This window comes from Hemiscyllium ocellatum, chromosome 20 (genome assembly GCF_020745735.1).
Source record: "Hemiscyllium ocellatum isolate sHemOce1 chromosome 20, sHemOce1.pat.X.cur, whole genome shotgun sequence".
Classification (NCBI taxonomy): domain Eukaryota; kingdom Metazoa; phylum Chordata; class Chondrichthyes; order Orectolobiformes; family Hemiscylliidae; genus Hemiscyllium; species Hemiscyllium ocellatum.
The window spans coordinates 1085345-1317029 of NC_083420.1; the positions used below are offsets into that span (position 1 = coordinate 1085345).

Consider the following 231685-nt stretch of genomic DNA (forward strand, 5'->3'; position numbering starts at 1 on the left):
AAAAAGTGGTCCTTAACTGTTCACTTAAATGACTTGTGCTGGTGGTGCAGCAAGAAGCCATGAGGCACCCCTCCCTATACCCTTCCCAGCCGAGAATGGACCTGAGAATGTTGTGTGGGCTATGGCCCTCTGAGCGGCAGACACCGTTCTGCTACACATTGTTGTGTGAAACAAAGGTATGGAATAACATATGGACCAAACCATTTTTTTCTGTCATTGTTGCACTTACTTGGTTTTCTGTCTTCAAACCTTTCATTCGTGTCCAGGTACCAATTGGACTAAACATAATCAGAAGAAAATGATTAGGATTCAAAGTTGAAAAGATTCACAATGAAAAGATTTACCATAGATTCGGGGTGGTTAATATAAAAACAGAGAAACTAGCAGACCTCGACCACTCAGCCCTTCGAGCCTGCGCCATCTTCGATGTGATCATGGCTGATCATTCAACTAACCCCCCTGTTTCTGCTTTCTCTCTTAGACCTTTAACCCTAAGAACGACAATTAAGTCCTGCTTGAAAATATTCAATGTTTTGGTCTCAACCTTCTTTTGTGGTCGTGAATTGTACGGTCTCACTGCTCTCTGGGTGAAGAAATTTCTCCTCATCTTCTCAGTGACGAGAATAAGGGGTTCGTTTTCAGGTTTGTGACCCATGACCAGGAGGTTTCCACAGGATCAGTACCGGGACCACGACTATTTACAATCTATACTTCATAATCAAGATTAGCGGCTTGGAGGAATGAAGTGAAGTTACTATAGCCAAATTTGCAGATGACATTAAAACAGAAGGAGAGGCAGGTTGTGAGGCTGAGGGGGCAACAAGTTGACAAATGGAGTATAATGTGGGAAAATGCAAAGTTGTTCATTTTGGAAAGGACAAAAGAACAGAATATATTTAAATCTGTATTAAGGGAATTTGAGCATACTGGTACCCGAAACACAGAAAGCTAGCAGCCAGGAGATTGACAAGGGGGTATAAGGTGATAAATGTCACCGACATGCACTTTGTCAAAAATCACACTTGCTCCTTTGTGCTTTACCTGAAGAAGGAGCAGCACTCCCAACGCTTGTGGTTTCAAATTAACCTGTTGGACTATAACCTGGTTTCATGTGATTTTTGACTTTGTCTATCCTAGTCCAACACTGGCACCTCCACATCATGGACTTTGGCAAGACTTTTGCAAAGGTCCCTCATGGCAGGTTGAAGTCACATGGGCTGCACAGTGAGCTGGTAAGATGGATACAGAATTTATGTAGCCGTAGTAGACAGAGAGTAGCAGTGGAATGATGTTTTTTTGACTGGAGATCTGTGACCAGTGGTGTTCAACGATAATCAGTGCTGGGGCCCTATTACTGGTAATATAAGTGACTTGCAAGAGACTGTACATGGCCTGATAGTAAGTTTGTGGAAGACACAAAGATTAGGGAGTTATGGATATTGAGGAGGATTGCCAGAGATACAGCAGATATAGGTAGGCTGTAGAATTGTGAGAGAAATGGCAGATGGAATTTAATCCAGAAAAATGCAAGGTGATGCATTAGATTATCTAATACAGGAGGGAAACATACAGGAAATGGCAGAACTGTTAGAAGCATCAATATACAGAGGAACCTCGATTATCCGAATGAGATGGGCGGGCACAGATCATTTGGATAATTGATTATTCGGTTAATTGGTTCATTGCCTCTCGTTTGGGGCTCGGAGTTTTCTGAAGTTTCCTTTCCCTCGTTCTGCCTGCCTTGCTCCCGCTCTCTGTCTCAGGGTTTGTTTCTGAGCAGACACAGGCTTGTGTGGAAGGGACCTGCAGTATTGCTGAAGCCACTCCCCATCACTTCAACGGGATTGACACAGCGAACACTCGTTCGGTCTGCTCTCCCTTCAGGAGACTCAGAAGCAGTACACCGCGCGTGAGCCTCGCCCCCTCACCCACCCACCATGCATCCAACGCCCGTGCACCCCACCTCCTATGCACCCCCCACCACCAACTGCCGAGAGCACCCCTCACCCCGTCCAACCCCATGGCCACATAAAGGGAAGCATACCAAATGCCTCCTTCACAATCTATCTACCTGTGACTCCACTTACAAGGAGCTATGAACCTGCACTCCAAGGTCTCTTTGTTCAGCAACACTCCCTAGGACCCTACCATTAAGTGTATAAGTCCTGCTGAGATTTGCTTTTCCAAAATGCAGCACCTCGCATTTATCTGAATTAAACTACATCTGCCACTTCTCAGCCCATTGGCCCATCTGGTCAAGATCCCATTGAAATCTAAGGTAACCTTCTTCACTGTCCACTACACCTCCAATTTTGGTGTCATCAGCAAACTTACTAACTGTACCCCTTATGCTCACATCCAAATCATTTATATAAATGATGAAAAGTAGTGGACCCAGCATCAATCCTTGTGGCACTCCACTGGTCACAAGCCTCCAGTCTGAAAATCAACCCTCCACCATCACCCTCTGTCTTCTACCTTTGAGCCAGTTCTGTATCCAAATGGCTAGTTCTCCCTGTATCCCTGTATTCCATGAGATCCAACCTTGCTAATCAGTCTCCCATGGGGAACCTTGTCGAATGCCTTACCGAAGTCCATATAGATCACATCTACCACTCTGCCCTCATCAATCCTCTTTGTTACTTCTTCAAAAAACTCAATCAAGTTTGTGAGACATGATTTCCCACACACAAAGCCATGTTGACTATCCCTAATCAGTCCTTGCCTTCCCAAATACATGTCCATCCTTTCCCTCAGGATTCCCTCCAACAACGTGCCCACCACCGAGGTCAGGCTCACTGGCCTGTTGTTCCCAGGCTTGTCCTTTCCACCCATCGTAAACAGTGGCACCATGTTAGCCAACCTCCATTCTTCTGGCACCTCACCTGCGACTATCAACGATACAAATATCTCAGTAAGAGGCCTAGTAATCACTTTCCTAGCTCCCACAGAGTTCAAGGGTACACCTGATCAGGTCCTAGGGATTCATCCACTTTTATGCATTTCAAGACATCTAGCACTTCCTCCTCTGTAATATGGACATTTTTCAAGATGTCACCATCTATTTCCCTATTCTATATCTTCCATAGCCTTTTCCCCTGTATCTCCCCCATCTCCAGCACCTCCTGCAACATTTTGTCAAGTTTCACCTTTGCCCTGTACAGGACAATATTGGGAGATTATCTGGCGATGGGTGTTCAGGGTACACGCCTGTGTGGAGCTCCAGAGAAAGTGTGGGGGGGGGGGGGGGGAGAGAGAGAGAGAGAGAGAGAGAGAGAGCAGGAGGTCAGTCACTTGGAGACAGTGCCTGGGCTCCCATCAATGTCTAGGACTGTTCTCGGCAGTATTTCAGTAAGCCAGGTTTGTTTTTAATCATTGTAAACAAAAGGCGCAATCAGTGTTGGACACACCTCTTCGATGTAATGTTTCTATCAGGACCTTGAGATCTCCTTTGGAAAACTGATATTCAGATAATTGAGGTTCCTCTGGACATGGCGATCTAGGCATACAAGTCCACAATCTCATACAAGTGACAACACAAGTGGATAAGGTGGTCAGGAAGGCCTTCATCGGTTGGGGCATAGAGTATGAAAATTGTCAACTCATGTTGCAGCTTGTTGGAGGGAGATTTTAAAGGGCAATCTAAGACCCATGTTCAGCAGCACATAGTGATTTTTATTCAGAGCTCCTTACCAATGCAGCATGGGAAAGGTCTCGAGGACACTCTACCTTTCCCAATAAAGTACAGATATTTATAATTTATGTCACATTACAATGGTTACATGTAATTTTAACACCAGTGCTTACCACATCTCCTCTGTCACATCCAGTCCTGTGAATACACAATCAATGATGGACAACCCACAGTCCACCCTAGGTCCTCCCATCATCTAGCGATGTTTGCTAGACCCCTGTTCGAGATTTGTCTTTGGCCTCTTAAAATACATCTTTTTGACCACATTCTAACACTGACTGTTACTCCCTTCCCAGATATTTACTAGCTGCATTATGTATTTGCTTATTCCAAATGACTTTTTGAATTCTGTTCTGCAATTTATAATTCTTGCTACCCTTTGTGCAGATGATTAGCATAGATGCTAATTTTTACCAATTGTTATAGTGTTTGTAATATCAACTCTATTATAAAGTTAGCTATAGAGTTATGCAGAATGGAAACAGACCCTTTGGTCCAATTTGTCCATGCCAACCAGTGATCTTGTCTCATTTGCCAGCACTTGGCCCACATCCCTCTCAATCCCTTCTATGTATGACCCATCCAGATACTTTTAAATGTTGTAATTGTACTAGCCTCTTGCACCACCCTCTCTGTGAAAAAGTTGCCCCTCAGGTCCCTTTTAAATTTTCCCCTCTCACCTTGAGTCTATGCCCTCTAATTTTGGACTTCCCTAATGTTTTTCAATCTCATTTCTCCAGGAACGTTTTCTCTTCTTTGCAAGAGACACAGGCAATTAGCACATTGCAAAGTCTCCTAGTCATTGGTCAAAAACCATGGCTTACAGCAACTGGTGAGGGAAAATAGATTGCTTTCTTCAGGCTTAGGTTTTTTTTAAATGCAGAGAGAGAGAGAGAGAGAAAGAGAGAGAGAGAGACATGCACCAGCTCCCCTTCCAAAAGTATACAGTGACACAGTTATACATAGTTACACCTAAACCACAACCCTGTAACCAAGCTGGCAATTTTGGGAGCAGCTTCCCTTTCACTTGCCTTTAAAAGGTCAAAAAACCCATCAACACTTGAAGTGAAAGTGAGGACTGCAGATGCTGGAGATCAGAGTCAAGATTAGAGTGGTGCTGGAAAAGCACAGGTCAGGCAGCATCCGAGGAGCAGGAAAATCAACGTTTCCTGATGAAGGGCTTTTGCCCAAATGTCAATTTTCCTGCTCCTCAGATGCTGCCTGACCTGCTGTGCTTTTCCAGCACCACTCTGATCTTGACTCTAATCTCCAGCACCTGCAGTACCCACTTTTGCCTTGTCTATGGAAATCTAATTAAATTTCCCAGTGCCTAATGCATTAAAACTATTACTGTGAGAATATATGTCAAAACGTATGGCACTAGAAAAGCACAGCAAGTCAGGCAGCATCCGAGGAGCAGGAGGGTCGAAGTTTCGGGCAAAAGCCCTTCATCATTCCTGATGCTATCTGACTGGCTGTGCTTTTCCAACGCCACACTTTTTGACTCTGATCTCCAGCGTCTGTAGTCCTCACTTTCTCCTTGTAAAATTGTATACGTGTCTACTCTAATACGTAATTATTATTATTTAAAAGGCCTCATCTAAGGTGGCTCAAACTTTCCTTTTCCATTTCATACTAAAATAGGAAATTTCAGACCAGACACTTTGCCTGTGAGCTACACTTATCAGAGCAGAGGACTCTCACTGTCTGCATTCTAACCCCATCTATTGTGATTCTCTGAGACAATTTATTATCTGTCTGTGAAGACCATGATTTGAGCGATATGAAACACAGCATCAGCTACAATTTTCTTTAAACATCTTGTGTCAGCTAAAAACATAGCCCACAGGCAACCATTTTCTCACCTTTAGCAATGGGCAGCTACAACAAGTTGTATTGAAGATTAGTTTGGCCACATCTGGAATATTCTGTACAGTTCTGGTCACCACATTACTAGAAGCATGTGTGAGCTTTGGAAAGGGTACAGAAAACATTTACCAGAATGTTGCCTGGTTTGAAGGTTATTAGCTATGAGGAGGGACTGGACAAACTGGGTTTGTTTTCACTTGAACATTGGAAGCTGCGGGGCAACCTGATAGAGGTTTACAAAATTATGAAAGGGATTGTCAACATCTTTTTCCCAGGGTAGAAATGTCAATTACGAGGAGGACATAGGCTTAAGGTAAATTAGGGAATTAGGAGAGGAAGGAGGGCCCATGAAATGACCTTGGCAAATGGGGTTAAAGAGAATCCCAAGGCATTCTATACATACCTTAAAAACAGAAGGATAACTAGAGAGAGGATAGGAGGGAACTTGTGCTTCGAGGCAGAGGACCTGTATGAGATCCTAAATGAGGATTTATGTCAGTATTCACCCAGGGGAAAGATATGTAGGATAGTGAGATTAGCATGGAGCAGGGCATTTTGAGATCAAGAGAGAAGTGGTGTTGGGTCTCTTGAGGAGCATTAAAGTGAATAAGTCCCCAGTGCCCGATGGTATCCACTCCAGGTTATTGAGAGAGGCAAGAGAGGAGATTGCTTGGGTCTCGACCAAGATCTTTGTATCCTTGCTAGCCACTGGAGAGATCCCAGATGACTGGACAGTTAGCTAATGTTGTTCCTTTGTTCAAGAAGGGAAATAAGGATAATCTGGGAAACTATAGACCGAGGAGTGGTTGGGAAACTATTGGAGTGAATTCTTAGGGATAGGATTTATGTGCATTTGGAAAAGTAGAGCCTAGTTAGGGACAGTCAGTATAGCTTTGAGTGGAAGAAGGGTCAGTCAGCCCGAAATGTTAACTCTGATGTCTCTTAATCAGAAGTAACATGACACCAGATTATAGTCCAACAGGTTTATTTAAAATCATAAGCGCTGCCCCTTTGTCAAGTGAAGTGAGAAGCCACAGGTATAGAATTTATAATTAGAGAGATCCAACAAATGGTGTGAGTAGACTGTTGACAAATGGAATACTAGGCCTTTGCAGGTGACCAAGAGGGTCAGACAGTGTGAGTAAAGTGTCAATACCTGAATAACCAGTGAAGGGATGACCTATAATCTGATTAAATGAGGCAGAGAGATAATTACAAAATATTTAAAATAAGGTGGTACAGGAGACAAATCAAATGACTGGAATAACATGATAGGTATGCGTCACATGCTGAGGGTCTAACCAAAGTAATAAATAATCCAAAATTGTACAAACTAATTAAGGGAGAAAGATTATAACAAGTTATCAAGGTGATGGTGTCACACAGGACAGTAAGAAAGATTTTACCGATACAGAACAGTGTGGTGGGGTCACATGTAGTGCGACATGAACCCAAGATCACAGGTGAGGCCATCTTCATGGCTATGGAACTTGGCTATCAGTTTCTGCGTTATTGTGAATCTCGAAGGCTGCACTGGTGAAATACCAGCAGACTTAACATGGACTACTCTTCAGAATCAGCCTCATTCTTGGACAGATGCATCTCCATGAAGGACTGAAACATCAGCATCTCACTCTACCGAAAGCCCATGGATAACCTCATGATGCTGCACTTCTATAGCTTACAGTCTAAGCTTGTTAAAGATGCCATCCCCTACAGACAAGCCCTGCACAAATACAGGATCTGCTCTGATGAGGAGGAACCGACAGACACCTACCCATAAGAATGGGACGTTGAAAGACATATCCATAAGAATGGGATACAATGATCAACTCATCGATCGCCAAGTTCCGAAGTGACCCAGTGAAAAACGGCAGCAATCGCCTCAGAAGACAGACCCAGGACATGACCGATTGAATACCCTTCGTTGCCCAGTACATCCCTGGAGTGGAGACACTGTGCCATGTTCTTCACAGTTTTCAACATGTCATCGATGATGATGAACATCTTACCAAGATCATTTCTATGCCTTCACTTCTTGCCTTCAAAAAACTGCCAAATTTTAAACAGACCATTGTTTGGTTTGTTTACCCAGCTTTCGGGACAATATCAACCACAACACCACACAACCCTGTCATGGCAACCACTGTAAGACGTGTCAGAGTGCCGACATGGATACCACCATTACACGTGGGGAAACCACCCATCCCGTGCGCGGCAGATACCCATGTTACTCGCCTCCCATTATCTACCTCATAAGCTGCAGGTAAGGATTCCCCAAAACATGGTATATTGGCGAGACCAAGCAGACACTATAACAATGGATGAATGGACACTGCGCAACAATCGTCAGACAGGAATGTTCCTTCCCAGTCGGGGAACACTTCAGCGCCAAGGGCATTCAGCCTCTGATCTTCGGATGACCATCCTTCAAGGCGATCTTTGAGATACACAATAATGCAGGATTGCCGAGCAGAAAACTGATAACCAAGTTCCATACCTATGAAGGTGACCTTAACCATGAACTTGGGTTCATGTTGCACTACATGTGACCTCACCACAATGTTCTGCATCCATAAAATCTTTCTTATCGTCCTGTTTGGACACCATCAATTGGATAAATTGTTATGATCTCTCTCTACCTTAATTAGCTTGTACAGTTTTGGATAACTTGTAACATTGGTTAGATCCTCGACTTGCAACTCATACCTGTCATGCTATTCCAACCATTTGGTTTATCTCCAGCACCACTTTATTTTAAATATTTTGTAATTATCTTTCTGCCTCAATTCATTGTATTATAAGTCATCGCTTCACTTGCTATTCAGCTATTGATACTTTACTCACACTGTCTGTCACACTTGATCACCTGTGGAGGCCACCTCCTCTCACTCTTCTCCTCACTGCACCTGACAAATGGCAGCGCTTTGAAAACTTGTGATTTCAAATAAACCTGTTGGATTATAATCTGGTGTCATGTGACTTCTGATCATATCCACCCCAGTTTAACACCAGCAATTCCACATCCTAATTTCTCTCCACAGATGCTGCCAGACCTGCTGAGCTTTTCCAGCAATTTCTAATTTTGTTTGTGGTTTTGAGTGGGGCAGTTCACATCTTACTAACTTGATTAAATTTTTGAGAAGGTGACGAAGGTGATCAATGATGGTAGAGCAGTGGATGTAGTCTTTACAGCTACTGTGTATCCTTGGTAAGTATATACCTGTCGAGCAGGGAGGAAGTGGTTGTGACAGGGAGTCGTGGTTTACAAAGTTGAATCTCTTGTTAAGAGGAAGAGGAGGCTTGTGTAACGGTGATGTGTGAAGGTGCAGTTTGGGCACTTGAGAGTTACAAGTTAGCCAGGAAGGACCTAAAGAGAGAGCTAAGAAGAGCCAGGAGGGGACATGAGAAGTCATTGGCAGGTAGGATCAAGGAAAATCATAAAGCTTTCTATGTCAGGAATAAGAGAATGACTAGAGTAAGATTAGGGCCAGTCAAGGACAGTAGTGGAAACTTGTGCATGGAGTCTGAGCAGTTAGGAGAGGTGCTAAATGAATATTTTTCATCAGTATTCACACAGGAAAAAGATAATGTCAAGGAAAATACTGAGATATAGGCTACTAGACTGGATGGGATTGAGGTTCATAAGGAGGAGGTGTTAGCAATTTGCAAAGTGTGAAAATAGATCAGTCCCCTGGGCCAGATGGGATTTATCCTCGGATTCTCTGGAAAGCCAGGCAGGAGATTGCAGAGTCGTTGGCTTTGATCTTTATGTTGACATTGTTGACAGGAATAGTGCCAGGAGACTGGAGGATAGCAAATATTGTCCCCTTGTTCAAGAAAGGGAGTTGTCTCTGGTAATTATAGGCCAGTGAGCCTCACTTCATTTGTGGGTAAAGATTTGGGAAAATATTATAAGACCTAGGATTTATAATCATCTAGGAAGGAATAATTTGATTAGGGATAGTCAACACGGTTTTGTGAAGGGTAGGTCATGCCTCACAAACCTTATTGAGTTCTTTGAGAAGATGATCAAACAGGTGGATGAGGGTAAAGCTGTTGATGTGGTGTATATGGATTTCATTAAGGTGTTCGTAAAGGTTCCCCACGGTAGGCTATTGCAGAAAATACAGAGGCATTGGATTGAGGGTGATTTAGCGATTTAGATCAGAAATTGCCCAGCTGTAGGAAGACAGAGGGTGGTGGTTGATGGGAAATGTTCATCCTGGAGTTCAGTTACTAGTGGTGTACTGCAAAGATCTGTTTTGGGAACACTGTTGTTTGTCATTTTTATAAATGACCTAGATAAGGGTGTAGAAGGATGGATTAGTAAATTTGCGGTTGACATTAAGAACAAAGAACGAAGAACAAAGAAAATTTACAACCCAGGAACAAGCCCTTCAGCCTCTAAGCCTGAGCCGATCCAAATCCACTGTCTACGCCTGTCACCCAATTCCTAAGCATCTGTATCCCTCTACTCCCCATCTACTTATGCATCTGTCCAGATGCATCTACTGTGCCTACCTCTACTACCTCTGCTGGCAACGCATTCCAGGCACCTACCGCCCTCTGTGTGAAGTACTTGCTGCGGGTATCCTCCTTAAACTTTTCACCTCTCATCTTGAAAACGTGACCTCTTGTTATTGAATCCTTCACCCTGGTAAAAAGTTTATCTCTATCCACCCTGTATATACTCTTCATGATTTTATAAACCTCAATCAAGTCCCCCCTCAATCTCCTTTTTTCTAGTGAAAACAATCCTAATCTTCTCAACCTCTCTTCATAGCTATTACCTTCCATACCAGGCAACATCCTCATAAACCTTCTCTGCACCCTCTCCAAAGCATCCACATCCTTTTGGTAATGTGGCGACCAGAACTGTACACCGTATTCTAAATGCGGCCAAACCATCATGTACAATTTTAACATGACCTGCCAACTCTTATACTCAACAGCTTATCTGATGAAGGCAAGCAGACCTTATGCCTTCTTGACCACTCTATCCACCTGTGCAGGAACCTTCAGGGTACAATGGACCTACACTCCCAGATCTCTCTGCCCATCAACTTTTCCCAAGACTCTTCTGTTTACTATATAATTCATTCTAGAATTAGACTTCCCAAAATGCATCACCTCACATTTGTCTGGATTGAACTCCATCTGCCACTTCTCTGCCCATCTCTCCAGTCTATCTATATCCTCCTGTATTCTCTGACAGTCCCTTATGCTTTTTGCTACTCCACCAATCTTCGTGTCATCTGCAAACTTGCTGATCATACCAACAGTGCCCTCTTCCAGATCATTGATGTATATTACAAACAACAGTGGCCCCAACACTGACCCCTGTGGGACACCACTGGTCACCTTTTTCCATTTCGAGAAACTCCCTTCAACTACTACTCTCTGTCTCCTGTTGCTTAACCAGTTCCTTATCCACCTAGCTAGAACACCCTGCACACCATGTGACTTCACTGTCTTCATTGGTTTACCATGGGGAATGTTATCAAACGTCTTACTAAAGTCCATTTATATATGACATCTATAGCCCTTCCTTCATCTATCAACTTGGTTACTTCCTCAAAGAACTCTATTAAGTTGGTACAGCATGATCTCCCCCACACAAAACCATGTTGCCTATCACTGATAAGTCCCACAGTATCTTATTTTAGTAAGTTATCTCAGTGTTTTATCCCTCAGTATCTTCTCCAGCAACTTTCCCACCACTTACATCAGGCTCACTAGTCTGTAGTTACCTGGAATATCCCTACTACCCTTCTTATACAGGGGGACAACATGAGCAACCCTCCAGTCCTCCGGCACCTCACCTGTGTTTAAGGATGCTACAAAGATATCTGTCAGGATCCCAGCTATTTCCTCATCTCGCCTCCCTCAGCAACCTGGGATAGATCCCATCCAGGCCTGGGGATTTGTCCACCTTAACAACCTCTAGCCTACCCAACACATCTTCCCTACTTATGTCAACGTGATCCAGACTAATCAAACTTCTATCTCTAATTTCAACATTTATCATGTCCCTCTCCTCAGTGAACACTGATGCAAAGTAATCATTCAGAATCTCACCCATTCGCTCAGGTTCGGCACACATCCTTCCTTCCTTATCCTTTCGTGGACCAATCCTTTCTCTAGATACCCGCCTGCTTCTTAAGTAAGAATAAGTGTTAGGTGCAGGGGTAAATGTAGGGGAATGGGTCTGGGTGGGTGTGCTTTGGCGGGTCGGTGTGGACTTGTTGGGCCAAAGGGCCTGTTTCCACACTCTAAGTAATCTAATCTAATAAAAGGCTTTGGGATTCTCCTTAATTCTGCTCGCTACAGCTATTTCATGACCCCTTTTAGCTGGTGGAGTTGTGGACAATGCGAAAGGATGTTGCAGGTTACAGAGAGACATAGATAAGCTGCAGAGCTGGACTAAGAGGTGGCAAATGGAGTTTAATGTGGAAACGTGTGAGGTGATTCACTTTGGAAGGAGCAACAGGAATAGAGTGCTTGGCTAATGGTTAGATTCTTAGTAGTGGAGATGAGCAGAGAGACTTTGGTGTCCATATACATGGATCCCTGAAAGTTGCCACCCACGTTGACAGGATTGTTAAGAAGGCCTACAGTGTGTTAGGAGAAAGTGAGGACAGCAAATGCTGGAGATCAGAGCTGAAAATGTGTTGCTGGAAAAGCACAGCAAGGCCGGCAACATCCAAGGAGCAGGAGAATCGAAGTTTCAGGCATGAGCCCTTCTTCAGGAATGATTAATACAGTTTGTTAACTTTTATTGGTGTTGAGATTGAGTTTCGGAGCCACAAAGTCATGGTGCAGCCGCACTTGGAGTATTGTGTACAGTTCTGGTCACCGCATTATAGGAGGAACGTGGAAGCATTGGAAAAGCTTCATAGGTGATTTACTAGGATGTTGCCTTGTATGAGGAAAAGCTGAGGGACTGGAGGCTGTTTTCATTAGAGAGAAGATTGTTAAGAGGTGACATAATAGGGACATAAAAGATAATCAGAGGGTTAGATAGGGTGGACAGTGAGAGCCTTTTTCCTCAGATGGTGATGGTTAGCACTAAGGGGCATAGCTTTAAATTGAGGGGTGATAGATATAGGGCAAATGTCAGAGGTAGTTTCTTTACTCAGAGAGTAGTAGGGGTGTGGAACGCCCTGCCTGCAACAGCAGTAGACTCACCAAGTTTAAGCTGCAAATGTGTTGCTGGTCAAAGCACAGCAGGCCAGGCAGCATCTCAGGAATAGAGAATTCGACGTTTCGAGCATAAGCCCTTCATCAGGATGAAGGGCTTATGCTCGAAACGTCGAATTCTCTATTCCTGAGATGCTGCCTGGCCTGCTGTGCTTTGACCAGCAACACATTTGCAGCTGTGATCTCCAGCATCTGCAGACCTCATTTTTTACTCACCAAGTTTAAGGGCATTTAAATGGTCATTGGATAAAATACGGATGATAATGGAATAGTGTAGGTTAGATGGACTTCAGATTGGTTTCAGGTCGGCACAACATTGAAGGCCAAAGGGCCTGTACTGCGCTGGAATGTTCTATGCTCTATGGTTTTGACAAGGTCTCTCATGGTAGACTCATCCAGAAGATTGAGATGCAAGGCATCCATGGGGACTTAGTCTGCCCATGGAGGGCCAACAGTAATGGCTGGTGGTCCATGACTAGTGATGTTCCACAGGACAGCGAACTCTGCTGTTTGTGATACATATAAATGACTTTGATGAAAACGTAGAAGAGTGGGTTAATAAGTTTGCAGATCACACATTTAACGGTGGAGTTGTGTGTAGTGTAGAAGGTTATCAAAGGATATGGGAAACATAGTTCAGCTGCAGATGTGTGCAGAGAAATGGCAGATGGAGGTTAATCTAGGCAAGGGTGAGGTGCTGCACTTTGGGCAATCAAATATTGAGGGGAAGTATACAGTTAATAGTAAGATCCTGGACAGCATTAACGTCCAGAGGAATCTTAGGGTTCAAATCTACAGCTCTCTTCATCAGGTGATTGTGAAAGAATAAGATTGTAAGGCACAGAATTTATATCAAAAGTTTACAGTGTGATGTAACTGAAATTATATATTGAAAAAGACCGATTGTTTAAGTCTCTCATCTTTTAGAATGACCATGCTGGTTTCAGTTCTTTCACATGTAAATCATAAAACTTTTTTAAAAAAGTAACATTCTCAAGTGCACTTTAAGAATTGGTGTGATGTCAGCCCAGATAATGTATGAAGGTGTTAGCTTCCCTGTGTGAGGCTGTCTGTGCCACAATGGTCAGACTGACTCTAATCAAAAAACTAGATTTACAGAATCTTGTATGGATTCATGCAGGTTTTGAGCAAAGTAAAATGTAACTCTGCAAATACAAATTCACCCCACAAACTTATGTGTGTATGTGTACATGTGTGTATGTGGGTGTGTTGGGAGGGAGTGGGGGGAGGGGGTGGGTTATGAGTTTCTGTGAGAGGGTGTGTGTATGTGTGTGAGTGTGAGTGTAAAGGCGTTTAAGTCTATGAGAGGGTGCATGTGGGAGCGTGGGAGTGTTTGTGTGAGCATATGAGAGAGGGTCTGCGTGAGTGTGTGTGTGTGTGTCAGTGTGTGTGTGTGTGTGTGTGTGTGTGTCAGTGTGTGTGTGTGTGTCAGTGTGTAGTAGTGCAATCAGGTCACCCGCAGTGTGACATGAACCCAAGGTCTCAGTTGAGGCCATTCCCATGGGTACCGAACTTGGCTATCAGCCTCTGCTCGGGCACTTTTTGTTGTTACCTGTCCCAAAGTCCACAAAGTTGGACCACAGGAAATGACATCACCAACCCAAAGAAACCCAAACATATAAATAGAAAGTAGGAATTTTCAGCATTGCTTCGCATGAGGTCCATTGAAGATGTTACCTAGTAAGGTGATGAAACAACTGGAAATGAACCTTTCAGCTCAGCGAGAAATCTACATCCACTAATGGACCTAACACTATGGGCAATTTAGCATCGCTAAATTGCTCAGTATTGTTCCTCCAGTATGGGTTGGGATTAAGTCTTCTGGATTTAATATTGAGTTCAACACCCTTAAATTGTGAACCAATTCCCATTTCTTCCCTTTCTTTAACTTGATGTCATGTCCTTTATCCCCTCACCCAATCTCAGTGGGAGATACACCATTGTTCTACTGTTCTCACATTCTTATTACTTAATGTGAGCTATCAACATCTTTTCTCCAAAATCAGCACCCTACACCCACTCCCCACCAGGCCCCCCCACCCCAATTAACATATTAATGCTGTTTTCTCCACCCTCACTTCAGCTCTGATGCAGAATCATGTGGACTCGGAATGTTGGCTTGCTCTCTCTCCATGGATACTGGATGCTAGCTGACTTGCAGTATTTGTTGTTTTCAGTACAGATTCTAGCAGGACTTATACATTTAACTGCAGTAATTTGTTCCTAACCATTTTTTAGGATTGGAGGGGAAGTTAGATTTCTAATATTGTGACCAGAAAGTGCACACGTTATTATATAGTCATATAGTCATCGAGATGACCAACGATATAGGTAGGAAGAAGGGTGAGGATGTCAGACAGGCTTTCAGGGAGCTAGGTTGGAAGCTCAGAGTTAGAACAAACAGAGTTGTAGTCTCTGGTTTGTTACCCGTGCCACGTGATAGACAGTCGAGGAACAGGGAGAGAGAGCAGTTAAATGCGTGGCTACAGGGATGGTGCAGGAGGGAGGGATTCCGGTTTCTGGATAACTGGGGTCCTTTCTGGGGAAGGTGGGACCTCTATAAAAAGGATGGTCTACACTTGAACCTGAGGGGCACCAGTATCCTTGGGGGGAGGTTTGCTAGTGCTCTTTGGGAGGGTTTAAACTAACTCCGCGGGGGCATGGGAACCAGGACTGTAGCTTTAGGGTACAGGACCTTGAGTGTAGGGAGGTTAGGAATAATGCAGCGATCTCTAAGGAGGGTGCCTGTAACCAGAAAGGTGGATTGAAGTGTGTATACTTCAATGCCAGAAGTATAAGGAATAAGGTAGGTGAACTTGCAGCGTGGGTTGGTACCTGGGACTTCGATGTTGTGGCCATTACAGAGACGTGGGTAGAACAGGGACAAGAATGGCTGTTGCACGTTCCAGGGTTCAAATGTTTTAGTAGGATCAGACATGGGGGTAAAAAAGGGGGAGGCGTGGCATTACTTGTCAAAGACAGTATCACAGCAGTGGAATGGACGATGGAAGAGGACTTGCCATCTGAGGTAGTTTGGGCTGAGGTTAGAAATAGGAAAGGTGAGGTCACCCTGTTAGGTGTTTTCTACAGGCCTCCTAATAGTCCTAGAGAAGTAGAGGATAATATTGCGAGGATGATTCAGGAAAAGAGTGAAGGTAGCAGGGTGGTTGTTATGGGGGACTTTAACTTCCCAGATATTGACTGGGAGAGCTATAGCTCGAGTTCATTAGATGGGTCGGTGTTTGTACAATGTGTGCAGGAGGGTTTCCTGACACAATATGTCAACAGGCCAACAAGAGGGGAGGCTATATTGGATTTGGTTCTAGGTAATGAACCAGGCCAGGTGTTGGACTTGGAGGTAGGTGAGCACTTCGGGGACAGTGACCACAACTCGGTGACTTTTACTTTAGTGATGGAGAGGGATAATCGTGTGCCGCAGGGCAAGAGCTATAGCTGGGGGCAGGGAAATTATGATGCAGTGAGGCATGACTTAGGATGTGTGGATTGGAAAAACAGGCTTCAAGAGAAGAACACTAATGAGATGTGGGGAGTGTTCAAGGAGCAGCTACTGCGTGTCCTCGATAGGTATGTACCAGTCAGGCATGGTGTAAAGGGCCTTGTGAGGCAGCCGTGGTTTAGTAAGGAATTGGAGTCCCTTGTGAAAGGGAAGAAGGCGGCATATGTAAAGATGAGGTGTGAAGGTTCAGTAGGGGCGATTGAGAGTTATAAGGTAGCCAGGAAGGAGCTAAAGAGGGAGCTAAGAAAAGCGAGAAGGGGACATGAAAAGTCTTTAGCTGGTAGGATTAGGGAAAACCCAAAGGCTTTCTATAGGTATGTCAAGAATAAAAGGATGACTAGGGTAGGTATCGGTCCAGTCAAGGATAGTAGTGGGAAGTTGTGTGTGGAGGCGGAGGAGATTGGAGAGACATTAAATCAGTACTTTTCATCAGTATTCACTCAGGAACAGGACACTGTTGCTGATGTGAATATGGAATCACAAATAATTAGAATGGATGCCCTGGAAATATGCAGGGAAGAGGTTTTGGGAATATTGGAAAGGATGAATATAGATAAGTCTCCTGGGCCTGATGGCATTTACCCCAGGATCCTATGGGAAGCTAGGGAGGAGATAGCAGAGCCATTGGCCTGGATTTTTATGTCGTCGTTGTCAACAGGAATAGTACCAGAGGACTGGAGGATAGCGAATGTGGTCCCATTGTTCAAGAAAGGGAGTAGGGATAGCCCTAGCAACTATAGGCCAGTGAGTCTGACTTCAGTGGTGGGCAAAGTCTTAGAGAGAATGGTAAGGGATAAGATTTATGAACATCTGGGTAGGAATAACGTGATCAGGGATAGCCAGCATGGTTTTGTGAAGGGCAGGTCGTGCCTCACAAACCTTATTGAGTTCTTTGAGAAGGTGACCAAGGAAGTGGATGAGGGTAAAGCAGTAGATGTTGTGTATATGGATTTTAGTAAGGCGTTTGATAAGGTTCCCCATGGTAGGCTAATGCTAAAACTTCGGAGGTATGGCATTGAGGATACATTAGAGGTTTGGATTAGGAATTGGCTGGCTGGAAGGAGACAGAGGGTAGTAGTTGATGGATTATGTTCATCTTGGAGCGCAGTTACTAGCGGTGTACCACAAGGATCTGTTTTGGGACCATTGCTTTTTGTTATCTTTATAAATGATCTAGAGGAAGGACTTGAAAGCTGGGTAAGCAAGTTTGCGGATGACACAAAAGTCGGTGGAGTTGTGGATAGTGAGGAAGGAAGTGGTAGGTTACAGCGGGATATAGATAAGTTGCAGAGCTGGGCGGAAATGTGGCAAATGGAATTCAATGTAGCTAAGTGCGAAGTCGTTCACTTTGGTAGGAATAACAAGATGATGGATTACTGGGCTAATGGTAGGCTACTTGGTAGTGTGGATGAGCAGAGGGATCTTGGTGTCCATGTACACAGATCTCTGAAAGTTGCCACCCAGGTAAATAGTGCTGTGAGGAAGGCATATGGTGTACTGGGCTTTATTGGCAGAGGAATTGAGTTCCGGAGTCCTGAGGTCATGTTGCAGTTGTATAAGACTCTGGTGCGGCCTCATCTGGAGTATTGTGTGCAGTTTTGGTCGCCATACTATAGGAAGGATGTGGAAGCTTTAGAACGAGTGCAGAGGAGGTTTACCAGGATGTTGCCTGGAATGGTAGGAAAATCTTATGAGGAAAGGCTGAGGCACTTGGGGCTGTTCTCATTGGAGAAGAGAAGGTTTAGGGGAGATCTGATAGAAGTGTATAAGATGATTAGGGGTTTAGATAGGGTAGATACTAAGAACCTTTTACCGCTAATGGAGTCAGGTGTTACTAGGGGACATAGCTTTAAATTAAGGGGTGGTAGGTATAGGACAGATGTTAGGGGTAGATTCTTCACACAGCGGGTTGTGAGTTCATGGAATGCCCTGCCCGTATCAGTGGTGAACTCTCCTTCTTTATGGTCATTTAAGCGGGCATTGGATAGGCATTTGGAAGTTATTGGGCTAGTATAGGTTAGGTAGGATTCGGTCGGCGCAACATCGAGGGCCGAAGGGCCTGTACTGCGCTGTATCCTTCTATGTTCTATGTTCTATGTACAGCATGGAAACAGACCCTTCGGTCCAACCCCTCCATGCCAACCAAATATCCCAACACAATCTAGTCCCACCTGCCAGCACCCGGCCCATATCCCTCCAAACCCTTCCTATTCATATACCCATCCAAATACCTCTTAAATGTTGCAATTGTACCAGCCTCCACCACATCCTCTGGCAGCTCATTCCATACACGTACCATCCTCTGTGTGAAAAAGTTGTCCCTTAGGTCTCTTTTATATCTTTCCCCTCTCACCTTAAACCTATGCCCTCTAGTTCTGGACTCACCAACCCCAGGGAAAAGACTCTGTCTATTTATCCTATCCATGCCCCTCATAATTTTGTAAACTTCTATAAGGTCACCCCTCAGTCTCCTATGCTCCAGGGAAAACAGCCCCAGCCTGTTCAGCCTCTCCCTGTAGCTCAAATCCTCCAACTCTAGTAACATCGTTGTAAATCTTTTCTGAATCCTTTCAAGTTTCACAACATCTTTCTGATAGGAAGGAGACCAGAATTGCATGCAATATTCCAACAGTGGCCTAACCAATGTCCTGTACAGCTGCAACATGACCTCCCAACTCCTGTACTCAATACTCTGACCAATAAAGGAAAGCATACCAAACACCTTCTTCACTATCCTATCTGCGACTCCACTTTCATGGAGCTATGAACCTGCATGCCAAGGTCTCTTTGTTCAGCAACATTCCCTAGGATCTTACCATTAAATGTATAAGTCCTGCTAAGATTTGCTTTCTCAAAATGTAGCACCTCGCATTTATCTGAATTAAACTGCATCTGCCACTTCTCAGCCCATTGGCCCATCTGGTCCAGATCCTGTTGTAATCTGAGGTAACCCTCTTTGTTATCCATTACACCTCCAATTTTGGTGTCATCTGCAAACTTACTAACTATATCTCTTATGCTCATATCCAAATCATTAATGTAAATGACAAAAAGTAGAGGACCCAGCACAGATCCCTGTGACACTCCACTGGTCACAGGCCTCCAGTCTGAAAAACAACCCTCCATCACCACCCTTTGCCTTCTACCTTTGAGCCAGTTCTGTATCCAAATGGCTAGTTCTCCCTGTATTCCATGAGATCTAACCTTGCTAATCAGTCTCCCCTGGGGAACCTTATCGAACGCCTTCCTGAAGTCCATATAGGTCACATCTACTGCTCTGCCCTCATCAATCTTCTTTGCTACTTCTTCAAAAAACTCAATCAAGTTTGTGAGAGATGATTTCCCACGCACAAAGCCATGTTCACTATACCTAGTCAGTCCTTGCCTTTCCAAATAGATGAACACCCTGTCCCTCAGGATTCCCTCCAACATCACTATAGCAACGTGCTGTCTGCTACACTGTTGTTGAAAAGCAATTGTCTCAGGCTTGCATCTGAATTGGGCACCAGACACTCTGTATGTGCTAAAAGGAGACCCAGTGCATGTTTACGGTCAGTCTGTAGGATGGTCCCAGTGTCAGTCTCCCGAAACTAGCTGCATTCAGGTGGAGCAGGTGGTCCATGAAGGGACACTTGCCATCAATCAGTTTCTCAAAATTCTGAACTGTTTGTGGAGCCAGGAGGAGCAGGAGATATCAGAGTCTCATAGTGAAATGTCAGGCCATTGTGGGCACAACAGCTCACCTCACCTCTCTCGATCCGAACACCTCAACCTCCCCCTCAGCACCTGTTTTTTATTGTTTCTGCCACTAACCTGTTGATTTCTGCTGCCAAATAGAATCCCTACAGCATGGAGACAGGCCATTTGGCTCAACTGGTCCACACTGACCCTTCAAAGAGTAATCTACCCAGACCTATTCTCTACATTTACCCCTAAATAATGCACCTGACCTACACATCCCTGAACACTGTGGACAATTTAGCACGGCCAATTCACCTGACCCACACATCTTTGGACTGTGGGAGGAAACCCACGCAGATATGGGGAGAATGTGCAAACTCCACACAAACAGTTGCCTGACTTTAGAATCGAGTCCAGGTCTATGGCGTTGTGAGGCAGCAGTGCTAACCACTGAGCCACCATGTCGCCATTGTCTCTTCAGCTAACTGCGACCATCAACTCACAGCTCTTAAGTCATGCATCTTTTGACTATACTTCTGTAGTTGACCCTCTTCTCCCTTTCCTGATAAATACTTGTCTGAGGATCATTGCCAGTAATTCACCTGCAAAATCTACTTTTACAGTCAGCAGCCTGACAATATCCAATTCTCCGGAGCTCATTGGACAGAATGATAACAAGGTCATCAGCGTATCCACTCTGATGTAGAGAATGTTTGGCATATGCCTTCAATATTTCCATTACACCAGTGACAAGTTTAAGTTTGAAAATCTATTTTGCCTTCCCTGAGTCCATTTGAAAGATATCCCATAATTGTTTGTAGCTGGCAAGGTTCTTGGTAATCACAAAGTTTGAAAATTATCATGCAAGTTTTTTTATTGCAGTGACTGATTACCTTGATGTGACTTGAGCATAAACACGTGCTAAAGGTTGTAATTATGTTTGATGGCAATATGGAGATGAGAAGATATCCATATTTCAAACTTCAAAATGTCTATTGATTCTAATCTTGTAAAATGAACATCCAATATATTTAAGTAATTTAAATGATTCTGAGAGAAATGCTCACATAAATCATGAAATTAGAAAGGAATTCACTGCAATGCATCTCAATAAAATGCAGAATGTATGGTACAAATTTTAAAAAACTGAATCTCCTGCACAATGCTAAATGAGTCTGCTGTTACTTTCAGTCCATTAGTTGAAGGGAACAGTAGATTTTATCAACTGGAATTCATTTCAACCAAGTACATCTTAATAACTAGACCTCTCATTGGCTGACTCACATGCAACTAACCCTCATGACACTAATTCCTGCATCAAAGAACCATTACAAAGTTCAGACTTCAGCACAACAGAAAAGAGACAACACTAATTTAAAAAAATGCTCAGGCTGCAGGCAGGAATCTGACAAGATGATGGAATCTTGTTCATGAGACAGGGGTCTCATCAATCACCTGGAGAGTTGGCAAGAGACTGAACTGATTCCTTAAGGGAATGATTTGGAGGAGCTGGTGTTGGACTGGGGTGTACAAAGTTAAAAATCACACAACACCAGGTTACAGTCCAACAGGTTTATTTGGAAGCACTAGCTTTCGGAGCGTCACTCCTTCATCAGACTATCACCTGATGACAGAGCGTTGCTCCGAAAGCTAGTGTGCTTCCAATTAAACCTATTGGACTATAACCTGGTGTTGTGTGATTTTTATCCTTAAGGAAAGGTATCCAAGGTATTGGCACGATAGAGGATTGGTTGACTGACAGAAGGCAGAATAAAGGGGCCTTTTCCAGGGTGGCAACTGGTGACAAGTAGAGTTCAGCAGGGGTCAGTGTTGGGACCACCAAGATTTATGTTATACATTAACGCTCTGGATGAAGGAACTGAGAGCAAAGAAACCCAAACATATAAATAGAAAGCAGGAATTTTCAGCATTCTTCGCATGAGGTCCACTGAAGATGTTACCTAGTAAGGTAACGAAACGTCTGGAAATGAACCTTTCAGCTCAGCGAGAAATCTACGCCCAAAACCTCAACCTGAGCTACAAACCTTCTCAAAACTCGTTAAGTCTAATGTCTCGTATCTTATTCTTCTCTACAATATTCTCCTTTTCCTGAGTAAAAACCAATGAGAAATATTTGCTTAGCACCTCTCCAGTCTCCACTGGGTCCACATACAACTTCCCACTTCTGTCTTTGACCGGCCCTATTCCTACCCTGGTCATCCTTTTATTCCTCACATACCTATAGAAAGCTTTAGGGTTCTCCTTAATTCTACCTGCTAAAGACTACTCGTGTCCTCTCTTTGCTCTTCTTAAATCTCTCTTTAAATCCTTCTTAGCTAATCTGTAACTCTTCGCGCCTCATCTGAACCATCTCGTCTCATTGTCACTTAAGCCTCCTTCTTCTGCTTAACAAGAGATGCAATTTCTGTCGTAAACCACGGTTCCCTTGCCTTATCACTTCCTCCCTGCCTGACAGGGACATACCCATCAAGGACACGCAATATCTGTTCCTTAACAACTCCACATTTCAATTGTCCCCATCCCCTGCATTTTGCTATCCCATTCTGTGCCTCCTAGGTCTTGCCTAATCGCATTATAATTGCCATTCCCTCATTGATAACTCTTGACCTGTGACATATACCTATCCTTTCCATCGCTAAACTAAATGTAATTGAATTATGGTCACTCTCTCCAAAGTGCTCACCGACAACTAATTCAAACACCTGGCCTGGTTCATTACCAAGCCCCAGATCCAGTGTGGCCTCCCCTCTTGTTGGCCCTTCAACATACTGTGTCAGGAAACCCTCCTGCACACATTGGACAAAAACTGATCCATCCGATGTACTAGAGCATTTCCAGTCAATGTTGGGGAAGTTAAAGACCCCCATAATGACCACCCTGTTCCTTTCATTCCTCCCCAGAATTGTTTTGCCAATCCTCTTTGTGGAGGCATATAAAAAGCTCCCAACAATGTGACCTCTCCTCTCCTGTTTCTAACCTCAGCTCATACCACCTCAGTTGATGAGTCCTCGTCAAAAGTTCTTTCAGCTACCATTATACTGTCCTTGACTAACGAAGCCACATGTCCCCCTTTTTTGCTGTCTTCCCTGTTCTTAATGAAAGATCTAAACCCTGGGACCTGCAACATCCATTCCTGACCCTGCTCTATCCATGTCTCCGAAATGGCCACAACATCGAAGTCCCAGGTACCAACCCATGCTGCAAGCTCACCTACCTTATTTAGGATACTTATAACTATTTTGTTAATGACAGGGAATTATTATTATTATTTAATGTAGTAATATTAATGATAATAAGCAAGCTTTAAAGTGTATTGAAAACATTGCTCAAGACAGCATTTTCTAGTCTTATAACTTCTGTTTGATGTGAACTGCTGTCTTTTGTCATTAAATATCATCAAATGATTTACATTACATTTATGCTGAAACAATTCCAGTGTTTGTTTTGTTGATCAAACTGGGCACATTTATAACATAAATAGAATGTGTATTACTCACCTCATCACTGATTTTTGTTGCAAAAACCTTCTCTTTAGAAGATATAATCTTTCCTTTCATGCTATTGAGCTTTTGCAGTAAATATGCTTTGTCTTTTCCTTCCTAACAGTGAAAATACCTCTGTAAGGTTAATCAACCAATTTTCATGTTTCAGCATCATATTGAGTCACTACATGAACTAGTTCATCAGGCACCTGCAAACTTATTGGCTACAGTTCTACTTATTCCATGTCCTTCTAATTCATTTCACCAACATATACAGTTAGCCTTGGGAAATCAACTAGCCATGACAAGGAATTCTGAAGAACAGTCACAGAACTCAAAATATTAACCTTTTATTTTACAGATGCTGCCAAACCCAGTGCATTTCTGGGTTTTGACTGAGCCATAACAGCTGCTGTGGGTGATACAGGATGATGAACAGCAGTTCCAGCAAATTGAAAATATTTCTCATGTTCTTTTCTCCAGTTTTTTTTTGCTTGAATTTATCATATTTGATTGTGCTCAGAAAGCAAGCAAGCAAAAAATTAATAACAAATAATTAATGTGCAAGAACATCGAATCACTGTATATCATCCACTTAACCACATTAAGCATTTCTGCATGACTGTGTTGCTAAGATTGAGAGTTTAATATCATTACAAGGTGTTAACTTTAATTATTTAATTAAGTCTTGCCATTTGTGTTTTGCTGACTTTTTGCAAGTGTCTTAGAGTGATACAGCACAGAAACACCTTTCAGTGCAACCCATCCATTCCGACAAAGTTTCTCAAACTAAACGCGTCCCACTTGCCAGCATTTGGCCCATTTCCCTCGGAACCTTTCCTATCCATGTACCTGCCCAAATGTCTTTTAAATGTTGTAACTGTACCTTCATCTGCCGCTTCCTCTGGCAGCTCGTCCTCTGTGTGAAAAAGTTGCCCCTTAGGTTCCTTTTAAATCCTTTTCCTCTCACTTTAAAAGTATGTTCCCTGGTTTTGAACTCACCCACCCTCAGGAATAGACCTTTACTCTTCACCTTTTCCATGCCCCTTTTGATTTTATAAACTTCTGTAAGGTCACCCATCAACCTCCTTCTGCTCCAGAGGAAAAGAGTCCCAATCTATCCTCATAACTCAAACCCTCCAATCCTGGCAACATCCTGGTACATCTTTTCAACCCTCTTCAATTTAATATTATTCTTCCTACAACTGGACGATCAGAACTGTACACAGTATTCCAGAAGAGGCTTCACAAACATTCTGTACAAGCTCCACATGTTGTCACAATCCTGTACTCTATGTTCTGGGCATTGATGGCAAACATGCGAAACGCCTTCTTAACCACTTTATAATTAATTTAGGTTTGTGCTTTTCCCTATTCCCCTTTCACAGATACAGTTCCCTTTTCAAAATTGTTAATGAATTTGCTTCTACTGTTCTCACAAGTGGCCAATTTCAGATCATAAAAATATTTCTGCATAAATAAACCACAAAAGTCATAAAGCATTAATTTCACTCTGCACTGAATTAACATAACTTTAATGGCATAATTGAAGCAATGTTCTAAGCAGCTCAATCCTTGAGTTAGGTGGAAGGATATTTACAAGGATTCTTAATCCTTATCAACCAAAAAACTGCAGATAAGGAATTCAGAAACAGAAATTTCTGGAAAAATGTTGTAGGTTTGACAGCATCTGCAGACAGAGAGCAGAGTTAATGTTTTGGGTCCAGTGATGTTCTGTCATTTAGCCAAAGTACTTTGTATAATAACATTTCACAGAGTTCTTGAAAATTTTCCCAACTCAGAGATTTGGAGAGTGCTTGTTACTTTTACTTCTAAGCCTTTTGTTAATAATTTTTACATCTTTGTCTGAGTAAGTTTTGTTTGCAATCAACCAGTTCATAAAATCCCTACAGTGTGGAAACAGGCCCTTCAGCCCAACAAGCTCACATAGACCCTCTGAACAGTATCCCACCCCAGACCCAACCCCCCCCTCCCCCCCTCTATTACTCAACATTTTCCCTGACTATTGCACCTAGCCTACACATCCCTGAACACTATGGATAATTTAGCACAGCCAATCCACCCTAGCCTATTCATCTTTGGATTGTGGGAGAAAACCGGAGCACCCGGAGGAAACCCACACAGACACGGGGAGAATGTGCAAACTTCGCCCGAGGCTGGAATTGAACCCAAGTCCCTGGTGCTGTGAGGCAGCAGTGCTAACCACTGAGCTACTGTGCCATCCTTTATTTTCTTTATTTGTTAAAGATTCCTGCCTGTTTTTTTTTCTTGGTTCTGAACTCTATACAATCCATTGGCAACATCATGTTCATTATAAATCCAAACTTTGTTGTGCCCAGTGGAGGAGTGGGACAGGAATCAATCTGTCCCTCCTAACTGCTTGTAGCACTTGACCAGAAATGAAAATAATGAAAAATGTAGCTTCATAAACGCTAAAAAAAACTACAGTTGCTTTGAGAGAATGCAATAAATTACATCTCATACTTACATTACTAATGTGCTCTTGTAAAAGTTTTATCATCAATTTTCGCCCATCTATAATTTGCAAATACAGGTAAATGGTAGCACTTGAGAAAGAGAGAAAAGATAGTTATAGCAATGGTGAATGAATATAATTATTTTATGATACAAATGGTTATTACCTGCAAATTAACACTGCATAACAATTGATAATTAAGAAAATAGTATTTTCTATGATTTTTTAAATATAGATTGACAACAATGGGTATCTCCCAGTTTAAAAAATTAAATTCATTAAAACCAGCTTAAGCATTTAAACACAGAGTTCTTATTGGGCACAATGCAAACAACTTCTCAGCTATACAGGACTGAGAACTGTTTCTGAAAAATAATGACACCTAAGATAATTTGTTGCTAAGAAAATAACTATAAATGATGTGAACAAGTACCAATAATGATTATGAATTCTGGTCAGCTTTGTTGAGATGTCATCACAAATTTCTCACTAGCCATGCTGTCATTGTTCCATTGTTGACGGGAGTTGTACACGGGGACCCTGTGGAATTCCCACCATTGCATTGACTGGGAAATCTGAATTGCTTTCTTCTTATCACAAGTACCAAGATACAGTGAAAAGTATTGTTTGTGTGCTACCCAGATAAATCATACCTTACGTAAGTACATCAGGATAATAGAACAGAACGCAGAATATTGTGTTACAGTTAGAGGGAGGTGCAGAGAAAGAGCAACCTTAATGTATGAGAGGTCCATTCAGAAGTCTTAAAGCAGCAGGGAAGAAGCTGTTCTTGAATCTGATGACATGTATTTTCAAACTTTTGCATCTTCTGCCTGACTGAAGAGGGTGGAAGAGAGTATAACCGGGATGGGACGGGTCTTTGATGATGTTGCTTGCATTCCCAAGGCAGTGGGAAATATCGACAGAGTCAATGGATGGGAGGCTGGTTTGTGTAATGGACTGGGCTGCAGTCATAACTCTCTGTAATTTCTTGCAGTATTGGGAAGAGCAGTTACTATACTACACTGTGATACTATACTACTCTGTGATGCATCTAGCTCAGATGTTTTCAATGGTGCATTTACAAAAATTGGTAAGAGCCATTGTGGATATGCCAAATTTCCTTAGCCTTCTGAAAACATTGAGGCATCGGTGTGTTTTCTTGATTGTAGAGTCAACGTGGGTGGACCAGGACAGATTGTTGGTGATATCTACTCCTAGGAATTTGAAGCTCTTAACCACGTCCACCTCAGTCCCATCGATATAGACAGCTGTGTGTCCTCCACTCCGCTTCCTGACATGAGGCCCAACATGAGAGTTGGGTTCATGTGGGGAATGAATGTCCAGAGGTGCACGTGGCACCGTTACAATGTTTAATAGATGTTTGGATAAGTACATGAATAAGAAATATTTGGAGAAATATGGACCAAGTGCAAGCAGGTGGGGCTAGTTAGGTTGGGATTATAGTCAGTATGGACTGGCCAGACCGAAAGGACTGTTTTCATGCTATATGACTCTATGATTCCTTAATTTCTCTGACAATTAAGGAGAAATTGTTGTTGTTACATCATGCCACTAAGCTCCCCATCTTTTTACTCTCCTCTGTCTCATTGTTGATTAAGATCTGACTCACTATGGTGGTGTCAAATTTGTAAATGGAATTGGGGCTGCATTTTGTCACACAGTTGTGAGCGCATAAGGAGTATAGTAAGGGGCTGAGTACTGTACACAGCATTGTTGGACACCAGTGTTGAGGACTATTGTAGAGGAAGTGTTATCAATGATTGCAGTCTGTGGGTCAGGAAGTTGAGGATTCAGATGCAGAGTGGTGAGCACAGCCTTAGGTGTCAGAATTTGACAATACATTTGGTTGGAATTATGGTGTTGAAGACGGAGCTACAGTCAAAAAGGAGGAGTCTGATGTAGGTGTCCTTGTTATCCAGATGTTCCAGGGATGAGTGTACAACCAGAAGATGATGTCTGCCATGGACCTGTTGTGATGGTAGGTGAATTGCAGTGGATTAAGGCATTATGGGAGGCTGGAGAAGGTGTGAGCTATTACTAACATAGAACATAGAAAAATACAGTGCAGTACAGGCCCTTCGGCCCTCAATGTTGCGCCGACCAAAGTCTACCTAACCTACACTAGCCCAATAACCTCCATATGCTTATCCAATGCCCACTTGAATGACCATAAAGAGGGAGAGTCCACCACTGATACTGGCAGGGCATTCCATGAACTCACAACCCGCTGAGTAAAGAATCTACCCCTAACATCTGTCCTATACCAACCCCCCTTAATTGAAAGCTGTGTCTCCTAGTAACAGGTGACTCCATTAGCGGAAAAAGGTTCTCACTGTCAACCCTATCTAAATCCCTAATCATCATGTACACCTCTATCAAATCTCCCTAAACCTTCTTTTCTCCAATGAGAACAGCCCCAAGTGCCTCAGCCTTTCCTCATACGATCAAACCTATAATAATGAAGTCAAAAGTTACATGATACCAGGTTATAGTCCAACAGGTTTATTTGAAATTACAAGCTTTCAAAGTGCTGCTCCTTCATCAGATGAAGTGGAAGGAAGTGTGTAGAAGTTTTGTGGAGGAATGATCATTGCTGGGTAATTCCAGGTAATGAAGAATATCAAAAGAAAGTACAAATGGTGTGAGTAGAGTATCAACAGGCTGAATAACGAGTCTTTGCAGGTGATCCAAAGTGTCAATGATGTGAGTAAGATGTCAATAGCTGAATGACCAGTGAAGGGAGGACCTATAATCCGATTAATTGAGACAGAAAGATAATTACAAAAAATCAAAAATTAGATGGTGCTGGAGACAGTCTGAATGGCTGGAATAACATGATAGTTATAAGAGTTGGATGATGAGGATCTAACCAAAGGAATAAGTAAACCCAAAACTGTACAAAGTAATTAAAATTAGCAAAATCAGAATTTATCAAGGTGCTGACACTACGACTTCCGAGTCCAACACCGGCACCTTCACATCATTCTCATGCTGGATGTCAGAGTCACTGGGAGGTAATCATATAGCAAGCAGCCGAATTTCCTTCAGTAGCAGAATGGTAGTGATCTTCAAGCAGGTGGGAACCTCACGTTGAAGTAAATCAAACTTTCCATTGAACAATTCTGCTAAGCTTTGGACCCTGTGAAATTCTCTATTTAGATTAAATAATTTAAGAATTTAATTCTAAATAACTAAATAAAATAGTTACACAGGAAACATTAAACTGAACAACGAGCACAAAAAATACAGGAAATCACAGCGGGTCGGGCAGCATCCATGAAGAGAGAGCAAGCTAATGTTTCGAATCTAGGTGACTCTTCATCAGAGCTCTGTTAAACTGACTGCATACTTACCTCACATACCCCTACAACCTCTTCAGAACTGAGTTGAAACTCCCTCCACCCCTCATGGCATGGATTATCCCCCTGGACCTGACATTACTCCTGAAGCCTGCAACTATCTGTCCCTTGGTGTAAAATACCAATGTATTTTAAATAGAGAGAGAAAATAAATATTAATTGTTTGTCATACAGAATAATGTTATTTTCCCTTCATATTGGCATTCTTGCAAATTGAATGAATCAATTGCATTTTTGGCATCCAATGACATTTTGGTGCTTGTACAAAGGCAAGCCAGGAGTGACTCTGAATGTTCCCCAAGTTTAAATCAGCAAAACTAAGAACATGATTTACTTTATGTATTAAAGTAACATGAAACTGCATAAACAGAAATCCCTGCATCATCGTCACTCAGTGTGCAACTCTGCATGAAATTAATAAAGATGATTTTGTTGAATCATTCTATTTCTTTGTAATTGTGACATTATGTAAAGGATTAAATTGCATAATTTTATCAGGTGATCTGATGTGAATGAAACCAAATTAACCTTTTCACAGTTAGAGGAAAATTTATTGAAATAAAGCAATATATCTGTAGTTAAACCAAATTATAGAACATAAGGACATAAGAACTAAGAACAGGATACATGATCATAATACTCACAACACAATAATCGTTAAGATGAAGTAGAATAGTGGGTTCAAAATTAAGTTATTGTAACACCATACAAGCCATTGCAGATGAGAAACTGTTTCTTGTATCATGTCAATGAAGTGAGAAATGGAAGAATACGGCACATTTAATCCTCTAAAGGGTCCACAGAGTTTGGAAGGCTTCCATCTGAGGAAAACATTTTAATATATATAGAAAATTAGCAATTAGTGATATTTGCATTGGAGTTAATTTGTATATCGCAGCATATGAAATAAAGCAATTTCTAGTACAATGATAAATCACACAACACTATAAAAATTCTGTGTTCTTATGATTATGCTTCACAACCACCTGATGAAGAAGCAGTGCTTCGAAAGATCGTGATTCCAAATAAAGCTGATGGACTATGACCTGGTGTTGTGTGATTTTTAACTTTGGACACCTCCAAATCATCCCTAATACAATGAGGCACAATTTTAATAGCTTGACTCATGTTTATAAAAGTGTCTCTTGATAAGCATACATATGTCATCAGTTAAAAATCACACAACACCAGGTTATAGTCCAACAGGTTTATTAGGAAGCACACTAGCTTTCAGAGCGCTGCTCCTTCATCAGGTGGCTGTGGAGAATAAGGACATAAGGCACAGAATTTATAGCAAATGTTTACAGTGTGATATAACTGAAATTACAAATTGAAAAAGACCTGGATTGTTTGTTAAGTCTCTCATCTTTTAGAATGGGCATGCTGGTTTCAGTTCTTTTAGATGTAAATCCCAGAATTAAACATTAAATTCTCAAGTGAACTTCAACAACAGGTGCCATGTCATCTCAGATAATGAATTGACACCTATTGTTAAAGTTCACTAGAGGCCTAGCCCTTGCCTCATTAATGATCTGAAAATCCACTTCAATAAACAGAAGGGATCTACGTTTAGCAGAAACAAGGTTTAATTTAATGGTGAAAATGTGTTGCTGGAAAAGCGCAGCAGGTCAGGCAGCATCAAAGGAGCAGGAGGATCGACGTTTCGGACATGAGCCCTTCTTCAGGCTCATGCCGGAAAAATTGATTCTCCTGCTCCTTGGATGCTGCCTGACCTGCTGCGCTTTTCCAGCAACACACTTTCAGCTCTAATCTCCAGCATCTGCAGTCCTCACTTTCTCCTTTAATTTAATGGTTCAAAACTAAAAGCCTGTCCGCATTGCTATTGTCATAGCCAAGGTCCGATCGGATGGTGGATAGAAGCGAGAAATCAAAACAGCTGCACAGAGCTGCAAAATAAATAAATAAATGCAACATTAAAAGGATACAAGTAAAAAAAAACTGCAAATGCTGAAAATATGAATCTTCATAAGCCACTTTTGGAATGAATAAGTATTTGCTTCTAATGAAGCAGCTAACTGTGATTAAAAGGCATCAATTTGAATGATCTCCAAAGATATTCCCAGACTAGACTACGATAAGGTATCAATATTTATGGGATTATTTCAAGATTCTGCTTTACAACAAAGTTCAAGTTGAAAACACGACAGCTTTTAGGAACATTTTGTATTTATCAAATTCTGTGGATTGCTTTTCAGATAGCATTTGTAATTGTTCAGGATATATCCTCTGACTGCTGTGATAAGACAATTAAGTCAACTATCAGTAGATTGAGCAAAATAAACTTGCCCAAATGATACAGTGATAAAATAAACAACTGCATTTGAGTTGACAAGAGCAAATTGTCTTGTTTGTCTTTACAATAAAATTTGGTCAGAGCAGCACTTGCTCAGCTGTTGTAACCTTCATAGAAATGCAGTAAAATCCACACTGAATGGGTAAACAGGGTTTCCACTGCACTTCCAGCAATGTTACAGGGCAGAGCAGATGTCCAGAGGAGATTCTGCACTTTGCACTTTAGTTGCCAACTCTGACTCTTTCTCTTAAAACAGCAGCCGCAAAGTAGAAGCAGCAAAAATGCGCTAAAACTGAAAGAATCCTGGATTTTACAGGAAATCTAAACCACTTGGAACTTTCGTTGTGCTCATGGAGTTTTGAAAGACAATCTAGTTCTTTCTGTTCAAAGTTTTCTTCCTTTCCCCTGTGACATATTCTCTCTGTGCCTTGAATAAGGTGAAGGTGACCAGAACAAGAATCCAGAGAAAGTATATTCCTGTCAGGGTGAAAGGGAAGGTTGGTAGGTATAGGGAATGCTGGATGACTAAAGAAGTTGAGGATTTGGTTAAGAAAAAGAAGGAAGCATATGTCAGGTATAGACAGGGTAGATCGAGTGAATCCTTAGAAGAGTATAAAGAAAGTAGGAGTATACTTAAGAGGGAAATCAGGAGGGCAAAAAGAGGACATGAGATAGCTTTGGCAAATAGAAGTAAGGAGAATCCAAAGGGTTTTTACAAATACATTAAGGACAAAAGGGTAACTAGGGAGAGAATAGGCCCCATCAAAGATCAGCAAGGCGGCCTTTGTGTGGAGCCACAGAAAATGGAGGAGATACTAAATGAATATTTTGCATCAGTATTTACTTGGAAAAGGACATGGAAGTAGGGAAATATATGGTGGCATCTTGCAAAATGCCCAGATTACAGAGGAGGAAGTGCTGGATGTCTTTAAGCTGTTAAAGGTAGATAAATCCCCAGTACCTGAGAACTCTGTGGGAAGTTAGAGAAGTGATTGTTGGGCCTCTTGCTGAGATATTTGTATCATCAATAGTCACAGGTGAGGTGCTAGAAGACTGGAGGTTGGCTAACGTGGTGCCACTGTTTAAGAAGGGCGGTAAAGACAAACAAGGGAACTATAGACTGGTGAGCCTGACCTCGGTGGTGGGCAAGTTGTTGGAGGGAATCCTGAGGGACAGGATGGACATGTATTTGGAAAGGCAGGGACTGATTAGGGATAGTCAACATGGCTTTGTGTGTGGGAAATCATGTCTCACAAACTTGATTGAGTTTTTTGAAGAAGTAACAAAGAAGATTGATGAGGACAGAGCAGTTGATGTGATCTATATGGGCTTCAGGAAGACGTTCGACAAGGCTCCCCATGGGAGACTGATTAGCAAGGTTAGATCTCATGAAATACAGGGAGAACTAGCCATTTGGATACAGAACTAGCTCAAAGGTAGAAGACAGAGGGTGGTGATGGTGAGTTTTTCAGACTGGAGGCCAGTGACCAGTGGAGCACCACAAGGATCGGTGCTGGGTCCTCTACTTTTTGTCATTTACATAAATGATTTGGATGCGAGCATAAGAGGGACAGTTAGTAAGTTTGCAGATGACACCAAAATTGGAGGTGTAGTGGACAGTGAAGAGGGATACCTCAGATTACAACAGGATCTGAACCAGATGGGCCAATGGGCTGAGAAGTGGCAGATGCAGTCTAATTCAGATAAATGCGAGGCATTGCATTTTGGGAAAACAAATCTTAGTAGGACTTATAAACTTAATAGTAAGGTCCTGGGGAGTGTTCCTGAACAAAGAGACCTGGGAGTGCAAGTTCATAGCTCCTTGAAAGTGGAGTCGCAGGTAGATAGGATAGTGAAGAAGGTGTTTGGTATGCTTTCCTTTATTGGTCAGAGTATTGAGTACAGGAGTTGGGAGGTCATGTTGCAGCTGTACAGAACATTGGTTAGGCCACTGTTGGAATATTCCTTGCAATTCTGGTCTCCTTCCTATTGGAAAGATGTTGTGAAACCTGAAAGGGTTCAGAAAAGATTTACAAGAATGTTGCCAGGGTTGGAGGATGTGAGCTACAGGGAGAGGCTGAACAGGCTGAGGCTGTTTTCCCTGGAACATCGGAGGCTGAGGGGTGACCTTATAGAGGTTTACAAAATTATGAGGAGAATGGATAGGATAAATAGACAAAGTCTTTTTCCTGGATTTGGGGAGTCCAGAACTAGAGGGCATAGGTTTAGGGTGAGAGGGGAAAGATATAAAAGAGACCTAAGAGGCAACTTTTTCATGCAGAGAGTGGTATGTGTATGGAATGAGCTGCCAGAGGATGTGGTGGAGGCTGGTACAATTGCAACATTTAAGAGGCATTTGGATGGGTATACGAATAGGAAGCGTTTGGAGGGATATGGGCCGGGTGCATGCAGGTGGGACTAGATTGGGTTGGGATATCTGGTCAGCGTGGACAGGTTGGACCGAAGGGTCTGTTTCCATGCTGTACATCTCTATGATTCTATGACTCTACTCCCAGAAGATCAGAGGCTGCTCACTCAAGGAGAGAGAGATAACTAGTGTTGAGTTTGTTGGGAAGAGATATAGAGTTGGGAAGGCACGGCCTCATGGTAATCTCAGCTGGAATGGGAATGAACCCACGCTGTTTGCACCACTCTGCACCATAAACCAGCCATATTACCCAGCTGATCTACGTGGTACCACACCGGCCTTTTGCTTCTGCTGAGGTTCCTCACAGTTGGTGTTGCTATTTTAGCAGGGACAAGGGCCTTACTTGAAAACTGGCGAGTAAATTATTCTCTTTAATTTAGACAAATGTTTGACGAGGATTTTGGAAAAAGGAATATTACTGCAACATTTTTCCTCTCCTTTAAACATTGAGAGTGTTTGTTATTTAAGGTGTAAAATAAGCTTCCATAAAATATTCTAAATATTGCAAGTGCCATTATATCAGGTTAAAAAAAAACTCTTACTTCCACACAGTAATTCCCAACAAGCAAAGTACGCCAAGGAAACCAGGAAAGAACAACAGGAATATAAAGATGGTTGTCATATGAGAAGCTCGCCAGGCTTTGCGAGGAGGCTGGCAGTTCATCATTAGGCTAACCTGAACAGACAAGAACACGCTTCATCAGTGTGCTTCTTCAAAACCAGCAAACAGTTAGACTGGGTGAGAGTCATGTGGGTCACAAATCACTTCATATATTATATCACAGCTGTACATCACAACATATATATGTGTGGGTGTGGGTGTGTCTGTCTGTATATACTGGCAGTAAAATACTGCAAACTTCATAATTTACTGATTTTACATATGCCACATATATAAAATCTATTTTTTAAAGAATCTATATTTTTATAATATAATAAATAAGAAAGATCTAAAATAAAATCATGATTCCCTGACATCGTGCATGCTAGGGAATTATATGTTAAAGAAGAACAAAGAACAAAGAACAAAGCAAAGTACTGCACAGGAACAGGCCCTTCAGCCCTCCAAGCTTGTGCTGATCATCATGCCCTAATTAAACTAAAAAACAGACCATCTGCCTTTATTCGATCCGTATCTCTCTATTATCTCACTGTTCATGGAACCATCCAGATGCCTCTTAAATGTCGTCAACGTGCCTGCTTCCACCACCTCTTCTAGCAGAGTGTTTCAGGCACCTACCACTCCCTGTGTGAAAAACCTCCCTCGCACATCTCTCTTAAACTTTCACCCTCTTACCTTGAACCTGTGTCCCTTTGTAACTGAAACTTCAACTTTGGGACAAAGCCTCTGACTATCCACCCTATCTAGGCCTCTCATAGTTTTGTAGGCCTCGATTGGGTTTCCTCTCAGCCGCTGACTTTCCAGTGAAAACAGCATGGTTTTGTGAAGGGCAGGTCGCGCCTCACAAACCTTATTGAGTTCTTTGAGAAGGTGACCAAGGAAGTGGACGAGGGTAAAGCGGTAGATGTGGTGTATATGGATTTTAGCAAGACGTTTGATTAGGTTCCCCATGGTAGGCTACTGCAAAAACTACGGAGGTATGGCATTGAGGGTGCGTTGGAGGTTTGGATGAGGAATTGGCTGGCTGGCAGAAGACAGAGGGTAGTAGTTGATGGCAAAGATTCATCTTGGAGTGCAGTTACTTGCGGTGTTCCACAAGGATCTGTTTTGGGACCATTGCTGTTTGTCATTTTTATAAATGACCTGGAGGAGGGGCTAGAAGGCTGGGTGAGCAAGTTTGCGGATGATACGAAAGTCGGTGGAGTGGTGGACAGCGAAGAAGGATGTGGCAGGTTACAGCGGGATATAGATAAGTTGCAGAGCTGGGCAGAAAGGTGGCAAATGGAGTTCAATATAGCTAAGTGTGAAGTCATTCACTTTGGTAGGAGTAACAAGAAGATGGATTACTGGGCTAATGGTCGGATACTTGGTAGTGTGGATGAGCAGAGGGATCTTGGTGTCTATGTACACAGATCTCTGAAAGTTGCCACCCAGGTAAATAGTGCTGTGAAGAAGGTATATGGCGTACTGGCTTTTATTGATAGAGGAATTGAGTTCCGGAGTCCTGAGGTCATGTTGCAGTTGTATAAGACTCTGGTGCGGCCTCATCTGGAGTATTGTGTGCAGTTTTGGTCGCCATACTATAGGAAGGATGTGGAGGCACTAGAACGGGTGCAGAGGAGGTTTACCAGGATGTTGCCTGGCATGGTAGGAAGATTGTATGAGGAAAGGCTGAGGCACTTGGGGCTGTTCTCATTGGAGAAAAGAAGGTTTAGGGGAGATTTGATAGAGGTGTACAAGATGATTAGGGGTTTAGATAGGGTTGACAGTGAGAATCTTTTTCTGCGCATGGAGTCAGCTGTTACTAGGGACACAGCTTTAAATTAAGGGGAGGTTGGTATAGGACAGATGTTAGGGGTAGATTCTTTACTCAGCGGGTTGTGAGTTCATGGAATGCCCTGCCAGTATCAGTGGTGGACTCTCCCTCTTTATAGTCATTCAAGCGGGCATTGGATAGGCATTTGGAGGTTATTGGGCTAGCGTAGGTTAGGTAGGCTTCGGTCGTCGCAACATCGAGGGCCGAAGGGCCTGTACTGCGCTGTATTTTTCTATGTTCTATGTTCTATAATCCGAGACATTTTAACTTTTTCTCATTGCTAGTGCCCTCAAGATCAAGCAACATCCTGGTGAACCTTTTTTGTGCACTCTCCAAAGCTTCCACATCCTTCTGGTAGTGTGGCAACCAAAACTGCAAACAATACCTCAAATCCAGCCCGAGAAGGGTTTTATGTAGCTGCATCATGGTTTACCAACTCTTGTACTCCATGCCCCAGCCAATGAAGGCAAACCTGTTACCTGCCCTCCTAATCACCTTGGTCACCTGTGTTGCCACTTTTAGGGAAGTGTGGACTTGCATGCCCAGATCCATCTATATGTTAATACTTCTAAGGGTTCTGCTATTTATGGTATAATTCTCCCTAAATTTGATCCTCCAAAATGCATCACCTCACATTTGTCTAAATTAAACTCCATCTGCCATTTAGAGTCATAGAGATGTACAGCATGGAAACAGACCCTTCGGTCCAACCTGTCCATGCCGACCAGATATCCCAACACAATCTAGTCCCACCTGCCAGCATCTGGCCCATATCCCTCCAAACCCTTCCTATTCATATACCCATCCAAATGCCTCTTAAATGTTGCAATTGTACCATCCCCCACCACATCCTCTAGCAGCTCATTCCATACACGTACCACCCTCTGCGTGAAAACATTGCCTCTTAGGTCTCTTTTATATTTCTCCCCTCTCACCCTAAACCTATGCCCTCTATTCTGGACTCCCCAATCCCAGGGAAAAGACTCTGTCTATTTATCCTATCCATTCTCCTCATAATTTTGTAAACCTCTATAAGGTCACCCCCTCAGCCTCCGATACTCCAGGGAAAACAGTTCCAGCGTATTCAGCCTCTCCCTGTAGCTCAAATCCTTCAACCCTGGCAATATCTTTGTAAATCTTTTCTGAACCCTTTCAAGTTTCACAACATCTTTCCAATAGGAAGGAGACCAGAATTGCACGCAATACTCTAACAGTGTACAATGTTCTGTACAGCTGCAACATGACCTCACAACTCCTGTACTCAATACTCTGACCAATAACGGAAAGCATATCAAACGCCTTCTTCACTATCCTATCTACCTGCGACTCCACTTTCAAAGAGCTATGAACCTACACTCCCAGGTCTCTTTGTTCAGCAACACTCCCTAAGACCTGACCATTAAGTGTATAAGTCCTGCTAAGATTTGTTTTCCCAAAATGCAGCACCTCGCTTTTGTCTGAATTAAACTCCATCTGCCATTTCTCAGCCCATTAGCCCATCTGGTCCAGATCCTGTTGTAATCTGAGGTAACCCTCTTCACTGTCCACTACACCTCCAATTTTGGTGTCATCTGCAAACTTACTAACTGTACTTCTTATGCTCGCATCCAAATCATTTATGTAAATGACAAAAAGTAGAGGGCCCAGCACCGATCCTTGTGGCACTCGACTGGTTACAGGCCTCTAGTCTGAAAAACAACCCTCCACCACCACCCTCTGCCCTCTACCTTTGAGCCAGTTCTGTATCCAAATGGCTAGTTCTCCCTGTATTCCATGAGATCTAAGCTTGCTAATCAGTCTCCCAAGGGGAAACTTGTCGAACGTCTTCCTGAAGTCCATATAGATCACATCTACTGCTCTGCCCTCATCAATCTTCTTTATTACTTCTTCAAAAAACTCCATCAAGTTTGTGAGACATGAGTTCCTACGCACAAAGCCATGTTGACTATCCCGAATCAGTCCTTGCCTTTCCTAATACATGTACATCCTGTCCCTCAGGATTCCCTCCAACAACTTGCCCACCACCGAGGTCAGGCTCACCAGTCCATAGTTCCCTGGCTTGTCTTTACTGCCCTTCTTAAACAGTGGCACCACATTTTCCAACTTCCAATCTTCTGGCATCTCACCTGTGACTATCGATGATACAAATATCTCAGCAAGAGGCCCAGCAATCACTTCTCTAGCTTCCCACAGAGTTCTCGGGTACACCTGATCAGGTCCTGGGGATTTATCCACCTTTAACCTTTTCAAGACATCCAGCACTTCCTCCTCTGTAATCTGGACATTTTGCAAGATGTCACCATCTATTTTCCTACAGTCTATATCTTTCATATTCTTTTCCACAGTAAATACTGATGCAAAATATTCATTTAGTATCTCTTACATTTTCTGTGCCTCCACACAAAGGCCGCCATGCTGATCTTTGATGGGTAAAAAGTGAGGTCTGCAGATGCTGGAGATCAGAGCTAAAAATGTGTGGCTGGTTAAAGCGCAGCAGGTCAGGCAGCATCCAAGGAACAGGAAATTCGACGTTTTGGGCTAAAGCCCTTCATCAGAAATGAGGAAAGTGTGTCCAGCAGGCTAAGATAAAAGGTAGAGAGGAGGGACTTGGGGGAGGGGCGATGGAGATGTGATAGGTGGAAGGAGGTCAAGGTGAGGGTGATAGGCCGGAGTGGGGTGGGGGCGGAGAGGTCAGGAAGAAAATTGCAGGTTAGGAGGGCAGTGCTGAGTGATCTCCCATCCACCGCCTCCAACCTCATAGTCCCACAACCCCGCACCGCCCGTTTCTACCTCCTGCCCAAAATCCACAAACCTGGCTGCCCCGGCCGACCCATTGTCTCAGCCTGCTCCTGCCCCACCGAACTCATCTCCAGGTACCTCGACATGGTTCTGTCCCCCTTAGTCCAAGAACTCCCCACCTACGTTCGGGACACCACCCACGCCCTCCACCTCCTCCATGATTTTCGCTTCCCGGGTCCCCAACGCCTTATCTTCACCATGGACATCCAGTCCCTGTACACCTCCATCCCCCATCACAAAGGACTCAAAGCCCTCCGCTTCTTCCTTTCCCGCCGCACCAACCAGTACCCTTCCACTGACACCCTCCTTCGACTGACTGAACTGGTCCTCACCCTGAACAACTTCTCTTTCCAATCCTCCCACTTCCTCCAAACTAAAGGAGTTGCCATGGGCACCCGCATGGGCCCTAGCTATGCATGTCTCTTCGTAGGATATGTGGAACAGTCCATCTTCCGCAACTACACTGGCACCACCCCCCACCTTTTCCTCCACTACATCGATGACTGTATCGGCGCTGCCTCGTGCTCCCACGAGGAGGTTGAACAGTTCATCAACTTTACCAACACCTTCCATCCTGACCTCAAATTTACCTGAACTGTCTCAGACTCCTCCCTCCCCTTCCTAGACCTTTCCATCTCTATCTCGGGCGACCGAATCAACACAGACATCTACTATAAACTGACTGACTCCCACAGCTACCTGGACTACACCTCCTCCCACCCTGCCCCCTGTAAAAACGCCATCCCATATTCCCAATTCCTTTGTCTCCGCCGCATCTGCTCCCAGGAGGACCAGTTCCAACACTGCACAGCCCAGATGGCCTCCTTCTTCAAGGACCGCAAATTCCCCCCAGACGTGATCGACGATGCCCTCCACCGCATCTCCTCCACTTCCCGCTCCTCCGCCCTTGAGCCCCGCTCCTCCAACCGCCACCAAGACAGAACCCCACTGGTTCTCACCTACCACCCCACCAACCTCCGTATACAGCGTATCATCCGCCGTCATTTCCGCCACCTGCAAACGGACCCCACCACCAGGGATATATTTCCCTCCCCTCCCCTATCAGCGTTCCGCAAAGACCACTCCCTTCGTGACTCCCTCGTCAGGTCCACACCCCCCACCAACCTAACCTCCACTCCCGGCACCTTCCCCTGCAACCGCAGGAAATGCAAAACTTGCGCCCACACCTCCTCCCTTACTTCTCTCCAAGGCCCCAAGGGATCCTTCCATATCCGCCACAAATTCACCTGCACCTCCACACACATCATCTATTGCATCCGCTGCACCCGATGTGGCCTCCTCAATATTGGGGAGACGGGCCGCCTACTTGCGGAACGCTTCAGGGAACACCTCTGGGACGCCCGGACTAACCAACCCAACCACCCCGTGGCTCAACACTTTAACTCTCCCTCCCACTCCACCAAGGACATGCAGGTCCTTGGACTGCTCCACCGCCAGAACATAACAACATGACGGTTGGAGGAAGAGCCCCTCATCTTCCGCCTGGGAACCCTCCAACCACAAGGGATGAACTCAGATTTCTCCAGTTTCCTCATTTCCCCTCCCCCCACCTTGTCTCAGTCGATTCCCTCAAACTCAGCACCGCCCTCCTAACCTGCAATTTTCTTCCTGACCTCTCCGCCCCCACCCCACTCCGGCCTATCACCCTCACCTTGACCTCCTTCCACCTATCTCATCTCCAACGCCCCTCCCCCAAGTCCCTCCTCCCTATCTTTTATCTTAGCCTGCTGGACACACTTTCCTCATTCCTGATGAAGGGCTTTAGCCCAAAACGTCGAATTTCCTGTTCCTTGGATGCTGCCTGACCTGCTGATCTTTGATGGGGCCAATTCTCTTCCTAGTTACCCTTTTGTCCTTAATGTATTTGTAAAAACCCTTTGGATTCTCGTTAATTCTATTTCCCAAAGCTATCTCCTGATTTCCCTCTTACGTATACTCCTACTTTCTTTATACTCTTCTAAGGATTCACTTGATCTATCCTATCTATACCTGACATATGCTTCTTTCTTTTTCTTAATCAAACCCTCAATTTCTTTTGTCATCCAGCATTCCATATACCTACCAGCCTTCCCTTTCACCCTGTCAGGAATATACTTTCTCTGGATTCTTGTTATCTCATTTCTGAAGGATTCCCATTTTCCAGCCGTCCCTTTACCTGCAAACAACTGCCTCCAATCAGCTTTCGAAAGTTCTTGCCTAATACCGTCAAAATTGGTGTTTCTCCAATTTAGAACTTCAACTTTTAGATTTGGTCTATCCCCTTCCATCACTATTTTAAAACAAATAGAATTATGGTCGCTGGCCCCAAAGTGCTCCCCCACTGACACCTCAGTCACCTGCCCTGCCTTACTTCCCCAGAGTAGGTCTAGTTTTGCACCTTCTCTAGTAGGTACATCCACATACTGAATCAGAAAATCGTCTTGTACGCACTTAAGAAATTCCTCTCCATCTAAACCTTTAACACTATGGCAGTCCCAGTCGATATTTGGAAAGTTAAAATCCCCTACCATAACTACACTATTATTCTTACAGATAGCTGAGATCTCCTTACAAGTTTGTTTCTCAATTTCCCACTGACTATTGGGAGGTCTATAATACAATCCCAATCAGGTGATCATCCCTTTCTTATTTCTCAGCTCCATCCAAATAACTTCCCTGGATGTATTCCCAGGAATATCCTCCCTCAGCACAGCTGTAATGCTATCCCTTATCAAAAATGCTACTCCCCCTCCTCTCTTGCCTCCCTTTCTATCCTTCCTGTCGCATTTGTATCTTGGAACATTAAGCTGCCAGTCCTGCCCATCCCTGAGCCATGTTTCCGTAATTGCCATGATATCCCAGTCCCATGTTCCTAACCATGCCCTGAGTTCATCTGCCTTCCCTGTTAGGCCCCTAGTTATTGGGCTAGTATAGGTTAGGTAGGATTCGGTCGGCGCAACATCGAGGGCCGAAGGGCCTGTACTGCGCTGTATCCTTCTATGTTCTATGTTCTATGAAATAAATGCAGTTTAATTTATTAGTCCTACCTTGTCCCTGCCTGCCCTGACTGTTTGACTCACTTCTGTTCTCAGCTGTACCCGTCTCAGATTGATCTCTTCCCTCACTATCACCCTGGGTCCCCTGCCCCCCCACCTTCTGTGCCCAAGCTATCTATATCCTGTTGTATTCTTCTATGATCAATGGCACTATAGCAATGTCACCAATCAGACAGCCCACATTTTCCTTCAGATCGTTTATATATACTACAAACAACAAAGGACCCAAGGCTGATCCCTGTGGAACATCAATAGTTACTGGCCTCTATTCTGAAAACTCTTCCACTGTTACTCTCTGTCTTTCATGATCAAACCTGTTCTGTATCCATTTAACCAGCCCACCTCAAATCATAAGTAATTTTAGTTTTTGTGCCAATCTACCATGTGGGACTTTATCAAATGTCTTACTATAGTCCATATAAACTTTATCCATAGCTTCTCTCATCAATAAGCCTCGTCATCGCTTCAGAACATTCAATCATATTGGTGAGACATGACCTTCCCCATACAAAACCATGCTGCCTGTCACTAACTAGTCCATTTTCTTCCACATGTACACATGTCTTGTCCCTCAGTATCTTCTCCAAAAGCATCCTCACCACAGATGTCAGGCTCATCATCCTATAATTTCCTGGATGATCCCTGCTTCCTTTCTTAAACAAGAGAACAACATTGGCTAATGTCCTGTCCTGTGGAACCTCACCTGTGCTCAAAGAGGATGTAAAGATATCTGCTACTGCCGCAGCTATTTCTCCCCTTGCCATTCGCAGTAACCTGGGATATATCACATCTGGCCCCAAGGACTTGTCTACCTTAATGCAATTTAGGATATGCAAAACCTCCTCTCTTAATATATTGACATTCACTTCGAGTATTCACATACTCATCCCTGACATCAACATCAGTGATATCCTTCTCCTTGGTGAATACCGAGATAGTCATTAAGGATCTCTCCCACTTCCTGTGGCTCTACACATAACTTCCCTCCTTTGTCCTTCAGTAGGCCTACTCTTTCCCTCGTTACCCTCTTTCTTCTAATATCTGCATAAAAAGCCTTGGGATTCTCCTTGACCCTGTTTGTTAAAGATATTTCATGGCCCCTTTTAGCATTCCTTGTTCTGCATTTACGTTCCTTCTTAATTTCTCTATTCTCCTCAAAGACTTCATCAGTTTGTAGCTGCCTAGACCTATCACATGCTTCTTTTTTCCTTTTGACTTAACTTACAATTTTCCTTGTCATCCATGGTTCCTGAATCCTGCCATTCCTATCCTTCAAATTATTTCCCTTGTTTAAAAAAGGAAGAAGGGATCATCCAAGAAATCATAGGATGGTGAGCCTGACATCTGTGGTGGGAAGCACTTAGGCTTGGATTAGTACCTGGGAGTATGCTTTTATTGCTGTTACTGAGATTTGGTTGAGGGAAGGGCATGATTGGTAACTAAATATCCCAGGATATCAATGCTTCAGGTGGGATAGAGAGGGAGGTAAAAGGGTTGGAGGAGTTGCAATGCTGGTCAGAGAGGATATCCCAGCTGTGCTGAAGGTGGGCACTAAGGAGGGCCTGAGCGGTGAGGCAATATGGGCAGGGCTCAGAAATAGGAAGGGTGTGGTAACAATGTTGGGGCTGTACTACAGACCGCCCAACAGAGAGCGTGAGACAGAAGTACAAATATGTAAACAGATTATGGAGAGATGTTGGAGCAATAGGAGATTTTAATTTTCCCAACATTGACTGGGTTTCACTTAGTGTCAGAAACTGGAGAGTTGGACAAGACAATGTACTTGGAGAAGATACTGAGGGACAAGACATGGGTACACTTGGAAGAGAATGGACTAGTTAGTGACAGGTAGCATGGTTTTGTATGGGGAAGGTTATGTCTCACCAATCTGATTGAATGTTCTGAAGAGATGATGAGGATTATTGATGAAGGAAGCTGTGGATGTAGTTTATTTGGACTTTAGTACGTTCAATCTGGACAAATGCAGGGTCTTGCATTTCGGAAGATCCAATTCTAGAGTGAACTATACAATAAATGGAAAAGCCCTGGGGAAAGTTGAAGTACAAAACAGTCTGGGTGTTCAGGTCCATTGTTCCTTGAAGGTGGCAATGCAGGTCAGTAGAGTGGTCAAGAAGGCAAACAGCATGCTTTCCTTCGTTGGATGGGGTATTGAGCACAAGAGGAGGGAGGTCATGTTATAGTTGTATAAGACTTTGGTTTGGCCACATTTGGAATACCATGTACAGTTCTGGTCGCCACGCTACCCAAAGGATGTGGATGCTTTGGAGAGGGTGCCGATGAGGTTCACCAGGATGTTGCCTGGTATGGAGGGTGCTAACTATGAGTAGATTAGGACTATTTTCATTAGAAAGAAAGAGTTTGAGGGGGGACCAGATTGAGGCCTACAAAATCATGAGAGGTATAGACAGGGTGGATAGCATGACATGTTTTTCCAGAGTAGAAGACTCAATTACTAGAGGTCACAAGTTCAAAGTGAGAGGGGAAATGTTTAGGAGAGATATGCGTGAGAAGTTCTTCACGCTGCGGGCGGTGGGTGCCTGGAATACCTTGCCAGTGGAGGTGGTAGGAGCAGGCATGATAGCATCATTTAAGATGCTAGAGACAAGGGGTACAGATCCTTAGAAAATAGGCGACAGGTTTAGGTAGAGGATCTGGATCAGCACAGGCTTGGAGGGCTGAAGGGCCTGTTCCTGTGCTGAAATGTTCTTTGTTCTTTGTTCAGTTGTGCAGCGACATGCATGGCTGCACTTTCATCAACTGGTCCTGAAAAACCTCCCACATGCCAGACATAGATTTGCCCTCAAACAAGTGCTCCCCATCAACAGGCTCCAGTTTGGGTCTGCTGAATCCTTCACAATAAATGACTGCTAACTCTGAAATGACTGAAGCATTATGTATTTCATTTAACCTGCTCTGAAATGTAGAATATTCTTATTTGGCTTGTTGCTCTGGCAATGTCATTGATTTAAAAAATGTAAATCAGAAACAAAAACAGAAATTGTTGGAAAAACTTAGCAGCTCTGGCAGCGTCCTTGGAAAGAAATCAGAGTTAAAGTTTTATGTCCAGTGACCCTTCTTCAGAATTGATGTAAATCAGTTGCTTTGTCAATCAAAACTGTCCATCGAAAAATCTGAAATTACTCTGAAATTAATGTATTCATTTATTACTTAAAAACTCAATTCATATCTTTTGACTTTTGAAACGTATAGTTTGACTTGTGACAACTATGTTATAATATAATATGATATCAGGCAATGAAAAGTTTCACAGTTCCAAGTATTTCCATTAGCATAAAATATTTTGGATAGTCATGCATGAATCCTACTTATCGCAATAATTTATTTCTAGGCAGTATATTGAATCAGTAATTATACATTGGTGATATAGTCATTAACATACGTAGAACACGACATTCACTGTAACAGGAAATAACTTCCATACCTTTTTAACATGGAATATTATGAAGAACTTTATTATTTGTATTGCCGGTAAAAGAGGTGCAAAGAAAAGTCCAATCCTAAAATTTAAGTTTTTAAATAAAAATCACTGATGAATAAACAGTATTGCAATAAATGTGTGTAATTCTGTACATTTTTTAAAAGAAAAACTAAATCCATTTAAATATACATACCAGGCTAGAATTTGTGCATAGATTAAACTTAAAACATTCCTTGGAATGTCAAATTCTGGTTTTCCAAGTTTATGGCAGCAATGCGTTCCCATGATGCTAAAAGCATTTTAGAAACCGAGAGTTAAATTATTGAGATTCCATTGTATGCAACATAATTCCAAGACACTTTAAACATTACAGGTAAAATAATTATTGATGAAATTCCATTTGGAAAGTAATAAATACTAAATACTTATATGAAATGTTTTCAATGAACTGAGAATCTGCGTTAAGAGTGTGTAATTTAGTTTCAGTCACTGTGGTACTGTTGTGGCCTGAAACTAAATAAAAATAATTTTTCAGTTGACTGAAAGGTGACCATGTGAAAGGGTGATCATCTTCCTCTGGATCAAAGCTAACAGGATATTTCAGAATGCATCACATTTTCCTTTTCTAGTTTCTAGGAACTAGGGCGGTGTATGGAAGAGGATTTGCTCAACAGATAGATTTGACCAACATGACCAACAGAACAATAACAAGATCAATTTCACCAGCTTTATCTCCAGGAACCCTATCAGGAACAAGTGCTTAATATGATGGGAAGAGAGCCCCCACTGATGGTGTTCCCAGCACTGGAGAGTAGGGAAACATTTCATTGCTGTAAATGTGTGGAACAGATATCCTTCTCCAGTGGTCCTTTAGTACAAATAGCACCACCAGGAGAATTGGCCACTGTTGGCATTGCACTCAGTCCTCCCTTTACAATTATGCTGAATTCTCACATGGAGTTGAGTGTGGACTGAATGAGGGTCAGGAATCAGAAGGGCATGGTGGTGACATACATTGGGTTCTCCTCCACTCAATGTTGGGTACAGTACTTTACTGGGCACTGGGTGCCTGTGAACCCATCTCCTTCCCACACCAGTCGGTCAAAGGCAAACCCAATGAAGTTGTCTGGACAGTCTCCCCTGAAGGTGCTGCTAAAGAGCTTCAATTCGCTTTTGGGCAGGAAGGCAGCTCTCTGCCCTGAAGTTGAGGCAGAGTTCCTCACACTCACCTCCCTGTCACCAAACACACCTCTGGGCAGTTGGAGGTTTCAAATCCTGCCCTACTGGTAATAATCTCAGTTATCTTTTCAACACTTCACAGATAATAGAACTGAAAGAGTAAAAATGACATTCCTGTGCTCCTAACTGATGTAAAACCAATGGTGGGAAATCCCAAAAAGAAGGACAAAATAATGGAGTGGGCAAGTATATAATTTCACCGCAATGAACCTAATTATGCTGGAAACAGGTTATCAAGAATGCCATAAATAATGACATTTATCAATTGGATGTGAGAACATAAAAGTAGAAACTTTCCTTATTTTAGTGTGACTGGCATACAAGCTACCCAGTCAATCAGACAAGAGCTGTAAATGTTGCAAATTCTGTTTTAACTGAGTATGTGTATGTACATGACCTGCAGTGCCTAAATAGGAACCAGTTACCACCTTTCTCTAACTGGTCTTCAGGAAGGGAACATAGTCGAAATATATGTTGTAGACACCATACAAATAAACCTCTATGGAAGACAGAGTGGCTCCAGCCAATAAACAACTACCAGCTTCACATGGACCATGGCAAATGGCTCCAAGCTCAGGTGCTGGGATGAAGACCCAACATTATGAAAAATCACCTGGTTAAACTGGCTTTGTTAATATTTATCTATGGAGCCTTTTAATGGATAGTGGTATAATGCCAACCATACAATGATTCTTAAATTCATAGATAGTTAAACAGACAAGGATTGCATTCATTAATGTTCCCAGCAGCTCTCACCTATTCCAGAGTCAAACTGGCTGTTCATATTCTTGGATAGATTAGATTAGATTACTTACAGTGTGGAAACAGGCCCTTCGGCCCAACAAGTCCACACCGACCCGCCGAAGAGCAACCCACTCAGACCCATTCCCCTACATTTACCCCTTCACCTAACACTATGGGCAATTTAGCATGGCCAATTCACCTAGCCTGCACATTTTTGGATTGTGGGAGGAAACCGGAGCACCCGGAGGAAACCCACGCAGACAAGGGGAGAATGTGCAAACTCCACACAGACAGTTGCCTGAGGCAAAAATTGAACCCAGGTCTCTGGCGCTGTGAGGCAGCAGTGCTAACCACTGTGTCACCGTGCCACCCTTTGTTTTGGAAGATCCCCAATTTTCTTGATATTTAAGTTATGAAACCAACACCAATTTTTTTTATTGTTTCCAACTAAAACTCCATACTGTCATCACCAACCCGCCCCTTCCAAAGCTTTAACCTTTGGCCTTATGACTCACTGACCTCCTGAGTTTTATGTTGTTTTCAATCTTGATCTCTGGTGCTTTGCCCCATCACCAGCTGTCATATCTTCAGCTATCTAGCTTCCATGGGAATGGTCTAGTAGTACTTTCACTAGACTATTATTCCAGAAACTCAGCTATTGTTCTGGGGACCTGGGTTCAAATCCAACCTTGACAGATGGTGGACTTTGAACTCAGTAAAGAATATGGAATTAAGGATCTAGTTATGATCACAAAGCCATAGTTGATTGTCAGTAAATCCCATCCAGTTCACTAATCTCCTTTAGGGAAGGAAATCTGTCACCATTACCTGGTCTGGCCTCTATGTGACTCCAGGCCCATAGCAATGTGGTTGACTCTTAACTAATTACAGAAGGGCGATAAATGCTGGTCTAGCCAGAGACTCCCATAATCTGTGAGCGAATTTAAAAATAGATTCGGGAATTACCCCTGTAAACTCTAATATCTCTTTACATTTCTCTCTTCCTTGCAGATCCTCTTTAATCACATGTTCCTCTAAACTTTGGGTTATACTTCCTGTGTTCTTTACAGATTATACTTTTGTGAAGTTTCTTGTGACATTTCTCGACATCAAACGCAGTTCTTGTGTTACAGAAACCCCACTGAAGCAACTCTCACAGGTTGAATCAAGATGCAGAAGTTCTTTAAGATTTTCTTACTTTAAAACAATATATTAAATTAAATTTAAAGAGCTCCTGATCTACTCAATACAATTTTCTGTGGCAGCTCCTATTCCTGCCAATTCAGTTTTATTTCTTAAATCTGATTTCCAATTTGCATTTAGCTGGCTGTTTTGTCTGCTTCCTACCCAGCCTCAATGGTATGCAGATTTAAAATTAAAGCTACCATTTTCATTCCCAGACAAGATTCAATACAGGCAATGAGTGTTCCTGTACTGTCTTTCAGGTACTAGCCTGCATAATCTTGTAGATTATGTTTCTAGGCTACCCATGAGCAATGCAACAAGAAAGCTACTAGTTTATTTCAAACTGGTCAATGTGTTTCCAAAGGAGACTAAGAAAATGTTGAATGAAGAATGTATTAAGTGTTCCATGGGATAATTTAATGCAGTAGAATTTTAATGCTTCAGCAATCCAAATATAGGTAATTGAAATATATAACAACACAAACTCTTCCTAAAGTTGTCCAACTTTCGTATCATAATAGGAGCAAAGTTAAGCCATCCAGTCTGCTCTGGCATTCCGCCTTGGCTAATATCTTTTGCAACCCCTTCTCCTTTGTTCCCTTTAGCAATCAGGAATCTATCTATGTGTATTTTAAATACACTCAATGACTTGGCTTCCACAGCCCTCTGTACCAATGGGTTGCACAGATTCACCACCCTCTGGCTAAAGAAGATCCTGCTCAACTCAGTTCTAAAGGGTCATCCCTTAACTCTGAGGCTGTACCCCAAGTCCTAGTCTCTCCAACTAATGGAAACATCTTTTCTGCGTCCACTCTATCCAGGTCTTTCTGTATTACATAAGTTTCAATGTGACTCCCACACCCACTGTTCTTCTAAACTCCATTAGGTACAGACCCAGGGTCCTCAACTCCTCATCATATGACAAGCTCTTCATCCCCAGGATCATTCATCTAAACTTCTTCTGGATCCCCAACAAAGCCAAAACATCCTTCCATGGAAATGGGGCACAAGACCGCTCACAGTATTCCAAATGCAGTCTGAACAGAGCCTTATACAGCCTCAGCAGTATGTCTCTGCTCCTGTATTCTAACCCTCTTGAAATGAATGCTAACATCGCATGTCTTCCTGTCAACTGAATCTGCATGTTAACCTTAAGCAAATCCTGAACTAGGACACCCAATGTCCTTTGTACTTCAGCCCTTTGAAGCCTTCCCCACTTATAAAATAGTCTGCTCCTCTCCTCTTCCTCCCAATGTGCATAACCTCATATTTTTCCATACTGTATTCCAACAGTCACTTCTTTGCCCATAATTGTCCAAGTCCTTCTGCAGCCTCACCGCTTCCTCAACTCTAACTTTGTGTTATCTTCAAACTTAGCAACAATGCCCTCAGTTCCTTCATCCAGCTCAATAATTTTAACATGAATAGTTGTGGTCCCAATACAGACTCCTGTCAAACTCCATTGGTCACTGGCAGCAATCCTAAAGAAACACTTCATCTCCACTCTCTGCCTTCTGCAAGTCAGTCAAACCTCTACCTGTGCCAGTGCCTTGCCCCTAACACCATGGACTCTTATCTTACCCAGCAGCCTCCTGAGTGACACCTCATCTCAGACCTTCTGGAAATCCAAGTAGATCATGTCCACTCCCTCTCGACTGTCTGACTTGCTCATTACCTCCTCAAAGATTTGTCAGGCATGACCTTCCCTTGACAAAGATTGATTGGATTCACAATTGAATCAAAATAATTAGGTTATTTTGCATAAAATTACTTCACACATCTTGAAACAAGAGAACATAAGGTTACATCATACCTTCGAATGAACTCCCCAAAGAAGGAACCCAGTAAGGAGAAGATAAAATCAGTCACCACAAGTCGGTACAGATCTTGACCAACAAATGTTTCCCAACACTATTAAAAAACAAATAACTTATTTTTTATGTTATAAGATTGACATATCTGTATTAAATATTGAAGATAAAATACTAAACATATTATCAGATTTAAAAGTAATTGAAGAGACTAAGAATAAAAAATATTCTTCTTTATTCAAGCTCAAACCCAACACATTATTGAATGAACAATGATTGAAAAGATATTACGATACATGCCTCCACAGTGTTTGCTACTGTCACCAGCCAATAGTAACACAGAACCCCAATTACTGACATTTTCAGTACAACGTTCCTGTAAGAGAAATTAATTCATTTACTCTTCAGAGTTATACAATGTACATTACAAAGTGGTTATTCAATGACCATATCTAGAGTACTATAGAAAATCAATATAGTGTCTGTTATCCCAATGTCCCATATTGTATACAATTGATGCATAAGTTAGATTTACATTCAGAATGCCTATGCCCAATATACCAGCGTGTCTAACACAGTAACAAGAGTGAATGTTCTTTTGAAGTCAGGGTGATATATATACCAGGTGCCACCAACTTTTAAAGATATATTTTTCAACACGTTGTTCAAGGCCAGAATTTATTGTCTCCATCCATTTGCTGTGTGAAAGTTGTGGTGGGCCTTTCCCTTGAACAGCTCAAGTCCAATCTCTTTAAAGTGGCTTGAAAGATATGGTTTGTGAGACCATTTCAGAGGGCAGTTCAAGTAACCCACATTTATATGGGACTGAAAGCACATATGTGCCAGGCCTTATGTTTTTTGTCTAAGTCTAATTAGAATCAAGCTTTTTGGAGGGTCTGTTGCTATGAAGCCAAGCAAGTTCTCTCACCCTAACCTACCAAACTCACCTCATTAACTTTCTACTGCACCCAAAGGCGTCTATGTCATACGTCCATCCCATCTTACGCCATTCCCAGAACAATGCAGCAGATATCCTGGAATTGACTGGCAAACCTTTCATCTCTGCCACCTTTAAAAGCCCATTGAGTAGGGGCTGAAAATGTGTTGCTGGAAAAGCGCAGCAGGTCAGGCAGCATCCAAGGAGCAGGAGAATTGACGTTTCGGGCATAAGCCCTTTTTCAGGAAGGCTTATGCCCGAAACGTCGATTCTCCTGCTTCTTGGATGCTGCCTGACTTGCTGCACTTTTCCAACATTTTCAGCTCTGATCTCCAGCATCTGCAGACCTCACTTTCTCCATTGAGTAGGGGGACAAGTTCTGTTAGTCCAGAACTACATGGCTGGCAGGGTGAAATCAGTGACCCATTTTGTTGGACAATGGTGCCAATGCAGGACTTCCTCTTCCCCCAGGAACAGGATTGGAGACCACAACTCCAGAGTCTGAGAGCCTGATCTGAGGTTGTAACCCAGCTGTCTGGAGGTATGTCAATATGTTTCTCCATTCCAGAAGATTAGGTTCCACCATATTCTCTCTGATTCCTCACGCTCACACTATCTCTTCAACTATATCCACCTGCCACCAAGGCTCATTCTCTACAACTCTCATTATTTCCTGAGACATCCTGCCCACTCACTATCACTTATCCTAAATCCAACACCACTAACCCCACATACCCTCTGTGTTGCATACTTGCTTGGGACATATGCCAATGTCCATGTGGCCAGTGCCCATGGAGCATACTGAAATGTCAATGCCCAGATGCCAAAATGGAGATTGTTTGAAGCAAGTGGTGAGCTGAATCCACCATGTTCCCGGTCTGCTTTCCATAACAGGTTTTCATGACATCTAGCTGGTTTGCTTCATTAGTAAGATAGGAAACTGGCTGGGTCAGCATTTATTCCCAACTCTGGCTGCTCATGAGAAGGTGGTCTTGAGCTGCCTCTTTCAACTGCGGTAGCCCATTTGCAATTCATGTTGCTGCAGCATGTATATGCTGTTAACATTTATTCCCTGGATATGCAGTAGCAGGTTTGTTATTGTAACAGGATATTCCTTCACCTCTTTTTAAACAGGCACTCTTCTCAGTGATGACATCAGTTTCAGTGTTCAAATAAATACGGTCCCTCATGATGATATTCATGATGATATTTATTTGAAAGATAAATTTAAAATGAATACCTTATAATGAGAACATACATCTCATCCCGGGGATATTTGAATCTTTCCACTGAGCCAAGGAAAGAGAAGAATAAAGGTATGACCAGATTGATGATTGCCACAACAAAAGGTAACAACAATGTCGAAGCTTGCTTTTGTAATTCTTCCTCTGTTGGATTTTTCTGAATAATCTATAAAAATAAAAACCAAAAGATTTGTTTTGTATCTTTAATAATTTTGAATACTTCTTAAATATTGTGTATTGTTCTTTCCAAAGCCAGTATCTTAACAGATCTATCCCTCTTTAGAACATAGAATATAGAACGTTACAGCGCAGTACAGGCCGTTCAGCCCTCGATGTTGAGCTGACCTCAGATGCTGATCTAACCTACACCGTTCCAATATAATCCAGATGTATGTCCAATGCCCATTTAAATGCCCTTAACATTGGTGAATCTACTACTGTTGCAGGCAGGTCGTTCCATGCCCCTACTACTCTGTGAGAAAAGAAACTACCCCTGATATCTGTCCTAAATCTATCACCTCTCAATATAAAGCTATGTCCCCTCATGTTAGCCTTCACCATCCAAGGAAAAATGCTCTCACTGTCCACCCTATCTAACCCACTGATCATCTTGTATGTCTCGATTAAGTCACCTCTCAACCTTCTCCTCTCCAACAAAAACAGCCTCAGTACCTTCAGCCTTTCCTCATAAGACCTTCCCTCCATACCAGGGAACATCCTAGTAAATCTCCTCTGCACCTTTTCCAAAGCTTCCACATCCTTCCTATAATGCGGTGACCAGAACTGTACGCAATACTCCAGGTACGACCTTATCTTGTACAGCTGAAGCATGACCTCGTAGCTCCAAAGCTCAATCCCTCTACCAATAAATGCCAGCATGCCATATCCCTTATTAACAACCCTACCAACCTGGGTAGCAACTTTCAGGGGTTTCTGCACCTGGACACCGAGATCTCTCTGTTCATCTACACTGCCAAGAATTTTACCATTAGCCCAGTATTGTGCATTCTTGTTATTTCTTCCGTAGTGAACTACCTTTTCCACATTAAACTCCATTTTCTACTTCTCAGCCCAACTCTGCACTTTATCTATGTCCCTCTGTAACCCACAACATTCTTCGGCACTAGCCACAACTTTGCCTACCTTGGTGTCATCCACATATTTACTAACCCATCCTTCTACACCCACATCCAGATCATTTATAAAATTGACAAACAGCAGTGGACCCAAAACAGATCCTTGCAGCACAGCGCTGGTAACTGAGCTTCAGGATGAACATTTCTCATCAACCAGCACCCTCTGTCTTCTTTCAGCTAGCTAATTTCTGAGCCAAACTGCTCAATCACCTTCAATCCCCAAACTCCACATTTTGTGCAATAGCCTACCGTGTATCCTTAACCTTACTCAAGTAGATTGGATGGGGTGGTGTTTGTGCAGTGTGTCCAGGAAGCTTTTCTAACTCAGTGTGTAGATTGTCCGACCAGAGGGGAGGCCATATTGGATTTGGTACTTGGTAACGAACCAGGACAAGTGATGGGCTTGTTAGTGGGTGAGCATTTTGGTGATGGTGACCACAATTCTGTGACTTTCACCTTGGTTATGGAGAGAGATAGGTGCGTGCAACAGGGTAGGTTTTACAATTGGGGGGAAGGGTAAATACAATGCTGCAAGACAGGATTTGAGGAGCATAAATTGGGAGCATAGGCTGTCAGGGAAGGCTGTCATTGAAATGTGGAACTTTTTCAAGGAACAGATACGACGCATCGTTGATATGTATGTATGTGTCAGGCAGGAAAGAGATGGTCATGTGAGGGAACCTTGGTTGACGAGGGAGGTTGAATGTCTGGTAAAGAGGAAGAAGGAGGCTAACATAAGGTTGAGGAAACAAGGTTCAGACAGAGCATTGGAGGGATACAGGATAGCCAGGAGGGAGCTGAAGAAAGGGATTAGGAGAGCTAAGAGAGGGCATGAAAAATCTTTGGCGGGTAGGATCAAGGATAAACCCAAGGCCTTTAATGTGTATGTGAGAATCACAATTTCCTGCACTTGCCCCATATCCTTGAATGCTAGAACATAGAACATAGAACATTACAGTGCGGTACAGGCCCTTCGGCCCTCGATGTTGCGCCGCCCTGTCATACCAATCTGAAGCCCATCCCACCTACGCTATTCCATGTACGTCCATTTGCCTGTCCAAATACGACTTAAATGCACTTAAACTTGGTGAATCTACTACTGATGCAGGCAAAGCATTCCATACCCTTACTCCCTCTGAGTAAAGAATGTTATGATATTTGAAGTGCTCGTCCAAATATTTTGAACGGTTGTAATGTTCCCAGCCTCCATTTTCTTTCCACACACTGTATTCCAGTTTCTCACTGAGTGAAAAAGCTTTTTTTTTCCAAATCCCTTCCGAATCTCCTGCCCCTTACCCTAAACCTAACCCCTTCATGATTGACACCTCAACCATGGGAACAGCTGCTCTCTATTCATCCTGTCCATACCCCTCATGATCTTATTCACCTCAACCTTCTCTGCTCTAAAGGAAACAATCCAAGCCCATCCAGTCTCTCCTTATAGCTCAATATCTCCATCCCAGACAACATCCTGGTGAACCTCCTCTGTACTCCCTCCAGTGCTATCACGCATAAAGGTAGATTAATCCCCAGGACCTGATCAGGCGTCCCCTAGAAATCTGTGGGAAGCTAGGGAGCTGTGATATTTGTATCATCAGTAGTCACAGGTGAGGTTCTGGAAGACTGGAGGTTGGCTAGCGTGGTGCCATTATTTAAGAAAGGTGGTAAGGAAAGGCCAGGGAACTATCGACCAGTGAGCCTGACCTCGGTGATGGGCAAGTTGTTGGAGAGAATCTTGAGGGTTAGGATTTACATGTATTTGGGAAGGCAAGGACTGATTCGGGATAGTCAACATGGCTTTGTGTGTGGGAAATCATGTCTCACAAACTTGACTGAGTTTTTGAAGAAATAGCAAAGTGGATTGGTGAGGGCGGAGCAGTAGATGTGATCTAAATGGACTTCAGTAAGGCGTACAACAAGGTTCCCCATGGGAGGCTGGTTAGGAAGGTTAGATCTCATGGAATACAGGGAGAACTAGCCATTTGGATACAGAACTGGCTCAAAGGTAGAAGACAGAGGGTGGTTGTGGAGGGTTGTTTTTCAGACTGGAGGCCTGTGACCAATGGAGTGCCACAAGGATCGGTGCTGGGCCCTCCATGTTTCGTCATTAAAATAAATAAAGCTCCTTTCTTTGCTCTTGCTAACAGTGGAGTCAAGTCGATTTAGTTTCCATGACACCCTCCTACCCCAGTGACCATTTAAAGGGGAGCTGTGATTCACCCTCCACGTTTCAGAAGACGTTGAGTGGTTTTGTGGGGTCTGGGAGAGAGAGCTAAGGGTTGAGATCTCTAAGGTGACATGGGAGGACATTTGTGAAAATGCAAGAAAGATTTCGATCTGTAATAGGACCCATGCCGTACAGCTAAAGATTCTGTATAGGATTCAGTTGGCCCCAGACCATTTTGTAGAATTTAAGGTGGGAATATCTCCATTATGCCCAAAGTGTAAAATAAGTATTGGTACGCTCACTCATTGTTTGTAGTCTTGCACAGGCTTCGTACATTGTGGCAGGAGTAATAGCGAGGGTCTTGGGGATCGACGTTAAGAGGGACTTTATCTCTCTTCTCCTGGGCCCATCTGGTGTATCTTCATGAGAGGCTCATGGGAAAAAGCTTTTTAATAATCTTTCTTTTTCTGCGAGGAAAGATATTTTGATGTATTGGGTCTCTGCAAACCCCCGGGTCCTTTGGGTTGGCAGAGGCCAATTATGAAACATATTCTTTTGGACTTTCTTACGAATATGATACACCAAAAAACTGAAAATTTTTATAAGATATGGCAGTCCTTTTTGTACAGTCAGGATATAAATTTACCTGCCATCTTAACTAGGGCTTTTGTGTAGCCATGACGACCTGATTTTGTGAATATGATGCTCTCGAAGGAAGAATTTTGAATAAATTCATGTGTAATACTCAATGCTGTTGGAGGTCAGGAGCTAATGTTTCATTGTGCTGAGCCGTTTTATTTATTAATCGCCTTTCCTGATTTGTTCGTCTTGCACATGAGTGTAGGTGTGTTTTGCTTGTGTTGCTAGTTCTTTGTTTTTGTTTAATATATATACAGTAGTGTTTTTGTTGGGTTATTGTTGTTTATAATATCATTTTTTATAATTTTATAAAAAATCTTTTTCTTTCAATAAAAAATCCTATAAAGAAAATGTTGGTGTCATCTGAAAACCCACTTAACTTTCCCCCAACATTTTCATCTATAGCATTTATGTATATAACAAACAATAGTGATCCTTGTGATACACCACTGGACGCAGGCCTCCAGTCACTTAAACAGCCTTCTCCCACCACCCTTTGTGACCTATCACTAAGCCAGTTTCTGATCCATCTCACCAAGTTTCTATGAATTCCATGGGCTTTCACCTCCTGAATCTGCCTTCTGTGAAGGATATGGTCAAAAGCTTTGCTAAAATCCATATAAATGACATCGATTGAACTTCCCTCATCCATACACTTGATCACATTTTTGAAAAGTTCTAACAAATTGGTTAGGCATAACCTCTCTCTGACAAAGCCATGCTGACTATCCCTATTTAACCCATTCCTTTCCAAGTGGACATTAATTTTCATCTTCAGAATTTTCTCGAATAGCTTCCCTACCGCTGAATTGAAACTTATTGGTCTATACTTTCCAGATTCTTCTCTGCCACTCTTCTTAAAAGATGGAACCACACTGGTCATCCTCCAGTCCTCAGATACTACCCCATGGTCAGAGAGGAATTCAAAAATAGGTATCAGAGCCCCTGCAATCTCCTGCCTCACCCCACAGCATCCTGGGATGCAGTTCATCCGAGTCAGGGGATTTGTCTGTTTTAAAGCCCATCAGATGTTCAATAGCCTCCCCCCTCCATTATTTCCTATGTCAAACTGTGCAAGTTCTACACAGTCTCTTTTCCTGAATTCCGTTCTTACAGAGTGAAGATCAAAGTGAAGTATTCAGTTAATACCATTCCAATATCCCGTGGCTTCTCACACAGATTGCTCCCTTGGTCCCTAATGGGCCCTACTTTTTCCCTGGTTAACTGCTTTCCTTTAATATATTTACACAATATCTTAGGGTTGCTCATAACATTGTTTCCAAGTGGTTTCTCGTGCCCCTTTTGCTGTTAGTTTTTTAAAGTTTCAAGATAACATTAAATTTGTTTCTGCAGAATAGTCTCGGTTCGATCTCTTGCTTGACTGCAATCAATAAGCAAAAACAAAACATTAATTGATTTCTGGTTTTAAAGTAAAACGTCAACTTCTATTACATTTGTTTATTTCAAATCCAGGTCCTGAGAAGGCTCTCCCTGTACATGCAGAGCTGGCCAAATCTCATAGCAACTGCAAAGCAATTTCATGTCCGCAGGGGAAGAAATGGCATAATGTGATTAGGATTGTATCTGTGAATTCACAAATATCAGGTTTACACTTTAAAAAGCACAAATGCCAGGAGAAAGTCAGTTCTGCTGATGCTGGAGATCAGAGTCAAAACGCATGGTGCTAGAAAAGCACAGCCAGTCAGGCAGCATCCGAGGAGCAGGAAAATCAACATTTCCAGTGTAAACTCTTCCTGATGAAGATCTTATGCTCAAAACATCGATTCTCCTGCTCCTCAAATGCTGCCTGACCTGCTGTGCTTTTCAAGCACCACACATTTTGACTTCATTCGAATGCTGACTTTCGAGCTACAGGTTTCTGCATGAGTTTCTAATATACAGTCAAATAGGATTACAGCATCCTAAAGACTGATTTAATTCATCTTAGAATTCAGATGACATCAGGTTATAGTCCAACAGGTTTGTTTGAAATCACAATATTTTGGAATGCTGCTCTTCACTTGACGAAGGGCCAGCACTCCAAAAGCTTGTGATTTCAAATAAATCTGTGGGACTATAACCTGATGATGAGTGACTTCTGCCTTTCTCCACCCCTCCCAACACCAGAACCTTCACATGTTAATTAATCTTACTTATATTATTATGAATAAAGGTCAAATACTGATTTACTACTGTATAATTTAGAGATCTTTGATGGTAGTTGTTAGACAAAGTAGCCATTGCTATGTTTGTTTCTCTATATACTCACAGCCCATAATCTAGTTGGCTGGTTCCTCTTTGTTGGTCTACCTGCCACTGCAAGGTCAGAAAGTAATGAAAACTTAGCTGCCTTTTCCTTTGCTGGGTCAAAATCTTCTCCAGAATTCAGTTTCTCAACTAACCAATTCATCCAAGATCGATAGTTTGCTCGCTTTCCTAGAAATTCTATACAGACCACTCTGCCAGTTGTGTATATGTGGTACCAGATATTCTAAGGCAGAAAGAAAGCATTGATTAACTGGTCAATCACTGTGGAAACATTGGCTGTCATAATTGCCTATAGTGATAATACTTATACTAACTCATCTGTCAGAAATCGCTTTAGGACATCATCCTGTGTCTGGAATAGCACTCCAGACTCTGAGTGACCAGATCAAACCAAACTTCAAAGTCAGGCTCACTAAGTGATTTTACATTATGTCCTGTGATTCAATAACTGAATCATCCTTTATTGATGGAGCTGATATTGTTTGAGCTCTAAAGCCTAATTCTTTCACAAAACTCTAGATTTGTATTTCAATCAGCATACTTCAGCACAGTAAGGACCTGATGGCCTGGTCCCCTACGTCACAGTAAAGGACCTGATAGTTTAGTCCCCTCTATCACAGTAAGGATCTGATGGTCTGGTCCTCTATATCACAGTAAGGACCTGATGGTCTGGTTCCCTCCAACACAGTAAGGACCTGATAGTTTGGTCCCCTCTATCACAGTAAGGACCTGATGGCCTGGTCCCCTATATCACAGTAAGGACCTGATGGTCTGGTCCCCTCCATCACAGTAAGGACCTGATAGTCTGGTCCCCTCCATCACAGTAAGGACCTGATGGTCTGGTCCCCTCCATTAAGTAAGGACATGATGGTCTGGTCCCCTATATCACAGTAAGGACCTGATGGTCTGGTCCCCTCCAACACAGTAAGGACCTGATAGTCTGGTCCCCTCCATCACAGTAAGGACCTGATGGTCTGGTCCCCTCCAACACAGTAAGGACCTGATAGTTTGGTCCCCTCTATCACAGTAAGGACCTGATAGCCTGGTCCCCTATATCACAGTAAGGACCTGATGGTCTGGTCCCCTCCATCACAGTAAGGACCTGATAGTCTGGTCCCCTCCATCACAGTAAGGACCTGATGGTCTGGTCCCCTCCATTAAGTAAGGACATGATGGTCTGGTCCCCTATATCACAGTAAGGACCTGATGGTCTGGTCCCCTATATCACAGTAAGGACCTGATGGTCTGGTCCCCTCCATCACAGTAAGGACCTGATGGCCTGCTCCTGTCACAGTAAGGACCTGATGGTCTGATCCCCTCCATCACAGTAAGGACCTGATGGTCTGGTTCCCTCCATCACAGTAAGGACCTGATGGTCTGCTCCTCTCTATCACAGTAAGGCCTGGTCCCTTCTCCCACTTTCTACTGTATCATGGAAGGTCTGGTTAGAGTCACTGAAATCAGCTGACCATGTATTATTGTTATCACAGGTTAATTGCAAGTTTCTTTCTTGTCCTTGCATGGGACATGGGCATACTGACTGGGCCAGCAGTTATTGCCTGTTCCTAGTTGCCCCTTGAGAAGGTGGGGGTGAGCTCCATTCTTGAACCGCTGCATGTGCTGTAGGTTAGACCCACGATGTTCTTATGGAGGGAATTCCGGGATTTTGACCCAATGACAGTGAAGGAACGGCAATATATTTCCAAGTCAGGGTATGAGTGACTTGGAGGGGAACTTGCAGGTGGTGGTGTTCCAACATATCAGCTGTCCTAACAGAAAATCTGTAACAGACATTAACTACTCTTGTGCTAATAATCTGTACTGTGTTAATTAAAGTGGCAACATTGTTGTTTTTGAGGAGATTTTAGTGTAGGTGTTCATTGTGGAACTACAAGTTGACTGTTGGGTTAGATGTTTTATCTGGTGTTGTGCTCATCATTCTGTTGGACCAGCTCTTGCTGTAGTCAGTGAACAGGTAGTTTGCTGTTTGTTACACACACACTTGTTCATAGACTTGCTATGTGCATCGGATGGCAAGCTGCTGTCAGCCAAACATCCAACCAATGCAGCTTCCTGCCCAGCCTCTCTTCAACTGTGAACAGACAAGAAACTGTATCTCCCCAATCAATTAAATTCAACAATTATTAATAAACTGCAGAATGTTTGAAGCAGACATGTAAAGACAGAATGATGAATCATTTTGATGCATAATGTGAGAGAGGGAATGATGGATTAGCGAAAGACAGAGCCAAAAGATGCAGAAATAAAAAAAACTAATACACTTCATTTTAAAAAAAACTCCAACAATATTAAAAAGTTGCAGCAATGATTTTACATGCCTTTTAAAGTTAATTTCAATGCCAGTGAAGTTGTTTTTGAGCAATTAAGATTTATCACATCATGAGAAAGATGCCTTAATTGGAAATGAACAAGCTCAGATATTGTGGTCTGTTACTATTGTTAAGTATGGCTATCTCCCACCACACATTGGAATGGGTAGATCTGACATTATTGTGCAGTTTAAAGAGCAGCATCTTCTCCCATGCAGAGAACTTTTATTGTTCAACTGTTCATGTGAGCTTGCAAAATCTGCTGTTTAATTTACAAATAAGAGTGAATGCTATCAACCTCACCTATATTTTCACATCAAAATCCCACCCAAATTTTAATATAAAATTTATAATTATACAAGAAGACTTTTTGTGCATTTCAGTTTTTAGATATTAATGCTTCAGTATTTTACTAAGTAGATAATCTGTTTGTGAATGAAGATTTCTCCTTGAGTACATGTAGGCCCAGTAAGTTAGTTGATGAATATATGTTTTTGGACAGAATATATTAGGGTAGGGTAAATATAAGCTGGATTGCTAGCTGAACTTAACTGATTTTAATTAAAATAATTTCTGCAAAACAAAATACTTTCTTGTTAAAAACTTTACATTTTCTGCCTGTATATTTATCCATTTCAATAATTTAATGATAAATGTTGATATAGCTAGCAAACAATAATCGGTCTTTCAAATATGTAAAAGCAAACCACTGTGGGGACTGGAGATCAGAAATACTAACGAAGTGCTGGAGAAACTCAGCAGGTCTGGCAGTGTCTGTGGAGAAGGGCTCATGCCCGAAACGCCAATTCTCCTGCTCCTTGGATGCTGCCTGACCTGCTGCGCTTTTCTAGCAACACATTTTCAGCTCTGATCTCCAGCATTTGCAGTCCTCACTTTCTCCTAGTGTCTGTGGAGAAGTAAGCAGAGCTAATGTTTCAAGTCCAATATGACTCTTCTTTGGAATATTCATTCAAACATATTGTTTCACAATTACATAATTATCAAAATGGAGTTTTATAGTATTATAGTACACAAATATCAAATAGTAGCTTTAAAATATACATTATACCCATATGATTTTCAAAAGAGATTTGAAACATTAACTCTACTTATCTCCCAGGGACACTGCCAGACCCGCTGAGTTTCCCAGCATTTTGTTTTTATTTCTGATCTCCATTCTCTTTCTGCAAGCTTCGAAATAAAGAACTTTATTTGTTTTACTCATCTTCAAAATATTGGCATTTTCAAATTTCTTTAGAATGATTGAAAATATTGAATTGGTTCCAATTAAATAGAAATAATTCAATAAATCACAGCAGAAAACATTATGAACAATGGACTTTATGAGACAGCTATATTTTAAAATGTCTCTTTCAATTTGAATCAGAGAATTCAGGAAGCACCCCAGCTCAGGGAGAAACTCAAACAAAAACTTATAGAAATATCAGGTGACAATTTTCATACCATACATAAAAATACAGGGAAAAAGGACAGCTGCTCTTTGAGACAAACAGAGTGACAAAGCAGAGGTGGCTGTGAGGATTGGTTTTCAGTTAAAAAGGACAGAATGTGAATCAACAGGAATCTTAGAGATTGATGGGCCAGGGAAATAGAGACTATCAGAACTGGTCTGGTGCAGAATGAAGCCGTTCAACCTTTGGTGGTTGAAGTGGTGGTCCAAGTATTCTGAACTTCTTGTCAAATTCCTGCCTTTTTTTCCCATAAACCTCAACACATTTCTATTCTATCTTTCCAAATCTGGATACTCACTGTGGGAAAAAAAACTTTTCTCTCCTCATATTACTTTCTTTTTCAAAATATGTGCCCTCTGATCCTATTATGAGTGGGAACAGTGTCTCCCTGTCAACTCTTTCCAGACCACTTATGATTTTGAAGACCTCTACCAAGTCTCCCTTCTGCCTTCTCCTTCCAGCTTCTCCAATCATTCGTCTTTACTGAAGTTTCTGATTACTGAAACCATCCTCATAATCCTCCTCTACACGCTCTCCAGCGCATTCATATTCTTCTTATAATGTGGTGCCCAGAAGTGTATGCAGCACTCCAGCTGGGTTCTAACCAGTGTCGAGGGTGTGGTGCTGGAAAAGCACAGCAGGTCAGGCAGCATCCAAGGAGCAGGAGAATCGACGTTTCGGGCATAAGCCCTTCATCAGGAATGAGGCTTGTGGGCCAGGGTGCTGAGAGATAAATGGGAAGGAGTGGGCCTGGGGGGGGGAAGGTGGCTGGGAATGCGATTGGCAGATGGAAGTGAGGGTAATGGTGATAGACGGATGGGAGGGGGGAGTGGAGAGATGGGAAGGAAGGTGGAAAGGTCAAATGAGTGGTGCCAAGTTGGAGGCTTGGGACTGGGATAATGTAGGGGGGAGGGAAAATGAGGAAGCTGATGAAATCCACATTAATACCATGTGGTTGCAGGGTCCCAAGGCGGACGTTGAAGCGTTCTTCTTCCAGGTGTCGGGTGCTTAGGGTTTGGCAATGGAGGAGGCCCAGGGCCTGCATGTCCTTGGTGGAGGGGGAGAGGGAATTAAAGTGTTCAGACACTGGGTGGTGGGGTTAGTTGGTGCAGGTGTCCCAGAGATATTCTCTGAAACGACCTGCAAGTTGGCGTCTTGTCTCCCTGATGTAGAGGAGACAACATCAGGTGCAAAGGATACAGTAGAAGTACAGGTAAATCTCTGTCACATGTGGAAGGATCCTTTGGGGTCTTGAATGGAGGTGTAGGGGGTTGCCACTTTCTCCTGGGTTCTAACCAGTGTTATGTATAGCTCCACAATACTTCTTCACTCTTGTACTCTTATTGTCTCTATTTATAAAGCCTATAATATTATATGCCTCTACCCTCTGCACGTCCTACCACCTTAAATGACTTATGAACATACATACCCAGGTGTCCCTGCTCCTGCACATCATCAAGGATGAGAATTTATCTTATGTGGTCTCTCCATGTTTTTATCCCAAAGCGTTTCACCTCACACTTCTCTGCATTTAACTTCATCTTTCAATTATCTTGCTCACCCTACCAACAGTGTTATTGAAGTTCTACACAGTTTAAAATTCATCCATATTTTGTGACATCTGTGAACTTCAAAATTGTCCCCTGCATGATCCAGATCACTAATATATGTATCAAGATAAGCAAGAGTCCCAATAATGACCCATGAGGAGATCCACGACAAACTTCCTCCAGACCAAAAAATAGTTATTGGCCATTATCCTTTGTTTCCTATCATTCAGCTAATTTTACAGTCACAGAGTTACAGGGTCACAGATTCATAGAGTCACAGTCATACAGTCATGGAGTCACAGAGTCGAAGCATTGTACAGCACGGCAGTGGATCCTTTGTTTCAACTCATCCATGCCGACCAGATATTCTCAATTAATCTAGTCCCATTTGCCAGCATTTGGCCCATATCCCTCTAAACCTTTCCTATTCACATATCCATCCAGATACCTTTTAAATGTTGTAATTGTACCAACCTCTTCCACTTCCTCTGGCAGGTTATTCCATACACACATCACCCTCTGCATGAAAAAGTCACACCTTAGGTCCTTTTTAAAACTTTCCTCTCTCACCTCAAACCTATGCCCTCTGGTTTTGGACTCCACTACACTAGGACAAAGACCTTGGCTATTCACCCTTTCCGTGCCCCCCCATGATTTTATATACTTCTCTAAGTTCGCCCCTCAGCTTCCAATGTTCCAGGGAAAATAGCCCCAGCCTATGCAGTTTCTCCAATCCTGGTAACATCCTTGCAAGTATTTTCTGAACCCTTTCAAGTTTAACAACATCTTTCCGATAGGAGGGAGACCAGAAATGAATGCAGTGTTCCAAAAGTGGCCGAACCGATGCCTTGTATAGCCTCAATATGACCTCCCAACACCAACATGTCCACATTGCTACTATCCCCTCTATTCCAAGACCTCAGTGACTCTAACCATAGCTCAAGCTGCTTTTATTTTGTGATCTCACAAAATAATATTTTACCAACTCTACAGCAGTGACCATGGAATCTTTCAACGAAGATTGATCCCAATGACATTGTTGTAATGGGAGACAGGTCGTCTCCAGTTCTTAAACTGGTCTGAGATTCAGGATAGATGCACTCAGTCAGGATCTGCAGTCTGCTAACAGCATGGTGCTTATTTGCATAATGCCTAGATAGTTCTTGTAGTTACTGTGGTATGCTTTGTTCTGATACACAGTCCTAATCTTGGAATCATTCACACCCTGGGGACCACCCTCTCTCTTTCCAGCAGGAAGGGAGAGGTCTGTGCAAATGCTGCTTATAGAACATAGAACATAGAACAATACAGCACAGAACAGGCCCTTCGGCCCACAATGTTGTGCCGAACATCTATCTTAGATTAAGCACCCATCCATGTACCTATCCAATTGCCGCTTAAAGGTCGTCAATGATTCTGAATCTACCACTGCCACGGGCAGCACATTCCATGCCCCCACCACTCTCTGGGTAAAGAACCCACCCCTGACATCTCCCCTATACCTTCCACCCTTCACCTTAAATTTATGTCCCCTTGTAATACACTGTTGTACCCGGGGAAAAAGTTTCTGACTGTCTACTCTATCTATTTCTCTGATCATCTTATAAACCTCTATCAAGTCACCCCTCATCCTTCGCCGTTCCAACGAGAAAAGGCCGAGAACTCTCAACCTGTCCTCGTACGACCTATTCTCCATTCCAGGTAACATCCTGGTAAATCTTTCTCTGCACCCTCTCCAAAGCTTCCACATCTTTCCTAAAGTGTTGCAGGAATGCTCATTTCTTGTGCTTGATGAATTCAGGAGCTTTGCTCATAGCTACAGCTTTCTTAATTCATCTCCAGTAAGTTTGATATCTAACTGTCCCATGATAGGCAGGTTCTCTAAGATGTTGTATGTCTCACAAAATTGTTACAACACTGAAGACGACCATATGGCCCTTCATGTTTGTGTTGGATCTCTGAAGGCAACATTTACATCGTGCCATTGCCCCACAGAGGCAAGAGAATTTTGCACCTTCTCAGCTCACTGTCTTCCTCTGTAGCAAAAGCTGCAGAGCTGTTGTGCCCATGGGGCAGCTCCTGAGTCACAGCAGACATAAGGTTGACCACCTTGGCTCAAAACCATTCTTACAAAGCTGGAGAATACTGCTGTACTCTCTCATGATAATACACAATAACCGTCTGCTTAATGAGAAGTTAATAACAATTAGATTGTTAGGAAAGGATTAATAGTGTCAGTGGCACAGACATCAATTGGGTATAAAAGTCTTTTTGATATCAAAGAGAGACAAATTCCACTAATCACAAGGAAGATCTTGGAGCCTTAATTATGATAAATGCCTGTTAGAGAAGAAAACCAGAGTTTGGAGAGTTGGGGATTGCACTTACTGTAGTCAGGTTAAGGGAGGTTAAATTACAGTCACACATCAATCATTGGAGCACAGATTAGCACCTGCAAGGATGGAACACATCAACTCAAGTTGCGTGACACATCATCATCAATATCCTTTGATGTTGATATGCGATGTACAAGTATTAAGGTTGTCATGTGATTGGGATAAAATAAATAACATGATAGATTGTAAAGAAGAGTCAGGATTCTCAAGATTTTTATCAGTCCAAAATAATTGGCTCAGATTTGTTATGCGTTTGAGACCCCAACCATCATGTTTTAAGAGTAATGCCTATGTACTATTTGATGCACTGTGTTTACAAAACTACAAATGTCTAATCTTAATGTTTCAAAATGTATTAATTTTGATGAATGGGTACATTAATCTTTCCTCTGACAGGTTGTTCTTGTCATTGTCAATGATCAACCTGGTACACCCTTAGCTGCCATCTCTTTACCAACAGATTCATGGCATCATACCTGAGGGACAGCCATTTGAGAAAGTGATTGCAGGGTAGTGTTCTTGCTTTATTTCATGTGTACATTGCCTTGGTCTGCATTCAGTACTGGGCTTGCATGGTTTAAGTTAAAGGTAGCATATGATGCAAAAATTGGATGCACAAACCAATACCTTTTCCCTATTCAAATGCTCAAATCAACACTGATCGAAGTTGGCTTTAACATCGCAAAGAATATAATATTGTTCTTCCAAAAAATAATTGATGTAAATGTGCAATCTTCTGCTTCTATTCCTTTCTCTTTGCCTCTCTCTCACTCTCTCACTCAGACACAGATTCTTTGGGAGTAATTTTAACTTGAGGTGAGATTGTAAACAGGCTATAATGATTTAACTTTTTATCTCTTGATATTACTGTCTTTTGATTTCTTCCTAGAACTTCAAATAACTAACAAAATGCAAATGAATTTTATTGTGTTTTGAGTGATTTAACTTTTTTCATCTTTTATTGACAATTTCTCTGATTGAATATTCATAAACAATTTACTTTCCAGCAACTTTCCTCAGTTTTGATCTGCCCTTTCCTACATTTTTATTTCGGACTCAGTTCTTTAAGGAGTGCGCTGCAGGAAGTGCAGTGGAAGCAGATTGAAATTAAGGCATCAAGAGAGCATTAGGTGATTATTTACAATGGAATATGATAGGCAGGGTCATGGGGGAAAAGCAGGATTGCCATAAGTTAAACTGTCAATGAGTTGGTGCTGACGGATGGGCCAAATGGTCACCTGCATCATAACAATTCTGTGATACACAAATGCATTATCATGCATTCGGTAGATCGACACATATAAAAGGTAAAATGCAAACTCAATACACGTTATACCTTAAAATTGGAGATCGAAAAGGAATGGATTCCAAAACAGCAACCATATGTTGTTCCTAATGAAATAATCCAGGACATAAGGTGAACTAAATTTCGGAATATTCTCTGTTTTGTTGATAGTTGCCGATGGTAGTGCATTTTTTCAGATAACATTTCCTGTAAATATGAACAATTCAGTCTTTTAACTGCAAATATGATCTTGTAGTCTTCCTGAGTTTTGAAACTCTATCATATTTTTCAGAAAAATTACTTTAATTTGCTCTATTTTGATGCACTAGTTTCTTTGGTATTTGTCAATAAACATTTAATAAAAGAAGTCATTTGAATAGATAAATAGATTGCAACATTTGGTTTGACTTGAGACCTCCTTATGTACACATACACTATCAAACTACTCTTATTATTTTGACAATCTTGAATATGAAATTGATGGAGAAACTCAGCAGGCCTAGGAGCATTGGTGAAGAGAGAAACAAAGTGAAAGTTCCCTGTGACCCCTCGGCAGTGACACACGATGTTAACCTTTCCTCATTGTGGGTAAACAGATGATGCAGTCGAGTTTTCTGTCTCACTGGGTTGTGGGTATCACTGGCCAAATCAACCCGAATTTTCACTGGAAGAAAATGACTAGCTTTCTCTTGGGAGATTAGGAATGTAATTTATTAAAGTAAATGCAATTTGCTTTCGTTCTTCTTGCTACATGCCTTCACATGTTTCTTTATTTTGTTTGTGACCTCTCTGTAATAATTTATACTTCCATTGGGAAGTCATTCTAGGAATAATCTTCATTGGCTGAAGTACGTACCCACATTGTACAGCACTGCTGAAGCAAAAACAGCTTTTAGGTGTGATAAAGACAGGTTCTTATGTTTTGGGACTCTTAATTGAAGCTGAAGTGAAGGGATAAAATGTGCTATCTAACCTACAATGAACTCTGACTGACAACAAGCTTGGGTGGTTTGGTTATTAAAGGTTAAAAATGGGCTCAGGTTTTTTTTTCTCTCTGGGAAGAACAGCAAGATGTTAATCCTTGTAGACCATGGGAGTAGTACTTGTGATGGAGGGGTGGACTATTAATGTCCAATTCTCAAAGGGAGGTGATTGGCATGTTGATGTTTTCTAAACAGTTATACTTTGTCCATTTAGTTCAATGTTATAATGGAGTTGGGGAAAGAGAGGGAAAGAGAGAAAGGAAGTGGAAGCTCATACACATATTGTAGACCTATTTGTGAGAAATATGGCCAGAAAGTTCAACTAGTTCTGGTAGTGGGATGAAACTCCAGTGTAATGTGCATATTGAAAGTCAGTCCTGGCTGTGAAGTTAGCTGGTGGGGAAAGGAAAAAGGAAAGAGGCCATTGGGAGCAGATAATAACCTTAGAATGGTTTCTGGAGAATAAAGTGTCCACTTTAGAGTGAAGTTGTCACCATGGTGACAGTCTGTTGGTCATGTTGATCTTTCTGTAATTTAAAGTTAAGTTGTCTAATAAATATTGGTTCCTCAATATCATTTTTACTTTCCCTGTTAAGAGTAAAAATTTAAAATGTATAATATGAACATGAGAATTCAGAGCACAGCTGGCATTTCAGACTACTCGGGTCTACAATCTACAATCATGGCTGATCTTATCTTGGCTTCAACTTCACTAGCTGAAAAATGTGTTGCTGGAAAAGTGCAGCAAGTCAGGCAGCATCCAAGGAGCAGGAGAATCGATGTTTTGGGCATAAGCCCTTCTTCAACTTCAATATTCTACCTGCTCCCAATTACCCTTCACATTACCGATTAAAAATCTATCTCTTCACCAAATTTATTCAGTGTTCTGGTGTCCATCCCACTCTGGGGTACTGAATTCCATAGATTCACAATCCTTTCAGAGAGATAAATCCCCCTCATCTCCAAATACGCTCAACCTCACTTAGCCTTAGGAGAAAACTGTGACATCTTTCTTGATGGGTCGACCAGAAGAAATACCTTATTTGTGTCTAATTTGTCAATTCGTTTTAGTATCATAAATATCCTCAATTAGATCCCCTCTCATCCTTCTAAATTATACTCTATGTAGGCCCAAACTGCTTGATCTGTCCTAATAAGACAAGACCTTCATCTCTGCAATTAATCTAGGTTACCTTCTCTGAACTACCTCCCGTGCAATTACATCATTCCTCATTCTTCAAGAAATCCAACATTCACTTTGCTTGTTACATCCTTGAAGAACTCTGGAAGTTTGTTAAACACAAACTGACTTTGATGGATTTCATTTTGATATTCCAAATATCCTGTGATTATTTCCTTAATGGGTTTCAACAATTTTCCAAAGACACGTGTTAAACTAACTTGTCTGTAATTTCCTTTTTTTCATAGAATCCCTACAGTGTGAAACAGGCCATTTGGCCCAACAAGTCCACACTGACCTTCCAGGGAGTTACCTATGCAGATCCATTCCCCTATCCTATTACTCTACATTTACCCCTATCCTACCCATCCCCGAATACTACAGGCAATTTAGCATGGCCAATTCACCTAGTCTTCACATGTTTGGACTGTGGGAAGAAACCCATGCAGTGGAGGAAACCCATGCAGACATGGGGAGAATGTGCAAACTTCACACAGTCGCCTGAGGCTGGAATCGAACTCTGGTCCTTCGCGCAGTGAGGAAGCAGTGCTAACCACTGAGCAACCGTGCTGCTCTCACTTATGTCTACCTCCCTGTGTGAACAAGAAATTCAAATATCTTTTCAAATGTTAGCAGTCTTTACAGGGGTCCTAGCATAAGGGTAACTAGTGTGATAGGGGTAAGTAAGGTCCTTGACCAAGATTTCTCAAATTTAGGAGTGCCTTTGGAGTTCAGTTCAAAATTACAAATGAGCTGAATTTTGTGTGTCTGTGATTTTATAAGGCTTTACTTAAGTGAGGCAATGTTTTCACCTGTGTTGTCTTTTGGTCAATGAACAATATGGCTGTTTTTGTAACCATTGCCAGTGAAGGGGATGGCATTACAATCCCTGTCATCACCAACTCTTTGCTGTCACCATTGGTGATGACACAAGACTAGGGTAATGGCTTCATGTTTTAAGTTCATTTCATGTAGCAGTAAAAAATGAGGTCTGCAGATGCTGGAGATCACAGCTGCAAATGTGTTGCTGGTCAAAGCACAGCAGGTTAGGCAGCATCTCAGGAATAGAGAATTCGACGTTTCGAGCATAAGCCCTGAAGGGCTTATGCTCGAAACGTCGAATTCTCTATTCCTGAGATGCTGCCTAACCTGCTGTGCTTTGACCAGCAACGCATTTCATGTAGCAACCTGGAGTCCCAAAACTACCAAGCCAGAGGATTATTGAGTCCCTTATGCATTTTGTGTGGTATAATCTGCCTGTATTGCACGCAAAACAAAATGTTTCACTGTATCTGGGTACATGTGACAATAATAAATCAAATCAAATCAAAATAGAAAATGAGTCCTTCTCTGAGGGAAGTGATGAGCTGAGCAGTAAGGGGAGTGGCCAGTGGAATAGCCAGCAAGAGACCCAGTGAGATGACCAGCGATGAAGGGAGTGACCAGTGGTGAAGGGAGTGACCAGTGGTGAAGGGAGCTGTCAGTGGGGAGAGGTACCAACATGGGGCACACAACTTCTGGTTTTAGTTCCAGTTCCAGTGCAGGGTAGGCACACACTGTTGACATCAATGACAGCAACTTCCTGTTTAAATGTGTTGACAGGTGATGCACCAAAATATTATATCTCAAAACTTCAATAGAGAGGAAGAAGTGATTACTTTTTGGGGAAGATGTAGATCCAGGTTTTGGAATTCTTTAAAAGAATTGCTAATACTGAGAGTTAGGGTAAATCTATATTTTTTCTTAAAAATGTAGGGGCTTGTTTCAAACAAAATGTTGACAGTTGTTTTCGAACCTTATGGGATGCCTCAGCTACTTGGAGCATATTTTTTGTTGTTGGGTGGGGATTGGCTTGAAACTCCCTCAGCAAGGTGGAAGCTCTTAGTTAAATAGATTTCTTTGTTCAGATTTTTTAGTTACCAAGCATCAACCAGGAAGGAAAAAACCTGAAGGAATAACTGCATAATAACATTAATTGAACACAGTGAAAAAGAGGTTCTTTTCCTAAGGGTCTTCTTTATTTGTTTATGCTGCTCCTACTCTGCTTCTCCAAGGCCAATCAGACTATCAAATATAAAACAATGCATTCTTAGCAACTAAAGTTAAATGATCATAAAAGTGTCCATTATCTATTCTTTAATGACCTTATATCATTTTTTAAGGTTGAGCTATGGATATTTTTAAAATGGATAATGATGTTTTTAAAGATTACATTTTGTAATAGATTAATTTTTTAACATGTGACAAGAAATTCATTGTTGTGTAAGATAAACTGTTCAGAATTTATAAATTTTGTGGTGCTACATGTTACATACCTTTAACTGTCTGCTGATGTTTCTTTTTTTCAGTTCTACTGCTTTCTCATTTGTTATGTTGAAGTCCCAGGAACACAGGAGCTTGGCTGCATCACCACTCAGAATGCCAACTGCAATAAAGTTTTCATTGAACGACTTTGCCATGCTAAAGTAGAAAAATGATTAATTAAACACACAATCTACTAAATTATTATTAACTGTATTCATAAAGACTGTGTTTTTTTCTCTATTTCATCTTTTATGGATTGTTTTGACAATTAATAAGCTGAGGGATGTCAGGACTTGTTCATGGTACATTTGGAATGGAACATCTTTAAAAAGCAGAATAACTTGGAATTAGCATCAAATAGTTTCTCAGGCCTAAAGTGAACTGCAAAATAAGGGAATCAGAAACAAATAGAGAAAATGGAGTGGAAAAAATGTGTAGGACGTAGTCAGCAGCTGAAAGAGACAATCGGGTAGTTACTCAGTTTTAGATTAGTGCAGAAATTCCAAACTCTTTCCTTTTATATGAACTATTTATCAATCACCACAAGCCCAGGACTAAATAAAGCTCCCTCTTTTCAAGGTTAACATTGGGGAAGGTCTCTTCTGTAACTTTCTTTAAATAATGGGGATTGGATTTTCATGCCAAATATTGAGGTGAAATTGGGTTCTATCGAAAGTAAAACTTGAATCGTGTTCAATAACTTGCCTCGGTTTTGATTCTCTCGACAGGAATACTCTTTTTTGATTTACAGCTTAATCTTACGTGTTTTGGCTAAATGTCAGCCGTGTTAGTATATTAGGAGAGTTTTGCATGGTTAAGCATAATATGATTTCTCACCATATCTTACCACACTCACCTCATTAACTATCTATGCTGACCCCATGGCCTCTCTCATATTCAAATATATCCAATTTTACCAAGATCACCACCCAGAGGATATCTGCTGAAAGACCAGTTTCTCTGCTGCCTGTTAATAGGCCACTGTGCTCCTGGATCAGCACTGGCACTCCAAAGCTGGTGTGACCAGTCCCATTAAGTTCCAATAAGTCACTGAAGGCACCACAATCTATATTTTATTGAATTCAAATTTCACCATCTGTCATGGTTGGATTTGAACCTGGATCTAAGGGAACACTCCTTAGATCTCTGGATTATTAGTCCAATAACACCATCCCCATCCAGCTAAAATTGATCTTCCCAATGCAGTATTTTATGAAAGACGCTGAAGTATATTTTCTCTGCTTGCCAATAAATATTAGAATGGTTATATGTGCACATAGAAACAATAAATATTAGAATGGTTATATGTGCACATCTAGCACAAGCAAATGGAGGTAAATAAAGTTATTGATCAACCTCGGAGAATGGGCAAAGAAGTGCCACTTGGAATACAATGTGAGAAATGTGAGGTTATGCACTTTGGTCCGAAGAATAGTGGCATATTTTATAAATGGGGAAAGGCTCCAGAAATCTGAAGCGCAAGGAACTTGGGGATCCTAGCTCAGGACTCTCAAGATGTTAGCATGCAGGTTTAGTCTGAGTTAGGAAGGCAAATGCAATGTTCACACTTATTTCAAGAGGGCAAGAACACAGAAGTGGGAATGTACTGCTGAAGCCGAATAAGGCTCTAATCAGACTGCATTTGCAATATTGTGAGCAGTTTTGAGCCGCATATCTAAGGAAGGCCATGCTGGCCTTGCAGGTCCAGAAAAGGTCTATAAGAAATGATCCTGGGGGACAAAGGGCTTGTCAAATGAGGAGCATTTGAGGGCTTTGGATCTGTACCCAATGGAGTTGAGAAGGAAAATGGGGCAAGTCGTTGAAACTTATAGAATACTTGGGGGCCTGGATAGGATGGACATGGAGAAGATGTTTCCACTAACCAGAGAAACTAGGACCCGAGGACACAACCTCAGTGTGAAGGGACGATACTTTAGAACTGAGATAAAGAGGAATTTCTTCAGCCAGAGGGTGTTGAATCTGTGGAGCTCATTGCCACACAGAGCTGTAGAGTGTATTTAAGACAGAGATAAACAACTTCTTGATTAATAAGGGGATCAAGGGTTACAGGGAGAAGGCAGGAAAATGGGGTTGAGAAACTTATCAGCCATGATTGAATGACTTGGCACTCTTGATGAGCCAAAAGGCCGAATTCTGCTCTTGTACCATAAGATCTTATGGTCTTATTATCTACAGCCCAGGGACAGACCCTTCGGCCTATCATTATCCTGAATGGTTTAGGACCTGAAAAACTTATATCCAATTACCTGTAAACCAGATACAGAAAGCAACTCAGCATGTAGCATCCAATCGTGAGGAAGTAAGCAACTTGCATGTTATACATTTTTGCAGTGGGATTTGCTTGAATGCTCACATTTGTATAAAAGCCATAATAAAACACAGTTTGTGTAAAATAACCCTGAAATAAAAAGGAAAAGTTTAGCTATTCACAGTCAATAACAATGATGTCACAGATACAAAAAAAATACACAGAAACATTGGAAAAAATTCTATGACACATGTCAAGGGTTTATGGATTTTTAGTTTAAAGATTTTTGAAAGCTTTTACTATTACATCATGGAGGGACATTATTGAGCAAATTAATGTATAATGCCCAATTCATTACTGAGATTCTAACTTGAAGCGACACCACATTGCAAAGCAGAAAGGCTGTTAGGACGGTGTTGTGGATAATGGTGACCGGGTTGTAATTAAATTCTGTTGTTCTAGTCATAATTTTCCTTCGCTTTGTTGATTGCCCCATGATTGGCTTGTCCCAGTTTACTGGAGCCTTTCAAGAGCAAATATGCATCGTCCCTGTGTTCTAGAAGCCAAGGTCTAAACCCTTAAAGCACTCTAGTCCTATAATTTTGAGAAGCTTGTAATTAGATGATACATTGTTACACTTCCTTTATCCCCAAAAGTATATAACTTGACATGCTGCTGACTTGTCTATATTGTTCTGTAATTGTCTACACAATTGGTATGCCCTGCAGTTTGATAGTCTCATCAGAATTCAATGTAATTTCTGTTGTGCCTGTGTCCATTTGAAGAGGTCCCACCACAAAAAGCTAGCTCATACTACTGTTCACATCCTTCCGATCTGAGAAACAATCAATCTATTTGGATCTTTTCTTCTTCAAGGTGATTTCACTGTTTGTCTATTAAAATGGAAAGGGCTGACAGCTGGCTGATTGCCAGATCATTGCTGATATAGTGAGGATAAAATCTTCTTGGCATGCACCTGCATTTCCATTGTAATTCTAACATACAGGCGACAAATAAGATTTCCACAAATGTAGGTGGAAATAGGATGAAGTTGCGAACTGAGGGCTTTGTTTGTGCTATAATTTAAATGCAATAGTAAGTAAAGGAGGAGGTCCAACTTGCAGTTTGTCAGCTGGGAAAAGAGGGAATCCTTTCATGGACAAACCCCATTCCTTGTCTCCCACTTCCCTGCTCCATTATTCCTGATCTCCAGCTTCCCTCCAGCCCTTTCCACCTCAACCTTCCCCCTAACATTCCTGATCTCCATTTCCTCCTCCTCCAGCTGAGATGGTGCAGAGCTGATGCTCCCTTCCTTGCCAGTGAGTGGTCAGTGATAACTTCCACAGATTGTGTTCACTCACAGCTGCCAGCTAGGTAATATACTCAAAAGGTCAGCTTGTTCTTGCTATTTAACAATTTACACCATTAACATCTATTTCCATCATGTGAAATATTACAAGCTTTTCTACAGGTAGTCTGTAATACTATTTCATGAAGTGTTTAACTTAAAACTGAAATTGTGGGTGAGAAATGCTGATCCATTCAGATTTCTATCTCTATTCTGGATCATTTCAAAGTTCAGAACAATCTCTAAAATCAGAGCAAGTTTGGAGAAGTTTTGTAGTTCAGGTTGAGGTTCTGGGTGAAGGTTTGCTCACTGAGCTGGAAGGTTTGTTTTCAGACGTTCCGTCACCACACTAGGTAACATCATCAGTGAGCCTCTGGTGAAGCACTAGTGTTATGACCTGCTTTCTATTTATGTGTTTAGGTTTTCTTGGGTTGGTGATGTCATTTCCTGTTGTGACATCATTTCCTGTTCTTTTTCTCGGAGGGTGGTAAATGGGCTCCAAGTCAATGTGTTTGTTCTTAGAAGAATGGCATTCCAACTGGAATTCTAGCAACAAACACATTGACTTGGACTCCATTGACCACCCTCTGAGAAAAAGAACAGGAAATGACATCACCAACCCAAGGAAACCTAAACACATAAATAGAAAGCAGATTATAACACTAGTGCTTCACCAAGGCTCACTGATGATGTTACCTAGTATGGTGACGGAACGTCTGAAAACAAACCGTCCAGCTCAATGAGTAAACTTACATCCAGAACCTAAAATGAGAGTATAATGATTTAAAGTCATACATCCCAACAGACTTTACCTTTTACTAACTTAATCAAAGCTTTGTTATAAATTAGAACCTTACTGAGTAGATTGGATGCTAGAGTCAGAATGAGATTGGGCCAGTGTAGTAAGAATGACAATGACCATGATTAATGTTTCTTTTCACATTTTATCTACATCTTAAGGAATGCACATAATCTCTGTTTTCAAAAGACCTTTGCTGTCTATTAAATTATTTGAGGATATGAATTCAAATTCCAATCATGAATATTTCCAATTATTTTCATTTAACCAGATTAAGTGATTGGAAATAATTGAGATGTTTAGATATTTCTATCAGTTTAAAGTTTATCTTTCAATATTGTTTCTCTTCTCTTTGGAAATACTCATAATTTAATCTCACGACTCACTGGGGTAACACACTGGAAATTGAAGCCTGCTCATCCTAGAGTCCACACAAAAGTTAAATATTTTACAATAGATATACAAAATTTCCCAGCTCTTTCTATCTCTCTCTCTCACACACACATAGAGTCACGTGCACAGTCACACGCACACAGTCACACACACGCACAGTCAACGCACAGTCACACGCACAGTCACATGCACACACAGTCACACGCACACAGAATCGCGCATACACAGTCACACGCATACACAGTCACGTGCACACAGTCTCGCACACACAGTTTTGTGCACACACAGTGAAGCGCACATAGAGTCACATGCACACACAGTCACATGCACAGATATGTGCATAAAATCTGGGATGGCAATTCAGTGGTACCTATTCAGAGTTTGCTGAGATGAATCTTAGTTTTTCAATTGTTCAAAATGGGTTTGGCTGCAGGGATCAGAGAAACAGCTCCTATTTCAAAACATTTCTCTCTGTATCTTGCTCCCAACCCCAAGCTGTTCAATTACCTAATAACCAATCACATGTTTAATCACAAGGGTTTTGTCAGTGACACCTGGTCACTAATCCATAGATCCAGCTGTACCCAGAACCTCACAGCTCCAGTTCATCTGCAGCTACATCAATTACTGAGTGTTCAAATAGCTGTTAACACAATGCCTGTTGTAAGTGCCATTAACTTGCTTTCAAAACGTGCAAAAGTCCATTCAAACACTTGTTTTAAAACAGTTCTTTCTGATTTCACTCGCAATTTTAAAAAGCACAAAAATAAAACATTTTTAATTGATGATACTTACTGAGCCAGTGAGCAGCTCCAAGCCTGTGAAAGTGAGATTGTTAATGCCCATATCAAAGAATTGTGGGATGGTGATGAAGCTGAAGTTAATTAAGAAGGAGAACATGTTGAACATAAACAGCCATTTGAGGAATGTGAAATAAGACAGTACACTTGTTCCAAACTTCCCTCCAATGATTTTCAGGGATCTTTTCCAGGGATGAACTAACTGGAAATATATAACCATATTCTCCCGGAACCGTTGAAGCGACTATAAAAGAATGAATTAAAGGAATACATTAAATTATAAAATAATACTGATTAGTCGACATTGAATCTTTTTAATTAACTGATAGCATACCTCTGTTTCTCAGTTTATTCCATAAACCAACACAGAGAGATGTGTATTGTAATCACACATTTCCTCCACATTTCTATTTCTTTCAAATGTCTTTGGTTTGTAACTCTGTAAGATTTTATGATGAAGCCCTTTATGGAAAGATGGTGACAGAGTTTTTGATCTCACCCAACTTAACTGAATACAGAATATGGGAAGGTAGACCTGAGAATCCTGATGAGAGGTAACCAAGGCTTGGCAAAGGTTTCAGCAACAAGAACTGTGTGGTCGTACGTAGGTGGAAACACTGTAGATGGTCTTAGAAAGAGCATGGACATGTGGTCAGATCTCATCTCAGTTCAGAAATGATACAGGTTGCGAACAATCTAATTTTGCTGCAGATAAGGAGAGACATAGAACTGCACAGCATGGAAACAGACCCTTCGGTCCAACCAGTCCATGCCGACCAGATATACAAAATTAATCTAGTCCCACTTACCAGCATTTGGCCCACAACTCTCCAAACTCTTCCTATTAATATACCCATCCAGATGCCTATTAGAGTCACAGAGATGTACAGCATGGAAACAGACCCTTCGGTCCAACCTGTCCATGCCGACCAGATATCCCAACCCAATCTAGTCCCATCTGCCAGCACCTGGCCCATATCCCTCCAAACCCTTCCTATTCATATACCCATCCAGATGCCTCTTAAATGTTGCAATTGTACCAGCCTCAACCATATCCTCTGGCAGCTCATTCCATACACGTACCACTCTCTGCGTGAAAGCGTTACCCCTTAGGTCTTTTTTATATCTTTCCCCTCTCACCCTAAACCTACGTCCTCTAGTTCTGGACTGCCCCACCCCAGGGAAAAGTTTTTGTCTATTTATCCTATCCATGCCCCAACTGATTTTATAAACCTCTATAAAGTCACCGCTCAGCCTCCGACGCTCCAGGGAAAACATCCCCAGAATCTCCCTATAGCTCAAATCTTCCAACCCTGTCAACTTCCTTGTAAATCTTTTCTGAACCCTTTCAAGTTTCACAACATCTGGAAGGAGACCAGAATTGCATGCAATATTCCAACAGTGCCCTAACCAATATCCTACACAGCCGCAACATGACCTCTCAACACCTGTACTCAATACTATGACCAATTAAGGAAAGCATACCAAACACCTTCTTCACTATTCTACCTACCTGTGACTCCACTTTCAAGGAGCTAGGAACCTGCACTCCAAGGTCTCTTTGTTCAGCAATACTCCCTAGGACCTTACCATTAAGTGTATAAGTCCTGCTAAGATTCGCTTTCCCAAAATGCAGTACCTCACATTTATCTGAATTATACTCCATCTGCCACTTCTCAACCCATTGACCCATCTGATCAAGATCCTGTTGTAATCAGAGGCAACCTTCTTTGCTGTCCACTACACCTCCAATTTTGGTGTCATCTGCAAACTTACTAACTGTACCTCTTATGCTCACATCCAAATAATTTATGTAAATGATGAAAAGTAGTGGACCCAGCACCGATCCTTGTGGCACTCCACTGGTCACAGACCTCCAGTCTGAAAAACAACCCTCCACCACCACCCTCTGTCTTCTACCTTTGAGCCAGTTCTGTATCCAAATGGCGAGTTCACCCTGTATTCGATGAGATCTAACCTTGCCAATCAGTCTCCCATGGGGAACCTTGTCAAACGCCTTACTGAAGACCATATAGATCACATCTACTGCTCTATCCTCATCAATTCTCTTTGTTACTTCTTCAAAAAACTCAATCAAGTTTGTGAGACATGATTTCCCATGCACAAATCCATGTTGACTATCCCGAATCAGTCCTTGCCTTTCCAAATACATGTCCATCCTGTCCCTCAGGATTCCCTCCAACAACTTGCCCACCACCGAAGTCAGGCTCACTGGTCTATGGTTCCCTGGCTTGTCCTTACCACCCTTCTTAAACAGTGGCACCATGTTTACCAACCTCCAGTCTTCCGGCACCTCACCTGTGACTATCGATGATACAAATATCTCAGCAAGAGGCCCAGCAATCACTTCCCTAGCTTCCACAGAGTTCTAGGGTACACCGTGTGGGTGGCACGGTGGCATTGTGGTTAGCACTGCTGCCTCACAGCGCCAGAGACCCGGGTTCATTTCCCGCCTCAGGTGACTGTCTGTGTGGAGTTTGCACATTCTCCCCATGCCTGCGTGGGTTTCCTCCGGGTGCTCTGGTTCCTCCCACAGTCCAAAGATGTGCGGGTCAGGTGAATTGGCCATGCTAAATTGCCCATAGTGTTAGGTAGGGGTAAATGTAGGGGTATGGGTGGGTTGCGCTTTGGTGGGTCGGTGTGGACTTGTTGGGCCGAAGGGTCTGTTTCCACACTGTAAGTAATCTAATCTAAAAACTTGATCAGGTCCTGGGGATTTATCCACTTTTATGCATTTCAGGACATCAGCACTTCCTCCTCTGTAATCTGGACATTTTGCAAGATGTCACCATCTATTTCCCTACATTCTATATCTTCCATGTCTTGCTCCACAGTAAACACTGATGCAAAATACTCGTTTAGTATCTCCCCCATCTCCTGCGACTCCACACAAAGGCCACCTTGCTGATCTTTGAGGTGCCCTATTTTCTCCCTAGTTACCCTTTTGTCCTACCTGTATTTGTAAAACCCTTTAGATTCTCCTTAACTCTATTTGCTAAAGCTATCGCATGTCCCTGTTTTACCCTCCTGATTTCCCTCAAGTATACTCCTACTGCCTTTATACTCTTCTAAGGATTCACTCGATCTATCCTGTCTGTACCTGACATATGCTTCCTTCTTTTTCTTAACCAAACCCTCAATTTCTTTAGTCAGCTCGCATTCCCTATACCTACCAACCTTCCCTTTCACCCTGACAGGAATATACTTTCTCTGGACTCTGGTTATCTCATTTCTGTCGGCTTCCCATTTTCCAGCTGCCCCTTTACCTGCGAACATATGCCCCCAATCAGCTTGCCTAAGTTCTTGTGTTTATGAGATAAGCTCTACTCAGTGATTTAACAGGTGCAGTTTGATTCATTGAAGGAAAGAATTCACTTTGATTCTTGCCTAATACCATCAAAATTGGCCTTGCTCCAATTTAGAATTTCAACTTTTAGATCTGGTCTATCCTTTTCCAATTATGGTCGCTGGCCCCAAAGTGCTCCCTCACTGACACCTCCGTCATCTGCCCTGCCTTATTTCCCAAGAGTATGTCAAGTTTTGCACCTTCTCTAGTAGGGACATCAACATACTGAATCAGAAAATTTTCTTAAACACACTTAACAAATTCCTTGCCATCTAAACCTTTAACACTATGGCAGTCCCAGTCTATGTTTGGAAAGTTAAAATCCCCTACCATAACCACCCTATAATTCTTACAGATAACTGAAATCTACTTGCAAATGTGTTTCTCAATTCCCTCTGACTATTAAGGGATCTATAATACAATCCCAATCAGGTGATAACCCCTTTCTTATTTCTCCGTTCCACCCAAATAACTTCCCTGGATGTATTTCCGGGAATATCCTCCCTAAATACAGCTGTAATGCTAGCTCTTATCAAAAACACCACTCCTCCTCCTCTCTTGCCTCCCTTTCTATCCTTCCTGTCGCATTTGTATCCTGGAACATTAAGCTGCCAGTCCTGCCCATCCCTGAGCCATGTTTCTGTAATTGCTATGATATCCCAGTCCCATGTTCCTAACCATGCCCTGAGTTCATCTGCCTTCCCTGTTAGGCCCCTTGCATTGAAACAAATGCAGTTTAATTTATTAGTCCTACCTTGTGCTTGACCGCCCTGACTATTTGACTCACTTCTGTTCTCAACTGTACCCGTCTCAGATTTATCTCTTTCCTCACTATCTCTCTGGGTCCCCCACCTTACTAGTTTAAATCTGCCGAGCAGGTTTAGCAAATCTCCCACAGAGTCCTCCTGCACTAACTGCCAACCTCTCTTACCTTTCCTGCAGTTAACCCATCTTTGTGACTGTATCTGAGACGTTCCCCCCTTCCTATATTTGCCATCCATCATATCCCCTTGCTCTTGTAAATTCCTCATTGCCTCTAACTGGCTCTCCAACTGATCCATTCGATCTGAGAGGATTCACAACCAATGGCATTTATTGCAGATATAATCCTCAGTAACCTGTAAATTCTCCCTAAACCCCCACATCCGACAAGAAGAGCATATCACTATACTAGAGGCCATTTTTGCTTCTTTCAATCTACAAACCCAGAAAATAGCACCGTCTTATTCCTCTACAAACACTGCTCCAGGTTAAATTAATACTTATAGCTTATATTTTAAGTTTAATCAAGAGACATAGCTCAATAAAACATATAATCAAGAAAGAACCCACTCTACTCACTACTGCAGACTTATTTTAAGGCCACACTTAAAATCTGCTTATCTGCTTCGGTGCTGTGACCTCTCCCATACAGGTCCCTCCAAGATCAGTTGTGAATTTACATACTTGTTAATTTTCCCAGACGTACTCCGATGTCCAGCGATACATGAATTCAACAGCAAAGGCAGTAACTGCTAACTCTGTCAGTTAGTAATGTGGGTTTCTTTCTCGCTCTCTCTCCTGCAATGACCTTGCCATGTGCTTCCTTTGTCTGTTCTTCTTCCTTTTAAAACTACTGTTGTTTTGACATTTTTTTTTCTCCAAAGTTCCAAAACAATATAATAGCATATAAAACTGTAATTGCTGCTCCTGAAATTCAAGGGAAACACCTCCAGCTCCTAAAATACCTCAAAAAAGGAGTAGCTATCACAGCCAGAAGGTTTTCCTGTTCTCCATCTTGGATTATCCAGAATCCTCCTGTAGTAATTGTACCAGCCTCCACCACATCCTCTGGCAGCTCATTCCATACATGCACCACCCTCTGTGTGAAAAAGTTGCATCTTACCCCTCTCATCCTAAACCTATGTCCTCTAGTTTTGCACTCTGCTTTCCTGGGGAAAAGACCTTGGGTATTTATCCTATCCATGCCCCTCATGATTTTATAAACTTTTATAAGGTCACCCCTCAGCCTCCAATGTTCCAGGGAAAATAGCCCCAGCCTATTCAGCCTCTCTCTGAAGCTAGTTGCTAGCTAGAGATCTGAGATAATGGCTATTGTCTTACCAGTATTTAACTGGAGGAAATTTCCATTCATTCAACACAGGCAGCCAGATAAGCGGTCTGATAATTCAGAGACAGCGGGGGAGATACTGAGGCACAGCTGGATTTTTGCATTTGTTCATGGGATGTGAGTTTACTGCCCATCAATAATTGTACTGTCAAAAGTGGTAGTGAACCAGCCTATTTAGAATCATAGAATCTCTACAATATGGAAGCTGGCCATTCGGCCCATTGAAACCATACCAACCCTCTGAAGCACATCCTACCCAGACCCATCCTCCTACCCTATCCCCCAACGTTGCGTTTCCCTTGACAAAACCACCTAAACTGAACATCTTTGGACTGTGGGAGGAAAACGAAAAATCATGAGGAAATCCATGTAATCACTGGGAGAATGTGTAAACTCCACACAGACAGTCACCTGCAGCTGGAATCGAACCTGGGTCCCTGTCACTGTGAGGTAACAGTTCTAACCACGGAGCCACCGTGCCACCCCTCGTGACAATTGATGCTGTGTTTTTGGATGATGTCATAAAGTGACAGGAAGGTGTTGAGAAATAGAAAAGGCCTCAGTCTCGATCTTTGTGGGACACCAGTGTTAGTGGCATGTAATTGGGAAGAGAGATGGTTGCAGGTATAATAACAGCAGGAATGTGCTGGAGAAACTCAGCCTGGCAAGTGGCAGCTGTAGATAGAGAAACAAAGTTAATATTCTAGTCTGATATAGCTCTTCTTCAGAAGATGACATGCTTTTATTTGAATGTTCCAGCAACCACAGTATTTTACTTTTATTTTAGTCATTACAGATGATTCCCTTACAAAAGTTTGGAAAAAAATCAATATTATTTGGCTTTGGTCATATCTTGTTTGATCAAGTATTGAGCAGGAAATGGGTTAGTGAGGATGCAACATTCTCCGAGAGAGGAGTTACTAGAAATACCAAGAGTCGTCCATGTCAAAACTTAGGCATTCTCCATTCTCCTTTCAGGGTTGGGCACTGACATCCAACTGAGCAAGGCATGTATAATTTCTACCATCTTTGTAACAAACTGCTAGGAATTAATGCTCTACTTTTCTTAAACTGAAAGGGAATACTTAGCACATGCTGGGAAGGCGGTTGCTTGTTGGTATTATTCTGAACTGTTAATCCAGATACCCTTGTAATGTTCTAAGGAAACAAAAACAGAAAATGCCGGAAAAGCTCAGCAGCTCAGCAGGTTTCCCAGCAACCTCTGTTTCTGATTTACAGCATCCTCAATTCTTTAGTTTTGAATATTCTGAGGACGTGGGTTTAAGTCCTGAGATTGCAGATGGCAGAATCTGAATTTAATAAAAATCTGGATTTAAGAGTCCAATGATGACGACAAAACCACCATTAATTGTCAGAAAAACCCATTTGGTTCCTTTATGGAAGGAAATTGCAGCTGTTACCTGTTCTGGCACACATGTGGCTCTGACAGTGGTTGACTGTTGATGCTCTCTGAAATGGGGAATAAACACTGGCCTAGCATTAATGAATGAAAAAAAATCATCTCCCATTTGTTTGCCTGAGAACATAAATTCATTTTTTGGTGAGTGTCCTGCCTCTCCAATACACAAACTACTGAAACTTCAAAGGAACACCTTCCCTTATGGGTCTAACAAAAGACCTGTAGTCATACCACAGATTGGAGCGTGTCAAGCTGAAAAATATTGCTCTTTCACCAGTGATTGCACTGGGAAGGGCATTGAGGGGTTTGCGATGGTGGTGAGACATTGGACATGTGCTGAGGAAGGGTTATTGCGATCATAATCATTTTTTCACTCCTAATTAAAAAGTATCTGTTTGGCCTAAGCAAGTAATCCTTACACAGTCAATTCATTAGACATTTGGAGCATGTATATTTTAAATGAGGATTGCACTTCTGGCATCCAGTGTTACACACATGTCAATGATTAGAGTAAATGATGCACTTGTTCATCATGCAGGGCTTATGCCCAAAACGTCGATTCTCCTGCTCCTCGGATGCTGTCTGACCTGCTGTGCTTTTCCAGCACCACACTCTTGACTTCATCTCAGTTCAGTGCACTCTCCATAAGTCAATCCTTTGACTAACCGACATCATTTCCAGTTGAACATTAGACATCTGGATAAATCGGTGCACATGCAATGAAGCACCATTCTGCACCCATCCGTGTCCTGTCTTGTGTTGAAACATCAGCACACAACAGCTGGATTACCCCAGCATCTTTTTTCATCTCCAGTAATGGTGTTCTTGATGCTATCCTTTTATCAATGTATTTCCAATCATACTTACAAACAACACTTTATATAGCAGTTGTGTGCACTGATGTATCTTAGCACCTGAGTCCGCTGCATATGGTCCAAATGTTTGCTCAACTTGATCCCTGGCAAGAAACAGGAATAATTTACAATTTACTTCACAACTCTGAGAAAGTACATCATAATACTGTATTGTTAACTTATGAAACAAATTTCCATATTTGGAATGCATACCTAAATAGAAATATGGAAGCGTTATGGCAAAGAAAGAGACCATTATGTCTGAACCAGCCAAGGGAAAATATTTGCAGCCCATCCTAATTGCACCTCCCAGCCCCAGTCCACAACCTTGCAGACTCCAGCATTTTGTGGGCAGATCCAATTTCCTTTTAAATGAATTGAAGGCTTCTACCTGCATCATCAAAGCAGGCAGCAAATTCCAAACATCGACCACCCACTGACTGAGAAATGTTTCCTCATATCCCCTCTGTTTCTTCCAGCAATTACCTTAAAGCTGGGTCCTCCAGCAATTACCTCTTTGCAAAAGGAAATGGGTCTTCCTGTGTTCCCAAGCTCGTCAGTCTCCTTTGTTTTATGGAAGACAAATCAGGTCTAGCCAATCTTTCTTCACAGCTGAATTTTTTTAGCTTGAGCAACATTCTCGCAGAGATCTCTTTTGTACTCATACAGCAATTATGTCCTTCCTCTAATGTGAACAGGGCTGTACATAAAGATTCAGCAGTCCTGAGCAGAGTTTTACATAGTTCCTGCCCTGCTTTTGTATTCATCCACAATGAAACATCTATGGACACTACCTGGTCAAGCAATCCAATTGGTTTTCAAACAGCTCCAATGGTTTTGTATTCAATTAATGGAGGAAGAATTTTCCTGACATTATTGTTCATCACTGGTTTCAATTTATGAATCTTTGACTAGCTGTTGGTTTAAAACTTAAGGTGGCACTGGAGGTTTTGATGGTTCTAAAAGTGGACAATTTCCCAGATCTGGATGGGATGTATCCCTGGCAATTACAGACCAGTCAGTCTTACGTCTATGGTCACCACGGTTTTGGAAAGAATTCTGAGGGAAAGGATTTATGATGATTTGGGAAAAGCATAGCATGATTAAAGGCAGTCAGCATGGCTTTGTGAGGGGCAGGTCATGTCTAACTAATCTTATTGAGTTCTTTGAGGAGGTGACAAGCAGGTTGATGAAGGTCAAGCAGTGGATGTGGTGTATATGGACTTCAGCAAGGCATTTGATAAGGTTCTCCATGGTAGGCTCATTCATAAAGTCAGAAGTATGGGATACAGGGAGATTTGGCTATTTGGATTCAGAATTGACTGGCTGACAGAAGGCAGAGAGTGGTTGTAGATGGAAAGTATTCTGCCTGGAGGTCAGTGTTGAGTGGGGTCCTGCAGGGCTCTGTTCTTAGGCCTCTGCTCTTTGTAGTTTTTTATAAATAAATGACTTGGATGAGGAGGTTGAGGGGTGGGTTAGTAAATTTGCAGATGAGGGCTATTGCAGGCTGAGCGTGACATAGACAGGATGCAGAGCTGGGCTGAGAAATGGCAGATGGAGTTCAACCTGGATAAATGCGAAGTGATGCATCTTGGAAGGGCAAACTCGAATGCTGAATATAGGATTAAAGACAGGATTCTTGACAGTGTGGAGGAACAGAGGGATCTTGGTGTTCAAGTACATGGATCCCTCAAAGTTGCCACCCAAGTGGATAGGGTTGTTAAGAAAGCATATAGTATTTTGGCTTTCATTAACAGGGGGATTGTGTTTCAGAGCCACGAGGTTTTGCTGCAGCTCTATAAGTCCCTGGTGAGACCACACTTGGAATATTGTGTCCAGTTCTGGTTGCCCTACTATAGGAAAGATACAGAGGCTTTGGAGAGGGTGCAAAGAAGGTTTACCAGAATGCTATCTGGACTAAGAGGGGTTGACTAAGCTCAGACTTTTCTCTCTGGAGAGAAGGAGGAAGAAAGGTGACCTGATCGAGGTGTACAAGGTAATGAGAGGCATGGATAGAGTCAATAGCCAGAGACTTTTCCCCAGGGCAGGATTGACTGGCACAAGGGGTCATAGTTTTAAGATATTAGGAGAAGGGTATAGAGGGGACGTCAGAGGTAGGTTCTTTACGCAGAGAGTTGTGAATGCATGGAATGCGTTGCCAGTGGTGGTGGTGGAAGCAGAGTCATTAGGGACAATTAAGTGACTGCTGGACATGTACATGCAGTGAATTGAGGGGTGCATAGGTTAAGTTATTTCATTTTACATTAGGATTAATGCTTGATACAACATCGTGGTCCAAAGAGCCTGTTCTGTGCTTTTTTTTCTATGTTCTATGTTCTAGGAGACCATGCTGAACAAATCTGTTGGAATCTAGTGAGGAGGTGACCAAGTGTTTGGATGAGGGTAGGGCAGTTCATGTAATTTATATGGATTTTAGTAAGACCTTTGATAAGGAATCCCCCCCATAGGAAACTGAAGAGAGGCAAACACTCATGGGATGGATAAATTGCCAAGATGCATTCAAAATGAGCTCAGTTACAGGAGACAGAAGGTGGTGGTAAAGGCTGTTTTTGTGACTGAAGCCTAGTGTGCAGTTGTATAACACGGGGATCAGTGCTGGGTCACTTCTTGTTTGTGATATTTATAAATGATGGAGACAAGGATGTGGGAGAAGGTGAGAAGTAAGTTTGTTGATGAATGAATATTAGTCAGGGTTGACATTGAGGAGGAACATGTCAGGTTGCAGGAAGATACAAATGAATTGGTCAGATGGGTAGATCAATGCCAGATGGCAATTTTACTGTAGTAAGTGTGAAGTGACACACTTTGGAATAAATAACAAGACAGGCAAGTACTCAATGAATAGCAGGACAATAGGAAGCTCAGAGGTTCAGGGGATTTTGAGAAGCTTAATCATGGACCCCTGAACGTGGCAGGACAGATAGGGTCATAAAAAAGGCATGTGGTACACTTGCCTTTATCAGACAAGATATTGGTGATAAGAGCAGGCAGGTTATGTTGGCGCTGGACAGAACTTGGGTTCAGCCACAGCTGGAGGAGCCGGTCTGCTGTTCTGGTCACTGCACTATAGGAAGGATGTGATTACATTGGAAAGGGTCAGAGGAGATTCACCAGAATGTTGCCTGGAATGGAGCAGTTTAGCGGTGAAGAGAGGCTGGATAGGCTTGAGTTGTTTCCTTCAAAGCAGAGAAGGCTAAGGGGGACCTGACATTGGTGGATAAGATTATGAGGGGCATGGACAGAGTGACTAGAGAGCAACTTTCTATTTAGTTGAAGGGTCTATAACAAGGGGGCACAGTTTTAAAGTGAAAGGAAGGAGTTTTAGTGGGGGTTTGAGGAAAATGATTTTCACCTAGAAGGTGATGGGGGTCTGGAACATACTGCCTGGGAGGGGGTTGAGGTGGGAAACCTCACAATCTTTAAAAAGTACTTGGATAAGTACTTAAAGTGTCATAACATTGAAGGCTTTGGGCAGTAGTGTGGGAAAGTGGGACTGATGTATTTGGCAATACAGACCTGATGGCTTCTTTGATGTTGTGGTTCTATCTGGAGTACTGAACTGGAAATTCACTTTTTCTAACAGCATTTGTTGAATGAGAACCAGAGTTACCATTTAGGTCAATGAGCTACATTTGGAGCTGTCCTAATCAAACATTATCAACCAGAAATGTTATCTCTGTTCCATCAACACTGTCAGACCTCAGTGCTGACTGACAAGTCATGCAGTCATGTTGGAATGAAGGAATGATGGGCCCAGGGTTACCCATAGCCATAGTGGACAATTAAGAGCAATGAAGGGCTCAAGGTCACTGGTTCTAAATTCTATTGATGGTAAATCTGATTGTTCTGAGTATCAAAGATGAAAGATGATCTGGGTTGTCTCATTGCAAAGTAGGTACAGCGAATGTATGTAAATGCTTCAGGGTTCATTTAGCAGATTGATAGCTGGGGTAACTGGGTTATCAGGAGGATAGGTTGAATACACTGGGCTTGTTTAAATTTGTGTCTAAAAAAGTGAGGACTGATTTGATTGAAGATCCTGAATGGTCTTTGACGTAGAAATATGTTTCCTCTTGTGGATGAATCCTGAGCTGGGCATGATGTTTTAAAATGAGGGCACACTCTTTCAGGACAAAGAAGAGAAGATTTTTCTTTCAGAGGGTCCTTGAGACTTCAGAAGGCATTTGATATGGAGTCTTTTAGAATCAAAGAATCATGGTAGATGGAGTTTTTTAGAATCAAAGAATGAAAGGTTACTGGAGTAGAAAACCGAACATCAGCAAAGCAGGCTCCAGGGACCAAGTGGAGTAATTCTACTTCTGTTTCGGATGTTTACATGGAAAGTATGTTAGGAATAGGGCGAGCACACAGCATTGCTTGATGCTGATCAGATTCAGAAACATTTTCTAAGCATTAAAACCAGGGAAGTACCATTTACCCTATTGCCAGGAAAAGTAAAGTTACACAAGAATCATTTATACACTGCACAGGAGCAGAAGAAGCTTAAAATGACACCATGGACATCATCATCTCTCAACACCACAAACCTTAAAGAGAAGCTTTTGCTTATGTGATCCATTCCCTATTTCAAGAATACAGCCTGGTTCAACAATGAGGAGGAAGTGTAGTCTGAAAGGGCAGAATAGACTCAGTCCAGGTGCAGCTTGGGTGGGCTCCTTACTAATCATACCCCAGAAATAACCAGAGGGAAACAAACAAACAATCACATTTTTCACATTCACGGATTATTTTTAACCAGAGTTCACATGATTAGAATATTGCCACCAGTTAAAACCAACATTGGAAAGTAGATTTTCCATACCTGATCTCTCGTTTCTCTTCAATGCTCATTGTCAACTGTTGGATGGCCTTCATTCTCTCATTGTGTGATAATTTCGCTAGCTCAGCAATAAACCTTACTTTATCTGTGCAGAATCAAATAAAGAATGCTATTTCTTTTTCTTCATCAAATTAGGTTTATACAATTTGTCATTCAGCAGTGGAACTAAATTTTCCAGAGAAACACTATGAATCTGGGATCTTTAAAAGTCAACGTGAAAATTTTGATTAATAATACCAAAAATATTTACATACCCTCTCTCTCTTCTTCACTTAGCTCTGCTTCTGGCAAGGAATACTGCGACAAAGTTAAGCCAGCCAAGGATGCTAGACGCTTTGTAACGCCGAGAGTTCTACGCCTTTGTGCAGCAGCTGATAAAAAGAAAACACATTTGTATCATGAAGGTATCTCTATCAAATTATTTTATTTATTCGTAACTCTGCCTTTAGTTCATACTCTTGACGTGTTGTACAGTAAATTCACCAGAAATCTGTGGAATGTTCTGTCATTTAATATGATCTAGAGCTCTGTAAATAAATGTAATCATTTTACACACGAGTTTTTTTGTTTCACTGCCACCAAGATGAGCATTTTATTTATGTGTGAAAATTAAAAATTGATAATATGCATGTACTGACGACATAGTCACTGTCCAGCTGAAAGTCTCTAATAATTCCAGAGGTAGAATAAGCATCTGGAAATAAACCATCAATTTTTATTAATAGTACCTTGTCATTGTTATTGATTAATCTAAACAGAAGCTTAAATCTGTCTATTGCAAGATTTAATTAGTCTTACCATCCAACAGCAAAGAACCACAACAAAGGAGAGTCTGACCAATTTGGATAACCCTTTCACCCCCTCAGCTGCAGGGATATTTAGCACTGTTGCATTACAAATTATTCACATGATATCATAGAATCCCTACAGTGTGGAATTGGGCCATTTGGCCCAATAGGTCGATACTGACCCTCCAAAGAGTATCCCACCCAGAACCATTCCCCTACACTATTACTTTATATTTCCCCTGACTAATGCATCTAACCTGTACATCACTGAACACTATGGGCAATTTAGCATGACCAATTTACCTAGCCTGCACATCTTTGGACAGTGAGAGGAAATTAGAGCACCTGCAGGAAATCTACTCAGACACGAGGAGAATGTGGAAATTCCTCAAGGCTGGAATCAAACCCTGGTACCTAGTGCTGTGAGGCAGCATGGCTAACCACTGAGCCACCGTGCTGCATATTATTTATTTTATAAGGTAAAGTATTAAAATTGGCCTACAAATTATTTGTCAATATGTTCAATTTCAAGTACACATTTCTAAATACTATATTAAAAACCTAGATTTTCTTCCAAACATGGGGCAAGAGTTGGCGACAATTCTAAATTACAGTTAATTATCCACTGCAGTGCTGTTGTTCCCTTTACCCTTCGGGTTATAGGTATTTGACAATCTGTCCATCTGTTTCTTGAACATGCACAATGATTGAGCTTACACAGCCCTCTAAGTAAAGAACACCAAAGATTCACTACTCTCTCAAGAAATTCCTCATCGCAGTCCTGAATACCTGACCCTTATCCTATGACGTTGTTCCCCGCTGTTAGACCCCTTGGCCCCAACCAGGAGAAACATCCTTTGTGCAAATACCATGGCCCGATCGTTTAGCATTTTTTAAGTTCAAGTAAAATCACCTCTCATTCTTTTAAATATCTGAGAATACAGGCAGAGTATCCTCAATCTTGCCTCATTTCATTCCAGGATTACTCCGGCAAATCTGCACTGTATTTTTCTACTGCAAGTAGGTAAAGGGGCCTAAATTGCACACCAAGTCTCAGGTATGTCTCCCCATTGAAGCACAACATATTTACTTCAATTTTAAAAATCATCTTGCAATCCCTAGCTCCCTACATACCACTCACTGTAACTATTCATTTTTTTTAGTGACTTATGAATAAGGACACCCAGGTCCTTTGGGAAATCAAAATTTCCTAATTTCTCATCATTTAAAAAAACCTTTTCCCATTTTTTGTTGTTAAAGTAGGTAACTTCACACTTTATCTGAATTAAATTCCATCTGCTGTGTTCTTGCTCACTGTCTAAGCTTCTCTATATCCCCTTGAAGTTTCTTTGCATCAACCTCCTTTAGTTTTGTGTCATTCATAAACTTGGAAATATTATATACAAATCATTGAGCTAGGACTTAATCTGAGTGAATGCATTACTCCCATTGTGTGTGCTCTATTATTTTTTCCTAACCTCCTGTGTGGGACTATACTGAGAGCCTTCTAAAATCCAAATACATCACACCCATTGGTTTGCCCTAACCTACACCCTGTAGGGCGGCACGGTGGCACAGTGGTTAGCACTGCTGCCTCACAGCGCCAGGGACCTGGGTTCAATTCCCGCCTCAGGCGACTGACTGTGTGGAGTTTGCACGTTCTCCCCGTGTCTGCGTGGGTTTCCTCCGGGTGCTCCGGTTTCCTCCCACAGTCCAAAGATGTGCGGGGTCAGGTGAATTGGCCATGCTAAATTACCCGTAGTGTTAGGTAAGGGTAAATGTAGGGGTATGGGTGGGTTACGCTTCGGCGGGTCGGTGTGGACTTGTTGGGCCGAAGGGCCTGTTTCCACACTGTAAGTAATCTAATCTAATCTAATATACACTGTGAGCACCATTCTCACAAAACTCCAACTGGTTTATCAAATATTAATAGCTTCCATAAATCCATGTTGACTCAGCCCAATCTGATTATTATTTTTTAATTTCCAATTTCTTTATCCTTGATCAGCCCTTGTACTTTTCATATTATTGGTGCCAAGTTTGTTACTCCTCGTTTTCTCCCTTACTCCTTTCTTAAACAGTGGGGACACATTTGCAATTTTCTAATCAAGGTACCGTTGCAGAATCTACAGAATTTTGGAAGTTAATGACCAACTCATCAAATATCTGTACAGCCGTCTTGTTAAACACTTTGGAATGTGGATCATCAGGTCCAGGGAATTTGTGAACTTTCCATTCCATTAACTTGTGCATTTGTATTTGTTGACTAAAACTGATTTCTTCCACTTCTTAATTTTGACTACTTCCTTGGGCCTGCATATTTTCTGGTATTTTACGTGGTTTCGTATTTTCCTCTAAGAAGACTAATGTTATTTCTCTATGATAACTTCTATGATAACTTTGATAGAATTAGAACTATTACAACCTCTTCTGTTTTCTGCCTGTTTGGAATCATTTTTGTCTTTGCTAATCGTTGCTGACCTCTAAAAGTCACAACAAACTCCCTGATACTCCAGTTACACCACAACCCAATCCCATGAGAAGCAAAAGGAAAAGATCTACATTCTCACTGTTAGATCCCCTGAAGAGTAGGCCTCAACTGATGCTCATTATGACCTACAAAGGTTTATAAAATCATGAGGGGCATGAATGGGGTGAATAGACAAGGTCTTTTGTCTGAGGTGGGGGAGCCTCGAAGTGGAGAGCAAAGGTTTAGAGTGGGAAGGGAAAGATATAAAAGAAACCTAAGGGGCAACTTTTTCATGCAGAAAGTGGTACGTATATGGAATGAGCTGCCAGAGGAAGTGGTGGAGGTTAGTACAACTGCAACATTTAAAAGGCATCTGGATGGGTATATGAATAGGAAGTGTTTAGAGGAATATAGGCCGGGTGCTGGCAAATGGGACTAGATTGGGTTGGGATATCTGGTCAGCATGGACGGGTTGGATTGAAGGGTCTGTTTCTGTGTTGTACATCTCTATGACTCAATGACTCTATGATTGGTCAGCTGATTGGGGCATGATATGATGAGTAATCTCAGTGGTGACTAAGTCAATATCTAACACACAATCCCACACATAGCCTGAGAAAGGGAACATCACAGCCATTAACTTCCTTTGTTCACAATAAGTTTACTCACTTCTCCTGTTGGGGTTTTGTTCACCTGTGGAAGGATTTCCATCGTAATTGTGCAAATAATCCTCTTGAGGTAAAAGTTAACATTCTATTTGCTTTCTAATTATCTAGGCAAAATCAGATTCTGGATTAGAGTGGTGCTGGAAAAGCACAGCAGTTCAGGCAGCATCCGAGGAGCAGGAAAATCGACATTTCGGGCAAAAGCCCTTCTTCAGGAATATAGCTTTCCTGATGAAGGGCTTTTGCTCGAAACGTCGATTTTCCTGCTCCTCGGATCCTGCCTGAACTGCTGTGCTTTTCCAGCACCACCCTAATCTAGAATCACCTTTCCTAATTACCTGCTGCACCTGGATGGTAGTCTTCAGTGATTTAATGTTCAGAACAGTAGGTCCCTTTTTGCATCCATATCACGGGATCAATATGGATTTCACCAGTTTCCTCATTTCCCCTCCCCCCATCTTATCCCATTCCCAAGCCTCCAACTCGGCACCATCTTCCTGACCTATCCCATCTATCCGTGCTACCCTCCCCTCCGACCTATCACCTTCTCCCCCACCTTCATCTACTTATTACATTCCCAGGTACCTTCCCCACAGCCCCACCCCCTCCCATTTATCTCTCAGCCCTCTGGCCCACAAGCCTCATTTCTGATGAAGAGCTTATGCCCAAAATGTCAATTCTCCTGATCCTCGGATGCTGCCTGACCTGCTGTGCTTTTCCAGCGCCATACTCCCGACTCTGATCTCCAGCATCTGCAGTCCCCACTTTCTCCTCACTTGATTGATTGATTGTTGTCACATGTACCAAAATAAAGTGAAACATATTGTTTTGCCTATCATAAAGGTAGATTGTACTGTACAAAGTGCATTAGGGTAGCAGAACAGAGTGCAAAATACAGCCACAATGAAGGTGCAGAGTGAGAGAAATCAGAATTAATATTTGCGAGACCCATTCAAAAGTCTGATAACAGAAGAGAAGGAATTATTCTTAAATCTGTGTAAATGTGCATTCAAACTTTTATATCTTCTGCTCAATAGAAGAGGGTGGAAAAGAGTATAACTGGGATGGGAGGGGTCTTTGATGATGTTGGCTGCTTTCCCGAGGTGGTGGGAAGTGTAGATGGAGCCAACGGATGGGAGGCTGGTTTGTGAGATGGACTGGGCTGTAGTTTCTTGAGGTCCTGGGGAAAAAAAAGTTGCCATACCAACTGTGGTGCATCTTTATACAATGCTTTCTATAGTGCATCTACAAAAATTGGTCAGAGTCCTTGTGTAATTTCCTTAAGCCTCCTGAGATGTCGTGCTTTCTTGACCATCGTGTCAATGTGGGTGAACCAGGTCAGATTGTTGGTGATCATCACTCTCTGGAACTTGACACATTCAACCATCTCCACTTCAGCTCCATTGATGCACTCTGCTACCTGAAGTCAATGACCAACTCCTTCATTTTGCTGATGTTGTTGGAGAGGTTGTTTCTTCACACCATGCTGCTGAGCACTCAATCTCTTTCATACATTCCATCTTGATATTGTTTGAGATCCAACCTACATCAGTGATGAGTGTCAGCCAACTTGTAAATGGAATTGGGGTAGAATTTGGCCACACAGTCCTGAGTGTATAAGGAGTACAGTAAGGGGCTGATTACGCAGAATTGTGGAGCACCAGTGTTGGGGATTATGGTGGAGGAGGTGTTGTTGCTATTCTTACTGACTGCAGACTATGGGTCAGGAAGTCAAGGATCCAGCTACAGAGTGGGGAGCTGAGACATGGGTCTCGGACTTTAGGGATGTGTTTGTTTGGAATTATGGTGTTGAAGGCAGAACTGTAGTCAATATCCTTGTTATCCAGATGTTTCATGGATAAGTGTAGGGCCAGAAAGATGGCATCTGCTGTTGACGTGTTGTGCCAATACATGAATTGGAAGGGATCGAGGCAATTTTATCGGCTGGAGTTGATGTGAGCTATGATGAATCTCTCGAAGCATTTCATAATTATGGAGATCAGAACCACCAGGCAGGAGTCATTGAGGAACGCTGCATGAACTTTCTTGGGCACTGGGATGATGGCTGTTTTCTTGAAGCAGATGGGGTCAGCTTTGTGTCATTTGTGAACTTGAGAATATTACATTTGGTCCCCACTTCCAAAGACATATATTTTAAAATATCCTCTGTTGCTGCATGCCATTAATTGCTCTACAACCCTTTACATTTGATATTTAGTCTTGTTAAGGTACTGTTTTTGTACCTACATTTATTAATCATTTGAACAGAAGTGGCAGACTATTAAGGATCCTTTACATGGTTTTCATGATTTTATGATTAGCTCTGACAGATCATGGAATACAGTAGTACAGCACAGGAACAGGCCCTTCAGCCCACCATGTCTGTACTGACTACAATGCCATTCTGACCTAATCCTATTTGCTTGCACACGGTCCTTATCCCTCTATTCCCTGTCCGTTCATGTGTCTGTTAAATGCCTCGTAAATGTTGTTATTGCCTCTGATTCTACTTCTGCCCCTGGCTGCACATTCCAGGCATCGACCACTCTCTGCAGAATCCAAACTTGCTTTGCACATCCCCTTTGGGTAAAAAGTGAGGTCTGCAGATGCTGGAGATCACAGCTGAAAATGTGTTGCTGGTTAAAGCACAGCAGGTTAGGCAGCATCCAAGGAATAGGAAATTCGACGTTTCGGGCATAAGCCCTTCATCAGGAATGAGGAGAGTGTGCCAAGCAGGCTAAGATAAAAGGTAGGGAGGAGGGACTTGGGGGAGGGGCGATGGAGATGTGATAGGTTAAATAAAAATGAGGCGCTCCTCCTCCAGCCGTCGTGTTGTTATGTTCTGCCGGTGGAGGAGTCCAAGGACCTGCATGTCCTCGGTGGAGTGGGAGGGAGAGTTAAAGTGTTGAGCCACGGGGTGGTTGGGTTGGTTGGTCAGAATAAAAATGAGGCGCTCCTCCTCCAACCGTCGTGTCACAGACCCCCATGGTGACTGCATAATCTCTGTTGCCTGTCATAAAAACCATAATGTCCTTACCTGATCAGGCCTGCATGTGACCCCAAACCCACAGAAATGTGCGTGATGCTAAACTGCCCTCTCAAATGCAAGCCATTCAAGCGGCAATTAGGGACACACAACCTATCACATCTCCATCGCCCCTCCCCCAAGTCCCTCCTCCCTAACTTTTATCTTAGCCTGCTTGGCACACTCTCCTCATTCCTGATGAAGGGCTTATGCCCGAAACGTCGAATTTCCTATTCCTTGGATGCTGCCTAACCTGCTGTGCTTTAACCAGCAACACATTTTCAGCTTGCACATCCCCTTTAAACGCTCCCCCTAAACCTGTGACCCCTGAAATTGACATTTCCACCTTGGGAACAATGCTCTGACTGTCCACCCTATCCACGCCTCTTATATTTTTATATACTTCTGAGGTCACCCCTCAGCATCCAACACTGTAACGAAAGCAATCCAAGTTTGTCCAACCTTTCCTTAAAGCCAATATACTCCAATCCAGGGAATGTTCTGGTAAACCTCTTTTTCATCCTCTCCAAATTAGATTAGATTAGATTCTTTACAGTGTGGAAACAGGCCCTTCAGCCCAACAAGTCCACACCGACCCGCCGAAGAGTAACCCACCTGACCCATTTCCCTCTGAAATGGTGAATGGTTTGGCTGAAGCCAAATGCCAGCTCGCGGACGCCTCCTCTTATCGCCCCCTTGACCACGACCCCACCTCCCACCACCAAACCATCATCTCCCAGACCATCCAGGACCTCATCACCTCAGGGGATCTCCCATCCACCGCCTCCAACCTCATAGTCCCACAACCCCGCACCGCCCGTTTCTATCTCCTGCCCAAAATCCACAAACCTGCCTGCCCCGGCTGACCCATTGTCTCAGCCTGCTCCTGCCCCACCGAACTCATCTTCCAATACCTCGACACGGTCCTGTCCCCTTTAGTCCAAGAACACCCCACCTACGTTCGGGACACCACCCACGCCCTCCACCTCCTCCAGGATTTTCGCTTCCCCGGTCCCCAACGCCTTATTTTCACTATGGACATCCAGTCCCTGTACACCTCCATCCCCCATCACGAAGGACTCAAAGCCCTCCGCTTCTTCCTTTCCCGCCGCACCAACCAGTACCCTTCCACTGACACACTCCTTCGACTGACTGAACTGGTCCTAACCCTGAATAACTTCTCTTTTCAATCCTCCCACTTCCTCCAAACTAAAGGAGTTGCCATGGGCACCCGCATGGGCCCCAGCTATGCCTGCCTCTTCGTAGGATATGTGGAACAGTCCATCTTCCGCAACTACACTGGCACCACCCCCCACCTTTCCCTCCGCTACATCGATGACTGTATCGGCGCTGCCTCGTGCTCCCACGATGAGGTTGAACAGTTCATCAACTTCACTAACACCTTCCATCCCGACCTGAAATTCACCTGGACTGTCTCAGACTCCTCCCTCCCCTTCCTAGACCTTTCCATTTCTATCTCGGGCGACCGACTCAACACAGACATCTATTATAAACCGACTGACTCCCACAGCTACCTGGACTACACCTCCTCCCACCCTGCCCCCTGTAAAAATGCCATCCCATATTCCCAATTCCTTCGTCTCCGCCGCATCTGCTCCCAGGAGGACCAATTCCAACACCGCACAGCCCAGATGGCTCCTTCTTCAAGGACCGCAGATTCCCCCCAGACGTGATCGACGATGCCCTCCACCGCATCTCCTCCACTTCCCGCTCCTCCGCCCTTGAGCCCCGCTCCTCCAACCGCCACCAAGACAGAACCCCACTGGTTCTCACCTACCACCCCACCAACCTCCGCATACAACGTATCATCCGCCGCCATTTCCGCCACCTCCAAACGGACCCCACCACCAAGGATATATTTCCCTCCCCTCCCCTATCAGCGTTCCGCAAGGACCACTCCCTTCGTGACTCCCTCGTCAGATCCACACCCCACACCAACCCAACCTCCACCCCCGGCACCTTCCCCTGCAACCGCAGGAAATGTAAAACTTGCGCCCACACCTCCACACTCACTTCCCTCCAAAGCCCCAAGGGATCTTTCCATATCCGCCACAAGTTCACCTGTACCTCCACACACATCATCTATTGCATCCGCTGCACCCGATGTGGCCTCCTCTATATTGGTGAGACAGGCCGCTTACTTGCGGAACGCTTCAGAGAACACCTCCGGGCCGCCCGAACCAACCAACCCAATCACCCCGTGGCTCAACACTTTAACTCTCCCTCCCACTCCTCCGAGGACATGCAGGTCCTTGGACTCCTCCACCGGCAGAACATAACAACACGACGGCTGGAGGAGGAGCGCCTCATCTTCCGCCTGGGAACCCTCCAACCACAAGGTATGAATTCAGATTTCTCCAGTTTCCTCATTTCCCCTCCCCCACCTTGTCTCAGTCGGTTCCCTCAACTCAGCACTGCCCTCCTAACCTGCAATCCTCTTCCTGACCTCTCCGCCCCCACCCCACTCCGGCCTATCACCCTCACCTTGACCTCCTTCCACCTATCCCACCTCCATCGCCCCTCCCCCTAGTCCCTCCTCCCTACCTTTTATCTTAGCCTGCTTGGCTGCTCTCTCTTATTCCTGATGAAGGGCTTATGCTTGAAACGTCGAATTCTCTATTCCTGAGATGCTGCCTGGCCTGCTGTGCTTTGACCAGCAACACATTTGCAGCCATTTCCCTCTGACTAATGCACCTAATACCACAGGCAATATAGCATGGCCAGTTCACCTAACCGCCACATCTTTGGACTGTGAGAGGAAACCGAAGCACTCGGAGGAAACCCACGCAGACATGGGGAGAATGGGCTAATTCCACACACACAGTTGCCCAAGGCTGGAATCGATGTGGCGAGCAGAACTGCACACAATGCTCCAGATGCGGTCTAACTAAAACCTTAGATGTCAAAGTGGGTGTGGTGGTGCAATGGTCACGTCATTGGGTTACTAATCCCGAGACCCCAGACTGATGTTTTGGGGAATACGCTCAAATCCCAACCTGGTGATCATGAAGTTTGAATTCAATGAACCATGGAATTAAAAGCTAGCCTCGCAATGATTGTAGCAAGTCACCATAGTCTTAACAGACCATTAGAGAGAGACAACTGGTGGATATTTAACCTGAGGACTACCACATCTCAAGCAAGGGAGAGCTTGTGAAGGAGAGTCCTTCATAGCAATCTCAGAAAGGGCAGGAATTGAACCCGTGCTGTTAGCATCACACTACTTTGTGAGCCAACCACCCAAACTAAACCAACCCCATGGTGACTGCATAATCTCTGTTGCCTGTCATAAAAACTATAATGTCCTTACCTGATCAGGCCTACATGTGACCCCAAACCCACAGAAATGTGCGTGACGCTAAACTGCCCTCTCAAATGCAAGCCATTCAAGGGGCAATTAGGGACACACAACAAATGCTGACCCAGTAGCAATACACATATCCCAAAACAAATTAAAAACCTAAACACATTTTTATCCCTCTCTCCCCATTCTGAAACTACATGAAAATAAACAGAAGTACTTAAAGGGGAAGCTATTAGAATCTGTCTACAACAACAACTCAGATTTTGTATAGCATCTTAATGCAGTGCAAAGTCCAAAGGCTTTTCCCTGGAGCTATGTCAAGCAATATTCTACACAGAACCACATGAGTAGATACTAGGGTAGGTGACTAAAGACTTTGTTAATGAGGTACATCATAGGAGTGGCTAAAAGGTGAGAGGTAAAGAGGGGGAACATTTAGGGTGGGAATTCCAGAGTCATAGAGTCATACAGCACGGCAACAGACCCTTCAGCCCAACTCATCCAAAGATGTGCGGGTCAGGTGAATTGGCCATGCTAAATTGCCTGTAGTGTTAGGTAAGGGGTAAATGTAGGGGTATGGGTGGGTTGCGCTTCAGCGGGTCAGTGTGGACTTGTTGGGCCGAAGGGCCTGTTTCCATACTGTAAGTAATCTAATCTAATCTAATCTAATCTAATCTAATCTAATCTAATCATCCTTGCTGACCAAATTTCCCAAACTAAGAGAAACAGCACAGAACAAATCTCTCTTACAGACAGAGTACTGTCACCATTTTGTTGATGATACAGACCTAAGCAGGATAGTCCTGGACAGGCTTAGTGACTGGGCAAGAACTTGGCTGAGAGAATATAATGTGGAAAATTGTGAGGTTAGCGACTTTAGTGGGAGAAACTGAGGTGCATGGTATTTCTTAAAAAGTAAGAGAATGCAAAGTACAAAAATTGTAAAGAAACTGGGTTAGGGTCTAGGTACATGCATAGTTGTCCATGGTTGAGCAGTGAAAATCTAGGCTGTGGAAGAGGCTGGAATTTGAAGTGGTCAGAAATATGGGAAAGTAGGGATGAAGGAATTTACTGAGATAAGGAGGGACAGAACAGAGAAGACAACAAGGGCAGGAATTTTCAACATTTGTTGCCAGGCTAGGAACCAGAACAGTGAACACAGATTGAGGCAAATGGTATCAGGTATAATTTAGGTAACAGTTTTGAATGAGGTAAAATTTATAGACGGTGCAAGATAGTGGCCAGTTAGAAGGGTATCATTAAAAAGTTGATGGAATAAATCAACAAACAATACCTGCTGATATTGCTACTGGACAAGTCAGGTCACAGTTGGAAATCTGGCTTGATGAATCATATTTTGTTTTTTAATTCATTTTAACAAAGCGGTCTTTCAGTGAAACACCTTGATGCAGATTTAGTTTTAACAATTAAACAGAAGTTTATTGCACAAAATCAATTAAACTATTTACATATAATACAAAAGTTCAAAGATTTTGAAACAAACAGTAAAAGACAATCCCAACTGCAGTCAATTCTCTTATTTATCACATCTGTAGTTTTAGTGGCTTCAATTCCCAGTCTTGAGAATCTGATAGACTCTTCTTTGAATCTTCACACAGCTGAGTTTATACTGTCTCAATTTCAAATAACATTTTCAGCTTTTCACTTATTTCTAGTCTGGGACTTCCAAACTAACTCCTGATATCAAATTAACTTTGTTTTTAATAGTTTTAACTATCTGCCTTCTTCAGGAACAACTGTCTTACCCAGCTTTAGCCAAAACTTTTGAATATGTGAACTGAAACTAAAAAGCTTATTCCAAACTATAGATGCTTTCCCTAAACTAGTTTAAAATAAAAACTCTAGGTCCTTCAATTTAAAACCTAATGGATAATTGTTTACTGTTCACTCGTGTATACCAAGGAAATCAAAATACATTTCCTCTCCAGGAAGTAACTATCTCATATCATGTTTCAAAAGAAATGACCTGGCTACAAAAATAATAACACTAATCATCAAGCCACTTCATAGACACAGACGAAACCCACATGCCACTTGTTCAAAATCCAAAAAATACATTAAAATTACACTCCCTGATTCCTGAGGAAGGGCTCATGCCCGAGGCGTTGATTCTCCTGCTCTTTGGATGCTGCCTGACCTGCTGCGCTTTTCCAGCAACACATTTTCAGCTCCCTGCATCCCACTCAAAGTTCCAAAATTTATTACATATGAAATCTGGGATCATATGTTATCTATTTATCTATTTGATTGCGCCATAAATCAGTATTTTTTAAAAAGTCGGACAAAATGTAGCTGCATAACTTCGACAACTTGCATGTTGATTAGCTGTGCATACTTAAATACGAACATGCAATTGTGTCTCACAAACTTGATTGAGTTTTTGAAGACATGACTGAAAAGATAGATGTGGGCAGAACAATGGATATTGTCTACAGGGACTTTAGTAAGGCCTTTGACAAGTAAAGTTAGATCACATGGGATTCCGGGAGAGTTTGCTAATTGGATGCAAAATTTACTTGACGGTAGTAGACACAGGATGGTGGTGGAGGATTAGTTTTAAACTGTAGTCCTGTGACCAGTAATGTTCTGCAGGGAGCAGTGCTGGGTCCACTCTTGTTTATCATTTATATAAATGATTTAGATGAGAATTTAGGAGGGATGGTTAATAAGTTTGTGAATTACAACAAAATTGGTGGACAATGAAGATGGTTCTCTAAGGGTACAAAGGGATCTTGATCTGTTGGTCCAATTGCCTGAGGGGTGGCTGATGAAGTTTAATCTGGATAAATGTGAGATATTACATTTTGGTAGGATGAACAAAGGCAGTTGTAGGTAATTTTGTTGAATAGAGAGACCTAGAGGTTCGGGTACATAGTTCTTTGAAACTTGCATCACAGGCAAATAAGGTGTTTAAGAAGGTGTTTAGCACACTTGCCTACATTACTCAGACCACGGAATATAGGAGTTGGGACATCATGTTGAGGTTGTACTGGCTGTTGGTGATATGACTTTTTGGAATACAGTGTACAGTTCCAGTTGCCCTGCTATAGGAAGGATATAAGTAAATTTGAGTGGGTTCAGAAGAGATTTACAAGGATGTCGCCAGGACGAGAGGGTTCAAGTTATAGGGAGAGATATAGTCATAGAGACATACAGCACAGAAACAGACCCTTCGGTCCAACTTCTTCATGCTGACCAAATATCCTAACCTAATCTAGTCCCATTTGCCAGCACCTGGCCCATATCCCTCTAAACCCTTCCTATTCATATACCCATCCAGATGCCTTTTAAATGTTACAATTGTACCAGCCTCCACCACTTCCCCTGGCAGTTCATTCTATACACGTACCACCCTCTGAGTGAAAAGGTTGTCCCTTAGGTCCCTTTTATATATTTCCCCTCTCACCCTAAATCTATGCCCTCTAGTTCTGGACTCCCCCACTCCAAGGAAAAGACTTTATCTATTTGCCCTATCCATGCCCCTCATGATTTTATAAACCTCTATAAGGTCATTCCTCAGCCTCCGACACTCCAGGGAAAACAGCCCCAGCCTGTTCAGCTGCTGCCTGCTGAGTCTGTTTTCCCTGGAGCGTCAGTGACTGAGGGGTGGCCTGATAGAGGTTTATAAAATCTTGAGGGGCATAAATAAGCTGGATGGCAAGGATGTTTTCCTGAGGATAGATGAATTCAAAACTAGAGGGTACACTTAAAGTGAGAGGAAAAAGATATAAAAGGGAGCTTTAGGGCAACCTTTTCACAAAAAGGGTGGTTCCTGTGTGAAATGAATGCCAGAGGAAGTGGTAGATGCAGGTACAGTTACAACATTTAAAAAACATTTGGACAGGCACATGGATAGGAAAGGTTCCGAGGGAAATGGGCCAAGTACAGGCAAGTGGGACTAGTGACAAGTAGGAAACGTAGTTGGCAGAGACGATTTGGACCAAAGGGTCTGTTTACATGCGGTATGGCTCTATGACTCTATAATTAGATGAGAGTGGAACAGTGGAACAGAAGAACAATACGAATTAAAATTAAAAAATACTTTCTACAATTATTGTCCAAAATCATTCTAGATCTGTAGTGCAGAGATTCTATGACTAGTTGCTTGTGCAATGATGAGATTGCTACATGTGTAGTCAATGGAACCTGGGACAAGGACAGGATAGCCTTCAATGTGAGCATCCGTCCATTCTCACTTTGCCAACGTGTGGGGAGTTTACACAAACCTCCAGGGTGGGCAAGTGGTCAGCTGGTTACCTACTTCATGTATTCATGAAGAACTGATTTAAAGATCTCGAGATAACACCAATAGCACTTAGGAAAGAACAGGAGAAAAGAAATGGTCAGTTTTTGTGACATTCGCTGTCATCAATAATAAAGCAGAGCTGTCACATGCAGCAGGGAAAAGCTCATCTTCCAGACTGCAAGTAACTGCTGCCAATTCATGTACTATAGATAGGATAGCAAAGATGACTCTGGATAGAAACGAGAGTGACAGAGTAGTTGTGATGGGGGTCTTTAACTTTCCAAATATTGACTGGAAATACAATAGTTTGAGTACCTTAGATGGGTCAGTTTTGTCCAGGAGGGTTTCCTGACACAGTATGTAGACAGGCCAACAAGGGGCAGGGCCTCATTGTATTTGATACTGAGTAATGAACCCAGCCAGGTGTTAGATTTGGAGGAAGGTGAGCACTTTGGTGACAGTTTGGTTATGTTTACATTAGTGATGGAAAGGGATAAGTATATAATGCGGGACAAGAGTTATTGCTGGGGGAAAGGCAATTATGATGCAATTAGGCAAGATTTGGAATGCATTGGATGGGGAAGAAAACTGCAGGGAATGGGCACAATAGAAATGTGGAGCTTATTCAAGGAACAGCTACTGCGTGTCCTTGCTAAGTGTGTACCTGCCAGGCAGGGAGCAAGCGAGGGAGCCATGATTTACAATGAAAGTTGAATATTTTGTCAAGTGGAAGAAGGCATATGTTAGAATGAGACGTGAAGGCTCAGTTAAGCCACTTGGGGGTTACAAGTTGGCCAGGAAAGATCTAGAGAGCTAAGAAGAGCCAGAGGGAACAAACAAAGTCATTGGCTGATAGGGCGACATGGTTGCTCAGTGGTTAGCACTGCTGCCTCACAGCACCAGGGTCCCAGGTTCGATTCCAGCCTTGGGCGACTGTCTGTGTGGAGTTTGCACATTCTCCCCGTGTCTGCGTGGGTTTGCTCCGGATACTCCAGTTTCCTCCCGCAATCCAAAGATGTGCAGGTCAGGTGAATTGGCCATGCTAAATTGCCCATAGTGTTAGGCACATCAGTAAGAGGGGAAACAGGTCTGGTTGGGTTGCTCTTCAGAGGGGCAGTGTGGACTGGTTGGGCCAAAGTGCCTGTTTCCACACTGTAGAGAATCTAATCTAATAAGGGCGGTGTGGTTAGTATTGCTGCCTCATGACGCCAGGGACCCGGGTTCAATTCCCGCCTCGGGCAACTGTCTGTGTGGAGTTTGAATGTTCTCCCCATGTCTGCGTGGGTTTCCTCTAGGTGCTCCGGTTTCCTCCCACAGTCCAAAAATGTGCAGGTCAGGTGAATTGGCCATGCTAAATTGCCCGTAGTGTTAGGTGAAGGGGTAAATGTCGGGGAATGGGTCTGGGTGGGTTGCTCTTCAGAGGGTCGGTATGGACTTGTTGGGGTGAAGGGCCTATTTCCACACTGTAGGGAATCTAATCTAATCTAATCTAATCTAAAACACTAAATCTTTCTACAGATATGTCAGGAATAAAAGAATGACTAGAAAAAGATTAGAGCCAATCAAGGGTAGTAGTGGGAAGTTGTGCGTGGAGTCCAAGGAGATAGGGGAAGTGTTGAATGAATATTTTTCATCAGTATTCACACAGGAAAAAGACCATGTTATTGAGGAGAATACTGAGATACAGGATATTAGACTGGATGGGATTGAGGTGCACAAGGAGGAGGTGTTAGCAATTCTGGAAAGCATGAAAATAGATAAGTCCCCTGGATTGGATGGGATTTATCCTCGGATTCTCTGGGAAGCCATGAAGGAGATTGCAGAGCCTTTGGCTTTGATCTTTATGTCGTCATTGTCTACAGAAATAGTGCCAGAAGACTGGAGTATAGCAAATGTTGTTCAGTTGCTCACAAAGGGGTATAGAGACAATCCTGATAATTATAGACAGTGAGCTTTACTCCAGTTGTGGGTAAAGTGTTGGAAAAGGTTAAAAGAAATATGACTTATGATCATCTAGAGAGGAATACATTGATTAGGGATAGTCAACACAGTTTTGTGAAGGATAGGTTGTGCCTCACAAACTTTATTGAGTTCTTTGAGCAAGTGACCAAACAGGTAGATGAGGGTAAAGCGGTTGATGTGGTGTCTAAGGTGTTTGATAAGGTTCCCCACAGTAGGCATTTGCTGAAAATATGGAGGCATTAGATTGAGGGTGAGAGTGGTTTGGATCAGTAATTGGCTAGCTGAAAGATTGGCTCTTATTCCTGATGAAGGGCTTATGCTCGAAACGTCGAATTCTCTATTCCTGAGATGCTGCCTGGCCTGCTGTGCTTTGACCAGCAACACATTTGTAGCTGAAAGAAGACAGAGAGTGGTTGTTGATGGGAAATATTCATTCTGGGATACTGCAAAGATCTGTTTTGGGGCCACTGCTGTTTGTCATTTTTATAAGTGACCTGGACATGGGCATACAAGGATGGGTATTTGGGGATGACATTAAGGTAGGTAGAGTTATGGAAAATGCTGAAGGATGTTGCAGGTTACAGAGAGATATAGATAAGCTGCAGAGCTGGGCTGAGAAGTGACAAATGGAGTTTAATGTGGAAAAGTGTGAGGTGATTCACTTTGGAAGGAGCAACAGGAACAAAGTATTGGACTAATGGTAAGATTCTTGGCAATGCAGATGAGCAGAGTGATCTCAGTGTCCATGTACATAGATCCTTGAAAGTTTCCACCCAGGTTGATAGGGTTGTTAAGAAGGCATACGGTGTGTTAGCTTTTATTAGTAGAGGGATTGAGTTTCAGTGCCATGAGGTCATCCTGCAGTTGTACAAAACTCTGGGTGGCCGCATTTGGAGCATTGTGTCCAGTTCTGGTCACTGCATTATAGGAGGGATGTGGAAGCTTTGGAAAGAGTTCAGAGGAGATTTACTATGATATATGGAGGGAAGGTCTTAGGAGGAAAGGCTGAGGAGCTTCAGGCTGTTTTCATTAGAGAGAAGGTTGAGAGGTGACTTAATAGAGACATATTAGATAATCAGAGGGTTAGATAGGGTGGACAGGGAGAGCCTTTTTCCTCTGATGGTGACAGCTAGCACCAGGGAACAGAGCTTTAAATTGAGGGATGATAGATGTACAACAGATGTCAGAGGTAGTTTCTTTATGCAGAGAGTAGTAGGGGGTGAAACGCACTGCCTGCAACAGTAGTAGACTCATCAACTCTAAGGGCATTTAAATGGTCATTGGATAAACATATGGACGCGAATGGAAAATGGAATGAGCTTCAGATTGGTTTCACAGGTCAGCCCAACGTTGAGGAGTGAAGAGCCTGTATGATGCTGTAATGTTCTAGGTTCTAATCTCAGTTTTTGGGAGCACTTACTGGATCTGTCTGCGAACCTTGGGTAGTTCTTCCTACAGTCTTAGCCTGTTGTTGCTGCCTTCTGTGCTGATCACCTGTCACTCTGTCTCTCGCTCTGTCCGCTGCCCAATCCTATTGTTGAAGGTGGTGACTGTTTTCTAACATACTATTTCTGTGTGAACATCAGCCCAAACTCAATAGACAAGTAGTGTTAGGCGAAGGGATAAATGTAGGGGAATGGGTGGGTTGCGCTTCGGTGGGGCAATGTGGACTTGTTGGGCCGAAGGGCCTGTTTCCACACTGTAAGTAATCTAATCTAATCTAATACTCTCATCACAGTGTGTCCCACAAAGAACTGAGAAACCAGCTGTGAGCACCATACTTTTGGGGCTCCTCAGCAGGAGATGAACACTGGGATGCACTAACAGAGGCTGCGGCTCTAGGGACCCACTGTGCTCAGGAAGGGGATGATCAGGTCAGGAATGGGGCTGGGACTGTGGTCCAAGCCAGGAGCAAGAGCAGGACCTATGATTTCTGGCCCTGTCCCTATTCCTGAGCTTTAATTATCACAAGAAATTGTAATTATACATGCTAAACACAGTCAAATCATTTTAAAAATTCCAGTATGGTGTGAAATTCAGGTAAAAGCAGGTGACTGGAGATCGAGAGAAATGTGCTCCCTACAAAAGGGTGGCCACACAAGGAGCATATTTCCATTTGCTGATTAGAATTTCTGGAGTTCCTACTGCGAATACTTGGAACACTACCGAAGCACTGTGGGAAAGTTCCCTAATCTCAATACTTCAATGGCCACAAAACCTTTGCACCACAGTCTGCATATCAGAGGAAGAGTTGCTTTCATCGCGATGTATTAAAGACATTTGGAAGGCTAAAGCTCCTGGATCTCTGACCCTGATAAGGCTAATCCACCTCACATCTTATTTCTTTTTGCTGTGAAAGAGTTTCAACAGAAATTTACAAAAGTACAGCAAGGGAACAGGTCCTTCAACCCTCCAAGTCTGTGACAATCATCACGCCCTGACTAAAGTAAAAAACAAACCATATGCCTCTATTCCCTCCCTAATTATGTAAACATCCAGATGCCTCTTAAATGTCGCCAATGTGCCGAATTCCACCACCCGCTCTGGCAGTTTGTTCCAGGTCCTACCACTCTCTGTGTGAAAAGCTTCCCTCGCACATCTCCCTTAAACTTTCCCCCTCCCACTTTGAAGCTGTGTCCCCTTGTAATTGAAACTTCAACTCTGGAAAAACGTCTCTGACGATCCACCTTATCTAAACCTCTCACAGTTTTGTAGGCCTCTACTGGGTTTCCTCTCAATCGTCGACATTCCAGTGAAAACAATCTGAGACATTTTAACTTGTCCTCATAGCTAGTGCCCTCAAGACCAGGCAACATCCTGGAGAAACCGTTTTTGGGCACTCTCCAAAGCTTCCACATCCTTCTGGTAGTGTGGCAACCAAAACAGCACACAATACTCCAAATCCAGCCCGAGAAGGGTTACATGTCGCTGCAACATGGTTTGTCAAGTCAGGTACTCCATGCCCCAGCCAATGAGGGCAAACTAGCCATCTGCCATCTTTAAAAATGGATAAGGATGGTTAGGTGATCAAGACAAACTTTGACAGATTCAGACTAACCTGGATAGCTGAAAGGTTACACTTGGTCAGAAGAATAAAAAGACAGGATGGAGGGGAACTTCAAACTGCTTTGGTTTACCGGTATCTGGGTCAAGACGTGCATGAATCACAGAAACCAGCCTGCAGGGACAGCAGGTAATCACAGAAACCAGGCCTGCAGGGACAGCAGGTAATCACAGAAACCAAGACTGCAGGAACAGCAGGTAATCACAGAAGCCCAGCCTGCAGGGACAGCAGGTAATCACAGAAACCAGCCTGCAGGGACAGCAGGTAATCACAGAAACCCAGCCTGCAGGGACAGCAGGTCATCACAGAAACCCAGCCTGCAGGTACAGCAGGTAATCACAGAAACCTATCCTGCAGGTACAGCAGGTAATCACAGAAACCCAACCTGCAGGTACAGCAGGTAATCACAGAAACCGAGACTGCAGGTACAGCAGGTAATTACAGAAACCCAGCCTGCAGGTACAGCAGGTAATCACAGAAACCGAGACTGCAGGTACAGCAGGTAATCACAGAAACCCAGCCTGCAGGTACAGCAGGTAATCACAGAAACCGAGACTGCAGGTAGAGCAGGTAATCACAGAAACCCAGCCTGCAGGGACAGCAGGTAATCACAGAAACCCAGCCTGCAGGGATAGCAGGTCATCACAGAAACCAAGCCTGCAGGTACAGCAGGTAATCACAGAAACCGAGACTGCAGGTACAGCGGGTAATCACAGAAAACCAGCCTGCAGGTACAGGAGGAAATCACAGAAACCGAGACTGCAGGTACAACAGGTAATCACAGAAACCCAGCCTGCAAGTACAGCAGATAATCACAGAAACCGAGACTGCAGGTACAGCAGGTAATCACAGAAACCCAACCTGCAGGAACAGCAGGTAATCACAGAAACCGAGACTGCAGGTAGAGCAGGTAATCACAGAAACCGAGACTGCGGGTACAGCAGGTAATCACAGAAACCCAGCCTGCAGGCACAGCAGGTAATCACAGAAACTCAGCCTGCAGGTACAGCAGGTAAACATAGAAACCGAGACTGCACGTACAGTGGGTAATCACAGAAACCGAGACTGCAGGTAGAGCAGGTAATCACAGAAACCGAGACTGCAGGTACAGCAGATAATCACAGAAACCCAACCTGCAGGTACAGCACGTAATCACAGAAACCGAGACGGCAGGTACAGCAGGTAATCACAGAAACCCAACCTGCAGGTACAGCAGGTAATCACAGAAACCGAGACTGCAGGTACAGCAGGTAATCACAGAAACCCAACCTGCAGGTACAGCAGGTAATCACAGAAACCGAGACTGCAGGTACAGCAGGTAATTACAGAAACCGAGACTGCAGGTACAGGAGGTAATCACAGAAACCGAGACTACAGGTACAGCAGTGAAACACAGAAACCGAGACTGCAGGTACAGCAGGTAATCACAGAAAACCAGCCTGCAGGTACAGGAGGAAATCACAGAAACCCAGCCTGCAGGTACAGCAGGTAATCACAGAAAACCGAGACTGCAGGTACAGCAGGTAATCACAGAAACCGAGACTGCACGTACAGCAGTGAAACACAGAAACCGAGACTGCAGGTACAGCAGTGAAACACAGAAACCGAGACTGCAGGTACAGCAGGTAATCACAGAAACGCAGCCTGCAGGTACAGCAGGTAGTCACAGAAACCAAGACTGTTGAAAATGTATTGCTTGTTAAAGCACAGCAGGTCAGGCAGCATCCAAGGAATAGGAAATTCGACGTTTCGGGCATAAGCCCTTCATCAGCCTGCAGGTACATCAGGTAATCACAGAAACTGAGACTGCAGGTACTGCATGTAATCACAGAAACCCAGCCTGCAGGTACAGCAGGTAATCACAGAAACCGAGACTGCAGGTACAGCAGGTAAACATAGAAACCGAGACTGCAGGTACAGTGGGTAATCACAGAAACCCAGCCTGCAGGTACAGCAGGTAATCACAGAAACCGAGACTGCAGGTACAGCAGGTAATCACAGAAACCAAGACTGCAGGTACAGCAGGTAATCACAGAAACCCAGCCTGCAGGTACAGCAGGTAATCACAGAAACCGAGACTGCAGGTACAGCAGGAAATCACAGAAACTGAGACTGCACGTACAGCAGGTAATCACAGAAACCGAGACTGCAGGTACAGCAGGTAATTACAGAAACCCAGCCTGCAGGTAGAGCAGGTAATCACAGAAACCGAGACTGCAGGTACAGCAGGTAATCACAGAAACCAAACCTGCAGGTACAGCAGGTAATCACAGAAACCCAGCCTGCAGGTACAGCAGGTAATCACAGAAACCGAGACTGCAGGTACAGCAGGTAATTACAGAAACCTAGCCTGCAGGTACAGCAGGTAATCACAGAAACCGAGACTGCAGGTACAGCAGATAATCACAGAAACCGAGACTGCACGTACAGCAGGTAATCACAGAAACCCAACCTGCAGGTACAGCAGGTAATCACAGAAACCGAGACTGCAGGTACAGCAGATAATCACAGAAACCGAGACTGCACGTACAGCAGGTAATCACAGAAACCGAGACTGCTGGTACAGTGGGTAATCACACAAACCCTGCCTGCAGGTACAGCAGGTAATCACAGAAACCAAGACTGCAGGTACAGCAGGTAATCACAGAAACCGAGACTGCAGGTACAGCAGGTAATCACAGAAACCAAGACTGCTGGTACAGTGGGTAATCACAGAAACCCAGCCTGCAGGTACAGCAGGTAATCACAGAAAACCAGCCTGCAGGTACAGCAGGTAATCACAGAAACCGAGACTGCAGGTACAGCAGGTAATCACAGAAACCAAGACTGCAGGTACAGCAGGTAATCACAGAAACCCAGCCTGCAGGTACAGCAGGTCATCACAGAAACCCAACCTGCAGGTACAGCACGTAATCACAGAAACCGAGACGGCAGGTACAGCAGGTAATCACAGAAACCGAGACTGCAGGTACAGCAGGTAATCACAGAAACCCAACCTGCAGGTACAGCAGGTAATCACAGAAACCGAGACTGCAGGTACAGCAGGTAATTACAGAAACCGAGACTGCAGGTACAGGAGGTAATCACAGAAACCGAGACTGCAGGTACAGCAGTGAAACACAGAAACCGAGACTGCAGGTACAGCAGGTAATCACAGAAAACCAGCCTGCAGGTACAGGAGGAAATCACAGAAACCCAGCCTGCAGGTACAGCAGGTAATCACAGAAAACCGAGACTGCAGGTACAGCAGGTAATCACAGAAACCGAGACTGCACGTACAGCAGTGAAACACAGAAACCGAGACTGCAGGTACAGCAGTGAAACACAGAAACCGAGACTGCAGGTACAGCAGGTAATCACAGAAACGCAGCCTGCAGGTACAGCAGGTAGTCACAGAAACCAAGACTGTTGAAAATGTATTGCTTGTTAAAGCACAGCAGGTCAGGCAGCATCCAAGGAATAGGAAATTCGACGTTTCGGGCATAAGCCCTTCATCAGCCTGCAGGTACATCAGGTAATCACAGAAACTGAGACTGCAGGTACTGCATGTAATCACAGAAACCCAGCCTGCAGGTACAGCAGGTAATCACAGAAACCGAGACTGCAGGTACAGCAGGTAAACATAGAAACCGAGACTGCAGGTACAGTGGGTAATCACAGAAACCCAGCCTGCAGGTACAGCAGGTAATCACAGAAACCGAGACTGCAGGTACAGCAGGTAATCACAGAAACCAAGACTGCAGGTACAGCAGGTAATCACAGAAACCCAGCCTGCAGGTACAGCAGGTAATCACAGAAACCGAGACTGCAGGTACAGCAGGAAATCACAGAAACTGAGACTGCACGTACAGCAGGTAATCACAGAAACCGAGACTGCAGGTACAGCAGGTAATTACAGAAACCCAGCCTGCAGGTAGAGCAGGTAATCACAGAAACCGAGACTGCAGGTACAGCAGGTAATCACAGAAACCAAACCTGCAGGTACAGCAGGTAATCACAGAAACCCAGCCTGCAGGTACAGCAGGTAATCACAGAAACCGAGACTGCAGGTACAGCAGGTAATTACAGAAACCTAGCCTGCAGGTACAGCAGGTAATCACAGAAACCGAGACTGCAGGTACAGCAGATAATCACAGAAACCGAGACTGCACGTACAGCAGGTAATCACAGAAACCCAACCTGCAGGTACAGCAGGTAATCACAGAAACCGAGACTGCAGGTACAGCAGATAATCACAGAAACCGAGACTGCACGTACAGCAGGTAATCACAGAAACCGAGACTGCTGGTACAGTGGGTAATCACACAAACCCTGCCTGCAGGTACAGCAGGTAATCACAGAAACCAAGACTGCAGGTACAGCAGGTAATCACAGAAACCGAGACTGCAGGTACAGCAGGTAATCACAGAAACCAAGACTGCTGGTACAGTGGGTAATCACAGAAACCCAGCCTGCAGGTACAGCAGGTAATCACAGAAAACCAGCCTGCAGGTACAGCAGGTAATCACAGAAACCCAGCCTGCAGGTACAGCAGGTAATCACAGAAACCAAGACTGCAGGTACAGCAGGTAATCACAGAAACCCAGCCTGCAGGTACAGCAGGTCATCACAGAAACCCAGCCTGCAGGTACAGCAGGTAATCACAGAAACGCAGCCTGCAGGTACAGCAGGTAATCACAGAAACCGAGACTGCAGGTACAGCAGGTCATCACAGAAACCCAGCCTGCAGGTACAGCAGGTAATCACAGAAACCAAGACTGTTGAAAATGTATTGCTGGTTAAAGCACAGCAGGTCAGGCAGCATCCAAGGAATAGGAAATTCGACGTTTCGGGCATAAGCCCTTCATCAGCCTGCAGGTACATCAGGTAATCACAGAAACTGAGACTGCAGGTACTGCAGGTAATCACAGAAACCCAGCCTGCAGGTACAGCAGGTAATCACAGAAACCGAGACTGCAGGTACAGCAGGTAACCACAGAAACCCAGCCTGCAGGTACAGCAGGTAATCACAGAAGCCGAGACTGCAGGTACAGCAGGTAATCACAGAAACCCAGCCTGCAGGTACAGCAGGTAATCACAGAAACCGAGACTGCAGGTAGAGCAGGTAATCACAGAAAACCGAGACTGCAGGTACAGCAGATAAACACAGTAACCCAGCCTGCAGGTACAGTGGGTAATCACAGAAACCGAGACTGCTGGTACAGTGGGCAATCACAGAAACCGAGACTGCAGGTACAGCAGGTAATCACAGAAACCTAGCCTGCAGGTACAGCAGGTAATCACAGAAACCAAGACTGCAGGTACAGCAGATAATCACAGAAACCCAACCTGCAGGTACAGCAGGTAATCACAGAAACCCAGCCTGCCCTCCTTTGTTACTCAGGAAGCAACAAAGTAGATGTGGAACAGCTGTTTTAGAATGTTTGAACATAGTTTTATGCTCGTAGGCAGCAGATTTTAAAAAGAGATTGGGAGGAATACTTCCCTCCAAGGATCAAGTATCTGGCGGTTAGCGCAACATATGATCAAGTATCTGTTTAAAACAGAGATGGGGGGGAATTATTTCTCTCAAAGGGACAAGAATCTGTGGAATTCACTACCCTATAGTGTGGTGGGTGGTGGGACCGCAAATTGATTGAAGGAGTAGATAGACAGCTTACTAATGAGGATCAGGTGGAAGGATTATGGAGAGCAGGAAGGAAAGTGGAGCTGAGGCTAGGATGAGACCAGCCTTGATCATATTAAATGGCAAAGCCAGTTCGAGGGGCTGAATGGCCTATTCCTGTTTCTAATTCTTATTTTCTTATCAGCTAACAAAAACGTGGTGCTGGAATATGTTAGAGCAATAATAATTCAAAAACATATCATCGCCTAGAAACTTATCATTACCTTTCCAACGTGCATCATTAATCTTATTGAGTGTTGTTAAAGTAACTTCATCGATATTTATTAATATTCTTTGTTCAGATGGTACTTCTTGTGAGTGAATTGTGGTTCTCCTCTCGGATCCAATATGACTTACTTTTTCCCATTTCTCAGGGTGAGTACGTTGTACTTCAGTATAATAGGATTCAGGGTATGATTCCTTAAAATAGTGCCAGAAAAACAGGATCACAGCAATTGCAAGCTGCAGCTGATGCCATAACCATTGGCGAACAGTAACAGGTTCTTTTTGGGAATCGTCTAGCTCAATTACAACATTTGCTGAAAATTGTTGACTATCTGAGTCTTCGTGTGAATCAATTTCATCAATTTTTGATGTTTCTAATCTTCCATCTTCATTGTTCATCTTACTCACTGTCACGATTTCTTGTATTGTCTGCTTTGTCCCCTCGCTTTCCACACAGGCCCAACTGTGACAGGTTTCTCATGCAGATATCGTCAAGGAAATGTCCTCATCTGTTGTAACTTATTTGAAAACTATTTTTGACTTTTAATTAATCTTCAATGCTAATTTGCAAGCCAGAATAATGTTAAAATTATCGAATATGATCAATAGAAATGAGATGAACCATCCAATTTTTTAAGGTTTGAGCTGTGATTTGCTATTAAAACCATCAAAAAAAATTTACATTATTTTTCCCTTCGCTAATGTAGTTAACGGCACTTCATCAATCTTCTTGCATTCTGAATAGTGACAGATCCGTTAATAAATTAGTTTAAAAGTGCACGTTATGGAGCATGCTGGAGTTCTAGAATCATGTTGTGCTGGAATATGATTGAGATTTGAAACAATACCCAGGTTAATGAAGTAATAATGCTTAAAATTGTGAAAACATTCTAGCACAGCATGGCCTCAGAACACATGTTCTAATTCTAATTACTTTGAAATGAATTTTCACCTGAAAACCGACATGAAAGTAGCAAATTATTTTTGGACAAGTGTGAACCAAGGCAGTAAACAGGTTGTACTAATAGATCAACCTGTTACAAAGAATAGATTAGCTTATAATTTTGTCCTATTTGCTAATCATATGAATTTGAATTTGATAGTGATAGGCATCTCTGTGGTTTATGAAATTAATGCAGTGACATCTTTAATTTAGACACAACCTGGATTTTAGCAGACCTTTGACAGTAGGCTGGGAGGTTGGAATATCGACAAAGGAGCACTGAAAAGCATTGTGGTGTTGGGACAGATTTAATTGACTCCCTTTGGGAATCTTCTATGCTTCAATCAAGTCATTTAAATGGTTACTGGGCGTGCAATATACATTAGCCAGAAGTGATCACATTGTCACTGAGTATACACCATTGAGTTGACACAAAGTTGCCATTTTGAAGCTGTATATTTCAGTTCATGTTCCACTCTTAACCACTCTTGGGTGGCACGGTGGTTAGCACTGCTGCTTCACAGTATCAGGGACCCAGGTTCAATGCCAGCTTTGGGCAATTGTGTGGAGTTTACACATTCTCCCTGTGTCTGTGTGGGAAAACTAAGGCAAGCTTCCTAACTACCAGGAGAAAGTGAGGGCTGGAGATCAGAGATGCTTCCTAACTACCAGCCTACTTCTGCAGCTTTCCTCTCCCACCCCAGAATGATATGGGCACTCTTTCCCAAGTTGGGTTTGGCAACAAGGGAACATTGTAGATTGGCCTTAGAAGCTTGGAGGTATGTGAATTAGTGTCTGTTGCATTTTCACACGTGCATCATGCAGGAGTTGAGATCAAAGATTAGCTATGATCATGTTAAATGACACAGCAGAATTGAGGAGCCTACTTTTGACCTGTTTCTTGCATTAAAAATGTCTTTCATTTTATGACCTCTGCACAGTAAAGCTGATATCTCACTGTTGTTAGGCTTGAATGGCCAGTATTCCAGCAGAAGAGGTAGCACTCCAAAGTGGTATTCAAGTCTCTCCTTCTTGAAACAAATGTTGAAAATTTATTGTTGAGTATAATAACCAATAAACACTCGGTTGTACTACATTCATCCAGATGCTATTTAATACTTGCATTACCCCATTGAGGAGAAAATAGGTTAAGGCTTCAAAAAAAATAAGTAAACTATTGAATAGTGGAAAATAGTTTAGCTATAGATTCTACAACAGAGTCTACTTCTTACCCACAGCAACAATGATGCTGCTATTGACCTCACCACTCTTGAGCTAGAGTCTTTCTTTTGATTAATAACTACAACAAATGTCACACATACACGTGGGAATGTTGAATGTGAGTAGGATTGGTTTTGGCTGTGATGATTTCCATTGTTGAAGAGTAAATTACATCAATACTTTCCTTGCTTATGGACATCAGAGCTCTATGAAGAACTTGGGTGAGGAAATGGAGCAACCACACCATTTCTTATTGTAAACCGAAAGGATCAGGAGGATGAAGGCTCAAGCCTACGCATCACTGAGGCAGGAACTTATTTCTTTTAGCATTTTCTGTATTCTTGAGGAATCAGAAATCTATTTGTTACAGACTTTTCTCTCTCATTTGTATTAGTCACTAATTGGTCGTCATTTCCTGAAAGCTGGAACCTGTTTTTTATGGTTTTCTCATAATGGGCATTTTGCCAAAGTGGTCGTTCTTCACGTTCGAGTCCAAGTCACAATCTCAAAATTGCGCTTACCCAAAGTCTTTCTAAAAATATAATACAACCCTTAAATGTGGTGAAAGTGAGGACTGCAGATGCTAGAGATCAGAGTCAAAAAGTGTGGTGCTGGTCAGGCAGCATCCAGGAGTAGGAAAGTCAATGTTTTGGGCATAAGCCTTTCTTCAGGAATGAGGCTTGTGGGTCAAGGGGGCTAAGAGATAAATAGGAGGGGGTGGTGTGGGGGTAGATAGCTGGGAATGCAATAGGTGGATGGAGGTGGGGCTAATGGTGACAGGTCAGGGTGTGTGGCTGGAATGGATAGATGAAGGAAGATGGACAGGTAGGATAGTTCAAGAGGGTGGTGCCAAGTTGGAAGGTTAGGACTGGGATAAGGTGAGCTGTGCTTTTCCAGTATCACACTCTTAAATGTCAAGTACAAGATTTGGTTTACTTAATTAAAAACATTAGGAAATGCATGAGAAAACTTTAGCTGGAACAGCTATTTGCAATTGTCTACATGTTATAAAATGGGTTTTACATTTGAAAATAACCTAATGGACAGGCAACTTTAATTTCATCATATACATAGACCATAGAACAGGACAGCACAGTACAGGCCCTTTGGCCCTCGATGTTGTGCTGACCATTTATCCTACTCTATGATCAGACTTACCCACATACCCTTCATTGTACTAACTTCCATGTGCCTGTCCAAGAGTCGCTTAAATGTCCCTAATGTCTCTGACTCTACTACCACCCTGGCAGTCCATTCCACGCACCCACCACTCTCTATGTAAAGAACCTACCTCTGACATCTCCCCTAAACCGTAATTACCTTAAAGTTATGCTTGTAAGAGACGTTTCTGCCCTGGGAAAAAGTCTCTGGCTATCCACTCTATCTATGCCTCTCATCATCTACCTCTGTCAAGTCACCTCTCATCCTTCTTCACTCTAATGAGAACACCCCTTGTTTCCTCAACCTTTGTCTTTCAGTCCAGTCATGGGAAATCTCCTCTGCACCCTCTCTAAAGCTTCCACAGTTTTCCTATAATGAGGTGACTAGAACTGAACACAATATTCCAAGTGTGGTCTAACCAGGTCTCGACAGAGTTGCAGCATAGCCTCGCGACTCTTAAACTCAATCCCTCTGCTAATGAAAGCCAACACACCATACGCCTTAACAACTCTATCAACCTAAGTGGCAACTTTGAGGAATCTGTGGACAAGGACTCCAAGATCCCTCTGTTCCTCCATGCTGACAAGAATCCTGCCTTTAACCCTGTATTCTGCATTCAAATTTGACCTTCCAAAATGAATTGCTTCACACTTTTCCAGGTTGAACTCCATCTGCCACTTCTCAGTCCAGCTCTGCATCCTGTCAATGTCTCACTGCAACCTACAATGGCCCTCCACACTATCTACAACTCCACCAATCTTTGTGTCATCGACAACCTTACTAATCCAACTTTTCACTTCCTCATCCAAGTCATTTATAACAATCACAAAGAGCAGAGGTCCCAGAACTGATCCCTGTGGAACACCACTGGTCACCAAGCTCCAGGCTGAATACCTCCTATCTACCACCAACCTCCATCTTCGATGGGCCAGCCAACCCAGACAGGCAGGTTTTCCGAGGAGAAAATGAGGACTATAGATGCTGGAGATCAGTCGAAGAATGTTGTGCTGGAAAAGCACAGATGATCAAGAAGTATCCGAGGAGCAGGAAAATCGACACTTTGAGCATAAGTCCTTCATTATGCTCAAAATGTCGATTCTGCTGCTACTCGGATGCTGCCTGACTGGCCGTGCTTTTCGAGCACCACACTCTTCGAGACAGGCTTCCCTGTATCCTATGCATCCTTACTTTCTGAATGAGCCTACCATGGGGAACCTTATGAAATGCCTTGCCAAAATTCATGTTCACCACATCCATTGCTCTACCTTCATCAATGTGTTTTGTCACATCCTTAAAGAATTCAATAAGGTTTGTGCGGCATGACCTGCCCCTCACAAATCCATGCTGACTATCTCTATTCAAACTATGCTTGTCCAAGTAATCATTAATGCTGTCGCTCAGAATCTACTCCAATTCTTTGCCCACCACTGATGTAAGACTGACTGGTCTGTAATTCCCACGATTATCCCTATTCCCTTTCTCAAACAAGGGAATAACATTTGCTACCCCAAACATCTGGTGCTATTCCAGTGGACAGTGAGGATGCAAAGATCATCACCAAAGGTGCAGCAATCTCTTCCCTCCCTTCCCATAGTAACCTTGGGTATAACCCGTCTGGCCCAGGGGATTTATCTATCATTATGTTTTTCAAAATTTTCAGCATAAAGTCATAGAGATGTACAGCATGGAAACAGAATCTTCGGTCCAACCTGTCCATGCTGACCTGATATTCCAACCAATCTAGTCCCACCTGCCAGCACACGGCCCATATCCCTCCAAACCCTTCCTATTCATATACCCATCCAAATGCCTTTTGAATGTTGCAGTTGTACCAGCCTCTACCACTTCCTCTGGCAGCTCATTCCATTTATGCACCACCTTCTGTGTGAAAAAGTTGCCCCTTAGGTTTCTTATATCTTTCCCCTCTCACCCTAACCATATGCCCTCTAGTTTTGGACTCCCCGGCCCCAGGGAAAAGACTTTGTCTATTTACCCTGTCCATGCCCCTCATAATTTTGTAAACCTCTATAAGGTCACCCCTCAGCCTCCGATGTCCAGGGAAAACAGCCCCAGCCTGTTCAGCCCCTCCCTGTAACTCAAATCCTCCAACCTTGGCAACATCCTTGTAAATCTTTTCTGAATCCTTTCAAGTTTCACAACCCACATCCTCCTTGCTAACATTAACCTGTTCTCAGAAATGTCAAGGTCCCTCTCAGTAGTGAATACTGAAGCAAAGTATTCATTAAGGACCTCAACTTCCTCCAACTCCAGGCACATGTTTGCCCCACTATCCCTCATCGGCCCTACCCACCTTCTGGCCATCCTCTTGTTTTGACATCGGTGTTGAACGCTTTAGGGCAGCCATTCTCAATGGGGGCCAAATGAGCCCCTTAGGGGCCCTTGCACATTTGAAAGGGGCCACAAACTGAAAACTATGAAAAAGGGAGCCCCAAGGGTTTATGGGGCCCTGGTAAGTGAACCAATGAAATACCCAAGCAACAAACTTCATTGGAGTCAATAGTTTCCCTCTTATCTATAATATCTTTGCAACACATCATTTGAAATTGGTGCACCTGGTAAATTAATTGCTTAAGCTCCTCCCACACAGCCTCACTTCAGAGTCAGTCGTGACTCAGGCTGCACTGCGTCAAAGTATTCATCCATTATTGCCATACTTCATTATCCGAAGATCAGTGTGTCTTGCTAAAGCCTTTTATCCTCGTTCATTTATTCATTATTTTCCTTGTAAGAAATGCCTCATGATTATTTGTACTATCTTCAGTAAAGATTCTTTCCAGGAGTTCCTTAGCAAAAAAAAGTGTCATCAGTATTCAGTGGGTTTCATTGTATCTCCACAAAACCCATGTCTGCCCATGGACAAAGAACAAAGAACATTACAGCAAAGGAACAGGCCCTTCGGCCCTCCAAGCCTGCACTCATCCAGATCCATTATCTAAATCTGGCGCCTATTTTCTAAGGATCTGTATCCCTCTGCTCCCTGCTCATTCATGTATCTGTCTAGATATATATTAAATGATGCTATTATTCCCGTCCCTACCACCTCTGCTGGCAACCCGTTCCAAGCCCCAAGCACCTTCTGTGTGAAGAACTTCCCACGCAAGTCTCCCCTAAACTTTTCCGCTCACATTTTGAACTCGTAGCCCCCAGTAATTGAGTCCTCCACTCTAGTGAAACGTTTCTTGCTATCCACCCTGTCTACACGTCTCATGCTTTTGTATACCTCAATCAGGTATACAAACCTCAGGTATACCTCAATCTCCATCTTTCCAATGAAAATAATCCTACTCAACCTCTCCTCATAGCTAGCACCTTCTATACCAGGCAACATCCTGGTGAATCTCCTCCGCACCCTCCTCAAAGCATCCACATCCTTTTGGTAATGTGGTGACCAAAATTGTACACAGTATTCCAAATGGGGCCGAACCAAAGTCTTATACAACTGTAACATGACCTGCCTCCTCTTGTACTCAATACCCCGTCCGATGAAGGAAAGCGTGCCGTATGTCTTCGTGACCACTCTACTGACTGCATTGCCATCTTCAGGGAATAATCGACCTGAACACCCAGATCTCTCTGTAGATCAATTTTCCCCAGGGCTTTTCCATTTACTGAATGTTTGCTCTAGAATTGGATCTTCCAAAATGCGTCACATTGCATTTGACTGGATTGAACTCCATCTGCCGTTTCTCTGCCCATCTCTCCAATCTATCTATATTCTGCTGTATTCTCTGACAGTCCCCTTCACTATCTGCTACTCCATCCATCTTAGTGTCATCTGTGTACTTGCTAAGCAGACCATCTATACCTTCCTCCGGATCATTTATGTATATCACAAACAGCAGTGGCCCCAGCATGGACTCCTGTGTCACAGGTCTCCAGTTAGAGAAACTCCCTTCCACTACCACTCTCTGTCTCCTGTTGCCCAGCCAGTTCTCTACCCATCTCGCTAGAACACCCTGGACACCATGTGACTTCACTTTCTCCATCAGCCTACCATGGGGAACCTTATCAAAAGACTTATTAAACTCTATGTATATGACATCTACAGTTCTTTCCTCATCAATCAAATTTGTCACCTCTTCAAAGAATTCTATTAAGTTTGTAAGACATGACCTTACCCACAGAAAACCATGTTGCCTATCACTGATAAGCCCATTTTCTTCCAAATGGGTATATATCCTATCCCTCAGTATCTTCTCCAGTAGCTTTCCTACCACTGACATCAGGCTCACAGGTTTGTAATTACTTGGATTATCCCTGCTACCCTTCTTAAACAAGGAGACAATATTAGCAATTCTCCAGTCCTCTGGGACTTCACCCGTGTTCAAAGATGCCGCAAAGATATCTGTTAAAGCCCCAGCTATTTCCTCTTTTGCTTCCCTCAGTGGATTTCCCTTCAAACAGCTCCCACAAGGGAGCAGGCTATTCTGGACTTAGTGCTATGTAATGAGCCAGACTTTATAAAAGATCTTAAAATAACACAACACTTAGGAGGTAGCGATCACAATACGGTAGAGTTCAGTCTGCAGTTTGAAAAAGAGAAGGCAAAATTGGATATAATGGTGTTGCAGTTAAATAAAGGAAATTACAGGGGCATGAGAGGGGAACTGGCAAATTTAGCTATAGTTGGCCTTCCCCCAGTTTAGCACTCTTCCTTTAGGACCACTTTTGTCTTTGTCCATGAGTGTTCTAAAACTTATGGAATTGCGATCACTATTCCCAAAGTAAACCCCCACTGAAACTTCAACCACCTGGCCAGGTTCATTTCCCAATACCAGGTCCAGGATGGCCCCTTCCTGAGTTGGACTGCTCTAGAAAACCCTCTGGATGCTCCTTACAAATTCTGCTCCATCCAGATCTCTAACACTAAGTGAATCTATCTAAATGCACTCAGTGCTTATGGTATTCATAACAAAGCAGATGAATTAATGGCACAAATCATCATGAATGATTATGATGTGGTAGGCATCATAGAGACGTGGTTGTAGGGGTTTCAGGACTGGCTGTTAAACATCCAAGGATTTACAACTTATCGAAAAGACAGGGAGATGGGCAGAGGGGGCTTGGTTGCCTTGTTAGTTAAGAATGAGATAGGATCAGATGATGTGGAGTCTGCGTGGGTGGAGTTGAGGAAGTACAGAGGCAAAACAAACATAATGGGTGCTAGGTACAGACGCCCTCCCAGCAGTGGTCAGGACCAGGGACACAAGAGGTACCAGGAAATAGATAGGGCATGTCAGAAAGGCAAGGTCCCGGTGATCATGGGGGACTTCAATATGCAGGTGGACTGGGTGAATAATGTTGCCAGTGGATCCAAAGAAAGGGAATTCATGGCTTTTGGAACAGCTTGTGATGGAGCCCACAAGGGAGCAGGATATTCTGGACTTAGTGCTATGTAAGGAGCCAGACTTTATAAAAGATCGTAAAGTCAGGCAACACTTAGGAGGCAGCGATCATAATATGGTAGAGTTCAGTCTGCAGTTTGAAAGAGAGAAGGCAAAATCGGATGTAATGTGTTACAGTTGAATAAAGGTAATTATGAGGGTATGAGAGAGGAACTGACAAAAATCGACTGGAAGCAGAGCCTAGTGAAGACAATAGAGCAACAATGGCAGGAGTTTGTGGGTATAATTGAGGACACTGTACAGAGGTTCATCCCAAAGGAAAGTAAGAATATCCAGGGAGGGGTTAGACAGCCATGGCTGACAAAGGAAGTCAGGAAATGTATCAAAGCAAAAGACAGAGCCTGTAAAGTGGCCAAGAGCAGTGGGAAATCAGAAAATTGGAAAGCAAAAAAAACAGAGGACAACAAATACAGAAATAAGGAAGGAGAGAATCAAATATGAAGGTAGGCTAGCCAGTAATATTAGAAATGAGAGCAAAAGTTTCTTTCAATACATAAGAAACAAACGAGAGGCAAAAGTAGAATTTGGGCCGCCCCAAATTGATGCTGGAAGGCTAGTGCTGAGAGATCAGGAAATAACTGAAGAACTTCATAAGTACTTTGTGTCAGTCTTCACAGTGGAAGACACGTGTAATATCCCAACAGTTAGGGAGAGTCAGGGGGCAGAGTTGAGTATGGTAGCCATTACAAAAGAGGAAGTGCTAGAAAAGCTAAAAGGTCTTAAAATTGATAAATCTCCTGGCCCTGATGGTCTACACCCTAGAGTTCTAAGGGAGGTGGCTGAGGAAATAGTGGAGGCATTGGTTGAGATCTTTCAAAAATCACTGGAGTCAGAGAAAGTCCCAGATGATTGGAATATCGCTGTTGTTACCCCCTTGTTCAAGAAAGGATCAAGACAAAAGATTGAAAATTATAGGCCAATTAACCTAACCTAAGTTGTAGGTAAAATTCTAGAATCCATCATTAAGGATAAGATTTCTAAATTCTTGGAAGTGCAGGGTCGAATTAAAACAAGTTAACATGGATTTAGTAAGGGGAGGTCGTGCCTGATAACCTGTTAGAAATTTTTGAAGAGGTAATAATTAGGTTAGACCAGGGAAATCCGGTGGATGTTATCTATCTAGACTTCCAAAAGGCCTTTGATAAGGTGCCACATGGAAGGCTGCTGAGTAAGGTGAGGGCCCATGGTGTTCGAGGTGAGCTACTGGTATGGATTGAGGATTGGCTGTCTGACAGAAGGCAGAGAGTTGGGATAAAAGGTTATTTTTTGGAATGGCAGCTGGTGACAAGTGGTGTCCCACAGGGTTCAGTGTTGGGGCCACAGATGTTCACATTATATATTAATGATCTGGATGAAGGGACTGGGGGCATTCTAGCGAAGTTTGCCGATGATACAAAGTTAGGCGGACAGGCAGGTAGTACTGAGGAAGTGGGGAGGCTACAGAAGGATCTAGACAGTTTGGGAGAGTGGTCCAGGAAATGGCTGATGGAATTCAATGTGAGCAAATGTGAAGTCTTGCACTTTGAAAAAAAGAATACAGGCATGGACTATTTTTTAAACGGTGAGAAAATTCGTAAAGCCAAAGTACAAAGGGATCTGGGAGTGCTAGTCCAGGATTCTCTAAAGGTTGAGTCCGTGATTAAGAAAGCAAATGTAATGTTGTCATTTATCTCAAGAGGGTTGAAATATAAAAGCACTGTTGTGCTTCTGAGACTTTATAAAGCTCTGGTTAGGCCCCATTTGGAGTACTGTGTCCAGTTTTGGGCCCCACACCTCAGGAAGGACATACTGGCACTGGAGCATGTCCAGCGGAGATTCACACGGATGATCCCTGGAATGGTTGGTCTAACATATGATCAGCTGAGGATCCTGGGATTGTATTCATTAGAGTTTTGAAGGTTGAGGGAAGATCTAATAGAAACTTATGAGATAATGCTTGGCTTAGAAAGGGTGGATGCTGGGAAGTTGTTCCTGTTAGGCAGAGAGACTAGGACCTGTGGGCAAAGCCTTAAAATTAGAGGGGGTCAATTTAAAACAGAAATGAGGAGGCATTTCTTCAGCCAGAGAGTGGTGGGCCTGTGGAATTCATTGCCACGCAGCGCAGTGGAGGCCGGGACGCTAAATGTCTTCAAGGCAGAAATTGATAAATTCTTGATCTCGCAAGGAATTAAGGGCTACGGGAAGAGTGCAGGTAAGTGGAGTTGAAACACCCATCAGCCATGATTAAATGGTGGAATGGACTCGTTGGGCTGAATGGCCTGGCTATCTCTCCTATGTCTTATGGTCCTATGGTCTTAATTCGAGTCAATGTTGTGAAAATTAAAATCTATCACCACCATTCTGTTGCTTCTACATCTTCCCATAATCTGTTTACATATTTGTACCTCTATCTCACGCTCCCTGTTGGGCGGTCTGTAGTACAGCCCCAACATTGTTACCACACCCTTCCTATTTCTGAGCCCTGCCCATATTGCCTCACCGCTCAGGTCCTCCTTAGTGCCCTCCTTCAGCACAGCTGGGATATCCTCTCTGACCAGTATTGCAACTCCTCCACCTCTTTTACCACCCTCCTGTCTGAAGCATGTATATCCTGGGATATTTAGTTGCCAATATGTCCTTGTCTCAACCAAGTCTCAGTAATAGCAATAATATATTACTCCCAGGAACTAATCCAAGCCCCAAGTTCATCTGCCTTACCTACTATACTTCTCGCATTACAATAGATGCACCTCAGACCACCTGTCCCTTTGTGTTTATCATCTGTTCCCTGCCTACTCTTCCCCTTACTCAGTCCCTACAGACTTTAGTTACTACCTCCTTACTGTCCATTAACCTCCTCATTTGGTTTGGAGGTTCTACTTTTTAACTTGGTTCCTACCTTCCCAAATTCTGCTTGTAGGACCTCATCACTTTTTTTTACATCAATCATTGGTCCCTATATGCACCATGACAGCTGGCTGTTCACCCTCCACGTTCAGAACGCCCTGCAGCCGATTTGAGACACCCCTAACTTGTGCATCTGGGAGGCAATATACCATTCAGGAGTCTCGTTTGCGATAACAGAAATGCCTATCTACTCCCTTTAAGATTGAAACCCCGTGACTATAGCCCTTCCACTCTTTTTCCTGCCTTCTGTACAGCAGAGCCAGCCACGGTGCCATGAACCTGGCTATTGCTGCCTTCCCCTGGTGAGCTATCTCCCCCAACAGTATCCAAAATGGTGTGCCTGTTGTTGTGGTTCTCTTCGCCGAGCTGGAAGTTTTTGCTGCAAATGTTTCGTTCCCTGGCTAGGGAACATCATCAGTGCTATTGGAGCCTCCTGTGAAGCGCTGCTTTGATGTTTCTTCCGGTATTTATAGTGGTTTGTTCTTGCCGCTTCCGGGTGTCAGTTTCAGCTGTAGTAGTTTGTATGTGGGGCCAGGTCGATGTGTCTGTTGATGGATGTTCTTGCCGCTTCCGGGTGTCAGTTTCAGCTGTAGTGGTTTGTATATGGGGTCCAGGTCCATTTGTCTGTTAATGGAGTTTGTGGATGAATGAAATGCCTCTAGGAATTCCCTGGCTGTTCTCTGTCTGGCTTGTCCTATGATGGTAGTGTTTTCCCAGTCAAATTCATGTTCCTGGTTGTCTGAGTGTATGGCTACTAGGGATAGCTGGTCGTGTCGTTTTGTGGCTAGCTGATGTTCATGGATGCAGATTGTTAGCTGTCTTCCTGTTTGTCCTATATAGTGTTTTGTGCAGTCCTTGCATGGTATTTTGTAAACTACGTTAGTTTGGCTCGTGCTGGCTATTGGGTCCTTTGTTCTAGTGAGTTGTTGTCTGAGTGTGGAAGTTGGCTTGTGTGCTGTTATGAGTCCTAAGGGTCGCAGTAGTCTGGCTGTCAGTTCTGAGACGCTCCTGACGTATGGTAGTGTGGCTAGTCCTTTTGGTTGTGGCATGTCCTCGTTCCGTGGTCTATCTCTTAGGCATCTGGTGATAAAGTTGCGTGGGTATCCGTTTTTGGCGAATACCTTGTATAGGTGTTCCTCTTCCTCTTTTCGCAGTTCTGGTGTACTGCAGTGTGTTGTGGCTCTTTTGAATAGTGTCCTGATGCAGCTTCGTTTGTGTGTGTTGGGGTGGTTACTTTCATAGTTTAGGACTTGGTCTGTGTGTTGGTTTCCTGTGTACCCTTGTGGTGAATTCTCCGTTGGGTGTTCTCTCTACTAACACGTCTAGGAATGGGAGTTGGCTATCCTTTTCCTCTTCTCTCGTGAATCGTATTCCTGTGAGTGTGGCGTTGATGATTCGGTGTGTTTTTTCTATTTCTGTGTTTTTGATGATTACAAAGGTGTCATCGACGTATCTGATCCAGAGTTTGGGTTGGATTTGTGGTAGGGCTGTATGTTCTAACCTTTGCATAACTGCCTCTGCTATGAGTCCCGAGATTGGTGATCCCATGGGTGTTCCGTTGATTTGTTTGTATATCTGATTGTTGAATGTAAAGTGTGTGGTGAGGCACAGGTCTAGTAGTTTAAGTATGCCGTCCTTGTTGATAGGTTCGGCCTCCTGTGTTCTGTTATGTATGTCCAGTAGGTTGGCTATTGTTTCTCTGGCTAGGGTTTTGTCAATTGATGTGAACAGTGCCGTCACGTCGAATGATACCATGGTTTCTTCTTTGTCTATGTGTGTATTCCTGATGATGTCCAAGAATTCCTGTGTTGATTGTATGGAGTGTTTGGATCCGCTGACTAGGTGTTTCAGTTTTTGTTGTAGTTCTTTGGCCAGTTTGTATGCTGGTGTCCCTGGTAGTGATACTATGGGTCTGAGTGGGATGTCTGGTTTGTGTACTTTGGGTAGTCCGCAGAATCTGGGGGTGTTGTTGCTTTCAGGTTTCATTCTTTGCCTGTTTTGGAGGGAGATGACCACAGGAAACACCTGCACTACCTTCCTGCTCTTGCTCTGCCATTTGGTCACTCATTCCCTTTCAGCAATCCTAATCTGCGGTGTGACCAATTCACTAAACATGCTATCCACCACCTCCTCAGCATCGCTGATGCTCCAAAGTGAGTCCACCCGCAGCTGCAGAGGCGTCACGCGGTCTAACAAGAGCTGCAGCTGGACTCATGGTTTGCACTTCCTGTATTTGAACTGCACGACGACATTGTCAAATGAAAGCATGAGGCCAAGCAACTTGAAAAAAACATTGGGATACTTTGCATTCAGATAAGAGGGATAAACCCTTAGATTTCTTTAAAAACCTTTGAGATAATTTCGAGAGAAGTCCAATGCTGAAACAAATGCTAACACAAGCCTCACAGAAATGAGAGAAGGGTCTTGTTGCATCATACAAAATTAGTAAACTGATTTCTAAAACTGGAAATGCTCCCAACATCGGTGAGTCGCTTATCCTGCCTTCAGTGTCCATAATAATATTTGAGATCATGAATTTGAGTGCCAAAGAGGCAATTCAGGCAATCCCTTTCAGTAATTCTGCTGTTGCCAGAAGATGGCACAGCACACACAACATCGAACATCGCACATCACAGCGCAGTACAGGCCCTTCGCCCTCGATGTTGCACCGAGCTGTGGAAACAATCTGAAGCCCATCCAAATTACACTGTTCCATGATCATCCCTATGTTTATCCAATGACCATTTAAATGCCCTTAAAGTTGGTGAGTCTATGACTGCTGCGGGCAGTGCGTTTGACACCTATACTACTGTCCGAATAAACAAACAACCTCTGACATCTATCGTACAGCTATCACCCTTCAATTTAAAGCTATGTCCCCTCATGCTAGCCATCACCATCCAAGGAAAAGGCCCTCACTGTCAAGCTTATTGAACTGTCTAATTATCTTATATGTCTCTATTAAGTCACCTCTCAACCTTCTTCTAATGAAAACAGCCTCAAGTCCCTCAGCCTTTCCTCATAAGACCTTTCCTCCATACCAGGCAACATCCTAGTAAATCTCCTCTGAACCCTCTCCAAAGCTTCCACATCCTTCCTATAATGTGGTGACCAGAACTGTACACAATACTCCAAGTGCGGCAACACCAGAGTTTTGTACAGCTGTAGCATTACCTCGTGGCGCTGAAACTCAATCCCTCCACCAATAAAAGCTAACACACCGTATACCTTCTTAACAATCCTATCAACCTGGGTGGCAACTTTCAGGGATCTATGTACATGGACACCGAGATCTCTCTGCTCATCTACACTACCAAGAATCTTACCATTCGCCCAGTACACTTTATTCCTGTTGCTCTTTCCAAAGTGAATCACCTCACACATTTCCACATTAAACTCCATTTGCCACCTCTCAGCCCAGCTTTGCAGCTTATCTATGTCTCTCTGTAACCTACAACATCCTTCGTCACTATCCACAACTTTACTGACCTTAGTGTCATCCGCAAATTTACTAACCCATCCTTCTATTCCCTCATCCAGGTCATTTATAAAAATGACAAACAGCAGTGGTCCCAAAACAGATCCTTGTGGTACACCACTAGTAACTGAACTCCAGGATGAACATTTCCCTTCAACCACCGCCCTGTCTTTTTTCAGCCAGCCAATTTCTGATCCAAATCACCAAATCACCCTCAATCCCATGCCTCCGTATTTTGTGAAATAGACTACCGTGGGGATCCTTATCAAACACTTTACTGAAATACATATACACCACATCAACCACTTTACCCATATCCACCTGTTTAATCACCTTCTCAAAGAACTCAATACGATTTGTGAGGCACGACATACTCTTCACAAAACCAAATTCATACAGTTTTTGAGCTCAGAGTTCTACATGAATACATGCAGTTTTTGAGCAAAGTACAATGTAACCCTGCAAGTCACGGTAGGCGCTGCAAGATTTGTCAGATTGTGGACATAGATACCACCATTAAGCATGGGGACACTTCCCACCTTGTACATGGCAGGTACTCATGTGACTCTGCCAACGTTGTCTATCTTATACATTGCAGGTAAAGATGCCCGGAGGCATGGTACATTGGGGAAACCGAGCAAAGGCTACGACAACGGATGAATGGGCACCGCACAACAATCAACAGACAGGAGGGTTCCCTCCCAGTTGGGGAACACTTCAGTGGTCCAGGACATTCAGCCTCGGACCTTTGGGTGACCATCCTCCAAGGTGGACTTCAGGACAGGCAGCAAAGCGGCCGAGCAGAGGCTGATAGCTAAGTTCGGTCCCCATAGGGAGGGCCTCAACCGGGACCTTGGGTTCATGTCACATTACAGGTGATCACCATTGCACTATACACACACACACACAGATATTCCTACACACACTCTCACACACACACTCTCCTATACACACATACACTTGGACACACATACACACGGATGTGCACACAGATACCCACACACAGTCTTACAGACACACACACTCCCACACTCACACATGCACCCCCTCACAGACTTAAGACACTCTGCACTCATTACACACACATATACACTTCCTCACACTCGCAACCCCCAACCCAGACTGACACACAGACACAGACAGAAAAAGACCCACATGCACACATATATTTTGTGGGGTGAATTTGTATTGCAGAGTTACCTTGCACTTTGCTCAAAAACTGCATGAATTTATGTAAAACTCTGTTATCTCACTTTTTAGATTAGAATCAATCTAAACATCATGGCATAGCCAGAGAACACAGGGGGCCAACACCTTCCTATCACCTTCATCCCCTCCCCCACTCACCCATTGTACTCTATGCTACTTTCTCCCCACCCCACCCCCCTCTAGCTTATCTCTCCACGCTTCAGACTCACTGCCTTTATTCCTGATGAAGGGCTTTTGCCCGAAACACGATTTCGCTGCACTTTGGATGCTGCCTGAACTGTTGTGCTCTTCCAGCACCACTGATCCAGAACCTTCAACATATTGTCCAGCTCTCACCATTGTTAACAGCTAACCCGAGAATGCAACTTTTTTGAAAAAAGGTTTTGTGATTTACACATGAAAGAAGTGAAGCTATCACTGTATTCTAACAGATGAAAGGCTTAACAGACAATCAATTTTTCAATGTATAATTTCAGTTACATCACACTGTAAATTTTTGCTAAAAATTCTGCGTGTTACGATCGAGCCCTCCACTATCACCTGATGAAGGAGCGTCGCTCCGAAAGCTAGTGTGCTTCCAATTAAACCTGTTGGACTATAACCTGGCGTTGTGTGATTTTTAACTTTGTACACCCCAGTCCAACACCGGCATCTCCACATTCACAAAACCATGTTGACTATCCTTAATCAAAGTGTTCCTCTCTCGATGGTGGACCAAGCATTCTCTGGAAGAGATGAGCTTAATTATGAAACATCAAGTTTCTTTCCTTCATAATAAGGTGGATGTATCGACCAAAAGTAATATATTTAACCTGCACAACACATCCTTGTGTAATAATGCAAGTATTTAATGAATAAATAATCCATCATGGTAGCCCACATTCAGCGTGCCATGTAAGTCAAATTAAACTAGATATTCTAAATACCTTTTAACCTTTCGAATGGGTTCATTCAGCAAAGCCCTCATAGATTTCATCCTATCAAATCAGATCACATTCACGGTCTTCCCTTTCAAGAAACCTTGGTTTTCCAGCTTGCTGTTTTTTATTTTCTTCTGTTCACAGGCATCAAGCATTCCATCAATATCATTTATTGTATCCGTTGCTCCCTATGCAGCCTCCTCTACACTGGGGAGATTGGACGCCTCCTAGCAGAGCGCTTTAGGGAACATCTCTGGGACACCCGCACCAATCAACCCCATCGCCCTGTGGCCCAACATTTCAACTCCCCCTCCCGCACTGTCAAGGTCCTGGGCCTCCTTCACCGCCAAATTATTGGAGCTTGGATTTAAAACAATTTAAAAGAAGTTGACATGATGCAAGAGAACCCTTTTGTTTATAGTGAATAGTTAGGGTCTGGAATGGGCTGGAGGTGTCTTCTGAGAGTGCGGTGGAAACAGGTTCAATCATAGCATCCAAAAGAGAATTTCACTGTTATTTAAAAAGTACAGTATCTGCAAGTTTATGGGAAGAAGGCAGGAAAATGGCATTAAGTTCAATCCTCATTCAAAGAGCTAGCGTAGACACTATGGGCTGAATGGCCTCATCCTGTGCTGTGATAAATTGATTCAAATTTGATTTCAGAAAATATAAGCAGCCTAATTAAAATATGAGGTGCAGTTATTCGTGCGAAGGTGAAAAGAAAAGCTGTAGCACAGGAAGAGGCTATTTAACCGGCTGAGTCCGTGCTGCATCTGCACATGAAATACAGCCAGTCTACTTCCTTCCCTTTCTCTGTAAATGTGCAAATCCCTTTATCATCAAATCCCTTTATCATCAAGTGCTTATCTAATTCCTTTCTGAAAGTCAAAAGCCCCACACTCTCAGACAGTACACCCCAGACCCTAACCCCTCAAATGAACATCCCTCTCCCCCCACACTCTCAGACTGTACGTTCCAGGCCCTAACCCCTCGAGTGAACCTGCCCCTCCCTCCACACTCTCAGTCATTACATTTTAGATCCCGGGCATTAAAAGCAGAATTTTTCTTTCACTCATGTTGCCTTTGATTCTTTCATCAACCACTTTCAACCCGTTCCATGCGTTTCTCAACATCTTCACCAAAGGGATATTGCTGAGCAGTTCCTCAGGTTGATGTGTTAGGCCCAACCATCTTCAGCTGCTCGAGAAGAGTTTGCCCTTTTTCATGGACAATTCTACCACAGATCCCTCTATTTGCATGTAATCATTAAAGGTAATTAGTAATTGGCTCTAAGTTTATTTACCTGGCTCCATGATTGGTGTCTCTGCTTCTCTGTGCATGTCAGGAATGTATGAAGAAACTTGGTGTTTGTAACCATCTTCGACAGATAAGACAGTGCTGGAAGAATCATCTTCCAAAGTCTCAAACACAGGATTATCTGTTAATGAAGAATATCACATATAACAGCTGTAGGTATATTTCATTTGAGGTCATGCAAATATTAGTATGATTGAACATTCTGAGGACATATTAAGTTGAGTACAAGAACTTTTCCAATGATGGAATGGCTTTGCTCTGTAGGTCACTTGCTGCTTACATTGTTTTTCATGAAAATAGTCAGGATATTTAACTTTCACTGGAAGGACAGTCAGGCCTTTGGGATAACACCTTGTCTGAATGATGGCCTCTCCAAACATATTGTATTTCTTAAGTATTACAAAGCACTGAGTTCAAACCTGCAAACTCTACCATCCAGAAGGACAAGGGTAGCTGATACACTGCATGCATGTTTGCCTCCAAGTCACTCATCATCTTGACTTGGAAATGTTTCCCTGTCCCTTCACTGTCACTGGGCCACAATCCTGAGGCTCCCTCCATTTGGCGTACTTCACCCCAAGCACCGTGACCATTCACTGATACATTTTAAAGAGGTTAATATATCTTTGACTGGATGAGTAAACAAGCAGACAAAACAGAGGAAGTAGCAGAACTAGTAAAAGATCACAGATTACCAGATTTGTTTAAGGTTGAATTTGTGAAAACATGATACATAATGATTGGTAAAATGGTGTTCTCAGCTACAATCTTGTGTGGTTCTATAGCTGAGTTTGCATTCCTTCATGAATATTATAATGGAACAGAGTCACTCATAATCACTGTTAAAAAAAGGCCTGAGTTTGCAGTGGATAATTGAATCAGAATATTTTATATTTTTGATGACTGTAATTGAATGATAAATAAGTATATTCTTCGATTGGTTTCTTTAGTAAAAAAAGAGAAAGCTGAGAGGTGACTTAATAGATGCCAATAAAATTATGAGTGTTTTTTTTAGATGCAAAAGATGTGTCTCCACTTTTCATAGAATCCCTACAGTGTGGAAACAGGCCATTAGGCCCAACAAGTCCACACTGACCCACCCAGACCCATTCCCCTCTCCTATTACTCGAATGTGCCACAAACTAATACACCTAACCTCCACATCCCTGAACACCATGGGCAATTTTGCATGGCCAACTCGCCTATCATGCACATCTTTGGATTGTGGGTGGAAACTGGAGCACCGGGAGGAAACCCACGCGCACACGGGGAGAATGTGCAAACTCCTCACAGACAGTCACCTGATGCTGGAATTGAACCTGGGTCCCTAACTCTGAGGCAGCTGTGCCTGATGAAGGGCTTTTGCCCAAAACGTCGATGTTACTGCTCCTCGGATGCTGCCTGAACTGTTGTGCTTTTCCAACACCACTCTAATCTAGACAGCTGTGCTAACCACTGTGCCACCGTACCACCCTGTTTTGAAACAGCAACATAGAAGACTATGAATGCATAATAGTCATCAACAAATCACTTCGGAATTTCAGCAGATAATTCATAGGGCAGTGAGAGTGTGGAACGTAACAACCGTGAGAGAAGTTTCTTTTGTTCTTTCATGGAATGAAGGTATCACTGGCTAGGCCAGCAATTGTTACCCATCCCTAACTGGAGCTGAGAGGTTGGTGGAAATCTGCCTTTTTGAACTGATGTGGTCCATTTGGCTTGACTTTGCTGCAGTGATTTTCTACAACTGAGAGGTTTGCTCAGTCAATTCAGACTTAACTTGAAACAAGTTGGACAACTTCAACATACAGAGGGATATAGGTTACAGGTCCATGGTTCCCTGACAGTGGCAACACAAGTGGATAACATGGTCATGAAGCCGTTTGGCATACTTGCCTTCATCAATTAGGGTATAGATAAAAAATTGGTAAGTCATGCTGCAGCTGCTTAGAACTTTAGTTAGGCTATGTTTGGAATATTTGAAATATAGTTCCTAATCACCAAACTACAAGAAGGATGCAGAGGCTTTGGAGAAGGTAAGAAATAATTTACCAGGATGTGGCCAAATTTGGAGGATATTAGCTATGAAGGGAGACTGGACAAACTTTGTTTGTTTTCACTGAAACATTGAAGAATAAGGGGCAACTGATCAAAGTTAAACTTATGAGAGGCACAGACAGACTGCATATTTGGAGCCTTTTTCCCAGGGTAGAAGCATCCGTTACTAGGGGACAAAGGTTTAAGGCAAAAGGGGGAAAGGTTAAAAATGATGTCAGAGACAAGTTTTTTGACACAGAGGGTGCTAAGTGCTTGGAACATGCTGCCAGAGGATATGACATGGGTAGAGTAGCAATGTTCAAGAGGCATCTTGACAGATTCATGAATAGGCAGCAAATAAAGGGACACAGATTGTGTACATGCAAAAGCTTTTAGTTTAGAAAGGCATTGTGTGTAAGTGCAGTTTTGGTGCTGAAGAACTGCTCCTGTGCTGTACGTTTTATGTTCTTTAAATGCCAAACCAATTGTGCCTAATGACCTCTTTCTGTTTTGCATATTGTTTTAAAATTCATTCACAGGATATGGGCTTCACTGGTTTGGCTGATAGTTATTGCCCATTTCCAATTGGTCAGGTGATGGTAACCTGCCATCGGTGCTTAGGGTGAAGTACTCCAAATGTTCTGTTAAGGAGGGAGTCTCACGATTGTGACCCAGTGACAGTGAAGGGACAGGGAAACATTTCCAAGTCAAGATGGTGAGTGACTTGGAGGGAAATGTGCACGAGGTGTATCGGCTACCATTGTACTTCTAGAAGGTAGAGGTTGCAGGTTTGGAAGGTGCTGTTGAAGGAGTTTTAGTGAATTTCTGCAGTGTATTGTATAGTTAATACATTGCTGCTATTGAGCATCAGTGGTAGATAGACGGCACAGTGGCACAGTGGTTAGCACTGCTGCCTCACAGCATCAGGGTCCCAGGTCCGATTTCAGCCTTGGGTGACTGTCTGTGTGGAGTTTGCACATTCTCCCTATGTCTGCGTGTGTTTTCTCCGGATGCTCCGGTTTCCTCCCACAATCCAAAAATGTGTAGGTTAGGTGAATTGGCCATGCTAAATTGCCTGTAGTGTTAGGTGATGGGGTAAAGGTAGGAGTGTGGGTCTGGGTGGTATACGCTTCGGCGGGTCGGTGTGCGTTCTTGTTGGGCTGAAGGGCCTGTTTCCACACTGTAAGTAATCTAATCTAGTCAAATGTTGAAAATGATGGATGATGTGCCAGTCAAGTGGATTGCCTTATCCCGATAGAGTCAAGCTTCTTGAATGTTGTTGAACTTGAAAATTACTGTAATCACTGGAAGTGACAAACTTGTTATTGCTATGTTAGCGTAGATAAAAAATTAGATTCGAGAGCACGGTGGCACAGTGGTTAGCACTGCTGCCTCACAGCGCCTGAGACCTGGGTTCAATTCCCGACTCAGGCGACTGACTGTATGGAGTTTGCACGTTCTCCCCGTGTCTGCTTGGGTTTCCTCCGGGTGCTCCGGTTTCCTCCCACAGTCCAAAGATGTGCGGGTCAGGTGAATTGGCCATGCTAAATTGCCCGTAGTGTTAGGTAAGGGGTAAATGTAGGGGTATGGGTGGGTTGCGCTTCAGCGGGTCGGTGTGGACTTGTTGGGCCGAAGGGCCTGTTTCCACACTGTAAGTCTAATCTAAATCTAAGCACAAAATCAAATTACGTGAACTACCAGTAACTAATTGAAAAAAGACTTTCTTGAAAAAAATTGTAAATGCATATTGTTTTCCTAACACAAATAATGATTTGAAAACTAAGTTCATTTTGCACATAAACAACTGAGTAATGAAGAAAACATACCATATCCATCTTCATTTTCATATGGATTCGCATGAATTAACGTTGGCCTTCCGATGCTTTGATCTCTTTCCATCGATCGCATTTGGAGAATTTCTGGCCACTCCCACCGTCTCTGGAAATCTGGTGAATCAAATGGATTCTCCTGGTAGTGGGATTGCAGTGCGGATGTGTGGAATGGAAGTGTTCGCCCCTGTGCACTAACACAATCAAGAACAAAATCATTTGCAAACTGGTTTATTTTTAGACAATTTAATAATGCATAAATTTCACTTTGTAATCCCCGTCAGGAGAGAACCAATTGCAGCTCTTCACTTAGTTACTGGTGACATCGCAGCTCAGCAGAGAATTGAGATACGTCATCAATGTAGAATAAATCGAACCTTAACACGTTTAAGTTTAAGATAAATGAACATACCTAAATAACATCTAAACAATACATTTTTAAAAATATCCAGTGTTTTACAGATGACATTTCCAACTATGTGATGTTAAGTTTCTGGAATCTATTTACCATTTGATAATACTCTCTTACATCAATATTCCTGCGTTTTGATACTACCTTATGAACATAGACTATAAGAATTTGTGCTCCCTCTGCAGAGTGTTGTGTGGTGAAGAGTGAATGGAACTTGTTGCCAAATTACCCTGAGACTATTTTCTTCAAACCTATGGTAATTACTTAACAAACAGCTTTGAACTCTCTGCACATGCTACTGCTCTTGGTTCAATGTAACCACAGGAGGATTTAAAAACGTAGTGCTTCAAAAACAACAGCATCAACAATAATGTCACCACAGCTTACATCAGCCTTTATTTATTCGTTACTAATTACATGACTTTTCTCATCTTTCCACAGAAATACCATTTTACGTCACCTGCCCTGCAAACTACATTGATCATTGGGCAGTCCCAATGGGATTTGTCACACACTGCTTTAACATTATAGTTTGAAGTGGAAACAGTAGCAATTGAAGAAAGCAATTGCATTAATTCCAGAATGGTACAGGGCACAGACGTTGCCAAAGCATAATTCAATGCTGATTCTCAAATCCCATTCTTCAAAATTATGGGTTACAGAATTCACTTATGAGATCACTTCATAGAATCCCTACAGTGTAGAAATAGGCCCTTTGGCCCAACACATGCACACTGACCCTCCACAGAGCATCCCACCCAAATCCATTCCCCTACTCTCTTACTCTATATTTACCGCAGGCTAATGCACCTAACGTACACATCCCTGAACACTAAGGGCAATTTAACATGGTCAGTTCACTCTAACCTGCACATCTTTGGGCTGTGGGAGGAAACCGAAGCAGCCGAAGGAAACCCACACAGACATGGGGAGAATGTGCAAACTCCACACAGACAGTCATTCAAGACTGGAATCAAACCTGGATCCCTGGCACTGTGAGGCAGCAGTGCTAACCACTGAGCCACCGTGCCACCCCTAAATAAAAAGTTATTTGTTGAAGTCATAATTTATCCTTTTGAAGCAGTTAAAGCAAAATCAGAGATATTACTGCATGAAAGATAGGAGCACATATGAATCAGGAGCAGATGTGGCCATTGTCAATTCTGCTCCACCTTTCAATCCAATCATGTTTGCTGATTGTAACCTCATCATCACATTCCCCCTTTCCACCAATAACATTTCACCCACTTCCTCACTAAGATTCTAGCTATCTCCACCTGAAAAATATTCAAACCAACAACACCCTTGGAGGAACAGAGTTCCCACGTCTCGTGAACCCTCACTCAAAGTTTCTCCTCATCCTCATCTTAAAATGAGTGACACCCCATTTTGAAACTGTGAGCCCTAATTTTAGATTCTCCTACAAGAGAAAATATCTACCTGTCAAGACTCCCAGGAATTAACAGGTTTCAACCAAGTCAGGTCTTACACTTCAAAACTCCAATGGATAGAAGCCTTGCCTCCAAACTTCTCTCCCCTCATAACCAAGTCCAAATTCAGGGAGCCTCATACTTCTAGATTTACAGAGGTTTTAATTTTTTAAATAATTCTTAAAAATGTATTTTAACTCACCTCATTTTACTAAATTCACCTAACTGCAATTACATGCAAGTATTTGTTCCTGAATGTATTCTCCCATTGCTGGACTGGACACTGCCTTTTACAAAGCATAATGGTCTCTGCAATAATCAAACAGCAAGATAAAAAGGGTGTATCCTTGGAACTAACCACATGGCAGGAACAAAGCTAATGGTAAGATTCTCGGGGGTGTAGATGAGCAGAGAAGTCTCAATGTCCATGTACATAGATACCTGAAAGTTACCACCCAGACTGACAGGGTTGTTAAGAAAGTATATGGTATATTAGCTTTTATTGGTTGAGGATTTGATTTCGGAGCCACAAGATCATGCTGCAGCTGTACAAAACTCTGGTGGGGCTACACTTGGAGTGTTGTGTACAGTTCTGGTCACCGCATTACAGGAAGGGTGTGTAAACTTTGGAAAGGGTGCAGAGGAGATTTACTAGGATGTTGCCCGGTATGGAGGGAAGGTCTTACGAGGAAAGGCTGAGGGCCTTGAGGCTGTTTTCGTTGGAGAGAAGAAGGTTGAGAGGTGACTTAATAGAGACATACAAGATAATCAGAGGGTTAGATAGGGTGGACAGTAAGAGCCTTTTTCCTCTGATGGTGAAGGCTAACACAAGAGGACATAGCTTTAAATTGAGGGGTGATAGATGTATGACAGATGTCAGAGGTAGTTGTTTTCCTCAGAGAGCAGTAGGGGCGTGGAATGCATTGCCTGCAACAGTAGTAGACTCACCAACTTTAAGGACATTTAAATGGTAATTGGATAAACATATGGATGATAACGGAATAGTGTAGGATAGATGGGCTTCAGATTGGTTCCATAGGTTGGTGCAACATTGAGGGCTGAAGGACCTGTACTGCATTGTAATGCTCTATGTTCTATATTCTACTGACAATTTGCTATGCACAAGAGGTCGTATTAATGCTGAAGGATGAACCAGTGACCTGGGTACACAGGTTGACTGGTCAGTTTCAAAGCACCACAGCTTTCAGAGCAGGGAAGCCACCATCTGGTCAGGAATGGCACAGAATACGAGAGGTACCAGAGGAACAAATTGCAGCCCTATACTGATTCTTTGTCATCTGTTATGCCATATAACATTCTTGAAAATGAGTGTTTTACCTTTCTTATGCTTGTGAGCACAAAGCTCTTGTATAATTATTGACAAGAAGCTTAGTTTCTTGTCAACAGTAACAGGGAGTGGTGATTTATCTCACAGGGAAGTATTGCTTCACTAACCAGTAGAGGTCAGACAGCGCCTCTGAATACTTGTGAACACATCTGACAAGTTACAGAGAAAGGTGCTGGCATTGCTAATATGCATTCTGAACACCCTGGGCAGAAGCTGCCCAGCCCCTGAATGATGAAGCAATGGTGAGGCACTTGGTAAAATATTGCAAAGGCAGAACAATAAACTTCCCAATATCAAGGAGAAAAACTCCAGTTTTCCACCCAAACTTTTAGTAGTGGAATGAGAAACTTGTTTGTGAGCATTGAGAGGCCTATTTGCATGCATTAACATCCACATTATTACCTAATCTCCCTCAGTTATGTGCAGTTTGCTATTTTCTCATGCACCAAAGAGAAACCTGATTGTGACAGCTCCTGACATGAATCTCAGAGTGAGTATGTAGTGCTGCATCTCGCCCACTGCGTAACCCAAGATGTCCACCTTGGGTAGTAATCCCCAACATGTCAGGTTACATCCCATGGACAGCAGCCATCTGCAAAGGTCCTCTGTCCACAAAGGTTATCATTGGCAACACAGCAGTCTCTCCATATCATCAGGGCAGACACAGCTTTAATATAGTTCACCCTTTCAATTTTTGAAATATTAATTTTGTGGAATGAGGCCATCACTGGCTGGGCACAGCATTTATTGCCCGTCCCTAGTTACCCCTTGAGAAGGTGGTGGTGAGCTGTCTTCCTGAACTGTCACAGTCCACCGGCTTTAAAACTGTATTTGGAGGTGACATAGCATTGTGCTGCCCAGGTTGCTTTGTGTGCTGGGACAGGAATCCAAGCTTTCGGAGTGCTCCGCTCAGATTCTCACAGCTTTCTTTAAAACTCTGCTTTGCCGTTTAGCACAGACAGAAAGCCAGGCGGCATGTGACATTTGAAAGCAATGAAAAGGTGAGTGGATTATGGTCAGCCAGGGTTGGTCCTTCATCAGTCAAGAAAGGTAGTGAGGTGTTGCAACTGGGTCAGCAGGAAGTGCAGAGGGCTGGAAGAACCATTCATTTTGAGGGATGGAGTAGTGATTGCCATTAGGATAAGTTGCTATGTGCAATGCTGAGCCTTGTGGGAGGTTGGTGCAACAGCAGAGGTAGAGTGAGCAATGAGGTACCAGAGCTATCATGGTGATACTTAACCCTGCAGAGTGCAGGAGGTCATTAACATAGCAATGGCAGTGCTCAGTGTTCCTCCGGACCATGGGCAATGCACTGATCCAGATAACTATTTCAGACCAGTCTAGGTCCATTTGGGGTTTAAATACAGTGCCCAGGCCCTGCAGGCTGGAAGGTCCTGGCACCAGACACATTCTATTGCTGCTAAACACAGGGAGTGTGGGAATGGTACTGTGAAGGCATGGTGCATTCTTAACAAGGCAAGCAGCAGAGAGTTATAACTTACAGGGGCCCACAGACAGAAATCTTCCTTTAAACTCCCCAACATTGATAGTTAGCCAATATTTGTAAAGTTTAGATTTCATTTTTATTGTTTGTAGTAACATCATAATCTTGAATTTGTATAGTCTAAATAGTTCACTGCATTTCCAGTATTAAGTAATTTAGGAACAACTGGCTATAAGACATATAACTGGCTATAACAGACCATACTGTTACCAGATCTGCTGCTATCTCATTAGAAAGAGACAAACTGGTGGTGACTTAACCTGAGGATCACCATGTTTCAGGCCAAGGGGGCAGTTGAGAAGGAGAGTCCTTCATGTTAATTTCAGCCAACATGACAATGTGCCCATGATGTTGTGCCAACTGAGCTAAACTATCTCCCATAAACTGTACATTGGTACAGACCAGCAAGTGCTTCCCAACCTTTTCAGTAACATTGTGCACTTTAAAGAGACAAACAATTCCATAATACAGCCAGGTTTTGCAGCTGAATTGATTTCTCATAAACGTCACGTTTATTTATATCTACAATGGTTGCAGTCTTACTAGAGAGGTTTGCAACATAGTGTGTACAATAAGCAAAAGAAGGATTAAATGCTTTAAAGTTTGACAGTTTATAGTGACATATTTTCAAAATCTGCTCTATTCAACTATTTCTAACTATTCATGTCCCTAAATCTGTTCTACATATTGTACTGAATTGATACATAATTAAAATTCAAAGGATCAGAGCAAAACATGAAACAGAGTAAATTGCAATCGACCGGGTTAGTGGGAAGCATGGCTCTGTGAGTATACACAGAGTCTTTTGATCCAGGGAGGAATTAATGAAAGGACCACCTACACACCTTGCTGCACTGACATGCCATTAGCTTGCTTTGTCTCAAATGCTGCTGAATGGCCACGTGTTTAAACTATTGTGACGTTTTAATTTTGTTCATGGTTGTCTGTGTTTAGAATGCTTGTGCATTTTAGAATTGAGAAACCAATATCTTGCTTTTCAGTTGATCATTCATTTTCATAAATTTTCGTTTAACTTTTGTTGAAGTTGTTTAAGATGCAATACAGAATTTCCTTTCCTTCGTACTAAATTTCATGGTTCACTTGGGGAATTCTCACGGTAAAAAATGAGGTCTGCAGATGCTGGAGATCAGAGCTGAAAATGTGTTGCTGGTTAAAGCACAGCAGGTCAGGCAGCATCCAAGGAACAGGAAATTCGACGTTTCGGGCATAAGCCCTTCATCAGGAATGAGGAGAGTGTGCCAGGCAGGCTAAGATAAAAGGTAGGGAGGAGGGACTTGGGGGGGGGGCGATGGAGATGTGATAGGTGGAAGGAGGTCAAGGTGAGGGTGATAGGCCGGAGTGGGGTGGGGGCGGAGAGGTCAGGAAGAGGATTGCAGGTTAGGAGGGTGGTGCTGAGTTGAGGGAACCGACTGAGACAAGGTGGGGGGAGGGGAAATGAGGAAACTGGAGAAACATTTCCCCTCCCCCTACCTTGTCTCAGTCGGTTCCCTCAACTCAGCACCACCCTCCTAACCTGCAATCCTCTTCCTGACCTCTCCGCCCCCTCCCCACTCCGGCCTATCACCCTCACCTTGACCTCCTTCCACCTATCACATCTCCATCACCCCTCCCCCAAGTCCCTCCTCCCTACCTTTTATCTTAGCCTGCTTGGCACACTCTCCTCATTCCTGATGAAGGGCTTATGCCCGAAACGTCGAATTTCCTGTTCCTTGGATGCTGCCTGACCTGCTGTGCTTTAACCAGCAACACATTTTCAGCCGAATTCTCACGGTACACCTGTGTGCTGTGGTCTAAACATATTTAACACCCCAACTACAATTCGACATCATATATAATATTGCAAGGGCCACTTTCAATTTTTTGTCTAGTAGACTAACAATGGGAAACAATGCTAACATTAAATGAAAAAATGTTTTAAAAATGTTTGCAGTTTTGAAAAGGAGTTTCAGGAGCAGAAGCAGAGCAAATTTCTATTTAAAGGGGAAAAGTTTACAGCAGAAGATCAAGCATTTAAATATAAAACAGCAATTTAGCTTTTAATGCAGCCTCACACAACTGCGTCACAGTAGACTGTTTACTTTTTTAACATCAACTTCCTTATCTGCCGGTGTGTCTCTCTGTTCTTCGTGGGTATAGATAAAGTCATCATTGTCCCAGAGGACCAAAGGGCTCCTCTCTCAAATGAGACCTTAGGAAAGGCAGGAAAATGTTAGCTGAAAAAGAACAAATAAATAATCCCGTGAAAGCTTTCCTTTACTGAATCTAAGACCAGGAAGTGATTTATCAATACTGGTACTGAGCTGAGTTTAAGGCAAAGTACTCCACTCAGCTTGCTACCCTTTGTGTAATCATTTGGTTTGGATCGAATTGATCATCAACTTGAGCATTTAATGTTGGAGTACAGATTAACCCTGACAAAAGCTCCCAGTTCACCAGAATCAAAGGATATTGTGGGAGAGTTTAGGGCTGTTAACAATGGTACAGATTGGAAAGCTGAACATACTTTGAACAAAATGATTCAAACTGCAATTATTGGATGAATATACAAAATAACTATTGTATTATTGTTAGTAGTGAGTGGAGTAAACATTGCCACTTTGCTTTATATTATCAATTAAATTTCAATGAACTAATAATGAAATCAAAGTTTTTGCCACCTCTGATTTTCCCCTCTGTGAACTATTTGCCCAACATCGCATTGGTGACCTCACCATTCCCTCCTCTCATCCTTTGCTTCTTCTCTCTAGACTTCACTGCCCTTAATTACACGGTGATGATGATGATGTACATGGTGCTACAACTCTGTGAGACTCTGAGCTGTGGAAGGAAGCTCTATATGTCAGAATGCAAATAAAGAATTCACAGAACTTCTTTTGTTTCTTCATGCAATATGGGCATCACTGTCTAGACGAGTATTTATTGCTGCTGTGTGATTGCCCTGGAGAGGGTGGGGGTGAGGTGCCTTCCTGAACTGCTACAGTCCTTGCATTGCAGGACTCCCCTAGTGCTTTTCCAGACAGACTTCCAGAATTTTAACCAGAGAGTGACCCAGAGTGACAAAAGGGCTACTCTTAGATAAGGTAAAGTTAGAGCTGCAGCACACTCAGAATAGGACCACTGTAATGAGGTAGAACAACCACAAGAGTGCAGTATAGACACCCAAAACCCAGACCAGGCAGATTCCCAAGAGGATATACATAATGGTACAGGCTCAAGTTCATGGATTTGGAGATGCCGGTGTTGGACTGGGGTGTACAAAGTTAAAAATCACACAAGGAGAAAGTGAGGACTGCAGATGCTGGAGATCAGAGCTGAAAATGTGTTGCTGGAAAAGTGCAGCAGGTCAGGCAGCATCCAAGGATCAGGAGAATCATTTTCCGATATGGCTAGGAAGAACTGTTTGTTTAGTGTATGGATTCGTCTGTGGATGAAGAACAGTAGAGGTCTATTGCAGGTCTGTGAGAGTGTTGTCCTGAGCTGGGGTAGGGCTGATTGCAGGGAATGTAGGTAGCAGCGCATGGCTGCAAGCGTGGAGTGGAGAATCCGGAGGGAGGTCTTTTTTTGATATGGCTAGGAAGAACTGTTTTTTTTCCTGAAGAAGGGCTCATGCCCGAAACGTTGATTCTCCTGCTCCTTGGATGTTGCCTGACCTGCTGCGCTTTTCCAGCAACACATTTTTCAGCTAAAAATCACACAACACCAGGTTATCGTCCAACAGGTTTAATTGGAAGCACACTAGCCTTCAGAGCAATGCTCCTTCATCAGGTGATTGTGGAGGATACAATTGTAAGACACAGAATTTATAGCAAAAGTTTACAGTGTGATGTAACTGAAATTATACATTGAAAAATGTCTTGATTGTCTGTTGAGTCTTTCATCTGTTCGAATACCGTGATAGTTTCACTTCTTTTATGTATAAATCACAAAACCTTTTTAAAAAAGTTGCATTCTCAGGTTAGCTGTTAACAATGGTAATAGCTAGACAATATGTTGAAGGTGTTAGCCCCCTGTGTTCTCTGGCTATGCCATGATGTTTAGATTGATTCTAATCTGAAAAGTGAGATAACAGAGTTTTACATGAATGTATGCAGTTTTTGAGCAAAGTACAATGTAACTCTGCAAGTACAAATTCACCCCACAAAATATATCTGTGCATGTGGGTCTGTGTGTCTGTCGGTGTCTGTCTGTCTGTCTGGGGTGTGTGTGTGTGTGTGTGTGTGTGTGTGTGTGTTGCAATGGTGATCACCTGTAATGTGACATGAACCCAAGGTCCCGGTTGAGGCCCTCCCTATGGGTACCGAACTTAGCTGTCAGCCTCTGCTCAGCCACTTTTCTCTACTGCCTGTCCCGAAGTCCACCTTGGAGGATGGTCACCCAAAGGTCCGAGGCTGAATGTCCTGCGGCTTTCAAAATTATTTCCCAGTGGTCAGTAACACAAAGCCAGGAGCAAAATACTCTCATACATAGGACCCACCCTTCAACACCCTATAACAGTTGTAGCATATGATCAAAGCTCCAGGGGTACCTGCGTCTAGAGTTGGAATCCCTAAGTTGCAGCCACTAAATGCAATGTGAAAAAAACGATGAAGTTTTCAGGAAGCTGATATGTTAACAAGTGGTAAGATAAACAACAGAAAGAGAGACAAAGGTCGAACTTAAATTGTACCTTTGACATCATAGAAGTTTACAGCAGAAGATCAAGCATGAAAATGTAAAACAGCAATTCAGCTTTTAATGCAGCCTCACACAACAGGCTGGTTTTTTAACGCCAACTTCCTTATTTGCCTGTGTCTCTCTCTATTAGTCACGGCTTTAGATAAAATCATCATAGTGCCAGAGGGCCAAAGTGCTCCTCTCTCAAGTGAGTGAGAAAGAAAGAGATAGCTGGCAGCAGGGTAACCTGCGAGTCACTAGGTCTCAGGCAAGGGGTGGGTTTGAGAAAGTGGGACATTCATGGTAACTTCAGCCTGTGCAGGAATTGAACCCACGCTGTTGGTGTCACTCTGCATCACAAATATGCAACTGAGCTAATTGATCCCCATTGCAATGTGCCATGTAAAGGGGTGAGAATAGAAGCCTTTCCTTTGCCTGAAACTACTGAAATATAGAATATTTTCCTATGAACACAAGACAATGTTTCTAATCGCTCACATAGGGAATATTTTTTATATGGAAGGTGATGGCCTTGTGGTGTTATTATTGGACTATTAATTAAGAAACTCAGCAAATGTTCTGGGGACCGGGTTCGAAACCTGCCATGACACTTGGTTCAATAAAAAATAAATCTGGAATTAAGAATCTACTGATGACCAAGAAATCTCTGTCGATCCTCGAAACAAAACCATCTGGTTCACTAATGTCCCTTCGGGAAGGAGACTGCCACCTGCCTAAATGTGACTCCAGACCCACAGCAACTTTCAAGTGCCCTCTTTGGCCGAGCAAGTCACTCAGTTGGATCAATTGCTACAAAGTCTCAAAGAAATACATAGAAGGTGTTGTTGGTAAGTTTGCGGATGACACCAAAATTGTGGGTGTAGTGGACAGCAAAGAAGGTTACCTCAGATTACAACAGGATCTGGATCAGATGGGCCAATGGGCTGAGAAGTGGCAGATGGAGTTTAATTCAGATAAATGTGAGGAGCTGCATTTTGGGAAAGCAAATCTTAGCAGGACTTATACACTTACTGGTAAGGTCCTAAGGAGTGTTGCTGAACAAAGAGACCTTGGAGTGCAGGTTCATAGCTCCTTGAAAGTGGAGTCTCATGGAGATAGGATCGTGAACAAGGTGTTTGGTATGCTTTCCTTTATTGGTCAGAGCATTGAGTATAAGAATTGGGAGGTCATGTTGTGGCTGTACAGGATACTGGTTAGGCCACTTTCGGAAGAATGTTGTGAAACTTGAAAGGATTCAGAAAAGATTTATAAGGCTGTTGACACTGTTGGAGGATTTGAGATATAGGGAGAGGCTGAACAGGCTGGGGCTGTTTTCCCTGGAGCGTCGGAGGCTGAGAGGTGACCTTATAGAGGTTTATGAAATCATGAGGGGCATGGATAGGGTAAATAGACAAGGTCTTTTCCCTGGTGTGGGGGAGTCCAGAAAGGAGGCTGAAAGATAAATAGGAGGGTGGGGGTAGAGGGAGGCAGCTGGGAGGGCGATTGGTAAGTTCAGATTGGGTTGATGGTGCTAGGTCAGTGGGAAGGATGGAGCAGATAGGTGGGTAGGAAGATGGACAGGTAGGACAGTTCACGAGGGTGGTGCCGAGTTCGGAGATGAGGTGGGGGGAATGGAGATGAGGAAACTGGTGAAGTCGATGTTGATGTCATGGAAGATGAGGCGTTCTTCCCCCAGGTGTCTGGTGGCTTGGATTTGGTGATGGAGCAGGTCCCGGACTTGCATGTCCTTGGCAGAAGGGGAGGACGGGATTGAAGTGTTCAGCTTCAGGGTGGTGAGATTGTTTGATGTGTGTGTGTGTCCCACAAATGTTCCCTGAAATATTTCCATTCCTGATGAAGGTTGTATGCCCAAAATGTCGACTCTACTGCTCCGCGGATGCTGCCTGACCTGCTGCACTGTTCCAATGGCACTTGTTGACTCTGATCTGCAGCATCTGCTGTCCTCACTTTCTCCTGTCTCACAGACTAGTCAAGTAACACCCTGACATCATCTGTAAGGTATGACTACATTCCAGTGACCACTATCACCATCCCTGGATATGTCCTGTCTCACCGGCAGAACAGGCCCAGCAGAGGTGGTGGCACAGTGGGATACAATCCAGAGGGAGTTGCTGTGGGAGTCCCTAACATTAACTTCAGACCCCATGAAGTCTCATGGTTCCAGGTTAAACATAGGGGGCAAGGAAACCTCCCCCTGCTGATACTGATCTCCCTCAGCAGATGAATCAGTACTCCTTCCTGTTGAATAATATTTACAGGAAGCATTGAGGATGGCAAGGACACAAATGTACTCTGGGTGGGGGATTTCATTGTCCACCACCAAGAATGACTCAGCAGCAGAATGACTGATCGAGCTGGTCGGGTCCTAAAGGACATAGCTGCTAGACTGGGTCTGCGGCAGGTGGTGAGGGAACCAACAAGAGGCAAAACCATACCAGACCTCATCCTTACCAATCTGCCAGCTGCAGATGCATCAGTACATGACAGTATCAGTAAGAGTGACCAGTGCACAGTCCTTGTGGAGACATTACAGCCTTGGGTCAAACATGGGCAAAGGAGCTGAATTCCAGAAGGGAGGAGAAAGTGCCAGCCCTTGGCATCAAGTCTGCACTCGGCCGAGTGTGGCATCAAGGAGCCTGAGCAAAGCTGGAACCAATGGGCATCGGTCCGCTGGTTGCAGTCATACAGGAAGATGGTTGCCGTTGTTGGACGGTCAGTTGTCCAGCTCCAGGACATCTCTGCAGGAGTCCCTCAGGGTAGTGTCCTCAACCCAACCACCTTCAGCTGCTTCATCAATGACCTTCTCTCCATCAGAAGGTCAGGAGTGGGGATGTTCGCTGATGATTATATAATATTCAGCACCATTCGCAATTCCTCAGATACTGAAGCAGCCCATAATCAAATGCAACAGAATCTGGACAATACCCAGGCTTGGCCTGACAAGTGACACGCAGACGCCAAATATTGACCATCTCCAGTAAGAGATAATTTAACCAATGTCCCTTGACATTCAATGGTGTTACTGCTACTGAATCCCCCACTATCAACATCCTTAGGGGCTGTAATTGATCACAAACTCAACTGGATTTGCCACAGTGGATAAAGGAGTAGGTCAGAAGCTTGGAATACTGAAGTAACTCCCCTCCTGACTCCCCAAAGCCCGTCCAACATCTACAAGGGACAGGTCAGGAGTGTGATGGGATACTGTCCACTTGCCTGGATGGGGACAGCCCCAACAACACTCCGGAAGCTTCACGCCATCTAGGTAAAAGCAGCTCCCACTTGATTGGAACCATATCCACAAACATCCATTCTCTCCACCAGCAATGTTCAGTAGCAGCACTGGGTACAAGATGCACTGCAGAAACTCATCAAAATCCTCAGACAGAACCTTCCAAACCCACAACCACTTCCATCTAGAAGGACAAGAGCAGCAGATACATGGGAACACCACCCCCTGCAAGTTCTTCTCCAAGTCACTCACCATCCTGACTTGGAAATATATCGCCGTTCCTTCAGCGTTGCTGGGTCAAAATGTGGTTACAGGGGGGTCAGGACTGGCAGTTAAACATCCAAGGTTTTTCAACTTATCGAAAAGACAGGGAGGTGGGCAGAGGGGGTGGGGTGGCCTTGTTAGTTAAGAACAAAATTAAATCTATGGCACTGAATGACATAGCGTCGGATGATGTGGAGTCTGTGTGGGTGGAATTGAGGAACCACAAAGGCAAAAAAACCATAATGGGAGTTATGTACAGACCTCCTAACAGTGGTCAGGACCAGGGGCGCAACATGTACCGGGAAAGGGGTGGTAGGTATAGGACAGATGTTAGGGGTAGATTCTTTACTCAGCGAGTCGTGAGTTCATGGAATGCCCTGCCAGTAGCAGTGGTGGACTCTCCCTCTTCATGGGCATTTAAACGGGCATTGGATAGGCATATGGAGGATAGTGGGCTAGTGTAGGTTAGGTGGGCTTGGATCGGCGTAACATCGAGGGCCGAAGGGGCTTGTACTGCGTTGTATGTTTCTATGTTCTATGTTCTATGTTCTCTGAAATAGAGAAGGCATGTCAGAAAAGCAAGGTCACGGTGATCATGGGAGACTTCAATATGCAGGTGGACTGGGTAAATAATGTTGCCAGTGGATCCAAAGAAAGGGAATTCATGGAATGCTTACAGGATGGCTTTTTGGAACAGCTTGTCATGGAGCCCACAAGGGAACAGGCTATTCTGGACCTAGTGCTATGTAATGAACCAGACTTTATAAAAGATCTAAAAGTAAGGGAACCCTTAGGAAGCAGCGATCATAATATGGTAGAGTTCAGTCTGCAGTTTGAAAGAGAGAAGGCAAAATCGGATGTAATAGTGTTACAGTTAAATAAAGGTAATTATGAGGGCATGAGAGAGGAACTGATGAAAATAGATTGGAAGCAGAGCCTAGCGGGGAAGACAGTAGAGCAAAAATAGCAGGAGTTTGTGGGTATAATTGAGGACACTGTACAGAGGTTCATCCCCAAGAAAAGAAAGATTATCCGGGGAGGGATTAGACAGCCATGGCTGACAAAGGAAGTCAGGAAATGTATTAAAGAAAAAGAGAGATCCTATAAAGTGGCCAAGGGCAGTGGGAAATCAGAAGATTGGGAAGGCTACAAAAACAAACAGAGGATAACAAAGAGAGAAATAAGGAAGGAGAGGATCTAATATGAAGGTAGGCTAGCCAGTAATATTAGAAATCATAGTAAAAGTTTCTTTCAATACATAAGAAACAAACGACAGGCAAAAGTAGACATTGGGCCACTTCAAACTGATGCAGGAAGCCTAGTGATGGGAGATAAGGAAATAGCAGGAGAACTTAACAAGTACTTTGCATTAGTCTTCACAGTGGAAGACATGAGTAATATCCCAACAATTGAAGGGAGTCAGGGGGCTGAGTTATGTATGGTTGTCATTACAAAAGAGAAGGTGCTAGAAAAGCTAAAAGGTCTGAAAATTGATAAATCTCCTGGCCCTGATGGGTTACACCCTAGAGTTCTAAGGGAGGTGGCTGAGGAAATAGCGGAGGCATTGGTTGAGATCTTTCAAAAGGCACTGGAGTCAGGAAGATTGGATGATTGGAAGATCGCTGTTGTAACCCCCTTGTTCAAAAAAGGATCAAGACAAAAGATGGAAAATTATAGGCCAATTAGCCTAACCTCAGTTGTTGGTAAAATTCTTGAATCCATCATTAAGGATGAGGTTTCTAAATTCTTGGAAGAGCAGGATCGGATTGGAACAAGTCAACATGGATTTAGTAAGGGGAGGTTGAACCTGACAAACCTGTTGGAATTCTTTGAAGAGGTGACAAGTAGGTTAAACCAGGGAAACCCTGTGGATGTGGTCTATCTAGACTTCCAAAAGGCCTTTGATAAGGTGCCACATGGGAGGCTGCTGAGCAAGTTGAGGGCCCATGGTGTTCGAGATGAGCTACTGGCATGGATTGAGGATTGGCTGTCTGACAGAAGGCAGAGAGTTGGGATAAAAGGTTCTTTTTTGGAATGGCAACCAGTGACAAGGGGTGTCCCGCAGGGTTCAGTGTTGGGGCCGCAGCTGTTCGCATTATATATTAATGATCTGGATGAAGGGACTGGGGGCATTCTAGCGAAGTTTGCCGATGATACAAAGTTAGGTGGACAGGCAGGTAGTACTGAGGAAGTGGGGAGGCTGCAGAAGGATCTAGACAGTTTGGGAGAGTGGTCCAGGAAATGGCTGATGGAATTCAACGTGAGCAAATGTGAGGTCTTGCACTTTGGCAAAAAGAATACAAAAATAGACTACTTTCTAAATGGTGAGAAAATTCGTAAAGCCAAAGTACAAAGGGATCTGGGAGTGCTAGTCGAGGATTCTCTAAAGGTAAACATGCAGGTTATATCTGTGATTAAGAAAGCGAATGCAATGTTGTCATTTATCTCAAGAGGGTTGGAATATAAAAGCACTGATGTGATACTGAGACTTTATAAAGCCCTGGTTAGGCCCCGTTTGGAGTACTGTGTCCAGTTTTGGTCCCCACACCTCAGGAAGGACATACTGGCTCTGGAGCGTGTCCATGCGGAGATTCACGCGGATGATCCCTGGAATGGTAGGTCAAACATACGAGGAACGGCTGAGGATCCTGGGTTTGTATTCATTGGAGTTTAGAAGATTAAGGGGAGATCTAATAGAAACTTACAAGATAATACATGGCTTGGAAAGGGTGGGAAATTGTTTCCGTTAGGCGAGGAGACTAGGACCCGTGGACACAGCCTTAGAATTAGAGGGGGTCAATTCAGAACAGAAACGCAGAGACATTTCTTCAGCCAGAGAGTGGTGAGCCTGTGGAATTCATTGCCGCAGAGTGCAGTGAAGGCCGGGACACTAAATGTCTTCATGGCAGAGATTGATAAAGTGTTGATGTCACAAGGAATTAAGGGCTATGGGGAGAATGCTGGTAAGTGGAGTTGAAATGCCCATCAGTCATGATTGAATGGCGGAGTGGACTCGATGGGCCGAATGGCTTTACTTCCACTCCTATGTCTTATGGTCTTAAAATCCTGGAATTCCCTCCCTAAGGGCATTGTGGGTCTACCTACATGGACTGCAGCGGTTCAAGAAGGCAGCTCACCCCCACCTTCTCAAGGGGCAATTAGGGACGGGTACAAAATGCTGGCCAACCAGAGATGCCCACGCCCGACATGAATTTTAAAAAATGTTACGGAAAAAAGGCAAGAAAGTGGAGTTGAGGATTCTCAGATCATCCACAATCTCATTGAAAGGCGGAGTATACTTGATGGGCCAAATGGCCCACTTCTGTTCCTACACCTATGGTCTTATATTAAAACAGTAATAATCAAAACATATAAACTCAACCACGTCCTGGTTTACAAGTTGTTCAGGTAATTGGTCGTTCTTTCCAGTAATAAATCAGCTACAATCCTAGTGTTATTGGATGAATTTCAGAGATAACAATATTCTACCGACACACTCCACTTTGAGAAGATTTATCCAAATATTTTTCCAGAATGTAGCAGCTCTTTTGGAACAAATACAATTGGAAGAATTTGACTGATGCCTTGGATTCCAGTACCATTCTGAAACTACATTCCTTAATTCAAAACAGCTGGTTTCTATTGAATTGTAAAAAGATAAAGAGACATACTGTTGGCAAATTGGTTATCATGCTAATTTCTTAGTCAGCTTTGACTTTGGCTATTAAATGAATTTATGATCTTATTATGCAAATTATATATGACCTCAAATTTCCTCGTTTTATGGGACGAACATGCTTCAGCCACCTCCCTTAATTCCAAGTAAATATGGTAATGACAAGTCCTGCCCAGCAATGAAACAATGTGACTTGGTTGCTATGGGAAAAAGGATTCCAGCATGACCCTGACTGAAACTCAAGTGCCAGCTTTAATACACTCGATGCAAAGGGAGAAGATACTGTTCTTGTTAATTGCAGCTTTACTGATTTAGAGACCCTGGACAAAAAGCACGTATCCAGGAGAAAGTGAAAAAGGTCAAATGACATCGGAAACTGCAGGAACATAGGGCTGCTCCCCCCATTAGACAGGAACAACTGGAGGCAGCTTAACCTGAGGTCACGGAGAGGTTGAGTTGAAGGGTCCTTCATTTCCACACTCAGTCAGTGTGGGAATTGAGCCCATGCTTTTGGTATCACTCTGAATGGCCAGCCCGCAGCCAGAGAGTCATACAGCACGGAAACAGAGCTTTCAGTCAAACTCGTCCATGCCAACCAAGTTTCCCAAACTAGCCCCACTTGCCTGTCTCTGGCCCATATCCCCAGAGCCATAGAGTTGTACAGCACGGAAACAGACTGTTCGGTCCAACTTGTCCATGCCGACCAGATATCCCAAATCAATCCTGTCCCACCTGCCAGCACCTGGCCCATTCATATACTCATCCACATGCCTTTTAAATATTGCATTGTACTAGCCTCCACCTCTTCCACTGGCAGCTCATTCCATACACATACCACCCCCTGCGTGGAAAGGTTGCCCCTTAGGTCTCTTTTATATCTTTCCCCTCTCACCCTAAACCTATGCCCTCTAGTTCTGGACTCCCCCACCCCGGGGAAATGACTGCCTATTTATCCTATCCATGCCCCTCATATTTTGTAAATGTCTATATGGTCACCCCTCAGCCTCTGATGCTCCAGGTAAAACAGCCCCAGCTTGTTCAAACTCTCCCTATAGTGCAAATCCTCCAACCCTGGCAACATCCTTGTAAATCTTTTCTGAACCCTTTCAAGTTTCACAACATCTTTCTGATAGGAAGGAGACCAGAGTTGCATGCAATATTCCAACAGTGGCCAAACCAATGTCCTGTACAGCCACAACATGACCTCCCAACTCCTGTACTCAATACTCTGACCAACCAAGGAAAGATTACCAAATGCCTTTTTCACTATCCTATCTACCTGCGACTCCACTTTCAAGGAGCTATGAACCTGCACTCCAAGGTCTCTTTGTTCAGCAACACTCCCAGGGACATTACCATTAAGTGTATAAGTCCTGCTCTGATTTGCTTTCTCAAAATGCAGCACCTCGCATTTATCTGAATTAAACTCCATCTGCCACTTCTCGGCCCATTGGCCCATCTGGTCCAGATCTTGTTGTAATCTGAGATAACCCCCTTCGCTGTCCACTATACCTCCAATTTTGGTGTCATCTGCAAACTTACTAACTGTACCTCTTGTGCTCACATCCAAATCATTTACATAAAGTAATGGATCCAGCATCGACCCTTGTGGCACTCCACTGCTCACAGGCCTCCAGTCTGAAAAACTACCCTCCACCACCACCCTCTGTCTTCTACCTTTGAGCCAGTTCTGTATCCAATTGGCTGGTTCTACCTGTATTCCGCGAGAGCTAACCTTGCTCACCAGTCTCCCATGGGGAACCTTGTCGAACGCCTTACTGAAGTCCATACAGATCACATCTACCACTCTGCCCTCATCAATCCTTGTTGTTACTTCTTCAAAAAAACTCAGTCAAGTTTGTGAGACATGATTTCCCACGCACAAAGCCATGTTGACTGTCCCTAATCAGTCCTTGCCTTTCCAAATACATGTCCATCCTGTTCATCAGGATTTCCTTCAACAACTTGCCCACCACCAAGGTCAGGCTCACTGGTTTATAGTTCCCTGACTTGTCTTTACCACCCTTCTTAAACAGTGGCAGCACGTTAGCCAACCTCCAGCACCTCACCTGTGACTATCGATGGTACAAATATCTCATCAAGAGGCCCAGCTATCACTTCTGCAGCTTCCCACAGAGTTCTCGGGTACACCTGATCAGGTCCTGGGGATTTATCCATCTTTAACTGTTTCAAGACATCCAGCACTTCCTCTTCTGTAATCTGGACATTTTGTAAGATGTCACCATCTATTTCCCTACATTCTATATCTTCCATATCCTTTTCCACAGTAAATACTGATGCAAAATACTCGTTCAGTATCTCCCCCATTTTCTCTGGCTCCACACAAAGACCACCTTGCTAATCTTTGAGGGGCCCTATTCTCTCCCTAGTTACCCTTTTGTCCTTAAATGTATTTATAAAAACCCTTTGGATTCTCCTTAACTCTATTTGCCAGAGCTATCTCATGTCCCCGTTTTGCCCTCCTGATTTCTCTCTTTAGTATACTCCTACTTCCTTTATACTCTTCTAAGGATTCACTCGATCTATCCTGTCTATACCTTACATATGCTTCCTTCTTTTTCTTAACCAAACCCTCAATTTCTTTAGTCATCCAGCATTCCCTAAACCCACCAGCCTTCCCTTTCACCCTGACAGGAATATACTTTCTCTAGACTCTCGTTATCTCATTTCTGAAGGCTTCCCATTTTCCAGTCATCCCTTTACTCTTGGCATCTCTGTGGTTACTGAGGTGTTCCAACACTGATTAGTCAATACTTTAATAATTACTTCTGAGTTTTTTTCTGGACAGCAATATTTTCAAACTTACATTCACTCTGGTACATTGAAACTCCATGGAAATTGAAAGTGCCAAATTTCCATTTATTTTATAGACATATAAGGCAGGTTTTAATTTCTGGGTTTGATTTTCAATGATGCAAGATGACTTAAAAATGAACTGAAAATAATAATCTATTACACAGAACAGCTTGAACATCCTGGCTACTTCCGCTTTCTGAGCAATTTATTGAAAGGCTGTCGCGTAACAGATGGCTGAAACCAGGAAAATAACAAAGGACAGGTGAATAATGTATTGAGACAGTATTAAATTACTTACAGTGTGGAATCAGGCCCTTCGGCCCAACAAGTCCAACCAACCCTCCGAAGAGCAGCCCACCCCCCTACACTTAATACTATGGGCAACTTAGCATAGCCAATTCACCTAACTTGCACATTTTTGGACTGTGGGAGGAAACCGGAGCAAACCCACGCAGACACGGGCAGAATGTGCAAACTCCACACAGAGTTGCCTGAGGCAGGAACTGAACCCGGGTCTCTGGCACTGTGAGGTAGCAGCGCTAACCACTGTGCCACCGTGCTAACCCGAAGTTCTCTTCTCATGCTTGTAACTCTCCCAAATGTACTATTTTCTCCGATATTAAAGTTGTTGAGTTGTTTGAGTTGTTTTATTGATGATATTCTTTATTCCAGAAACACTAAAACAAACAAAATGATTTGACTCAGGAGGAGTTTTCTTTTTTTAAACACAGAAATAATTGATAGTTAAATGAAGCGATCAACCTTTTTTACAAGTATCTGATAAAATTACACCCTGATCATGCTACAAGAATGACTCCTCTAATTTAACCCATTTGAAGACTACTCGCTAGTAATAATAGAACAGCTTTACAGTGCTAGATACATCTAAATTTGGAGTGAATCTCTTCTTTGTCCTACCTTCTGTCCATTTCCAGTGTTTCTGAGTGGTGATATGCATAGTTTGCAAATCCTTCTCTTCCCTCTGTGTGGTTCATGATGCCAAATGTATTTTCTTTCCTTGAAAAGCTGCTTGCTTTCCTTCTTTTAAGCCAGTGCCAAAACTGAAGCCTCCTGACATGTTACTCAACCCTAAAAACAAACACAATTTAAGCACACAAAATACTGACAACCATTACAAACAAATTAATATTTTAAGGATTTTTTTTGCTGAAATGAGCCTGTTCACGCCTCATGCTAAAACCCTGTGTTGGCAGTACTGCATGTTCTGTTCATGCTGTAGCCTCTGCAATGGGGAAAAATAATACTTTTAGCAAAATTAAATACTGCATTCACAGGGAGAATTACCAGAATGTGACCTTTTCTCTGATGTAGAGAATACCAGGGAAATTCAGAACCTCTGATGCAGCTGGAGAGAGAAAAAGAAGAGTCATCTCGGACTTGAAACATCTAAGATCTGGAGATGCCGGTGTTGGACTGGGGTGGACTAAGTTAAAAATCACACAACACCAGGTTATAGTCCAACAGGTTTAATTGGAAGCACTAGCTTTTGCAGCGCTGATCCTTCATCCACCTGACAACCACCAGATGAAGGAGCAGCGCTCCGAAAGCTAGTGCTTCCAATTAAACCTGTTGGACTATAACCTGAAATTGTGTGATTTTTAACTTAAAACATCTACCTTGTTTTCTCTGCAGAGCTGCTGCTAGACCTGCTGAGTTTGTCCAGATCTCCAGCATCACAGTACTTTGCATTTATTTCACTATGCCCATTGCATTTTAAACCAATAACATCAGCAAACTTTTAAAACGAATATTTTACATCTAAATTACTTTCATACAATGCAAAACATTTTTGAAATGTTCCCTCCAGGTCACTACCCAGAGGAATTCCTTCAGAATGTTCTGTAACTGGGGTGATTGACCTCCAACAACCACAACCATCTGTCCCTGTGCCAGTGAACAGCTTTCCTGTTAACTGCAGTGCTGTCTTCATGCCAAGGGCAGTCACTCTCACCTCACCTCTGGATTAGCTGTGCTGTTCATGTTTAGACCAAGGCTGTAAAGGCTCTTGTGGTAATATCCCTCCCTCCCTTTGAGGCATAAGGCCTGGATTTAAGTCCTGCTTGTTTGTAATAGCATCTCTGAACAGGTTAGTTAGAAACTGGTAAAGAGGTTACAAACAAGTGATTCCTTGCAATCCAACTGACCGCAAGTGAGCATGTCATTGCTGAGTTAAGTACCATTTGATGGCACTATTGATGACACCTTGCATTACTTTACTCATGAGAGCAAACTGATGGGGTTGTATGTGGCTAGGTTGGATTTAAAAACATAGAAAATGAGAGCAGGCAGAGAACATTCATCCCTTTCAGCCCGCCTTGCTATTCAATATGATCATCTAACATAGTACCCTATTCCCAATGTCTCCCCATATCCTTTGATTACATTAGCCCTAAGACCTAAATCTAACACTTTCTTGAAAATATTCAATGTTTGGCCAAAACCACTTCCTGTGGTAGAGAGTTCCACAGGCTCACCACTGTTTGGGTGAAGAAATTTCTCCTCATCTCAGTCCTAAATGGCATAGCCCATATCCTTTGACTGTGACTAAGGTAGCTGCAGGTGGTGGGGGGGAGGTGATGGTGAAAGTGATACCTATTGCCTTCCCAGCTACCTCACCTCCACCCTCCTATTTATCTCTCAGCCCCCACTTTCCCACCTCCCCACACCCCACCCCCACATTCCTGAAGAAGGGCTTATGCCCGAAACATCAACTGTCCTGCTCCTCAGATCCTCCCTGACCCACTGTGCGTTTCCAACACCACTCTCTCGATTCTCACCCTCCAGCATCTGCAATCCTCACTTTCTTCTGTCAGATATAGGAGCAGAATTAGGTGATTCTGCCTACTGAGTCTGCTCCACTATTTGGTCACGGCTAATGGTTCTCAAGCCCATTCTCCCACCTTCCCTCATAACCCTTGATCTCCTTACTAATCAAGATAATAATCTGCCTTCCTGTTACTACTACCTAAGTGGATTACCACACATTTATCCACATTATACTGCACCTGCCATGCAGTTACCTCCTTACCCAACTTATTCAAATCATACTGAAGCTGTTCTGCATATTCCTCACAGTTCAGCCTTCCATCCAGCGTTATGGTGCCTAGGAACTTGGATTTATTACATTTAGTTGCCTCATCTAAATCATACATAAGTGTCATGAATTTATCCTGCTGATTGTGGACAGGATATACCTGGGCAAATTTCCACATGGTCAGGTAGATACCAGTATTGTAACTGTACTGGAACAGTTTGGCTAAGAGCACAATGAGTTCTGGAACAGACATCTTCAGTATTATTCACAGAATATTATCAGGGCCCATAGCCTTTATAGTATCCAGTACCTTGAGCTGTTTCTTGATATCACGTGAATTTAATTAGCTGAAGACTGGTATCTGTGATGCTGGGGATCTCAGGAGAAGGCTGAAACGGATTATCAATTCTGTCCTTTTCATTAAAGAAGCTTGGAAATGCTTTGGCCTGTCTTTACACTGATGTGCTGGGCTCTCCTATCATTGTAGATGGGGATATTTGTGGAATCTCCTCCTGCCTTTAGTTGTTTAACTGCCCACCGATGTTCACAAATGGATGTGGGAGGACAGCAAAGCTTCAGTATGTTGCTTGCAGCATCGTTTAGCTCCGTTTATCACATGTGGCTTCCACTGTCATGCTCAGTACTGAGTTGTTACATCTGCTCTGAATCTTTCCCATTGAACACTGTGGCAGTGCCAGACAACACAATGGAGGGTATTATTGTGAAAACAAGCCTTAGCTAAAAAGGAATGATTCTGGAATAAAAATACAGAAGGGGGAAGGAGAGTCCGACAACAAAATTCCCAAGATGGAATCTTCATTTTCATGAAGATGGAGATGGGGAGGGATAATAAGACAAAAATAAGGCTAGGTCGCTAGGTCAGGATGAACTGAAGGAGTTGGGGGAGAGGAATGAGAAGATGGAATTGGCTAATGTGTAGCAAAATTATGGTGTTGTTCCTTTGATACGACTTTTAATTCAAAAGCTACCCTTTGTACTAAAAACGGAGGTTCATTAGAATTGAATGAAAATGTTTTAGAAAAACTGTCAGGTGCATTAAGAAGAATACCTCAGCAATATTTCTAGGGAAGGGCTTTAAATGCAAGCCAGAATGTTTGGCACTTAAATAAGAATCAAAGCTGTTGTGCGCATAGTGCCTTTTGTACTCAGGAAAAGTAGTTCCTATTTAGGCTTCCAGATTCTGCCTCTAAACAAGTCACAGGACAGACTGTTGACAAATATATGTACATATTCCTCCACTTATTTTTACATGTGGACACCTTTAAAAGGCTTTTCTTCACTCTCCATACTCTAGACACTTTGACCAGTTTATATATTAAGAACTTCGAGTAAAAAATGAGGTCTGCAGATGCTGGAGATCACAGCCAAATGTGTTGCTGGTCAAAGCACAGCAGGTTAGGCAGCATCTCAGGAATAGAGAATTCGACGTTTCGAGCATAAGCCCTTCATCAGCCCATTCCTGATGAAGGGCTTATGCTCGAAACGTCGAATTCTCTATTCCTGAGATGCTGCCTAACCTGCTGTGCTTTGACCAGCAACACATTTGGCTATATATTAAGAACACCTTACCCAACACTCTTGCCAGAGAGGCAGACAAGGGGACACAGAATTCAACTCTATGTTATTAACAAAATAATACTTGTTAAAACATTGAACATTTCTCAAATTCCCACAATATTTCCTTTCTATCTAGCTCTATATATCTGAGAAAGGGCATCACTTGCAATGATCCACATGTTTGAGCTGGGTTGTTGAGATCTTCTTCTTCAAACGTAGGGCTGGCTCTCTTCTGTGAAGGTGGGGCCTGCAGGTCAGGTCAGTTCTTTATCAGTTGGTTCATGGTCTTCCACAAGTCTCCTTTGAATCTTCGCTGAGGGAATGGCTGCCAGGTGTCCCTCCTTCTGGGATCCTTCCAGAGTGTCTCTGGCCCTCAGCCATTCAATCTTCCAGGTCAAGTACACGGCATCCAATGGGATCTCAATGCTATAAATGGAAGAGGACGGATCAGCCCCCGATGTGTCAAGGGTGCATCTCCCTTTCCATACATGGTCATGACAGGAGCCCAGGGTGAGTCTGCTGGTCATACTCAAAAGCACAATCCAGCCTCGTTTTCCAGGACAAATCCTGGCTTGTCCTTGCCTGTCTTGTCTTGTACAGATTCTTTGTGTTTGACCTGTCCTGAAAATCCCATCAAGCTTCGCTGCTCAATAGTTAGCCATTCTGGTTTCAGGCCTAGCTGTTCAGGCCCTAGGCTGTCTCATCACAACCCAAAATGAGAGAATTCTATTCTAATAAAAATCTTTGATGAAAGAATAACTAGAAATCTTATATTTAGTGTAGTATTCCAATAAAATTGTTAATTTAGCTATAAAAGATTTTACTGATTGTGCATATTAAACATATTGCAATAGAAATTCATCTAAAGGTGTTGGCACAAACTGGATGAGAATAGTTTGGCTGGGAGCTATGTAAAGTACCTGAAATTCAGATTCATTGCACTGAATGCCCCAGACGGGTACAAACCCAGGAAAAGATCTTAAATCTTTATGAGGGAAAGATAGTGAATCTCAGCAACACTAATGTAATTCCTTAGGGGGTCCAAGTTTCAAGGTCATATTTTTTCAGGGCCTCGTCATGACTCCTTTGCTGCTGTAGTCTGAGTAATGTCTCACTAATACGCTCCTATTTCTGCTGACACATGAGCTGCACTACTATGCAGGAGTTAACAGCACTGCAACCAAGAAAATTGTGACAGAAATCTAGTGGTGTGAATGTTGCATTGGTACAGTAGGAACTTTCTCTCTCCATCTAATTATATTATAACAGAATGAATACTGCAACTGAGAATTAAAACAGAATTGCATTCATTCACACCATTGAACCTCTGTCAAAGAAGGGGAAAAAAATCAAAATATGTTGAGGTAAAATGTTTACTATGCAAAAGAAATTAAGATAAAATAGAATAAACCATTCTATTTACATATAATAATAGTAAAGATTTCGAAACAGTAAATTACAATTCCATTCATCCTAACAGCATCCCATTGTAGCACCCAAACACCAGAGATAGAAGTCCCTATTTTATTCTATGTAGGTTTTGACTCCTCATATAATTTCTCAGCTACATATAACACCTTCAGAGTTTTAACCAAACACCTCTGGTCTTGAACTTTTACCTACACTCCTTATACTCAATTAAACTCTATCTTAAAACGTCCTGAACTCCCTGCTATTCTCACTCTGCTTTACATATCCAGCTTCAGCCGAAAGTCTGTAAACTTCCAAAATTGAAACTGAAAAAAGCTTTTATTTCTGAAACCTCCCAAAACTTAGACAAGCTTCTATCTAAAAAGCCCAATGCACTACACGGTTTACTTTGTTCATTTATAAAATGTTCCTAATTTAAACAAATTCCTACTTGCCTCCATAAACTATTTCATAGAATCCCTACAATGTGGAAGCAGGCCATTCAGCCCTTCAAGTCCACATGAACCCTCCAAGGAGCATGCCTCCCAGACACACCCCTCCACCCCATCTTAACAATGTGTATGATAGTAATAGGTAAATTAACATTGTCTAGCTAGGAATTAATACAGCAACCAGGAGCCATGTATAATCATATCGTTATCCACTGGGGGACTTTAATCATGTGACTGTCCATAATGAAAGACAGTTGCTGTGTTTCTCCCTGTTCCTCCATCTCATCTTTCTGATGATGTCAACTTTAAGAAGAGGGCATCCAATATGTCCCCCTTCTTCCTCAACCGAAGATTTCTCATTACTGTCATTGACAGGGCCCTCAGCAGTGTCCGGCCCATCTCCTGCACTTCAGCACTCAACCCCTCTCTTTCCTCCACAACAGTGATAGGCTGCCTCTTGTCCTTACCTACCGTCCTACCAGCAACTAGATCCAGTGGATCCAGAGGATCATTAGCTGCCATTTCTGCTCCGTTCAACGTGATGCACACATTCCCCTCCCCTCCTTTGTCAGCCTTCCGCAGGACTATTCCCTCCTCTCCACTCCCAACATCTCCCCACAGCCCTATGGCATCTGCTCTTGCAACCGCTGAAGGTGAACCACCTGCTTGTTTATTTCACCCCTCCTTACAACCCAAGGCCCCAAACATACCTTCCAGATGAGCAGTATTTTACCCACACTTCACTCAATCTACTTGACTCTTTTTGCTGCTCACATTGTGCTCTCCTCTGCATTGGGGGGATGCAGGGCAGACTGGGCGATCTCCTTGCAGAACACCTATGGGCTGTCCGCAGAAAAGACCTTGAGCTTCCTGTCACCGACCATTTCGACACAACACTGGCCAACACCTCTGCCTTGGGTTTAGAACAGTGCTCCAATGAAACTCCATGTAAGCTGGAAGAACAGCTCCTCACTTTCCGCTTGGGAATCCTGCAACCTTCTGAACTCAATATCATGTTCAATAAGTTTAGGGTTGAGCATCTTCTCCCATCTCCTTATTCCAACCCTCACGCACCAGGCCTTGTCATTACATGCCGAAAATGTGTTGCTGGTTAAAGCACAGCAGGTTAGGCAGCATCCAAGGAATAGGAAATTCGACATTTCGGGCATAAGCCCTTCATCAGGAATGAGGGCTTATGCCTGAAACGTCGAATTTCCTATTCCTTGGATGCTGCCTAACCTGCTGTGCTTTAACCAGCAGCACATTTTCGGCTGTGGTCTCCAGCATCTGCAGACCTCATTTTTTACCCTTGTCATTACATGGACTGTCACCACAAACAACCCATTGACAGCAGCTAATGATCCCCATTAACAACTATTCATTCTTCCAGGCTGACCTTTACCTATTCCTTTGTCTGTCCAACTGTTTTTCTCTCTCTCGGGGCTCCACCTAGTGTTTACCCCTTGTCCCTCCCCCCACTCCTTCTCTGACATACATACCAACCTTTTCGAGTCATAGAGTCATAGAGATGTACAGCACAGAAACCCTTCAGTCCAACTTGTCCACCTACCAGCACTTGGCCCATATCCCCCCAAATCCTAACTATTCATATATCCATCCCGATGCCTTTTTCAATGTTGCAATTGTACCAGCCTCCACCACTTCATCTGGCAGCTCATTCCATACACGTACCACCCTCTGTGTGAAAAGGTTGCCCTCTTTTGTGTCTTTCCCCTCTCACTCTCAACCTATGTCCTTTAGTTCTGGACTTCCCTCACCTCAGTGGCTATGATTATTTACCCTATCCATGCCCCTCATAATTTTATAAACCTCCACCTCTCAGCCTCCGATGCTCCAGGGAAAACAGCCCCAGCCTGTTCAGCCTCTCCCTACAGCTCAAATCCTCCAACCCTGGTAACATCCTTGCAAATCTTTTCTGAATCCTTTCAAGTTTCACAACATCTTTCCGATAGGAAGGAGACCAAAATTGCACGCAATATTCCAACAGTGGCCTAACCAGGAGGACAGAAACAATTGTGGTTGTAACAGCTGCTCCTTTTTCAAGGTACTTTAGGTGTTGGAGGTGATTTCCATGAATTCTAGGAGCAGCAATTATTGTTTTATATGTTGTTGCATTGTTTTATCCTTGTTACAATCAGTTCTGAAGGAGGGTCAGTGGGCCTGAAACATTAACTCTGCTTTCTCTCCACCGATGCTACCTGACCTTCTGAGCTTTTCCAGCTGCTTTTGGCTCTGTTTCTGTGTAGGAGACAGTGTCGTGAGTATGGATGCAGTATATTAATTTGAAAAGAGTACATGTAAATTATTGTTTCACTTGGATTAATCTTTTAGCCCTGGTCAGTGGCAGTCGAGGGGCTGAAAGGACAAGTGTTACATCTCCTGTGTTGGCCTGCCTCCTCAGTAATGACAGATATTTTAAGGAAAGGCTACAGAAAGAAAAGGGGTCAAGGCCAGAAGAAGAAGGAAGCTTTTTTAAAAAACACTCACTCCATTGATTGGCGAATAATTAACCATAACTCAAATATAATCACTGCCTTCAGGAATGGAAAGAACATTAATGAAAATTCCAATTAAAAAATTAAGATCAATATTTGTTACAGACAAGACCAAACCCCCTCAAAATACATTAAGAAGCCACGACACTGACGTTTTATTAAGTGTAAGGCATTACATTCCAGGTGCAATTTGCTTGGTCAAACTACTCGATTTTAAGCAAAACACAGACTTTACTTTTACAATACAGTGTAAATACAGACAAAATAAAATAAAAGCATTGGCTTAACTGGAACTCTATTGAAATCCTTAAAGTAACATAAATATTAACTGCTACTAATTAATGGTTTCAAAGCAATAACATCCCACAAACACACCCTTCGCAATGGCAAATTCAGTAAAATAGATTGCCTCACATTCAATTCTAGCCACAGGAAAAGAACACTCGTTTTTACTCGTAACAGAGAGAGGGATAAGAGCTTTTACATCCAGCTTAAGACCCCAGCAACTGTAGAAAGCTAAATCTAAAAATCTTGGTTCTTAGCAGGTGAGTGAGACTAAGCAGTCAGTTCCTGTAGATGGCTAGGACAGGCAGCAATTGCTGGCTGATGGAATTCTCCCCAACACCTATGTGTCAAATAAATATTGAGGAAAGGAAGTCTGGGAAAATGAAACTTAAATTGAGGCTGTAAAAATGTTGGTGCATGAGTATTTAAGAATTGAGAGAGTTAAATGTCCCCGGTCTTTTCTCTAAAGTTAGTAGCCTATGAAATGCACTTCTTTGAACTATCTACAGACATTTGGAAAGTGCAATAATATTATTAGACTGGAGGGGTAAAGAACTGAGTGAATCTTGAAATATAAAGAACAAAGGAAATTTACAGCCCAGGAACAGGCCCTTCAATCCTCCAAGCCTGAGCTGATCTGAATGTACTGTCTAAACCTATCAGTCAATTCCTAAGTACCTATATCCCTCTGCTCCCCACCTACTCATGCATCTATCCAGACGCATCTTAAATGAATCTACCGTGCCTGCCTCTGCTGGTAACGTGTTCCAAACACCCCCCACCCTCTGTGGGAAGTACTTGCCACATGTATCCCCCTTAAACTTTCCACTTCTCATCTTGAAAGCATGACCTCTCATTATTGAATCCTTCACCCTGGGAAAAAGCTTATCTCTATCCACCCTGTCTATACCCTTCATGATTTTATAAACTTCAATCAAGTCCCCCCTCAATCTCCTTTTTTCTAATGAAAATAAACCTAACCCACTCAACCTTTGTGGGCGGCACGGTGGCGCAGTGGTTAGCACTGTTGCCTCACAGCGCCTGAGACCTGGGTTCAATTCCGACTCAGGCGACTGACTGTGTGGAGTTTGCACATTCTCCCCGTGTCTGCGTGGGTTTCCTCCGGGTGCTCCGGTTTCCTCCCACAGTCCAAAGATGTGCGGGTCAGGTGAATTGGCCATGCTAAATTGCCCGTAGTGTTAGGTAAGGGGTATATGTAGGGGTATGGGTGGGTTGCGCTTCAGCGGGTCGGTGTGGACTTGTTGGGCCGAAGGGCCTGTTTCCACACTGTAAGTAATCTAATCTAACCTCTCTTCATAGCTAGCACCTTCCACACCGGGCAACATCCTCATAAACCTTCTCTGCACCCTCTCCAAAGCATCCACATCCTTTTGGTAATGTGGCGACCAGAACTGTACACAGTATTCTAAATGCGGCCGAACCAATGTCTTGTACAATTTTAACATGATCTGCCAGCTCTTATACTCAATACCCCGTCCAATGAAGGCAAGCATACTGTATGCCTTCTTGCCCACTCTATCCATCTGTGCTGCAACCTTCAGGGTACAATGGACCTGCACTCCCAGATCTCTCTGCTCATCAACTTTTCCCAAGGCTCTTCCATTCATTGTATAATTCGCTCTAGAATTAGTCTTGCTTAAATGCATCACCTCACATTTGTCTGGATTAAAATCCATCTGCCACTTTTCCATCCAACTCTCCAGTCTATCTAGATCCTCCTGTATTCTTTGACAGTCCCCTTGCTTTCTGCTACTCCATCAATCTTCGTGTCATCTGCAAACTTGCTGATCATACCAACAGTGCCCTCTTCCAGATCATTTCTGTATATCACAAACAACAGTGGCCCCAACACTGACCCCTGGGGAACACCCACTGGTCACCTTTCTCCATTTTGAGAAACTCCCTTCAACTACTACTCTCTGTCTCCTGTTGCTCAGCCAGTTCTTTATCCACCTAGCTAGAACACCCTGCACACCATGTGACCTCACTTTCTCCATTAGTTTACCATGGAGAACCTTATCAAACATCTTACTAAAGTCCATGTTTATGACATCACCAGCCCTTCCTTCATCTACCAACTGTCTGAGACAGGTTGCCTTCCTCATCATAAATAATCATTATTGACTTCCAATTGTTTATTACTATCAGTTTTTCAGCTACAGCCTTGCTTCCTACCTCTCTCCATGTTTGTAGGAATGTATAAAATTTTGTCCCAAAACGGAAATTGCTAGAAAAGCTCAGCAGGTCTAACAGCACCTGTGGAGCCAAATCAGAGTTAACGTTTCAGGTCGAGTGACCTCAGTTCTGAGGAAGGGTCACTCTTCCCGAAATGTTAACTGATTTCCCTCTACAGATGCTGAACATTTCCATCAATTTCTGTTTGTGTTTCTGATTTACAGCATCCGCTATTTGTATGGTTTTTATAAAATTTTGTAATTTGTCAAAGTATAATTGCATGTAATTTCCTTTGCTGAAAATGTGTTGCTGGAAAAGCGCAGCAGGTCAGGCAGCATCCAAGGAACAGGAGATTCGACGTAATTTCCTTTTACCATGTTTCAGCATAAAACTTTTCTAGATTAAAAAGTTAAAGTTGCTTGTCAATTAGTTAATTACTGCAAATTTACTTCTCATCTGTTAGAAGTACAGAAACATTATAAAATCAAGTGATTGTTATAACTTTTATACTCAAGGTCCTGAGTTGCATCAACTAAGAAAACAGAAAATGTGTAACTGTCATAGGAATAATGGTAATAGTAATTTATTTTTACATGTATTTATGAAATACTGTGAAATGTGTATAAGTCATCACACATTGGTGCCTTTTTAATTATGTAAAATACAGAAAGAAAGAAATCATTCAAAGTTAGAACAAATTACATCTTTTGTTCCATACACGGCTTCTTGATTTCCTACGGCTACAACCAAGCTGCCAAATCAATCCTGAGGACCAACACCGAGGAGGAAGCAGCCCCCACTGCCGCTGCTGACCATACTTGGAATATTGTCTCTGCCAAACCCACCTCATCACCGCCAATACTCCAGCTGCTACTATAACCAGCAAATTGTGCCAACTCTCAAGATCAGGGACCCATCTCAACTTCCGAGAACCGACTGACTGTCCAAATTAACTACCCCGAGGACCGAGAGATCATTCACTCTGCTGCTGGGTGCAGATGCCACTAAAACATCAAAGGAAAATAAGAGACCCAATGCATCGATGCTGGAATAGCTGCTCAAGCTTCAACCACCATGGCCACAAGGAATAGACCAGATCCACTGTTCAACAGCTCCCCATGATCTCTCTCCACCAACACAGCCACAGAATGAAGAAAAAAAAAATTTGATTCAAAAGTTTAATGAAGCAAAAGAAAAGAAAAAAAGAGAAGGATGTGGTTGGTCATGCGAGATGGTGGGGATGGGTTGGGAGCCCAAACATCTCCTAGCCTGTCGCCTCTGCCATCTTGAAGTGCTGAGAAATCTTGTGCCAAGTCTAAAAAGCACACCACAGAACTTGTCCTGTAGTTCCTGCCTTTGGGGAATATCGTCAAAGGTTTAAATCACTGAGTATAGAAGGGCCAGCAAGAACACGGGTCAGGTGTAGACACTTACAATGGGAGCAGGTACAGGGAATACGCCCCGTCTTTTACTGCTCAACGAACATGAAGTTTGGTATCTCTCACCTGTCCTCTCAAAGTTGTAATGCTCATGTTTCAGGATTTGCATTGACCCTAATGATTTTAATTTATTTGTTTTCAAGAGGAAACTAAAATAGAACTATGTTAAGGCTAATGATTTTAGTCAAATGTCCTTTAATCAGAATGTCAGTATAAACCTCTGGCACAATATCAAGTACAACATGATGCGGTTCACTGTGCTCAGTGAAATATGACCTAAGCAGCCAAGTAAGAAACAAAGAGAAGCCACACACAAATCAAAGCTCCTGCTGATGTGTGAGAAGAACATTGCTCAGGTTTTCTAGTCTTAAATATCCAGTGTAACATTGACACACATCATATACATGATGACTTTTGATAGTTATGTTATAAATGTGACAGGGTCCCTGGGTGGTCGGCTGGTCCAGATGATTATTCACATGGAATCCACAGGGAGCTTATAAGTTGGATACAAAATTAGCTTGGTCATAGAAGCCAGCGGGTATGTTGTGGGAGACACAATTTTCTGGCTGGATGTTTCTGACCTGTGGTAATCTAAAAGGATCAATGCTGGGACGTGTTTGTAACATATACATAAATTATTTGAATGAAAATGCACGTGGTCTCAGTGGTAAGTTTGCACAAAAGTTGATAGGAATATGGATAATGAGGAAGGTTGTCAAAGGGTACAGTCGGGTATAGGTCAGTTGGAAAGTCGGGCAGAGAAACAACAGACGAGTTAACATCTGGACTAGTGTGAGGTGATGCATTTTAGGTCAAACGCAAGAGGAAAGTATACTGTAACTGGCAGGACACTTAGGAGCATGGATATACAGAGGGACCTTGAGGTGCAAATCCAAAGCTCCCTGAAAGTGGTAACAGAAGTGGATAAGGTGGGAAAGAAGGCATACGGCATACTTGTCTTCATTAGTTAGGACATTGAGTATAAAAGTTGGCAAATTATGTTGCAGCTATGTAAGACTTTGTTCAGGCCACATTTAGAGTACTGTACACAGTTCTAGTTGCCGCACTTTTGGAAGGATGTGGAGGATTTGGGAAGGGTGCAAAAGACATTTACTAGAACATGCCCTGGATTGGATTAGTCATAAGGGGAGTTTGGACAAATTAGGTTTGTTTTCACTGTGCATTGGACGTTGAGGGACAACATAATAAAAGTTTATAAAATTACAATAGGAATGAATAGATTGGATAGTCAAAGTCATTTTCCCAGGGTGGAATGTCAAATATTAGAAGGCAAAGGTTTAAGGTGAGGTGGGAGGGTAAGTCTGAACGAGGTTTGCAAGGCAACTTTTTTCTGAAAGACACAGAAGATGTCGGTGCCTGGGATACACTGGGGGGGGGAGGCAATACAGACAGATCTGATAACAATGTTTAAGAAGCATTCAGATCGACACATGAACAGGCAGGGAATACAGGATATGGAGCATGTGTTGGCAGATTGGATGAGTTTAGAATAGCATCATGGTTTGCACAGACATGGAAGGCCAAAGGGCCTGTTCCTGTGCCACACTGTTCCACCGAATATTAAAAACATACATGGAATAGCTGCAACAAAATGCACTACTTTCTCAATCTCAACAATATCAAACACTTGGTGGTGGCTTTCTGAATCATAATCACAAAGCAATTTTGAATGAGCTTTCATTGTCACATGTTCTCAAATGAGTACAGTGAAAAGTTTACAAGTTGCCATTTACTGCATCATCTTAGTACAAAGTACCTAGATACACATTCTTCAATACAAGTTCATTTGAGGAAAAAAATAAATAAATAAAAAGCCCAACATTACAGATCGTGGGAATAAATTAGAAAATAGAGATGGGAAGTAGTCAAGCATTTTTTCCACAATAACCAAGGAGTATTGTATCCTTTCATCAACTACTTAGATATACACAGAGGAGAGACTGAATGACATTAATTCACACCTTATAATGCGTCAGTTAATAAAATCCTCTACAGTTCATTCCAACAAAACTCTGGTTTTATCTAGTTGGTTTATTATTCATGAGCACCAATTACTCTCTCAGTTCACATATATACATTAATGGTGACCATATGTTCACAAACGTGCATGTTGAAAGCTATTTGGCTACAGATCACATCACAATCATGTGCATTCTGAACTATGCCTGTTTTTGACACATACACATACACTGGACATCAGGGATAGTCAATGAGAGCACATCTTTCAATTCTGGGCAGTGAGACCCTGATGCTGATTGTTGTGTCCTGAGTTCATCCCATGCTTCCTGTGACAAGCCTTCTCTCAGCTCCACAGCTTGTAAAGTAGGTTTCCATGATGAAGGGTGAACTTCATTGCTTTATTATTGACTCCAGTGATTCCCGAAAGATCACTACTGAGTGCCTCTACAATCTCCTCAGCTATCCGCTTCACAACTCTGGGATATAGTTAGAGCATCACAGAGTCACACAGTATTCCAACCAGTCCATGCCAAACATAAACCCCAAACTAAACTAGTCCCACCTGTTGTTCCAGGCACATATCTTTCCAATCCTTTCCTATTCATATATCAACCCAAATGTTGCCTAAATGTTGTAATTGTATCCATATCCACCACTTCCTTACGAAGTTCATTCCACATACGAACCACCGTCTGTGTAAAAAAGAATTGCCTCATGTCTTTTTTAAATCACTGTCCTCTCACCTTAAAAGTGTGCCCTGTGGTCTTGAAATCCCCGTCCTAGGTAAAATACAACTACCATTAATTCTATCTATACCTCTCAACCTTCTACGCTCCAGTGAAAAAGTCCCAGCCTATCCAGCCTTTCTTTATAACTCAACCTTCCATACCCAGCAACATCCTGGTAAATCTCTTCAGAATCCACACCACCTTAATAATATCCTTCCTATAACTGGGCAACCAGAACTGGACACAGTATTCCAGAAGAGGCCTCACGAATGTCCTGTACAACCTCAACATAACTTCCAAATTCCTATATTCAAAGGACTGAGCATTGAAGGCAAACATGCCAAATGTCATTTTAACCACACTATCCATATGTGATTCAAATTTCAAAGAATGATGTACCTCTACCCCTAGGTACCTCTGTTCTACCACACCACGCAAGGCCTTACCATTAGTGAGAGAAACCACAAAATCCAATACCTCACATTTATCCAGATTGAGCTCCATCTGCCATTTTTCAACCCATTGACTCATTCAATTGAAATCTGGGTGATTTATCCACCTTCAGACTCTTCAGCTTCCTTAGTAATGGCCACTACACTCATCCCTGCCTCCTCACTCTCTTGAAGTTATTTATTAGTGTTTGAGGAAGTCTCAATCATAGTGGACAGAAGAGAACCAGTAGATTAAATTAGATTAGATTACCTACAGTGTGGAAACAAGTCCACACCGACTCGCCGAAGCGCAACACACCTACCCCTACATTTACCCCTTCACCTAACACTACGGGCAATTTAGCATGGCCAATTCACCTGACCTGCACATCTTTGGACTGTAGGGGGAAACTGGAGCACCTGGAGGAAGCCCAGGCAGACACGGGGAGAATGTGCAAACTCCACACAGACAGTTGCCTGAGGCGGGAATTGAACCTGGGTCTCTGGCGCTGTGAGGCAGCAGTGCTAACCACTGTGCTGCCATGCCACCCATAGATGTGCCACATTTAATCTTCCAGAAGGCATTCAGCAGGTACCTCACAAAAGATTAAGTCATAAGATGTGAGTTGGCAAGATGGATACAGAACTGGTATTTTCATAGGAGACAGAGGCTAATGCTGGAAGGATGCTTTTCAGAATGGAGGGCTGTGACAAATGGTGTTCCACAGGGATCAGAGCTGGGACCTCTGCTGTTCATGATCTACATAAATGATCTGGAAGAAAATGTGGTTGGTGTAATTAGTAAGTTTCCAGATGATACAAAGATTGGTGAAGTTGTGGATAGTGAGGAGGATTGTCAGAGGATACCACAGGATATAGATCAGTTAGTGACATGGGCAGAAAAATGGCAGATGGAGTTTAATCCGAATAAATGTGAGGTGATGCACTTTGGAAGGTCATGTACAGGTGGAAATTATACAATGAATGGCAGAACCTTTCGGAGTATTTATGTGCAGAGGGATCTGGGTGTGCAGGTCCACAGATCACTGAAGGTGGCAGTGCAAGTAGATAAGGGAGTAATAAAGGCCTATAGCATGCTTGCCTTCATTGGAAGGGGCATTGAGTATAAGGATAGACAAGTGATGCTGCAGCTTTATCAAGCTTTAGTTAGGCCACACTTGGAATATTGTGTACAGTTCTGGACACCACATTACCAGAAGGCTGTGGATGCTTTGGACATGGTTCAGAAAAGGTTTATCAGGATGCTGCCTGGTTTGGGGGATTTTAGCTATGAAGAAAGGTTGGATAGACTGAAATGCAGGAGGTTGGAGGGTGACCTGACAGAAGTTTATACGATTGTGAATGGCATGGATAGAATGGAAAGTATGAGGTAGTTTCTCAGGGTGGAGGGGTCGATTATTGAAGGACACAGGTTAAAGATGTGAGGGAGGAAGTTTAAAAGAGTTGTGCCAGACAGGTGTTTCATGCAAAGAGTGTTGAATACCTAGAGTGTGTTACCAGAGAAGGTGGTGGAAGCAGATACAACAGTAGCATTCAAGAAGCACCAGCACAGATACAGGAATAGGAAGGGAATAGAGGGTTACGGATCCTGTAAGGGAAGACGGTTTTAGTTTGGAATGGCAAAATGTGTTGGTGCAGGCTTGGAGGGCCGAAGGGCCTGTTCCTGTGCTGTTTTGTTCTTTGATCTTTGAATGCTGATCTTCAAAGTAGTGCCAATGGATCTACGTCTATCCTGAGGGAAAATGGAGTCTTGATTTAATATCTTGTTTGAAACGTAGCACCTCGGTCAGGGCAGCACTCCCTGAAATGTGTTAAGGTTAGTTATGAGGCCAGCCCAGTTCAGTAACAACAGGCCCTATTTAAATATGTTGACATTTTATCGATACATTTGTATTCGTATTGAATGCTGAGAGATGAGACCATACCAGTATGCTGTGGTGTTCAGTTCCAATGCAAAATAATCTTGTAACCAAAACAGAAGTTCTTGCAGAAAGCAGCAGTTGTGGCAACACCTCCAGAGAGAAGGCAGAGCTAATGTTTCGAATCTAGTGATCCTTTTCTTGAACTCTCTGGTTGGAGTCATATCTAGCACAAAGGAAAATGGGTGTGGTTGTTGGAAATCAATCATCTCAGTCTCAGGATGTCTTTGCAGGAACTCCTCAGGATAATATCTGAGTTCCAACCATTCTCAGCTGCTTCAGGGATAATGATATCCAATAGTATTACCATCACTGACTCCCCAGTTATCATCATCCTCAGAGATACCATATACTGGAAACTGGATTCCATCAGATAAACATGTATTTGCAATGCTGTCTACTATTTACAGAGGTCCGGAATCAGATGGGACGCTCCCCACATACATGATAAATGCAACTCCAAGAACACTCAACAAGCTTGACACCATCCAGAACAAAGTAGTCTGCTCAATCAGCACATCTCCTTAATCAACACGTCTCCTTAATCAGCACCTCTCCTTAATCAGCACCTCTCCTTGATTAGCACCTCTCCTTGATTAGCACCAACAGTAGTTCCCTTCATCACCAATGCACAGTGGCAGCAGTGTGTACCACATCCAGAAGATACACTACAGTAATCTCACCAAGGTTCCTTCAACAGGACATTGCAAAGTCATGACCTCTCTGAGCTGAAAGACAAGGGCAGCAGATAAACCGGCACATGCAGGTATCCCAACAAGCCACACATCATCCTGACTTGGGGGGTTTATCACCATTCCTTCAATGTTGCTGGGTTAAAATCCTGAAACTCTCAGTTCTTACCCTGCAGTGACTACAGTGGCTTGAGAAGACAATTAGGGATGGACAATAACGGTTGTCCTAAGCAACGTCCATAACACATGAAAAATCATAAAGAAGATTATGTTAAAGTGGCAATATGCCACAACTTGAATACAATCACACAAAACTATTCAGCATCACACCTGCACCTACAGGGAGGCATTGATGCAAACATGGGATTTTGTCAGAAAGTGTTCAATGCTGATTTCATAATCATGACATTTTAGTTTCAACTGGGAGTGACCTACAGGATAAAATGTGTTGTGCAACATTAATGTATAATGAGATGATTTAAATATCAGCTTGTTCAAGTTCTAGTTCCAAAAAAATTTCTGAAATAATTATCTGAAATTTTGTCTTCAATATAAATGTTACTGTATACCACCTACTATAAAAAATGTATGCAGTATTTAACTTCAAGACAGTATCAAACTGCACATCACATGTTATTTCTACAGTTCTTGGATTCATTAAAATTTTACTAATAAATGCTAAGCATTCATGAACTAAATGAATATTGTAAAGGGGTGACACAAATTGGACGCTCATACGATATTGTCTGTGTTTATTCTGAATTTTTTCTTTGCTCACTTAAAGAACTTCAGTTACTTTGATCAGAAATACCTCTTGGAAAGGTTAGACCAGTATTCACACCTTCTGTCATGTTTGCCTTGATAGTTCAGTAGCTGCTTAGCAACAAGTGGCTCAAATTCCACCACAGACTGAGCACCTTCTTCAATTATTAATAATTCTCTGTGATGGTTGAGGAAGGTTGATAATTATCTTGTTAAGGTTGCTTAAATATTTTTGGTAAATGACAAATGCTGAGGTAACTAGAATATATTTTATATGTAATGTCTTTTAAAAAAGACCACAGGTAAAATCTTATCATGGTCTGAGCAATGTGGGCTATGGTGAGATTTGTAGAGGAAACACACAAGAAATTTGGTGATGCCCACCTTAATGTCAGAAGTGTTTTGCTTCACCTTTTATTGGTGAGGAGAGTTTTTTAATCAGACAGCCGCGAGTTGCCAAGTCTGGGAGAGTATTGTTTGTTAAACACTTCTTTAAAGGCACAACTGACTTCGTTACAAAATGCGCAAAACAACTTAACTCTGAGAATTCTCGACCTCTTCCATGTACCTTGATGCTGCTAAGACCAAACAGCATCTCAGGGCATGACACATAGACATCAGCCACACTCACCCCTCTTCCCCATTAGCATCCAGCATTTGCTAAACTGTTCCCTACCATCAGTGCACCACTCTGATACACTGCAGGCTGCTTAGGAAACACAGACTTGCATTGTAGGGCTCACTGGAAACAAGCATTGAACAAAGAACAATACAGCACAGGAACAGGCCCTTCGGCCCTCCAAGCCTGTGCCAACACATTTTGCCCGTCCATACTAAAACTGTCTTCTCTTACAGGGTCCACTTCCCTCTATTCCCTTCCTATTCCTGTATCCATCCAGGTGCTTCTAGAATGCTGCTGTTGTATCTGCTTCCACCACCTCCTCTGGCAGTGTGTTCCACACCCACCAGCCTTTGTGTGAAAAGCCTGCCTCACATGTGTCTTTTAAACTACAGGCCACAGTGGTGAGGGTGACATCTTGGTGAATGATTTGGAGATGCTGGTGTTGGACTGGGGTGGACAACGTTAAAAATCACACAACACCAGGTTATAGTCCAACAGGGTTAATTGGAAGCACACTAGCTTTCGGAGCGACGCTCCTTCACCAGGTGATTGTGGAGGGCTCGATCGTAACACAGAATTTATAGCAAACATTTGCAGTGTGATGTAACTGAAATTATTCAATGTATAATTTCACTTACATCACACTGCAAATTTGGCTACAGTCAGTCATCTGCTTCAGACGCTCACAGTCGGGAGATGTGTCCGACTGCAGTCTGGGCAGTGGGCAATGGTCAGTCTTGTAGGACCAGCAACTGCAGTCAGGGGAATTATGTCAGGGGGAGCTGCGCAGAAACCAGACAAGGGCCTGGGCCATTACCTTTAGGCTCTACTTACTGAAGTTGGTCAGAGGTCTGTGATGAACACAGATCTGAGGATCCATCCTTTCATCTTTCAGCAGAATGAAAAGGGAGGCCTGTAAAGGCTACGGGGGTGGGAGTGGGAGTGGAGTCTGGGAGGTGGGTTGTGGAAAGTAGAGTCATTGCAGAGTTGAGGACAAGGAGAGTGACAGGGGTAACTCGAGGTGAATTGGGGCATATGGAGGTCCGTGTCTTAGGGCATGGTAGTTTATGGGAAGTGGCAGCATACAGGAAGAAAGTGGACATCATTAAGCTGTAATGTCAAGGCTCAGGGCAGGGAGGCCAGTGAAAGGTGAAAATCAATGTGGTGAGATTCCACATGGAGATATGGGCTGACAGGGAGGCTTGGGGTATGAGAGTAATGTGGAGACAGGGAGAACTTGGTGTGACAGAGTCCACCATCAGCAAACACTCCTTGCCTTCATTTGCCATTCTCTCAATACAGTATGCTGCTGGGAAATGGCTGGTGGGGGGGAGGTTAGTGTAGTCAGTGTCAGTTTGATGGGTGGAAGTACTGGCTTCACATTTACTGGACACAAGGACAACGAAGCGCTTGTAAAAACCAGCTAGATTTAAATTGCAATCATTTTATCCCACACTTTTGCTACACAGGCAGAATGAAGGGGCCTTAGGGGCCAGGTACTGGTCGAAAGTGATTTGCACCATGCTATTGGTGCTTGTGACGTGAATATTAGCATCTTGCTGATGGTGAAGTTACTAGCAATGACTTAAAAAGAGGTTAATGCTGACCATTATTTGAGCAACTTGCAAGTGTGCTGTGAGAGGCACATGTCGTCACTCATAATTTTAATGGTAGTCTCTGACGCTCCCGGTGCCTCAAATATTTGGGAATATTGTGGTGCGTAAGGAAGAGTTGCCTTTGGTTTGTTTGCTGGATAAAGTCAAATTCCAATGTTTGTTTGCTTCTTCATATACACTGTATAGAACTGCACTGCTTCAGTGACTGTGTATCTATATAAAGATATTTTTATGAACAAATTTTTGAAATAATAAAACATAGTCATTGTTTTGTGCTGAACTCAATGAGAAGTTGAAGGATTGATGTGGCCCTGACACGGCAGGCACTCCCTTTTTGACAGAATAAGCTGGTTAATCAGCCAGCAGCACAACACCTTCACCATATTGGTGCACATTCTGAGACCGAAGTTGAATAAATGATGGACACATAACCCTTGTTATCAGGGTGTAGCACATCTCACAGTGTGGAGAGGTGTGTTCAGCCCTCACCTGCACAACACATCAATAATTACTGTTCAGACACTTAAGAGATTTACAGTCCCAGCATGTGTCATCTCCATTGAGAGGCCTGGGCTGTCCCACTGGTGGGATGTTAGTTGCTGGGCTGACAGAAAGCCCAGGAACAGCAGCCCGCTGCAGGGATGATGAGGAACATTCAGTTCAGGAGAAGTCACAGTCATAGAACTCTTCAGAAGGTGTGGGGTCCACAGGAGGCCCAGAGTTTCCAGCCTCAACTTCATTTCCTGGGGATGAGTAAGGCACTATGCTGGCGCAGACTCTGTCAATCCCAAGATGCAGTAGTGGGACTGTGCAGGATACTGGAGTGGGACCTGAGGGCTGCATGAGTGGGAGGCCATCCTCTCCCAGTGGCTGCTATCTGATTGGCTCTCTCCAAGGAGTGACAGGTGATCTGTGGGATCTCTCAGTCATGCTCCCACAAATCCATCGAGACAGCAATTTGTGCCACCTGTGCAAGGCCACACTGGTTCATTTCATTCCCCATGACATGGTCAGTGCTGCAAATCAGCCAGTAAGGATATGGGAACAGAAGTGGCTTCCCCCGGGTACAGGGGACCATCAACTGTCCACACGTGGCACTGCCAAGGCCACACCACAAACCTGTGGAACTGGGCCGAGAGATAACAAATAGAATTTAATATAAACAGGTGTGAGGTCTTGCATTTTGAAAAGTCAAATCAAGGTCGGAGTTTCATGGTGAATGGTCGGGCTTTAAGGAGTGTAGTGAGACAGAGGGATCTCGGAGCTCAGGTTCACAGTTCTTTCAAAGTGGAGTCACAGGTAGACAGGGCAGTGAAGGCCGCTTTTGGTACGCTGGCCTTCATCAGTCAGGGAACAGAACATAGAAGATGAGAAGTTATGTTACAGTTGTATAGGACACTGGTGAGGGTATTGTGTTCAGTTTTGGTCACCTTACTATAGGAAGGATGTTATTAAACTGGAAAGAGTGCAGAAGAAATTTACAAGCATGTTGCCTATACTCAATGGTCTGAGATACAGGGAGAGTTTGGACAGACTAGGACTGTTTTCCCTTAGATCTTAGGAGACTGAGGGGGGGGGACCTGAGAGAGATCTGTAAGATGAGAGGCATACACAGAGTGAATGCACTCAGTCTTTTTCCCAGGATTGGAGAATTGAGGACTAGAGGGCATCAGTTTAAGGTTAGAGGGGAAAAAAAATACAAGAGAACCTGAGAGGCAACTTTTTTACACAGAGGGTGATACGCATATGGAATGAGCTGCCAGTGGAAGTGCTGAGACAGGTACATTAACAACATTTTAAAAACATTTGGACAAAAATATTGATAGGAAAGGATAAGAAGAATATGGGCCAACTTCAAGGAAATGAGGTTAATGTAGATGAACATTTTGGTCAAAATGGATCAGTTTGGGCCAGAGAGTCTGTTTCAGTGCGGTAGGACTGTATGACTCTATGAAATGAGGTGATGCGCCAGATGCTGAGGAACTGGGAGCTATGGAACAGTTTCTGAGGAAGAGGATGAGGACATTGAAGAAGAATAAACTCTCCTTGTCCATCTCAGAGCTGAGCAGTGTGGTGCAGTACAAGCCAGACGGAACCTGATTGACACTCGGCTTCTGTCGATAAGAACTGGATGCAGCAAACAATTGTGCACAGTAAAGTATTCTTTGGTCATGATACAGAAACATGGTTTGCATTGTGGGACTGACCTGCAGCCTCTACCATTTTGTTTGTGTTCTCTGTAAATAAAATTTTTCCTCGGAATTGTCCAAATGCTTGCCTGCATGTGGTGTCTGATTGGACAATGACAGGTCTACAAGGCTGTTTAGACAGGATATAGCTACAGACAGGCCAGTGGTTATCCAGTGACTAGATGAGAGTATGGGGTTGGGTGTGTGAGACAGTGTCAGACATGCTGGTGATGTGTTGTGCGCAGTGTGCCTTCATGGCTGAGGAAGGGGAAACACTGGATTGCCTATATTTGTCCCAGCGCACAGCAACTATTCAAAGATGGCATGGCTCCAGGGGTGGCGATCTTTCAGCAGATAGCCGCTGCATGGCAAACTGTCCTGCAAACAGCACATAGTAAGATGGAACAGAAATCGTACCTGAGGGATGCCATAGGGATGAGGTAGGTCATTCATGAGGTGAGTTTGGTAAGATTTATTGAGAAAACCCTCTACAGAAATCTCAACCAACTTTCACTTTGCTAAAAAAAGTAAGTGTCAGACTGATATATCTTCGATTTCCTACCCTGTCCAACCCTCTACCAACTATCTCTGATGGTCAAGGAGATCAGAAAGTAATTGCCTTGCAGATGTCTGCCTCCCAACAGCAAGAACAGCACCTTGTACCTCCCTGCCACAACTGGGGCAAATTATCGGTAAGCTACACTTCCCGTACATTCAAGAAAACAACCTTCAATTTAATAAAACATAACCAAGTGAAAAACACATTTCTGGTGCAACTAATTCAAGGCTCAGTGCAGCGGAAAGAATTAAATATACACAATTGGCCGGATATACAGGCCTGACCGGATCCTGCTGGATTTCGGCTCCACTTGAACTTCCTGCCATCTTTTCTCATGTACATTTACCACCATCATCATCCTCTACTCCCTCCTTCCTCCGATGCCTGGCTAACTTTGCTTACTTCATTCTAACCACTCCCACTGGTTGTACATTCCACATTCTCTCCATTCTCTGGATGAAAAAGTATTGTGCATCTACACTATATGTAAATTATTCAGGTGCTTATTTTGGATGAAGCATTGTGATATCAAGCTAAGCAGCTAATGGAAATGTACAGGCTTCATTAAATTAATCATTTAAAATTGTAAGTTAATATTTAATAACTCACTGGTTAAAACGCTGTGCCACCGCACTAAGTATACTCAAAGAGCTCCGTAGCTGTGAAGTGAGTGTGAGAGTCAAATAGACTAGAAAAGCCTCAAGTCTAATCGCTGTCCTGTGCTGAGCTAACAGCCCTTGGCTACACTGCAATTGACCTCAGTGCACCTGGCCTAGTGAGGATGAATATTGATTAAATTTACTGCTCTTGACTAGTGGGCAGCACGGTGGCACAGTGGTTAGCACTGCTGCCTCACAGCACCAGAGACCCGGGTTCTGTTCCTGCCTCAGGCGACTGACTGTGTGGAGTTTGCATATTCTCCCCATGTCTGTGTGGGTTTCCTCCAGGTACTCTGGTTTCCTCCCACAGTCCAAAGATGTGCAGGCCAGCTGAATTGGCCATGCTAAATTGCCCGTAGTGTTAGGTAAGGGGTAAATGTAGGGGTAGGGGTAGGGGTGGGTTGCGCTTTGGCGGATTGGTATGGACAGACCGAAGGGCCTGTTTCCACATTGTAAGTAATCTAATATCTAGCAATCTCTGCTGGAAATATGCACACTGAAAGTGTGGGCTGCTTCTGAGAGTAGGATTAACCAACCCTTTCTTCTGTAAACAGGAGACCCTCAGATTGCCTTGCCACCTTCCTTGTTCAGCTGTCAAAGTCACCCCCATCCCTCCCTCACAGCCCCCAACCTATAAAGCATTATAAGTCACCTCTGTGGACATTACTTGTGCAGTTTCAATGAAAAGATTTACACTGACTGCATTTAAGGCTTGATGTCTTGAATTTGAAATCAGAAGGCACTGCCAATTGTTTGCCTCCCTATTGGACCCCCCTTTCGTTTCCCTCCATATCACACATATTTCCATTATATTTAACCCTTCACCATTTCCCTTTGCACATTCGCCCACTCCTGGCACTTTGTTCCGCCTTCCCATTTATTTGTCTTTCCCTCCACACTCTAGTCCAATTATTTCTTCCATCTTTTAATCTTTTTTGTCTTGTCAACCTGCTTACTATAACACCAAGGAATATGGATGAATTTATTTTAGCATGCAATCTCATTTGTTAGAATAATGCGCAGAATGATGTTTCTTTCTTCTTTATTCATTCATGTGATGTGGGTACTGTTGGCTGGGACCAGCATTTTTTGCACATCCCTAATTGCCCAGAGGGCATTGGTCTGGGTCTGGAATCATATGTAGGCCAGACCATGTAAGGAGGGCAATTTTCTTCCTGGAAAAAACTCCACAGAGGCCAGTATGCCATTATCAAGTCATCCTTTATACACATGAAGGATCTTTGATTCTAGTAGCCTCTTCAGAGCCAGCTCTCAGAGTGCCAGAACCTCTGACACTCCTTTTTTCTATCTGTTAGCCAGGGCTCCCTGACTGGAGCACGTTAACAGCCCCAATCAGGGAACTCAGATTCTCTGAGGTTCAGCTGGCTGATCTCATTACAATCACTACATTTCTGAAAGGGCAGTGATGAATCAGGTGGGGTTTTCCAACAATTGAGGAGAAAATGAGGTCTGCAGATGCTGGAGATCAGAGCTGAAAATGTGTTGCTGGAAAAGCGCAGCAGGTCAGGCAGCATCCAAGGAACAGGAGATTCGAAGTTTTGGGCATAAGCCCTTCTTCAGGAAGAAGGGCTGAAGAAGAGCTTATGTCCGAAACGTCGAATCTCCTGTTCCTTGGATGCTGCCTGACCTGCTGCGCTTTTCCAGCAACACATTTTCAGCTCTTTTCCAACAATTGACAATGGTTTCATGGTGATTACTCGAGTCTTAATCCCAAATATTTTTATTGAATTCAAATTCACCATTTGTCATAGAACAAAGAATAAAGAACCTTACAGCTCAGGAAGAGGCCCTTCGGCCCTCCAAGCCTGCACCGATCTAGATCCTCTATCTAAACCTGTCACCTATTTCCTAAGGACCTGTATCCCTCTGCTCCCTGCCCATTCATGTATCTGTCTAGATACATCTTAAATGATGTTATCATGTCCACCTCCACCACCTCCACTGGCAACACGTTCCAGGCTCCCACCACCCTCTGCATGAAGAACTTTCCACACATATCTCCCCTAAATGTTACCCCTCTCACTTTGAACTCGTGATCCCTAGTAATTGAGTCCCCCATTCTGGGAAAAGGTTTCTTGCTATCCACCCTGTTTACACCTCTCATGGTTTAGAACATAGAACATAGAACAATACAGTGCAGAACAGGCCCTTCGGCCCTCGACGTTGTGCCGACCCGTGAACTATTCTCAGTTCGTCCCCCTACACTATCCCAAAATCATCCATGTGCTTATCTAAAATCTTTTGTAGGCCTCAATCAGGTCCCTCCTCAACATGTGTCTTTTAATGAAAATAATCCTAATTTACTCAATCTCTCCTCATAGCTAGCACCCTCCAGGTTCACCAACATCCTGGTGAACCTCCTCTGCACCCTCTCCAATGCATCCACATCCTTTGGGTAATGTGGTGACCAGAACTGTACACAGTATTCCAAATGGGGCCAAACCAAAGTCCTATATTACTGTAACATGACCTGCCAACTCTTGTACTCAATACCCCATCCGATGAAGGAAAGTGTGCCGTATGCCTTCTTGACCACTCTACTGACCTGCATTGTCATGTTCAGGGAACAATGGACCTGAACATCCAGACTTCTCTATACATCAATTCCCTCCAGGACTTTTCCATTTACTGTATATCCCCAATTATTACCTGGGTTTGAGGATTAATAATCTAGCAATAATACAACTGGGTCATGTCCAGGAAAGGAAAAAGCCTGATTCATGCAAATGCAAAATGAACAATGAAACAGTTGATCATGAAGCACAACTGCTCAACAAACACTGCCCTTTCCCTTTTCACAGCAGACACTTTCCTTCTCACCGCCCTGGCTTATATTAGCAACCTATATCTTTGCAATCTTAACTCAAATAGCATTCTTCCTTATGTCTAGTCCAATTCAAATCGATCATCATCTTCCACTCCTATCTCAATCTGGCATTCCCCCTCTGTGCGAGTTGTAATTCATCTCTTATCTTCTTTATAAAGACATTGCTGTGCATTTCCCTAAGCTGGCAGTTTAAAATTAAGGAAATGCTGGAGTCTACTGGGAAAAGATGTGATAAGAGAACATTTGGAAAGCATTATTGAGATTGCACAACACCTGCATTGGTGTTTGGAAGGCAAATCAGACTTAACAAATCTGCTGGAGTTTTTTTAAATATGTAACAAATGGTATACAAAAGGGAGAACAGTGATGTGATGTATTTGGATTTTCAAAAGCCTTTTGATAAGTTTTTCATAAGAGGTTGGTGAGCAAAATCAAAGAACATGGAATTGTGAGTAATACATGCCTCCTCATATCTGTCTCACCCCGTCTCTCAGGATCTCTGCAATTAATGCAGGAATTCAGCTTTCAGCTCTATTTCAAAACACCACTCAGACTCTGTACCCTGCCCGCTTCACTTCCTTTCATTGCCATCCATTGCAATTCTTTCAGTTCCTTCTCTGCCACCTTGTCATTTTCCCTTTCTTTCCCCTCCTCTTTGCTCATCGCTTGCCCTATTGCATGGATTGTCTCTTTCCCTTTAGTCTGTAAGTTCATCTATTTTCCTTTCATCATGATTGATTTCCACCTCTTCCCTTTCTTTCATTCAGGGAAACATTCTCCCTGTATTTAGTCTGTCCAGTCCTGCTACAAGTTTACTTGTTTCAATCAAATCCCCCCACATTCTTCTAAATTCCAGTGAATACGGGCGCCGTCAAAACCAATCTTTCTTCATAGGAAAGTCCTTTCAACCCCAGTATCAGCTGAGTGAACCTCCACTGCACTTTCTCTATGTCTGGTGTATCCTCTATTAGGTAGAGGAACCAAAACCACACACAGTACTCCAGGTGTAGTCTCACAAAGTCCTGTATAATTACAGTAAGACACCCTTATTTCTGAATTCAAATCCTCTTGCAATGAAGGTGAGTAAACCGTTTACCTTCCTAATTGCTTCCTGCAGCTGCCTGACTACTTTCATTGACTGGTGTATAAGGATACCAGATCCCTTTGCACATCCGTACTTACCAACATATCACCATTTAAATCATATTCTGCCTTCCTGTTCCTCATATGAAAGTGTAAAACTCCATGTTTAGCCATCATGCACTGCATCTGCTGTCTGTTTTTCATCCCATTCAACTTGTTCAAATTCACCTTAAAATCTCCTCACACCCTCCTCAGAACTCACAATCCCCACTCAGTTCTGGCTCATCAGCGAACCTGGAAAGGTTGCATTTGGTTCCCACATCCAGATCATGTCTATATACACATCGTAAGGAGCTGGAGTCCAGCCACTGATACTTGAGGAGCTCTACTGCCACAGTGACCCCCACTTGGAAAAAGACTCATTTATTCCCTGTGTCCTGTCTGTTCTCAATTCTCAACTCTGTGAAACAATTTTTGATCCATGCCCATATATTACTCTCAATTCCATGTTCTTTGATTTTGCTCACCAACCTCTTATGAAAAACTTATCAAAAGCCTTTTGAAAATCCAAATACATCACATCACTGTTCTCCCTTTGTATACCATTTGTTACATATTCAAAAAAAAGCTCCAGCAGATTTGTTAAGTCTGATTTGCCTTCCAAACACCAATGCAGGTGTTGTGCAATCTCAATAACGCTTTCCAAATGCTCTCTTATCACATCTTTTCCCAATAGACTCCAGTATTTCCTTAATTTTAGACTAATTGGTTTGTAAATCTCTTCTTTTTCTCTCTCTCTCTTTTTATATAGTGGGGCTATTTGCCACCTTCCAATCTATGTCCACCCTTTCACTAGGTTCGTGGTCTAACGTTTCTGGGAGGTTATTTGTGCTCCCCTTTGTGAAGAGAGAATCTAAACATGCATTGAATTCTTCTGCCTTTTCTTTGTTACCCATAATAATTTCTGCAGCTTCGGACTAATGGACCTACATTTGGCTTTAATGATTGTTTTTTCTTTTCAAATATTTGTAAAAGCTTTTACAGTCAGTTTCTATACTCTCCGCATCTTTACTCAGTTTTCAGTCTTGATCAAACACTTTGCCTTCTTTTTCTGAATTACAAAATGCTCCCAATCCTCAGGCTTGCTCTTGCTGTCAGAGTTTATATGTCTCCTTTTTATATGTCTCCTTTTTATATGTCTCCTTTTTAGGTCCAATACTATCCCTAATTTGAAACAAAAGCAGAAGTTGCTGGAAAAGCTCAGCAGGTCCAGCAGCATCTATGAAGAGAGATCAGAGTTAACATATTGGGTCTGGTGACCCTTCCTCAGAACACATCACGCGTGCCCCTGGCAGTGTAAGGCACCAGTGCTCCTGCTGCCTAATTCTATCATATTATGGTCACTCTTCACCAAAGGTCCTTATACAACAATATTGTTGACCCATCCTTTCTCATTACACGTACGCAGTTTAGACTAACCCGCTTAGTTCCTCAACATATTGATCTAAAAAAACCATCACGTATACATGCCAGGAAATCTTCTTCCACACACCATTCCTAGTTTACTTTGTCCAATCTGCATGTAAATAAAACTCACCCCTGATTATAACTTCATTTCATACGTCCCTGATTTCTTCTTTAATACCTTTCCTCATATCTCCACTACTAATGGGTTTTGAGAAGATTTGTAGCTCAGGTTGAGTTTCTGGATATAAGTTTACTTGCTGAGTTGAAAGCTTCACTTTCAGATATTTTGTCACCAGACTAATTAACATCATCAGTGAGCCTCTGGTGAAGCACTGGTGTTATGTCCCACTTTCTATTTATGAGTTTAGGTTTCCTAGGTTGGTGATGTCATTTCTAGTGTTGATGATGTCATTTCCGGTTGTGAACCTGTTTGGCTTGTCCTCAGACAGATGAGTTGTCCTAGTTAAACTGGTTCTGGATCAGTGGTGCTGGAAGAGCACAGCAGTTCAGGCAGCATCCGAGAAGCAGCTAAATCGACGTTTTGGGCAAAAGCCCTTCATCAGGAATAAAAGCAGAGAGCCTGAAGCGTGGAAAGATAAGCTAGAGGAGGGTGGGGGTGGGGAGAGAGTAGCATAGAGTACAATAGGTGAGTGGGGGAGGGGATGAAAGTGATAGGTCAGGGAGGAGAGGGTGGAGTGGATAGGTGGAAAAGGAGCTAGGCAGGTCGGACAAGTCATGGGGACAATGCTGAGCTGGAAGTTTGGAACTAGGGTGAGGTGGGGGAAGGGGAAATGAGGAAACTGAAGGCCACATTGATGCCCTGGGGTTGAAGTGTTCCGAGGTGGAAGATGAGGCGTTCTTCCTCCAGGCGTCTGGTGGTGAAGGAGTGGCGGTGAAGGAGGCCCAGGACCTCCATGTCCTTGGCAGAGTGGGAGGGGGAGTTGAAATATTGGGCCACAGGGCGGTGTGATTGATTGGTGCGGGTGTCTCAGAGATGTTCCCTAAAGCGCTCTGCTATGAGGCGTCCAGTCTCCCCAATGTAGACGAGACCGCACCGGGAGCAACGGATACAATAAATGATATTAGTGGATGTGCAGGTAAAACTTTGATGGATGTGGAAGGCTCCTTTAGGGCCTTGGATAGAGGTGAGGGAGGAGGTGTGGGCACAGGTTTTACAGTTCCTGCGGTGGCAGGGGAAAGTGCCAGGATGGGAGGGTGGGTTGTAGGGGGGCGTGGACCTGACCAGGTAGTCACGGAGGTAACAGTCTTTGCGGAAGGCGGAAAGGGGTGGGGAGGGAAATATATCCCGGGTGGTGGGGTCTTTTTGGAGGTGGTGGAAATGTCGGCGGATGATTTGGTTTATGCAAAGGTTTGTAGGGAGGAAGGTGAGCACCAGGGGCGTTCTGTCGTTGTTACGGTTGGAGGGGTGGGGTCTGAGGGCGGAGGTGCGGGATGTGGACGAGATGCATTGGAGGGCATCTTTAACCACGTGGGAAGGAAAATTGTGGTCTCTAAAGAAGGAGGCCATCTGGTGTGTTCTATGGTGGAACTGGTCCTCCTGGGAGCAGATACAGTGGAGGCGGAGGAATTGGGAATACGGGATGGCATTTTTGCAGGAGGTAGGGTGGGAAGAAGTGTAATCCAGGTAGCTGTGGGAGTCCAAATCGATGTGTTTATTGATGGAGCTCCAGTTTGAATGCCAGGCCTCCAGGAATTCCTGTCCTAGGATGGATGTGTTGTTCCCAGTCACAGTGGTATCCTTGTTCATATGAATGTATAGATATTAGTGAGAGTGGGTCATGTCTTTTGGTGGCTAGTTGGTGTTTGTGTATCTTGGTGCCTAGTTACCTGCCTGTCTGTCCAATGTAGTGGTTTTTACAGTCCTTGCATGGTATTTTGGAAATGACATTTGTTTTGCTGGTTCTTTGGTAGCGTCCTTTATACATATCAGACTACTCCGACACCTTGGCATCATGGTGGCCCACAAACCTACCACCATACTGAAACAGCTCCTGATGAAACCTAAAGGACCCTGTACCAACAACCAACAAAACAAATGTCATTTACAAAATACCATACAAGGACTGCAACAAACACTACATCGGACAGACAGGCAGGAAACTCGCCACCAGGATACACGAACACCAACTAGCCACCAAAAGACATGATCCACTATCACTAGTACCCTTACAGAGTTGAAGACTGTGATGTTGGAAAAGCAAAGCTGGTCAGACAGCATCCAATGAGCAGGTTAGTCAATGTCTCAGGCATTAGCACTTTATCAGGAATGAGGCTTGTGGGCCAAGGGGGCTGAGGGATAAATGGGAAGGGGATGGAGCTAGGGGAAGGAAGCTGAGAGTGCAATAGGCAGGTGCAGTTGGAGATGAAAGTGATAGGTCGGAGAGGAGGGTGGAGCAGATTGGAGGGAAGGAAGATGGAGAGGTGGGACCATTCAATTCTCGTAGTGTCGTTACACACAGACAAAGAAGGACACAACTTCAACTGGGACAACACAGCCATCCTAGGACAGACTGAGCAGAAACACGCATAGGAATTCCTAGATGCCTGGCATTCAAACTAGAACTCCATTTGGAATTCCAGAAAGCTTTAGACAAGGTATTGGACAAGAGGCTGCTGAATAAGATAAGGATCCGCCCAGCACGGTGGCTCAGTGGTGAATACTGCTGCCTCACAGCACCAGGGACCCACGTTCAATTCCACCCTCGGGCGACTGTCTGTGTGGAGTTTCCACACTCTCCCCATGTCTGAGTGGGTTTCCTCCGGGTGCTCTGGTTTCCTCCCACAGTCCAAAGATGTGCAGGCCAGGGGAATTGGCCATGCTACTTAACCCATAGTGTTCAGGGATGTGTAGGTTACATGCATCAGTCAGGAGAAATGTAAACTGGTAGGGTAAGGAAATGTTTCTGGGTGGGATATTCTTCAGAGGGTCACTGTGATCCTGTCAGACCAAATGACCTGTTTCGACACTGTTGGGATTCTACGAACCCATGTTGTTAGGGGAAAGGGACTGGCATGGGTAGAGGATTGGCTGTCAGAAGGCAGAGCACGGGGATAATGGGATCGTTTTCAGGAATGCATCGGTGACCAGTGGAGATCAGAGGGGGTCAATGGTGTGACCACAAGTATTCACATTATACATTAACAATCTGGATGAAAGATCTGAGAGCATTGTTGCTATGTTTGCAGATGACATAAGGATAGGTGGAGGTAAAGGTACTGTTGAGGAAGTGGAGAGATTGTACAGTAAAAAATGAGGTCTGCAGATGCTGGAGATCACAGCTGCAAATGTGTTGCTGGTCAAAGCACAGCAGGTTAGGCAGCATCTCAGGAATAGAGAATTCGACGTTTCGAGCATAAGCCCTTCATCAGGAAAGGGCTTCCTGATGAAGGGCTTATGCTCGAAACGTCGAATTCTCTATTCCTGAGATGCTGCCTAACCTGCTGTGCTTTGACCAGCAACACATTTGCAGAGAGATTGTACAGGCTAGGAGTGTGGGCAAAGAAGTGGCAGATGGAATACGATGTGGGCAAGTGTGAATTTATGCACTTTAGTAAGAAGACTAGAGGCATTGAAAATTTTCTAAATGGGAAAGACAAATCCGAAACTCAAAGGGACTTCGGACTCTTCGTTCAGGATTCTGTTAACATGCAGGTTCAGTTGGCAGGTGGGAAGGCAAATACAATGCTAGCATTCATTTCACGAAGGCTAGAATATAAGAGCAGGGATGAACTACTGAGGGTGTATAATGCTCTTGTCAGGGCACATTTGGAATATTGTGAATGTATGTTGGGCACCGAATCTAAGGAAGGATGTGCTGGCCTTGGAGGGGGGTCCAGAGAAGGCTAACAAGAACAATCCCAGGGATGAAGAGCTTGTTAAATGAGGAGCAGTTGATTGAGTTTAGAAGGATGAGGGGAATCTGATTGAAACTTACAGAACAATGAGAGGCCTGGATAGAGTGGACATGGAGAAGATGTGTCCACTAGTAGGAGAGACTAGAACCTGAGGGTACAACCTCACAAGTGAAGGGACAACCATTTAGGACTGAAATGAGGAGGAATTTCTTCAGCCAGAGGGTGGTGAATCTGGGAAACTCATTGCTCCTGAGGGCTGTGGAGGCCAGGTCATTGAATGTAATTAAGACAGAGATAGATAGGTTCTTGATTGGTAAGGGGATCAAAGGTTACAGAAGGATGGGGTTAAGAAACATGTCAGCCATGATTGAATGGCAGAGCAGACTCAATGGGTTGAACAACCTAATTCAGCTCCTATATCTTATGATCTTATGGCACCTTCAAATCTGTATTTTCTATCAGCTAGAGAGACAAGAACAGCAGGTACATAGGAACACCAACACTTGCAAGTTTCCCTCCAAGCCATGCACAATTCTGTCTTAGAAATATATCTCAGTTCCTTCACTGTTGCCGTGTCAACGTCCTGGAACTCCCTCTCTGTTAACACTCCCAGGGTCCCTATACCAGAAACACTGGGGCAGTTCAAAAAGGCAGCCCCAAGGACAGTTAGGAACGGGCAATAAAGGCTGGGCCAGCCATTGACCCCCACAACCCATGAATGAATTAACAAACCTAAAAGGCTCAAAGCATCTCAGGATTGTTATACAACAAACTTAGAAATCAAGCAACACAGATGACATTTGGGAGATGGCCAAAGGTTTGGTCAAACAAGTTATAGCATTTTAAAGAAGGAAGAAGAGTTGGAGAATCTCAGGGATATAACTCCAAAGGAATATACTGAAAGGCATGGTCACCAATGGGATTAACTCTTTAGGAAAAGCTTTATTCAAAGAGCAATAAATCAATTACCTAGGATCATAACAACAAAAGTAAAAAACACACACACTTCTGAAGGTGATATTGGAGCCAACCTCCTTCAGACTGACAGAATGAGGCAGAGAGGGAACATTAAAAAGTGAGATGTCACAACTGCTGACATTTATGCCATCTTAATATTTATAAAAAGTCAGCAGTGGTGTTGGTTAAAAAATTGAGACATGAATTAGACATGACAATGTTCATTTGCTTTAAAAGAAAGCTAGCTGCCTTTCCCTGTTGGGGTTGTGAGCTGACCTTTCCCTGTTGTGAGCTGATCTTTCCCTGTTGGGAGGTGAGCTTTCCCTGTTGGGAGCTGACCTTTCCCTGTTGGGAGCTGACCTTTCCCTGTTGGGGTTGGGAGTTGACCTTTCCCTGTTGTGAGTTGACCTTTCCCTGTTGGGAGCTGACCTTTCCCTGTTGGGAGGTGACCTTTCCCTGTTGGGGTTGGGAGTTGACCTTTCCCTGTTGGGAGCTGACCTTTCCCTGTTGGGGTTGGGAGTTGACCTTTCCCTGTTGTGAGTTGACCTTTCCCTGTTGGGAGCTGACCTTTCCCTATTGGGAGCTGACCTTTCCCTGTTGGGGTTGGGAGCTGACCTTTCCCTGTTGGGAGCTGACCTTTCCCTGTTGGGGTTGTGAGCTGACCTTTCCCTGTTGGGAGCTGACCTTTCCCTGTTGGGAGCTGACCTTTCCCTGTTGGGGTTGTGAGCTGACCTTTCCCTTTTGGGAGCTGACCTTTCCCTGTTGGGGTTGTGAGCTGACCTTTCCCTGTTGGGAGCTGACCTTTCCCTGTTGGGGTTGTGAGCTGACCTTTCCCTATTGGGAGCTGACCTTTCCCTGTTGGGGTTGTGAGCTGACCTTTCCCTATTGGGAGTTGACCTTTCCCTGTTGGGGTTGTGAGCTGAAAGTTTGGAGTCACAATTTCTGAGGCAGCCTTGGCCACTATGCAGTCTGAATGAATGACACCAGCTGACCGTCCCATTCTCACAAGACAGGTTGTCGCTCGCACAGGCCTCGTCCCCAAACACCTCACTGTTCTCACTGAGGGGTAAGGACAATTTTCAAGTCTTGAATTTTGTGCCAAGGTTGGAAAATGTTTGGCAAGCACTGTTATCATGATAACAGGATGGGCTCCCTGGAAAGTGTCCTGACTTGAAACACTGGGTAGCATTTAAACTCACAAAGTGGGTATGGGAGAAGTTAAACATGTAAATAAAACTCAAACCTTACATTCCAACCAGCAATGGTTTTCATGGAGATGGAGTTAGTGGGAAGGTGATAGTCAATCTCTCCTAACAGATGGGTTTTCATTTAAATATTTTAAATTAGATCCACGCCCCAGTTTTTCCACTGGTTCCAAGCTGAACACTAATTGCTCAAATTTCTTCAGCCATAGGCAGCCCAGCAACTAATGGAAAATAGAACTACTTCATGAAAAAGGAAATATTTAACATATTCAATATTCAGAACACTGAATCACAATGAGCAATGTCTCAGGTGATTTCTATCCTATCGTGCTAATTACAGATAAAGCCTTCTCTGATCACTTCCTTATGATCTCTTGCCCCATTTATCCTCATTTTCCCTCCAATTCTACTTCCTTCTATGCTTTCCCTGGAAAGAAATTTTACTTTGAAATTGCTTACAACAGCTTCTTCAAATTCTTGATTCTTTAGACTTTGTTCCATGATTCATTCCATCATCAGAGCAATTACGGGTCTACTTAATCACATCCTCACCTTTACATTTGAGGACATCTTCATTAAAACTATTACACTTCCTCACTCCGTTGTTCCTTCGGTATAGTCTTCACCTCAATGTGTTTAAATCTGAGGTATACGTGAACAATTTTAATGGGCAACTGGTTTAGCAATTCATCCAGAACTAGCTACACTACAGAAACCACGATCAGGTCACACTCTCCTCTGCCAAAACTGTTCCTAATCCAAGATTATCCAATATCATTCATAAAGTCGAGAAGTGGCACGGTGGCACAGTGGTTAGCAATGCTGCCTCACAGCGCCAGAGACCCGGGTTCAATTCCCGCCTCAGGCGACTGACTGTGTGGAGTTTGCACGTTCTCCCCGTGTCTGCGTGGGTTTCCTCCGGGTGCTCCGGTTTCCTCCCACAGTCCAAAGATGTGCAGGTCAGGTTAATTGGCCATGCTAAATTGTCCGTAGTGTTAGGTGAAGGGTAAATGTAGGGGTATGGGTGGGTTGTGCTTCGGTGGGTCGGTGTGGACTTGTTGGCCCAAAGGGCCGGTTTCCACACTGTAAGTTAAAAAAGTACTGTACTTAAAAAAAAGTATGGGATACAGGGAGATTTAGCTATCTGGATTCAGAACTGGCTGGCTGACAGAAAGCAGAGAGTGGTTGTAGATGGAAAGTATTCTGTCTGGAGGTCAGTGTTGAGTGGGGTCCCGCAGGGCTCTGTTCTTGGGCCTCTGCTCTTTGTAGTTTTTATAAATGACTTGGATGAGGAGGTTGAGGGGTGGGTTAGTAAATTTGCAGATGACACAAAAGTTGGAGGTGCCATGGATAGTATAGAGGGCTACTGCAGGCTGCAGTGAGACATAGACTTGATGCAGAGATGGGTAAAAACAAGGACTGCAGATGCTGGAAACCAGATTCTAGATTAGAGTGGTGCTGGAAAAGTACAGCAGGTCAGGCAGCATCCGAGGAGCAGGAAAATCGACATTTCGGGCAAAAGCCCTTCATCAGTCATACAGGCAGAGTGCCTGAAGGGTGGAGAGATAAATGAGAGGAAGGTGGGGGTGGGAAGAAAGTAGCATAGAGTTGAAGTGGGGTTCAACCCCAGGGCATCAATGTTGACTTCACCAGTTTCTACATTTCCCCTTCCCCCATCTCAACCTAGTTCCAAACTTCCAGCTCAGCACTGTCCCCATGACCTGTCTTACCTGCCTATCTTCCTTCCCACTCCACCTTCCTCTCTGACCTATCACCTCCATCCCCATCCCCATTCACCTATTATACTCTATGCTACTTTCCCTCCCACCCCCACCCTCCCCTCATTTATCTCCCCAGCCCTCTGCCTACATTTTGCCCGAAATGTCGATTTTCCTGCACCTCAGATGCTGCCTGAACTGCTGTGCTCTTCCAGCACCACTCTAATCTAGACGATGCAGAGTTGGGCTGAGAAACGGCAGATGGAGTTCAAATGCATTTTGAAAGGTTGAACTTGAATGCTGAATATAGGGTTGAAGACAGGATTCTTGGCAGTGTGGAGGAACAGAGGGATCTTGGTGTTCAAGTACATAGATCACTCAAAGTTGCCACCCAAGTGGATAGGGTTGTTAAGAAAGCATATGGTGTTTTGGTTTTCATTAACAGGGGGATTGGGTTTAAGAGCTGTGAGGTTTTACTACAGCTTTACAAGTCCCTTGTGAGACCACACTTGGAATATTGTGTCCTGTTCTGGTCGCTTTACTATAGGAAAGATACAGAGGCTTTGGAGAGGGTGCAAAGAAGGTTTACTAGGATGCTGCCTGGCCTGGAGAGCTTGTCTCATGAAGAGAGATTGACTAAGCTTGGACTTTTCTCTCTGGAGAGAAGGAGGAAGAGAGGTGACCTGATCGAGGTGTACAAGGTATTGAGAGGCATGGATAGAGTCAATAACCAGAGACTTTTCCCCAGGGCAGGATTGACTGGGATTAGGGGGTCATAGTTTTAAGATATTAGGAGGAAGGTATAGAGGGAACGTCAGAGGAAGGTTCTTTACGCAGAGAGTTCTGAATGCATGGAATGTGTTGGCAGAGGTGGTGATGGAAGCAGAGTCATTAGGGACATTGAAGTGCCTGCTGGACATGCTCACGGAGAGCAGTGAGTGAGGGGAGCGTAGGTTATTTTATTTTACATTAGGATTCAATCTCGTGGGCCAAAGGGCCTGTCCTTGCTGAACTTTTCTATGTTCTATTATCCTGGATGTAAAGATAACCAATCGTTTCTCTTCTGTACTGTGAACCTTTAATGTGAAGCAATAAAAAAAAATCCTGTGAATGCTGGAAATCTAAATTAAAAAGTGAAAGACCCCTCCACCCGAGAAACAGCCTCATGCTTTCCACTCTATCCATGGTAGAGTGGTTGGAGAGGATTTCACTGGGTGTGGCAGAGGGGATGGGAACCAGAAGAGTAAGGTAGTAGAGTGAGAGAGAGGTAGAAACCAAGGCAAACATGTCTAAGAACAAGAACAGGCAGGGAAACTCTGAGACAGGGAGGTGCCCCCTGAAATACATGTGTTTCAATGTGCAAAGTACGATAGGCAAGGGAGATGAACTTGGAGCTGGTTATTACATGGGACTTTGACATTACTGTGATTATAGAGTCTTGGCTGAAAGAGAAGCAGAACTGGCAGGTAGATAGCCAAGGGAGATGAACTTAGAGCTTTGGTTAGTACTTGGAACTATGCCATTATTGTGATTATGGAGACAGGATTGGCAGCTGAATGTGTTGGAATTTAGATGGTTTAGGTGTGATAGAAGGTGTAAAAGGGTAAAGGAGTATCTGTCAGCTGTACTGAGGGAGGATGTATCAGAGGACTTGTGCAGTGAGGCAGTATGGGTAGAACTCAGGAATGGGAAGGGTGAAATCACAATGCTGGGGTATAGTACAGGCCTCCCAACTACCACAGGGAGATAGAGGAGAGGATATGTAGGCAGATTTTGGAAAGATGTAAAAACAACAGGGTAATTTTAACTTCCCCCATGTTAACTGGGACTTACTATGTGCTAGGGGCAGAATTTGTAATGGGTAAAAACAAGGACTGCAGATGCTGGAAACCAGAGTCTAGATTAGAGTGGTGCTGGAAAAGCACAGCAGTTCAGGCAGCATCGAAGGAGCAGGAAAATCGACATTTCGGGCAAAAGCCCTTCATCAGAAATAGAGGCAGAGTGCCTGCAGGGTGGAGAGATAAATGAGAGGGGGATGGGGATGGGGAGAAAGTAGCATAGAGTACAATAGGTGAATGGTGGTGGGGATGAAGGTGATAGGTCAGGGAGGAGGGTGGAGTGGATAGATGGAAAGGAAGATAGGCAGGTAGGACAGGTCCTGGGGACAGTGCTGAGCTGGAAGGTTGGAATTAGGGTAAGGTGGGGGAAGGGGAAATTAGGAAACTGGTGAAATTGGCATGAATGTGGATTTCACCAGTTTCCTCATTTCCCCTTACCCCGCTGCACCCCAGCTCCAACCTTCCAGATCAGCACCGTCCCCATGACTTGCCCTACCTGCCTATCTTCCTTCCCACCTATCCACTCCACCCTCCTTTCTGACCTATCACCTTCATCCCCACCCCCATTCATCTATTGTACTCTATGCTACTTTCTCCCCACCTCCATCTCCCTCTCATTTATCTCTCCACCCTGCAGGCACTCTGCCTCTATTCCTGATGAAGGGCTTTTGCCCGAAATGTCGATTTTCCTGCTCCTTCGATGCTGCCTGAACTGCTGTGCTCTTCCAGCACCATTCTAATGAAGACCCCAGAATTTGTAATGACCATTCAGAAAGGTTTCTTGACACAGTATGTAATCAGTCGAACTAGGGAAGGGATAATCTGGATCTAGTTTTAGATTAGATTACCTACATTAGATTACTTACAGTGTGGAAACAGGTCCTTCGGCCCAACAAGTCCACACCGACCCGCCGAAGCGCAACCCACCCATACCCCTACATTTACTCCTTACCTAACACTTTAGCATGGCCAATTCACCTGACCCGCACATCTTTGGATTGTGGGAGGAAACCGGAGGAAACCCACGCAGACACGGGGAGAATGTGCAAACTCCACACAGTCAGTCGCCTGAGGCGGGAATCGAACCCGGGTCTCTGGCGCTGTGAGGCAGCAGTGCTAACCACTGTGCCACCGTGCCGCCCACTTTTTTTAGCATGTTACAGTGAGGGGTGTGGGAAATGAACCCAGCCAGGTGAGGGAAGTTTTAGTGGGGGAGCATTTTGGGAGTAGTGACCATAATACGGTGAATTTAAGATACTCATGGATAGGGATAACAGGAATCCTTGGGTAAAGGTGTTAAATTGGGGGAAGGTGCACATTATTAGGCAGGAACTGGAGAATGTTGATTGGAGGCGGCTGTTTGATGGACAAAGAACAAAGAACAAAGAAAATTTACAGCCCAGGAACAGGCCCTTCGGCCCTCCAAGCCTGAGCCGATCCAAATGTACTGTCTAAAGCTGTCGCCCAATTCCTAAGCATCTGCATCCCTCTGCTCCCCACCTACTCATGCATCTGTCCAGACACATCTTAAATGAATTTACCGTGCCGACCTCCACCACCTCTGCTGGCAACGCGTTCCAGACACCCCCCACCCTCTGTGTGAGGTACTTGCCTCGTGTATCCCCCTTAAACTTTCCACCTCTCACCTTGAAAGCGTGACCTCTCGTTATTGAATCCTTCACCCTGGGAAAAAGCTTGTCTCTATCCACCCTGTCTATACCCTTCATGATTTTGTAAACTTCAATCAGGTCCCCCCTCAATCTCCTTTTTTCTAATGAAAATAAACCTAACCTACTCAACCTCTCTTCATAGCTAGCACCTTCCATACCAGGCAACATCCTCGTAAACCTTCTCTGCACCCTCTCCAAAGCATTCACATCCTTCTGGTAATGTGGCGACCAGAACTGTACATAGTATTCTAAATGCCACCAACCATGTCTTGTACAATTTTAACATGATCTGCCAGCTCTTGTACTCTATACCCCATCTGATGAAGGCAAGCATACCATATGCCTTCTTGATCACTCTATCCACCTGAGCAGCAACCTTCAGGGTACAATGGACCTAATCTCCCAGATCTCTCTGCTCATCAACTTTTCCCAAGGCTTTTCTGTTCTTTGTATAATTTGCTCTATAGTTAGTCTTGCCTAAATGCGTCACCTCACATTTGTCTGGATTGAAATCCATCTGCCACTTTTTCGCCAACTCTCCAGTCTATCTATATTCTCCTGTATTCTCTGACATTTGGGAGTATTGCAAATGGCAGTTGATAAGAGCTCAGTAGCAGCACGTTCCTGAGAGAATGAAGGATAGGTATGGCAAGTTACATGAACCTTGGATATCCAGGGATGGTATGACTTTGGTCAGAAAGAAAAAGGAAGTATACATAAGGTCTAGGAGGATGGGAACTGCTGAGCCCTTGAAGTAGATAAGGAAAGTAGGAAAGATCTTAAACAAGGAATTAGAAGGGTTAAAAGGGGTCATGAAAAGTCATTAGCAAGCAAGATAACAGAGAATTCCAAGGCTTTTTAATATATAAAGAGGAAGAGGGTAGCCAGAGAAAAGGCTGGATTACTCAAGGACAAAGGAGCAAATCTGTGCGTGGAGGTAGAAGAGGTAGATGAGATCCTAAATGAACACTTTGTGTTGGTATTCACCAAGGAGAAGGAATTGGAGAAGGACAATCTCAGGGATGAGAGTGTGAAGTTTCTAAGCCAAAATGTTATTAAAAAGGAAGAGATGTTGTGTATCTTAAAAAATACTAAAGTCGATAAGACCCTGACTCCTGCTGGGATCTGTTCCAGAGTATTGAGGGAGGCAGGAGAACAAACTGCTGGAGCATTGACAGACATCATTGTATCCTCTTTGGCCACAGGTGAGGTCCCAGAGGATTGGAGAATAGCCAATGTTGTCCCATTGCTTAAGAAGGGTAGCATGGATAATCCAGGAAAGTACAGGTCTGTAAATCTCACGTCAGTGGGAGGGAAATTATTGGAAAAGATCTCAGGCATTTAGAAGCAAATGGACTTAATAGTGACTTACAGCATGCTTTTGTTTAGGGGAGATCGTGCCTCACTAACTTTGTTGAGCTTTTGGAGGAGGTGACAAAGATGACTGATGAGGGAAAAGCAGTTGATGTTATCTACATGGACTTCAGTATATCCTTTGAAAAGGTCATTGGCAGTCCTAGTCCTATCCAGGTGTAACCCGGCCAGTTTCCATTCCATTCCCCATTGAACCGGTCCCAATGCCCCAAGAATGTGAAATCCTCCCTCTCACACCATCCTTTCAGCCATGTGTCATCCTATATATCCTATTGGTTTGACTCTGATGAGTTTGTGGAACTGGTAGTAATCCTGAGATAACTACCTTTGAGATCCTACATTTAACTTTCTTTCTAGTTCTTGAAATTCTAGTTATTAGGACTTTATCCCTTTTTTTAACCTGTGTCATTAGTACCAACGTGTACCATGACCACTGGCTGATCGCTGTTCCCCTCCAGAATGTTCTGAAACCGCTCAGAGACATCCAAGACCCTAGCAGCAGGGAGGCCACACACCATCCTGAACTCCCATTTGCAGCCACAGAAATGCCCGTCTATTCCCCTTACAACTGAATGCCCTATAGCTATAGCATTTCTATGGCTATCTCTCCTTCCTCTGCAGCAGAGCCAACCATGGTGCCATGGATTTGGCTGCGCTGCTGCTGTTATCTCCTGAGATGCCATTTCTCTCAACAATATCCAAAACGGTGTAACCGTTTTGCAGGGGATCTCCAACTGGAGATCTATGACCAGTGGCATTCCAATGGGATCAATACTGGGAATCCTGTTGTTAGTAATATAAATAAATGATTTGGAAGAAAATGCAGTTGGTCGAACTAGCAAGTTTTCAGATGATATCAAGACTGGGGGAACTGCAGATAGTGATGAGGATTGCCAAAGGATGCAACAGGATGTAGATAGGCTGGAGACTTGGGGGGAGAAATGGCAGATGAAATTTAATCCAGACAAATGCATGGTGATGCAGAAGGGAAGTACACAGTCAAAGGTACGATCCTTAAAAGCATTAATATACAGAGGGATCTAGGTGTACAGATCCATACGAGTAAAAAATGAGGTCTGCAGATGCTGGAGATCACAGCTGCAAATGTGTTGCTGGTCAAAGCACAGCAGGCCAGGCAGCATCTCAGGAATAGAGAATTCGACGTTTCGAGCATAAGCCCTTCATCCTGATGAAGGGCTTATGCTCGAAACGTCGAATTCTCTATTCCTGAGATGCTGCCTGGCCTGCTGTGCTTTGACCAGCAACACATTTGCAGTACAGATCCATACGTCCCTGAAAGTGGCAACACAAATCTATGAGGTGGTCAAGAAGGCACAGGGCATGCTTACCTTCATCGGTCAGGGCATAGTGTATAAAAATTAGCAGGTCATGATGCAACTGTATAGAACTTCAGTTTGATCACATTTGGATGTTGTATACAGTTCTGATTGCTACAATACAAGAGGGATATGGAGGCTTTATGGAAAGTACAGAAATAGTTTAGCAGAATGTTACATGGTTTGGATGGTATTAGCTATGAGAAGAGTTTGGACGAATGTGGTTTGTTTTCACTTGAATATCAGAGGTTGAGGGCCGACCTGATAGAAGTTTACAAAGTTATGAGAAGCCTGGATATAATGGATAGACAGAGTCTTTTCCCAGGGTAGAAATATCAGTTAGTTGAGAATATAAATTTGAGGTAAAAGGGAGAAAGTTTGAAGGAGATGTGACAGGCAAGTTTTTTTTACACAGAGGGTGGTAAGTGCCTGGAAGGTGCTGCCAGGGTGTGAGGAAGAGGCAGCTACAATAGCAACATTTAAGACAGATACATGAATAGGCAGGGAATAGAGAGAAATGAACTGCATAGAAGCAGAAGATTTTTAGTTTAGAAAAGAATCATGTGTTGAAGTAGGCTTGGTGGGCCAAAGGCCCTTCGCTATTCTTTATTCATGGATTTCCCAGCAACCCCTCAGACATTAGTGACACCGTGAGTCATCCTCACATTGTATTAAAACTTTACAAGGGATCCCAATTTGTCATTGAAGGTCCAATGTCAGAACTCCCGCAGAAGTAACACTGTCGTGGACTGCCTCAACTGTTCACATCCTGGTCGTTCACCCTCCTGAATGAGATTGAGTTCACCTGGATTCTGGAAACTGCATCCCAGCACTAATCATAGGCACAATTTCAACATTACACAGATAATTAGCTTCACCAAGCTGGCACTGCCCTTGGCCTTCTTTCAGCCTCACTCTCTACTGCACTAAATGTTAATGGTATATGACTTTTTTTCTAAGCCCCACAGCTCCCAGGGGGTTTTCTTAGCCCTCACTATAATCAACACTTACCTGACCTCCTGGCTCCCTAGACTCCTCCTGAGTCATTGTGCCTTGAAACCTATTGGAATAGCATATTCTTGGATGGAGTTTCTTCACTCTGCTCTTAACTAGCAGCCAAAGTTTGGCACAATTCCTCCTTTGATTGCCTCCATCCAAATATAAACTGACTGTTCAGTAACCCTTGAATTGTTTTGTTTGATTTATTGAAAATCTTCCAATGAACCTGTATGTGTTCCTGTACTGAATGTAACAAACCCAGCAATCAGTTGGAATTGCCTGTCCTCTGAATGTTATAATTCACAAAGTCACGCAGTGTGAAAAAAAAATTGGCAGAAAAGATGATTTTAATCACACACGGTTTTATCCTTGGCCTCCTGTCTTTCACCTCAGTGCTCTCTGGGAACTGCTTGAGTCTGAATTAGACACATTTGCAATATTGTTGTCTTGTTAAAGTATGAGAAGGAGCTCCAACCATCTCCACTCTATCACAGAAAGCCGTTGATGGCTGTTTGGTGACTATGCCTTCAGTAATGAAAACTTTGGAACTTCCTCCCAACGCCTTCACATTTCTAGCTTTCTCCTCCTTTGATGCGCACCCTCTTTGAAGTAGATTTGAGTCAATTACTGCAATATTTCTTTAGAAGATAGAACAGTACAGCACAGGAATAGGCCCTTTGGCCCACAATGTTGTGTTGAACACAACACCAATATAAACTAATCCCTCCTGCCTGCCCTTGGTCCATGTCCTTTCATTCCTTGTATATTCATGTGCTTATCTAAAAGCCTCTTAAATGCTCCACCTGCCTCCACCAGTACCTGACAGTGCATTCCAGACTCTTACAACTCTGTGTGAAAAACTTGCCCCTCACATCTTCTTTGAACTTTGACGGCTTTCTGCACTATCCACGACTCTCCTGATCTTGGTGTCATCTACATACATACTAACCCACCCAGCTACAATTTCGTCCAATTCATTCATATAAATCTCAGTAAGGATCTGTGCAGAATATCATTGGTCACAGATCCTCAGCTTTTCCACCACTATCCTCTGCCTTCTGTGGGCAAACCAATTCTGAATCCAAATGGCAAGTCCCCAGGATCCCATGCTTTAAGTGGCTCAGTGTCACATTTTGCTTCACAACACCCCAATGAAACGTCTTGGAAACGTTCCCTGGACTTCCTTTAGGGCGCTATATAAACGTAAGTTGTTGTTGCCATTGCCCCACTAATACTCCGTTTGTGCTAGCTGAAGAATAGATCGAACATATATATCGTTGTGGATCTTTGGTCTGAAATGTTTTATTCATTTTCAGAAGAGGGTTTCATTAGAAAGACAGCTTCACTGGGGAAGACCCAACCCACAGGCAGCCCTGGAGTTTAACACCAACAACTCCGGCTCATCCGCTCCTTGGGAGTGATCAACGTCAACAAATATCCGCAGGGACTCGGACAGCTCCTGAAGATTCTCACTCGTCAAACAATACTCGCTGAAAGGTGTGAATATTAAAACCTGAACATCAGGTAAATACGGACCGTCAGGATATCAGTCTGACAAATAAAGCACACACGGTATTTTGAAGATCCTGGGAAGATTCTGCTGCTCTGTTCACAAACCCAACCCAACCGGTTCATCACTAACTCACCCGATTTAAACAGAGGTTGAGGGAGAGAAAGAAACAGCAAACTGACCTTATGGGCAAATCTCCATTCCTCAGGAGGAAGCTGCTTATTAAACTCGCGCCTGCTGTTCCCGGGGAAGTTTTAACACAACTGGAGTCAGCACTGTGGGAGTGTGTTAAATCCTCCTCCTCCAGGAACCCAGCGGCCAGTCTCTGCACCTGACTGTTCCATTCCTGCCAGCTCAGCCTGTGGGCAGTCAGCTGGAGAAACCGGACCCACTGCTGCAAACATTCACACTTATCACAGGTTCCCTCACTCCCAGCAAGCTCTGAAGCGTTATACCGTCACAGGAATTGATTTACCAGTACACGAAAAGTAGAGAGAGGAAGGACTTTTTTTCTCTTAAGAGTGGAATTCTTGATCAGAGAAGGCTGTCAAGGTTGGGTCATGAGATATATTCTGAGACAGGCTTTAAACAGTAAGCGAAACAGTCATGAATTGGAGATGCCGGTGTTGGACTGGGGTGGACAAAGTTAAAAATCACACAACACCAGGTTATAGTCCAACAGGTTTATTTGAAATCAGAAGCTTTCAGAGCGCTGCTCCTTTGCCAGGTGAAGTGGAGGGAAGCAACTATCAAATAAACCTGGTGGACTGTAACCTGATGTTGTGTGAATTCTGACTTTGTTCACCCCAGTCCAACACCAGCACCTCTATATCATCTTACAATTTTAGTAGGAACTATTTATTATAATTGTGCCTAAATCAATTTAATCAAGTACATTTATAAACGAGCTAAATTCAACAACTTCCAACGTCTTTTTGTCATTTAAACAGCAGATTTTGGAAACACGCTGCGTCTGTTACAAACTAAAACCAGTCTCTTTACTGCTATATTGTACCAGTACAGTCATGATCTCTTGATACAAAAGATGGTGGAAATCTAAAAAAACAGTAAGTGCTGGAGAAACTTAGCAGATCTGGCAGTATGGGTAAAGAGAGAAATAGACTAAATGTTTCGAGTCCATAACGATTCTTCTTCAGAATGTTATGGTATACAACTAACTCAGACCCAGGCCGCTCACTGGCTCAGTGGTTAGCACTGCTGCCTCATAACACCAGGGACCTCCGTTCTATTTCACCTTTGGGTGGCTGTGTGGAATTTGCATGTTCTCCCTGTGTCTGCGTGGGTTTCCTCTGGGTGCTCTGGTTTCCTCCCACAATTCAAAGATGTGTAGATTAAATGCCACACATTTAAAGGCTTGCTAAATTGCTTCCCTGATGAAGGGCTCCTTCATCATGTTGATTTTCCTGCTCCTCGGATGCTGCCTGACCTGCTGTGCTTTTCCAACATGGTGGAACTGTGGTTAGCACTGCTGCCTCACAGCGCCAGAGACCCGGGTTCAATTCCTGCCTCAGGCGACTGACTGTGTGGAGTTTGCACATTCTCCACATGTCTGTGTGGGTTTCCTCCGGGTACTCCGGTTTCCTCCCACAGTCCAAAAATGTGCAGGTTAGGTGAACTGGCTATGCTAAATTGCCCGTAGTGTTAGGTGAAGGGGTAAATGTAGGGGAATGGGTCTGGGTGGGTTGCACTTTGGCGGGTCGGTGTGGACTTGTTGGGCCGAAGGGTCTGTTTTGTTTTAGTTTTATTTAGTTATATTTTGTTTTAGTTTTTCAGTAGTCTCTTTGGGAATTTAATGGAAGTTAGGGCAGCTGAATGTTCCTCCTGCAGAATGTGGGAGGTAAGGGTCACCATTAGTGTCCCTGCTGACTGCATCTGTAGGAAGTGCACCCAACTCCAGCTCCTCGAGAACTGCTTTAGGGAATTGGAGCTGAAACTGGATGAATTTCAGATCATTCGGGAGGTGGAGAGGGTTATTGAGAGGAATTACTGGGAGGTAGTCACACCTCAGGTAAATGAAGAAGGTAGATCAGGGTTACCAGCAGGGGACGGAAAGGGAACCGGCAGGCAGTGCAGGGACCTCTTGTGGCTGTTCCCCTCAACAACATGTACACTGTTTGGATACTGTTGTGGGGGATGATTTACCAGAGCATGGGGCAATGGGGCACAGGTTTCTGGCACAGAGTCTGCCCCTGTTGTTTAGAAGGGAAGGGGGAAGAGGAACAGAGCATTAGTCATTGGGGACTCCATAGTTAAGGGGACAAATAGGAGATTCTGTGGGAACGAGAGAAACTCATGGTTGGTGTGTTGCCTCCCAGATGCCAGGGTTCGTGATGTCTCTGATTGTGTTTTCAGGATCCTTGCAGGGGAGGGGGAGCAGCTCCAAGTCATGGTCCACATAAGCACCGAAGAGATAGGAAGGAAGAGAGATGGGGATTTAAATCAGAAATTCAGGGAGCAAGGGTGGAAGCTTAGAGCTAGAACAAACAGAGTTGTTATCTCTGGGTTTGTTGCCCGTGCCACGTGCTAGCGAGGTGAGGAATAGGGAGAGACAGCAGTTGAACACATAGCTACAGGGATGGTACAGGAGAAAGGGTTTTTGATACCTGGATAATTGGGGCTCATTCTGAGGTAGGTGGGACCTCTATAAACAGTATGATCTACACCTGAACCAGACGGGTACCAATATCCTAGGGGGGATATTTACTAATGCTCTTCGGGTGGGTTTAAACTAATTCAGCAGGGGGATGGGAACCGAAATTGTAGTCCAAGTACATGGAGGTTGAGAGTAGTGAAGTCAGAACAAAGATTTCAAGATTGCAAGAAGGCACCAACAGGCAAGAAGTTGGTTTGAAGTGTGTCTACTTCAGGAACATCCGGAATAAGGTGGGTGAACCTGCATCATGGGCTGGTACCTGGGATTGGATGTTATGGCCATTTCAGAGACATGGGTAGAGCAGGGACAGGAATGGTTATTGTAGGTTTTAGTAAGAACAGAGAAAATGGCAAAAGAGGAGGTGGTGGGGCACTGTTAGTCAAGGACAGCATTACAGTTGCAAAAAGGACATTTGAGGACTTATCTACTGAGGTACAATGGGCTGAGATTAGAAACAGGAAAGGAGAGGTTACCCTCTTCGGAGTTGTCTATAGGCCTCCAAATATTTCCAGAGATGTAGAGAATAGGAAATGATCCTCGATAGGAGCGAGAGTGACGGAGTGTTATGGGGGACTTTATCTTTCCAAATATTGACTGGGAATACCACAATTCAGGTACTTTAGATGGGTCAGTTTTTGTCCAGTGTGTGCAGGAGAGTTTCCTGACACAGTATGTAGAATGATAATAAAGGGAAAGGCCACAATAGATTCGGTACTGGGTAAAGAACCCAGCCAGGTGTTATATTTGGAGGTAGGTGAGCACTCTGGTGACAGTGACCACAATTCAGTTATGTTTACTTTAGTAATGTAAAGGGATAGGTATATAATGCAGGGCAAGAGTTAGAGCTGGGGAAAGGCAATTATGATGCAATTAGTCAAGATTTAGGATACATAGAATGGGGAGGGAAACTGCAGGGAATGGCACAATAGAAATGTGGACCTTATTCAAGGAACAGCTACTGCGTGTCCTTGCTAAGTATGTACCTGTCAGGCAGGGAGCAAGTGGTCGAGTGAGGGAACTGTGATTCACTAAGGAAGTTGAATCGCTTGTCAAGATGAAGAAGGCAGCTTATGTTAGAATGAGATGTGAAGGCTCAGTTAGGGCACTTGAGAGTTACAAGTTAGCCAGGAAATACCTAAAGAGAGAGCTAAGAAGAGCCAGGAGGGAGCATGAGAAGTCATTGGCGGATAGGATTAAGGAAAATTCCAAGGCTTTCTATATCAGGAATAAAAGAATGACTAGAGTAAGATTAGGGCCAATCAAGCACAATGGTGGGAAGTTGTGCGTGGAGTCAGAGGAGATTAGGGAAGCGTTAAATGAATACTTTTCATCAGTATTCACGCTAGAAAAAGACAATGTGGTTGAGGAGAATACTAGATAGATGGAATTGAGGTTCACAAGGAGGATGTATTAGCAATTCTGGAAAGTGAAAAATATGTAAATCCTCTCAGCCGGATGGGATTTATCCTAGGATTCTCTGGGAAGGCAGGGATGAGATTGCAGAGCCTTTGGCTATGATCTTTACATTGTCATGGAATAGGGCCAGAAGATGGGAGGATGCAAGTGTTGTTCTCTTGTGCAAGAAGAGGAGTAGAGACAACCCTGGAAATTGTAGACCAGTGAGTCTTCCTTTGGTTGGGGGTAAGGTGTTAGAAAGGGTTATGAGAGATAGGATTTATAATCATCTAGAGATGAATAAATTGATTAGGGATAGTCAACACAGTTTTGTGAAGGGTAGGTTGTGTCTTTCAAACCTTATTGAGTTCTTTCAGAAGGTGACCAAACAGGTGGATGAGAGAAAACTGGTTGATGTGGTATATATGGATTTCAGTAAGGCATTTGGTAAGGAATCCCATGGAGGCATGGGATTGAGGGTGATTTAGTGGTTTGGATCAGAAATTGGGTGGCTGAAAGAAGACAGAGGGTGGTGGTTGATGGGAAATATTCATCCTGGAGTTCAATTATTACTGGTGTACCACAAGGATCTGTTTTGGGGCCACTGTTGTTTGTCATTTATATAAATGACCTGGATGAGGGCGTAGAAGGATGGGTTAGTAAATTTATGAATGACACTAAGGTCAGTGGAGTTGTGGATAGTGGCGAAGGATGTTTAGGTTACGGAGAGACATAGAGAAGCTGCAGAGCTGGGCTGAGAGGTGGCAAATGGAGTTTAATGTGAGAAAGTATGAAGTGATTCATTTTGGAAAGAGCAACAAGAATAAAGAGTACTGGGCTAATGGTAAGATTCTTGGTGGTGTAGATGAGCAGAGAGATCTCAGTGTCCATGTACAAAGATCGCTGAAAGTTACCACCCAGGTTGGTAGGGTTGCTAAGAAAGCCTATGGTGTGTTAGCTTTTATTGGTAGAGGGTTTGAGTTTCAGAACCATGAGATCATGCTGCAATTGTACAAAACTCTGGTGCGGCCATTTTGGAGTATTGTGTACAGTTCTGGTCACTGCATTATAAGAAGGATGTGGAAGCTTTGGAAAGGGTGCAGAGGAGATTTACTAGGACGCTGCCTGGTATGGAGGGAAGGTCTTACGAGGAAAGGCTGAGGGACCTGAGGCTGTTTTCATTAGAGAGAAGAAGGTTGAGATGTGACTTAATTGAGACATGAGGGTTAAATAGGGTGGGATAGTGAGAGCCTTTTTCCTCAGATGGTGAAGGCTAGCACAAGGGAACATTGTTTTAAATTGTGGGGCGATAGATATGGAACAGATGTCAGAGGTAGTTTCCTTACTCAGAGAGTAGTAGGGATGTGGAATGCACTGCCTGCAACAGTAGTAGACTCGCCAACTTTAAGGGCACTTAAAAGGTCATTGGATAAACATATGGATGAGAATGGAATAGTGTAGATTAGATCTACTTCAGATTGGTTCCACGGGTTGGCGCAACATAGAGGGCTGCAGGGCCTGAACTGCGCTGTATGCTCTATGTTCTAACTAGTTTCTGCACCTGTTCATGGCATTTTAAAGACCCATGCAACTGAACTCCTAAGTCTCTGTGGACATTCACTATATTTAACTTTTTACTGTCAAGGAAATACCCTGATCTATCTTTTGTCAGTTTAAAATGAGTAACTTCACACTTGCTTAAATCAAACTCCATCTGCCATAGTTTTGCCCATTCATCTAGTCTGTCAGTATCCCTTTGTAATTCTATATTACTGGGTACACTGTCAACAATACTGCATATGTTTGTGTCATCAGCAAATTTGGATGTATGACTTGCAATGCCATTATTCAAGGCATTCATAAATTAGGTGAAGAATCAAAGCCCTAACACAGATCCTTGTGGGACACCACTGGATAAATCTTGCCACTGTGAGTACCTTCCTCATTTTCCTCATTCCTGAAGAAGGGCTCATGCCCGAAACGTCGATTCTCCTGCTCCTTGGATGCTGCCTGACCTGCTGTGCTTTCCCAGCAACACATTTTTCAGTTCTGATCTCCAACATCTGCAGTCCTCACTTTCCACTGTGAGTACCTTCTCAATATCCCTCTAACATCTGCCACTCAACAATGTTCCCAGCCAGGTCAGTAATTTGCCCTCATTCCTGTGGGCTTGTAGGTTAGTTATCAGTCTCCTTTTTTTGTAAATATTTTTATTGAGAAAATTCTTTGAATGTCTTATAAAATTATAAAATTACTACAAAACAGTATAACAATCTTGTAACATAACAACAATAACAGTAAACAAACTACTACTCTACTCCACAAATATTGAGAAGAGAAAAAAGAACAATAGACAAAGAAAACCTGCACAAACTACAATTCAATAAACAACTAAATCAGAAAAAAAATTAAATTAAACTGAGTTGAACCAAGGCAAATTAAATTAAGTTACAACACTCAGCACAATCCCACCAAAGCTCCCCATCACTGGGATCATCAGTTGGCATTCGCATATTTGTTCAGAATTCTTCCTCCCAGTTGCCCCCAGCCCACCCACACAGCCCTCATGGCTACACAACAGTCTTGATCAATATAGCCGGCAAATCTTCGTCTATGTTGTTCAAAAGGACCGTCACGTTCTACAAAACAGTTCCATTTTCTAGTGCACAATATTCGTAGGGAAATCTGGGGGGATGTGCTCCATAACTAACCTACGCCACCCCAAGAGTTCTGGAGGATTTTCCAACACCCAGCTCATCAGAATGTTCTTCCTCGCACAAAATGAGAGAATATTAAACAGTTTCTTCCCGCGCGTGTCCAAAAAGGGGAGATTTGGCAAACCCAGGAGGAGTGACACCAGATCTCCCTTAACCTCAGTTCCTCCCAAGACCCCTTCCAGAACACTCGCTATGGCACCCCAATACCTATGAAACCTGTGGCATGACCACAAGCAATGAGTAAGTGTACCAACATCTGTTTTACATTTGGGGCCTTTTGAGGACGCTCCTGTCTTAAATTTCACAAGCTGCTGCGGTACCAAAGAGCCCTGTGGAGTACCTTCAGTTGCATAGCCTGCATCCTGTTACAAATCAAAATCTTCCTTACGCTCTCCCAAATATCCTCCCACACCTCTGACGAGATTTCCAACCCCAATTCCCGAGTCCAGATTCCACATAGCTGCTCAATGTCCTTCGAAACATTACTTCCTAACAAATGATAGCGGGTACTAACCAAGAGAGCGCCCATAGACCGGAGCACTCTCCTCTCCATATACTAACCATCAATGTAGTCTTTTTCTGGATAAAGTTCCCAATCTGAAAGTCATAAAAGAGGTCCCTCCTGGATAGCTCATATTTCTGACTCAGCTGCTCAAAAGACATCATGACCTCCCCGTCAAATAAATCTCCCAAACAGGAGACTCCTCTAGACTCCTAGACCGCAAAGCCAGTGTCCATTGACCCCAGCCTGAATCCTAACATTCCCACCATGGCTGTGAAAGGGGAAGGTTTTTGTAAGTTGCCCTCACTTTGCTGCTTTAACTGTGTTAGGGACGGGGATCCAAGATGGCGGCGACCCAGCAAGACTGAGTCCACAGTGCTCTACCCAAAACTTGGGCAAAGTGGATCACCCACCCCCACCACACTCACTAAACCATTTATAATAGTTGTTAACCTTAAATAGTTACCTATTAGTACATTTAAATAGTCTAATACTAGCTGGAAAATGAGTAAAGGGAAAGGAACAGGCGGCTCTAAGAAAGCAGGGACCCCTCCCCCACCCTCTCCCTCTTCAGCTGCAACAAAGGTGTCTTCAGCTACTTCAGGAGATTTACCAATGAAGATGAGCTTTGAGGAGATGTTTGCCAGGTGGGAGGCGAAGATTGATGCTTTTATCGATGAGTCTCGGCAGAGCAGAGAAGCACTATCAGCCGAGCTGCAGAAGCAGGGCAGTGACATTCAGGAATTGGGGTGCCTAGTCAGAGAGGTGGAGTCGAAGGCCGCAGCCTCAGAGACTGGGATAAAATCAACAGCCGACCACATCCGTTTTCTCGAGAATCGAGTCCAGAACCTAGAAAACCACATTGATGACCTCGAAAATCGATGTCGTAGAAAAAATATTCGGTTGTTGGGCCTGCCCGAGCAGGAAGAGGGAGGTCAGCTGACAGCATTCTTAGAGCATTGGCTGCCACAACTTTTAAATCTGCATAATGGATCAGGCCAGGTAAGGGTAGAATGGGCCTACCGGGTCACAGTACGTGGGCCCGGCTCAACCCAGCGCCCACGCCCGGTCCTGTTCCAGCTGCAGAGCTATAGGGAGAGGCAGATGCTCCTGGAAGCCTCAAGAAATCTGGGAAAAGATCCCCAAGCTATGACCCACAAAGGATCCAGGATCATGCTGTTCCAGGACTTCTCCCCAGCTTTGGTCCGAAAGAGGAAGGCATTCGATGAGGCGAAGAAGCGTTTAAGGGACTTAAATATCCAGTACTCCTTACGATATCCAGCGACGCTACGCCTTAGCCACGAAGGATCCATATATAACTTTGGATCACCGGAGAAGGCTAAGGAATTCTTGGACTCTCTTAAATAAACTGTAAGAGATTGTGGACGCTGGTCTGCCTTTCCCATTATTTTGGTTTACATCCCTTCATCTTTTCTTATCTTTCCCCCTATGTGTGTATGTATATATATATGTTGGGGCGTTTGGTTAATGTTGAGGGGGAGAGGTGGTTACCTTATTCTATTTTACTTCTGTTTTTAGGAGCGGGGTTGTTTTTCTTTCCCCTGTTATTTTGTGGTATTATATTTAAGTATTACATGTTGAGATTGTAATCTTATAGTTATATATGGTATTAATATTCCCAAATATATTTAGATGTGGGTGTGGGTGGGGGTGGGGTGTTCACTGTTAACTCTAGCTTTATATTATATTTGAATTCTCCTCATTTTATTGAGGAACACCTGGGTCAAGGGTGGGGCACTGGTTGGAAGAGGGTAAGATGGACTGTGGGAGAGGAAGTGACGCTCCCTGGGAACAAGGGAGAAAATCTCCAATTCGGAATGTTTTATATTTTTTATACTTAGAAAGAGTTTTTTGTTATATTGTTTTGAGTGTATCAGAGAATCTTTACTTTTGTAAATCTTGTATGCTCCATGCTCGGGATGTTCTAGATAGGGTTTCCCCTCCCGAGGGGTCTCGGATCTGTCCAGATCATTATGGCTGAACAGTCGGTTAAGTGGTGCACCTGGAATGTCAGGGGGAGTAATTCGCCAGTTAAAAGGAAGAAAATATTATCAAATCTTAAGAAGGAGAGAGTTGATATAGCTCTCCTACAGGAGACACACCTGTCGGATAAAGAACACTTAAAATTACGACAGGGCGGATTTGATCAGGCCTTTTTTTCCTCTTTTAATTCAAAAAGCAGGGGAGTCGTTATGCTTGTCCGGAAGAACTTCCCTTTGAAAATTCTAAATCAGATAAAAGACGAATCTGGACGATATATTTTGATTAAAGCCCTCATAAATGGAGAGGAATATGGGATCTTAAATGTATACTGCCCCCCGGCACACCCCTTTAAATTCATAACGGAAGCTTTTTCAAAACTGATGGCCTTTGGTGCCCGTCATACAATTATAGGGGGAGACTTTAATTGTATTATGGATCCAGAAATAGACAGGATTCCCAAGGGTGCCGCTGGAGTATCTCCCAGATCTAGACAACTGGCGGACCTGAATAAAGAATTAGGATTGGTAGATGTATGGAGATGTCTCCATCCACAGGGTAGAGATTTTTCTTTCTACTCTAATCCACATAAATGTCACACAAGAATTGATATGTTTTTTGCCCCATCGATTTTTCTAAACTCTATAGCAACCTGTAAAATAGGTACTATAGCAATCTCTGACCATGCCGCTGTATACATGGAAACTAAGGTAAAGAACAATGGGACATCTGCTCGGCATTGGCGTATGGACCCCTTCCTGATAAAAGATAGCAAATTTTTAAAGTACTTCTCCCAAGAACTTAAAACTTTTTTAGAAATTAATACTGGTACGGCTAGCAATCCGTCAATGATGTGGGAGACCATCAAAGCTTATGCACGAGGTTTGATCATCTCCTATTCAGCGACCCAGAGGAAAATGAAGGGAGAGCAACAGCATCTGCTCGAAGCTCGCCTAAAAGCAGCCGAAACAGCATACGCTGATAGTCCTTCTATCACAAAATTGCAGAGGATTACAGCTCTTAGGACAGCTTTAAACACCGCGCTTACTCAAACGGCTAAAAGGGAAATATTATTTGCGAAACAAAGATTATATGAATATGGCGACAAACCGGGTAGATACTTAGCATTTCTTGCAAAGAAAAAGAAAGCCCCTCAAACTATTCCGACCATCAAGGAAAGTACAGGTACCCTGACTCATGATCATAAAAAGATCAATGCGACCTTTAAAGAATTTTATTCTGAACTATATAGATCGCAGGATTGTGAAGATAGGATTAGGAGGATGCAGTCATTTTTTAAAAATTTGACCTTCCCGGGCCTGACTCCGGAACAGGTGTCGGCCCTAAATACCCCTTTAACAGTCCAAGAGATACTTGAGGCAATTAGGCAACTTCAGAGCGGAAAAGCACCGGGCCCGGATGGTTTTCAAGCTGAATTCTATAAAGAATTTACAGGAATATTGGTTGACCCACTTATGGATATGTATAATTTTGCGCATAGTCAGGTCTGTCTCCCGCCCACGCTGAAAGAAGCAAATATTTCTCTTATCCTCAAAAAAGGAAAAGACCCAGAAGATTGTGCATCTTACAGACCAATATCCTTACTAAATGTAGACTTTAAAATTCTCTCAAAAATGTTAGCACTAAGACTAGAAAGGGTACTGCCATATATTATAAAGGAGGACCAGACGGGATTTATTAAGGGCCGCAGATCATCCAATAATATCAGAAGGGTCTTGAATATGATCCAAGCCTGTCATCAGGGAAAGATACCAGGAGTAGTAATTTCATTGGATGCGGAAAAGGCATTTGATAGGGTTGAATGGTCATATTTATTTTACACATTGGAAAGGTTTGGCGTTGGACAGGTGTTTACCAAATGGGTTTCAACATTGTATAATGACCCCAAAGCAGCTGTTATTACTAATGGGTTAAGATCGGATGGCTTCAATGTGGGTAGGGGCTGCCGTCAAGGATGTCCTCTCTCACCATTGTTGTTTACGCTGATAATCGAACCATTAGCAGAAGCCATCCGGACTGATCCTAATATAACGGCCCCGAGGATTGGTACAGGTAAACACAAAATTACCTTCTATGCAGATGACGTTCTCTTATTCCTCAGTAATCCTTTAATGTCAGTGCCTCGTCTAATTCAAGTTATTAATACATTTAGTGCATTCTCAGGCTATAAAATTAATTTTTCAAAATCGGAAGCCATGCCAATGGGTGGTCTGGCTATGATACCCCACTTAATGGACGGATCCCCTTTTCCCTTCCGTTGGTCCCTGGAGGGCTTCTTATATTTAGGTATTTTTATCACGCCAGTATTTGATCAGCTGTATAGGGCTAATTTTGTACAATTAATGGAAAGGATAAGGCAGGACCTCCAGCGATGGAGAGACCTTCCGATTTCCTGGCTAGGGAGAATAGCATTAATTAAAATGAATGTTCTGCCCCGTCTCTTATATCCTATGAGAATGCTCCCGCTGATGCTGCCAAGGCTAGCCCTACGTAAATTATATGGCTGGTTGGGCTCCTTTATTTGGAACCATAGACGGCCCCTTATTAAGCTGAAGAAGCTACAGCTTCCACAGGCAAGGGGAGGACTGGACTTCCCAGACTTTAGGAAATATCAGTTAAGCTCCCTACTAAGTTACATAGCTGATTGGGTTTCATCTGATCCACAATCAATTTGGCTGGATATCGAAGCCTCCCAAGTAAAATACCCACTTATTAACCTTTTATTTTCAGATAAGAGGAAAATCATTACAGACCACTGTAAAAATCCCATAATTTTAAACACAATTAAGGCCTGGAATATAATGCGGCAAAATGAGGATAACTCACATAAAACATCCCCCCCATGCACCAATAGTAGGCGCATGGGGATTCCAACCGGGGATTACAGATGCCACCTTTAAACTCTGGAGATCCAGGGGCATCTCATGCTTAGGGGACCTATTTAAAGATGGGATCCTGATGTCCTTTGAGCAGCTGCGTCTGAAATTCGGAATACCTAATGGGGATCTCTTTCGATACTTCCAAGTTCGAGATTATATACAGAGGAAGACTACATTAATAGATAGTCTTTATAAATCAGACAGAGAATGTAATGTCTTACGACCAGCGGGGGCATCCTCCGTTAGTACTATATACCATTTGCTACATGATGGAGTCTCAGGAGACATGGATGACCTGCTTAAAACATGGGAGCAGGACTTGGGGCTAGAAATCTCTGAGGATATGTGGAATGACATTTGGGAAAATGCTAGAAGAATTGCTATCTGTAACAGAATTCAGGCTATCCAACTAAAGATACTTCATAGGGCCCATATAGCTCCGGCTCGACTGGCAAAATTTAAGGCAGGAGCATCTCCAATGTGTCCTAAATGCAAAATAGAGGTGGGTACTCTTGTACATTGTCTGTGGACTTGTCAGAAAATCCGCAGATACTGGACTAAAGTGGCAAATACCCTGACAGAAATTTTAGGAACGGAAATTAGGGTGGACCCTGTATCTCTCCTTTTGGGCTTTTCGAACCTCTCATCTCTGGATATGCATGGGAAGAGACTATTTTCTATTCTCTCTTTCTGTGCAAGGAAAAATATTTTGGTGAACTGGGTGGCTGAGGGCCCCCCTGGACTTTCAAATTGGCACAGATTAATTATGGAATATATCCCACTTGACTTCCTCACAAATATGGTGCACCGAAAGACTGAATTATTTTATAAAATATGGCAGCTCTTTTTGAATTATATAAATGCAGATATTTTGGCTATCCTAACAAGGGCTTTTATTTAGTGAAGATTTCAGACCGGGCTGCTCCGGGGCCCCTTGGGAGAGGAATCCTGCGCGAATACGGGTTTTATTATATTTGATGTTTATACATTCCGAGCATGTAAGAGACTTAGGTATACACTCTGGTTAGTTATAGGTTAGATTAGTAGAAAGTTGAGTTTTTTTTTCTTTCTTTTTTCGTTTCTTTTTTTTTCTTTTTTTGTTTTCTTTCTTTCTCTTTTCTTTGTTAAATTATGACTATTGTATATATGATTTAATTGTACATCAATGTTTGTATTTGAGAGTTTTGTTTATTTTTGTAAATTTGCAAAAATGTTAAATTTCAATAAAAATATCTACAAAAAAAAACTGTGTTAAGGACAATCAGGGTTTCTGCAGTGGTCCATAACAGTCCTCACCTTGTCCATAAACAACAAATTGATGAGGGGGCATTGTGCCTGGGTGGCCTTGATGTCCAACCAGATTGACCATGGGTCCTGGCTGGCCCAGTCAGCCACAGAGGATCATAAGGAACTCAACTGATAGTTCTTAAAGTCCGGGAAATCCACACCTCCTATCCCCTGTGGAAGGTGTAATTTGTCCAGCTTAATAAGAGGCCACCTATGATGCCAGATGAAAGATCCAAGCCAACTGTAAAGCCTCTGAAGTGCTTGTCTAGGCAGCATCAAGGGGAGCATTCACATGGGCTATAATCAGTAAGGAAGAACATTCATGTTGACCAGAGCCTACTTCCCAACCACGATATCGGAAGATCCTCCAAACGCCGAAGGTCCTGCCCTATCTTTTCTAGCAACTGCACAAAATTACCTTTATATAACTGATTGAAGGCAGGGATGATAAAAATGCCTAAAAACAGGAAACCTCCCTGTGACCACCTGAAAGGGAATAGGATTCCACCCCCAAGATCGGGTTCTCTAATAAGACCCCCTTACAGGCATGGCCTCTGACTTCAAAAATTGATTTTATACCCCGAGAAAGAGCTAAATAAATTAATCACTTGTATTAAATGGGGCACAGATATTGTTGGGTTAGTTGGAAAGAGAAGAACATCATCTGTATAAAGGGTGATCTTATGCCTGCCTGATCCTACCTCCAGGGCAATTATGTTGAGATCCCTCCTGATGGCTGCGGCCAGCGGCTCAATCACCAATGTAAATAATAGTGGTGAGAGAGGGCACTCTTGTCGGCAGCCTCTGCTGATACTAAAATTATCCAAACTTATGTCATTAGTGAGAACCGCTGCGTTCGGGTCACTATATAACATTGCCACCCACCTGGAAAAATCCCTCCAAGACCAAACCACTCCAGGACATAAAAGAGGTACAGCCACTCCACCCGCTCAAATGCTTTCTCTGCATCCAGGGAGACTACCAAGCCCGGAATTGACCCTTACTGGCATACACGGACCATGTTTAATACTCTTCTAATATTATTAGAAGACCTACGACTCTTGATCAAACATGTCTGGTCCTCCTTTACAATGAAGGGCTAAACCTTCTCCAAATTCAACGCCAGCATTTTTGACAAAATTTTAAAATCCACATTTAGACAATAGACAATAGGTGCAGGAGTAGGTGCCCTTCGAGCCTGCTCCGCCATTCATTAAGATTCATTAAGATTGATTATCCTCAATCAGCATCCTGTTCCTGCCTTATCTCCATAACCCTCGATTCCACTATCCTTGAGAGCTCTATCCAACTCTTTCTTAAATGAATCCAGAGACTGGGGCTCCACTGCCCTCTGGAGCAGAGCATTCCACACACCCACTACTCTCTGGGTGAAGAAGTTTCTCCTCATCTCTGTCCTAAATGGTCTACCCCTTATTTTGAAGCTGTGTCCTCTGGTTCGGGACTCACCCATCAGCGGAAACATGTTTCCTGCCTCCAGAGTGTCCAATCCTTTAATAATCTTACATGTCTCAATCAGATCCCCTCTCAGCCTTCTAAACTCAAGGGTATACAAGCCCAGTTGCTCCAATCTTTCAACATAAGATAGTCCCGCCATTCCAGGAATTGACCTCGTGAACCTATGCTGCACTCCCTCAATAGCCAGAATGTCTTTCCACACATTTGGAGACCAGAACTGCACACAATATTCCAGGGTCTCACCAGGGCCCCGTACAGCTGCAGAAGAACCTCTTTGCTTCTATACTCAATCCCTCTTGTTATGAAGGCCAGCATGCTATTAGCCTTCTTCACTACCTGCTGTACCTGCATGCTTGCCTTCATTGACTGGTGTACAAGAACAGAGGAAGTGAGGACTGCAGATACTGGAGTTCAGAGCTGAAAATGTGTTGCTGGAAAAGCACAGCAGGTCAGGCAGCATCCAAGGAGCAGGAGAATCAACGTTTTGGGCATGAGAAGGCCTTCCTGAAGAAGGGCTCATGCCCAAAACGTTGATTCTCCTGTTCCTTGGATGCTGCCTGACCTGCTGCGCTTTTCCAGCAACACATTTTCAGCACTGGTGTACAAGAACACCCAGATCTCTTTATACTGCCCCTTTACCTAACTTGACTCCATTTAGGTAGTAATCTGCCTTCCTGTTCTTGCCACCAAAGTGGATAACCACACATTTATCCACATTAAACTGCATCTGCCATGTATCTGTCTACTCACCTAACCTGTCTAGGTCACCCTGTAATCTCCTAACATCCTCCTCACATTTCACCCTGCCACCCAACTTTGTATCATCAGCAAATTTGCTAATGTTACTATTAATACCATCTTCTATATCATTAATATATATTGTAAAAAGCTGCAGTCCCAGCACTGATCTCTGCGGTTCCCCACTGGTCACGGCCTGCCATTCCGAAAGGGGCCGCTTGTCACCCCTCCAGCTCCATCTAGCTGAAGCCATGCCCCAAACACAGACAAACTAAAGTTTAAAAAGTTACACGCATCTTACAACAAGAAAATAAAAAGTGGGCTATCAACCTGTCCCATTCATGCTTTGACCAGAGGCAAGCCTCTCTTAACCACCCCTCCCCATCCCATACTAAGATAGATAAATGAAAAGGAAATGATAGAAAAATAAAGGATAATGGGAGGGGAGGAGGAAGGGAGAAGAGAGAAAAAGAGAAAAAAAAGCACCGCCACATATTAAAACAAAACTCAAAACCAGGTAAACCAGGCAAATTACAGAGAAAGAGCTGAAAATGTGTTGCTGGAAAAGCGCAGCAGGTCAGGCAGCATCCAAGGAGCAGGACCTGCTGCGCTTTTCCAGCAACACATTTTCAGCTCTGATCTCCAGCATCTGCAGTCCTCACTTTCTCCTCGAAGAAATTACAGAGAAAACAAAGTGAACATGATTGTCCATATTATTTGAGCCAGCCAATTTTAAGGTGTCCAGGAGCTCCTTTGCCATTTCCAGTGAGTCAGAAGTAAACACAGATGCTCCGTGGCTAAAACCTGCTCTACTAGCTGAAAATGTGTTGTTGGTTAAAGCGCAGCAGGTCAGGCAGCATCCAAGGAACAGGAAATTCGACGTTTCAGGCAAAAGCCCTTCATCACGTCGAATTTCCTGTTCCTTGGATGCTGCCTGACCTGCTGCACTTTTCCAGCAACACATTTTCAGCTCTGATCTCCAGCATCTGCAGACCTCACTTTTTACTCCTGCTCTACTAGGGCCCATACCTGCCGTTCCAGAGCCTGGACCAGACCCGCCGAGGGCTCTGTCATGGTTTTGGAGGTTGCGGTCCGTTGCTCCAACTCCCCGATGTGCTGCCCGAGACACTGGATCTCCTGGTCATGCTTCTGCAGCATGGCCCAGATTGGTTCCAGCCTGGCCCGGGATTCCCCCATTGCTGAATCCATCTTCTCTCGGAGTTTCACATTCTCCGAGATCAGGCTCTGCTCCCTAGCTAAGTCCCCTGGGTGATCGTGGAGGCCGACACTGCAGCCACAGGTGTTTCCGTTGCTGTAGGAGAGTGCCCTGCTGGTTGTGATTCTCGTGGTCCTTTTCCTTTAGACATTTTTCTTACTCATGTAAACTGACATATAGCAACTCTGGTGATCAAAAACTACCAACTTTTACCAAATTGGGTCATAAAGGGAGGGTGAATGCATCACTTTGTCTGGGTTCTGGTGCAGAGCTCAGCAGGGCAGTCCTACTGGATTGCTGGCGATCTCCTTGTTAGCAGTCTCTTATGTGGGACTTTACCAAATGCCCCCTAGAAGTGCTTACAAACACCATTCATAGACCTTCCCCTGTCCATCACCCTAGTTAGAGTTGAAACATGTATTGCTGGAAAAGCATAGCCAGTCAGCCAGCATCTGAGGAGCAGGAGAGTCGATGATTCGAGCATAAGGTCTTCATCAAGAATGAGGGAGGGGGCCAAGGGGACTGAGAGATAAAAAGGGAGGGGAAGATAGCTGAGAAAACGATAGGTAGATAAGGGTGGGGGTGGGGGGGGGATAGTGGTAGGTTGGAGAGGAGGGTGGAGCGGTTCGTGGGGAAAGATGATGGACCGGTCAGGAGGGCAGTGCTAAGTTAGAGACTGGGATAAGGTGGGGGGAGGGGGATTAAGGAAACTGATGTTTTGACATTGATCCCATGTGGTTGGAGGGTCCCAAGGTGGAAGATGAGGCGTTCTTCCTCTAGGCATCGGATGGCTAGAGTTTGGCAGTGGAGGAGGCCCAGGACTTGCATGTCATTGGTGGAGTGGGAGGGGAGTTGAAGTGTTTGGCTACAGGGCGGTGAGGTTGTTTAGTGCATGTGTCCCAGAGATGTTCCCTGAAACATTGCGTGAGCTGGCGGCCTGTCTCCCTAATGTAGAGGAGATCACATCAAGAACAACTCACACAATAGATGACATGTGTGGAGGCACAGGTAAATCTCTGTTGGATGTGCAAGGAATCTTTGGGGCCTTGGATGGAGATTGGGGGGAGATGTGGGTGCAGGTTTTACACTTCCTGCTATGGCAAGGGAAGGTGCTGGAAATAGAGGGTGGGTTGGTGGAGGCGTATGCACTAACAAAGGAGCTGCAGAGAGAATAGACTCTGCGGAACACAGATAAGGGTTGGGAGAGAAATATATCCCTGTGGTAGGGTATGTTTATAGGTGGCAGAAATGGTGGAGGATGATGCTTTGTATCCAGAGGTTGGTTAGGTGAAAAGTGATGACCAGGGAGAGTTCTGTCCTCATTGTGGTTGAAGGGGTGGGGTTAGAGGGAAGAGGTGCAGGAAGTGGATGAGATGCACTGGTGGGCATTGGAGGCGGATGAATTGGGAACAAGGGATGGTACAGGGTGGGAGGAGGTGTGGTCCAGGTAGCTGTGGGAGTCGGTGGGCTTGGAGTAGATGTCCATGTTAAGTCGGTCACCAGAAATGGAGATACAGAGGTCCAGGATGGGGAGGAAGGTGTCCGCGATGGTCCAGGTGAACTTGAGGTCAAGATGGAAGGTGTTCATGAAGTTGATGAATTATTTAACCTCCTTGTGGGAGCATTAGGTATTGCCAATACAGTCATTGATGGATTAGATACATTGATACATTCTAATACATTGATGTATTAGAAGAAAAGGTGGGGAATGGTGCCAGTGTAGCTGCGGAAGGTGGACTGTTCCACGTACCTGATGAAGAGGCAGACAAGCTGGGACCCATGCAATGCCCATGGCTGCCCCTTTCACCTGGAGGAAGTTAGAAGATCTGAAGGAGAAATTGTTGAGGGTGAGGTCTCCTCTACATTGGGGAGACAGGATGCCAACTTGCAGAATGTTTCAGAGAACATATTTGGGACACACGCACTAAATAGTCCTGTAGCCAAACGCATCAACTCCCCCTCCCACTCTGCCAAGGACATACATGTCCTGGGTCTCCTCCATTGCCAATGCCTTGACTCATCTTTTGTCTTGGGTCCCTCCAACCACACAGGATCAACGTTGATTTCCAGTTTCCTCAGTCCCCCTCTTCTCTGCCCAACCTTATCTTAGTCCTAGGCCTCCAGTTCGGCACTGCTTTCTTGACCTGTCCATCTTCCTTCCCACCTATCTGCTCCACCCTCCTCTCCGATGTATCACCTTCACCCCCCCCACCTTCATCTACCTATTGCGTTCCAAGCTACCTTCCCCCCAGTCCATGCCCCTCCCCATTTATCTCTCAGCTCTCTTGGATCACCCCCTCATTCCTGATGAAGAACTCAAGCTCAAAATGTCAACTCTCCTGCTCCTCAGATGCTGTCTGACTGGCTGCCCTTTTCCAGCACCACACATCACTACTTTGATCTCCAGCATCTGCAGTCCTCACTGTCTCCTAGTTTAAATTGTGCCCCAGGATACTAAAACCCAATTGTGTTTGAGTTTATTGTTTTGCCATAGTCGAACCAATGAGATGATCTGATGTTGGGGATATAAAAAAGGCAGGCATTTTGAAAATCAGATAGAGCAACTGACATCAACACAGGTCCAAGAAAATAGGGAACACTTTCTATCAAAGGTACCTTTTCATAGGAAACATACTCACAGTAAAAAAGAAGACGACCCAGGGAGATCTTCAGCCAGAAGACGATAGACATCGAAGACGACAGCTGCTGTGTGGTTTTGAAATTAAGTTAATGTAATTTTAATAAGTATCTTATTAGAATAGCATACTTTAATAGATTTGGAGGCAGATAATGAACAGTTAAGAGAAAGAGGGGCTCAGAGTTGTGAATAGTTGTTGTTCAATGTTCACTTTTAAAGTTAAAGAATAAATTGATTTTATTTTCTTTAAATAGTGGAATTTGGGAGTCCTCTGTCACTCATATTTTAACAGATTGCAAGGCGAAATGTGCTTTTCTGGGTGTTTTGATTTAATTAACAGAAGGGTTCACTGCTCTGTCTTAACACTGAAGTGTTTGAATAAATTGTACTTTGCTTAACGTCGAGTAGTTTGAATGGAGATAAATGGGTGCCTTTGTAGTTGGCAATCAGTGTTGGGACTACAATTGTTTAGAATTTACAAATGATTTACAATTGGGGATGAAGTGTATTATGTCATAGTTTGTAGATGACATTAAGATGAGTGGTAAAGCAAAGTGTGCAGAGAACACTGAAAGTCTGCAAAGAGATTTAGATAGCTTAAGTGAGTTGGCAAGGGTCAGACAGAAGGAATACAGTGCTGATATGTGTGAGGTCATTCACTTTGGTAGGAATAACAGCAAAATGGACTAGTATTTAAATGGCAAAAAATTGTGTTTCATTGCTAGAGGGATGGATTTTAACAACAGGGAAGTTATGATGCAGCTGTGCAGGATGCTGGTGAGGTCACATCTGGAGTAACTGTATACTGTTTTGCAGAGGAGATTCACTGGGTTGCTTCTTGAATTGAGGGGGTTGGCTTATGAGGAGAGATTGAGAGATGGGGACTATACTCATTGGAATTTAGAAGAATAATCTTATAGAAATATATGAAGGGAATAAATAGAGTCATAGAGATGTACAGCACAGAAACAGACCCTTCGGTCCAACCCGTCCATGCCAACCGGACATCCCAACCCAATCTAGTCCCACCTGCCAGCACCCAGCCCATATCCCTCCAAACCCTTCCTATTCATATACCCATCCAAATGCCTCTTAAATGTTGCAATTGTACCAGCCTCCACCATTTCCTCGGGCAGCTCATTCCATACACGTACCACCCTCTGCGTGAAAAAGTTCCCCTTAGGTCTCTTTTGTATCTTGCCCCTCTCACTTTAAACCTATGCCCCTCTAGTTCTGGACTCCCCTACCCTAGGGAAAAGACTTTGTCTATTTACCCTATCCATGCCCCGTATAATTTTGTAAACCTCTATAAGGTCACCCCTCAGCCTCTGACGCTCCAGGGAAAACAGCGCCAGCCTGTTCAGCCTCTCCCTATAGCTCAGGTCCTCCAACCCTGGCAACATCCTTGTAAATATTTTCTGAATCCTTTCAAGTCTCACAACATCTTTCCAACAGGAAGGAGACCAGAACTGCATGCAATATTTCAACAGTGGCCTAACGAATGTCCTGTACAGCGGCAACATGACCTCCCAACTAGTGTACTCAATATTCTGACCAATAAAAGAAAGTATACCAAATGCCTTCTTCACTATCCTATCTACCTGCGACTCTACTTGCAAGAAGCTATAACCTGCACTCCAAGGTCTCTTTGTTCAGCAACACTTCCTAGGAGCTTACCGTTAAGTGTATACGCCCTGCCCTGATTTGCCTTCCCAAAATGCAGCACCTTACATTTATCTGAATTAAACTCCATCTGCCACTTCTCAGCCCATTGGCCCATCTGGTCCAGATCCTGTTGTAATCTGAGGTAACCTCTTCGCTGTCCACTACACCTCCAATTTTGGTGTCATCTGCAAACTTACTAATTGTACCTCTTATGCTCACATCCAAATCATTTATGTAAATGACAAAAAGTAGAGGAACCAGCACCGATCCACTGGTCACAGGCCTCCAGTCTGAAAAACAACCCTCCACCACCACCCTCTATCTTCTACCTTTGAGCCAGTTCTGTATCCAAATGGCTATTTCTCCCTGTATTCCATGAGATCTAACCTTGCTAATCAGTCTCCCATGGGGAACCTTGTTGAACGCCTTACTGAAGTCCATATAGATCACATCTACTGCTCTGTCCTCATCAATCTTCTTTGTTACTTCTTCAAAAAACTCAATCAAGTTTGTGAGACATGATTTCCCATGTACAAAGCCATGTTGACTATCCCTAATCAGTCCTTGTCTTTCCAAATACATGTACATCCTGTCCCTCAGGATTCCCTCCAACAACTTGCCCACCACCGACGTCAGGCTCACTGGTCTATAGTTCCCTGGTTTGTCCTTACCACCCTTCTTAAACAGTGGCACCATGTTAGTCAACCTCCAGTCTTCCGGCACCTCACCTGTGACTATCGATGATACAAATATCTCAGCAAGTGGGCCAGTAATCACTTTTCTAGCTTCCCACAGAGTTCTCGGGTACACCTGATCAGGTCCTGGGGATTTATCCACCTTTATGCGTTTCAAGACATCCAGCACTTCATCCTCTGTAATATGGACATTTTGCAAGGTGTCACCATCTATTTCCCGACAGTCTATATCTTCCATACCCTTTTCCACAGTAAATACTGATGCAAAATACTTGTTTAATATCTCCTCCATTTTCTGTGTGTTGTTTCCACTAGTGAATGAAACTAGAACATCGGGGCAGAGCCTCAAAATAAGGGGGAACAGATTTAGAACTGAGTTGAAGGGGAACTTCTTCACCCAAAGGGTTGTGAATCTGTAGAATTCCTCACCCACTGAAGCAGTTGAGGCTACCTTCTTGAATTTTTTTCAGGCAAAGATAGATATTTTTTGAATGGTAAATGAAGTAAGGGTTATGGTGAGTGGGCGGGTAGGTAGAGCTGTGTTCAGAAAAAGATCAGCCATGGTGCTGGCTCACGGGCCCTGATGGCCTACCCCTCCTTCTATTTCTGATGTTAGTTTTTAATTCACTCATGGAACATGGGTGTCACTGGCTGACATTTATTGCCCAGCCTAGTTATTCTTAAGAATGTGGTGGTGAGCACATGGCCATACCTCCTCGATGTTGAAGCAATGAGCCAACTGTGGATCAAATTAGCCCAATTTTCATTGATCCCATGGCTCTTAAGTTTGCTATTAGTTTCTTGTCAAAAGCCTTGCTGAAGTCCAAGCAGATAATACTCCATATCCGTACCACCCTCTGTGTGAAAAAGTTTATTAGTACCTTTTAAAACATTATTCAATCTCAGTCCACATAGTTATTTAAACTTCTCTGTAAACTCTATAACACTGTCAACCTCCCAATTCACCATGGGCTAGAGCCGTGTGTATGTTGTTGTGCCAGTTATTTAGTTTTCAAACAATTTGCTTAATTTCTCTCTTAAATGTCACATTTCAGATTGAATTTCTAATTTAATACAGCATTAAATTAATTTCTAATTTTGTTTTAGTCACAGATAGCCACCATGTTATGTCTTCGAATTTCCATAAATGATCAGTTTGGCTTAAAATGCAGGAAGTTCATTGAGTGCATTTCTTGCTGGTCTTCATGTGGTTTTTTCAGGCGCCGGGGGGGGGGGGGGAGAGAGAGAGACCAAAACATTGTTAGTTGGCACAACTAAAATACAATCGTAATACATGATATCTGGATAAACCTTCCCAGTTTTTATTTCTTTCTGAATAGTATAACAGCGATATCTCAGTTGGTGGTTACTTGCTGTGAGGATGTTGGCAGCCAGTACAGGTCAAAAGTATCACGACTTCTCAAAGCTCTTGAGAAGTCTGCTGCTGAAAAGCATGTATTAATGCAAGTCTTCTTTTGATACGTTTCAGTAGAACGCAACGTGAGTGTGAAAGCCATGTTTTGGCAAATTGTAGCAGAAGTTTTTATTTCAGCAGACATGTGTGATTTAGAAGTCTGTGTGTCAGCAGAAACCGCATTTCAGCAAAAGCCTCTCGAAGGGCTATCTTCAGCAGAAGTTTTGAAGGCTGTGCATCGGCAGAAATCTGCATACTAGAAATCTCTATTTCAGCAGAAGCCTGTGTTTAGAAGATCCGGTGTACTGGAAGCCTGTATTTAGCAGAAAGTAAGAACTGCAGATTCTGGAGATTAGAATCAAGAGTGTGGTGCTGGAAAAGCACAGCAGGTCAGGCAGCATCTGAGAAGCAGGAGAATCAATATTTCAGGCAAAAGCCCTTCATCAGGTTTCCTGCTTATATCCAAAACGTCAATTCTCCTGCTCCTCAGATGCTGCCTGGCCTGCTGTGTTTTTCCAGCACCACATTCTTGACTGTATTTAGCAGAATCCTGTCTTTCACAGGACCCTTTGTGCTTGGAGCATGTGTTTCAGAACCCTCTGTGTTGGAAGTCTGTATCAGGAGCTTGAGTGTTAGAAGGTTGTATTTGAGCAGAAGCATGTACTTTAACAGCAGTATGTGTCTTTCAAGTGTGTGCAAAAACTTGTACATCAGTAGAAGCAGTAGAAGTAGTTTCAATAGAAGTCTGTGTTTCTGAAAGCTGTGTTTCAGCATTAGCCTGTGTTTGAGATACTGTTTTCAGCATCGGCATATATATTGGAAGCCCACCTTTCAGTAGAAGCCTATCATTAGTAGGACCCTGTATATTGGAATCTTATGTTTCAGCATAAGATTGACTTTCAGGATAAGACAGGAAGCCAGTGTTTAGCAGAAGCCTGTGTTAAGCACACTGTGTGTTGGTAACCTATGTCTTCATACAGGCCCATGCTTAGCTGAAGCCTGTGCTTCAGGAGCCTGAATATTAGAAGTCTACATTTCAGGAGTGCATACTTCTGGACCCTGTGTGTCAGGAGTCTGCATATTAGACTGTGTTTCAGGATCCTGTACATTAGACTGTGTTTCAGGAGCCATGATCCTGGATCCTATGTATCAGGAGTCAAAAGAAGCCTGCGTTCCTGGATCCAAAATGTCAGGAGTCTGTATACGAGAAACCTGTGTTTCAGGATCCTGTGTATATTAGAAGCTTGTGTTTCAACATCCTATGTGTATTAGAAGCCCGTGATTCATAAGGCTGTGTTTATTAAAACCTTACCATCAAACCTGCAGACAAGGGAGGCGCGGTAGTAGTTTGGCGCACCAACCTTTACTCCGCTGAGGCTAAATGCCAGCTCGCGGACACCTCCTCCTACTGCTCCCTTGACCATGACCCAACCTCCCACCACCAAACCATCATCTCCAAGACCATCCATAACCTCATCACCTGAGGGGATCTCCCATCCACCGTCTCCAACCTCACAGTCTCACAACCCTGTGCCGCCCGTTTCTATCTCCTGCCCAAAATCCACAAACCTAACTGCCCCAGCCAACCCATTGTCTCAGCCTGCTCCTGCCCCACCGAACTCATCTCCGCATACCTCAACACGGTCCTGTCCCCCTTAGTCCAAGAACTCCCCACCTACGTTCGGTACACCACCCATGCCCTCCACCTCCTCCATGATTTTCGCTTCCCCGGTCCCCAACGCCTTATCTTCACCATGGACATCCAGTCCCTGTACACCTCCATCCCCCATCACAAAGGACTCAAAGCCCTCTGCTTCTTCCTTTCCCGCCGCACCAACCAGTACCCTTCCACTGACACCCTCCTTCGACTGATTGAACTGGTCCTCACTCTGAACAACTTCTCTTTCCAATCCTCCCACTTCCTCCAAACCAAAGGAGTAGCCATGGGCACCCGCATGGGCCCCAGCTATGCCTGTCTCTTCGTCAGATATGTGGAACAGTCCATCTTCCGCAGTTCCACTGGCACCACCCCTCACCTTTTCCTCCGCTATATCGATGACTGTATTGGCGCTGCCTCGTGCTCCCACGAGGAGGTTGAACAGTTCATCCACTTTACCAACACCTTCCACCCCGACCTCAAATTTACCTGAACTGTCTCAGACTCCTCCCTCCCCTTCCTAGACCTCTCCATTTCCATCTCGGGCGACCGAATCAACACGGACATTTACTATAAACCGACCTACTCCCACAGCTACTGAGACTATACCTCCTTCCACCCTGCCCCCTGTAAAAATGCCAACCCATATTCCCAATTCCTTTGTCTCCACCGCATCTGCTCCCAGGAGGACCAGTTCCAATACCGAACAACCCAGATGGCCTCCTTCTTCAAAGACCGCAATTTCCCCCCCAGACATGATCGATGATGCTCTCCACCACATCTCCTCCACTTCCTGCTCCTCCACCCTTGAGCCCCGCCCCTTCAATTGCCACCAGGACAGAACCCCACTGGTCCTCACCTACCACCCCACCAACCTCCATATACATCACATCATCCGTCGTCATTTCTCCAAACGGACCCCATCACCAGGGATATATTTCCCTCCCCTCCCCTATCAGCATTCCGAAAAGACCACTCCCTCCGTGACTCCCTTGTCAGGCCCACACCCCCCCAACAACCCAACCTCCACTCCCGGCACCTTCCCCTGCAACCGCACGAAATGCAAAACTTGCGCCCGCACTTCCCCCCTTACTTCCCTCCAAGGCCCCAAGGGATCCTTCCATATCCGCCACAAATTCACCTGCACCTCCACATACATCATTTACTGCATCCGCTGCACCCGATGTGGCCTTCTCTATATTGGGGAGACAGGCCCCCTACTTACGGAACGTTTCAGAGAACAACTTTGGGACACCCAGACCAACCAACCCAACCACCCCGTGGCTCAACACTTCAACTCCCCCTCCCACTCCACCAAGGACATGCAGGTCCTTGGACTCCTCCATTGCCAGACCATGGTAACACGACAGCTGGAGGAAGAACGCCTCATCTTCTGCCTAGCAACCCTCCAACCACAAGGGATGAACTCAGATTTCTCCAGTTTCCTCATTTCCCCTCCCCCCAACCTTGTCTCAGTCCCAACCCTCGAACTCAGCACCGC

The 231685-nt window shown here is 43.4% G+C and overlaps 1 protein-coding gene across 1 annotated transcript; it reads right to left on the reverse strand.

Annotated features, from left to right (window-relative positions):
* Positions 1–21413: 21413 nt before the first annotated feature.
* On the reverse strand, positions 21414–186838 carry tmc5 (transmembrane channel like 5). The gene is made up of 15 exons (XM_060840932.1): positions 186737–186838; positions 78338–78586; positions 75001–75152; positions 72745–72889; positions 68318–68473; positions 53020–53189; positions 51143–51218; positions 50845–50942; positions 46057–46152; positions 45867–45942; positions 34653–34786; positions 30013–30189; positions 25998–26076; positions 23504–23605; positions 21414–21440 (listed from the first exon to the last, which is right to left on the reverse strand). Exons 1-15 carry the CDS (start codon positions 186836–186838, stop codon positions 21414–21416), a joined length of 1839 nt encoding a protein of 612 aa, XP_060696915.1.
* Positions 186839–231685: the final 44847 nt, after the last annotated feature.

What these genes read in the sequence shown, in the direction of transcription:
- tmc5 (XM_060840932.1), bottom strand. Translation starts at nt 186,838, where the DNA reads ATGAGCAAAGAGGAGGGGAAAGAAAGGGAAAATGACAAGGTGGCAGAG. An exon ending in ATGTATGTTCTCATTATAAG is followed by an intron (nt 51,219 to 53,019) that starts GTATTCATTTTA and finishes TTTCTCTTACAG; the next exon opens with GAACGTTGTACTGAAAATGT. An exon ending in ATCTTAACGATTATTGTGTT is followed by an intron (nt 26,077 to 30,012) that starts GTGAGTATTATG and finishes CTCTTTCTCAAG; the next exon opens with TGCTACCATTTACCTGTATT.